We start from the raw sequence: 229,002 nt of genomic DNA on the forward strand, positions 1-229,002 counted from the left end.
TGCATGAGGGTGTGCACGGTGCGCATGTTCAGAAGCAAGGCTGCAGGTGGTGTATGTTACACACTTTGCTTTTTGCTTGGTTGGTTTGGTTTTTTTCTAGGCAAGGTCTCTGTGTGTAGCCCTGGCTATCCTGGAACTCGATCTGTAGACTGAACTGACCTTAAACTCACAGAGATCCACCTGCCTATCTCCCGAGTGCTGGGATTAAAGGCGTGCCCTACCACCAGGCTACGGATTTTGCTTCATTTACGCAGATTCATCTGACTTGCCAAGTATTTCATGCCCAAGCAGGGTTGCAGCCCACAGTGGAAGAGGCAGGAGGGAATGGTGGCTGGGATCTCTGGTAGATGGAGCAGTACTTCCACCCATGCTTTTCCTACAGGAATGTCAAGGCCGTGTCTTTCCAGGGTCTTTCAGGTGACGACAGCTGTTCTGATCCAAGGACAGAGGACACAGTCCACCACCCACTCACAGCTCCAAGTGACCAGGACATGCGTCACAGGGAGGACATGGGCATCCGGGGCCAGCTGGGCTGAAGCCAAGTTGCCCTCAGCTGCCTGGAGGCCCAGAGTTCACACATCCTGAACCTGTGAGAAGTCACAGTTCCTTCATGAGCAGTCCATTCAGACCCAGCTGCCACTAGAGGGCAGCCCCACACCCCTGAGCCTTAAGCATGTCATCTGTCCTCCCACTGCCTGGAACAAGGTGCCATGTGGCAGAAGAGAGGACACACACTTGGGCGGCCTCCAGGCTTCAAACCCTGCCAGCTCACTTGAGTGAAGCAGAGCTGAGCTGTCCCCGGGCCTGGTAAAAGTGATGAGATTGGCAATGGTGGCACACACCTTTAATCCCAGCACTGGAGGCCGAAGCAGGCAGTGCCCTGAATTCTGGGACAGCCTGGTCTACAGAACAAGTTCTAGGACAGCCAGTGCTAGAAAAACCCTGTCTCAAAAACCAAGTGTGATAGGTTGTCTCACTTGGGCACGGCAGCCAAGCACTGCATGGATGAGGGAAGATGGGCAGCCAGCCAAAGTGTGGGCCCTTCTGAGTCATGGGGTCTCAGGCAACCTGGCTGTTTGTAGTCAGACGCAACCTCACCTACAAAGCCCTGTCCCCAGTCTTGTTCTACGTCCCTTAGACACTTCTGCCACTCCAGATTTAATTACTTTAAAGCGCTGGCTGGTATTCATGTCTCTAGTCAACAGCGACTGCTCGCCACAACCACCAGACTCTTGCCAGAAGGGACCCAAACGTCGTGTGATCTGGGTCTCGCGTGCACTCCTGCTGGGCTTGCCACTCATGGTGGCATCTAGCCCTGCCCTTCCGTACTTGGGGAAGCCCTGCGTTGACTGGCGGTGTCGGTGGCTGTCGAAGAAGGCACAGCTAGAGTTAGCACGCTGTCATGTCAGACATGTGCAACAAGGCTATCACCCTGGGCATTTCAAAGCCTTGAGCGAGCACACTGAGAAACAAGGAATACAAACACTACCAAGGAGTGGGGCGGAAGGAACAAGGACCATAGCTATTGGTTTCCTGGTAGCCAAGTTGAAACAGGAAATATGGTAGGTTCCTCGATGTTGGTGAGGACTGGCATCAGGAACCAGGGGAAGGTTCCCAAGGACGTCAGCTGGAAGAGTCTCGATTCTTCTGAGTATTCTTGTCCCAGGTGACCACGGTGGAGTGTCAGTTATCACAGCAGAAGAAAGAACAAAAATGTCACCTGAGGTGACGTTCAGGCAGCCTCTGGGGTGCCCTTGGTGCCCGTCAAAGGTGGAGCATCCCAAGCTATGGGCAGAATCTGCCCAGATGGGGAGATGGGAGGGTATACTGCGGGCTGTGGAGGGGCTATAGACCAGGCTTTTGGGTATCGCCAGAGATGGGGTGGGGGTGAAGAGACTGGAGTGTAGTCTCTACTCTGAGGATTTGGCTGCCTGGAGAACCAGAGTAGAGAAGCGTCTGTAGTGTCCGTAGTGTAGGAGCCTGGAAGGTGAGTTGGGGTTCCTATAAGTACCATATCAGAACTGGGTAGGGCTGCTGGGCTGGGCAGATAGACCCTCTGCCCCACGATGCCCAGATGAAAGGCGGGCTTCCAGCCTCCACAGATGGGTAAACAGCCTTGGCAACACTGTACACTGGTCATAAAAGCTATGGTGGTCCAGAGGGACCACTGCTCATCATTCTTTGCTAGGGATGCTACAACTACCCCATCACCTGCAATGCAACCTCGGGGAGAGGCAGGCTAGGCTCTGGTGGTTTTCCAGTCTGTGAGCACCCTAGGATCTCGGCACCACACACAAGGTCTGGGCGGGTGGCCGCATGGTAAAAGCTGGGGCCGGCCGTAAATCCAGGTCTGCGGGGCTGAGGCCGGGTGGGGGCAGCAGATGGTACTGCTGGAGGAGGCCAGCAAACAGCAGGAAGAGCTCTGTCCTGGCCAGGCTCTCCCCAACGCAGACCCGGCGACCTGCAAGAGAAACCAAGGCACCGGTTCCCTACTGGAGGAGAGAGCTGAGCAGAAATTGTTGGAGGCACACCATAAAGGCCAGCAAGTTACCAGTGGAGAAAGGCAGGAAGGCCCCCCGCTTCATAAAGCATCCCTTGGCATCCAGAAAGTGGTTTGGGTTGAACTGGCTTGGAGTCTCCCACTGCGTCTTGTCCAGGAGCACTGAGGTCAGCAAAGGAATCACGGGGGTACCCTGTAAGGCAGAGGGATCCCAGGGTAGGCAGATCTGCTCAGAGGTAGGAGAAGAGAGCAGAACACTGTCTGGGGGAGCTCCGGCCTCCCACCTGCACCACAGAGTAATAGCCTCTCTCGCAGGTGAATATGAGACCCAGGAAGTCCCCTATCCACCCCAAGTCAAAGGGAAGAAGTGGGGCCCCACCTTAGGGAGCAGGTAGCCACCCAGTTGGATGTCAGCAGCCGTGCAGCGGGGCACATGGGGCAGGAGCGTGATGTACCGCTGGACCTCGTGCAGCACAGCACGGGTGTAGGGCAGTGCTCGCTGGTCCTCTGGTTGAGGTAGCTGCCCAGGGCCCAGCACTCGGTCCAGCTCCTCCTGCACACGACCTAGGCCAGAGGGTGGCACTGTATGGGTGAAGCCCCATTCCTAACCCCTAAGGGTTCTCTACCATGGGGTGACTCTCACCCTGCACGTGTGGGTGCTTAACCATCAGGAAGACTGCCCACTGCAGTGTGGCTGCCGTAGTCTCTGTTCCAGCCATGACCATGTCCAGTGTACAGGCCAGAACATTAGCCTCGCTAAACATGTCCTCGGGGTCATCCTCCTGCAGGGAGGGTGGTCAGAACTGGGCTTGGATCTCTGAGGATCCAACCCCTACCTGTGGGCCCAGCCTAGTCCCAGGACCAGGAGGAGGATGGGTAGAGGTCAGGCTGGGTGGAAAGAGAGCTAGCGTTTACTGGGAATTCACCGAACCCCAGTGCCCACTCCAGGTACTCACAGGGGATTCATAAAGGAGGAGACTGAGACTCCCAGAGGTCCCAGCAGGTCGCAAAAAGCTCTCCACAATTCCCCTCCCGTGAATTGGGACCGCCAACACCCCCGCTCGACCCCCACCCGCACCCCCACAAGCCCTGTCTCTGATGAAGACCTGGCCCTGCTGAAGCAGAGCTTCCACGTAACTCCGCGCCGGACTGCCGCTTGGCAAGGGTGGTCTCTGCGCTTCCAGGAGGGTTCTCAGGATGGTGCGCACCTCCTCGATCTTACTCAAGACTGGCCTGTGCAACCGCAGTAAGGCCCCCAGCCGGGGGAACGTGTTGAATAACTGCGAGTGGGCGGGACAGTGGGGTGGGGTCGAGGTGAGGCGACTGGGAGGAAGCCAATTCATCCGTCAGGCAGGTGAGGCTGGCTCCAGGCTCTGGACAAACGAATCAGGGCAACGCTGTCCCTGACCACAAGAGGGCACCAGGCCAGCAGCACTAGAGGCTCGTCACCCTCCTGGAAGTCAGGGACCGGGAGGAAGCTGACAGGAAGGAGCTGACCTGATACATTTGGATGACTCTGGGCAAGACCCAAGTACTCTTTGCTGCCTGAGGACGTGCTCCTTTCTCCTATCGATGAAGGGGAAAATCAGAAGAGGAATGGCTTCGATGGAGAAGGAGTCATAGCTATGATTGGGGACCGGCAATGTGTGGCTTACAACAGAGTGGGTCTGGTGCCAATAGGTATTCCGAGTTCCAAGTGCTTTGGCAATAACCGGGAGGAATGCCTCATGTTGCTCTAAGTGGTGAGGGCCATCTCTATTACCCAGGGTATCTAGGGGGTCCCTGCCTCCTTCATCCCCCACAGTGAGTGCTCTGAGAGTGAGCTCATGGCCTGCTCCTACTACACGGTGTGAAGGCAAGTCTAAGAACAGGCTCACCACAATGGCTGCCCCTCCTCACCCCTGTGGGGCCTCATCCTGTAAAGGCTTGGTGCTGAGTGTCTAGGCTCCAGTGTCTAGCCCAAAGCCAGGACACTTGAAATGTTAGGGCCCTAGACGCTAGAAAGGCTGATTTTCACGATTTCTGTGACAAGGAGTCAAGAAGGTGCCTGGCCAGGCATGACAGGACACACCTTTAGTTCCAGCACTCAGGAGGCAAAGACGAGTGGATCTGTGCGTTTGAAGCCAGCCTGGTCTACATAGGCAGTACCAGGACAGCCAGGGTCACATAGAGACACCCTCTATCAAAAGTAAATAAATAAAAGGAAAGGTGCCTGGGTGTGGAGGACCCCTCAGACACAGGTCCCACAAACCGTAAAGGCCCCTGCACATGTTTCAGCAGCCGCACTTAGAGATGTGTAAAAAGATCCATTTAGGGGTTGGGGATTTAGCTCAGTGGTAGAGCGCCTGCCTAGCAAGTGCAAGGCCCTGGGTTCGGTCCCCAGCTCCAAAAAAAAAAAAAAAAAAAAAAAGATCCATTTATCCCTGGTCCAGATGCCCCATCCGCCAGAGAGCACAGGACCTGGTTCAGGCACAAAACACGCTAACCAATGTCTGCCTTTGGCTGATGTCACACATTCTTTGTTTGGAGAGTGCTACGTACCAACCTCCCTGACCTCAGGGTTTAGAACTGGGCCCCACACTCTAGTTCCGCTCCTTTCCCTGCCAGGCGGCAAGCCTCTCACCTGTATGCCAGGTGAGCCCAACAGGACCATGACCTGGTCAATGAGACTCAGCAGGGACACAAACACAGGATCCTGGTAGTCAAAGCGCTGGCCGAAGAGGAGTGTGAAGGTGATGTTGCAGGGTGCCCAGCCCAGCAGGGCCAGAGGAAAGGGCTGGCCTGGAGGTCGGAGGAAGACAGGCCTCAGGTGGGCATACACGCCGGGCAGGGGCAACCTGGTCCCCCACTCACCTCCATAGCTGTCCAGCTGCCCTTTAAGACAGACCAGCTCCTGCAGCACCTTGCCCACCATGGGTGGCTGTCGTACACCCAGGCTCTGCAGCGTGCGCACCGTGAACTGGCGAGCCACCTTCCAGTGAACTCCAGAAGAAAAGAAGATGCCTGTGGGGTAGACATGAGCCGTGAGTGCCAGCCACTCCCCATCTGATGATGCATGCAGCCACTTGGGGGGCTCCAGGCTCTACTCCAAGCCCCTCCCATTCAGAGGTTATCCTGGGTCATACCCCTCTTGCCTTGCTCAGGATCAGGACAGACTGAGCCTGTCTCTCCCTAAGTACCAATCCAAGAGGCCAAGTCCCCTCCCCATCTGGCAAGGAATCCCAATGCCCACCTACCCCCACCTCGTTGGATGAGCTGGAAGATGGGAATTGGGGGCCGGTCGGCTAGCTCGTGCCCAGTCCCAACCAAGGCCTCCCTCACCACCTCGTAGCCCGACAGCACCACGGTCTTCTGAGATCCCAGATGGATTGTGAACATCGGCCCGTAGTGTTCTGAGAGCTGGTGGGAACGGACAGGAGTCAGACAGCCTCCACCCACCCTCTAAGAACCACACACGGCCGTACTATATGTAGGCTGGAAGCTTAAGATCTGGAGAGGACCCCCCCAAGAGGCTCTCCAGTCTCCCCAGGAGGGGGCGCTGTTCGAATGTTCAAACTTCCATCTCCCCGTTTCAAAGAGAAAAATGTTGAAAGCAAGAAAGTAGAATTTTGTGATTCTCACCAAGAGCCATGATGGCTGGATCTGCCCCATATCTGCCCCTCAGACTGAGGGAGGGCTTCGGGCCCTGAGGGAGGGCCTGAACCTCTGAACCTAGAGCCTGCAGCCACATTGGAGTCTAGCCTGATCCACCCTAGGAAAGGTGGAGCAGAGCCACTTCCAATCAGCTCTGCAGCTGCGTGGACTTCTCTGCAAGCAAGAGTCCCCTGGACAAAATTCAAGGGCTTTCACCCCACTGAGACAGTTAGCCCCGGCTCGTGATGGTGCAACTAGCTTACCTTCACCTCCAAGTTCTGGGGGAAGCCATACCCAGTTAATACCCTACCCAGACAAGAGCACTGCTGTGTAATCTGTAGCTCCCCACCCACCCCACTTCTGTCACTTCTAGACCTACCTGCCAGTCTCTTCCTCATTGTCCCAGAGCCCACCCTGCCCACCACTCCTGAGCCCTGACCCTTGGCTGCACTGCCCGGCTGTTTCTATCTATCTATTTATTTATATATCTATATTTTATTTGCAGTCCTGGGATAGAACCCATGCCCTCATGAGTGCACACATTACACATCCCAAGCCTAGGTCCCTGTTGCTTCCAACATCTGCTCTCTGGGACAAGCCTCTGGCATCCTGTATCCCCCACTGACTTCCTCCCCTGTCAAAGCTGGGACACAGACACCATGCAAGCTGTGAGATGACATAGGATTTTGCCCACCCTACCTCCATCAGTGCCCGGTCTTGATGGGTTACACCCAGCAGATGCAGGTTCCCCAGGAACGGCAGAGGGCGAGGCCCGGGGGGCCACTGACGGGTCATGGAGGGGTCCTGGGCACAGCCCCGGAGCAGTCCCCACAGCCCCAGAAGTAGTAAGATCCCCCAGACACACAGGAGCAGCAGCGCCATGTGAACTACCGGATAGCAAATCCTCAGCTCTCCGGGGGCCCAGTGAGCCTTATAGCCATCCTCCCTAGGGCGTGCCCGCACCCCACCCACCCCACCACCCTGAGAATGTGGAACGAGCAGTTTGCAGGGGACAGCCCAACAGGAGGCTTAAAGCTACAGGCTGTGTGGAATGTGGGGTCCCCTCTGTGGCAGGGGGCCTGGGGCGGGGCTGAAAGCACAGTACAGGGCCAAGGCTTTTTGGTCACAGGTTGTGCAAGCTTAGGCCATGTCGGGTCAGGCTTCCAAGATACCTACACCCCTCCATGTGCCATGTGCCCCCAGGTCCCAGTGTCATGGTCAGAGCTGTGTCTGTTCTGTCTCCAACTCTGGGAACCTATAGTTCTATGTGGTTTCCCGTCGAAGCGGAACTTGTGGGACTTTGAGACCAGATCCTCATCCTGAAATGAAGGATGAGGGTCTCCCGTGTCCTCAGACAAGCCTCCAGAAAGAGACCGAGTGCCCAGCGGGTACAGGGCCTCTATACAACACTGAACTCCCTGTGCGATCATCAAGGACCTCTCTAACCGCAAGGGCCTCAAAGCTCATAGACTTGAGAAGCAGTGAGCGTCTACTGAAGTTGAGGGAGCTCACCCAACAACCTGGAGTAAGGGGCACAAGCACCCAGATACCGAAGGGCCATCAGCAGACTGTGAACAGCCAGCAGGTGGCCTGGTTTACAGCCCCCGCTGTCTGGGCTCTAATCCTGTCTCTTAAAACCCAGGAGGCCTCACTGGGGAGGCGGTGCCCCAGTGAGAAAGGGCTGTGCGGGGCGGGTGGCTCTTGGCACCAGAAGTAGCTGGGTTGCTTCCCGCAACCTGCCTCAACTTGAGGCACCTGGAGTCCTGTCCCCCAAGCAGGGCCCCTCACCATGGGGCCTATCCCCTGGGGTGTCATCCACACCCTGTACAAATGCTGAGCAGAGGAAGAAGTAGAAGCCATCGACACTCTCTACTCCCAGGTCTTGCGCCCCTGTATCGTCTATGGAGAGAAGTCCGGCCTAGACTGTATCTCACCCTAGCATCTCACTTCCCAGAAACAGCACCAACCTGGGCTGGGACAGCTCCCTGTCACCCCTGTGGCTGTCTGGGTCATGTTTCAACCAATGTAACCAAGGGAATCCTACTCGGCCAGGAAAATCTACATAATTTAATCTACATGATTGCTGCAGGAAAGTACGTACAGAGTAGTCGCTAAGTGCCAGACTTGGCCAGGAGTGAGGGCTATGGAAGTCAGGCAACGCTACCCAGCTACCTTGAGGGTTATTTTGGGGAAGGACCGATAGGATTCAGATGTCACAATCCCAGGGCAAGACGGGTGTGGCTCCATTTGCCACCGAGCGTGCATCGCATAGGAGGAAGTCAAGGCATAAGTTCCCAGGCCAGCATGAGAGTCCCTGTGGCTTCAGCAAAGACTCACAGAAACTCACTCTAGAGTCGCCTGGGTGAGTCAGGTGTCCTGATGTCTAGGTATCTCTGGACAGCTCCCCCCTGCAGTTTCCGTGCTTCTGCATGACTGGTGTGGCCCGAATCCTACTTCTGCCTCCCAAGGGCTGGGATTACAGGCAACACTCACTACCCAGTTACCATGGAGGTTGTTTTAGGGAAGGAATTCTTCCTCCTCCTCCTCCTCCCCTCCTCCTCCTCCCTCCTCCTCCTCCCTCCTCCTCCTCCTCCCTCCTCCTCCCCCCTCCTCTCTCTCTCTCTCTCTCTCTCTCTCCCTCTGTCCCTCCTCCTCCTCTTCCTCCTCCTCCTCCCCTGCTCCTCCCCCTCCTCCTCCCCCTGCTCCTCGTCCTTTCCTCCTCCTCTTCCTCCTCCTTTCCCCCTCCTCCTCCCCCTGCTCCCCCTCCTACTCCTTTTCTCCTCCTCCTCCTCCTCCTCCTCCTTGTTTATTTGACACAGGGCCTCATATAGCTCAGGCTGGCTTTGAACTCCTGGCCTCTCCTTCCCTAGGGCTTAGATTATTAGTATTCGCCATGCTCAGTTGACAGGGTCTCTGTATGTGTCCGTATGTGCAGGTTCATGTGTGTGAGTACAAGCACACACATACCACAGCCCGTGTGTAGAGGTCAGAGGATGACCTCTAGAGGTCAGAGGATGACCTCTGGTGTCCATTCTCACCTTGTACCTTGTTTGCCATGGGATCCTTTGTTCATAGCTGCATATGAATATCAGCTGGTGTGTGGGATTCTGGGATTTCTCCTGTCCCCTCACCTCCCATAAGAACACTGGGATTGGGGGATGATTTCACATCCAACTTCACATAGGATCTGGGATCCCCAGAGCTGCACAGCAAACGTTTTACCCCCTGAGCTATATCCCCCAGCCTCACCTTAGTTAATCAGACAGGATCTCTCCCTGACCTGGAGTTCACCAATTCTGCTAGGCTGGGTGCCCTGCTGGCCTTCAAGGGCTTTTGTCTCAGTGTCCTCAGCGGCATGGTTGTAAACGTGTACCACGTGCATTTCTGCCTGGCTTTTTGCATGGGTACTGGGGACGGAACACAAGTCTTCATGCTTGCACAGCTTGCCCAGCTATTCTCCACACGTATAATGTTATTAACACACACAAGACCACATGCATCAAGCACATATTCTGGGCCGCAGATTAGCAGCACAGGCACAGTTCAGCAGCAGATCATTCACTGAAGTATGCACTAGGATCGGGCTCCATCTACAAGCCCGAGAGAGAGAGACAGAGAGAGAGAGAAAGAGAGAGAGAGAGAAAGAGAGGGGGCAGAGAGAGAGAGAGAAACAGAGAGAGAGAGACAGAGAGAGACAGAGAGAGAGAGAGACAGAGAGAGACAGAGAGAGAGAGACAGAGAGAGACAGAGAGAGAGACAGAGAGAGACAGAGAGACAGAGAGAGACAGAGAGAGACAGAGAGAGACAGAGAGAGAGACAGAGAGAGACAGAGAGACACAGAGAGACACAGAGAGAGACAGAGAGAGAGAGACAGAGAGAGAGACAGAGAGTGTTAGTTAAGAAACAGATCCGGGGCTGGGGGATTTAGCTCAGTGGCAGAGCGCTTTTACCTAGGAAGCGCAAGGCCCTGGTTCTGGCCCCAGCCCGGAAAAAAAAAAAAAAAAAAAAAAGAACCAAAAAGAAACAGATCCGGGAGAGTTTTCACATGCGTCTGGGCCATTACTACGATTAAGCTAGCAAACATCACCCCAGCTTCCTTGAGCCCAGGCTGTCTCCCACCATACAGCCATCGTACATTGCTTGATGCTATTTTTAACATGACCGTGTACCCAGAATTAGACACGGGCCTCCTCTGCTGTGCTGGGCGTGGTGGGTGTGAGTGTTCAGGTTGTTCCCAGCCTTAAACAAAGCAACCTGCTAAAGATGAGGGCAGAACAGAGGGAGGTGTCCCAGCTCTGGAGAGGCTACGGCAGGAGGATGGTGAGCTCCGGAGCAACCTTTTCTATACTGTAAGCCTTGATACTGTGTGCAGTCACAAGAGATGTTGCAAAGCAGAATCTGAGTGAAGGCGCTGGAGTTTGTTGTTATTTCTTGTGGTGCTTGCTGGGAATCAAACCCATGGCCCTTGCTAGACAAGAACTCTAGCACCGAGCCACAGTTCCAGCCCCTCACTGGGGATTCTAGGCAGGGGCTCTACCCATGAGCCTCGCCCCCAGCCCCTCACTGGGGGATTCTAGGCAGGGGCTCTACCACTGAGCCACGCCCCCAGCCCCTCACTGGGGGATTCTAGGCAGGGGCTCTACCACTGAGTCATGCCCCCAGCCCCTTACGGGGGGATTCTAGGCAGGGGCTCTACCACTGAGCCACACCCCAGCCCCTCACTGGGGGATTCTAGGCAAGAGCTCTACCACTGAGCCATGCCCCCAGCCCCTCACTGGGGGATTCTAGGCAGGGGCTCTACCACTGAGCCACACCCCAGCCCCTCACTGGGGGATTCTAGGCAAGAGCTCTACCACTGAGCCACGCCCCCAGCCCCTCACTGGGGGATTCTAGGCAGGTATTCTATGAAAGAAAGAAAAAAGAAGTAGAAAGGAAAGATATGACTTCTCCTAGGGATGCTGGAGGAAGTTTATTGTAGCTATGAGGGAGAGCATAACTAGAGGCAGGGACATCTGGGACAGTCCAAAGTGAACGTGACCTCGAGTAGAGCCAAGTGAGGAGAAGGGGTGGTAGACGAGGGAGAGCTAGGAGGGTAATGGGTAAATGAATAGAGCTGGGTAACCAAAATGGCTGGATTATATAGGGAAATTCATCTGAGGAGCAGAGCAGCCCAGCCCCTGGGCCGCTGGAGAAGTTTAGGGTAGATAGAGGGCATGGTATGCCAGCCACACCCACCCTATAACAGGTAGGGACCGAGGGATGCTGGGAGAACATGGCGGCCAAGATCCACTTTGATGTTAAATGGGTCCCTCAATTTGCCATTTTTCCCCAAGCTTGAGACCTAACACTCTACGATTGAATTACATCTCCAGTCCTAAGTTTTTAAAGTCAGGGTGTATTTGTCTAGTGCAGGTTGACCAGGTTGACCAGGTTGACCTTGAACCCCTCCTCCTCCCCACTTCTCCAGAGTGCAGGCTGGCACTGCAGGAGTGCGAACCATCAGGCCTGGTAGCTGTTCCTTTTTTTATTTTTTTAATGCTGGGGTTTAAATCTTAGCTTTACTAAGCTAAATCCCCAGCCCTGGGGCTGTTCTCTTTTTTAATTTTGATGGAATTTCCCCACACCCAGCAAAGGTGCGGCGCCAACTGTCTCCGGCTTGGTTGCTCAATCCACTGAGGGTCTGTTCTCATCAGACTTGGTGGGGCCAGACTGATGGATGCCCTGGGCTATCTCTGCATGCAGAGCTCTGGTTGACTGGATGGGGCGACATCTAGCCTTGACTTGGTGTGGAGGTCAATACCCACCGAAGGTGGCCACCTAGATTCCTATCACATTTTCTTTGAGTAATATGATGCTGTCTCCTTCCTATCAGAAGGGATGTGTATTACCCACACTCGGATCTAGGGACAACTGGCCCTGCCCCTAGTCCCCACCCACCAAGCCCCGCCCCGCCCCCTTATCTAACCCCGCCCACGCCGTGCGGTGAACGGGTCATCCTCTGGTTTCCAACAATGCCAGGCCAAGGATAGGGCATTAAGAGACAGAGCTCCCACCAAGGTTTCCAGCCCTCGTGCCTTGCTGGGAGGAAGCCTGGGTGGCCTGGAAGAGGCCGGGTGAGGAATACTAACATGGACATAGCCTGAGCAGGCTGGCATAGTGGCCGAGAGTTCTTTCACACAACCATGAGGGCTTGAGCTTGAAACCCTACCATTCACACGAAAAGCCATGTATGTCTGTGCATGCCGGCAACCCCATTGGGGAAACAGACACAAGTGGACATTGAGAGTTTGTGGGCCAAAAATGATGAGCTTCCAATTCAGAGAGAGACCACCCCTCAAAGCAATATGGAAGATCTTGACATCCTTCTCTGGTCTCCACATGTGCACATACAGGTGTATCCAGAGAGAGAGAGAGAGAGAGAGAGAGAGAGAGAGAGAGAGAGAGAGAGAGAGAGAGAGAGAGAGCGCTGCACACCTTTGATCAGAACACTTGGAAAATCAGCACTTCTAAGACAGAGAGAGGCAGAACTCCCAGTGAGTTCGAGGCCAGCCTGAGCTACGTAGTGAGAGCCCATCTTTTTTTTTTTTTTTTTCCTTTCTTTTTTTTTCGAGCTGGGACCAACCCAGGGCCTTGCGCTTTGCTAGGCAAGCGCTCTACCACTGAGCTAAATCCCCAACCCCAGTGAGAACCCATCTTAAACCAAAACCATAATCAAAACCAAAACGAGCAACAACACAAAAGAGCTCGTGCAAGGCAGTAACCGCTCCCTAGACATGGCAGGTTAAAAGTTACTGCCCCAGCCCAGATGCCAGCCCCTGCTGCTTCCTTGGTACTTTGGTGACAGAGGTTTTGCCACCCCAGGAACAGAGATGTCTTTTTATTTTAAGTGGAAAAGGGCTGCTTGCTGAGTCACAAAAGCCACCATTGTTCACAGCTCGAAAACATTAATGAGTAACTCAGTGCGTGGCCCCTGGTTCCAGACATGGGAAAGGTGCAAAAGAGTTGTTTGTATGAAAAGAACAAAGTACAGTTTTCCTTCTGGAGTCTCTCCACAACACTCTCTCTCTCTCTCTCTCTCTCTCTCTCTCTCTCTCTCTCTCTCTCTCTCTCGGTCCCTCCCTCCTTCCCTCCCTCCCTCTCTCCTTCCCCCTGTCTTATGTGCATATATATATGTGTGTACCCCATGCACATGTGAAAACCAGAAGTGTCCTGCTCTATCTCTCCACCTTATCCCCAGTGACAAGGTGTTTGCTGAACCTGAAACCAGGCTGGCAGCCAGCAAGACCCACCCCCTTACAGGGCTAGGATTAGAGGCCCATGCTACCCAGCCTGTCTTTTTTTCTGTTTTGTGGGCTCTAGGGATTTGAACTCAGGTCCTCAAGTTGATATAGTAAATGTCCTTGCCTGCTAAGCTCATCTCCCCAGGCCCCTTCCTGTGAGGTAAGCTGAAATAGAGCTAGAACAGGCTTTCTGGAGGTTTGGTAGGGAGATGACACCCTTCTGCAGGGCCGTCTGTAGGTCTGGACGCAGGGAGCTAAATCCAGCCTCCCAAACAAGAAGTCAGGATGGGATCCGGCAAGAATACCTATGGGTGCCTGTGGAGGAGGGGAGTCCAGCAAGACGGAAGAGGGTGTGTGGTTCTGTTGGCCAAGCACCTCTCTGCAGCCCCTGGGAATTGCTTCTACTGGCGGACACTGGAAGTGTTAGTGATGTTGGGATCCGTCAGGGAACTGTAGAGCTTCCCAGGGAGGTGCTATGAGCCCATTGATCCCATCCTGCTCACTGCCGGGGTCTGGCATGGTGTGGAACACAGCATCATCCAGTTGTGACTGAGATGGAATGATGGCTGGTGTCCTACAATGACAGCCAGTGCCGGGAGGTGAGGAGCGAGTGGTCTTCTCTGTCCCCAAGCTAAAAAGCAAGGTGTTGTTGCCATAACAACAGTGAAGAGTCAGTCGAATGCACCCCACTACCATAGAATAGTCCTGCCAAAGCCATGTGGCACAGTCCCAGCCACCAAGACCCGATGACCTCTTGAAATAATGTTGTGGTAGATGTAAGCAGCAGAGGTTAAACATGTTGGGATGTGCGGAGCATGGTGGAGCACGGCTTTCATCCCAGCAATTGGGAGGCCGAGGCAGGGGGATCTCTGAGGTCGAGTCTAGCCTGGTGTACAGAGAGTTTCAGGACTGCTAAGATTTGCAGAGAAACCCTGTCTATAACAAGCAAACAAACAAATAATAGAAAAAGACAAAGAAAAAATAAAGAAGGAAGATTGTTGAGATGGCCCTACCCCAGTGTGGCAATGTCGTCATAAAAGGAATACTTGGATATAGAAGCATGGGGAGAATGCTGCCAGAAGTGGAGGCCAAGGAGAGCATTGTTTCTAGCCGCCCAGAATTACCTAAATTTGACAGGACATCTCAGAGGTTGGGGGAGAACGTGGGTTTCCTGGAGCAGACAACACTTAGAGCTAATGACCAACACCTCAGCATCAGGCTTCTGGGTGAACCTTAGAAGATACCCTTTGGGTAGATTTTGTTTTGTGAGACTGGATCCCTAGGTAGCCCAGGTTTGCTGAAAACTCAGGCAATCCTTCGGCTTCAGCCTCCCAAGCGCTGTCTACAGGTGTGAGGCACTACGCCCAGCTTTATTTTCTGTTTGTAAAACCCTTTTTTGTAGCACTGTTTCGCAATTTCTTTCTTTGATTAGACCCTCTGAGTAGACCGGAAATTCGGTCCCTGGCAGAGAGATGGACGGGATGAAGATCCCGGGACACAGATTGGTGTCCTCGGGCAAATGGCTGCATCTTTCTGCCCTTGTTTGCTCATCGGTACGAAAAGATGACTGCAGGTTTCTGCTTCTCAGAGGGCTGGAAACCAGGCGATGGTCCGTTCACAGCACGGCGTGGGCGGGGTTAGCTGCGCGGGCGGGGCGGGTCTTGGTGGGTGGGGACTGGCGGACTAGGGGCAGGGCCAGTCGTCCGCTCCGCTCGACTAGCTCGGCACTTCCTGGGCCCGCTCGGTGTTCAGCTCTCTGACCTGCGTCGCCGCCGCTCTCGGCTCTTGATTTCGCCGTGATGTCGACCGCAATGAACTTCGGGACCAAAAGCTTCCAGCCGCGGCCCCCAGACAAAGGCAGCTTCCCGCTAGACCACTTCGGTGAGGCGAGGCAAGGCCCAGACTGCTGGCGACCTGGGATTGGGTGGCAGTTAGGGGTACTGAATGTGGGTGGCAGCCTCTATCTAGGGTCCTGCTGAGTCTGAGTGGTAGGGAGTGCTGTTTTTCGGTGACAGGGTCGGGGTATTGGAAGTGGGTGCTAGGATCTGGGATGCTGGTTCTGGGTGGTAGGGTCAGAGGTACTGGGTTTGGGTGACAGAGTTATGGATGCAAGATATCTAAGTGACAGGGTCAGGGGTACTGGATTTGGGTTCAGGGTCTGGACTGCCGAGTCTGGGTGGCAGAGTCTGGAGGGCTGTTTCTTTGTATAGATGGCAGTTTTGGGGTACTGGGTTTGGGTGGCCGGTCAGAGTTGCTGGAATCACGTGCACTGTCTGAGGAGTTGAATGTTGGGTGTGACAGGGCCTAGGGTGCTGGATTTAGGCGGTCAGGTCTAGGGTGTTGGGTAGGAGAGGAAGGTGGAGGATGTGAGAGGCAGTGTGTGGCATAATAGGCCTGGTTGGCATTGTTTTGTGAGTCGGATGTAGGTGTCAGGATGCTAGATCTGGTGGGCGGGGTCTGAGGTACTGGAACTAAGGGTGCAGAACTATTAATATGACAGGCCCTTCTCGGTTTGTGGGGATGCAGCCAGAGAAACTGAGTCCTGAGGAACTCCTATTTCAGAGGGCCACCTGTCATGTCCCTCCAAGTAAAAGCTCAGCTTCGGGGCTAATGTGGCAGGATGGTAACAGGAGTCCTGGAATGGGGCTTGATGCTAGGCCTCCTGGTGCCCGTACAGGACACGACACGCCTCCCTCCGATGCCCTGGGTCTGCAGTGAACCGTTAGGCAAAGAACTATTTTCAGAAAGCTTTCCGATGTCTAATATTGGGGCTGAAAGCCAGGGCTTGGCACCTGCTGGGTGAGTGCTTCACCTCTGAGCCACACCTGCAGCCCAGAGGATTCCCAGTCACCATTCCGAAGTCTACAGTTGACCTGCCCTTTGGGAAACCGAAACGTGTAAAAGAAAAAAACAACTGGGAGAGAGTTGGAGGCACAGTTCGGAGGCTGATGATGGGCACCTACCACACACAGAAACCTGAGCTCGGTCCTCAGCACTACAATAAAAACAAAACCCACAGAAAGCACGCCCCCCGCCCCCAAACCTACCACAAGCTAACAGCTCTGAGAAATGCAGCAGACCTCGTGTGTGTGTGGTGGCTGTCAGTGTAGATCGGACACTGCGGTGACCTGCTGTGGAGACTAGTTCCAGGGACAGCTTTAGAGATGACTGGTTTTTTTTGTTTTTTGTTTTTTTTTTTAAGTTTAATTATTTATTTAGTGTGGTTTGGGGATGCGCCATGGCACACATGTGGTTAGAGGAAAATTGGGGCTCTCTCTCCACCACCATGTGGATCCTGGGAATCAAACTTGGGCTGTCAGTCTTGGTAGCCAGTGTCTTTGTCCCACAGAGCCATCTCACTATCTTAAGATTATGATTTCTTTTTCTTCTTTTTTTTTAAAGATTTATTTATTTTATTATATATAAGTATACTGTAACTGTCTTCAGACCCACCAGAAGAGGGCATCGGATCCCATTACAGATGGTCGTGAGCCACCATGAGGTTGCTGGGAATTGAACTTAACCATTAAGCCAGCTCTCCAGCTCCAGATTATGATTGCTTTGACAACATTTCATTGGGAAATTTTCCACTTTAAATTTTTATTTTAATTAATTAGTTATTAATTAATTTTTCTTCTTTTTTTTGTTCTTTTTTCAGAGCTGGGGACCGAACCTAGGGCCTTGCGTTTGCTAGGCAAGCGCTCTACCACTGAGCTAAATCCCCAACCCCTTCCTTTTTTTTTTTTTTTTCAAGGCAGGGTCTCGCTATGCAGCCCTGGCTGTCCTGGAACTCGCTCTGTAGCCCAGAGATCTGCCTGCCTCTGCCTCATGCGTGCTGGGATTAAAGGCGTGTGCCAACATGACTGCATCTGAGCATGTATGTACACCAGGTGTGGCCAGAAGGGAGGGTTCGATACCCTGGACCTGGAGTTACAGGCATTCGTTAGCTGCCTAATGTGGGTACCGGGAACCAAACTCAGGTTTCTGGAAGAGCAGCCGGTGTTCATAACCAGTGAGCATCTCTCCGGCTGCTTTGTTTTATGTTTTGTTCTGAAGTACAGGGGATTGAACCCAGGGGCCTGTATGCCAAACGTGCACCTTACCTCACACAGGGAACAAATTTTGATGGAGGCTGTAGCGCTGCTCCGCTCCTCAAGTTGGCTTGTGAGCAGGTCAGGCCGTCTCTATACACAGAGGATGTTGTCTTCCTTTTTTCTTTTCCCAGGTGAGTGTAAAAGCTTTAAGGAAAAATTCATGAAGTGTCTCCGCGACAAGAACTATGAAAATGCTCTGTGCAGAAATGAATCTAAAGAGTATTTAATGTGCAGGATGCAAAGGTGAGTTCTATTTGTGTGTGTGTGTGTGTATGTCTGGGTGTGTGTGTGTGTGTGTCTGGGTGTGTATGTCTGGGTGTGTGTGTGTGTGTGTGTATGTGTGTGTGTGTGTGTGTCTATGTGTGTGTGTGTGTCTGTGTGTGTGTCTGTGTGTGTGTGTGTGTGTGTGTGTGTGTGTGTGTGTGTGTGTGTGTGTGTGTGTGTGTGTGTGTGTGTGTGTGTGTGTGTGTGTGTGTGTGTGTGTGTGTGTGTGTGTGTGTGTGTGTGTGTGTGTGTGTGTGTCTGGGTGTGTGTGTGTCTGGATGTGTGTGTGTGTGTGTCTGTGGGTGTGTGTGTGTGTGTGTGTGTGTGTGTGTGTGTGTGTGTGTGTTTGTCGGGGTGTGTGTTGGATGTGTGTGTGTGTGTGTGTGTGTGTGTGTGTGTGTGTGTGTGTGTGTGTGTGTGTGTGTGTGTATGTGTGTGTCTGTGTGTGTGTGTGTGTGTGTGTGTGTGTGTGTGTGTGTGTGTGTGTGCGTGTGTGTGTGTCTGTGTGTGTGTGTGTGTGTGTGTGTGTGTGTGTGTGTGTGTGTCTGTATGTGTGTGTGTGTGTGCGTGTGTGTGTGTGTGTGTGTTTCTGTGTGTGTGTGTGTGTGTGTGTGTGTGTGTCTCTGTGTGTGTGTCTGTGTGTATGTGTGTGCATGCACGCGTGTGTGTGTGTGTGTGTGTGTATGTATGTGTGTGTGTGTGAGCACGTGCATGGGTGCACTCTTGTTTGTGGTGAGCCACCATGTGGGTGCTGGGAACAGGGTCTATGCTGGCCTGGATTCACCGATTTGGCGAGGCTGACTAAAGACGCACCAAGGGGTCCTCACGTTTCTGCCCCCTGGTGCAGGGATTGCAAGCAGACCAGCACACCCAGCTTTCTTTCTGTGGGTTCTGGGGAGGGAAGTCAGATCCATTTTACCAACCCAGCCACGGCCCCAGCTGATGTTTGCCTGGAGAAATCGCATCTTAGAGGATGAGGTGGCCTGAGGCTGCTAACTGTCTTGGAAACCTCTTCGTGAGTGACAGCTCTGTCCAAAGCCCCTATTCCTCAGAGCTTTGTCCCTCCTTTATTAAGTCCTCAGAGTCGTAGATCCCAGCAGCTCTGACCGAGCCAACAGGTTCTCATGCCTTTCACAGTCTAGGCCCGTAAGAACATGCATTCATAGCATCTCCACTGAAAGCTGTTTGGAATGTCACCTGTCACCAGGACAATAGGCAACTTAAGCCGTGATGGATGATGGCGGCCACACCTCCCCACCTCCAGGTTTACTTTTAAACAGAACAAAACCCGAACTCTCTGGAGCTTTCCTTAGAATGAGAGCCATTCTGACTGTAAGTGCAAAGCAGCAACTAGCACGTCAGAACAGGGAAGGGGGCCTGTCTCCATTGTGCACACAGGAACTCAGGCCCCGCAGCCTCTCAAGATGTCAGCTGTCCACTTAAGCCTGCTTTGTGTTTAACAAACCCAGACAAGTCCCAGAGGTGTAGGCATGTGGGGTTACAGTGTGGGCGTTTCAGCTCTGGCGGTGGGGACAACTTAACTGTAAGGTCTTGCCCTGCCGTCGTCGCAAATGGTGCTGGAGTCTGTCCTGATCTTGCCTCTTTCAGGTGGCTCAGGGCTGGAACTGAGCCTCAGCACGGCTGCCTGTGACCTCAGAAGATAGCCAAGAATTTCTTCTTGGCTCTGCTGAGCTTTAGAAGAAGGCCAAAGTAATACCAGCCTGGAATGAGGATGGGAGGGGCTTCCTGCCCTCCCAGGCTCAGTTCCTGTGTCTTGGTGTCTACTAAAGGAGGGGCTCCCACAGACAGGCTGGGCAAATTCAGCAAGTCTTAAAGAGCTTTATTGGAGCCTGTAACACAGGCCTGTCATCCCAGCTGCTCAAGAAGCTAAGGCAGGAGGATGGTAAGGTTGGGGCCAGGCTAGGCTACAGAATGAGTTCAGAAACTATCTGGGCAATTTAGTAAGATTCTATCTCAGAATAATAAAAACAAGGTTGAGGATATAGCTCAGTGATAGAGTCCCTGCCTAGAATCCCCAGTGAGGGGCTGGGGGTGTGGCTCAGTGGTAGAGCCCCTGCCTAGAATCCCCCAGTGAGGGGCTGGGGGCGTGGCTCAGTGGTAGAGCCCTTGCCTAGAATCCCCCAGTGAGGGGCTGGGGGCATGGCTCAGTGGTAGAGCCCCTGCCTAGAATCCCCCAGTGAGGGGCTGGGGGCGTGGCTCAGTGGTAGAGCCCTGCTTAGAATCCTCCAGGGAGGGGCTGGGGTGTGCTCAGTGGTAGAGCCCCTGCCTAGAATCCCCCAGGGGCTGGGGTGTGGCTCAGTGGTAAAGCCCCTGCCTAGAATCCCCCAGTGAGGGGCTGGGGGCGTGGCTCAGTGGTAGAGCCCCTGCCTAGAATCCCCCAGTGAGGGGCTGGGGGCGTGGCTCAGTGGTAGTTCATTCCACAGTTGTGAGGTCCTGGGTTCTGTCTACAGTATTCCTTCTATGCCCTTTCCCAAAAACAAGCAGATTCGTTTGGACCCGGGTACCTGGCACAGATTCGCAGGCACTCCTACCTATGATTACTTTGAGGGTGTGGCTGGTTTGAGATCCCCTTGTCTGCCTGGCGAGGCTTCTGGGTAGGACTAGTAGAGGTTCTTGCCTGTTTATCAATGGGGTGAGCTGCAGCAAGGCCTCCTTGTCCCCGTGCCTCTGTGCCAACTCAGCACCGTGTGGAACAGGTGCCTCAGAGATGGGAAGGAAGGGCCTGCCTCCATGACCTGTGGGGCCTCAGCTAGACAAGTGCAGGTGCGAGGAAGCCTTTGCTTTTGTCCAGGGTTGGGAAGGGGTTTTTGGTTTTGCTGTTTGGTTGGTGGATTTGGCTGATTATTATAAGCTGCTGTTATATTGTTAAGAAAGGCTCAATCTAATAGCACAGACTGGCCTGGAACTTCTGGCAATCCTGCTGCCTGGGCCTCCTGAGTGTTGGGATCCATGCTTGGCTGGTTCCTTATTTTGTTAGGCTCGTTGTTAATGAGCCCATCAGACAGACAGTTGAAGTTGACCTCGCACGCGTGCAGAGCGCACACACATAATGAATGCATGAGCAAGTGAGTGCGATTAAGAAAGTAAAATTGAAATATTCCTCCTTAGGCCTCCTGGGCGTGGGGAACCTTGGGGGCTGGGTCTGCCTGAACAGCTCAGCTGACCATGACCTGGCAACCCTCCTTTCCCCACCTCCACAGAGGCAGAGGTAACGGGCGGAATGAATGATGCTGGGACAGGCAGGGACGGCTTAGCCCTCAGGAGGGCTCCAGAGCACAGCTCAGGGCTCATCTCAGTGTCTCTGGCCTTAGAAATCCCAAGGTGTCCCCTTAGGTGGCACATGGAGAGCATTCCTTTGGCTTGACTTATTTATCTCTGTGTGTGTGTGTGTGTGTGTGTGTGTGTGTGTGTGTGTGTGTGTATATATAAGTGTATACGCACGCGCATTCGCGACCTTGGGCTTTGTTTGTCAGGGGTCACCCATCCCACATTCTGAGACAGTCTCAATGGCCTAGAGCGCACCGATGGACCCTGTTGGCTGTCCATGCACTCCAGGGGTCCTCTGGCCTATGCCTCCTGAGCACTGGAGTTACAAGCACGCTTTGGCGGGCTTCTTTCTATACATGGGTCCTTCCCGTTCACCAAGCACTTCGCTATACCCCCCGGCCATTTTTACTCACCTTTGGTACAGGGTCTGTGATGATCCCAGGCTGGCCTGGCCCTTTCTACGCCTGTTTCTGCCCCCACACTGGGCTCACAGATGTGAGCATGACCTGAAGTCTCTGATCTTCCTGGCAGCTGGGCCTAGGCCATGGAGACCTGAGGGAGCGAAATGGTGGTCTTCTGAGCCACGTCCTCCCTGGCTGGTAATTTTGCTTCCTCTGATCAACCAGTGGCAGTAAGTGCCAGCCTCAGTGGGCCTGCCTGCCACCTGTGGCTTCGGGGCCAGTCAGGCCTCCCACAGTTAGACACAGCTCTGCAGTCATGGGGCAGACAGCCTGAGGGTAGGCCTTAGTCGCCATGGCTAGAGTCCTATGTTCATGAAGAGCTTATGGGGAGGGGGGCGACCGTCCCTTTCCTTGGCAGATATAGGGGCATCTCCATCTCCAGACCATGAGGCCCTTTCCTCTCGATGCTCGCTCTGATCCTCAGTGTCTCTCTGGGCAGAATGTGACCTCCAAGTCAGCCCTCTCCTCCCACATCAGGACATTGGCACCCACGGGCCCTGACCCCTGGGAGTGTCTGTCTTTGGGGATCATTACTGTGAGTAAGAAGGCAGAGACGTCAAGATGGTAACCAGCATTCGGAGCCATGGGAGGGGGAGTGTGGTAGGGGAGGGGAGTTTACTGTGGGAGTGTAATGTGGAGAAGGGACGTGTGAGTGAGCGGGCTGGGCAGCAGCGTGAGGGTCCCGAGTGTGGATGGCTGACTGGGTAGCAGGCTAGAGAACCCAGTGCTGGGTTTCTATCCATTGTCACAGGCAGCTGTATTCCAGGTAACCATAAAGGTGAGCTTAGAGCCTCACAGGTGCTGGGATCATGGCACTGGTGACAAGGCTGGGCCATTCTGTCCCATGCTCTGGCCTCTTGTCTCCCCAAGTACACTTTCACAATGACCTGGAAGTCAAAGTGGACATAGTCGCTTCAATGTCTTCCCACAGTGTGGGGGTGAAGAGGTCTTGCCCCCAGCTATGTGCACCCCTAAAGTCTGTATAGGCAAGTAGTTCAGTTCTGTGTACCCCTGAATCCTCATCCCTGACCCTCCTTGGGGTCCCCACACAGCTTCGAGGACGCTTACCTAGCCTCAGCTCTCTCCATTTCAGCTCACGCCTATGGGTCGTATGACCCCACCCACATACCTGACTCTGCCCACATCCTCAGCCCCTGACCTTGTGAGCTTGGGCTGTCAGTGTGTCTGTGAGGGACGGACCTTGGGGCTCTGACCTGTTAGATTCTTGCCCTATGGGGAGGACACCCCCCTACTTTTCCTTCCCCCATGGCAGCATCTTTCTCTTGCAGGCAGCTGATGGCACCAGAACCACTAGAGAAGCTCGGCTTTAGAGACATAATGGAGGAGAAACCGGAGGCAAAGGACAAATGTTGAGAATCACTGGGCTGTGTCCCCCTGCCTGGAGCAGAGCTGAGCCCTCCTGCCCACCGTGGAGAGAGCTGAGCCATCCTGTGCTGCCCAGAGCCATCCTGTGCTGCCCGTGTCGACTTTGGCTCATCCCTGCAGCACAAACCAGACTGCTTCCTCTACTGACCACACTTCCGCTTCAGAGAGTGGTTTTCTTCCGTCTGTGTGTGTCACAGGATCTGCTCAGGGCTGAACACTGATGTGTTATGATATCCTACCTAGTGTGGCCGTCACACCAGAGGCCCCGGACAGCATTCCACAGTGACAGCCTGTCACAGACCTGAGTCCTCACACCGGAACCTGTCAGTGAAACCAAGCGACAGCAAAATGTCTGCCTTTTGTGCTCATCATCTTGACTTCCACATCATCTTGCTTCCCCTTCTCTTGTGTTCTTTGCTTTGAACAAAACTGGAATACAAAGTAGGAAGTGAGAAATAGTTTGGCTTTTGACATGGTTGACCTCCTGTTTTAAGTGTTTTGAGACAGGGTCTCAAACCGCCCGTGTAGCCAAGGATGACCTCGAACTCTTGATCCTTCTGCCTCCATGTCTAGGGTATTGGGGCATGGAACCCAGGGCTCCCTGCACGCTAGGCAAGCACTCTCCCAGCTGAACTGCGTCTCCAGCTAGGGAAGCACTGTGTCTCAGGGTGTGTGTGTGTGTGTGTGTATGTGTGTGTGTGTGTGTGTCAGAGGACAACTTAGAGGAGTCCGATCTCTCCTTGCCCAAGTGAGTATCTCAGGGATTGAACTCGGGTCACCAGGCTTGGTAGATGTCTCAGCCTAACTTCCATTCCCCCAGTCTAGGAGCAGATGGCTTCATGCCGCGGGTTGGGTTGTTTTCTGGTCGTCTCAAGCTGTCTGTAAACCTGGCTTTTCCTTTCAGTGGCCCACCGCATGCCTCCACAGGGCGGGTCAGCCACGCACAGAGGCTGGGCTAGGATCTGTCCCTTTTCCACTGTTGCACCGTGTTGCAGTGACACTGCACTTACGTGTCTGTGGGTGCTGAGCGCTAACCCTGTACTGTCAGCACCGAGCAGCGCTGAGCTGCGGCTTAGCCCAGGCTATCCTCAGAGTTACCTGTGGGTCGTTTAAACACCCTGGCGCCTTCATCCTGAGGCAGGTGATGGGAAGGGAGGAGCGGCTGGGTGCGGGGCTTCTGCTGTGTGCAGGGATCCAAAGACACCAGCAGACCGCCAGTGCCAGGTGTTGTCAGGCCCCAGTGCCTCAGATGTGTCCTCCTAGAGCTGTGGGAGAAGGGCTGTCCCCCTGCTTGTCCTGGCGCCTGTCTGACTGGTGAAGGACACCGTGGGTGGGATGGGGCAGGTGTTGTGGCGCACGACTTTAGTTCCCAAGAGGCAGAGGCAGGCGGATCCTTGAGTTTGAGGCCAGTTTTGTCTACAGAGCGAGTTGTAGGAGAGCCAGGATGACATAGAGAGAGAGAGACCCTCTGGGGTTGGGGCAGAGGGTGGGAGAGAGAAATGGGGATGGGAAGAGGACTTCGTATATTCATATTCCTTAGGCTCTGGCACTGCGAGGCCTGCAGGGTCTGCTGATCTCCTGGGGGCAGCTTCCCCTTCCCAGGGGATGCGAGCGCCTGTGAGCCTGGTTTGCTGTTACACAGAAAGACCTCTTCCTGGTTGGACATAGTCATACACACCAGGGTCTGCTTGTTTGCACACTCGCTCAGCCCAGCCACACAGAGCGGGGCAGTACCAGGTTCTTGTGCCACATGCCACGTTTGAGCCTTGGTTTTTATCACCAACACTGATGTCACCTCAGCACTGCTCATGACTGTGGTGTTGGAGCAGCCAAGCTCACTTGTTGGGATGTGAGGTGTGTGGCGAGCACTCCAGTGACTGGGCCATCTCCTCAGCCATTTTGTTGTGTCTGTTTATCAAGAGAGGGCCCACTCTGTAGCCAAGGCTGGCCTTGAACTCTGTTTCCACCTCCCAAGTGCCAGAATTGAGTTCAACGTCCTGCCATCTTCCAAGCCTTTGGTGTCTGTCATCAGCAAGTGACAAAATGAACATACGTCACAGTCAAGTACGGCTGAGTTTTCCAACACATCATAGCGGCTCCATCCACGAGTGCCCCACTTGTCCACCCATCTCCAGCGAGATGCAGGAACACAGCATAGCGACGCTGATGGCTTTGGGGCTGGGATGTTCACGGTTATATCTTATAACAAGTGTGCATCATTTTTATAGAAACTATAAAATCCTTACTGGAGGGAACTCACCGTGTTGAATAGTGTTTCCATATCCTCTGTAAATTACAGGCCAGTTGTAACTTCTAATCCCCTGTGGATACCAAACCATTTATTTCTCCTGGTGGTCCATTGCACTGTGTATGTGCACGTGTGTGTGCGTGTGTGTGTGTATGCAGTATGGGTGTGTACACATGTGTGTGTATGTGTGTGTGGTATGGGTGTTTGTACAGTATGGGTGTGTGCACATGTGTGTGCAGTGTGGGTGTATGCACATGTGTGTGTGCAGTATTGGTGTGTGCACATGTGTGTGGGGGGGTATACAGTATGAGCATGCTAGTCCTCCACAAGGCTTCCTGAATGTATTGTCATTCTAACATCATGGGTGCCTTTGGGGGGAAACCATTCCCATCAGTTCTTTGGGCGTGCAAGTGCAAAGGCCAGAAGTCAACACCAGTGTCATTCCACAGGAGCCATCCACTGTTATGTTTTGTTCTGTTCTGTTTACTGGCCTGGAACTCACTAAGCTAGGTGGGCTGGCCGTGAGCCCCAGTGCTCTGCTTGCCTCAGTCTCCCCTGCACTACCATTACAAGTGCTCACCACTGTCCCTACCTTTTCACAAGTGGGGATTGAACTTGGACTCTCATGACTAGCCATTGATTTATCGCCCTCACCCTTCTTTTAATTATTGATTGGATGATTGATTGATTGATTGAATTTTTGAAATAGGGTCTCACTATATAGCCCTGGTTTGTCTAGAACTCACTATGTAGACCAGGCTAGCCTTGAACTCCTAGAGAACCATTTGTCTCTGCCTCCTGAGTGCTGGGATTGTAGCACGCACCACTACTACTGGCCTTTTCTCTATCTTCTTTTTCCTCTTTCTCTTCCTCTTACTCCCCCTCCTTTTCTTTCTTTTTCAAAGGAACATTTAGGGCTAAGGAGATGGCTTGGTTTTCAAACGTGAAGACCAGCAAATTTACAGCACCTAGATAACAAGCCAGATATGGCCACACATGCAGTTATATCCCCACCACCGTGAGGGACAGAGACAGAAGGATCATGGGGGCTTGCTGGCCACCAGCCTAGCTCCAGGCTCAGGGAGAGACCCTGTCTCAAGAAAAGGAGGGAAGTGATCAAACAAGACACCCGACAACCTCCTCCTGCCCCCACATGTATGAACATGCCCATACACAAGCACACATATGCCACACACAAAATATAGAACACGTGTGAATTTGCACTTTCACCCTTGGACAGTTAATCTCAGTGTCTTTCCAAATTACTTTTTCCAATTACTTTGGTGATGATGACAATGACGACGACGATGATGATGCAGCAAGGTGACTCTGAAATTTTAAAAATTAAAAATCTCACAGCCCAGGCTAGCCTTGAACTCCTGCCTCTGCCTCTGGAACGCTGAGGATTCCAGTCCATGCATGCCGACACATCCGGCCAGAGGAAGTCTTGGGTTTGAAGAGGCATCCTGAGTAAATCTGTATGACCTTTACCTGGGCCAGGAGGCTAGGATTGGACCAGCCCACAAGGCCCTTTCTTTGTCCCCTCGACCTCCCTCGTCTGCTTTCAAAGACAAACCCCATCTGTGGTAGGTGTGAACCTGCCCACCTTTTGCTCAAATGTAATTGTTTGAGCTGAATGCCCACAATGGGTGAGAACTAGGGGCTTTTATTATTGCCGGAGACATTAAAGAAGTTTCTACTAAGCCACAGAACAAGTAGCTTTGTCATAATACTGGGAAATGAAATCGTAGCCCCCTGTTCTGTCCTGGAGGAGGGAAATCAGATTTCACAGCTCTGTGCTTGCCCAGTGTTATAAAGTGGAGCGCCTGGGGCAGAAACCTCTGCCAAGCCCCCCCTCCTACTGGAAGCCTGGGCAAATGTCACCCTCCGCTTAATTTCTTCAGGGAAGACGAACATCAAACATCATAAAATTGTGCCCACAGTGCTCTAAGACATGACTGAGCTACTAGGAACCCTCAGTGGCTACCTTTCTGCAGAAGAACGGAAGCTGGGAGTCCAGGAAGCTTGCTGGACTAGGGGTTGGGGGATGCAGGCAGCATGCGTTCCAGGATCCTGAATTTTGATCCAGCTTCCTACTGCAGTCTGGTAACCCACATACCACAGCCATTAGGTGTGAGGCCACCACAGACAGTTCTATCCCTGGTTGTCAGCCTCCCCAGTGCCCTCTAATGATTCTGCCTGTGGTCCATGGTGTCTATAGCAGAAAGCAACACCATTTTACCTGCCATGGGTGAGTCCTGGGTGTGTCTTCGGAGGAGCCCAGGACTGGCATGCAGCAGCAGACCCAAGATATCAGCAGCCCTCACAGGACCTGGTCACACAAAGCCACAGCCACCACATGCACATCCATGAACCTAGTCAGAGAAAGAGGCTATGAGAACATGACTCCAGTCACAGAAGAAATGCCCACCCGCTTCCCATGGGGCTCCAGGCCCCTGGCCACCATAGTGTGAGGGGGTGTACCTGCTCATATGTATCTCAAGACCAGCCCTGAGCTGGGATGTGTAATCTAGTCAGATGGCAGTGTCTCTGTGCAGACTGAAGAATAAAAAAGAAAGTTCTTGTCCATGCCTGAGGCCCCAGTGTGCCCTTCCTGGGTGGGACAATGTCTCCCTGGCGTCCCCTCTGCTATCTGGATCTGAGGAACTTTTCCTGAACATTTACGGGAAAGAGCCTCCAGTCTTCACTGTACCCTCAGGGCTTTTTCCGAACGGGAGAGGGGGAGGGGGTGAGGAGGGTGGGGAGGATGAGGGTTAACCCCACTTCTGGCTAGCAACCTGGCCAGGTTGGGCCTAACCTCCAGGGTCGGGGTGGGGAATTGCACTGCCTTCTTTTGTACCAAACAGAAGCCTGTCCCCACCCTAGTCCAAAGGACGAAGGAGCAGGGGCCCAGTCTGGCCTGGAGGGTAGCGTTGGGCAGGTATCAGAGATTAGAGTGGAGGGAAAGTGGCCAGGAACATAATCATCCTGGAGGCCAGGGAAACCTTGAGCCCCACCCTGGGCAGGTATAGGGCCACAGCTGAGGCTGTGGAAGGCACAGGGAACCTGGGATGGATCCACCAGGCCTGGCTGGGACACAGTGGCAGTATTAGCCAGGTAGGTATCAAGAGTGTTTGGTCACAGTGACACCAATCGGTCTGCACCCCACAACACGGGGTCAGCTGTCACCAGACTTTTCTCAAGTTCAATCAGCCCACTCAAAATCGTCACCATGCTTTTGTCCCAAGTACCAGCCAGACCCAAGAGGTATTCAGTCTGGACTCAAGGGCAGCAGGACACTGTCTGGTCCCTTCTCACAGCCTTTGTGAGGACTCTGCAATGGGATCACAACTTTCTCTCCTGCTTGGTGTTGGATTTAAAGGATCGGAGAGACACTGGGTCAGACCGCCTGGCGGGAATCGGCTCAGAAGGACTCTGTGATGCTCCTGAACCCAGGAGCCGACTCTAGGTCCTGACTTCGAACCTGGGAATCAATCCTCAAGCGTTGGTGGGCAGCAGGAGAGGGTGGGGCGTGGTTCCGCACACCCGTGATCACAGAAGCAGGCGACTCACTGAGTCTGAGCCCAGCTTGGGCTACATAATGAGTTCCAGAATAGCCAGGAATATAGAGAGAGACTCTGCCTCTACTCTTTCCGGCCTCTCATTCCTCACCAATATCCTCAAGGAAAGAGGAAACTCCTTTTCACCTGCGGTGCTGGCTCCTGGAGAAAAGAAACGCTGTGTTTTGTCTCCCCCTGCTGGGAGGTATTGGCATTGCAGCCTTTGAGAGGGTCACTTGGAGGACACCGCCTTGGTGTGCGAGCATTCTTCAGCTTCTCCTTGAGATTGAGCCAGTTTGCATGAAACTTTAAAATCTGCTGCTTGGGAGGCAGTTTCTGCCAGGGCCAGGAGAAGGGAAGGGTCTTCTGCCATTTCGTTAGAAGCTTGTGGCCCCAGACCAGGTGTGTGCACACAGCTCCAGAAAGCCCTTCATTCCTTGTCCTTTTGAGGGCCATGAATGATCAGGTCACCTCCCATTACCAGATTGGGGAAGGAAAGACATTTTTGAGGATACATTCCCAGCCTTCATTGCCTTTGTCTATCTACCTGTCAATCTTATGACTGCTCCCTATGAGCCCCCTCCCCCCACCCCCATCTCATCTGGGAAGTAAGCAAGAATACTGTCTGTCTTTCTGTATGTTTTTCTTTCCATCTATCTATATATCTATATCTATATGTATGTGTATATATATGTATACATCTCTCTGTGTGTTCTATCTATCTATCTATCTATCTATCTATCTAACTATCTATCTATTTATCTAGAGATAGGATTTCATACAGTTCAGACTGGTCAAACTTGCTATGTGCTATGTTGCTGGGGATGGCCTTGAACTTCTGATCCTCCTGCCTTCATCTCTCTAGTGGGATTTCAGGGACCTTCTACCATGCCCAACTTATCCAGTGCTGAGGTGGTATCCTGGGCTTCTTGCATGATGGGCAAACACTCTACTGTCTAGGCTACATTCCAAGCCTGAAGGGGCGATTCTGAATCCCCACAAGCCCATTCTGTGAACCCTAGCACTCCCTGCTGCCCCACCCTGTCCCGCCCCATTTCTATTCTATCTCCCCTCTTCTGCACATGGTGCTCAAGGTGAGTGCTTTGAACCACTCCTGTCCAGAACCAGGGGTCCCTTGACCTGGCCTCTGAACTATGGGGGAACCATGCTGTGGCAGGTGTGTCTGGTTCTCAGGAACACATGTGCCGTCTCCTTTAAGGCTCCCTTGAGCAGGACTCCTTGGAGACACTCCTCGCTGCAGATCATCTTTCCGTTTGGTGTTTCTGTTTCTGTTGTGAGAACAAAATGCTGTCTGTGGGGGCGGGGTGGGGGTGGGGCTGTGCTGACGAGGCACTGGCAGCCAGGGATGCTTTGGGGAGCAGTAGCTTCAAACAGGGGCTTTTCTAAAAGCCCTTGCTCCCACATCCCAGCCTTGTGCCGCCTGCCTCTGACCCTCTGGGGGAGGAACCTGCCAAAAGCAAGCATGAACTCCAAACACTGCTGTCCCAGCCCCAGCCCCAGCCTTATCTCTGACAGAGAGAGAGGAGGCAGTAAGAGGCTAGCCTGAGATAAATGAAGTCATGTCTCAAAACAAATAAATGGTCAAAACCAAATGCATTTTGGGTCAGCCTAGGCTACATGGGGTTTAAGGTTTAAAGCAAAAAGAAATGCGTCATTCTGTATGCTAACTGAAAAAGACTTTTAAAAAATCAGACCCTCTATGTCATGAGGGCTCTGACTGAGCAAGGCCAGCCTTGAAGGAGTCAGTCTGGTGGGGAGTGGAGTGAGAAGAGACAATCTTCACTCTGGGAGGGAGGTGCTCCCAGGATCATAGGATCATGCATTGGGGGCATTAGACAGCAAGATCCATTCAGTATCCCTCCCTAGGACCCCATAGCTTTAGATCCTGAAGTTCCCCCATTGACTCAGGGTGCAGCTCGACGCCTCTGGCCAGCACGTTACATGACACATCCTGGAGGCTGGAGACTATTGGGTCTCCAGCAGAGGCCGGGCGCTCAGCAGGTCCCCAGCTAACATCTGGAGTGAGTAGGCTTGTTTATGGGCCAGCTGATCTGGACAAAGGAAAAGGGAAAACAGAGGCAGAGGAGGGCCCCTGGGAGACAGGTCAAGGCTGGCTAAGCCGTGAGGCACCTGACCAGCGTTTCCAGAAGTACATCTTAGCTTCCTCTGGCCAGGGATGTTCATCGCCAGACTCGGGCTACAACCCCGCCCCAGGTGGTCCCAACTCTTTTGCCTTCCTTTCTCTTGGCCTGGGTGCCCATCCCTGTGGCAGGAGCTCCAGACAAGTACAGGGAGAGGAGAGGCAAAAGAGCAGGACACTTAGGGCAGAGACTGCAGACCCACTGGGTTGCTGGCTCCTTTGAGGAACTGCAAGAAAGCCAAGCTGGCTGTTCAATCTCCAACCGGGAGGCTACATGGCTGCTGTCAAGGCCCCATGAGGGCAGCTCTGCTTGGTCCACGCAGTCTTTTACAGTCATTCCTCCAGTGACACTGACGTTCTGGCCATCCTTGGCTGGCAGACACAACCTTGATCTTTGTGCCTCTTTGCCTAGTGGTCCTCCACATCTGTGCCCACATGCCCTCCCCTTCGAATGAGGCCTCCAGCCATATTCCCCACCTGTGGTGACACCTGCAAAGACCCTGTTTCCAAACTAGGCCACATCTGCAGGCACCTGGGTTAGATGCCCTAATATGTTTTTTGGGAAATGCAATTTATCTCCCGGCATTCGCCAACTGGTCCCGGCGCTGCCGTTGGGATTGCTTTATAGTTCTGGGGTTCCACACTGACTTGGGGGCTTTGAGTGCCAGGATTATCTCTCTCCCCTAGGCTCCATGGCCAGCCTCCTCACCACTGATTCCTGCCCACAGAAAACTTCCCTTCCCCACCGGAGGTGTCTGCAATCAGATGCCTGCCATGGGGTCATTCAGTGTCCCCGCCTCAAACGCCTCGGTTTCCCTATCCTGGCCTGAGATTTGGGTTCTGTCCAATTGTCCCTCTCCCTGGGTAGGCCACAGAGTCTTTCTATCCTGTAATTACTGTCCCTTGTGGGACTTTGACGGCAAGGACTTCCTCATACTGGCTTCCTACCCCGCCTCACCCCACCCTGTGTGTAGCTGAGAGATTTCACAGCTCCCAGAAGCATCTGAGCCAGAGGCTCTATTACTGTGACACCAAAATGCTCATATCCAATAGGAGTACCTGGAAAGCAGATGTTAAAACATCCCTACCAGGGCTGGAGAGATGGCTCAGCAGTTAAGAGCACTGACTGCTCTTCCAGAGGTCCTGAGTTCAATTCCCAGCAACCACATGGTGGCTCACAACCATCTGTAATGAGGTCTGATGCCCTCTTCTGGCCTGTAGGTGCACATGCAGGCAGGAAGCTGCATGATGTATACATAATAAATGAATAGATTAAAAAAGAAAGAAAGAAAATGCAGCAGAATTATTAGGGGGTTGGGGATTTAGCTCAGTGGTAGAGCGCTTGCCTAGCAAGCGCAAGGCCCTGGGTTCGGTTCCCAGCTCTGAAAAAAAAAAAGAAAGAAAAAAAAATCAGACCAAGAAGCTGTAAAGACGGCTGTCAGTAAGGTTCACGTTGCACTAGCATGAAGACCTGAGACTGGATCCCCGACACGCACGTGAAAATCTGGGTGTTGGTAGCTTGTGTAACTCCAACACTGAGGAGGATCCTGGGGCTCCCTGGCCAGCCAGCCTAGCTGAATAGGTGAGCTCCAGGTTCAGTGAGAGACCCTGTCCCCCCCAGATAAGGAACAGGGTAATAGAGGAACTCACCCACATCAACCTCTGACTCTCACATATATGCACACACATGCACACGGATGCATGCATACGCCACTCATGCAACAGATCAAACAAGAAGCAGGTGTTCCACCATTCTCGAGCTTTCTTCATGGCCCATATCAGTTCTTGCTTCGTGAACTCAGAAATCCTGTCAGGGAAACATCAGTTTGCGAGGACAGCTGCCAGCCCCGCTGGGTTGCTTGATGGGACTTCTGGGTCCTTGCACAATTCCTTACACCCGGGGTGGTGGTCTCCTGGGCACTCAGGGTTTCAGGGCACAAGCGGCCAGAGGAGAGGAGAGGAGAGGCAGGGGGCTGTTACTGGTGCTTAGAGACCAGCTACTAGGCTGGAGTGGCTACCCTAAGTTTCTCCAACAGCTCTGGGCTCAGCTCCCAGCTGCTGTGGCAGCTGCGTATAGACCTACTGTGCAGAGCCTGGGAAGTGCTAGGGAACTGAGGCTGGGGACTGCAGCGTAGGCCGAGACAGCAGAGCAGAGGACTAGAAGGAGAACAGAAGAAAAGCTCAGATGGGCAATTCATCAATGCTGGCAGGCAGCATGAGCGGGAGACGGCAGGGTGCAGGCTGGGCTCTGTTGCCTTTGAACTGTCCTTGACAGGCCTTGGTCTGGCCTCTAGCAAGGAGCCCCCTCACTGACCACAGCTAGTGAGGACTTGCTAGGATCTCCAACAGGCCTGTGCCCTTCTGGTCCTGTTAACCAAGAAGCCACTGGAGGTCCTGATCCAGCAGCTGATATCCAGGGTCTACCCATTCCATTAGCCTTAGTCTCCTGTCCTCTCTATTGGCTCCTTAGTCCACAGATGTAGAGCGACTTTCCCCAGGGAACACAAGTGTGTGCATATACACACATGCACGTGCTCACACACACACATACACACATATACACACGTGCACACACAGACATACACACACGCACACGCACACACATATACACATACACACACTTAGACATACATATGCATACACACTCACACACATACACACACACTACACACACACACACACATACACACACATACACACACACACATACACACACACATACACATACATACACATACACACATACACACATACATACACACATACACACATACATACACACACACACATACACACACACACACACACACATACACACACACACATACACACATACATACACACATATACACATACACACACATACACACATACACACATACATACACACACACACATACACATATACACACACAGACAGACACAGACACACAAAGGCATACACACATACACACATGCACACGCACATACACACATACACATACACATACACACACACACACACACACACAGACATACACACACATACATACATGCTCACACACATACACACGCACATACGCGTGCACACACACATACACATACACACACATATACACATACACGCACAGAGACACACACACATACACACATACATACACACATACACACACACACACACACACACACACACACACACACACACACACAGGAATATCTGCCCCAGAAGGGAGGAGCACTGAGCTAGATCAAAAAATGAGTCTTCCAAGCATCGCTTGGTAAACCAGTTCATTTATTAGAGCCATTCCCAGGCGTGCAGGCTACCCACAGCTATCTGCTTCACCAGACCCCTCCATACCCCAGCATGGACGATAACTCACACAAAACTGCACAGAGTCCCCATCTCAAGCCAACCTTCCACCTAACACCCCAAGACCATGTGCCACTGGGGCAAGATGGGGCAGTGGTTAGAGTCTCGTGGAAAGACCAAGGAATGTTACCAGTCAGCCTGGTCCAGGTGACCACAGGTCCTCTGCATCAAGATGATGGAGGTCCTGCCACACCCAGGATGCTTCTCCCTCTGTCTGGAGACCTCACCTGCTGGCTACCTGCAAATGCTTCAAGGCCTCCTTGTGGCTCCTCTCCAGAGGGTAATTTATTCTCTTTAGGGAGACGGGGTCTGTGTCTCTTTGTCTCCTGGGTTTTCTGTCACTCTAGTCCCGTCATGCATACGTGGGCTGCTGTGTGCCTCAGTTTCCCTGACTATCGAATGAGGATTGAATAAGAAAGTGTAGGTGGCATTCCATGCTTGATATTTGAGCACTCAAGAGTCGGTGGCAGGAGGATTGCTGCAAGTCTGAGGCCGTCTGGATTATTAGAGAGACCTTTTCTCAAAGGCTTGGGACAGCACTACCATTAGTCTATTTTTGTCTTGATTTTGTTTTTGTTTTTTAGTTTTTTTTTTAAAGAATTGGTCTCAGATAGCCCAGGCTGCTCTCCTTAAACTAGGTATGTAGCTGAGGATGACCTCGAACTGCTGATCCTCCTGTCTCAACCTTCTGTGCCCTGAGATTAGAGGCACTCATCAGTACTCCTAGATTCTGTGGTGCTGGGGACACAATCCAGGGCTCTGTAGATGCTAGGTAAGCTCTCCACCAATTGAGACACCTCCCCAGCCCCCATCGGTCTGTCTTGTGTAATTCCCATTCTGCAAGCTCCTGCTGTATGCCAGGCCTGGAGCCTGGCAGAAGGCCCAGAGGTGGAAATGCCACCTGTCACTACTCAGGCTCTAGTGGGCTTCAGGAGAAAGGTATTAGAACCGTCAAACTGTAAGCCTGCAGTGCCACCAGCTTCATGACCTCCAAAGTGTGCACTGGGGCGGGTTGCATGCTCTGCCTCCTGATCCCAGGACGAGTTCTGTGATGGTGTGAGAGTCAGGTCCTGAGGGACAGGTGCCCCTGGCAGGCTATACAGTGCAGCCTCAGCAGAGGGCCGCCAGGCGGAGTTGGCCAGGATTGCAAACGTTATCTCAGAAAGACAATGTGCAATCGAGCATCGTGACACAAATATGTGGTGGGACAAAATTGACCCCCTCTCCCCAGGAAGCAAGAGAAAGCATTCTCAACCCAACAGGAAGAGGCTAAGGTCCCAATGGTTTCCTCCCAATAGCCCTAACCACACTATAGCACTACCCTGGGGACTATGCCCTTAACACAGGGACCTTTGTGGGTCAGGGAACATTCCCGGGGTCAAATCATAGAGCAGCCAACACCCTGACTCTGGTATATTAGCAGGAGTAGGGACTGGAGGTGGGGCGTCCAAAGGTTGGAAGGCATAGAGCGTCCTCAGACTCTCAGGAGGCTTTGGAGAAGGCTTTCATTTCCCAGTTGGGTGTGGCCATTGGCGTCTAAACAGCTACTATTGCGTTTATAATGGAGAAAATGGAATTTGAACAGAAATGCTAGGGCCAGCAAAGAAGCTGACACCGGCTCTGGAAGGGAGCCTGTTGGAGATCAGGAGGGGTGTGGCCAGCTCCTGTCCTATCTCTTGAAGATGAGAGTATAGGACTTGGACACGTGTGAGGGTGGAGCCCTCTGGTCCTTTGAGCACCGGCATTTGCCTTTCGTAGGTAGGGCTAGCCTGAGCTACCCACGTCCCCAACTTCAACCCAACAGGCACGCTTGCGTGTGGGGTGGCCCATCCTTCCGCAGCACCGGTTCCCTGCGACCCCGCCCCAGGTGGACCGGGTGAGGCTGGGCTCTCGAAGAGGCCGCTCCCTGACCGCGCCGCTGGGGGCCGCCCGCGGGCCGCGCCGTCCCGAGCGCGCCGTGCGTTGCTCCCCGGTCCCCGCGCGCGCAGCTCCGTTCAGGGCGGCCCCGCGCGGCGACACGATCGGGGCCGGCGCGCGGGCTGAGCGGCGGCGATGGCGCAAGGCGGACGGCGGGCGCGCGGCGCGGGGCCCTAGCTGGGCGGGCGTGCTCGGGACGGCGCGGTGGCCGCGCAGCCATGGCCGGGGAGCGGCGCCGGGCGCTGCTGGAGCTGCTGACGCGTCCGGGGAACTCGCGCTGCGCTGACTGCGGAGCCCCGGGTAGGTGCGGGACGGGCGGAGCTGCGGGGTGCGGCCGGGTGGACAGGACTGCGTGGGGGCGCGGGGGATGGGGACGCGCCACGCGCTGGGTCCTAGCTGGGTTGGGGCGCGGCCCAGGTGCACCTGCCGGCGGCAGGGACTGGCAGTGGCCGGGCGCAGCATCCGGAGGGCACCTCGCGGGCTCCGCGCGACCTGTGCCGCCGCCTCCCCTCCCCCGCTGGGCTGCGTGTCACGCTGTCACCCGCAGCCGCCTCCCCATCCCAGCCTTGCGAAACCTTGGTGTCTCAGGGTATAAAAAAAAGAGGAAATCATCAGGGGCTGTAGGCTTGCAGGGAAAGCGGCCAGTGAGCCCAGGGTGTTTACCAGGGAGCAGGGGGTCCACCTGGTTCCCAGCTACCTGGAGATGACGTCATGGCATCCCTGCCTGGGGCCGCTGTCTTGTACATACTCAAGGCTGGGGGAGGATGCAGAGCCTTGGGTGGCCTCTGTGAGGATAGGCTGGCCATGAACCTTGGGCTCTCTATTCCTAGCTTCCCTGGGACCAGGACAGTGGGGGTCAGGAGGGAGCCACAGACACATCTGCCAGACATCTTCCAGACTTTGCCCCTTGGTTGCCCCTGATTTGGAAGGATTTGTAGGGACCAGAACACAGGGGCTCAGGATTGGCTGTGAAGAAAGGGTCGAGTTCTCCGAGCAGCTGGCAGGCTCCTGGAGCTGGCACTCCCAGCCTCATCCTGTCTGGGTATGCAGGTGGGGACAGGCCTGCGAGACATTTCGGGAATATTAATGGGTGTCTAGCATGAGCCCCTCTGAACATACCAGGTATCAGTTCCTTGGGGTCATAACTCTGCCTTCCTGAGATGCAGGCTGAAAGCCTGCAGCCTGTAAATAGGACCTCCTCCCCGTCTCTCCCCCACATCCCCGCCTCTGGGCTGGAGTGGTAGCATGTGGCTGAGAATCTGCCAGTCAATAGTAAGTGCATGCCACCCCAGGGGCCCTGGTGTCCCTGGGAGGAGACATTGACCAAGCTTCAGTGGGAAGCTGGGCAAGATGAAGTAGTCCTTTCCTGGTCTCCAGAGGCCCTGCAGGGCCCTGCCATGGTGCAGTGGGGTGGTGGCTCCCTGGTTCTGTGTGGTTCCCACCTCCCTCTCTCAGACCTGCCTTTCAACGCGTTTGGGAAAGCCGGAGCCCCTGGAGTCCCTGGTAAGGAAGGCTGGTGGGTTGCTCAGTTTCCAAGCTTGACTTGGGGGGTGGGGTGGGGAACCTGGGGAGAGGAGCTGACCTGTCCTCATATTCCTTGACCACCAGCCTGGGAACAGCTTCCACTTTCCAGATACTCCTAGACCTCTTGGCCTGGCAGGAGGAAGAAGGGGCTCCTGGAACCCTCCATAGGAACCACCCTACACCATGTAGTGTCCTAGGAACCCTGAAGTCAGTCCCAGGTCACTGGCTGCCGCAGCTACTGCCCTCTCGGGGCCCAGCCCTTGCTGGCTGTAAGCCAAACCACCCATTTTCAGACTTGGCTTATAATAACAGCTTGCCTCTCCCCCTCCCCCACCCGGGAGGCAGAAAAAGTATAAGGCTTGTTTCCATTTTATGAGCAGGAAAACTGAGGCCTCTACAGCTTGAACTCTCTTGGGCGTCCACAAGGCTGGAACTGGATTTCCTGACACCCACTCTGGGCCCCCACACACTGTCTATGCAAACCTCCCGTCTTTGCCTAGCTCCTGGGCTCAGCCATAGTGCCTGCCTCATGACTCCTGTGAAATGCCCACGCAGCCTCCCCAACCCCATGCTTAGTAGGTAATTGGGTCTCCCCTTGGGTCTCCCCTGTGTTCTGGGACGCTGTTCTGGAGTCTCCTGTCTCGTGGTGGTCTTGTTGAGGGGAAAGCTATGTGCGTTCTATGTCATCCTCTGGATTGGCTCATGGCCGTTCTTGACCACTCCCATGGAATCAAGGGTACCCCTAGGGAATAGTGTGGCATCTTCCTGGACTGCAGGACATCATGCAAGGCCCAGGTCACCTCTGGCCATCGGGGCAACCTTGAGCAGTTCTCACCTCGCTGTGGGAAGCAGCACCCATTGAACCTCTCTCCAGTCTGCATCCTGAACCTGGGGTCCATCCATCACCCGCCGCAGATAGTTCTCACCCCAGGTATCATGGGCTACTGACCGGGCCTGGCCTTTCCCCTGAAGACTCCATTGGAGTCTTTGCCCTGTCGAGGGCTGTGTCTAGCTCACCCTCAGCTACTGTGGGAGGCTGACAGGGCATAGCTCATTCTCTTTCAAGACTCTGTTGGCACCTCTGTCCTGCCAAAGGTTGTAGGAGAGGGAGGGAGCTCTGTGCATCCGTGAAGGTGGCAGGTTCTCTCTGCAAGCATCGGCCATCGAACGGCCTGGAAGATTTTAGAATCACTCATTCTTGCTTTGATGCTGGTCCAACCTGCACTCCCAGGAGCCCTGACCTGCAGCTCTGGAGGGGTGAAGGAGAGGAAGGAAGTGTTTGCTCCTAACTAGGTAGGTCTGGAGTGGCTGATTGACACTACCCAAGCTTGTCCCTTGGTCCCTGTGTATGTGTTTTAGAGAGGAGGTATCCAAGGCTGAGATGTGGGTCTGGCATACCATCCTGTGTCTAAAGCAGTAGCCGGAGAGTTTGTTTTTGTTTCGTTTGTTTCCTTTTCCCTGTAGCACTGCAGAAAGAACCCAGGGCCCTGGGTATACTAGGCAGGAGCTCTACCATCATAGCATACCTTTAGCTCCTCAATGGGGGGTGGGGTTAGGCAGATGCTCTATCCTAGCCCCTCCCTGGGGCACTCTAAGAAAGGGATCTGTCACTAACTTGCTTGCATAACTCTTCTTTTTTTTTTTTTTTTTTTTTTCGAGCTGGGGACCGAACCCAGGGCCTTGCGCTTGCTGAGCAAGCGCTCTACCACTGAGCTAAATCCCCAACCCTGCATAACTCTTCTTTAAGCTTTCTGTTTTGAGACTGTCCTTGTGCTTTATAGCCTAACTGCCCAGGCTTGAATTTGCCATCTTCCTGACTCATTTTCCCAAGTAGGTGAGACTATAGGCATGCACCACCGGGCCTACTTGGTGTGTGTGTGCGTGTGCGTGTGCGTGTGCATGTGTGTGTGCATGCGTGTGTGTGCGTGTGCGTGTGCATTGTTTACAGTTATAAGCTTCCAGGTGTGTGCTGGGAATTGAACCCAGGCCCTCTGGAAGAGCAGCCAGTGCTCTTAAACGCTGAGCCATTGCTCCAGCCCCCATCCTAACTATTTTTAACCTGCAGTTTGGAGACATCAAACATACTCACGATTGTGTGCAACTGCCACCAGCATCCACTACCGAGACGCCCTCGTCTTCCCCAGCCCAACCCCTTTCACACATTAAGCACTATCTGTCGCCCCCACTTCGCTGTTCCCGAGACCCGCCATTCTACTTGATATCTCAAGGGGTCTGACCCTGCAGGAGCCTTCTCTGGATAGACTCACGCGACATTTGTCTGGTAGGGGTCTGACTTGATTCACTTGTGATGGCGAGGCTCTGTCCGCCATGTTGGAGCAGGTGTGTCTCTTTGAGAGCAGAGCGGTATTCCACACTGAGGTGTCCACACTGTGCTCAGCCATTCACCTGTGTGGGACAACGTTGATTGATTAAGCTCCACTGCCCCTGGGTGGGACAGTGCTGGGGGCCAGTCTGAAGTCAGGGTTGAGGATTAGAGGAGGCCTCAGCTCTGACCAGCCTCTCTTCTATCTAAACCAGTGGCTCTCAACCTGTGGGTCACGACCCCTTTGTGGGCTGCATATCAAATACTTACATGATAATTCATAACTGTAGCGAAATTGCAGTTGTAAAGTAGCAATGAAATAATTTATGGTTTGGGGGTCACCACAACATGAGGGTCACGCCATTAGGACCTAAACAGTGTCCCCCTGCCCTCCATCCCTGAAGTATACCATTGTGCCTGCTGGCTGGGGTTTCCCCAGAGTGGAGCCCTTGCGCTCCTGGGCCAGCCACAAGACCCAGAAGCTTCTCTCTCAGCATGCAGGCCCCATGACCCCGTCCACATGCATCTTAAATGTGCATGGCACAGCCTCGAACCCAGGTCCCTGATCCTTAGGCCACTGACAACTTTAGACTTAGTGTCGTTTGGCAAGTTCTTTCTCGGTACCAGGCAGGAGAGTCATCCGAGGGTGGCAGAGGGTGGCCGGGTGCAGCGTGGCTTGAAGGCGTAAGAAGTGTGGCTATGGATGTGGAAGCCACATGCTGTTCGCAGTGGGAGAAGGATGGAGCCTTTGATCAGTTCTCCCCACCCCCACCCCCAGCTCCATGCACGTTTATAGCGTGCAGGCTGGGGAGACCGAGGCAGTCAGGGTCTTCACACAGAAGCCAGCAGAAGGTGCTGTGGGTGGCGTTGGCAGCGGGAACTTGCTAGTGGTGGATGGCTATTGCTACACAGTTGGTAGGGGCAGGGGGAGCCAACACCCTGATATTACCCCACAGTGTCCTACTGAAGCTAGGAAGGAATGCTGCCACTGGGCTAGCTGGTTTAGAGATGCAGAAGAACAAGAAAAAGGCAAGTCGGATGCATAGAAGGCTCTGGAACAAGATGGCAGAGGTGTAGGATGGTCAGACTTTAACTGCCAGTTGCACTGCATCTTTTTTTCTTTATAACTCTTATTATTTCGTGTGTGCATGGGTGTGCGTGTCACAGCACACACGTGGAGGACAACTTGCAAGAGTCGGCCGTCTGTTTTCTACATGCGGGTCACAGGGATCAGGTTCGGATCAAGTTTGTCAGCAGACAGCGTTACCTTGGGGCCGCCTTACCCGCCTTGTGGTTATTTATTCATAGACAAGGTCTCATGTAGCTCAGGCTGGCTTGGAACTCACTGCGTAGCTAAGGATGGTCTTGAACTTCTCACCCTCCTGCCTGCACTGCCCTCCTGACTGCTGGCATTGCAGGCCTGAACCTTGTTTCATGCATTGCTGGAGATGAAGCCAACGGCATTGTGCATGTTAGGTAAGCCCTAGACCAACTGTGCTGTGGCCTCAGGCCTGTTCTAGTTTTTTTTAGACAGGGTCTCACTGTGCATCCTGGCTGGCCTTCAGCTTGCTTCTGTCGGGCCTGCGCCACCACGCCCAGCTTTTTTTTTTTTTTTTTTTTTTTGGTTCTTTTTTTCGGAGCTGGGGACCGAACCCAGGGCCTTGACGCCCAGCTTTTAAAGGTGGTGTTTGAAGGGTTGCCCCGTGCAGCACTAATTCGTGGTCCCGGGAGCACCCTACCTATAGGGAGGACCAGAGAGAGGGGCTCCCAGAGGGTGCTGGCTCGAGCATTACCAGGCTCGAAGAGGACTCCAGGAGCTTGAACTTGGGATCAAGAAATGATGCTCACAGGGAGGGCACAGATTACAAGAGAGATGGACGGGGCACAAACTGACCCAGAGTCCCCGCTACGTGGTTTGTAGCTGGTGCCGGAGGCCGATAACTCTAAATACTTGAGAAGCTGAGGCAAGAGGAGCACAGATTCAACCCCAAGCAGCAAGGCTACAAGAACAAGCTCGTCGCTAACCTAAACAAGTCCAAATAAGGAAAGCGAGGGAGGGCTGGAGTTTAGCCATGAGTTCTGCTCTGTATTCGGAACTCTGTGAGTCTGAGAAACCAGAGAGCTTATGTATGTGTGAGGGGACTCCACAACCACTGCGGGGCTTGGCTTTTTCTGCCGCAGTGGGAGCCAGGAAGCACAGCGACCAGGAAGTGTCCCGGCCTTTGACTGTGTAGAAGGGTCACCTGCCGATGTTGGAGACAGGGTGGCTCTAAGGAACCAAGTACGGTGGGATATGTCTGCATCCCAGCACTCAGGATGCAGGATTACTGTGTTTGAGGCTACTGTGAGTTACAAAACGAGACCTTGTCTCAAAAATAAGACCGCTGGGAGGCAGCGTCCAATAGATCCCTGTGAGTTTGAGGCCAACTTGGTCTACAGAGTGAGTTCCAGGACACCTAGAGCTACACAGTGAGACCCCGTCTTGAGGATAAATAAAAAAGTAAATAAACACGCCCCCCCCAGCCCCAATCAATAAATAATCTGAGAGTGCCTGGGCTGGATGGGATTGGAGGGCAGAGCTGCCACTCAGAACATGGGGCGGGTGTTGGGATGCGTGGGTTGGGTGCCTCTGAGGAGAGGCAGAACTGGAGCGCATCAGCATGTAGATGCTTCTTTCTCCTTTTTAAAAACCCTCCCAGCGCAAGCCGCATATGGTAAAACTGACCGACTACACAGTGGTGTCTAAAACCCAATCTCTTACGGCGTCATCACTTCCAGCCGTGAGTCCATGAGCCCAGCTGAGGTGCAGAGTACCTGTGGCAGTGGGGACCTGGAGAGGGAGGAGTGTCAGGGAGGGGATTTGTTTGGGGGGGAGGGGCTAGCACAGTGTCCTCATCTGAATGGGAGGGGAGGCGCAAGGGCAGGGTGGGGTGGGCTTTCCACTTGCGGGTAGGAGCTTTGCCTAGAGGACAGTCTGCGGCCCTCCGGCATCTAGGGCCCTGAAGCTGACTGAATGCAAACTCTATAGGAAGTACAGCGTTGCGGGTGGGACTCTCAGCCATCTCTCTCCTGATGCTCTCATTCCAGTGGGGTAGGAAAAAAGTCCTCTAGTGGTCCGTCAGGAAAAGAGACCTCCCCATGCAGGTGGATTGCTGGGAGCAGCTATGTGGCCCTCCAGAGAACCGTGTATTCTACTTCTCTCGGAGGCCTCCTACCCTCCAGCTTGAAGCTGCCCGCCTGCCTCTAGGCTGGGTAGCAAGCAGGCCATCTGGCCACCATCTCAGCTATGCATCAGCCTTTGCACGAGCAAAGGTCTCTCAAGCTGAGCCACAGGGCTCTGCCGGAGCCGCATTCCACTGATAGGGTCCACTGCTCCACTCCTCCCATGCCTAGACCTTGGCCAAGGGGGACACACCTGCCTGACCTGGCTCAGCCCCAGAGCACGCCTGACCTGCTCAGGTGCCTGAAAACTGCTCCCGGAAGGAAGCACCGAGGGGCTGAGTCACCTTGAAAGGACCCAGGAGAGGCAGGGTACAGGGGGGAGGGTGTGGCCTTGGGCAGTCAGAGTGGTTGCCCCAGCTGGAGTGAGAACTGAGCAACCAGGGTAGTGGTGGGTGCTGAGGACTTAGTTTCTCATCTGTGATCTCTGGCTCACAATTCCACATCCCTGAACACTCTTTTTTTTTTTTTTTTTTTTTTTTTTAAGATTTATTATATGTAAGTACACTGTAGCTGTCTTCAGACACACCAGAAGAGGGCATCAGATCTCATTACAGATGGTTGTGAGCCACCATGTAGTTGCTGGGATTTGAACTCAGGACCTCTGGAAGAGCAGTGGGGTGCTCTTAACCGCTGAGCCGTCTCTCCAGCCCATCCCTGAACACTCTTAACCTAGGCCACTTTTATGGCTTGTTTTGGGATGACATGGACCCTAGAACGGTCTCCAAGCTAACGGGCAGAGAATTCTGGGATCTGGGCGGCTAAGACCCAAAGAGCAGCACTGAGATTCAGTAAGCAGGTGGTGGCTAGCCCCCATGGGGAAAGTGCATCTGGATGGAGCCACTTGGGTATGAGGGGGCCCTGGCAGGTATGAGGGGGTCCTGGCCAGCTCTCCTGGTACCTAGCCAGGTTTGGTCTGTTTGTTCTAAGATTTATTTATTTTATTTATATGTGAGAACACTGTAGCTGTCTTCAGACACACCCGAAGAGGACATTGAATTCCATTACAGATGGTTGTGAGCCACCATGTGGTTGTGGGGAATGGAACTCAGGACCTCTGGAAGAGCAGTCAGTGCTCTTAACCATTGAGCCATCTCTCCAGCCCCTGTGTGCAGGTTTTAACTTGACCCCTCTTCTAATCACAGGCCTACCCTGGCCTGAGGACTGTGGCACCCATTGAGAATCTCTGAGTCTTTTGCTCTGGTGGTCAGGGAGGTGTCAGACAGTGAGTGAGGAAGGCTCAGGTAGTTGGGACATGGTTAGTTGAGAGTTGACTTGGTAAGCACATTCAGTCATTCAGGAGCCACCCTGTGGTGCTGTTGCATTCCGAGCTGGGCTGGGCGCTCTCTGGCTGGAGTCCACTTCTGTATTGGTGACTTCCAGGACTTTGTTGCCCAGAGTCATCCACAATGGTGTCAGGGCTTTAAATCATGGCCTTAGGCAGGGGAGATGGCTTGATGGGTAAGAGTGCTTACCGATTAAACACAAGGATCTGGGTTCAAATCCCCAGCACCCGTCCATGTACAAAGCTGAGCATGTCTTTGTGTACTTGGAACCCCAGTTTGGTGTGTGTGTGGATGGGGGCCAGAAACAGGAAGAGCGCTGGGGGTTGTTGGCTGAAGGTCTTAGCTCTAGTTTTAGTGAGAGACCCTGTCTTCAGGGAATAAGGCAGAATCAAGCAGGACCCCTCAATGTCCTCCTCTGGCCTCTGCATAAGTACACACACACACACACACACACACACACACACACACACACACACACCACAGACGCACACACCATGCACACACACACACATATACCACCACCACACACCAGACACACACACACACCATACACACACACATCACACGTATACCACACACACACACACCACAGACACACATACCATACACACACACACACACATACACACACACCACAGACGCACATACCATGCACACACATTACACATATACCACCACCACACACCAGACACACACACACACCATACACACACACATCACACGTATACCACACACACACCCCCCACACACACACACACAACACACACACACACCATACACACACACACACACCAGACACACACACACACACACACACATACACACACATCACACGTATACCACACACACACACCACACACACACACACACACACCATACAGACACATATACCATACACACACATCATACATATACCACATACACACACACACACACACACCAGATACACACACACATACCACACACACAGACATAGACACCATCAGATATAGAGAGACAGGCATGCAGACAGACAGACAGATACAAAGACACACATACACACACAAACACCTGAAATCTCACCATTTCAAGTCAAGAGTATTGTGAGTTCAAGTCCAGTTTGGGCTACACAGTGGGACCCTGTCTCAAAACTAACACAACCACTAGCTTCAGTGGGAATGCTTCCGAGACCCTGTGGTGGCTCTGCGGGGCTTAGAGAGAGCCAGGGACTCCAGCCTGGGCGGTGTTTTAGCCTTCCACAGCAGTTTATAAGGCAAAGCATGTCTGGTGCAGAGCTCAGGGCAGGCCCACTGTGTGCTGACCTCGCCGGCCTGACTGGCTCCAGGCTAACCTGTTTACCTATCAGGTTTCCCTTGGGCGGAACTGTTGCAAGTCCTACAGTACAAGGTCTGTGCTGAGGGGATTTCAGATCGGGGTGAAGCAGGAGGCCACACCTGCTGTCCTGGGCTTGGCCTTGCTCTGTCCTTTGTCACTGCACCCCACACCTCCTAAGCAGGACAACCTATCTTTACAGCTAGAACTTAGGCTCTTCCTCCAGGAAGGCCTCCTGGCTTCCTTCCCATGCCTGCCTCCCCCTGCTGGCTCCTGGCCACACCACAGCTACCCTTCTGGGACCTCTCCTTATTGTAAATAAATGTGGTTTTCTGGGATCAGGCCTGTCTGGGCTTAGGCTTTCCCAGCAGGGACCCTGAGTGGGACTCTAAATCCTGGTACCCAGTAACACTGGGGCACAGCTCTTCCTTCTACCTTCTTTCTCCCACTTCCCACCAGACTCCAGAGAGCCAGGAGTTCAGGGTAGGTTAGCGTGGCCACCTGTGGGCACTGGAGAGAGACTGGTGTTTTTGTACTGGGCTGGGCCCTGCCTGCCAGAAGCTTAAGGCTTGCCTAAAGGGAAGGTAGGGAGTGGACATGGCGAGGCTGCAGCCCCAGCCGGGTCTGGCCTGTAGCCAGTCATGGGCCCTGTCACCTTCCATTCCAAGCCTGGGGTTTCAGAAGCACCAGAAGATCCTGGCCTGACTCTCCAAGGTGACAAGAATTCAGAGAGTCGGGGTCACCCATCTCTCTGCCATCTGCTCTTGTCAGAACTGAAACCGGAATTCTGCCTCTTGTCAGGTGCTGCTGGCCTTTACTGGCCCCTGTGAGGTCATGGCTGAGAGGAAATCTTTCCAGGTAACCAGGCCAAAGGACTCAGTTAAGGAATTGCTTCTACCCCAGGGTCTCTGTCCTCTTTCCCCCATTCCTATAGGATCAGCCGCAGGAACCAGGAAGGTGACCCAAGGGCAGAGTTGGGTCCTGGAAGGCAATTTCTGACAGTCAAGTCCCAGATCTATCTCAGTGTGACCCCAGGCAGGTGTCTAACCCTATCTGAGGTATATTTGCTTTATTCGTTGTGAACCACAAGCAGGATTTCACTTTAAAGGGCTACGACGGGTCTGGGGAGATGGTTCAGTTGGTGAAGTTCTTACTGTACAGGCAGGAGGACCTGACTTCAGATCCCAGAATCCAAGTAAAATAGCAGGTGTGGGTCTCTGAGTCCTGCTGACCAGCTAACTGGGTTGGTGGCCTCCATATTCAGTGAGAGACCCTGTCTCAATAGGGTGGAGTGATTGAGGAAGACACCTGGCATTATCTTTTGGTCTCTCCATGCACATACATACACATGCACAAACATGTGTACGGGCATGTAACATACATACATACATACATACATACATACATACACACACACACAAACTTGTACACAGGTATATACCATACACACATCTACACACATGCCTGCACACATGAGTACACACAGAGGTCACATGGAGATGGAGTGAGGCCACGTGGTTCAGTGTTGGACTCCTGTGAATACCTATCATACGTGGTGGAGGAGGGACTGGGAGCAGGCTGAGGAGGAGGAGGGTGTCAGCTCTGTCTGAAGGACTTGCAGATGCCGTATTGGAGCAGTCTGGGTCTCCGCAAGCTGCACACGTCCTACTGGTCACACCAGTAGTACTTCCTCCAGGAAAGCCTATGGCTTGACCCCAGGGCCAGCATCTGGACAAGTTGGCTGCCCTGGGCTGGAGGTGAGGAATGAGGGAAGCTATGTGTTCCTGCAGCCCCCATGGGGAGCCCTTGCCAAGACGAGACGTAACACATTACAGTGAATTTGTCCTGTCCAGCTGGAGGAAGTGACTACGGTCACAGTTCAGCTGCTGATCGTTTATGACCTTTGGACACCTCAGGGGCTGGGGAGATGACTCAGTTAAGCCCATGAGGTGGGAGCATGTGGACCTGATTTGGGTCCCCAGAAACCATAGGAAAAAACCAGGAGTGAGCTGGGCCATGGCAGAATACATCTTTAATCCCAGCACTTAGGAGGCAGAAGCAAGTAGAACTGTGAGTTCGAGGCCAGCCCGGTCTATACAGAGTTCCAGGACAGCCAAGGCTACACAGGGAAACCTGTCTTGAAAAAGCAAAAGGAGAAAGAAAACCAAGCCAGGAGTGGTAGCATGTTCTCGTAATCTCACCACTGTGGAGGGGGAGACAGGAGGATTCCCTTGTCTTCCCTGGCTGGCCAGCCTAGCTGCTTACAGGTCAAGTGAGAGACTCTGTCTTTAAAAAAAAAATCAGACTGGGTGGTGATGGTGTATGCCTTTAAATCCAGCATTTTGGAGGCAGAGGCAGGTGGATTTCTGTGAGCCTGATTTTAGGACAGCCAGGGCCATACAGAGAAACTCTGTCTGGAAAAACCAAAAATACAATAAAATAGAGGTGGAAGCAGGATGTGGTGGCACGTACCTTTAATACCAGTGCTGGAGGGGCAGAGGCACTCTGAGTTTGAGACCGGCCTGGGCTACATAGGGAGACCCTGGCTCAAAAGCCCAAACCAAGGTGGATGGGGCCTGAGGAGGACTCCTTGGGTTATCCTCTGGCCTCTACACACACACATGTGCACACAGGAACATACAGGCAGGCAGGCAGACAGAAGGCAGGCAGGCAGGCAGACAGACAGCAGACAGACAGCAGGCAGACAGCAGGCAGGCAGATAGCAGGCAGGCAGGGAGGCAGGCAGGCAGACACACACACACACACACACACACACACACACACACACACACGCTCTGGGTCCTTTGCAGTTCTGAAATGGAAGGGGCTTCCTGTAGCCCCCAGAACCTTTGGGGAAGCATCTGCCACTTTGCCTATTTTTGTCCTCTGTTCCTTGCTGTGACGCTTAGCTCCAGCGAGTCTTTCATCAGATCAGTCTCCTGTGGGTGTGGCTGCCCTTTCACCTTTCCTCCTCTGGACAGGAGTTTCCAAAGAGCCAACAGATCTTTTTCATTTCATTAAGATGACTATTTCCCCCTTCCCCCAAGTCTGCTTTTAGTAATGTGTCTTTTGCTGTTATTTTGAGACTACAATTTAATTACATCTCTCTCCCTTGCCCCTTTCCTCCCTTCAATCCTAGCACCCGGGAGGCAGAGGCAGGTGGATCTCTATGAGTTTGAGGCCACCCTGTCTACAGATAGAGTTTCAGGACAGCCTGGGCTTCACAGAGAAACTGTGTCTCGAAAAACAAACAAAACAAACCCCATATTTTTCTAGACCAAAGTTACAGAGACTTTGCCTCCCCCCGCCCCACTTCCCCTAGGCTGAGTTCAGTGAGCTTTCAGGAAAGCATGGTGACATGTGTTGGAATTCCCAGCACCAATGTAAACAGCCAGGCATACCGCATGCATGTCTGTCCCCCTGCCACTGAGACAGTGGTGGGGAGACAGGAGAATCCCTGGGGCTTTCTGGCTGCTATCGGAGCTCCAGGTTCAGCGAGGGACCCCATGTCAAGGGAATAGGGGTAAAGTGACAGAGAGGGGACCCAATGTCATGCTCTGGCCTCCTCACAGGGGAATGTTCATCTGCGTATGCACAGACACGTACACGCTCAGCAAACAGCTCTTTGACTACCCCTGAGTCACTGCCGTGTTCTTGCTGTAGATGTCCTACGATGTTATCACCCCATGCTGGGCTCCATTTGCAGTGATTTTTCTGCAGAGTACCATCACAGCAGAGGATTTTCACAGGTGCCTTCTCATCCGAGCAGCCTCATTCTACCTTCTTGGTTGATTCATTGGTTCTATCTTGGTTAGTTCTCAGATGCTACCGTAGGGCAGGCTTGCTTTGGGATTCTGCTCTGTTCATTGTTTCTATCGCTGATGCCATGCTGTTCTGAGGATTGTAGCTCAAAAATAAGTTCTGAAAACAAAATGCTGTTTGGTTCTGTCTTGGTGTATTTTCTAGGTTGTCTTGATGAGTCAATATTATTTATCTATCTATCTGTCTGTCTGTCTGTCTGTTTGTTTGCAGTATGTATGAGGTACATTTATGTGTGTGGATGAGGATACTTACATACCACAGCATGCATATGGAGGTCAGGGGACAACCTCTGGTGTCCCTCCTTGTCTTTGCCCTTGTTTGTGGCAGGTCTCTTTGTCATTCGTCTGCAGTGCACACTAGGCACCTGGCCCATATGATTCAGAGGGGTTCTCCTGGCTCTGTGTCCCCCACAGGAGCATAGGGAACACAGACGTTCATGTTATGCAAATGGATTTTGTGTGTGTCCTGGGGATCTACACGTAGGCCCTCCATCTTTCCAGCGTTTAAGCCCCTGAGTCATGCCTCAGCTCTGAGTCTCTGCCCTTTGAGCTCACCCATGAATTCTAGGCTCCTCTGAAATTCTACTTAGTAGGGATTCCTGTTGGGGATTCGGTGTGGATTACAGTGAGCACATACATTAACTTGCCAAGAGTTTATGGGTTGATAGCCTTGCCTGTTCCCGGACAAGGCTTCCTTCCACACTAGGGATCTTTAATTTTTTCAAGTGTATTTTATGTCTGTGAGCACACTGTCGCTGTCTTCAGACACACCAGAAGAGGGCATCAGATCTCATGACAGATGGGTGTGAGATCCTTCTGCCTCTGCCTCTGAGGGATTAAAGCATATGCCACAACAGCTAACAGAATGGCATTTAAGAAATATTCACTTGATTTCTATTTATGGGTGTGGCTGTTTGCCTGCACGTGTGTATGAGCGTCGGGGTGCTACGTTTTTGTCAAATGCTATTTCTGCATCAACATGATTCAATGGTCTTTCTTTTTCTTTCTTATATTTTTTGTTTTTGCTTTTGTTTTTGTTTTTAAAGATTTATTTATTTTATGCGTAAGAGTACACTGTAGCTGTTATCAGACACACCAGAAGAGGGCATCAGATTCCATTACAGATGGTTGTGAGCCATTGAACTCACATTGCTGGGAATTGAACTCAGGACCTCTGGGAGAGGAGTCAGTGCTCTAACCGCTGACCCATCTCTCCAGCCCCAGTTTTTTGAGACAGGCCTTCTCTTTGTAGTCCTGGCTGTCCTGGAACTTGCTCTGTGGACCAGACTGGCCTCAAACTCACAGAGATCCACACCTATCTCTTCCTCCTGAGTGCTGGGATTAAAGATGTGTGCCACCACTGCTGGGCTACCCCCGCTTGATTTTCAAGTGTTAAACCAGCTGTTGTATACGGATTGTAATTCAATAATACACTCTGTTTACATTATCATTGGATACTGTCTCAGGCATCTGTGTGGTTGTGACCAAATGCTCAAGAGAAACATCTTAAAGCAACAGAGCTCTGGGTTTCAGAAAGGTCTGTCCATCCTTCTGGGGAGGAAGTGGAGGAGCAGAACAGCTCACATCAGGATGAGCAGGAAACAGAGGAAAGAGGTGGATATCAGAAGGGGCCAGAGTGAGATATGTCCCCAAGGCCACACCCTGAGTCACTTGCTTCCTCTAACCAAGACTCTATTTCCTGCTCTTTACCACCTTCCAATAAGGCTGTCTTGTTATGAATAGATCAAGGAATTAATAATTAATAATCATTTGCCTGGATCAGAACCCTCAGGATCTTAACAGTGCTAACATAGGCACACACACACCAAAGTGGGCCTTGGCAGTAACAAACTCAAGTTGAAAATCAAAATTAGGGGTTGGGGATTTAGCTCAGTGGTAGAGTGCTTGCCTAGCAAGCGCAAGGCCCTGGGTTCGGTCCCCAGCTCCGAAAAAAAGAAAAAAAAATTAACTACCACCAGTATATGTAGGCGTGAGGACCCAAGTTTGAATCCCCAGGAACCATGTGAATGCCTGATGCTTTGGTGAAACAGAACTCCGTCCTCCAGCCTTGAGCTGCCCACGCTTGCTACCTTTGGCCCACTCAGGGCCACAGTCCAGCCATCAGATCGGAATTCCAGTTATGAATCATCACTTGGAAGGGCCATATTCTACCAACAGGATTCACGGTTCCCTTCTTCCAGAGAGAGGAATAGCCGCAGAACTAGATGGCCAGGCCGTCTCACTGCAATGGCCAGCTCCAGGTTCAGCAAGGCATCCTGTGTTAAAAGCCAAGGTGGAGACCCTTCAAGGGAGACACCGATGTCAGCCTCTTGCTTCCTCACGTGCATACAAACCACACACAAATGAAATGAAATATACCAACAATTGCAAGTATGACCACCACAGATAAAGCATCTCTTCACGCGCATGTCTATCTCCCTTAGGTGAGAATCCAGGAGGGAAATGGCAGGTTTGTACAGGAGATGTCCGTTCAGCTACACCAGGAGTGGCTGGTGACTCTAGTGGTGCATGCCTGCAATCAGTTATTTGGGAGAATCAGGAGTTCAAGGCCAGCTTCAGCTAAACAGCAACTTTGAAGCCAGCTTGAGTTATAGGAGGCCTGTTTGTTTGTTGTTGTTGTTGTTGTTTGTTTTTTTGTTTTGTTTTGTTTTTGTTTTTGATTTTTTAAAGGAAAGAAGAAAAGAATTGCCAAACTGATTTCAAGGCAACTAGCAAAGTTATATTCCTATCCACAACCCATAAGCATCTCAGATAGTTTGCATCCTTGTCAACTCTTGGGCACATCTGTTTTTCAAGGAATTAGACATTCTGGCTTGGGAAGATGGCTCAGTGGGTAGAGTCACTTGTTGCCAAACCTGACGGTTTGAGTTTAATTTCCCAGGGCCTGCACTGTGGGAGGAGAGAATTGACCCCCCACAAGCTGTCCTCTGACCTCCACACAGTCACATGCACTCACACGAATATATACACAAGTAAATAGATGAGCGCTAGAGAGTTAGCTCAACAATTAAGGGCACTTGCTGCTCTTTTGGGAGACCCAGATTTGATTCCTAGGACTCACATGACAGGTCACAACCATCTGTAACTCCAGTTCCAGGATCTGACATCCTTTTCTGGCCTCCCTGGGTAGCAGGCGCACATGTGTATGTAGTACACATGCACACAGGCCAAACACTCACACACAGAAGATTGTTAACATTTAAAAAATGAATGTAATTAAAAACAATTTTTTTAGAGATTCTTAACTGGTGCAGGATTGCGCAGGTCTGTAATTGCAGCATCTTGGGAGGCCGAGGTCAGAGAGTCAAAAGTTCAGGGTCTTCCTGGGTTACAGAATGAGTTCAAGTCCATCCGCAGTAAGTTAGTAAGACTTTGTTTCAAGTAAAAAGTAAAGAGAGCCGTGGATGTGGCTCAGTGGTAGAGCCTGCCTAGAATCCCCGAGTGAGGGGCTGGGAGTGTGGCTCAGTGGTAGAGCCCCTGCCTAGAATCCCCCAGTGAGGGGCTGGGGGCATGGCTCAGTGGTAGAGCCCCTGCCTAGAATCCTCCAGTGAGGGACTGGGGGCATGGCTCATTGGTAGAGTCCCTGCCTAGAATCCCCCAGTGAGGGGCTGGTGGTGTGGCTCAGTGGTTTAGCTCTTGCATAGACTCTCCTAGTGCAGTGGTTCTCAATGTTCTTAATGCTATAACCCTTTACCACAGTTCCTCATGTTGTGGTAACTACCCAAGTATAAAATTATTTTGTTGCTACTCCATAACTTTAATTTTGCTGTGGGTATAAATAACAAATATCTGATGTGCAAGAACATCTGATAAGTGACCCTGTTTGGCCCCTAAAGGGGTCATGACCTACAGGTTGAGAACTGCTGCTCTAGCGAGTGGCTAGGTTGTGGCTCAGCGGTAGAGCTCTTGCCCAGTGTGCTCAGTCCCATCCCCCCACCCCATGCCATGGCCCTCCACTGGACTCTATGTCTATCCTCCTGACCTCGGACTGAGCTTTCCTCATGGGCATGCTCTGGAGTGCTAGCTGAGCTTCCCTGACCTCTGCCCTTCCCTTCTAGATCCTGACTGGGCGTCCTACACCCTGGGTGTGTTCATCTGTTTGAGCTGCTCTGGGATCCACCGGAACATCCCCCAGGTCAGCAAGGTGAAGTCAGTTCGTCTGGATGCCTGGGATGAGGCCCAAGTTGAGGTATGAGTCAGGAGAGGGGTACTGGGTGGAGTGAGGGGCGTGGGTGACCCTGTGTCCATATCTGGGAATGACCCGAGCTCCTTCATCTCCTGTAATGGGTACCTTCAGGGTCTGGGCGGTCATAGGCTGTGGCATAGAGCCTAAGCTCGAATGAAGGAGACTTGGGCTAGCTGAAACAGACAGTTTCATTGCTGGTTCTTTTGAAGAGCCATGTGGTGACAAATATCAAAGCACTTGTCCATCTGTCTGCCCATATTCTTTCATCTATCCATCCACCCATCTACCCACCCATCCATCCATCCACCCACCCACCCATCCATCCATTCATCCATCCATCCACTCACCCACCCATCCATCCACTCATCCATCCACCCACCCACCCACCCACCCACCCACTCATCCATCCACCCACCCACCCACCCCACCACCCCATCCCCCCCCCCCCCACCCACCCCCCCCTCCCACCCCCCCCCCCTCCACCCACCCACCCATCCCCCCCATCCACCCACCCATCCATCTATTCAGCTACCCATCCATCCACCCATCCATCCATCTACCCACTCATCCATCCATTCATCCACCTACTCATCCATCCATCCATCTACCCATCCATCCATCCATCCATCCATCCATCCACCCACCCACCCACCCACCCATCCACCCATCCACTCATCCACCCATCCACCTACCCATCCATCCACCCACTCACCATTCATCTAGCCAACCAACCAGTCATTCATCCACTCATGTATTCATCCACTTATCCATCCGTCCACCTGTCCATCCATCTACTCATCCACGTATCTCTTTATCCTTCTATCACCTATCCCTCTATTCCTCCTCCCACACAGCTATATATTCACCCATATCCATCTACCCTCCCAGCCACTCACTCATCAGCTGTCCATCCATTCATCCAGACATGCAACCATGCATCCATCCCCATCTCTCCACACATGCATCCATGCATCCACCCACACCTACAGCTACCCATTCGTCTCACAGAAGCATATGGGCACTTACTGTGTGACAGGCTGGGGGCGGGGGGCAAGGCAAGGAATGGGCATTGCTGCACAGCCTCTGAGAAGGCAGGGGTGGGAAATGGGTGTGAACGCAAGCCCAGGACACAGGGCAGCTGGTGTGATGCTGTTAGGCAGGGTGTGGGCAGGTTTCCACATGAAGTGTGAAAAAACACGGACAGGTTGGGGAAGTGTATTCTTAGCTTGGGGGGTGAGTTTTAAATACTAAGCCACTCTCCCATCCCCTCACTGGGGGATTCTAGGCAGGGGCTCTACCACTGAGCCACACTCCAGCCCCTCACTGGGAGATTCTAGGCAGGGGCTCTACCACTGAGCCACACCCTAGCCCCTCACTGGGGGATTCTAGGCAGTTAGACTTGGCAATCTGCCAAGTCAGCCTTTTCACCACCCTAGAGAGGAAGCCAATTAGATGGTCTCCGTCTGTGTTAAGGGCAGGCTTGCCTTGGTCCAGTGATTCCATGGGGGCAAAACCAGCAGAGACACAAGGGTGAAATACTGTTGTCTCAGGCCATGCCTGACTCTGACTGGGAAAGGGAACATCAGCTTAGGCCAGAGAGCCGTTCACAGGTTCTTGGAGGAGTCTGGACATGGACCACAGGGGCCCCCACAGAGGATGGCACTCCCACTTTTTCAGTACTGTCTTCAGTCTTTCACATCTCAAGGATTGTATACTGTTCTCAGTGTTCTTTAACTGTTTGGTTGGATTTCAGAGACAGGGTCTCATGTTCAGGCTAGCCTGGAACTTGCTATGTGTCCAAGGATGACTTTGAACTCCTCACCCTCCTGACTCCGGTGCCCAAGAAATGGGTTTGTGGTTGTACATCACTGTTCTTTTTTTTTTTTTTTTTTTTCCCTTTTCCTTTTCCTTTTCTTTTTTTCGGAGCTGGGGACTGAACCCAGGACCTTGCTCTACCGCTGAGCTAAATCCCCAGCCCCTGTACATCACTGTTCTTGAGTCACTTTTTTCAAGATATTTTTTATTGTGTATTTATCTCATGTATATGAGTACACTGTAGCTGTCTCCAGACACACCAGAAGAAGGATCTGATCCCATTACAGATGGTTGTGAGCCACCCTGTGGTTGCTGGGAATTGAACTCAGGACCACTGGAAGAGGAGTCAATGCTCTTAACCGCTGAGCCATTGCTCCAGCCCCAAGATTTTTTTTTTAAAGATTTATTCATTTATTATATATAAGTACACTGTAGCTGTCTTCACATACACCAGAAGAGGGCATCGGATCTCTTTACAGACGGTTGTGAGCCACCATGTGGTTGCTGGGAATTGAACTCAGGACCTCTGGAAGAGTAGTCGGGTGCTCTTAACCGCTGAGCCATCTCTCCAGCCCCCAAGATTTTTTTTATATATATCTTTTTAATTTTTTTTCTGTACTGGGAGGTGGTGGAACATGCCTTTAATCCTAGCATTCGGGGGGCACAGGCAGGAGGGTCTCTGTGAGTTGGAAGCCAGCCTGGTCTACAGAATGATTTCCAGGACAGTCAGGACTACACGGGGAAACCCTGTGGTGGATGGAGAGGACTGACTTTTCCAAGTCGGCGCTGACTTCCACATGCGTGCTGTGGCATGTGGGCACGGAAAAGAGGAAACAGCAAACAAATAAAATTGAACGTGGTGGTGCACACCTTTAATTCCATCCGAGGCTGACAGCTCTCTGAGGTCAAGGCCAGCCTTATTTACACAACGAGCTCCAGGTCTGTCAGGGCTACAATAAGAAGACTTAAAAAGTAAAAGAGCCTGACAATGGTTCACCCTTTTAATCTCAGCACTCAGGAGGCAGAGGCGGGATGATCTCTGTGGGTTTGAGGCCAGCCTGGTCTACAGAGCAAGTCTAGCACAAACAGGGCTCTGTTGCGCAGAGAAACCCTGTGTCAAAAAACCACACATGTGCACACACCCATGCACACGCACACACACACATACACTGAAATGACAGACTCACTCTGTAGCTCAGGTTGCCCTGGTACTACAGTCTTCCCAACCTTCTGAGTACTTGGGATGACCCGCATGCACCCCTGAGCCCGCTGTTTGGTGTGCTTTAATAATTTGCTACAGTTGTGCACAGGGCACATTCGCCAGGCTCAGCAGAGCATTGAAGGTGTAATAGCTCCTCCTTCCCCTGACTTTGGCTTCTCACCTCTTCCTCCTCACCCCAGAGGCCACCCGTGGCCAGTGCTTTGTGCCTCTTTTAGAAATTGTCTGCCAGTATGAGCATGCATAGGTCTTTAGTACGCACGCACGCACGGACTATCTTGACTTTCATGTATGCCGCCATGGTTTCTAGAGTATGAGGACCTTGTCTGCCCTCTCTGCATGGACACTTAGAATATTCTTTCTTTCCCCTTCTGTTTCCTATTTCCTTTTATCTTCTTTGTCGCCGTTTTTGGTTGTTACAGATAGGGGTCTCATGTAGCCCTCTAGCGCACTATGTAGCGGAGGATGGCCTTAAACTTCTGATCCTCCTGCCTCCACCTCTGACAGGGCTGACATTACATCTCGGTCACCACCCTACTTCTTTTTCTCCTTCATTCTGAGATGCACTCTCTCTTTATAGCCCAGAGCAATCTCACACTCACAATCCTCCTGCCTCGGCCCCCTGAGTACAAAGATCGCCGGCCTCAGGTTGCTTTCAGTCCTTTCTCTCTGTAACCCTTGGGTTCACAGTGTGACATTTGTGCTTCTGGAAACTCGGTGGTGACCTACATTCTTGGAGGTGGGGGTGGAAGGTCCGAGGCTAGGCAGTTGGGCAGCTTGTGAGAGACTTGTCAGATCCCGCCATAGAGGGCTTCAGCGAAAGTGGAAGAGGCTACACCAGCTGATGCGCACGCACGCACGCCTCATGCCCATGCAGACCTGATGGTGTGTGCGCTCTTCCCAGGGAGGTTGGGAATTTCCTCCTCTTGAGCTGAAGAACCCCAGGGAGTTTCTCTGTCCCCAGCCTGCTCTCTGTTCCCTTGGTGGCCTTGCCATCTCCACTGCTTTTAACCCCTTGCGGTTTCTTGACATGTTCAGGAAACTCGCCCAACCAAGAAGCAGGCTCATAGAAAATAGATTTTCACGGGTGTCTTAGTTTTACTCATGGTGGTTTTTGACATGAAAACTTTTTTTTATCATGGCTTAGTCAAACTGATCAGCCTTTCTTGTGGTTTACAGCATATTCAGACAGACTCAGAGAGCGGCTGCTTGTTACCTAGTGTATACGCGTGTAAGGGTGCAAGTGTGTGCGGAGGTCAGAGGACAGCCTTGGGTGTCACACCTTCCTCAGGCACCTTTCTGCTCTTTGTGACAGACTCCCTTGTGGGCCTGTAACCTTGTCAATAGGCTAACTGGTCTCCGAGCTTCCACGTGTCTCTGCTTTCACTGTTGGATTACCAGGGAATGTCTCTGCATCAGCTTTTTACATGGGGTCAGGCTATCACATTTGTGAGACAAGAACTTTACAGCTGAATCACCTCAGCCCTTGAGAGTTGATTTTTTTTGTTTTTTGTTTTTGTTTTGTTTTGTTTCAGTATCAGTTATGGATCCTGGAGTCTAATATCACTAACTCCTCACTGGGGGATTTTAGGCAGGGACTCTACCACTGAACCACACCCCCAGCCCCTCACTGGGGGATTCTAGGCAGGGGCCCTACCACTGAGCCACACCCTAGCCCTCACTGGGAGATTTTAGGCAGGGGCTCTACCACTGAGCCACGCCCCCAGCCCCTCACTGGGGGATTCTAGGCAGGGGCTCTACCACTGAGCCACGCCCCCAGCCCCTCACTGGGGGATTCTAGGCAGGGGCTCTACCACTGAGCCACACTCCAGCCTCTCAGGGTTGTGTTTAATTTTTAATTTAATAAACAGTAAGCACCTGCCCCTGCTGAGCTATCATCAGGTCCATGAGTTGCTGTTAAAATGTTATGAGAGTTATATATTTGTGTGTGTGTGCACACATGTGTATATGTGAGGATGCACACATGCATGTCATGTGTGGAGGTCAGAGGATAACATCCCGACTTGGTCCTCTCTAATGTAGGCCCCAGGAATCTAATTCGGCCACATCAGTGGCCCCTGAATTTAGTGCATTATATTGTTGTGTGTGTAAATCCGTGTATGGTATGTGAACAAGTGCAGGCTCAACATGACACACCGAGCATGTGCGGTCAGAGGATAGCTTTCAAGACTTAGCTTGCTTCCTTTTTTCTTTAAAGATTTATTTATTTATTATATAGGATTACACCGTAGCTGTCTTCAGACACACCAGAAGAGGGCATCGGATCCCATTACAGATGGTTGTGAGCCACCATGTGGTTGCTGGGAATTGAACTCAGGACCTCTGGAAGAGCAGTCGGGGCTCTAACCGCTGAGCCATCTCTCCAGCCCACCTTAGTTTACTTCTTACACCATGGGACCAGGGACTGAACTTGGGTCGTTTGGTTGGTGTGAAGGGTGTTTTAACCTGCTGCGTCCTGTCACTGGCCCCTCTGGGACTTTTCTTCAGGACACTCCTATATACTATCCTTCCCTGCTCACTGGGAGCCCATGTACCTGAGACAGGATGGTTTCAGGAGTCCCAGCCCAAGGGATCTCCACCCAGCTAAGATCTCAACATCCTGGGTCAGATGACCTTGTGGTGACCTAAAGGAGAGCAGTGACCCAGAAGCTACTACTGTCCCAGGATCCCGGGTCCTCGACTCTGACCCTGCTCCTCTCTCTTGCAGTTCATGACATCTCATGGGAACGAGGCTGCCAGAGCCACATTTGAGTCCAAAGTACCACCCTTCTACTACCGGCCCACGTTCTCCGACTGCCAGTGAGTACACAAAGACCTCTGTCAGGGAGCTGGTAAACAGCGCTGGGCCTGGCCCTGGGTGGCACTGGGCAGGCCTAGAGGGCACTCAGTGGGGGCTGCAACTTTTGAGTATTTGGGGAAAGATTGTGGGACAGGTCCTCAGAAGCCCAGTGAGAAGGGCCTTGGCTATCTCCACTACCTGGCCTCTATCCACATCCATGTATGAATGAATGTATGTATGTATGTATGTATGTATGTATGTATGTATGTAGGTATGTATGTATGTTCCATCCATCCATCCATTATCTATCTATCTATCTATCTATCTATCTATCTATCTATCTATCTATTATCTATCTATCATCTGTCTATCTATTATCTATCTATCATCTATCTATCTATCATCTGTCTATCTATCTATCTATTATCTATCTATTTATCTACCATCTATCTATCATCTGTCTATCTATCTATTATCTATCTATCTATCATCTGTCTATCTACCATCTGTCTATCTATTATCTATCTATCTATCTATCTATCTATCATCTGTCTGTCTATCTATCTTTCTATCTATCTATCTATCTATCTATCTATCTATCTATCTATCTATCTATCTATCGTTTTTCCCTTACGGAAGGGTCTTGATCTGTAGGTAACCCAAGCGAGCCTGTAACTCCTCTCCCTTCTGCTTCAGCCTCCTGAGTACTAGAAATAGGTTGTGAACCACCATCCTGGTTTTACTGCTTATAGCTTCTGGGTACACTGGGGGCCATCAAGCTACCTCCTTGAAGTCTTAAGTGGGTCTTGGGCCTCTTGGATGCTCCTAGTGGCCTGGGTGGAAGATCTAAGAAGCTGCTTGTCGGAACCAGCCACCTGGTATCAAGAAATTGCAGGAAGAGGGACAAAGGGTTAGTTACCTACTTTCTCTCTGCCTGAGTTTCCCTATCTTCCAAGCTAGTAGGGACAGTCATAATAAGCCAGTGACAACTGTGAGCTTGGTCCTTCTGCCCTCCCTCTCTCCTAGGTTCCCAGCCCTAGCTCTCTGTGTAAGCCCCTTCCTCCTGGCATGTGTAGCGGAGAGTGGGGAAGCTGGATCCCTCTTGGCCTTTGTCTGGGATACACCTATATGGAACCCCCTTCCAGCTCTGTCTCCCAAGGCTTGGTCCGTGTGGCACCTCTCAGTCCTGCTGAGGTGAGGGCCGTTTAGATTCGATCCTTAGATTCTCTACTTTCTTAGTGGTCTCAGGGTTCCTAAAGGGCAGGGCAGGGCATCCCACCATGTCTGTCTTCTGGGTGCCTGGCACCCCCCCCCCCGCCCCGAGGATTCAGGAAATCAGGTAGAGTGGCAGGGCCTAGCCACAGGGTCAGTTCTGTTCATGAAGCACTGTGCCCACCTGGCCTGGGTGCTGACTTCCACAATGGCTCTCTCTCTCTCCTTTCAGTTCCTGGATAGTCTCTGGGCCTGGCCTTACTTTCTGCAGCTCACTTCTCTAAGCAGAATGGGGCTGAGGGCTGAGGTCATTCATACCCACTCCTCTGATGACTGGTGTGCTGTCAGGGAGACCCAGCATGTGGACACAGGGACTTCACTCCACCCACTGTCACCCCTGAGGAGAGGCTTTGGGTCCCAGAGGGGTTGAGAGCCTCCTGGAGGAAACAGGGGCAGGGATCCACACTGGAAATCCCCATTCTGTGGGCGGGCAGAAGCCACCCTGACTTGGGTCAGAGCGAGGCCAACCCTGAGGCAGCTGCATGGCTGTCTGTGCAAGTTGCTTGCCCTTCTGGAACTTTCCAGGAGTAACTCTCTTTCACAGAAACAGGGTGAGGACCTGGCCTGACCCACTCCTGAGCACAGCCACCGCTCCCCCTCCCTCTGCACTCTGCCTCTACCCGCCATTCCCAAGCCTGGTGCAGTTTAGTTCTGACCTCACCTGGGCCCCACCCAGGTTCATGTTTGCTCAGCGTTTTTCTTGGGTTGACTCACTTGGTAAACCCAAGGTCCTGAGGTGACCTACACCTGGCATGGGAGGGAGGCTGCTGCTCCCCAGTGAGGTCCCCAGGGTCACCTCTGCAGCCTTGACTTTGACCTGTGCAGCTCCACATCCCCCTGGAGGAGCTGGTGGGAGCTAGCTGCCCTTGGTGTCGGCATTCCTGTTAGTGTTTGCAGGGTCTAACCCAGGACAGTGAGAGGGGGATCTCCTTGAATCTGTAGGAGTGGGCAGAGGAGAGGAGAGGAGAGGAGAAGAGAGGAGAGGAGAGGAGAGGAGAGGAGAGGAGAAGAGAGGAGAGGAGAGGAGAGGAGAGGAGAGGAGAGGAGAGGAGAGGAGAGGGGAGGAGAGGAGAGGAGAGGGAGAGGAGAGAGGAGGGGAGAGGGGAGGAGAAGAGGGATTGAGAGCGAAGGAGGGAGAGGAGAGGAGAGGAGAAGAGAGGATAGAGAAGAGAAGAGGAGAGGAGAGAAGAGAGAGAGAGAGGAGGGAGAGGGGAGGAGGAGGGGAGGGGGGGGGAGGGGAGGGGAGGGGAGGGGAGGGGAGGGGAGGAGAGGAGAGGAGAGGAGAGGAGAGGAGAGGAGGGGAGAAGAACAGGGAGAGAGAGGAGGGGGAGAGGGGGAGAGGAGAGGGGAGAAGAAGGGGAAAGAGGAGGAAGAGGGGGGGAGGGAGGGGGGGGAGGGGAGGGGGGGGGGGGGGGGAGGAGGAGAGGGGTTGAGGAGGGGAGGGGAGGGGAGGAGGAGAGGAGAGGAGACTGCTTGGGAATAGGGAGCGGGAGGGGAGGTCACAGTCCTGATCTCTTGATTGCAGGAGAGGCCAGGGTGTGTCTTTGGAACAAGTAACTTAGAAGGAAGAGGGAGGGAAGAAGGTGTGGAGTGGAGGAGGAGGAGGAAGAGGAAGAGGAGGGAGGAGGAGGGAGAAGGGAGAGGAGGAGGAAAGGAAAGAGAAGAGGAGGGAGCAGGGGTGTAAGGAGGAGGGGAGGACTGTGAGGAGAAGGAAGAAAGGGAGAGGAGTAGAGAGAAGGAGAGAAAAGGAGGAGGCAGGGCTGTAGGAGAGGGACAAAGGGGAGGGGAGGAAAGAGAGGGAAAGAGGAGAGAGGGGAGGGAAGGAAGGAGAGAAAAGGAAGAGGAGGAGGATGTGGGAGTGTGAGGAGAAGGGGGAGGGGAAGGGAGAGGGAAGGAGAGGGGGAAGGAGGAGGAGGAAAAGGCAGGAGGCCCTGGGGCCAGTTATGTGGAAGAGAAGCTGGGCACGCCAGGTGACAGGCAACCTTATCTGTGGTCCCCGACTCTCAGACTCTCAGCATGAGTGCCTTACTGTCTGACTGCATTCACGCCTATGTCCCAAGGAGCGGGGAGGAGGGTGACCTAACCCTCACCTACAGGGATCCGCCCTCAATCTGCTAGGCTCCCACTACAGGTCAGGAAGTCCATGCTGTAACCAACTATTCTGAGATGTGGTTTTTGTCACCAACTGCTCTGTGGTCAGGGTCATTTGCATTTCTGTTGCCAGTACTTCCTGGCCTGGGCTGAAATGGTCCACACTGCTACAAGAAGGGCACCAGACAAATCTTTCTACGTGGTGCCGGCCACCAGGCCCTCTCCACTGAGTGAGCATCCTAGACTAAGGTCTCTTGGGTCCTGATGTCACCTAGCAGAGGTGGTATATGAGTCCACGGACAGGTCGTAGGTGCTGCGACAAGAGGCCATGCATGAGCCTCGGCGAAGTGTAATGCATGCGAGTGTGTGATGTGTATGTTGTGACGGGTAGCTGCGTGTAAGTCTGCGTGGATCGAGGGTCGTCGTGGAGTAGGGGAGACTGTGTGTAAATTGAGGGGCTCATACGGTAGTAGAGTTGGAGACATTTGACCACAGATTGCTACTGAGGATGTGACACAGCGGGCGGTAAAGCTCAAGTGGAGAAGCCCATGTGAACCATACAGTGCTGGGTAATCGAGTCAGTGCCGTGTGCCGGCATGAACTGGTGCGGGAACGAAGCCCTCAGCTCTGTCTAGCGCTCGGGCCTGTCAGAGCAGGTTGTGGGCAGTTGGGATGTCCCAGCCACAGCCTTGGTCTGCCTCCTCCCAATTCTGGAAGACACGAGGTGGCGGCTATGACCTGTAGCTCTTTGTGTCTTTGGAACTGGAGTTGCATCGCGCACTGCTTGGGAGGGTCAGGTGTCAAGCCATGTGGCCTTCTGTTGATGGGAGTTGCAAGGAAGGACCCTTTCCTGGGCCAGCCTGGGGAAGGACTGGGAGGGGGCTATTCTGTGCCTTGAAACAGAATCCCTGATAAACTGTGTCGGAGGTACAGAGGTGCTCAGAGGGATCCCCCCAGCCCCCCTTCCTGAGGCTCTGAAGCAGGAGGTTAGTTAGAGGGTCAGTCCTGTGTGGCCTGAGATGGAGCTGCACACGGGGGTGGGGGGAACCCAGTGGACACAGTGAAATCCTAGGGTTCCCCAGCAGTGGCCCCCGGCACCCAGACAGTGCTCTGCTGCAGCTTCCTCAAACACCCAAACTGGAAGTGAAGAAAAGCGGGGACCCAGAGACGCTGTTGTGGCTGAGCGCTTGCCTGGCAGCTGGGTCCAATACTGAGTGCTTCGAATATTACAAATAATTCACGCTCCCCACTCCTTCATCTGCAAGCCTGAGACCCAGGTCAGCTCCTCCTACAGCTGTCCCCTGTCTAGGGCTACTTCTGAGCTCTCTCTCTCACGTGATGGTCTCTCTGTGGGTGCCTGAGTCACCAGTTGTACTGGCCTCTCTTAGATTTGACTTGTCTAATCTAAGAGAGTTTCCAAAGAAGGCTGATTCAGCGGTTTGGGGGTTCAGGACCATAGATAGCATAATACCTGGAGTTTGGCTGTAATCCTGTCTCGGTATTTACACGGGCTAGCTAGCCTGGGATGGGTAGAGAGAGATGAGCCTATGAGTGTGGCTTCTCCTCCCACTGGGTTCCCAGAATAAGAAAGGATCTATCCTAGCTAGGGATGTGAGAGTCTCCAAGGGGTTGCTAGCTGCGGGGAGCCTCAGGGAGGGCGGTGAGAGGAGTCATGCCCTAGGGCTCTGAGCAGGCCAGCTTTGGCAGGAAAGTACGGCTTTGTCCCCTCATGGACCTGCACCCTGTGAATTAGTTACTTTTCTATCGATGTGACAGAAGGCCGTGACCAAGGCAACTTACAGAAGAGTTTAATGGGGCTGGAGAGATGGCTCAGTGGTTAAGAGCACTGACTGCTCTTCCAGAGGTCCTGAGTTCAAATCCCAGCAACCACATGGTGGCTCACAACCATCTGTAATGGGATCTGATCCCTCTTCTGGTGTGTCTGAAGACAGCAACAGTGTACTTACATTAAATAAATAAAAAAAAAAAAAAGAAGAAGAGTTTAATGACATTCATGGTTTCAGAGGGTTAGAGTTTCAGACAGTGCAAAGACACTGGAATAGCAACTTAAGAGCTTACATCTTGACCCACAACCAATCCCACCAACTGGGGACTAACCATTCAAACATGGGGGCCTTGTGGGAGCCATTCTCACACAAACGACCATGATCTGTTTCCTCACCACTCCCCAGGCTCCTGGCCATATCATAATGCCAAATGTATTTAGTCCGAGCTCAAAAGTCCCAATGCCTTTTACAGTCTTAACAATGTCGTAAAGTTCAAAGTTCGACATCCAGGCAGCCTCTGAACTGTAACCCCCTATATAAGCAAAAGCAAATCACGTCTTCCAACAAACAACGGCACAGGATATATATTTATTACCATCCCCCAAAGGGAGGAACAGGTGCAGAGAGAGGAAATAATGGCCCAAGGCAAGATGGAAACAGAGAAGGGCAAACTCCAAATCTCGTAGCTCCGTGTCTGAGGTCGAAGGGCTTAGCTACTTCTCTACCAGATTTGCTGACTGCCCCACACTTCTCTCTCTTGGGCCGCTCCACTCCCTTCCTGCACATCTCGTTGAGAGGTATCCCAAAGGTCTGGAATCTCCAATACCACGGGGTCTCCAGCACAACCCAGGCTTCGTGCTCATAGCTTCACAGGATGGCCTTTCCAGGCCTCCATGGGGGACTCCCCTGACACACTCCTGGCCTTGGTGGCGGTGGCGTTTCTCGCCTGTGAACCAAGATTCTGCAGTCTCTTTGCTAATGTATCCTTCTGGATGTCTAAAGCCAGAACCACATGACCAATGCTGCTGGGTTCAGCCGCCTACCTGGGGTGAGCCCTGGCTCCCTTTGAATGACATCTGCACCCCATTTTATTTATTGTTCCCTTTTAGAAGGAGAAAATGCCTGAGGGCTTTTCCTTTCACAAGTTGGGAGCATAGCTGGGTGGGGTCTTGCCCTGAGGGTACCTCTCCCTTTATTCAGATGAAGAGGAGGATCTCTCCTTAACCCCGTCAGCTCTCTCTGTGCAACCCCCAGCTCCAACATGGATTTCCTGGTGTTCTTTCATGATATATTTTGCATTTCTTTTTGCCCCACTTGCTCCTTTTCATTATAGACCTGCGTAAGAGTTATTCCTAATAACCCCTTGACAGAGCCACCATTGAGTGTCTTGAAATCTCTTCTACCCCAGAAATGAGCCCATAATTTTTCAACTTAGCTTCATGCAAAATCTTTGGACAAGGGCAGAAGATACCCAAATTCTTTGCCCAAAAAGATCACTAGAATGGTCTCTAGGTCAGTTGCGAATACCGCTGCCCCCTTCTGAGACCTCTTGAACTGACCTCCATGGTCCATATGTCTCAGCACTACTGTCCTCTCAGCTCCTACTGGGATGACCCACTAGGCTCTGCTTATAGCGCTTAACAGCCTTCCCAGTCCAAAGTCCCAAAGTGTTCCTCCAAAAAAAAATCCTACTTGATTAAGTCTGTCATAGCAATAGTCCACTCCCTGGTACCAACGTCTGTCTTAGTTCCTTTTCTATTGCTGTGATAAAACACTGTGACGAAGGGAACTTATTTAAAAGAAAAACAATTTAATTGGGCCGGTTTCAGAGGGTTAGAGTTTATGATGGCAGAGACAAGTTACACAGCTAGAGTAGCAACTGAGAGCTCACATCTTAATCTGCAAGCAGGAAGCAGAGAACTGACAGGGGAGAGCCTGAGTCTTTTGAAACCTCAAAGCCTACCCCTAATATCACACCTCTTCCAACAAGGCCACACCTCCTAATCCTTTCCAAACAGTTCCATCAACTGAGCACCAAATATCCCCACACAGGAGCCTATGGGGATCATTTTCATTCAAACCACCATGCCCTCTGTTGCTTCTCCTCTGGATCCAGATACAGCAGCCACCTGCAGCCTACCTCTGGATCGGTTTCAGGTGGGAAGAATGTATCATGGTCCTGGGGTACTGAAGGGTGATGGTAAGGCCTCTGCATCCTGGTGTTGTGATCTTCCTGGATATGGAGGACTCAATAGCTGGGACAGGGGGCCCTGAGCCTCTGTGTGGACTCCACTCCGCCCCTCCCCATACTGGACCAACCTTGCTTCCTCATAGCCATGTGGAGTATTTGAGTATCACAGTGTATGTAACATGTGAGATAGCCAGCACGTGGGCTCTCCTGATATGGAAGGCCTTAGGTTAAGGCCTCATGACTCAGGCAGGGTCATAGTAATTATGGTCACTGAGACCTCACAGTGGGTATTTGTAGACACATTCCCAAAGAATTCCTCAACCTGGAAAGGAGCTGGCTCCTCCCAGGCCACAAGCACACAGAGGGGGTAGGCGGGGGGAGGGGTACTGATGTTATGAAAGCTGCATCATTCTGACTCATAGTAACCTTGAAGGCAGGCATCTTTGGAACAAGACCTATGCAGATATAAACGGGCAAAATGGTGACCCCGTGGAAGAGGGCTTGAGCCCTATGACTGTGTTTGTTTATAGGGTCTCTTAGTGGCAGCCCTGTTGATCAGTGATTTAGGGACAGAGAAAGGCTACCATGGTGATTGAACCATGTCTCTGGGCTCACTTTCCCTCATCCCACATCTTCCCCTAAGATGTCAGGTACATCCACTAGTCAAATCTATATCTGCATATGTGTATGTGTGTAAGTGTTCGTGTGTGTGTGTGTGTGTGTGTGTGTTGCAACCTTGGATGTCATTTCTCAAGGACTGCTCACGTTACTTCACTTGCTGGGCCTGGAATCAATAGTTCTACTAGACTGACTGGGCAAGGAACCCTAGGCACCCCGTCATCTAACTCCTTGTGCTGGCCTTGACTTTTTTTTTTTTTTTTTGGTTTTTTTTTTCGGAGCTGGGACCGAACCCCGGGCCTTGCGCTTTCTTGGCAAGCGCTCTTCCCCTGATCTAAATCCCCAACCCCTGGCTTTGACTTTTTAAGGTGGGTGCTAGGGCTTGAACTCATGCTTACAAGGCAAGTGCTTTGCCTACTAAGCCATCTCCCCAGCCCTCTCTTCCTGACAGCAACTGCCCTTGTATTGGCTGGAAAGCCATTTCAAGGCCTGACTAGAAAGGTTAGTGAAAGACTGTGATGTCAGGAGATGGATGGGTCTGAACCATCATCCTTCCACCCAGGAAGGCCAAGATGGTGCTACTATGAGCTTGGAAACTTACATTCACAAAGCCAGAGTGACACTGTGAGGGGCTGGGGCCGAGGGGATTGTCAGAGTCACTACACTTGAGGTTTCTGTGAGGGGATGTCCAGCAGAGCTTGTCAGTGGGAAGTCCCACACAGGATCTAAGACTTGGTAAGGTGGAGATGTGGCCAAAACCACAGGGGGGTCACATGGCATCCCAGTTTCATTTCTGTCACTGTGTTAAAAATACCCCGACAGAAAAGAACTTATGGGAAAAAGGGGTTTATTTGGTGTGCTAGCCAGTTCTTTATGTCACTTTGGCACAGACTAGAGTTATGCAAGAGGAAGAATCCTGTTGAGAAAATCAGGCAAGTCTATAGGGCATTTGATTAGTGATTGACTGGAGAAGGTCAGTCCATTGCAGGTGAGGCCACCCCGGGGCTGGGGGTCCTGGGTTCTGTAAGAAAGCAGGCTGAGCAAGCCATGAGGAGCAAGCCAGTAAGCAGCACCATTCCATGGCCTCTGCTTCTGCTCCTGCCTCCAGGTTCCTGCTGTGCTTGAGTTCCTGTCCTAAATTCCACCAATGATGAACAGTGATGTGGAAGCCTAAGCCAAATAACTCCTTTCATTCCCTAAGCTGCTTCTGGTCATGGTGTTTCATTACAGCAAGAGCAACCCTAACTAAGACAGTTTCAGGTTACAATGAAAGTCACAATGACAAGAGCTCAAAGCAGCTAGTCAAGTATATCTACAGACAAGAGCGGACAGAAATGCATGCATGCATGCTCACTTACTCGCAGCTGAATTGCTCCTCTCTTGCACAGTCGAGGACCCTATGCCTAGGGAATGGTATCACCCGAAGTGGACTGGTTCTTCAAGCATCATTCCCAATAAACACACTCGCAGGCCAACCTGATCTAGACAATCCTTGAATGAAGATTCTTCTTAGGTGATCCTAAGTGTTGTGTTAACAATGGAAAAACTGTCACACAGGGTCAGCGGCAGAACCAAGGAAGGGCCTGTGGGGTGTTTTAGGTGAATGAGCTCAGGTTCTCCACCTGCCACTTGACTGTTTCAGTGATCATGAAGCAGGAGCTGGGAACCAGAGGGCCAGGAGGGGTAGGAACCAGGGACTCCTGAAAATAGAACAGAGAGCATCCTATGTGGGGAGTTGCCTGAGAAGCCACCAATGCTGACCTCTGGCTCCTGAAAGTTGGTTATCAGGGGTAGCTAGGACCATGGTGGCTCTCTGACTAGAACTTGGGGTCCAGACAGCCATCTGAGTCCCCTCTCTCTTTGTAGACTCCTACGTGAGCAGTGGATCCGTGCCAAGTATGAGAGGCAAGAATTCCTTCATGTGGAGAAACAGGAACCATACTCTACAGGTGAGCTGTGCCCTCCCCGGTATCTCAGACTGGCTCCATGTTTCAAACCTGTGGTGGTGTCCTTTTGCTGGGGTCTGTGATCATCCTTTCCTCCCTTGGGGGCCTCAGGAGGGCTGTGGGCTTATGTTGGACAGTTGAAAGGGACTACTGTAGGCCAGCACCCACACCCACACTAGCAGAGGAGACAGCCAGGTCAGAGGCCACTGCCTCCCCTGGGCCTGCCTGATGCTGTTGACTCCAGTGGGCTCTGGGGCTTTGTGGAGAGGGGCTGATGGGACCATGTTGCAGAGGACAGGGTGACCTGAGAGTTCTGGAGTTCATCTCCTCGTCACTGGCTCAGTTGATGGGCTACTGGCTAGTACTGTCTTATTTATTAAGTATGTGTCTTGCATGCTTCCAAGAGACCTCCGACCTGGGTTGGCTGGTGTCTTGATGCTTCTATATTTGGTATGTGGTGGGTATTAGACCTGGAGTCTAAGCAATGGTTCCTGGGACAGCTCTAAAAGTCTGAAGTAGTCCCCATCTGCTTTAGTTAGAAATGTATTGCTGTGAAGAGACTCCACGACCATGGCAACTCTTCAAAAGAAAACACTTAACCGGGGCTGGTTTACACTTTCAGAGGTTCAGTCCATTATCATCGTGGCAGGCAGCATGGCGGAATGCGGGCAGGCAGGGTTCAGGAGAGGGAGCTGAGAGCTCTACAACCGGGTCTGCAGGCAGTAGGAAGAGACAATGACACTGAGCCCACTTCCCCCCCAGCAAGGCCACACCTACTCCAATAAGGCCACACCTCCTAATATCGCCACCCCCTATAGGGGAGAAAATGGCCCCCTCTAGTCTACAGGGGCCACCACACCATAACTACACAGAGGTCCTTTCTGACGCTTATCTTCCAGGTCCTTCTTCTGGCCTTCTCTGGGTGACTGGATTTTGAGTCCCAGAGGCAGTTGCTTCTGTGGGTCCGCCCTGGCACAGAGCCAGCACAACCACTTTATTTCCTGTGGCAGATAGGGTAGGGCTGGCTGAAAGGAACCCTTCATTTGTAAAACTGCATTGTCCCACTGTGCCCCGCTGTGCAATGAGAAGCCCCATTGGCGTGTGGGACCTCAAGCCTGGTATGGGGACTGTATTATTCAGGGGTCTCTAGAGGATCAGCTCTATAAAGGCATTTATTAGAATGGCTTATATACACTGGGGTCCAGCTAGTCCAACAATGGGCACACGGGCCCCCACTGCCTGCTGTCTTAGATGCTCCTTCCACCCCTCACACAGTCACTCAGCCACCTCTCCAAGGCTCTGTTTGGTTCCCTTCTCTTGTGTCAGTTGCAAGCAGGGCTAGTGGGCGTGTTCTCCTTCTCTCTCCATACTGGTCCACTTGTCCCTTTCCTTGCTCTGGAACTTGGCCTCTCAGCAGTAAGGCCAAAGGGGATAGCGTGTGTGGCAGTAGGATTCTTCCCCACCCCTCACCACAGAGTGTGGGACCTGGCTGAGTGCTCAGCTCACATGGCTGTGATTCCATGGCCCTCTACCTCAGACACCAGTGCCTTCATCGTCCCTAGTAACACTGTAGGGACTGTGGAAGGGAGCAAGTGCCAATCAAACTCGCAGCCCTGGCCCACATGCTTCCTCTTCATCACAAACACATGATTGATGAATTGATTGATTGATTGATTGGATGGATTGATTTAGAGACGGAATCTCACTGTGTAGCCTCGGCTGGCCTGAAACTCAAAGATGGCTGCCTGCTTCTGCCTCCCGAGTGCTGGAATTAAAGGTACGCGTCATCACACGCTCCCCCAAGAGCCACTTATAACAAAGCGTGCAGCCTAGTGTCAGCGGTGAGAACGGTCGCTGAATAGGTTGCCTCTGCTGTCATCTGTACCCTCTGGTTTTAGTCGGGAGTGTGGAAAACCGGACGTGGATGGATTCGCATAAGTGAAGCAGTCATTGCTTGATCTAGGTGTCTAAACAGTGATGTCAGACTTCGCTCTCTGCCTCCTCGTTCTGCTTTTCTGGATTAACGTCTGAACCCTCTGGGGGCAGTTTTACTCTAACTGGCCCAAATTTGACCTCTCGTTGCCACTGGCTCGGGGAAGGAAGTGAGCAGAGGGTATAGATCAGGGAATGCCGTCTCATTGGTCAGGCGGGTCTGATTGCGTATGTGTTTTGCCTGTCATCGTGATTGGGGAGATGGGAAGTCCAGGACACATGCTTGCCTCTGGAACTGGGCTGGTCCTGGCAGAGTAGAGATCTGGATTCTGGAAGTGGAGGGCATGCAGGCCACAGAAACCAAGGCAGGCTGGAGGTCCAGCAAGCATCATGCAGGTGCTTTAGGCCTCAGTGCCAAGCACTTAGGTCAGTGAGGGCCTGGGAATCTCCAGGTCATATATAGAGCTCAGGAGATGGTGACATGGCCACTCAGGGGCAACCCAGGCCAGGTCCACTCAGAGTCCTGTTAGAACTGGGTGTGGTGGAGACGTGGCTCAGCCAAAAAGTGTTCCCTTCCAAGAATGAGGACATGAGTTTGATCCCCAGGACCCATGTTTGAAGAAAAGTAGGCCTGGCTTAGTGATTAAGAGCACTTGCTGCTCCCTCCAGGGGACTGGAGTTCTGTTCCCAGCACCCATATTGGGTGGCTGACAACTGTCAGCTTCTGGGGACCTAAAACTCTGTTCTGGACTCCATAGGCACCTACCACCCCCCACACACACACACATACATACACTATTTTGAAGCAGGCTCTTATAACCCCAGTGCTGAGACAGGAGGATTCCCGGGGCTTACCATCCACCAGCCTAGACCACTCAGTGAACTACAGGCCAATGAGAGGCCCTATCAAAAAATTAGAGCCAGGCATAGTGGCACACACTCACAACCCCAGTGCGTAGGAGGCAGGGGCAGGTGGATTTTTGTGAGTTCTAGGCCAGCCAGAACTACACAGAAAAAACCCTTTTGCAAGATAGATAGATAGATAGATAGATAGATAGATAGATAGATAGATGGATGATAGATAGATAATAGATAGATAGATAGATGATTGATAGATAGATAGATGATAGATAGATAATAGATAGATAGATGATTGATAGATAGAGAGATAGATGAGATAGAGATAGATGAGATGATAGATGATTGACAGATGATAGATAGATAGATAGATAGATAGACAGATGATAGATAGATAGATAGATAGATAGATAGATGATATATAAATAATAGATAGATAGATGATAGATAGATAGATAGATAGATAGATAATAAGGTAGCAGGGTTAGAGAGATGGATCAGTGGCAAATGTTACTCACCACTAAGAATAGACTTGATCCTTAGAAGGAGAACACCTGCTCCCACAAGCTGTCTTCCGACCTCCACACATGTGCCATGGTACATGCACACCGCCACACACCCGTGTACTCTTCATCATGCACACACATGAAACACATGTTAAAAATTAAAGTGGGACATAAGTAAAAGAAACACCTGAGGTTGTCCTCTGGCCTTTATATGCATTGGCACACACACACACACGCACACACACGCACACGCACACACACACACTCAAAAGAGCAAACGCTAATGGTGTAGCCATAGCGCAGCCTCCCGGAAGTTCTCAGGGCACCCTTCAGCGGGTCCCAAGCCGGCTTATCCCACTGGGCTCTGTACACACAGTTAAGCTATGGCCGTCTGGTACTTTAGGCCTGGCCAGGCAACATGTGGTTCAGCTGTGAGGCCAGCGACCGTGAGCGTCTTTCCTCTCAGCTGCCCCGCTGGAGGTGAATTGGGGTAGAGCATTCTCAGCTGCCACCTGGGCAAGGGGGATGGAGGTGTGGGTTGTTACCATGGCAGTGTGGGGAGGCAGAATTTAGCAGTGAGGAGCACAAGGGACCAAGGAGAGCAGGAAGAGGTATGGGCAAAGGAGACCAGGGAAAGGTGTCTGCACTTCCTCTGCTGGGAGTCCTGTGTCTACAGCTTCCTCAGGCGTGCACTTTGAGCTAAGATGCTGGAGGACCGTCACCACCGGCTAGAACGTGGCAGGAGGTGGCTTTACGATGCCACTGTGCTTCCCGCTGGTCTCCTTTGTCTGGGGCTGGACACTAGCATCTAAATGGGGTTTGAGGAGAAATAGTGCCAGGAGCGGCCTCCCCGACCTGGGCTTCTCTATTTTCTTGTGCCCCACACACTCAGCAACACTACAGATGGACTCACAAACCTCATCCCCCAGGGGACGGATCCCGGCTGCTCAGGGGCCCCACACCTATTCACTTTTTTTGGAAGGAGGGTTCTGGGTTTTGAAGAACTGGGATAATAGGCACTACCACCAGGCCTGTTCCTTTCCTTAAAGAGCTTCTCACTGTGAGTGGCTAGCCTTCTTGCCCCACCATACCTGAGAACTAAGGGGCAGAACTTAGTGTGAGGGGGACACAGTCAGGATCTACCCTGCTTTTACCCACTGTCACACCCCATGTCACCTCAAGGTTGTGTTCAGAAGAGCGAGGCTCAAAGCCACAGTTTCCACACTCAAGGACCAGGCAAGGCAGTGAGAAGGCCACTGGGAGCCCCTGGGGACCCAGAGGACCTGGAACTGCTCTGTGCTCATGTCCCCAAATGTCTCTGTCACATCCAACTCGCGACTACAGTGGCCTCTTCCTCTTAGCACCAACTCATGTGCCCCTCATAGGGCAATGGGGCTTCCGGGTGCCTCGGTCTTCCCGAATTTCTCTCTTTTCTTTCCTTTGCCTCTCCCTCCTCTCCTTTTCAGGGCTTGGATTGGAACCCATGAATGCTAGATAAATCCTGAATCACACCCCCAGACCCTCCTTGGGGAGTTCTAATGAGCCACACCCCAGCCCCTCACTGGGGGATTCTAGGCAGAGGCTCTACCACTGAGCCATGCCCCCAGCCCCTCACTGGGGGATCCTAGGCAGGGGCTCTACCACTGAGCCACGCCCCCAGCCCCTCACTGGGGGATTCTAGGCAGGGACTCTACCACTGAGCCACGCCCCCAGCCCCTCACTGGGGGATTCTAGGCAGGGGCTCTACCACTGAGCCACGCCCCCAGCCCCTCACTGGGGGATTCTAGGCAGGGGCTCTACCACTGAGCCACGCCCCCAGCCCCTCACTGGGGGATTCTAGGCAGGGGCTCTACCACTGAGCCACGCCCCAGCCCCTCATTGGGCTGTGCAATTCTATGCAAGGTGTTTTACCCCCAGTCTCCAATACTTCTTTTGCCCCCTCCTCTTACCAAACAGTACTTTCTCACTCAGGGCATAGACACTCCCCATTGCCTATCTTTGGGAAATGCAGAAGTCCCCTCAGATGGAGAAAGGGGAAATGTGGGGCCCTAAAAGAGGTGAGGCCGGGACTCTTAAGAGGAGTGGCCCCACGCCTGCCCAGAACGAACTGGAACTGTGGGTTCCAAGGGTCGGTCTTCTAGATGCCTGTGAGCAGGCACAGACAAGGAGCCCTGGATGGTCACTGAGGACTAAGAGCTGTTGGGACTGAAGGATGAGAGAACCAGCGGAGGACAGGAGTCCCACGTTAGCTGCTCGAGGCCTCTGCCTTCCTCATAGCTCAGCAGGGACCGCAGATGGAGGAGTTTACATCTGCTTTCTCTCAGGGTTTCACAACTAGCTGGAATACGTCAAGGGTTAGTGTGCTGGGGCCGAGAGAGACGGTCACCAGTGTGGTGACATTCAAGCTAGAGACCAAGGGGTCATCCGTGTGAAGTCTCTGCGTGGCGCTGCCCTCCCCACCACACTCGCTATTACTCAACACCAGGCTTATTCCAGACAGTTCCACCCCAGCACTGAGACCTTCTCCCTGTGAGTGACCGTGCCAGCAGCCACCACTGTCTGTCTTTCTCCTTCCCTGCTGTTCACGAGCTTGGCCTTCTGAGCCAGGCTTCTGTTGCACAGCATGGCGCTGCTCACCCACAGTGGAGACTATACTATTTTTTTTTTCCTCAAAATTCTTTAAGTCTAAAGAAGTTTTACAGAAGCACTGTCCCGGAGACTGGTTAGCAGAGTCTCTGGCACGAAGGTGTCCACTGACATCACTTCTGTTTCTTGTTCAGGCCTGGCACGGGACAGCCTATTACAGGAAGACACTCTTAGGTCCATGGAATCCCATGGACAACTGCCTGTCTTCTCTAGGCAGGGGCGGCAGGCTGAGCGGTGCAGACCTGGGCACTTGAGCACACGCTCCCCAGAACTGGGTTTTGGAGAGGTCTCAGACAGTGGCATCCAGGAGAAGGGAAGCTGAGTTCCAGAGCAGACAGGCGCCCGTGCCTCACGTACAGCCCCTGTCACAGACAGAGGCTGCTGGGTCAAGACCCCTCCATCCCGGCCATCTTTTCCGATGCTTGGGCTGCCTGGGTGGGAAGAAGCAGGAGGTGGAGTTGGGCCTCTGTGTGGGCGGCCTGGACCTCAGGATATGTCCAAGGGTCCAGAGACTTTGAGGGTTTGTCCCGAGTTACAGATAGGCTTGTCCCTCAGCACAGATAAGCATTGCATAAAGCCCTGTGACCATAGGGCCCTGTCACACTCGCCACTGTGTCATCCCTCAGCCAAGGTCACAGTTGGCTGGAGCGTCTAAACGTCCTCCTGAAACTCGGAGATGTCAGGGTGGTGGGTGTGCCCTCCTCATACCTGAGTGCACCTTGCTTTGTCCCTGCCCCTCCCCAGCACTGCCCTGCAAGTGACTGGGTGTCAGCTGCCCTGGCTCCTGCCCCAGACAGTCCTGCCTCCAGACAAGCCTCAATGGTTGCCTTTCACAGGGTAGGGTGGGCGACAGGGCACTTGGACAATGGCATTTGTTGTCCAGGACCAGGACACCGCCTCCCCCAAAAGACATGGCTTCTTGCCTGGGTCCCTCCGGGAGTTGCCTTCTTTCCTCCACGGGATGCCTGGTTGTACCAAGCAGGGACATCCCGGTGCTGCTGCCTTCTTGACCTTTGACCTAAATGTCACTGTGCAAATAGGAAAGGAGGGAGGGAAGGAGGGAGAGAGGGGAGAGGGGAGAAGGGGGAGGGGAGGCTCCCTGAGCGGCACAGCTCTGCCTGGCCTTGTTCCGCCTGTGTGCTAAGGCAGTGTGCTCAGCATGACAGTGTTTGGGGGGGTGTTAATCATGACATGTGTTGGGCACATGGCCAGGGTGAGGCACCCTGGGGTAGCTGGCAAGGTGAGGGGGGTCAGGTCCTTTGAAACGATGGTGGAAGCTAGGTAGGGCATCCCTGGACTCAGCCCCATTTCCTGTTTTCTGTGTAGGGTAGGCTTGTCCCATGTGTGAACCTCAACATGGGTCCACCCACGTGATAGGCTCCACAAGAAGTCACTGGCAAGGTCAGCCAGGCTGCTCTTAAGTACCAGGTTTCCTCTGAGCCCCATGTCCCAGCCACTCTGAGTGCAGTGGATAGGTCTGGTGGCCTTGCTGGACCCCAGAAACTGTCTTGACTCGTTTAGCTTCACCTCAGCCCTGACCCTTTGGAAGATAAGGGAACTGAGGCCCAGAGAGGGGTGGCAGCGACAGTCCTTTGCTACCTTATCCATGAGACCAGCTAGTGAGGTCCAGCCAGCGAGCTTCCTGGTAGCTGTTGTGTGACTCTGTGAACAGCATCTCCAGGGGACCAATTGCTTATGTATGTGATGGGGACACAGCTCAGAACCCCAGTGCCTGGAGCCATGATCTAGAACTGGCTCCCAGCACCCTTTCCCCACTAGGCTGTGTTCTGCTGGTTATTGAGCAATCAAAGAAGTAAACAGGAAGGGATGTGGGACACTCGTACTGAGGGGTTCCTGTGTATGACCAGAACCAAGGAGTCTTCAAGCCAGAGCATCGCATACTGAAGACACATGATATGGAGTTCCAAAGAAACCAGTCCCTGAGAGGTGTCAGTTTGCATCAGGGCTAAGGTTTCGGGTATTCTCCTGAAGGAGGGCCTGCCTGACCCCACCTCAGGTCAGGAAGTGCCAACAAGACCAGTGCAGAGGTCCATCCATCCATCACTGGATACAGGAAGTCTTCCTGGTGTGGCTGATCAGAGAGAAAAGACCTCCCTAAGAGACACAAAGGGTGAATGGATCTGTTCCCAGAGCCACGCCAGGAAGTAGCAAGAAGGACTGAGTGGATGGTGGTCACCCACTGCCCGCCTGCTCCGGGGATCCTAGGTTCCTAAAGAGGAAAAGCAAGGCTTCCAGGGAGCAGGCAGAGCATGGGCCAATGCCAAGGAGGCCCTGCAGGTGCATAAGGCTCAAAAGCTTTGATTTCAGCCCCTGTCATCCACATGACTCCTCTGTCCTACCTGGAGCTGGAAGGTGGCAACAGGCTGGCAATTCAGAATATGAGCTGTGCACACTGAAGGCTGCCCTCGGCCTCTCTTACGGGTGCAGAAGGGACACAGGGAGCTTCAGGACAGAGCCCAAGTGCCCAGAGCAGTGGGCAGGGAGAGGCTGAGCCCCAGGGACACTCACAGAGTCTGAACCTCTTGGGCATGTTTTGCCTGCGCGTATGTCTGTGCAACATGTGAGTGCAGTGTCCACGGAGGCCAGAAGAGGACGCCAGATGTCAAGAACTGGAGTTCCAGTTCACTAGGCATAGTTGCCAACAGAAGCAGACAGAACCTTGCCGCCAGAGGCTGGGTGTGGTTACCCGGTCTGGATAAGATCATGGGGGTCTCCTGCCCCATTCAGGAGGGTCCCACAGCAGTCCTGAGTAGGAAACACCCACTTGGCTCACACCTTGGCAAGTTTCCTGTCACACTCATAGCGAGACCACGTGCTCATTGCCCTGAATTAAAAACAAAAGCACCGTTTACGTAGATCCCACACAATTTACATGCACTTTGCATATTCTGGTCGGAATGCAGTTCTTGAAGTTTGCAGGTTATGAAACTGTGTGAGATACTGCAGTGCCCTCCTCCACCCCGCAGCCCAGCCCTGCTGGAGATGCACACTGTGGTACACCCCAGGGCCCAGCTGCCTCTCTCCTCCCTGCCTTGCTGCCTGGAGCTCATCCTGTGGGTGTCAGGGCCATGTACCCAGCACAGGACGCCATGACTGCGTAAATGTCTCACAGCTGAGGGACGTCAGGCTCTTTCTCATTTGTGAGGATCAAGAGAAAAGTCCCCAGGTCAGGTGTGGTACACACCTGTCACCCCAGCACTCCAGAGGCTGAGGCAGGAGGATCACACTGAGTTCAAGGTCAGCCTGGGCTACATAGTGAGACCCAGCTCCCCTCTTTTAACTCAAAACACCAGAAAGAAACCTTCAGTCTGGATTGCATGCAAAGGTTCAATACCTGTCAGCCCTTGGCTAGATACCCATGGTACCAAAATGGAAGCAGAGCTCTGAGAGAGGCCTGAACTCTGGCAGGGTCAGGCCAGCGAGATGCGTCCTTACAGAAACATCCCTTGTGCTGCCATCATGGGGTCTAAAATATAGGCACAGTGGTGGCTTGTCGGAATGCTGGTTGGTCCCATAGCAGAGGGCCCATTTCTTCTTCAGGGCCCTAAGCCTGATGCCCTGTAGGAGCCTCAGGGGGCAGCAGAGTTCAGTCCAGCCCAGCTTGGAAACGGTGGCTCCCTATGTGCTGCTGCCACCTGCTGGCAACTATCAGAACAGCAAGCGAGAAGTGTGCTCCCGCTGGCTCCTTGGTTCCAAGCCATACCCGTTCTGGAGTTGGTAGGAATTCCGGGAAGCTGCTGCAATCTTGCCTCCCCTTGTCACCCCACTTCTGGAGTCCATGCTAGACTATTCAGACCCAGAGAATTTGGTCCCTGAAGCTGAAAGCAGGCCAAGCTGACTTACTGCCCATCTAGGTGTTTAATGAGTCCGTTAACTAACTGGGCTGATGCCATGTCTTGGTGACTTGGTATCCAAGTACACAAAGTTTGTCTGCTGAGGCTATGACGAGGGAGAGACACGAGGCACATCGGCCACCCCATAGCCTCCTGCCCCTTGAGAAGTCGGGGGAGGGAACGGGCCTCTTCTGGCATGCCTTGAGACAGAGAGTCCCACGGGCGCCAGCTGCCCCTTTCCTGATGCCAGGCTGCTGACTTTTTATGGCCACATGTCTCAGAGAGCACAGAAAATAGCCCCTTGTGTTTGGTGATGGGGACAGGGCTGCCTGGCAGCAGACAGCCGAGGAGGATATCCTGGGGAGGAGGGGGGAGGAGTTGGTGTGAGCTGGCCCAGCTGTAAGGGTCTGGCTTACGTGTGATCTCGATACGGGGACTGCACTCCTACCCTCGAGCCCACTGCTGACAGCCAAGGTTTCCCAGGACTCCTTTTGCCAATGAAAGTCACTCTGACACCCAGCAAAGAGGGCCCTGTACTGTGCCCATCCAAGAGGGAAAAAATGACCATCAAGTACATGTCCACTTGTGGGGGAAATCTTAAAATAGCCAGAAACTTCAAGCAACAGAGGCATCCATCAGCAACTCGTTAGAAAATGTCACTGCATCACTAAGGGGTATCCCATGAAGGGGGGCAGGGCAGTGGGCCAAGAAGAGTGCAGCCACATCAGCTCCTTGTAGATGCATGGGTCTGACCAGGCACAACAAAGCTGGCGGCAGACAGTCTGGATCTTCTGAGAGCGCCCCAAGCTTTTGTCTGTTTGCTTGCTTCATTTGTTGTTCGTTTGTTTTGAGACGGGGTTTCTGTCTGTAGCCCTGGCTGTGCTGAAACTCGCTCTGTAGACCAGAGCAGCCTCGAACTCAAAGATCCATTTGCCTCTCTGCTTCTCGAGTGCTGGGATTAAAGGCAAGCCCCACCACGTGGCAAAAGTGCCTGGTTTGGCCAACAGTGAAGTATCAGGACTGAGGCAGAACTGTACCAGGGTCCCCAAAGCTAGCCAACCCCAGCATCATGGACCTAGGGCTCTGGGAGAGTCCTTTTGGTCCCTGGCATCATGGGGCTGGTAACTCAGTGTGTTTCTGTCCCTTCTCGTGCCTGAGAACTTCTTTTTTTTTTTTTCTGGAGCTGGGGACCGAACCCAGGGCCTTGTGCTTGCTAGGCAAGCACTCTACCACTGAGCTAAATCCCCAACCCCACCTGAGAACTTCTTTCTTTCTGTGACATTAGACTTGTCTGGCATCCCTGGGCCACCTCAAATCCATTGTCCCCAATCTCATCCCTAAATCCATTGTTCCCAACTATGTCCCCAGGTCCTGCTTCGTTGGTGGCTTGTCCAGGCAGGAGGATCTGGGGCGAAGGTGGCCTGGGCTCCAGAGCTTGGGGTCTGGTGGGAGGATCAAGACCTCTCTGGGCAGCGAGTCACAGGTCAATGGCAGTGCAGAGAGGCAGACCTGTAGCCCTCAGATGTGTTCACACACATCTGTACAGAAGTACAGTGGAGGGTACTTGGGACAGGGACAAGGACAGGGTCAGCTAGGTGGAGCATCCTTGACTGTTTCTCTCTTCCCCAGGATACCGTGAGGGCCTTCTCTGGAAGCGTGGCCGGGACAACGGACAGTTCTTAAGTCGGAAGTTTGTGCTGACAGAACGAGAGGGTGCTCTGAAATACTTTAACAAAAATGACGTGAGTCTGGCATGGTGCGAAGGGTGACCTTTCCATGTTGGGTCCTGGCCTCCGCTGGGTCTGCAGGGCTGGGGACTAGCCCTTCTACTGGAGCGTGACTGCCTTCTTTCAGTGCTACCCTGTTAGCCTTCCCAGGGAGCACCCCTCATGGTGGATCCCTCTGGGGAAATACCACCAGTGTATGCGTTCACACACTAACTGACCCCTGTCCCTTCCTGGAGCCTGGGTGGGTCCTGGGAAGCCTGAGGCTCCCCCTATCGTATGCGCCCAAGACAGACTGGGTCAGCTGTGTGACAGTTTCAGGGTGGGACCCACCTGGAGGTGGATGGCTGCAGCCTTGCTGTGGGACTGGCTGGATAGAGGGATGGAAGGTGTGTCCAGCTCTGTGGTGCTGTTGGCCAAGATGGCCGCTTCCTCACCTACTTTATGTGTGGGGTACTGTCTCAGAGATATTTAGCGATCGCCGTAGGGCCACACAGCCAAGTGCGTAGTGGCCCTTTCTCTGGGTCCCTTAACATCTAGAAGGGGCCATCTTTTGGGGAGGGGGACGATAAAAGACATGCCCGGAGACTTGCTCTGATTTAATATCTGGCTGAGGGACAGGGATGGCACTAGTCACCCAGTTCCCTGGAGCTGGCCAGGACCACTGAAAAACCTGCCTTGCCTGCAGGTGACCTTGACGGACTGGTCTGGCAACAGTAAACCGTAGCTAGGATTGCGGGGGTCTTGGTGAGCAGCCCTGGATCACAAGCTCCAGACGCACAGGCAAGCAAGAATTGCATCAGGACAGGACTAAGAACACGAAGGGTTGCAGATCAGGGGAAATTTTTACCCAGAGACCAAGTGTCCTTTAGTCTCCATCACCCAAGGAAGTAGAAATTTACCTTTCAACCACGGACCAGGAATCTGGGGGTGGGTTAGAAAGGTTAAGTAACTTGCCTGAGGCTGCACAGCTCGCACAGCAGGTGTACTGCTAGCCTCCTTGTTTGGAGCCTGGCGCTGTCCGGGATTCCCGCTAGCCTTCCTTCACAGGCTAAGGAGCCTAAGGCTGTCATGAAGATTGAGCACCTGAATGCCACCTTCCAGCCAGCCAAGATCGGCCACCCCCACGGCCTGCAGGTCACCTACTTGAAGGACAACAGCACTCGCAACATCTTTATCTACCACGAGGATGGCAAGGTGACCTGGGCTGGCCTGGGAACGGTGAACAGTAGCTAGGATCCTGGGAGTCTTGGTAGGCACCACTGTTGGTGGGGAGGGCGAGGCAGTCCACCCCATGGAGGGGCACTAATCCAGTCCTCTGTGCTGCAGCCATCTCTGTATGGGCAGAAGGATAGCCCAGGCAAACACTAGAGCCTATATACTTTCTGTGTGTGTGTGTGTGTGTGTGTGTGTGTGTGTGTGTGTGTGTGTGTGTGTGTGTGTGGTTTGGGCACCATTTGATGGGAAGTTTAATGGTCTCCCACACTCCTGTTCCCCTGTGCCCTCAGACCTGGGATGTCTGGACTCACGTTGTGTTCAGGGTCTGTGTCCTGTGACTACGTAAAACACTAGTGGGATCCAAGCCTCTCTATCCAGTACACGGTCTCAGGATACACAGCCGTGTTTGCCTGTAGGGCCAGTGTCCACCCCAGCTCCAGGACTGTCTGGACATCTAGGGACATGGATGGGCTGTTTTGGGCCTCACCTCTTCCTTCCCTGCCTTAATCCAGTCTACGCTGCTTTCTGCTGTGTAACACATCCTGCAGTAGCTTTCTGAGAAGACGTGCCTGGGAGGTGAATGGTCTGAGACTCCCCCCACCTCTCTCTCTCCTCCCTCTCTCTCTCTCTCTCTCTCTCTCTCTCTCTCTCTCTCTCTCTCTCTCCTCTCTCTCCCTCTCTCTCTCTCTCTCTCTCTCTCTCTCTCTCTCTCTCCCTCTCTCTCTCCCTCTCTCTCTCTCTCTCTCTCTCTCTCTCCTTCTCTCTCTCCTCCTCTCTCTCTCTCTTTTTCTCTCTCTCTCTCTGTTCTCCCTCTTCTTCTTCCTCTCTCTCTCTCTCTCTCTCTCTGAATCTCTCTCTCTCTCTCTCTCTCTCTCTCTCTCTCTCTCTCTCTCTCTCTCTCCTCCTCTCCTCTCTCCCTCTCTCTCTCCCTCTCTCTCTCTCTCTCTCTCTCTCTCTCCTCCCTCTCTCTCTCCCTCTCTCTCTCTCTCTCTCTCCTCTCTCTCTCTCTCTCTCTCTCTCTCTCTCTCTCTCTCTCTCCCCTCTCTCTCTCTCCTCTCTCTCTCTCTCTCTCTCTCTCTCTCTCTCTCTCTCTCTCTCTCTCTCTCTCTCTCTCTGGAATTTGACCTCTTGCTCACTGCACTTTTCCCAGCTTGGACCTCTGCTTTCTCATCTAGTGACTCCCGTCCACAAGGCCCGTGGCTATTTTCCTTAATGACTTCTTCCCCCTCTTCTTTCTGGAAGCTTTGGCCTGCAGATGTCATGCTGAGATTTCTCTAACTCATTTATCTTCCTTTGCGCTTCTTTTTCGTTCCTTTGTTATTTTGGCATGCCTTTGTGGCACATGTGTGTGGTTTTTTGTTTGTTTTTTTTTCATGTGTGTGGGTACACGGATTTGCAGGCGTGCATGCATTTGTGTGGTGGTGGCCCAAGCTTCATGCTGGGGGTCTTTCTGAATCACTCACCGCTTAACGCGTTGAGGAAGGTTCTCTTAGTGGAACCCAGGCTCTCAGCCTGCTTGCCCTGGGGATCCTGTCACTGCGATTATAGAGAAGCCACCTGCAGGCCCTGAGGGACCTAGACGGGCCCAGTTGGGCGCATATACATTTCATCTCATGTGCAGCTGGCCTGTAGCTCTCCCAGGGCTCCTACCCACTCATGCCAGCTCATCTACTAGCTAGCTTCCAGCCCATGGCTGTTCTCTGTGTCTTGTGGATTTGGATTTTTTTTTTTTTTTATGAGTACACTGTAGCTGACTTCAGACACCAGAAGAGGGCATCAGATCTCATTACAGATGTTTGTGAGCCACCATGTGGTTGCTGGGAATTGAACTCAGGACCTCTGGAAGAGCAGTCAGCACTCTTAACTGCTGAACCATCTCCCCAGTCCCCTGGATTTGGGTTTTTTTTTTTTGGTTCTTTTTTTTCGGAGTTGGGGACCGAACCCAGGGCCTTGCGCTTCCTAGGCAAGCGCTCTACCACTGAGCTAAATCCCCAACCCTGGATTTGGGTTTTTAATAAACATCTCTCAAGCATGGGTGGGACATAGTGGCACTTGCTTTTGATTCTAGCTCTTCAGGGCTGAGGAAGCAGAGGCAGGCAGATCTCTATGAGTTTATAGGGCACCCTAGTGGCCAGCCAGGGATACACAGGAAGAAGCTGTCTAACAGGGAAGAGGGTGTCTCAAGCGATGTTAGCTGTTTCCAGAAAGATCTGGCTCAGGGTGTGAGAGGAATCATTTCACTCCAGGCCAGCTTTATGGTTTTTTTTTTTCTTTTTTTCGGAGCTGGGGACCGAACCTAGGGCGTTTGCTAGGCAAGCGCTCTACCACTGAGCTAAATCCCCAACCCCCAGCTTCGTGTTTTTTAGGAGGACATGAGAGACCTCCTGTTTCTAAGACACTAAGCTCTTCCACAGTGGGGATCCCAGCATTCCCTTCTGCTCTCCAAGAACAGCTGTGGTGAGCTACAAGGGTGACATGCTTCACCCTTGAGCACTCTGGGGGAGGGCACAGACATCAGTGGGATAGAACCCACTGGGGGGCACGCGATGGGGAAGATAATGTTCCGGAGAGCACAGGGAGTGTGCAAAGGCCCTGGGGCAGGAAGAAGTGGGATCCCACCCAGGTACAGGTTCTAGAATACTGTGGAGAGGGCCAGGTCCCAGGTCTCACAGCCTTGTGTGTGTGTGTGTACAGCGTGTGTAAGTGCAGGCACACACATGCCACTTGCTGCGTGTGGGTGTCAGAGGACAACCTTGGGTATCGGTCCTCACCTTCTATCCCATTTGAGATGGGGTCTCTTTGTCTCTCACCACTGTGCATGCAGTGGGAGGCCCTTGCACTGGGATTACAGACGTCTGTTTCTACTGCAGCTGGCTTTACATGGGTTCCAGGGATTCAGATTCAGTTCTAAATGCTTTTGCAGACAGCGCCTTACCTTCCGAGCCATCTGCCTAGCTCTACTTTTTTCAATTTTCATTTTTTTTTCTTTTTTCTTTTTTTCGGAGCTGGGGACTGAACCCAGGGCCTTGCACTTGCTAGGCAAGCGCTCTACCACTGAGCTAAATCCCCAACCCCAATTTTCATTTTTTTTTAGACACGAGGTTTCCCACTGGCCTGGATTTAAGTGGTTAAACTAAGTTGGCTGGGTATCAAGTCCCAGGGGATCCTCCTGTCTCCCCCGCCCCAGTGCTGCGACTACAAGCTCATGCCCCCACACCAGGCTCTGGGGTATATGTTCTATACCTCACATTTGCAAAGTACATGTCTTAGCGACTCAACCAACATCCCAGCCCAGAACCCAATCTGAACTGGGATGGGAGAGCGGCGAGAGGAGAAGGAACCTGGGGCTTGGTAGGGTAGGTGGGAACAATGGATAGGCCCAAGGCTAAGTTCCTAGTGCCCTGGGTCACCTGTAGGGAGAAAGCTGCATCCTCAGAGCCAAGGGTTTGTAAGGGTTGATGCTGGGGTAAGCGTGAGCCATTGCAAACAGCATGAAGGGGATCAGCCACGGGAGGCTTCAGGTCTGTCCCACAGCTCAGGGAGGGCAAGAGAGAGGGGAGACTAGGATGGAGAGGTTCAACCAACTTCTTCCGCAGGTGGAGGGATGGATGGGACCAAAGAGGAAGTGGGTAGGACCAGTTGTGAGTGGGAACATGTGTGGCAGCGGTAGTGTCCTAGGCTGCAGAGGAGAAGCCCAAATAGGCCATGCCCAGGGAAGAGAGGCTGGCGACAAATGCTGGGTTCTGCTTCGTTCAGGTGTTGGCAGTGATGTGGATTTTACCAGAAGCGCCGGGAAGTCAAAAATGGACAGGTTCTGAGTGAGGCAGATGGGGGTCCCCGTGGCGAGGCAGCAAGGAGGGACCCTAGTCATAGCTCCAGGCCACTGTGGACCCCTGCCAGCACTGAGAGACCCTAGATGTGTGCAGAGAGAGAGAGGAGAGAGAGAGAGAGAGAGAGAGAGAGAGAGAGAGAGAGAGAGAGAGAGAGAGAGAGAGCTGTGATGCAGAGCTCAGATGTCAAGCCCACCCAGTCCCCTGCCTCAGCCCGATCCTGGTCACCAGACTGCCCCATCTTGGCACAATGAGGGAGTAGGCGGTGGGGGGTCCATCCCATCCATCCTGCAGTGCCAGCCCAGGTGAGGGGACCTGTGGAGGAGACCGAGGCTCAGGAGCCATCACTCACTGCAACTTCGGCCCTCAGGAGATCGTGGACTGGTTCAACGCGCTGCGAGCAGCCCGCTTCCACTACCTGCAGGTGGCTTTCCCGGGAGCCAGTGACGCAGATGTGAGTGGATGTCCCCAAGTCGCCCTGCTGGGTAGGGGAGTGGGGAGGTAGCCATCCGGGGTGGGTCACAGGACTGAAGAAGGGCATCAATAGACCCGCTAGAAAGGCAGCAGGGTTGACTCCTTTCTGGGGTTGGAACCCAGCTGTGCCATGCTGTGTGCAGTCCAGGGAATGACACAGGGGGGGGCCTCACCACCATCTGTTCTGTCCCAGCTGGTGCCCAAGCTCTCTAGGAACTACCTGAAGGAAGGCTACATGGAGAAGACAGGGCCCAAGGTAGGTGAGAGCAATGTGCTTCTAGGCTTGTTCAAGGTCGGCCATCTTGCTTTTGCCTGTCTCGGGGTGGCTTGGGGTTAGGCTGGGTGGCTGGCTTGAGGGTCACTAGGTCACTAGACTCACTGGGCACTGATAGAGTGCCAGCATTTTCCCAGATGCATCTCAAAGTGTCCTGGGACTGCCCACTTTGTCCTATGGCCTTAAGCTTCAGGGTGGTTCTTGAGGCCCCTCGTCTGTGCTCTGGTGCTGGGATGAGAACCCAGGATCTAGGAGAGTGACCTGGTTGCTTGGGTCAGCCTGAGCCTCCAGCCCTCCGGCCCCTCTAAAGCGGGGACCTTCACGTTTGCTCTGCAATGTGAAAGTGGTAGATTTTAACCTGAATCTCAGGCATGGCCAGAGTTCCTCATGCATGGTTGGCCAGAGTGGTGCCCTGTGAGCCCTTGCCCACTGGGTGTTGAGTGGTGGTCTCCTGGGGCAGAGGTTTACCTTGGGCCTGCTGACTGCTCACTATCCTCTCTGACCCATAGCAGACAGAAGGCTTCCGGAAGCGCTGGTTCACCATGGACGACCGGAGGCTCATGTACTTCAAAGACCCCCTGGTAAGGAAGGTCTGGCTATAGTCCCCTGACTGGCCTGTTTCAGGGAATAGGACTGGGATTCCTCAAGGTTTTGGATACTAGGGCCTTACCTGGTGGGACTCAGAGAAGCAGCAGAGAGGACAGCCAAGGGGGAGGAGGTCCCCTCCTCATGCCCCAGCCTCTTCTTGCCCACAGGATGCCTTTGCCCGAGGGGAAGTCTTCATTGGCAGCAAGGAAAGTGGTTACACGGTCCTGGAGGGCCTGCCACCGTCAACCCAGAGTCACCACTGGCCCCACGGCATCACCATTGTCACCCCTGACCGAAAATTCCTGTTCACCTGTGAGACAGAGTCAGACCAGAGGGAGTGGATAGCAGCCTTCCAGAAGGTGGTGGACAGGCCCATGCTGCCTCAGGAGTACGCAGGTGAGAGTGCAGGTGTGGGGCAGGAGGGCGGCGGTGGGGTCACCGGTGAAGGCCCCTAGTATGGTGTGGCTCTGTGTTAGCACCCTGGCAGACAGACTCCTGCCAGGACCCCTGGACACGCTGTGGAGGGAGGGGAGATACAGGCTGGGGCAGGGGGGAGGCTGAGTGAGCCGGCAGCTCCCAAGGTTAGAAAATTCCCATTTTTAGTGGAAGCCCACTTCAAGCATAAACCCTAAGGAAGAGAGCCCGGAGGCCCCAGGATTCTGCACTCGTGTGGCAGGACAGGCGGCGCTGGACAGCAGGAGAGCCTCTGTTCCTCGGTGTGGCCCAGGCATGGCCAGGTGGGGCTCAGGCAAGCCCATCGGATAGACAGTTTTTCAGAACCTCATTAAAGTTGAAGGCAGACTTGGTTCTGGGCCTCACTTGACCCTGGCCCTGTCATGACGCTCCCAGCCACGCCCAGCCGACCCACCCATTTTCCTGCTGCTGGAGGAAGCCCTGCCTCCCAACTTGAGCAGGACTACTAACTCTTCTGGCCTGAGGGGATCTTGGCCTCAGGACAGGACTTGGTGCTGGGCTGCTGTGGACAGCCATGGACAGCCATGGACAGCCATGAACAGCTGTGGCAGCGGGCTGGCCTGGCTGCTGGGGACTCACTCTGGGATGTGCCGCATGCCTCCCCACTCCTCTCCCCACTTCAACAAGTATTTATTGAGCACCTGCTGTGTGTCAGTCAGGGATCAAGGGTCAGGGGTCAGCTCTCCTTCCCCTAGGGCTGACCCAGCTGGAGCATTGGGGGTCAGGTATTTTTCCAAGAGAACTGTGTGCATAGGCCCTGCACCCACCTGTTTGCCCCACCCCCCACCCCCAGGCCCCTTGGGACAGCTGGCTGGAGCAACCAGGAGGGAGCCTAGCCTGCAGGGTGCTGTGCATGGAGCCCAGGAGCGGTTTCCTTGGGAGCCAGGGAGCGCCCCACCCCATCTGCTTTTGGGCGTCAGTGCCCAGCTCGGTGCTGTCCCCGCTTTGTAACCCATGCCCTCTGGCCCTGCCCTTACAGTCTTTGAGCCCTTGATGAATGAAAGCCCAAGCCAAGAAGTGGTCATGGGCAGGAATGGCTGCCCCCCAGCCCTGATTGCTGCTGGCAGGCCAGTAGTTAAAGCTACCTGTATTTATTTCCCCCACTGCCCTCTGGCCACCCCAACAGATGGGCTCCCTTCTATGGGATCCCCAAAGGGCAGGTCCTGGCCGCTGGACAGCTGGGGAGCATTGATGGGGGACCCATCTGTGAATGACCTGGTCCCTCCTCAAAGCTAAGCCCCAGGGACCTGGGGGGAGGGGTCCTTAGTCGGGCTTCTGCTGCCCTGTGTCATGTCGCCTGGAATAAAGTGTGGCTCTGGCGTTGTCCCTTCTGTGTGTTTGTGGCTAAAGGAGGGGGCTGGTAATCCCTTTGCTATGGCAGCCTCCCTTTGGGCAGTAAGGGACATGAGAAGAACCATGTCACTTCCACGGCAGGCCTGACAGAGCTGGCCTGACTCTGCAACCTGTGTCCCATAGTCCCTAGCCACCACGCTGTGTGTGTGTGTGTGTGTGTGTGTAAGGATAACTGTGGGGTATGTGAGAAGCATTCTGTATGTAAGGGGCACTATGGATATATGGTAGAGGTTATGTGTTGTGTGTGTGTGTGTGTGTGTGTGTGTGTGTGTGTGTGTGTATGTGTGTATGTGTGTGTAAGGGGTACTATGGGTATATGGTAGAGATTATGTGGGGTGTGTGTGTGTGTGTAGGAGCCCACACGTGTCTCATGTTCCTGCACAAATGCTAGCTTTCCTCTGTACTCAGCTAGGGTTAATCCTGGCCAACCTTATACATATACAAAACTTAATTTTGTTCTATTTCAAAATATATCAGTGACAATGGGCTCCAATTCATGATTTTGAAGCAAGCATCACAGCTGAACACAGGCAGCTCTGGTCTCGGGAACTATACCTTCCCTCATTGTGGCCTCCCTATTTCTATGTCACCCCCTCACTGAGCTCCCCATGCATCAGAATCACCTGTCCTGCTCCCTGAGGCCAGTACATACACCACGGTGGAGTGACTTCAATTAAAATGGTTCATTGCTAATCCCGAGCAGTTAATTTGGACACTGCTGACACTGACACTGGCCACTCTGGCAGACACAGTAGTGTGGATGCAGAGGGAAATGGTACAGACAGACAGCACAGGGTGTGCTTCCTCTCCAGCTTGTCAGGTCCAGCCTGGACACACAGCCACTCCCACCCTGCCCGAGGCCTCTGCACCTGAGGTGGCGGCTGAATGCCAAAGCCCGAAGCCAGCCCCATGCCCCCCAGAGCTCCCCCAGAAAGGACTACTGCAAAGTCCAGTAGAAAGGATTTATTTATAGTCAAAAGGTGACACAAGCCTTCCTTTAAATTCCATTTTTTTACAGTAAATAACGCATATTTCCCTCCTTCCCATGCAAGATAGAGGTGTATTAATCTACAATTCTTATTTAATTGTGAAAAAATAAAGTGTCTCCCTTTATAATCAGATTGGTAGCGTGGATATTATCTGTGGTAACGGGGTTGCTTACTCAAGGACTGGTTATTTGGTTAAGTCCTAAAACGTTAAGTTGAAAATCCCTCACCCAGTAAAAATAAATACTGCAACATGAAGGACGTGAAAACCTACGGCACCCTTTAAAAACCTCGCCAGAGCAGCAGCATGGAGCTCAAGGGACCAGCAGGGCTGCAGCTTGAATGGAGGAGTCCATAGATACAGTAGGGGCCACAGCCCCATGGACCAAGGGACGTGACCCTGGCCAGCTGTTTGTGACCTCCAAGGAGCCTAGTCACCACAGCTCACGCTCTGTCCCTGGGAAGCACACCATGATTGCAAAACAAACAAACTGTGTCCAAACAAAAATCAAACAAACAAGAAAGCTGCTCTCCTCTGCAGGACTCAGGCTCCTACGTGGCTCACAGCAGCAGCCACCACTCCTCTGGCATGCCATGGCTGCACTGGACACAGGAGAAGGGTTACCAGTCACTGACGCCAGGCTGCTATGTCACCCTGCAGCCCTCCCCAAGGAACCAGAGACAAGGATGGCAGCGGGGTGCTGCAGCAAGGCCTGCGCTTTATTGTGGGTGATCTAAAGGAACACGGTTGCCCAGCAGGAGCTGGGCCTTGCTCTTGGTCCTGGCCACACAGCCCTCAACCACCATACATAAATAGGGACAGACTCTGCATAGGCGGCCCCTTCAGCCACAGAGCAGGAGCCCACTGGTAAGGGGCCTCGTGCCCAGCCTGGCACTGAATCCGTCCCAGCGGTGCTGGCCATGGACATCCCATGCTGGCCAGGCAGCTTCAGTCCAGCTCAATGGGGCTGCTGTCATCCTGGCTCTCTTCCCCTTCTTCCTGCTCTGAGGAGCCCATGAGGCTGCTCAGCAGGTTCCCTAGAAGAAGATACCGGCCAGTGACGGTTAATACACAGAGGCGGTGCTGCCCTGGAAGCCCAGCCTCCTGCAGGAGCCCACTACCCAGGTCACCACCCTAGACAAAGATACACCCAGCCCTGTGTGGTCAATGCCCAGATAGTGCTCCCCTGGAAGGCTCTGCTTTCCCAGAGGAGCTGGGTGGCATGCTTTGCAGGAAAAGAGCCAAGAGGCTCAGTGGCAATGGGTCTTGAAGGCCACACTAGGAATGACAAACCCCAAACCTTCACGAACTGGGAATCTGGTAATGATGAAGAAATAGCCCAAGTCCCATGGAGATTGGAGAAGGCTGCACAGCATGCGGACCAGAGCCTTAAGGCCATACCTGCTCACGACTGCCTCCCGGGTGCACAGCTCAAATGCTTGGAACTTATAGTGACCACACACACCAATCCTGACCCCAAAGTCCTCTCTCCCTGAGAGCGGCAGAGCCAGAGGTGTTGTGCTTGGGTGTGGGGATGTACATACTCCTATGCCTGTACATTCCCGTGGCCCCTTGAGTACTACAGTAGCATTTCTGGGGGCACGGGGGAGGGGAGCTGCTGGTTCTAAAGCTCTGTGGGATGGACAAACACACATTCTGACAACCCTGGACTGCTACTCCAACTGAGATATGAGTGTATGCTTCCGGGAATGCAGATCCCTCAGAGAAGCTCAGGCCACTGAGGTCTCAGACAGGAGAAAGCAGAAGTGTTCTACTAGAAGCTCATGGAGACAGCTGAACCCTGTCCATGCCCTCCCCAGGCAACAGGCTCAAGACAGATGAAGGTGAGAAGAAAAGCCCAGTGCGCAGGCTCACATCATGATCACTTAGAGGGTGGAGGTGGGAGGAGCGAAGTGAGTTTGAAACTTATACAAGTTACAGGTAGGGAGTGATCTTGTCTCAAAACAAACAAAACCAGGGGTTGGGGATTTAGCTCAGCGGTAGAGCGCTTGCCTGGCAAGCACAAGGCCCTGGGTTCGGTCCCCAGTTCCGAAAAAAAAAAAAAACAAAAAAAACAAACAAAACCACAGCAGAGGGGCATGGTGGCTTACACCTTCAATCCCAGCACTGAGAGGTGAGGCAGAAGTACTTTCCTGAACTCAAGGCCAGCCTGGTCTATATGATGACACCCTGTTTAAAACAAACTATCAACAACAAACTAGAGAAACACTGTCACAGTCTATACCACGTTACTAGGCACAGCCAGCGCCCAGAGGGCCTCGGTGGACTTGTTCATGGCCACACCCAGCTGTACTTCCTTCCACAACACGGTGTTTGTCTTCAACCACATGCATGGAAGCTCCACACTCTAAAAGGTAATGGCGCAAGGGTTCATGCCATACACTGTGCCTGTAGTTACCCCTGCTAGCAGTAGAGACAGCATTCTGGACTCTGAATAGGAAGGGCTGGGGAGAGGATGCAGGACAGTGGTAAAGAAAATGGGGGCCAAGGACCTGAGTCTCCAGCACCAGAGGAAAAAAGAAAATTAGGCATTTCAAATGCAGAGGACTACACCGGAGTGGCCCTGCCTTGGTGGAAGGGGCTTGTATTTGGAGTTCAGAGCAGAGTGGTACCCAGTGAACAGCCTAATCTGCAGAGTCACACACAGACTTCAACAGCAGGTCCACTCAGGCAACCTGGGAACACGGCAGAAAGGCCTGCTGGGGACCAGACCGCATGGCTTACCTAGCAAGCCTCCATAGGAGGATGTCTGCTTTGGCGGCACACCGAAGAAGAGTTGTCCGATCCTGTCGAGGTACTGTAAGAGGCAGGACAGTGGGTGAGCAGTGCCCGGCTGCACAGCCCAGCTGGGGCTGCCTGCTCCCTCCTCCTCCTGCTGCCCAGGTGGGGAGCCTCAGCCAAGAGCAAGAGCCTCACCTCGTTGTACATGGGGTCCCTCCGCAGGGACGGCTGGTACTGCTCGCACAGCACTGTGAACACAGCCAGCTTGCCACTGCAACAAGAGCCAGGGATAATTCCCAGTGAGAGTTGTGGCCTTGTAGACACACACCCATCACCCAGACAATAGACTCACCCATCCACAGCCAGCAGCAGAAACCAGATGAAATTGAGCAGGGGTTGGACGAAGGGCGGCCCATCCTCGATGGATGGGTGCTTCTGTGTGTACGTCGTAAAGACCACTAGTGCACTGTTCTTATTTTTCAAACAGAGAAACCTGCACATGAGAATATCCAATGAGTGAATCCCACAGGCAGATCGGGTTTCCACAGATACCCACAAGAGGACAAAACAACACACAAGACCTCACCTGACAGCAGCGACAGCTCTGTCTGGAGACCTGGTGTCTCCACAGGCCTAATGGACTGACTGTAGGGCAAGTGGGAGGCCAGGGTGAGTCCTGGGGCTGCCCTCACGGGACATGAGTCCTTTTGCACACTAATGAAGGGATTATGTCTCAGGAGACCTGACCTGCTGAGGTCAACAGAGGTCAACAGGAAACGGGGGCTAGGTGGGTGCTCACTTCTCAACGTGGGCCTCTGCTTTTTCCACACCCGCCTGCCTCTGTCATAGAAACACAAGGTGCAGGCGGCTGGGACTCTCAGGCTGTGCTGGGGTCTGGGCAGCCTTGGCCTCTGCCCAAGATACTACCCCAGCAAGTACCAAATCTGTCAAGAAAAAAAGAATGGCCCATAGTCCTCCAGTGAGGAGACAACCGCTGCAGTACATGCCCAGAGCCAGGCTGGTGGGCTTGAGGCATTACAGAATTCCTTTTAAAATCACAACTGGCTGTGGTGGTCTATGCCTGCAATTCTAGCACTCAGACGGCTCAAGCAGGAGAAGGACGTCTGAGGTCAGCCTGGGCTTTACAGTGAGAACTTGTCTCAGAGTAAATAAAATGTTGAGTCCCCACAGCAAGCACTGTTCCTTAGGATGGGGAGGCTAAGGCCTGAGGAGGCAAATGAGACAGCTCAGTAGGTGAGGTATTTGCCATCAAGCCTGCTGATGAGCTCAATCCCAAGACCAACATGGTTGAGGGCAAGGACTCCAGCAAGTTGTCCTCTGACCTTTGTGTGTGCACAGCACGGCATATGTCCCTGCAGCTCCCACTATGCATACACGAAATTAAATTAAAATGTAATTGAAAATACCCGGGTTTAAAAACAAACACAAGTGCCTTCCGGCTGCAGGCAGGTGGGGTTGAACCATTCCACCAGCTATGACTGTGCCTCAATCCTCAAACGAGGATGGGCAAACACAAGGTGCAGCCTCCTAGGCAGGGTGAGCGCAATGGTGGACACGTGTTTCAGAGAAAGGACTGGCTGATAGGCACATACACAGTCCACTCTAGCACTGTGTAGTCTAAGAGAAAGTGGCCTCTCAAGGCTTCTCTGCTCCAGGCTGTGAGCTGCACAAAGGCCCCACAAAGTCCTCAAGGACACTTACTGTAGCACAGCCTGAGCCACAAACATGTCCACCTCACTTCGGAAGCCTCGGGCAGTAGAGTACTCGACCAGCATGTTGGCACAGCCCTCGCCATCAGTGGAGTGCAGAAAGTGATACCGAGATTCACAGTAGTTTTGCTCTGTGGAGGGAAAGAATCTGCAGATGGGCACATGTGAGCACAGGGTGCACAGAGCCCCCACTCTCCTGCCCCACTCCTGCCCATTTGCCTGGATGCAGCCACTGCCTGCGCTAGGTCAATAACCCTTGAAGAAGCCAGCCATCTGCACAGCTGGGGTCCACTAGCCTGTCACCGGCTTCCTTGTGCTCAGAGAACAAACACCAAACTCAGTGGACATGGTCACGCCTTTCTTCTTCCTTTTCTTCTGTGTTAAGTATGTGGACTGCTATGTCTACCTAACACTTGTGTATGTGAGCTGGCCCCGCCAGCAAGTTACTTCTTCTGACCTTCCAACTACCCAGTGTCCAGGCTGAGGGAGGCTCCTTTGAACACAGTGCAGATCACCAAAGCCTGCTATGTCAAAGTGTAGACACCTCCCTAGCACTTACACCAAAACCCTATCCATAGAACATGCCTGGAATCCTGAGTACCCACCCATCCAGAGGAACCTGGGTCCCTTCTACACGTGGAGCCTTGACAGCAAGAAGGAAAGAAGCCTCTAACACCAGCGACTCAGGCCCCCAGCCCTGACCACCCACAAAGACTTTCTTCCCAAGGCTTCTGGGTGCCTGAGAAAGAGAGAGGTAATAAAGCAGACCCTTGTTCCTAGCCCTGCATGTTCTTGTCCCACGGGGAAGGGCACTTTAAGAAATGAATTGTAGTCTAGCCTGGGCTACTGAGTCTTGAGCAAGTATTTGGAAACCGCTTTCCCTAGGTAGTCATGGTCCCTGGAATGGCTGTGGTCTGGACTCAGCCCCTTACCCACCCCAGGGAAGCAGCACTACAATCTCTCAGACTCTGCTTGTGAGTGAATCCGAGACTCCCTGCCAGCAGCACCAACATGCCGACTGGATGTCTCCAGACTAAGGACCAGGCATGGCTGTGTGAAGGCCTGGCCCATGAGTCACAGACAGTACGCTCTAAGCTGAAGGACAGACAGCCCTCAAGAGAAAGGCAGAGTTCTGAGGTACACACTGGGGGTTGGGGGTTTCCTGAACTTTCTGATCTTTCAATCTACAGAGTCCCGGTTGTTCTCACTGTGGCTCTGGGGTGAAGGCAGAGTGCACAGTGCCCAGGAAGAAAAGAAAAGACTCACTAAGGCCATAGGATGTAAGGAAGTCTGTCCCAGCACATTTGCAATGAAGGTGTACCTCTGGGCGATTCCTGACAGACTAGGTACAGCCTCTGATTGCCATGGCTATGGCCAGCACAGGGAGGCAGCTGGTCTGGCTCAGAACAAGTCCATACTCAATTCTGGATAACACTCCCTCTGAAATGCCTGAGGCATGAAGGAAAGTGTTTTTATGTCCCACAGGTCACTGTGCCTCTCCAAGCAGTGCCTTCTCTCTCTCACCTATGCTCCATCAGGCACGGCCCGCCCACTAGGAGAGAGGAGTACCACTCGCACAGGGTACAGCTCCACACCGGTTTCCTCGGGAATGCCACTGAGTAGGAGCTGTTCAAGTCCCAGCAGACATTCACCAAGCATCTGTCTTTGTGCCCAAGACAACTCAAGGGCCGAGAAAAGTAGGCACACCTGCAATATACTCACCCCTTGGCTAAATAACCTAACAGAGCTCACCCCAAACCTGAGAGAAACATGAGGACTACACGCAGGGAGCCGGCGAAGGTGGGGGTACACTGAGGGAGGAGGAGGGGGAAATGGGAAGCTGTGGAAAGAGAAGCAGGTGACCAAGTAGGAGAACCAGGACAGAGACTGGAAAGGACACAGTGCCATGACCCAGGGACCTGTATGACCTGTGGAGGATCTGACCAAAGCGGAAATGTTGAAAGACAGGCTCTCCCGACTTATCAGCAGGCAGACACAGAGAGGATTCAGCTGCTGGCTCGATGGGACCCCATACCCACCTTTCCACAGCGTGAGGGCCAGCAGCTGGTGGAGCCGAGGATGGCCCAGTTTCCCAGAACCTCCACTGGACCACTTCAGGGCTCTGGACACAAAAGCCACCCTCTCAGGAGAATTTGGATCCATCAAACTGAACACTTTAGCCAGATTTTCTGCAAATGACACAATCAGACCCTTACAAAAGGGACATATGAGGTGTCACACGTCAACAAACTCAAGCACTCTATAAAGAGGTAGCCTGGGCTACAATAGTCAGACCCATCTCAACCTTCCCAAACTACACTTCCCCAATTATGTAACTTCAAAAGAAGGACCAGAAGCCACTGGAGAGCTGCTGGATATCCCACTTGCACTGCACAGGTCTGGGACCTCCCCTGGCTGGCTTGCCCACTGCCCTTGGGAGGCAGCTCTTTGGGAGCAGGCTGGAAGCAACAGGATGGCTCCAGCTGAGAGCAGCTTCCTCCTCTGTGAGACCAGCAGGGCAGTTTGCAAGAAAGGTTCTAGAAGCCACATGCTGGTTCAGTGGGACCAACTGCTAACAGGTCCATAGTTTGTGTTCATGAGCTCACGGGCCAAGGCCGTATGACCATCCCATGACATCATCAGTGTTGAAGTGCAAAACCTGCCCCCACTCCCACCGAGTGGGGCTGGAGACCAGTCACAGCAGCCATGTAAACAGGCACTGCGCAGCATAGAGTCCTCACCCAAAAGCTCGTCAGCTACGTCCACCTCAGCCTTTTCCAGGGATTCGAGGACCAGCATGGACAGGTCAGCTGCACTGTTCTGCTGCAGAACAACCAACATACAAAACCATGGTTAACAACAGGGCCCCCAGTCCTGCACAAGAGTTCAGGTAAAACAGGTGGCTGCATGCTCTGTAGATGGCAGCCTGCAAACACACAGCTCGGGATACTGCCTTGCCAGTGAACAATGCAGCAGGTTCACTGGCAACTGGCAAGCATACGGAGCCAAGCCTAGGGCTCCAGCAACAGCCATGGAGATTAAGACCCTATGCCACGGGGTTGGGGATTTAGCTCAGTGGTAGAGCGCTTGCCTAGCAAGCGCAAGGCCCTGGGTTCGGTCCCCAGCTGAAAAAAAAAAAAAAAAAAAAAGAAAAAAGAAAAAAAAAAAAAAAAAAGACCCTATGCCACTGGTGGCCAGAGCGCAGGACAGCTTGACATGGGACTCCCCCCAGTGTCTCTTCCCGTCACAGCACTGCTTACCTGGCCATGACTGAAGAAGAGCAGAGCCCCTGAGTACATGAGCTCCCGGGCCTCTGCATGCTTGCTCTGAGACATGTACCTGCAGATAGGGAGGAAGGAAAATCCAGCCATGAGTGAATGAACGGGAAACCCAGCCATGTGCCACGCAGATGCCTTCAGAAGGTGCCTGTTTGTTTATGCCTGCTGGCCCTCCCTGGGGTGGCTACAAATGTCTAGGTAAAACTTATTGGAGTAATGTTTCTGAGTATGCCCTGCCCCAGCCAGCTACTCTAAATAGCAGCTGTATGGAAGGTTCTGAGGACACAGGCCCCACCAATCCAGGCCCAATCAATAACCCAGGGGAGAAGCCAGTGCAACTTGCACGTTGGGGCAAGGGAGATGGGCACTATCTATTTCAAAACAGAAGGATCAGTCTACATGCAGGGACAAGAGAAGATCGATCCTTGGAGATGATAATAATGGTGACTGTAGCAACTCTGCCCAGGCCTAACTTGCCCAACTTCAATCAGCACCCTCCACAAACCTGTATACTGCACCATCTCCTGAAGAACAGGCCAGTACGGGGCCTCACTCCCATCACCCAAGAAAGCAGCCAAGACCCCATGGACAAAGCTGGAGTTTAAGATGACTATACAAAAGCATTAATAGTGCAAGCGGCACTCAGTTCAGACCTTGGGGATGAGGTGACATTACCAGAATAGATAGCTCTTAAGGGTATAAAAGGCTCCTTAGCCCTGGAGGAGTAAACACACAAGGCTTAGTTAGGTAGCTCCTAAAACTTACAAACCTCACATTGCCTCTCCTCAAGGTTACACAAACGGTAACAATTGGTGGGGAGAAGGCATCACCCGCAAGTCAAAAGCTATCCAGGAAACTCCGATGATGCAGCTGCCTTTAAGTCATCCATGGTTTTGTAAGTCCCATGGCTCAGCAAGATAAATATGGGTTCAATCATTTCATTGGTCTGTTGGCAGTGACCTATCTGGAATGAACAGATATTTGTTCATGTTTCTGCAGAAAGAGTCACACAAGAACTGACAGACCAATGAGTCAAGGAAGAGTGGTTGCATGGCTAAACATGGGTAGTGATCCACGTGAGGATGAAACCTCTCCAATATGGTTTCCTTTTCCCATGTGGGATGGAATGGAATATCTCCTTGTTGAAGGTGGGTGCATGTTCCTGGCCATGGGTGACATAGGACATGCAACTACAGCCAAGCTATCAGAAAGTGAAGCATTCCTAGGTGGAATCACTGGGTGGCCATCATCTACTTGGTATGGGATGTCATTCAAACTACTGATGGACTAGAGAATTATCACGGTCCTTGAATGTAGCATGGATGTATGAATGAACAGGCTGTAGTATCAGGTACATAGCCCTTATTGTGGGAAAAGACATAGGATGTTTCCCTAGCACTTGGCAGGAAAGTAGAGAAAAAGTGAGGATGAGAGTGAGACACAAAAACTTGGAAATCCATGGGAAGAAACCAAGAGAGGGAGGAAGAGAACATGGAAGAAATTACAGAAGAGACCCCACAAGTCCAGCCTTTAAAAGGGAAAGTCCATGATTCAACAAGCAGATGAGCCAAGAAAGAAACTATGACAAGCAGAGAACACTCAGCATCTGAACTGCTTGATTGGGAAAGACTTTTGAACACATAGTCAGAGGGCCTGTGTCAGCCATAGATCCTGAGTGCAATGGAAGTGAAGAATCTCGGTAATGTAATTCTCCACCACTGCTTGAGACAGAGATCACACAACCTGAGGAAAATCAACCTGAGGGACATCAGCCCTGGAATACTGGCTCATAAAGCCATGAGGGATACTTGGGTTGTTGCTTGAAGAGGTCCCCATGACTATCAGAGACTGGAGTAGTGCAGAGAAAAGGCAAGCATCACTGGGGACGCTGCACATGAGAAAAGCGCTGTCAGACAGAAGTGTGTTCACAGGACAGTTGGGAAAGGCTGACTAAGCAGGGACCATGGACTGGGACAGGGCTTTGCTAGCTCCAACACAAGATGTATGTGTAACCTTTATGCGGTAGGAGAAGTTCTAAAGACCTGAAAGACATGTAAACCAGGTTTATAAAATGGCAATCAAAGAGGGGTGAAAAAATGAAGACAACCAAAGGATGCGCCCAGCTACGTGAAGGCAAATATGGCGACATCTATTTGGATCCAGAATTACTGGGGAAGAACAGGAATAGAGTCAAGTGCTGTGCCTGTAAGCATCTCAGAGGCTTTAAAACCCAAGCAACAGTCCACAAACATCACTGCTAAGACAGTGCAGGTAAGAAAGGGTGCGCAGTTACTGCCCCAGCACAAACCACTCTGGGATCAAGATTGTTTGCTCAGACTGGGGGCCCTTTCAGCAGTGGTGGTCTGGAGCCTGTCAGAAACAAGGAGCCAGGTCCAGATGCAAGCCAGGGAGTTCCTGCCTCCCTTGGGCCTGAGCCAAGGCAAGCGGTGCAAGCCTGCTCGGCAGAACACCAGGAACAGAGCCGCACAGCAGGCCTGCAGCAGCAGCAATCCAGGATGAGGTCAGATGGTTCATGGAAAATGGCCTCCTGAGGGTGGGTGCTGGGGGGGTGGGGGTGCTGTCTGCTGGTCTGGGATGGCTACAGCTCTTTTTAAGGACCTTCTTATCTGCTCAAGACTGTGGAGGTTATTTGGAACGGATGACTATGCACATCCAGAGAACCTGTCCGCTCACTCTAAAAAGGTTTACTATAGACTGCTAACTCTTTAAGTATTTTGCAGATGTATAAAAGAATCTAGAAGAAGAAACAAAGAAATTAGGCCAGGCATGGTGGTGCAGGGCTTTAATCCAGGCATTTGGGAGGCAGAGGCAGGCGGATCTCTGTGAATTTGAGAGGAGAGAAATAGAAATTAAGGATTGTAAACAAAGGCAGCCTGACTGAATGGTAAAGCAGAAGCAGTAGAATTGTCAAGTGGAAACTGCACTCCAGATGTGAACTACTTCTGTTACGTTTTTGGCCAGGGAAGTCTCATAAACCATAAAGTCTACATACTAGAACCAGTAAAGTTGCTATGGCCAAAGAGACCACACGCTTTGGCTGCAGCACATGGAAGAGTAAGGCTGGAACCCAACTGAACGCTCTTTCCCCACTTACAGACTTCTATAGTGGCAGAGAGAGCTGAGGCTGCTGGGGAAGAACTGTTACTGACTGTCCTGAAAGGTTTAAACCCTGCAGGCCATAGTACCAACAACCAGGGAAAACGTACCCAGGGGCACAACAGTGGCATGGTGTTAAGGGTGTGACCAACCTCTTTCTGGTGGGATGTACAACCTTTCAAAACTCTTACCTGGGCAAAAGTTCCTAACCAACAAGGTCATAGGCCCATATGGGAGGACTATGTTAATGTTTTGTAACATGGAAAGACTGTGCCTGCCAAATGAAACATCTGTATTTCTCTCACAGATTACTGCTGCTGGCCCATCAACTGGTCATATGGGTAATGCAGTGCAGAGCCTTATAACAGATCAAGCTTCTCAGATGGACTGTTGTGGCATAGTGACACAACACCTAACCAGTTACACCTAGAGGAAAATCCCCCAAGCCTCAGGAGGCACTGCTGAAGAGGGAGTTGACAGAGACTCTAAAGCAGCAGAAAGGTATGGCATACACTCTATCTCCTGCGTGGTGGAGGGGTCACTGCCTATACTGCTCCGCTAATCTCCCTCATGCTCCTAGAAGTAAACTACACGGTTCACTAAGCTAGACTATGGACTCCTTAACTTTGGTCTGTTGGTACCCTACTGGGTGAAAAGATGTCTATTCGTATCTCCCCAAGAAAGGTCATGTAATACAGGCACTGCAGAAGGGCAGTCCAGGAAAGCAAGTGCTGTACTCAAAGGCAAAGACCTTGTGTTGCTATCTGCATGAACAGAGACCACTGGTACTATTCATAGCAACAGTCAATAGTCTAGGGTGGCTTGTACAGGACATTAGTCTCCCAAGTGCTTTTATCTGAGGTTTAGCAAGACAAATGCTCATTGAAACAAAAAGAAGTATTTCTTCAAAAACATAACAAATTCTTGAGATCACAACCTCCCACTGACCATGCCCCACCTACTGAAATCACCTGTCGCCAGGTCAAAGACAGCTTTAAAGTTAAAAGTTCCAGGCAACAATGACGACACATTTCTCATCACAAAATTCCTGGAGCTGAGGAATGGGGGTGGGGCGAGAGGGTGATCTTTCCTGGGTGACTAAGCAGGCTATGTATCCCAAGGCCATGGGACAGATGAGGGTAGTGAGCCTTCCTCCGTACTCAGCTCCACGCACAAGGCCCTGTGGTGACACTCAAAATCCCCTTCTACGCACAGTGGTAGTTTTGCTTGGTGGGGGAACAAGCCCTGCTGGCCCCAAAGAGACTCACAACAACATCTAATCTATTCCACAAGGGAAGGTCATGCCAAGGCTCCAGCTGACTTTGCTCTTACTGGCTGGGTACACTGAGTCCTACCTGTCACCCTAACACTGGGTGGTGGAAGTCTGTGAAGAGAGCTCAGCAGAGTGCTTCCTTAGCATGCACAGAGGCCCAGGTTCCATCCTTAGCACAACAAAGAAATGGGTACGACTGTACATACCTGTAATCTGGGCACGCAGGAGGGATAGGCCGGGAGAGCAGAAGTTAAGGTCATCTTTGATTACACAGAGTTTGAGGCCAACCCAGACTACAAGATCCATGCTGTCTGGCTGAAGAGAGGAAATTGGACCTGCACAGAAGCTAGCCTATGGGCTCAGTGCAAGCTAAGCAAGTGTGGAGACCTGAGTTCCCATCTCCAGCACCCATATAAAACCTGAGTGTGGGGCTGAAGACATGGCTCAGTGGTTAAGAGCACTAGCTGATGTGGGTTCCAGTAACCTCAAATGTCACTTACAGTCATCTGCAATTCCAGTTCCACAGGGTCTGATACCCTCTTCTAGCTCTGTGGGCACTAAGCACATGTGATGCACAAATGTTCATGCAGACAAAGAACCACACAAAATAAATAGACTTAAAAACAACAACTGGTGTGCTTGTGTGTACTTGTAACCCCAATGCTGGACATGCTGGGCTTGCTGGGCTATCAGCCCAGCTGCAATGGCGAGTACTAGGTTCACTGAGATTCTGCCTCAAAAAAAAAAAAAAAAAAAAAAAAAAAAAGCAAGCAACTGATGAAGTAACTGAAAGTCAACCTCTGGCCTCCATGCACGCACACACACACATGCACACGCCTACAGTGGAAAGGGAGGAATAGGGGCTGGTCTAACATGCTCAGCCAGCACACAGATCCAAGGCCACGGGACACTCTACCATGACCTGGTGGCCTGAGACCCCAGACTATGGTGTCACAGCACACAGAGTAGGTTTTCTCTTTAAACATTTCTTAATGTGATTTGGACAAGTAAGGTTTTGTCACAAGAGCGATTGAAACAGGTCCCAGGAAGAACGTGTTGTAGAGCACTTTCCTGTGAGATAAAACATCCCATCCTTCGAGGAAGCTCCTAGCACATAGGTTGTTAAAAGGGAGTAAAACAGGATATTCTGAGGGAGGTGAAACTTTCCAACCTGCTGGGAAGCTCCTTAAACTCAAGAAGAAAACAACTTCATAGATTCAAGAAGATTCTGGATCCCACCAGCTTTACTAGGTCCCTCCCTCCCCACGTACTACAAATATTAAGGAGTGTTGAGACTCTTGGACAAACCCAGCCGGCTGCAAGAGGCCCAGAGCAATTGAGCTGGGAAGGGAACTCTCTAGCCTGTTGAGCTGCCTGCAGACCGTGCAGTGGGCTCCAGGTCCCCAGCTTCTGACACCTGCCACCAATGCCAGGGTAGGCTTTTGGTGATGCTATTTGGTCTTTCAATCATTTTTGCTCTCATATATAACCCCTCACCTATATTCCTGTAAGTACATAGCAACCAACACTGGGGTTCTGGAGGACAACATGGTGGTGCTGAGTGACCCCAGGAAAGACAAATAGCAGCCTGCAAAGCCCCTTCCTCCTCCTGGCAGAGATATGTGGGGATGAGGAAGACTGCTACAACAGGACTATGGCTAGGCCAGGGGCTCTGAGGTCACATAGGCCCCATCATTGTGGGTTACTTGGCCCCTTCTCCTCCATACAGGCTAGGAGGGCTGAGGTTAAAATGGGGTTGTGACACATTCATAGGGCAGAATACTCTATAAATGTGGGTCAGATTTACAACATATTGTTGAGCGAACTAGAAAGTCACACAGATGGAGAGCCACCCAAACTAAAAAGAATTGTGCTGAACAACAGACAAGCTGCCCGGGGATATCAGTACAGAGAGAGCGTCAGGGGTCATGACCATGGGCATTTTTAGCATCACCAAAGTAAAAGAAATGTATGCAAATATTCACTGTAAATAAATACATATAAACACCACTTATGAAGTCAAAGAAGTTGAAAAACCAGGGCTGGGAAGACATGCAGCTTTAGTAGGTAAGGGTGGCTGCCACCAAAACTGATGGACTGAGTTCAACCCGAAATGATGAGAGAAGAAAAATGACTCCTGCAAGTTGTTCTGACATTCACATGTGTGTGCAAAGACACGCAGGTTTAAAAACCAGTGCCTTTGAGCATTCTGATGTTTCTAGCAGTCCTACCCCATGGGATGACCCTGAGCTCATGTGGAGCTCTACAGGAATTCCTGGGTCCCTGCAGTAGCAGTGGTGAGGCAGCTGCAAAACGGGGCTTCAGTTTCTCTCATCCTAAAGTGTTGAGAGAAGCTGTTTAAGTTCTGTAACAAGTTCTGGGCCACAGTACAATGCTGTGTCCTTGGAGCACACACAGTCCTCTTGATGCCAGTTTCTGTATGCTGATAACATGGATAACACGTGACCTCTAACAGTTAAGAAGCAGAGCTTGCCCATCACTATCCCTAGTTCACCCTGACCAAGGGAACTCCTCTGGCCACACAACACCAACAAGAACGTCCTCAGTCACAGCAGGGCTGACTCCAAAGGAGGACATATTTATTCTCAGAGATTCACTTTTGTTGATTAAATCAAAAAATGAGCCGAGTGGCAGCGGCACATGCTTTTAATGTCAGCAGTAGAGAGGCAGAAGCAGGCAAATCTGAACTTGAGGCCAGCATGGTTTGCAGAGTGAGTTCCAGTAAAACAAAGCAAAAACATAAGACGCCAGGATCTGCGCCTAGTGTTGCAGAAGTATAGACAAGTGACTGGCCTGCCACACAGAGGAGCCCTTGTAGTTCAAAGCTGTGTCTGATCCTTTGTTTCTTCCTTCAAAAACTGCTAGGGCCAATTGGTTGATCCCGTTCAGCGACAGACCGCTCAACTCACAAGAAAAACTAACCACTCTGCTGGCCATGTCACAGGCTTGTCATCCTCGATACTTAGGAAGTTGGACCTGTATGATCAAGAATTCTAGGTCTGCCCGGGGTTGGGTTGAAGGCACACTGCCTCAAAATTTTAAGTGGGGGGAAAAAAAAAGAGGAATGTCCCTCGCCTAGCACGTGAGATGTCCTGGGCAGGACAAAATAAATAAATAAATAAATAAAAATTAGAAACTAAAACCAGTTACTTTATCAATCATTATATAGTCACTTCTACATGTAAAACTTAACTTTATTTTTTTAAAAGACAGGCTTTCTCTGCCTTGGCTGTCCTGGGCCTCACTTTGTAGACCAGGCTGCCTTCCAACTTGGAGATCACTTGCTTCTACCTCCTTAGTGCTGGGATTAAAGGTGTGGGCCGCCACGCTTGGCTACTGATTTTAACTAAAGGATAAAGCAAGTGCCGAACAATACAATTAGTTTAAAAAAGCAAGCCACTAGGGACACTGTGATAAAACCAGATGTGGCCAGACTGGTTTGTATTTATTGTGTCTAGTTTACTATACAGAAAAATTCCACACCGAGCCTGCCCTTCAGGTAACCTGTGATTAAGAGGAAGGACTAATGTTTCCATAAATTGATGGCGACTAAACCCCTGCTCCTGATCCAGGCTGCCCAGTGGTAAAGCAAATGTTAAGTCTTTGAAACCAAGGCTCAACCCACACTTGTCAAACCCCTGAACTGAGCAGTGCTATGGGGGGAAATACTGCAGGGCTGCTCCCTGATGGCTTGGTAACAACCACATGAGGCAGTCTTAACCACATGTCCCTCCCTCCTATGTCCACCTGGCTACTTGCCAAGCCCACTCTGGGAATGTGGGGAAGTGGGAATTGTCCTCAAATGTAAACGAGTATCACCCATAAGCCAGAAGGTTCCCAGTGCACTGATATGATTCTCAGCCCTGCACAGGGCTTTAAGGCAATGAGGCCACTGTGTACCGTGCCATCGACTGTCATGCAGCTCACAGAACACACCATGCCAGGATCAAGCTAGAGAGAGAGAGAGTGACTGTAGGAGTTCCACAGTGCACGTGGGCCCTAGGTGACAGTGATGGGCTGATGAAAATGAGCTACTGGCATTGTACCTCTCTGTAGTCACAAGATAACCACTTTTTACTCATCTTACTGAAGGCCTAAAACTGGCCTAAAACAAGGTAGGTCTGAGGGGCGGAGCGGCCAAACCCACACTACGGACACGAAGCAGAAATGCTGCGGTCCTGCAGTCAGGAATAAAGGTCTAAGTGGGAATTAGACCACATCAGCAGTATCAGCAGACAGATGCACACACGCAGGAACCTGGAAGCAACCCTACAGATGGCCACAGGCTGGCCCACGGTGTCAGCATCTGACCACACTTAAGCCTGCTGTGCCACTCCAATCACTGGCTACAGAAAGGAGGACCAGAAGAAACTACTCTGATAAGAGGACCGGACAACCAGCGGAAGCCTCCAGGGAGAGGGAGGCCAGGGGAGGAAGAGGGTGGGATAGAGTAGGAATGGCGGGAAGAGAGGCCTATAAGAGGGAGGAGGCCTAGGAAAGAGTAGAGAGGTTAGTAATAAAACTGGGCCCAGGGAAGAGAAGGCCTGAGAAGAAGTTAGCTGGGGAAGGAGGCCTGGGAAAAGGAAGGAAGGAAGGACAGGGGAAGGGCAGCTCAGATAGTAAGGTAGGGACCTAGAAAGGCGAGGCCGAGAGAGGAGGAGGGGGAAACCAGGCAGAGAAGGGGAGGCCCTGCCGAGTAGTACAAGCCCGCCGCCCCCGCTCCCGATCCGCGACAGGCAGCCGCACGAACCAATGAGGATGCGGGGCGCCGCGGCGCAGCCAATGAACAACAGCGGAGGCGGGGCCTTGGTTCTAAGCCGCCACCCGCGCCCACCTGAAGAAGAGGGTCCGGTACATCTGGTGCGCCTCGTAGTAGTCGCCCTTTTCGACGCTGGCACGCAGCTTGCCCTCCACGCGCTGGACGCCACCACGGTTTCGGGCGCCGTTGCGGGCGCCCTCCTGCTCTGCCATCGCCGCCGCCGCCGCCGCCGCCGCCATGGGCCGGCGTTCCGCGCAGAGCTGACGCTGTCGCAGGCGCGGTCGGCGGCGCCTCGCGGCTTCCGTCCCTGCGGCTGCCGCACTCCTTCTACGGTGGCCGCGAGGAACCGCGTGAGGGCGGGCGCGCCGCGGGCCGCACGTGATCGGGGCGGAGCCCAGCAGGATCGCCTTAGCCGCCCGAGGCCACGCCCCTGAAGGGTCTGCAAAGGACCCTGCTAGCACTAGCCAGGAAAAGCCCACGGGGTGGGGTTCTCAGGCTACGGCGCGTCCCGGGAGGAACTTGCTAGTTGTCCTGCGAGAATGGGCGTGGCCGAGGTAGCCCTACGCGAGTGGGCGGGCCGAAGTCTTGGGAGGGACTACACGCTGATCTGGGGAGAGTCGTCACTGCACCACGTAACCAGCCACGTAGCCTGCGCAAGTAAACTGGGGCAAAAAACGCAGCGATGAGGTGTCTAATTCTCACGCCCCCTGAAATTACCCTGAGCACATAGATGAACCAGACACATTTTAGGACGTTTGGCTTCCCGTACACCTGCACGGGGAGTGTCCCTCCAGGCCGTAGTAGTCTTTAGTGACATCCGGCACAGGGCAGTATGCTCAGGTTAGAACCTGTGATGTCTCCTGTAAGACCCGGTTGTGGATGGAGCAGGTGACAGCGAGGGGTGGGGTGGTGCGGGAAGCGGGGATGGGTGCTGGCCATGATCAGAGTTGTCATCTGACAGCATCCAAGACTCAGGTTACAGACCCCTACACAGATCCTTAAAAAAATGGGTTTTGGATGCTGGAGATCAAGTGCAGGGTGTCTATTTTTGTCCAGTAACAGCTACACAAGCCTTCATTTTACTTTGAGATAGGGTCTATGTTACTTAAGCTGGCCCTTTAACTTGTGATTCTCTGCCTCAACTTCCCTATCATAGATTTCTATGCCTGCACCCAGTCCAGCTGGACTAGCATTTTCTGCGCCATACCCTTGTACATGCCCAAAGCATGGTAACAGATTAAGAAGTCTGTAAACATGAGCTCTTGTGGGGTCCGCTTAAATCCAACATAAACCCAACATAACTCAAACAGCAGGTCAATGTGGGTAATGAAGCAGCTACTGATTGACCAGGGCTGCAGAACAGATGGAGCTGAACTACAATCCTGAAGGGACGTTGTACAGCTTTATGCTGAGTGTAACTACAGAGTACGGGGGAGCTGGGGGAGCTGTAGCATTGACTAATCATAATCTGACATAAGGGTTTGAACACCGGAGTTTCCATTGGATCAGGATAGGCTGGTTCCTAGGCCTGGAAACATGCCAGCAAGATGAAGATGTCCTTGAGGTGTCTAGACTCAGACACCGATTTCCTTAGAAAAGAAGCTGTTAAGCTATGGGAAGTCCCCAGCTCCCCTAGGGCCTAGGACCTTGAATTTAGTTTCTTGCTATAATTATATGGAGTCTGAAAACAAGATGCCAGTACTTAAGATTAAATGTCTTTTGCTTGTTCCCAACACTGACAATACCATGCTCACCCTTCTGTGAATACGGATGATGCTCTGTGGGTACTGCCACATAAGGACCACTTGGGCACAATATAATACAATGCCAGGTCAGTCTACCTGATGATGCAGACACCTAGTGACAAAGGGCTGAGTGGTTCATGCTGTCTGGATGGGACAGCATAGTAGTTTATCATAAATTCTTTTTGAAAAAAATTTCCCCTCTTAGATAGGGTCTGTTATGTTGCTCTGGCTGGGTGTTCTGAAACTTGCTACGTAGACTAGTCTGGTCTTGAACTCACAGCGATCCACCTGCCTTTGCCTCCTGAGTGCTGGGATTAAAGATGAGCACTGCCCTCCTGGCTGGAGTTCTCTAAGATTTTTAGATCCCAACTGACAGCAGGTACACAAGTCAAGAGAGCAAAGCCCTGGTAAGAGGATCCTCTTTAAAAGAGAAACAAGTGCATGGTGTTGACTCAACACTTAGGAGGCAGAGGCCAGCAGATCAGACTTCGAGAGCAGCCGGTCTATACAGTGAGCTCTAAGACTAAGAACCAGGGTTACCAGAGGAACTTGGTCTTGGGGCGTGGGGGAGAGGGAAAAGTAAAGGAATGCCTTCGAGCTGAGGATGTTTAAATCAGTGTGACACTTCTATGTATATGGTAGGAGCCGGAGCTGCTAGAAGGTATGAAAAATGCTCCAAAATATATTTGCAGGCTGTAGTAGTAGGGTGTTCTGGCTCTGGAGGCTGAGCTCAGGGCCTTGTGATCACATCCAGACCCAAAGCCTCTGGCCTTACTTCCTTTGAGCCTGATTGGACTATCAGATTCCTCTAAGCAGGAAGAGGATGGAGGCTTTGAAGGACAGTGGCAGTCAGTGCCTGCCAGACTTAGTAGGAAGTCTTCAAGCACACGACCTAGCAATCCCTCCCCACTCACATGGGCAGAGATAAGACAAGCTGAGAAAAGAAACACACTTTTATTATTCACTTGAAATAGCACATGCACTTTTAAAAATTAACTCTTTTATTTAAACATCTCAATAGCATCTTAATTTGGAGGCAGTAGAAGCACTACCAAAGACAAGTGTTTTGAAAAGCATTTACAAAAATACATTGCACAAAGTCCTATCTTGCATTTTTAAAAATAAATATTCAAAATATCTCCACCCCCAATTCCCCAATTTAGTTTAATATAGGAAATTCTGACTTCTGCATGTAACCCGGAGTATGCAAAGTGTGTGCACATCGCACAACCTGGCCACACAGGCAGAGGCTCTAACCCTATGGAGTGGGATGTATTTTGGGCCACTGTCTTAAGGACTGCTTGCAACATGCACGAAATCCCAGAACTCTGAGCCCCAGAAGGTGAGCTTGTATTCTGCCCAGGCTGTCTAACCAATAAAACTTAACAGTTGTTTAGATAAAACATCTAAACACTTCAAGTGTCCAGATGATGTATGTTATAAAGTCTGCTCACAAAAGTCTACATATTAAATATTAATTATAACCAAATTTGAGTCGTTGAGAAGGGCTGATGATGGTGCAGAGGCAAACCCAAGGGCAGCACAAAGTGCTGCGGTGGTAAAGACCAAGAGGGGCAGCCACTAGCACCACCTTAGTGTTCCCCCTTCGGCAGGGCCTAACAGAGCTGGAGGACACCAGAGGTCACATCTCAAGAGGTTCCTGTCCATTCTGTGATCTGCTCGGAATGGCCTGGCCTGGCTGAGACCCAAGAGCACCATTCATGGTGTGTATACCCCCACTGCCCTTTTGGAAAGCCCAATCCACCCCCCTGGGGAATCGTGGGAACCCCAGCTCAAAGCAGACAATCCACAACATACCCAGCCTCGCCCCACCAGGAAACCTGGAAGGGGTCAGACTGAACAGAGCAACAGTTTTCCCTGAAAGAAACATGTGGGTTTAGCAGATGGAACTTTTGCCTTCCTGACATCCAGAGGATGGCCAATGCAGAGCTCTCAGCCTCTGTCAAGAGCCTGGAAACTTGCCAGCCCATCTGCTTGACTTTATGCATTGAAGCAAATCCCCAAATCAAAGGGAGTGTCCGAGAACCATACATTCAAATGAATTCAAAAAGCTTCCCAGGCTTTGGGGCTCTGAGCACGCACACACAGCCTCAGAGGACTCAACATGTCCTCATGGCTATCATACATTTATTGAAGGGTGATTGACAGGTCCTATGCTCATGTGCTCTCTTGCTCAATGAGTTCCAGTGTTATGGCGTCTTGGTATATACAGACATGTACATGGCTGGAGTGCTCTACTGGATGGGCTCTCCGTGGACTCGGAACCGGTAGAGGCAAGTGTACTCAGGGTGGCCCCAGTTGGACAGAACCCGGAGCTCTACTATCTGGAACCCTTGGTCAGGTCTTTCCTGAAGTTGAGGGAATAAGTTGTTCCATGTTAGCAGTCAGAGACCACCTACCACCACCAACCCTTTACCCTGTGGGGTACGTGACAGGATACAGCCATATCCCAGATAAGCCTCACGAGCAGTTGGGACTCATGGGCTGATCACCCTCGTGTCTCAACATGCCTGCCACACAAAGGCATGAATAAGGGAGGAAGGATTCTTGTGCTTACCAGTGTGTGGAACATCTGGAGTGAGTCCCCTTCCTGGTCATAGGTGAACCGTCCCAGAGGCTGCCCCTCTTCCTGATACTCGGTTTCCAGTCCCTGCAATGACCATGTGTTTTCACAAAGATAACCCCAATCATATTCCAGCCCCGCTTCCCTGAGTGACAAGCTGTCTCTCCTGAGAAAGACCTGATGAGTGTCCCTGAACAGGCACACTGTCCCTGGAACCCACAATCACTCAAGAGCAGCTATGACTACTCCCGTTAGGAAACTATGTACTTAGCCAACACAGGGCCAGCTTGTGATGATATGATATGATCACTCTTAGCACTCTCACAGCCCAGATGCCCTTGAAATCCTGTGCAGATTCTGGGTGTTACAAGTAAGGGACATAAACGGGATGTGAGCAGCAGATAGGCTGGGACAAGGCAGGAAGTGTGAGTCTGTGGATAGACGGTTGTCAGGGTGGGCAAGAGTGACCATCCCTAAGGCTACCACATCTAAGTGTAGATATGCTTAACACAATGGGTTCTACATATATCAGAGGAGATGTGAAGGACTTTGTATTAGGAAAGGGCTTCAAAGGCAACTAGCGGGCATTAACTACTAATGCAGAGTGACAACAGGACTTTGTGACAGTGAGACATGACCAAGGGAGGTAATGAGTTCCAGAAGCTGTAGGAGGTCAATGTGGCTTCGGGAAAGAGAGCAAAAGCACTGTGAAGCACTGTGCACAACCACTAAAGGGCATAAACTATGTCTCAAGGACTGGGGTTGTACCTCAGTAGAGCTTTTACCTAGGGTTCACTAGTGAGGAACTGGAGGCATGGCTCAGTGGTAGAGCCCTGCCTAGAATCCCCCCCAGTGAGGGACTGGGGCGTGGCTCAGTGGTAGAGCCCCTGCCTAGAATCCCCCAGTGAGGGACTGGGGCGTGGCTCAGTGGTAGAGCCCTGCCTAGAATCCCCCAGTGAGGGCTGGGGCGTGACTCCGTGGTAGAGCCCCTGCCTAAAATGCATGGCAAAAAAAAAAAAAAAAAAAAAAAAAAAAAAAAAAAAAAAAGTGTTTTCTCTCAGCTGTTGTCAGAGCTAATGGACAGGTGAAAATGATGAACACAATGCCCACGTTAAGTGTCTCACTTGATCTGTTATCAGTATCACTGCTGCAGTATGGCATTCTGTGATGCTGACTTAGAAGGATAAAGAGGATTGGAACAAGGGTTTCCTAGGAGGTAATCTGAACTCATTACCCTCTGGATAAAGGAAATGCCCTAAGGGTGGAGAGGAGAGAGCCATTTCCAGGATGTCAGCAGTGTTGTACTCACATAGACTGCAAAGTCTCTGGGGGCACTGGAGATGTTACCAGTCGGTGACAGCGTCTTTGGAATGTGCTCCATGGTGAACGTGGTTGGGTAGATCTTCATGGACAAGCGAACTACCAGGTACCCCTGGGAACCCTTAAATGCCCAGCAATTCCCCGGGTAGATGTCGGGCTAGGGGAGAGAACAGTATGACTCAGGCTGGGACAGGACTGGTCACCAGAACCAAGTCTGGCTCACAGGATGGGCACAATGAATTCCAGATAAAGCACAGGGGTGGAGAGTTGTGCCACAGTGGCCCCATGTGCCTATGCAGCAGAGTGCAGTGCACAGCAGAGACCTGTCTATACCATGCTGAATACCAGGCACACCTATGAGGAGCCCTTTAATTTTCCATGAGCATAAATGAAAAGCTGAAAACCCAATCTTCCCAGTTTTTGAGAAAAATAAAATAAAAATTACAACATTGCCCATATCCAGGTGAATGATACACACAAAAGCCCGGATCTGTTAGTCAAGCTTGACTTGGAGCAGGGAGCACTTCAGACTAGTCCACAGTTATGATTACTAGGGCCACACTGTCACCCATCAGCACTACTCAACAAACACATTTCGAAGTGATAGATCCCTTAGTTTTTCTCTAGTTCCAAACCTTGGTACAATGTTCTTTCATTGCCATACATTATGACAATGTATGCCATACATTATGACCTTCCTAAATTTCTGGCATTTTCCATTTCACTTTTGGACTACACAGACGATCATGGACACCAATACAGATAGAGATCCTGGCATAAGGAGTTCAAGGTCATCTGTGATTACATAGGGAGCTGGAGTCCAGGCTGGACAGTGAAAGCAGGGTGGGCTCTTGCACTGGGGTCTCAGTCTTAGGTCTGCTGATAAAACTCCAGTGCCTGAAGTCTGAGCCTTGTGTATACAGGTCAAAGAGAGACTCACTGGGGGCTTCATAGAAAAGTACTGGCCATTCAAATTTTCCTTTTCACCTGAGAGGCAAGCTGCAGGGAAGCAGCAGTGCAGATTAGGCAGATGTCCCATAGATGGGGACACAGTGGCTGTTCTCAGCTAAGCTAGCGCCCATGACAGACAGGCAGGAAGCAACCAGCATGGCTCTTGTGGCCCTCCTATGATGCTCCCTTCCAACTCTCCTCTTTGTAGTCAAGACACATGAACTGAGCAGCAGGACCAGGAAGCCTCACCCCACCTGGGTCTCAAATCAGATGGAAAGGCTGCATGAGTGCCTGTCCAGTAAACCTGGTGCCCTTCCGGGGAGGCTGCACACTAAGTGCTAGGGTCCTACCAATTCTGAATGGCTGTTTTACCTTCATGGGGGGCTAAGAAATGCAGGGCCCTGTGGACAGCAGCTCACCTGGATCACCACTCGAGGGGACTGTGAGAAGTACCACAGTGGGACCCCGAACAGGCTCAGCAGTGCCGTCTTGGTCTCATAGGTCTCAGAGCACCGAGTGCTTAGGATGCTGCCACCTGGAACACAGAGATACTTGAATCACACCTGACTGCAGCATGCTGGGAAGTGAGACCTGGAGGCTTACAGTGGGGTTTTTGTTTGTTTTTAAATTATGTGTGTGGGGTGGTTTGCTTGTATTAATGTCTGTGTACCACATACATGCCCAATGCCCACAGAAGCGAGAACTGGATCCTGGGAACTGGACTTACAGATACTGTAAGCTACCATATGGATGCTGGTCCTCTAGAAGAACAGCCAATGTTCTTATCCAGTGAGCCATCTCTCCAGGACCCCAAACCCATTCCCTCTACCCACACTGCTATTCACAGTAACTGCTCTACTCTAAAAAGAACCTTCATCAGCCTTATTCTTTCCGTGTTAGAAAGTGGCCTTTTTTCCCATCTGTGTGAGTACAGGGATGGGTTAGGATAAAGGCCTAGAGCTGACAACGGCAGTCTTCTTCCGTTGCCCACCACCTTATTCTTTGAGGCAGAATGTTTCAGCTGAGCTCACAGATTTTGGCCAGACTCGCTTGCTCTGGCATCTTGTCTCTGCCATCCACCAATGAACTATAGGCCTGCTCTGCTTACTCAGAATGTATGTGGGCTTTCAGTCTGAACTGGTCCCCACTTCACCACTAAGCCATCTCCCCAGCTCTGCATTTAATTTTAACTGATATTTAAAAACATAAAAATAAGTAAATGACTCTGTGGTTAAGAACACTTAGCTGCTTTTCCAGAGGACTTGGCTATAGTTCCTAGCACCTACCTGGTGGCTCACAACCACCTGTAATTCCAGTTCCAAGGGTTCCAATTGCCCCTTTCTAAACCCCAAGGGCACAAGGCACACATTGTAGAAAGACATACATGCAGAGAAAACTACCCAAACCTATAAAATAAATTCTTAGAAATACCATGCGTGCGTGCACATACATGTACACACACCATCCCAATGCCTTTGGAGCTGGCACACATACTATGACCAGGCAGAACTCTGCGTAAGAACTCAGCACAGCCTCACACCTCACACACAAATATCCAGCACCATTTTCCTCTATTCTTAGCTCAACAGCCCCAAGTAAGCACTGGAGCCAATCACTGCAGAGAGCACGCAACAATTCAGTGGGTTTACGTTCATATCAGGTCATCTGACTCCTTCACAGCTGTGTGTGTGACTATGAGAGGTGGTGGCTAGCAAAGTTTTGTTCATGGTTTCCTAAATAAGGGCCAAGAGTCCCATAAGCACTGGTGTAAGGGGACAGTAACCTTCAGAGGCTACCTAACTAGTCAACAGAGGCCACAAATGTTACAAATGTCCACTAGCCAAAACACCCTGGGAAAAGGAGTGACTAGTGAGGGGACAGACATTCTGCCCTTTTAGAGGAGCAGGCAGCTAGGACATTAGTGCTAATACGAAATAAGAACTGAGAGGTCAGGGCTGGAGAAATGGCTCTGCAGTTAAAGAGTACTTGTTGCATTGTCAAGGACCTGGGTTTTGCTCCCAGCTTCCATAGAGTGACTCAGAACAATCCATAGTTCTAGTTTCAGGGCATCTGTTGCTGTCTTCTCATTTTATATTTACCAGGCATGCATGTAGTACATACATACATACAGGCAGGCAAAACACTCATAACATGAAATCAATATAAAACATAAAAAGGAGGGGGAAAGGATCTGAGAAGTCTCTCAGACACACGGGTCCCAGCCTGGCTCGGAGCACTCAGGTCCAGTCTACCACAGTCAAGCTTCAGGGCCGTCTCTGACATGCAGAGGAGGGGCAGTGCATAATAAAACAGGCAGCCAGCATGGTTCCGATGCTGCAGATGAAGACCTGAGCTCCTGGACAGTAGCCAAGCTTCTTAAACACCCTCTCCCTAGTCTAAGAACAGCTGTTGGGGCAACCTCTTGGGGCCTCAGGGGATTTAAGCTGGTGACACAAGTCTACAAGCTCCAACATGGCCCCAGAACAGTGACAGCTGCCAAACCAAAGAGCCAGTCAGTGCCTCTCATCTAAATATAATTTCTGATATCAGTTCATTTTACAATATATAATTAAAATCATCTAAAAATAAAAAGACCAGGAGGTTCTTTGAGAAGAGTAAGCAACCAGCTAACCCCGCCCAGCCCTATGAAACTGGCTGTTCCCACACTAGTAGTAGAGGGCCCAGCAGTGATGGCAGCCAGGCTCCTGACCATCCATGTTACAGGCTGCTTAAGTTAGGGGAACAATGCCTCCACCCAACCGGGCACCCCACACTCCCTCCCTGGTGGGAGGCAGAGGCAGAAGGTTATCTGAGTTTGAGGATAGCCTGGTCTACAGATCTAGTCCCAGGCCAGTCAGGGCTACACAAGGCAACCATGAGGGTAGTGGGAACGAGTGGCAGCTTTCTGTAGGCCCTCCCAGATTCCTGCCTGGTCTTACATGCTCCTGCTCACTTCTTCTATTGGTTACTCACCTCCAGACTCCAGAGCAAAGTCCACCATCCCAGTCTTGTCTTGGGAGTACAGCCTCAGAGCATTGTTCACAATGATATGTGCTTGCTGTGGTCCAGAAGGAAAACGAGTGTTAATGACACAAGCTGCAAGGGCTCAGGACCCTGTACGCCTATGTTTGGGGAACACACCATGCTACACTTCATCAGTAAATGAGCAGCACAGGGCCAGACTCTCATCACTGGGGCATGACAGTTCATAGCAGGTACAAGAGCCAGGGTGTCCTGAGCACTGTCACCATCACTGGATATCAGGGTTAGGACGTGATAACTAAGGGAAACTGCACACAGTTGGAAGTTTATAATCACACGCAGGGATATGGAAGACCTGGGACAAAAGGATTCACTGAGTGTAAAGCTAAGGAATGCTTTCCTGTGATGACAGCAGTCATGCCTCATCTGGGGCAAGGCTAAGTATTAGCCTGGCACCCATACCCAGTGTCTATGGTGGAGGCTGAACCTGTCTGTTCACTTACCGCTTCTGTGATTCCTGAAATCCCTGCCTGACTCATGGCAGACACAATGGCCTCGGATGTCGGAGCCTGGCCTGTGACGGTGATGTGGTGTGTGATATTCTGCAGCAGTTTCAGCTCAAGGTCATGCAAAAGCACCTGCAGCTCATCCTTGCTCACGAACCGAGAAGACAGCTTCTGTAACAGCCACTCGAGGGAGCCACCCGGCTGGTCCTCAGAGAACATGAGCTGCACAGTCTCCTGGATGCGGGCATCAGCCTGGTGAGATGGAGGGAGGAATGAGAAGTGTGCCGGCGGCACTGCAGGAGCCAACTGCTGGACACAGCCTCCAGAAGTAACTGCAAGACAGGGCAATGCAATACAACTGCCCCCTTCACATTCAACAAGATTATTCCCAAACTGCTGGAACCTTCTCAACAGACGAGGAATGAACTGGAGTGCTGCATGAAGGATGTTTGCGCGGTGAACTACAGAAAAGGGATGTGTGCTTTGTGATCCCCACTGAGTCTACTCAACAGCTCCCAGCACACAGCCTCACAGCTGAGGCATGGGCAGGCCGCCATCCTCACGGCTCCTTATAAACAGCTTGAGAGCTAGCCTGTCAGGAGGCTGAGTCCCTACTTACCACGTATAAAATTCTTTTGCCTCTAACGAAACAATCACAGGGCAAAGTCCAGGAAATGCATCTACCTACCGCAAAGCTGGCAGGGCTCCACACCTTCAACCCCTCAAACAGCCTCATTATACACTCTTCCTCCCTCAGACTCCACTCTTCCTCCATCAGACTACCTGATCCCTGCTCATCTCTATTCATTTCAAAAGACAATACCCGAGAGTGCATCTGTAATTAGACACTAGCAAAGACTCCCAGCCTGCCAGCACCCAGGACGTGTAGTGCGAACAGGAGACAGACTCCTGTCTATGCACCCTGCTATCCCCACCAAGCTCTCTTACCTGGTCTCTGAGCTCATTATCTAGATAAGTTACCAGACATGTTACAATCAATTCTCTAATCTATGGTCTGAACATGGCTTGTGAGGACTCCTGCCAAGAGGATACCTATTTACATTCAATAGACCCAGGATAATGAGCCTTGCAACATTTGTGGCATGTTGTAACATGGATGGGCAAGTGGCAAAGCACTGGGGATGGACGGACAGGAACAACACATACATACACACTCTCTCACATAATCTCTAACATGTGTCAGTTGTACTGTGTGATCAGGCAGAGTGAGCTCAGGTGTGAGTGTGCTATGCTGCTGGGTTTGGGACAGTCAGGAGTCATCAATGTGTGACCTGAGAATTTCTGCAACCCTCAAGTATAAATGGAGCACAGTTTGGTCACAGAGCATTCACCTGGCCTGTTTAGACTCCAGCCTCATCTCCAAGCACCATAAAAATATGCAAATACTTTTTTGGGGGGTTGGGGGCAGCTTCTAGATAGGGTTTCTGTGTGTAGCCCTGGCTATCCTGACCTAGAATTCACTCTGTAAGACCAGGCTGGCCTAGGGGTTGGGATTTAGCTCAGTGGTAGGCGCTTGCCTAGCAAGCGCAAGGCCCTAGGTTTGGTCCCCAGCTCCAAAAAAAAAAAAAAAAAAAAGACCAGGCTGGCCTGGAATTCAGAGAAATTTGCCTGCCTCTGCCTTCCCAGTGCTGGGATTGAAGGTCTGTGCCACTCCGTTCCCATCCCCTTGTCATAAACCTAATATATAACTAAACAACGGTGAAAAACTCAGTAGGTAACGGTACCTGACACTAGGTCAGACCACCTGAGCTTGATTCTCAGCATCCGCATGGTGGAAGGAGAGAATCAACTCTCCCAAGTTATCCCCACACCCCCACCCCGAGGCAGGATTTCTCTGTGTAGCCCTGGCTGTCCTGAAACTCAGCTCTGTAGACCAGGTTGAAGTCCACCTGCCTCTGCCTCTCAGAATGCTAGACGAAAAAAAAAAAAAAAAAAAAAAAAAAGGTGGGGCTGGAGAGGTGGCTCAGTGGAGAAGAGCTCTTTATTGGGGTTGGGGATTTAGCTCAGTGGTAGAGCGCTTGCCTAGCAAGCACAAGGCTCTGGGTTCGGTCCCCAGCTCCGGAAAAAAAAAAAAAAAAAAAGGAGAAGAGCTCTTTATTGAGGACCGGAACACAGACCCATCACCACATGACAAGCCGTGTCCCCACAATTGCCTATAACCCCAGCTCTGAGGGAGCAGACAATAAGACTGAATTCTAGGGCCTGCTGGTTTCCAGCCTCAAGAACAGACCCTGCCTCCCAGGAAATGGGCTCTAAAAGATGGGAATTGACCCCTGATGGCTTCTTCTGATTTCTGTTCATGTTCCTGTACCTGTCTGCTCATCCAAACACACATATAAAAAAAGTTTTGAAGGCAACCACAATGAACTTTGACACAACCAGGTGACCTCTTCTTTTCACAGTAGCAGTCTCCTAACACCGGCACTTACCTGCTCACAGCTGCTCCTCAGATGCTGCCAGTCCGACAGCTGTGACTTCAGCAGGTTCAGTTCCAGTTCTAGGTGCTGCACACGGTCAAGGAGGGGCTGCTCTTCATCCCTGCTGGAAGACATCAACCAGGGAGGGGGGCGGGGTCAGGGCCTAGATGCCCTCAGGGGAAGACTCAACCCTAAATGAAGCAGCATGTCTATGTCCTCAAAATTACCAATGTCTCCCCAGGGCTTTGAGGCTGATTCTGCAGCTCATGGGCCAGACAGTGGAATGGAAGGTGATTTCAGGGTATATGATTCCTGACTTTGGGGAGAGGCTGTGAGAGACCCACGAACGCTGCTTTGCGAGAGATGCTAACAAGCCCAGCAGGAACAGTTCTCTCCAGATAAATGCTCTGCATCTACACATACCAAGTCAGTGTTCACTGAAACTAGGTCTGGGAAGAACGAAGTGCACCACACTCCCCCCTGCCCCATCCCACACGCAGAGAGCCCGTCAGCCAGCAAAGTGCTGCTACGCAGCCACATCTACCTCAGCAACTACAAAGGCCACCATCCCAACTACATGCACTCCCAGAGTGTGCACAGAAGATGCAATGCTGGGCACGAGGACCACAGCCTTAGGTGTGGAAAGTGCGGCAGCCACGAGAAGATGCATGGCTGCTGGGCACCACAGCTGGGCTGTGCCTAAATGTATGTCTGCTTAGACACTGATGGAGCCAACGAAGCCAGGGACAGAGAGGCTCCTGGCAGAGGGAGTCCCCCAAGGACACAGGTGGCTCCTCATGGCCAAGCAGAGACCTAACCATGTACTGTCTAAAGAAAGTCCTAATTTCAGGGCCTCTATTGCACGGCCCGAGAGAATTCCCAGAAAGATATCCAAAGGCTGGTGTCTTCAGGGGGCAAATGACGACTGAGCCTTAGCACCCAATAAATAGCGAATGAGCACCCAAATGATCAGAGTAGCATGGGAGGCAAGTCAGAGCTCCCTGCGGTCACCTACCTGCCTGCTCTCAGCTTGGTTTCTTCCAGCTCCTTCTGGATAGCCTGGAAGTGGGGGATACTTTGTAAACAGTTATGACTGAGTTCATAAATCATGTCCGAGTAACTTAAAACTTCACATAATAAATGGCAAGTCTCAGCTTCTAAATGCCTGAGCAAAGGAAACATGGTGAGTATGGCTGGGTCTCCCTCTGACCCAGAGTCAGAGTGTTCATTCAGGTCAAGTGTGTTCTGGGTCCCCTGATTGAGGCCCCTCTCTTCCTGCTCAGCTGAACTTTCCTGACACCAATAATCAGGAAGTAGATGCTGGTCCCAAGAGACCATGAGCTAATCTGCTTACTTTGACTCAGCAAATCATGCTTCAGTTCAGTGAGCACACAAGCATCTGCCATGCCCAGCTCAGTCCTGTGCCCTAAGGATGCTAAGGTCCACATGGTTGGCAGGGGAGGCCTACAGCAATACCCAGTTTACCAGCACACGATAGGGACACTCTCCCACTCATGCTGAGTTTATGTAAAACATAGTTTATACTTTTTGGTGGAGGCTGAGTGATATCAGGGGCTCATAGGGATTCCTGAGCAGGAGGTGACTGGATTTTAAAGCCAGCACGGCCACTTCTGTTTCGTCAGGCTTGCAGTTAAGCAACAGAGTTGAAATGCCCAGAAAACAAAACCACAAGACAGCTTTTCCAGTTGTACGGACCAACAGCAAGGCCCTCTGGCTACAGGCTTTGAAGAATATTGGATTCCAGTCGATCTTTATTTTAAAAAACTGGTTTGAGCTCGTGAGAGGGCTCAGTGGGTGAAGGTACTTGTACCAAGTTTGATGATCTGAGTTCAATGCCAGGACACAGAGTGAAAGATGAGAAATGACTCTGCTGAGCTGTCTCTGACTTCCACAGGCACTATGGTGCATGTGTTGCTCTTGCCTAGCCAGCATGAGGCCTTGGCTTCACCCACCCACTCCTAAGCATGTGTACACACATAGGACTCCAGTTATAAAGTCAGGTACAAATACTGCATGGCTGGGGAGAGGTTCGGTGGGTAAAAGCATTTGCTGTGCAAGCATAAGGATCTAAGTTCAAAACCCCAGCCTTCGCAGAAAAAGCTTAGTGTGGCTGTACACATGCCAGTGACCCAGTGCTCCAAGGGGTGGACAAAAAAGGCACAGTAAAAGACCTTGTTTCAAAGGAAAAAGGTAGAGTGACAGGGCAGGATCCCTCATTTGTCTCCATGTGTGCACTCCCACGCATGTATAAACAAACACACAGACACAGACACACACACACACTAAAAGAACAAATACCTCAGATTTTTCGGTCAGTTTTCTAAGAACATCTTCCAAACTGGAGAGACGCACTTCATGGTCATGGTGTAAAGTCAGGAAGTCAGTCTGAGAATGAATACAGAACAAATGGCTGAGAGTACATCACGTACATGTCATCAGGACAAGCCAGTAATTCTCACTATGGTCACAGGGTGGTGTAGCATCTTAAGGGCCTAGTCACACCCTATCTATCTCTGGCTGGAGGTCTCAAACCCAAAAGAAATCATACCAGCAGCTTCCTCTAATAGGAAGTAAATCAATTCACATGAACCCATAGATCCACTGGGCTCTGTGATCTTCAAAGTTCTAAAACAAAACCCTATATCCAAAGAGCCAGGGCCCACTCATTCCCTCCATCATCTGTTACCCACACGAAATACATGGTATGCCCACACTCACTGGCAACATCCAAAAGCACCACCACAATACGGTCTCATCATGTGTGATTAGGAAGGTGACTAGGGACAGGATGATGGTGCCAAGCTGTCATCCCAGCCTTCAGGAGGCTGAGGCAGGAGGATTTTCAGCTCTAGCCCAACCTTTCTGGGCTCATTAAGGCCATAGTTAACAAAAGCAGCAAGTGAAACAGATTTCTTTCCAGGGGCACTTGCCTAGCATGCACAAGGCCCTGGATTAATTCTATTCCCAGCCCCACACCAAAAAAAAAAAAAAAAAAAAAAGATTTGTGTTATACTGTGGATAGGAAATGTCACCTCAAAAGGCTTATGTTGAAGGCTTGGTCCTCAGCCTGCTAGACCCAATCACTGAGGTGACTGGATTAAAAGGGCTCCACACCACCCAGAAAGCAGGCCACAGATGGGCTCGTCACCTGCTGACACCACTGGGCATGGGCGTGGGTAACAACGCTTAAAGGATTTTGATGGAGGTACTAAGGCACCAGGGATGTGCCCAAAGGACAGATCTTGTCCTGGTCTGTTCTTCCCTTTCTGCCTCCTTGTGCCAGGTGGTGTTTATCACATGGCAAGAAGTGCACTCAAGAGTCACCATATGGGCTAGGAACAATGTGCACAACCGGTACAAAGGAGTGTCTGGGCCTTACCTTAGCATCAGGTGGTTCTATGGAGCCAATCTCCTGCAGGTGCTGTCCAACCATATCCTTGACCCACAGTGACAGCCCTTCCCTGCCGTCATCCACTTGGTCTACCCGTATCTGGAGTTTCTGAAGCAGGACTGTCAGCTCTGCGAGTCTCTCATCATGGTTGTGGCACTGTGCACTCAAAGAGGCTATCTTCTGCCCCATATCACTCTCCTGAGGCCACTGGGAAGCCATGGGATCAACCTGAGATGAAACCAGGAGGCTGAAGTCAAAACCAGAGGGACACTCTAGCACAGATGGGTCTGTGGTTCATTCTTTCTACTCTCATGTTGTGTTCAAACTCATAATCAAGTAGATTATATAATCGAATTCTGCATCTGAAAAGTTAGAAAACTTGTGGTGTTTAATATACACATATCTACACATATAGTTACTTATTTTTATATAATGTTTTCTATATATATACATAAACATGTATTTATTTTATTTACATTTTAAGGGCCATACATGGTGTATGCCTTTAATCCCAGCACTTAGGAGTCAGAGACAGGTAGATAGATCTCTGAGTTCTAGTCCAGCCTAGAAAGTCAAAGTGTGCTCAAAAACACTTTTCCCCTAAGGCAGGGTCCAAGACTGCCTGTTGAAAGTGGCATGAAAAGCTTTCAAGAACACACATGCTCATGGTGTCACCAAGACCTCTGTCTCTTGCTGGTTACCTTGAGAGGTGGACTCGGGGAAAGAGGGCCGGGTCTGTGCACGTCCTTGGGATCGTCCACCCTCTGCGCTGGCTGCATGGCCGTCCAATTCAACATCGGTAGGAGTGAGAAGAAGTTGCCCTGGCCCCACAAGGAGAAACCAGCACCTGGGGAAGAAAGACGGCTGTAAGCAAATGTAGAGGTGCCCCAGTGTATTCAGAGCTTTTGTTTCACTGTGGCCACGTGCTAGTCTCCAAAGGTCACCATGCCATGTCTTACCTAATAAAAGTAGGAGTGGGAGCAGCAAGACAAAAACCTTGCAAATATTTCGAAGGCACCTGGGAACAGAGGAAACTGTTAACTTTAGAAAGACAGTGGTGGCGAGCTGTACTGCGCACCTGTGCACATACCAACCCCTCTGCTGAAGTCTTACTCAGAAAGCCTGGCCACCTGAGAGGTGCTATCTTGTACCACAAGAAAAACGCAGAGAGCCTGAGGCCCTGTCCTAGGGACAGCACCCACCTTGGGAAGCTGGTGCCCAGAGAACTGCTCTAGACTAGGGTGTGAGCATGGGATTTGACTGGGCCCTCCATCTGGATGCTTTTACACTCATCCAGGTACTGAACAATGGCAGTTGCCGTTTCCACCTCCGTTAATTTTAAAAACAAAAACTCGAAGGTTTGTTGTAAACGTTTGACCATATATTGATGCAGACACTGCAAATGTAACCTGAGCCAGCACAGAGCTACCTACAACTGATACGGTGTAGCTGCTTACCACCCCATGCAACTATGGGCGCCAGTGCTGACGTCACCCCGACCTTGACACAGCAGCCCCCAACACTGACATGAGATCTCCATACTCAGTTCCTTACCTGGTAAGAAGAAACACATTCAGCCAGGAAATCAAAGTAACAAATTGGTACCAGCCACTCCCTAGCCACCAGAAGGTTCCAGAGGCTGCCTTCCCTACAAGAGAAGAGAGCAAGTATTCTGAGGAAACATGCTTTAGAATGCCGTAGGTGGATGTCTCTGGCAAGCCACGGGCAGGTTTGTTGGAGGGACAGTGACTCTAAGATTAGTCTCCAGGGCAGGAGAGTGAGCAGTACCAGCTACACACAGGATGGACGATGGAACCATGCAGCTCAGGTTGAGGCCCACACACCCGACACAAGATGCCATGCACCTGAGGCAGAAGCAAGCGTGTCATACAGGACCTAGCATGAAGCTCCAATGGTCCTGTACACTGCTTATCGCTGCCCCAAACTCTGTGAGAGCACTAACACAGAAGCCACATAACCACCTGGAGCAGTGACAGCCAGCCAGAGCACCGACCACATGGCCTCGGCCACAGACCACCCAGCAGCTCTGGTCCTGCGCAGTGCTCGAACCAAGAGGTCACCTGCGGCAGAGAAGACACGGCAGAGGGCACTGTCAGACAGACTGTATGGTCAGCACGTCCTGACAGCAGAGTGACAAGGCTACCAGTGTACTCTGCCCAAACTCTCTCCTGCAGGACACTCAAACCTTTTGAGAAAACCTTGCTGTCCTCACTTAGATGCCCTCTTGTACATTCTTTGATTTGAAACAAGGCTGCCCATATCCCAGGTTGGCTTTGAACTCAGGGCACAGCCAAATTTAACAGTTTTCCAGCCTCCCAAGTGCACAAGCCACCATACTTGACTTACTGTGGGGTTTTTTTTGGGGCGGGGGGGAGAAAGGAGGCTGTTGAGATTTGGTCCCACTATGTTGCCTGACTATCCTAGAACACACTATATAGACCAGGCTAGTCAAGAATTCACAGGAGATCCACTCGCCTCTACTTCCCAAGTTCCAAGTACTGAGATTAGGCACGTACCACACTCGCTCAACCTCCACTTCTTACAGAGAGGCAGGTACCTCTTCACCACACACTCTCAGGGGGCCTAGAAGGTGCTCCTGAATGCAGATGGGTGGTGCCTGACGTATTCACAGTGGGAAGGCAGTAAGATACTCAAGTTGTTGGGGCAGTGGTGGTGCGCACATTCAATCCTAGCACTTGGGAGACAGAGGCAGGTGGATCTCTGAGGAGGCCAACCTTGTCTACAGAGTTCCTAGATAGTCAGAGCTACACAGAGAACTTGAAAAAGCAAAACTTAAACCCAACCCACGCACCCCAGCCCCCACCAAAAACAAAACAAAACAAAACAAAAGTTTAGCACCACTGGATAAGCGTTAATGGATGGGCATTTATTACACAGGACAGAAAACCTACCATTTTCTCATGCTGGCTCCCATTTAAGTAACTGTAGGTATATGCTACTAACCACATGGTTTTTTTTTTTTTTTTTCAGAGCTGAGGACCGAACCCAGGGCCTTGCGCTTGCTCTACCACTGAGCTAAATCCCCAACCCCCACGTGGTTTTTTAAATCAACTTTTCTGTTTTTTTTTTTTTTTTTTTTTTTTTTTGAGTGATTGCTGACAGACATGGTTTCTCTGTGTAGCCCTAGCTATCCTGGAACTAACTATGTAGGCCAGGCTGGCCTCACACTCAGGGATCCACCTGCCTCTGCCTCCCAAGTGTTGGGATTAAAGGCGTGTGGCCACCACCGCCTGACTGCTGCAGGCTCTCACTTAATGTGTTTTAACCCCATAGCTATCAAATTATTTTAACATAACAGATAACAAGGGGTGTGGCTTACGGAGGATTAAAAATCTTTTAAATTATTTCCATTTTTGTTTTATAACTTTTGCCTGCATGTGCCTGTACATATGGTAGGCTTGGCACCTGTGAAGGCCAGAAAGAACATGGGATCCCCCAGAACTAGAGTTACAGACAGCTGTGACCTACAATGGAGGTGCTGGGAATGGAACCTGGGTTCTCCGGAAGAGCCAGTGGTCTTAACTATGGCGTCATCAATGCAGCCCCAAAGACTTCTTAAATGGAGCATCGCTTTGTCTTTATTCTACCACTCCTGTTTATGAGGCAGATCTTTTGAGACAGGATTTTGCTCTAGTTCTGGCTGACATGAAATTCACTATGTATATAGAGTAAGCTGGCCATAAATTTGTAGTGATTCTCTTGCCTCTGCCTTAAGCTGAGACAACTCAAGCTGAAACTCAGTTTAAAAACCAAACCAAACAAAAACAAAACAAAAAATGCTGACCTAGGGCCGTTCCCAAATGGCATGTTATAGATACAGGCATGGTTGGGAAGAACTCTGTGGGCACTTCCTGGGGCTGGAAGTTACTATAAGAGCACTGGTTAACACAAGTGTCAGTGAGCCCATACTAAGTTAAGTTCACAAAGTCCTCTAAAGAGACTCTGTGCATTGTTTCTCCTACTGCTGTTGAGATAGGGTCCCACTGCATAGCCTATGCTGGCCTTGAGTGCATACAGTCCTCTTGCCTTGGCCCCCAGAGTGCTGGGACCCCAGGCCTATGTCAACATGCCCAGCTGTTTCTCTGTATTGTAAACCATAGCTGTTGGGTTTTGGTTTTGCTTTAAATTTATTTTATGCATGAGTACACTGTAGCTGTCCTCAGACACACCAGAAGAGGGAATCAGATCCCATTGCAGATGACTGTGAACCACCATGTGGTTGCTGGGAATTGAACTCAGGACCTCTGGAAGAGCAGTCAGTGCTCTTAACCATGGAACCCATCTCTCCTTCACAGCTATTCTTTTACCTTCTCCGTGACACTGGCAGTGCAAATAAACCAAACAAACACATCAGCGCTTTCAGCAAGAACAAACAGAACAAGGTACAAGATATAACCTGTGTAGGTGCAGAGGCGCCCCATGGCCCCTGCCGCCCTGTGTGGCTGGGACAGTTGCGAGTGGGTGGTTGTGTGTGTCTCAAGGTGCTTCTTCCCCTTACAGTCATCACCTGTGGTGTGGTGACAAGGAGTGGAGTGACAGGTTAATATGCAAATCTCAATCAGAATACTGCACAGAATGTTCGAGAACCTCAGAAACTATCGCCCTAAATCACAGCAGGCATGGTCTGGGGATGACTCCCTTCCAGTACTGAGAGCTGGTGGCAGCCAGACCAGCCATGTCAGTGAAGCCATAAGCTAGGGTGGGCTGTTCTTTCTGCATGGCTGGAGGCCCAGTATTACGATGGGACTGGGCCCTCCAAGACCAGCACCATCTTGAAAGAGGAAGCTGTACTCACACAGGGACTCCCCGTCCACTCTGGAAAGTTCTCCGGCAGTCATCCTCCCACAGTGACCGAGATGGGCTGCAACACACGCAGAAGGGGCTTAGGAAGCTCACAGTCAGCTTGAGGGCCAGATGCCCTATAAAGCCGGTGTGACCAGAGACCATGCCTCAGGAGTGTCAGAGATGCTGATGGCTCCCACCACACAGGTGAGCACAGGCAACAGGAAGACCAGAAAGCTGCAGGCTGTTAATATGCATTAGCCATCACGAGGGAAGACAGGCTTACCTAAAGGTTTTCTCAAGTGGGGGTCCAACTGGCATGCAAATGAACTGGTTTTGCTTAAAGTTAAAAGTTGAGCTCATTAACCTTTTTTATTTTTACCTAAATTTTTAATTATGTGTACTTGTATATGCACACATTCATGCAGGTTAGGGTTAGGGTTCCCAAAGACCAGAAGAGGGTCTCAGATCCTCATACTGGAGTTACAGGAGGGTATAAGCCTCCAGTGTGGGTGTGGGACCCAAGCTCAGGTTCTCCACAGGAGCAACAAGTGTTCTTAATTGCTGAGGCAGCCCTCCATACCCCATGCCTACTTTTTTTTAAAGCCACTCAAATCTGAAAGAGAGAAACAACTTCGCAAGGTTGTCCTCTGATCTCCACGAGTACCTGTGCATACAATAATAAGATTCTAAAGCCTAAATCCTGACCAATTTTCACGAAGCTGAACTTTAACAGGCTACACCAACACTTGACAAGCTCCCACGGGAGGAAGAGCCACAGAAAACAGCTGAGAGAGCAGCATGGAGCCTGCAGGAGATGCAAAAGAGCCTCAGAAGAAGCAGGGCTTTCTCCACCTTGAAAGCATGATTCAGTGGAGAAAGGAGAAAAAAAAAACATTTAAATACCTTCTGACTCATGGCTCTTTGTCTCATAGCTCTGTGATTCATAAGCTCTGGATTCATAGCCTTTCAATTTGTAAGTTTCTGATTCAAAATTGAGCTTCATTAAAACCACTTGAAAAAGTTGAACTATGAATGACGCAAAGGAGGAGGAGGTGTACTTGGCCAGCCACAGAGTCCTATCCAGGTAAAAGGACGCACCGCCTAGTGGAAAACCATGAACACGCGTCACTTCTTCCCACGGATTTGTTTACCCAACAAACCAGATGGTCAAACTTTTAAGAAAAGCCAAGTTGCAAAGCATTTTAAAACTGGATACTCGGGAAGAGACCGGCTGAGAAGAACATCCACCGGTGAGCCCGTTGGAGATGTAGAGGAAGTGCTGTGGTGGCCTCTCCATAACTGAGATCTCAGGCTCTGGCACAGCAGCTGAGCACCTCGAGTCCCACCCCGTGAGGATGCCGAGCCAAGGAGGCACACACTGAAGGCTCCCTGCTCCTGCCATGCTGGGCTCCAGAAGACTTTTCTGTGAACCTAGCATGTGGAGAGAAATGCTGTAAACCATGTCTTCAAAACTGTTGTTGGAAAGTGGCTTCCTGGCAGAGTGTGGAGCACAGTGGGAACGGCAGCTGCTGGCCATCTCTTGGGCATCTGTGGGGCACTGGAGACCCATGGCCCGTGAAGTGCTTCTTCTGCTTTCTCCCGAGCCCAGACATGCTCAGTATGTTCAGAACTTGAATAGCAGGCCACCATTTATCAGTGAAGTCTGAGTGGTGTGATTTGAAAGAAAATACTATAACTTTGAAATTTCAGAAGAGGGCTAGAGAAACAGCTCAGGAGGAAGAAACCCTTCCAGAGGATCCAGATCAGTTCCCAACACCCACATGGTGGCTCATAGCCACCCATAATTCCAGTCCCAGGGGATTCAACCTTTTTTGACCTTTGCAGGGCACTGCACACACATGATACACAAACATGCAGGCAAAACACACATACGTGTAAAGTAGTAATAAATATTATTATTATTAATCTTGGCTTTTTTTGGTTTTTGGTTTTTTTTTTTTTTTTTTTTTTTGGTCAAAATAATAGTGAAAGAGCTATTTTCCAATCGGAGTGCTGTACTGCAAAATCACAAAGCTGGGCAGTTTGCCCAAGGTCAAGAGGCTCCCACGGCCACCTGTGCACAGGCCCTCACAGCCTGGAGGGACTGCTAGAGACCTGCTTGGTGGTCTCCTAGATAATCAGACATTCACCGCACTGGCAAGATGTGAGCAAGAAAAAACTTGTTGAGTTTGCAAGGGTAGGAGGGTGTCAAGGCTGGAGCCATGTGGCAGAGCATGTGTTTGGCAGGTGCAAGGCATTGGGCTCAATACCCAGGACCAAAAAGTAAAAGAAGGAAAGGAACCCTTGTTTGCTGCATGGATGGCAAGGCGGGCCAACCTTTATCGAAGGTAGGTAGGAGCATATCTTTATACTGAAACAGCACACAGTACAGGCACCAAAATAATCTCAATTAGCATACAAACTCTTAAAGCCGCACAGCTCAGTGCACAGGCTGCACTGCTGGGCCACACCGTGGTCTTTCTGTTACAAGTTTTGTCTCGTCAAGTGGAAGCAGAAGCTGCTGGAGGGCTGAACTAAAGAGCGCACAGCAGCACCGCCTGGCACTGACTGGAACAGTATAGCAAAGCTCCAGGGCAGTGTGGGGACAGGGATACCTGTACAGCTCAACCCCTGCCCTGTCTCTCAGCTGTGCAAAGGAAGCTGTTGGTGCCATCTGGGATGAGCCCTGACCCAGTGAGAGTGCAGTAATGCAAGGCCAGAGGGAGGCACCAAGTTTACTGTGGCTCTCACACTCCCATAGATGAGGAGAAGCACTATCACTTGGTCCAGTCACCTGTCTCTTCCCTTTCTATGTCTCCCTGTGTGACATTAATGTTAAAGTGCTGACGAAGCCTTGGACAGAAGAGCAGGACTGCAGAAACAGAAGAAACTAGACATGAGCAATAAGGACTCAATTTTCAGTGCCTGCTCTTGGCCTTCCCATGACACTCATGGAGGGGAAGGCCCAGCATCGTGCCTGGAACACAGAGGGGCTATGGCTGTTCTCAGTGTTTAGGAGAAAGTTCAAGCAGTCCAAACCAACCTGCCCATTCAGCCTCTTGTGATAGCCTCTGTATCTGGTAGAAAGGACAAGATGTTGGCGCCCACCTCTATTATGTCCCAGATGCCACTCCCCAGATGCCAGGCTCTAAGTTGCCCTCCCAGGGAACCTCTGTCTCAAAGCATCACACCAGGGCCCTCACTCTCAGCGGCACGACTGCTGGTGCTACAGCTACCCGAGTATCTGGGCTGTCTGGGTGACACAGAGAAGCACCCGAGTTAGAAGCCACAGAAGTAGGAACGTTCTTTTTTTCATGTAAAGTCCAAATTTACCAAATCGGAACTACTTCCAGGTACAAAAATATTAACCACAGAGCCACAGACTGGGAAGTGACAAGTAGGACAGAGCTAATTTGGGCCTATTTGACTCTGTGAGAATACCGAGTTCAACTGTGAGGCAAACAGTGCCAGACACCAGGACCTGTGCTGGGAATGGAGCACAGAGCTAGCAAACACTAAACCAGGGGCCACACCCTCGGCCACAGTCAGATTCACCAGGAAAGAACAAGCCAGAGCCACCTTTTTACTAACTACAGAAGCAGACTTACGGGGTCTGAGAGTCCTATCTCTGGAGTAAACCCTTGAGGTGGGCCCGTGGACGGCAGAGTGGGCTGTGAGAGCGTCTGTCCGAGCTGAGAGCATCCTGCAGTCACGGCAGGTGTATCCGTTGCTGCTCGCCACCTCTGCTGCCAGTTCACCATTTCCCTGAGTGGCAGCTTTATTTCCACCTGAGGTTGCAAAAGGGCAATGAAAGCTGTTGATCACTATCTATGGACTGCCTAGCAATGGCTTCTAGTTTAAAAAGTGTACAAAGTCCCAAAGTAATTACCTTTAAGGTCGCCATCATCATCGAGACCTGAAACACACACACACACACATTACACTGTGAAATACAACCAACCCCACCAACTGTGCCCAATGATAGGCCAGTGCTACGCTGTGGCATTATTGGGGTCTATTCCTAAGATGCTCTGTATTCCTGTCACCCAAAGGCAGTGGCACGGAAGAGCCCTGCACTCCAACGCATTCTGGCCCTCAAGGACAGAAAAGGGGAAGACCTAGATCTAGCTAGTTTTATGGAATGAATATATATATATATATATATATATATATATATATATATATATAAATTTTTTTTTTTAAAGTTTTTTGAGACAGTATTTCTTCTATGTGTAGCCCTGGCTGTCCTGGAACTCACTCTGTAGACCAGGCTGGCTTCGAACTCAGAGTTCTTTCTGTCTCTGCCTCCTGAGAGCTGAGATTGTAGGTGTGCACTACCATTGTCTGGTGCTTCTGGGCTTTTAACTTATAGCATGCATGGCCCCAGGCCCAAGACAAGCTCCCTGACTGAGCATCAGGACTCCAAGAACTAAGTTGGCTCTCCCAACTCCCCCAGCAGGGCACCCAGAGCATAGGTGACCTTAGCAGGCAGCTCTGTGGCTCTTAGCAGAAGAGCTGTGTGTCTGTGTGCACAGCCTTGGTGACATGGCATTGTCACCTTGAGGGTTCAGATGGCTCTATATCTGAGTCTGGCACAGCCTCTTGCCTTCCAACACTGACTGCTTTACAGCAAGTCCTTTGTTTTTTTGAGGAAGGGTCTTCTAGAGCTCAGGCTTGCCTTGAACTCACTACATAGCTCAGGATTGGCTTGAACTTCTGATTCTCCTGCCTCCACATCCTGGGTGTTTGAATTATAGGAATATACAGTCATGACTAACTTACACTAAGTATTTTCTAATGACTCAAAAGTATCTGTCTAGTTGCTTAGTGCTTTCTAGAACATACCAGGATTTTCATACCAAATTTAAGTATGCCATGTTAAGAATGGCCGCAGGACTACTGCCTGCTTAATCAGTTTAAGTGAGCAGTACTAACACCTCACCCAAGCCACCACAGAGGCAGCAAATGAAGGCAGCATCCACACCCCTCCTGGAGACCCTGACCTCACTGGGCTCCCTCCCAGAACAACTGCAGGGACAGCCACACTGGGGATGAGGATGATCTGTCTCTAGAGACTAACCCCAGAAGTGGTCCACTTTGGTCTGCTCACGAATCAGAGACTCGTCTAGCACAGGATGCCGCAGCACCGTGGCACTCCGCAGGCTGCAAGAGCTGTCATGGCTTGTGCTTGAGGACAAGCCCTTCCCTGACAGGTGGTTGATACTAAAAGCTGGCTTGCTTGCACTTCTCTGTTTGACTGTCCTACAAGGAAGAAATGCATTTTTAGACTTTGCTTAGAAAATATAGCATCATTAGACTTTTACCAACATAAAATTTGTGCCAGAGAATACACACGGCATTTTTAGACAAGTCATTTTCCTATGCTGTGTCTGATATAATCTAAACATCCATTAATCTAAAAAAAGGAATTTTGTTTTTAAGCTCGAGTTCAAGAACTTGTTCTAAAACTGTAAACACAAAATAATTTCAGACTATTCTGGGCCCGACAACCCAACATTGGCTCAAACTTGAAATAACCTGAAAATAAAGAATGACTCAGGAATTAAACAGATGCTAAAGCCCATACATTTGACCATGCCACCTCCCTTTCTGATCAAGTAACAGCATGCACACAAATAGCCCTATTACCTTCTGCATCTAGCAGTCACCAAGCCTAGCAACTGATGGCTAACTGAAGGAACTTCTGCCTTTAATCTCATCACACAACCCAGCAGCCCCAAAACAAATGACAGCTGGATGTGGTGGCACTTGTCTTTAACCCTAGCCATCAGGAGACAGAGGTAGGCAGACCTCTGTGAGTTCTGGCCAGCCCTGGCTATGATAAGACTCTGTCTCAAAACAAACAAAACAACAAAAATCCAAATGTAAACATCTTGCATCAGGTGATTTGAGTGGGTATACACAGGCCAAAGGCACCCAAGCCACCTCCTGCAGGAAACTGGTGTGATGAGGGCCAGTACTAATATATACCACAGTCACTGCCCTGGTCTCGAGTCCAAGGAACTGTAGCTTCGGGCACCTCCACACCTCTGGGTGGCCTGACAGCACGCTGTTCTTGTGAGTCAGCTACTACAAGTCAATAGCCTGACATTTTACCTTACAGCCTGCACGTCTCAGACTGGGGCACACTACCACAGGGCCCCAGGTAGTGTGAACAAAGTGCCACAATCTCGAAGGTAATGCAAGTTTCATATGCGCAAAACCAACTAAAGAGTGCCACTTCTGTTCCGTCTCAACAAGGCACAGACGGCGGGAACTACTGCCAGCAGCTACGGTGAAGACGAGGCATGAAGGGAACAGAGACAAAACGCACTGGACAGTCACTGTGCATGCACAGGCATGCAGCTAACACATGTACAGACAGGCTTGAGTTGGCTATGACAGATCAGCAGCATGGACCCAGTAAGACTCCACTTCCTACTTCCGTAGGCCACTGAGGCTCAGCTCATGCCAGGATGAGGTGGCTTATGACTGTGACCATGAGAAGTGCATCTGCATTGCCATCTCACACACATCACCATCAGCTCTACTCTTCAGGTAGACAGCAGATACTTCGAGCATTCCAGAACAAAGTTCAGTCAGTTCACAGGGCAGATCTGCATATGTGTGCATAAACAACTTCAGGGGAAGAGCTTGGTTTGATAATCTGAAAAGCCAGGGGGGTTGACAGCTATGAAGACAAGCGATATAATGCTCACCTGGTTTCTCTCCCCTTGGCTGGGGTGGCCCTGCTGGTGCTGATGTGAGTGTCAACAGTCTGGCCGTCCCCACTGCTGTATGCAGCTGTTGTTGTGATCAGGCGCAAGCTACGGCGGGACATCCTTGGAGAGTCAAATACAGGTTCCAATCTGTGTTCAGTCTCAAAATCCAGAGCATCCGAAGAATAACTAGAACTGGAGGAAGACATGGCTGGAGGAAGCACTGGTGGCCAGGCAAGGAGCTGCAACACTCCTGAGTGCTAACTTCATTGCACTGTAAGGGTAGGTATCTGCTTTTGCCAACCCTCTTCACCTGCAGACCCCAGACAGGTAGGCCTGGGACTTCCTCTGAGAACAGTTGTTTAGGGCAGGCCAAGACTGTTAGAATCCCTAACCACAGGGAATGGTAAAATCAGAGCACCCTTATAAGCAGACACCGGTCGGATGGGACAACTAACAAGACAGTGACACTGCAGAGACTAAGAGTGAATTCAGCAGCATGTTCTTGAGATGAAAATGGAAAGCCCCAGAACACACATTTCATGAACTGAAGCTAGATTAAGATAAGATCTCTCTGAGCCAGGGAGAAGCCTGTCACTTCCGGTGCCTCCCTCTCAGCTGCCAGCCAGTACAGTGGATAGAATGATGCACCACCACTCTGTGTGGTACCCGGTTCGTTGAGGCCAGAAGCCAGCTGGCTGCCCACTCAGATACCCCTAGGGTAAGACTGTGCTAACCCCATCAGCAGTACCCATCTTCATCAAGACACAAGGAAGGGGCTGGGATTTAGCTCAGTGGTAGAGCGCTTACCTAGGAAGCGCAAGGCCCTGGGTTCGGTCCCCAGCTCGAAAAAAAAAAAGAAAAAAAAAAAAAAAAAAAAAGACACAAGGAAACCAGTGACCCTGGAGGAGAAGCTACCATGATAAGAGTGACGACAGGTAAGTGTGAGGCAGCAGGGAGAGGGGGGAGAATCAGCTGGACACATCAGGAGAACATAAGAGGAGCAACAAGGTGGGCAGGGAACAACAGATGCCCTTGGGAGCGCTGCTTTATGGGCAGCCCTAGCAGCCATGCGGAGCCAGTGGCTTTCTAGCCGCATGCCTGCTAACACGAGGGCTCTCAAGGGTCTGGGTGATATAAGACCTTACAGATAGATCACCAAGCCAGGCTGGTAAGCGCCACTAGTCAGACCACTCAGAAAGCGGTACACGTGGCTTCACAGGTTTGACCTTTAGGATACTCTGGTGTACCAGCTCAAGGTCAGGATAAGACAGGAGTTGACAGCATGTGTTTAATGAAAACACTAGCTAGCTAGTTTCAATGAACCCTATAATCAGACAACTTCCTTCTAGCAAAGCATTTTGTACAATTATGGCTTTAGTTTACAAAGATTACATTTTACATCAGAATTAATCTTGCAGATATAGACCAGCGCTGTGATAGTTTGAATAAGAATGGCCTCTACAGACTCATATTACAACGTTTGACACCAGGGAGTGGGACTCTTGGAGAAGGATTAGGAGGATGGCTTTGTTGGAGTGGGTGTGGTCTTGAAGAAGTGTGACTGAAAAGTGGGCTTTAGGCTTTCAAAGGCCCACAACAGGCCAGTGCTCCTCTGCCCACTGTCTGCCCACTAGGACATGGAACTCCCAACTACTTCTGCAGTGCCATGTGTGCCTGCATGCTGCCATGCTTCCTGGCACAAGAATGGGCCAGGCCCCCGACACTGTAAGCAAGTCTCTGACTAAAAGCCTTCACTTACTTATGAGAGCTGCTTGGTCACTGTGTCTCTTCAGAGCGACAGAACGTGACTAAGGTGAGCACCGTCTCTGCTCCCATTCCTCAGCGCACACTCACCCTCAGATTTAGCTGCTGGGTAAGGGATCCTCACGGCTCAGCGAGTGTTTGACTCTGTGGTGTGGTGGGAGGAGAACAGGCTGTCTCCTGCCATTCTGTATGCACAGGACCAGACCGTCCAGCAAGAGAGGAGAGGTCTCCCACACGGAACCCAGAAAACAGAAGCTGCCCCTTCCCAGTGCTTACTGCAGTCTGGATATGAAATGACACCACAGGTTGTGTGGTAAATGTCTCGTCTACAGCTGCAGGCATTGATTTGGAGCATTCCGGAAACCACAGGTAGGCCTGACTAGAAGAAGGAGTCACTGAGACTGTGCCTTTCAGAACTACCCTTGGTCTCCAGTGATTCCCACGTCCCGGTTCTAGTTCATCAGTGATATAAGCAACTCAGCTCTGTCACATGTCCCATGGTCCAGGATCAGCAGAGCCAAGGACTAGGGCCCGAGACCTGCAAAACTGAGCCAAACTACACCCTCCTCAAAGGCTTCTGTCCATATTTTCCCCATTGATGATAAGGCTGACACACTGTGCTGAAAAAAAACTCACGTAAGTCTCTATAAAACACGTAAGCTCAAAAACTATCTAGATAATAGTTCTCCCACTTTCTCTGTGTGCTGGGAAATAAAGACTCACAGTCTTGATAGGGCAGTAGTGTCTGGGACTGACTCACAAAAGGGAAGGAAGAAAGCCACCCTACTGACCTCCGAATGCAGAACTGGACGTGACAGTTCCCAGGTCTCTGTTGTTTACCTGCTGCATCCTCAGTTCTATAGGGACTATAGTTTAGTGTGTCACCGACTACCCAGCTGTCCCTTACCCCTACGCATGGTTTCCACAGATAAGGATGCCCAGAGCCAGATGCAGGAGGGGCCCTGCATCCACTCCAGGCAGCATCAACTCCCAAGTCCTGAAGCATTTTTAGTAGCTGTGTTTACAGGTTCCATCCAGCACAGGGAAACCAAAGTGGGAGATGAAGACACACAGACCCTAATGATCAATCACGAAGACCATCCTGAGAAAACAAACAGTTTGGTTCTCTTATAGACCCACTCTCCAAGAACTTGCTTTTTAGGAAAAAAGATTAAATTTTACATTGAGAAAGATGGGGGGAGGGGAGGAGGTCCAGACAAGTCTCTAATCTACTGAGTGGCAGCTACAGACACAGACAGACAGACAGACACAAACACACAAACAGAGTTCCTCAAAGGGGGAAGCCTGACACACACCCTTCCTTCCTGCCATAGTGACAAGCATCCTGCAGCCATGTCCTGTGCTCTGTACTGAGTCCCTCCTAACCTCCTGGGACCCTTTCTTCTTAGTCATGTCCTTCACTTTCCACACCTTAGGCTCTCTTGGAGATCTTACCAGCATCCAGACTCTCATCAGGGCTCGAAGTGAAAAGTAGTGAGCATACTTGGCCACATCATGTCCTACTCCACCAGACCAGCTCCTCCCTGAGGGCCTTGGCATCAAGCAGCTGACTCTGTTCAATCCCACCACTCTTGGCTTTCTATGTATTTGGCCTGCTGCAGCCACCTGGCTCCCAGGCACACTGAGGCTGGCTCACTGCAGCCATCTCATGTCCTGTAGGCGGCCTCCTCCCTGCTGCCAGAGGAGAAAAAGCAGTGTCTACAGAGCATACAGTTCGGGGCCAGAGGGCTTCTGGGAGAGGTTTCCTCTCCGAGGGAGGCAAAGGCCATCAACAGCTGCTGTGACCCTTGTGAGCAGCTGACTGGGCTGACAACAGGTGGGTCAAAGAACAACACGAGCCACCTCGATTCTCCAAGAGGAGCCTCAATTCTTCTCTAGACAATGACACAAGACTCCATCACAGCACTGGGCATGGAGCCATGCCAGTGGAGGGGGCCAGTGTAATGATACAAAACCGAACTTGAGCACCAGGCCCGTGAGATCCTCTCTCAAACAACAAAATCAACAGCTGCAGAGATGAACCAGTTAGTAAAGTGCTTGGAACACAAGTGGCAGGACTTGAGTTCAATCTCCAGCACCCACAAAAAAAAAAAAAAAAAAATTATGGGTAGCCTGTGATTGTAACCCCAGCACCAAGCAGATCCCTGCCAGCCAGCCTACCTCAATCAGTGAGTCTTAGGTTAGGATCCTGTATCAAAACACAAGGTAGATGACTCCTGCGGCTGACACTTGGCCTCAATACACCACACCATGCACATACACCTTCTCTTCCTATCTGCGTTCACATACAAATATGAAAACAGAGAAGTGTATACATACAGAAACAGTACGTGCTCAGCATGCTAGATCTAACACCACTTTACAGGAAATAGTCACAGACTTAAGAAAGAAAGCAGCTTTCCAAACACAGGGTGAAGATCCTCTTTTGAAAAAATTCACTATAAACACAAGAAGGATCTGTGAACCTTTTGAAATTTTTTTTTATTATTTATTTATTATTTATTTACTTATTGGAGATAGGGTCTGAATTACGCTGGAACTTTCTATAGGCCAGGCTAGCCTCAGACAGAACTCCACCTACCTGTGTCTCTTGGGTGTTCAGGTTAAAGGCCTATGTTACCATCCCATCAAAACTGCTATTCTGACTAGTATTCAGAGTAAATCAGTAGAGGCAACAGACAGCCAATGCAGTGGCAAAATGGAGCTGGTACAAAACAGAACTGATGCAAAATAGAACTCCAAAATCTCATGGTGCATGGCACTTTCTAAGAGAAAGACATTTTAGAGCCATGGAGTGTGTAGACAGGCACTCGGATAGCTGAGAAGTAAGATATGAAAGCTGCTGAAGCAGTGCTGGAACGGGTTAGCAGATGTTACTGGAGGGAAGCAGGGTACAGCTGCTCTCCCTCCTGCTACACTGAGCATCTGGCTGGGGACCCTAAGCCTTCAGAAGAGCTGGGACCAGAAGCCTGGAGCTATATCCACAGACGCCCTGTGCCATAGCTGTGCCTAGGCTGACTGTCTCCTGCTGGGCCTTCCCAGCATCTCTGCCAGTCCAGCTTCACCGTCCCAACCCTGCTCTTACGCCTGACCCCTGCTGCTCATGGCCTATGGCCATGCTCACTGACTTTTGGAACCAAGTTACCCACAGCCATATGTCTCTCGTGACTGTCAATCCTACCTACTCCAAAGAGTCAAAAGTAAGGCTGGGAATAGTACTAATGGCTCTCACTGACCACCCACCCACCTCATTGTTCCTAGACTGGTCTGGCCTACTCAGTCCTGTATACTTTAAGCATATCGATAAGGATTAAAATCCTCAGTTGGACTCCAATCTACACACCTAACACTTTGCCACCACAGGCCTCACAAACTTAATTGAGCAAATGCAGCAAACCTTAGGGCAGTCAAGCTCAGGTCTCCCGGGCCACATGGATTCTTTAGCACTGTACTTAAAATAGGTCATAAAGGCTAAAAATAAGTCACCAAGAATAACTGTTTCTATGTTCCCAGACAGGCTCGGGGAAGTCACCTGAGCTGGCCACTCATTTACTTCTGACATACTACAGGCTCCTGGCTAACACATAATTGGGAGTTTGAGTGAGGCCATCCTGGGCTATGTGGCTAAGTGGGGATGACCAATCTGAAGACTGAGCCCAGCAAGGGACAGACCGAGGATGGGAATAGAAAGCAGAGCAGTCACACAGCACAGTTACCTACTGCTGTCTCAATCAGGAGAAAAGGGCGCTTCAATGCGTCGTCCGCCCGTCACAAAGCCATGGCAGCCTGCTCATAATCCCAGTGCTCAGAAAGTAGAGATCCCAGGAACAAATAGGCTACCTAGACTAGCCAAGCACAGTGAACTAGGAGTTCAGTGAGACCTCGCATGAATAAAAAGGTAGGAATAAAGCTACCCACTTGTCTATCTCTAGCCTACACACACACACACACACACACACACACACACCTGCACACTCGCATACATGCCCACACATAAGGTGCACGCACGCGCAGTATTATCTTTAGATGTTTCCTGATTTCCTTTAGGTTTTCTTGTGGATTTACCCTTATAAATGAAGCCAGTGGACAATGACTCAACGCATACAACTCATGGGCCTCTCACATCTTGCTGGGCACCCAAAGGTTTCGACCTGCCAGGCATGCCCTAACCTAGTAGTACAACTGACTCTCCTTGGCATACAGGACAGCTTGGAGAAGGCAAACTAGGAAGGAACAGAGCGGCAAGCAGAGCGGTCACACACGCAGCTAGTGAGGCTCAAAGGACCCAGACATCCTGTCTCGAGCATGATCCTAGAATTTGGCCGTCCAAAGACAGTGCAGGGTCTGGTGGATGCTCAAACTATTAAAGCAAGTGACAAAACACTGGCCACACTAACTGGCTTGCTTCCAATCGAGGCCACAGGGTGGAGCCTGAAACAGTGAGTCACTCAGTGACTAACACCTGAGTCACTGGAAGAGGTGACTCAGAAGTCTATAGCTCTAGGAGCCACTCGCAGCCTTCATGATCATTTATAAGCTGTGGAGAGCTCAGTGCTATGTGACTGTGCGCCCTGAGGCCGTGTGCGCTACCCCCCCCCACCAGAGCACTCACTCACCTGAGTGCGTAGGTATAGCCAGTGTTCTCTGGCACACACTGGGGTGGGGTGTATGTGTGCAGCCGAGAAAAGTCCATGTTCACCGGCTCAGACCATGCTGCAAAAGACAGAAGAGGACCAGGCGTTAGAGGGTTAACAAGTTCAGACACAGGGCTGGCAGTCCCATTTTGATTGTAACAAAAGACATAGTTTTTCTTAGTACCTAATCAAAAGTTCTGTCATCTGTTTGCTCCAAAACATGAACATAAACAAAGCTGACCACACAGGCTTGTGCATGCCAGGGTGGATCCCAGAACCCATAAAGCAGACACACTAGTCCATCTGTAATCCTAGTGTTCGGATGGGAGGTTAAGATAGGAGAATCCCCAGGAGTACAGAGTCAGCCAAGCAAACAGCAGCACTTGACATTTTCCTCTGACCTCCATAATTGTGTACACACTCTCTCTCTCTCTCTCTCTCTCTCTCTCTCTCTCTCTCTCTCTCTCTTTCTCTCTCTCTCTCTCTCTCTCTCATATACTAGCCCACCCCCCATCCCCAAGCAAAACCAAAAGATTACAAGCAAGCTAGGCACGATACTAATCCCAACACCAGAGAGGCTGAAGCAGAAGAATTACCATGAATTTGAAGCCAGCATGGACTACATAGCAAGACCCTCACTAGAAATAAAAAGTACCAAGAGAAATCTTGGTAACGCTTATATAAACTGGGCACTTTCTAAGAAAAACTAACAGTGACTCCAAAAAGCCTTTTTTAAATGTGGCTTTTTTTTTCCGGTGTGGGGGAGGAGGTGGTGTTTCTCCGTGTAGCCTGCTGTCCTAGAACTCAGTTTGTAGACCAAGCTGACCTTAAATTCACGGGGATATGCCTGTCTCTGCCTCTAGAGTGCTAGGATGAAAGGTGTGAGCCACCACACCAGGCTACAACAGTTTTCTTCCTTTCTTTCTCTCGTCCTTCCACCTTTCCCTCTCTTTTGTTTGGTTTTGAGGTCTCTTATGTAATCCTAGAACTCACTAGGTAGACCAGAATGGGCTCAAACTCACAAAGATCCCCTGCTTCCTGAGTGCTGGGGGTCCTTTAGGCCAGAGCCTGTGACTTTCCATTTCTTGAAGGGGTCACATGCTCTCTTCTTCTTGCCTAAGGAGTGACATTAATAAAAAGACTAATTTTTATCCCATGGTCAGCACTGACATACTTTGCTGCAAAGCTGAGGTTTGCACGGGCACCTCAGAACCAAAGGAGAAAACACAGCAGCAAAGTAAGGAAGAACAATGAGGAGTTGGAGACCTCTATATCTTCCCTCCTAGGCCAACTACAGTTTACATGGAATGTATTAAAGTCCTCATAAAGATGGGATGCAACTCAGTAGGGCTGTGCTTGAGACTGCACACCTACTATTCCTAAGGCCCCAGGTTCCACCCAGAACTGATAAGCAAAATAAAACAGTTCCTCACAGTAACGTCAATCATGGCCCATTGAAAACCTAGGGAATCACAGGGGTGGCTGGCATTCTGAGGTAGGATGAGTGCTGTGAGGTCCGGGCCAGCCTGGTTTACATAGTTAAGACTCTCCCACTATCCCCTTTAAAAAGGACCCACAGAACCAAACCCAAAGAACCAGACAGACAGAACCGAGGCGGCCAGGGATGGTGGTTCACTACCAGAGCCCCGCAGGTAAAGAGGAACACTGCCAATTTGAAGCTGGCTGAGCTACAAAGGGCAATCTTGTTTTAAGTAAAGGAGTTAAATTAAGTTAATAGAAGAGAAAATAAAATGGAAAACACTTTCCTGAACAACAACAAAACTGCACATAAATGGCACTTATAAGCCACATCAAAAGTTTTGCTTTTGATTTTGTTTTCAAGGCAAGAGTTTCTCTTTATATAGCCTTAGCTGTTCTATGTAGACCAGGCTGGCCTGAAACTCAGAATGCTAGGATAAAGGGTGTGCGCCACCACTTCCTGGCTGAAAGCACTTTCAATATATCATTTTGTCTTTTAAGGATTTAAATTTTTTATGTGAACGAGTTTTTTGCCTACATATACACATATGCACCATGTACATGCATGACTGGTTCTCGCAGGAGCCAAAAGAGGGTGTTGTATTCCCTGGAACTATACTTAGAGATGGCTGTGGGTGTTGGGAAATAAACCTGGGTCCTCTGCAAAAGCAGGAAGTAATCTTACCCACTGACTCATCCATCACTCCAGTCCTACCACTCTTTTCCTTAAAATAGCCCAAATATTCCCCTAAAAAGAAAACACTCATAAAGGCTACCATAGCTGTATCGTATCCCTATGGCGGCACATGGCTATCAGTAATCCCAACATCTGGGGGACACAGGCAAGTGACTTGGGAATTCTAGGCCAGCCTGGGCTGCGGTCCAGTGTGCCACACACTGCTGCTACTGCTGTTTACTGCAGCACTGATTCTCTTTTGGTCTTTTAGAAATGAAGTCTCAGGGGGCAGAAGGGATCTGTCATCATACCCAGCAGGTCTCAGAACTTCGTGACACGCCTGTGAGAAAACACTTCAGTCTGCCAGCCACACCCCTGGCAGGTGAGGGGACATGTGAACAACCTTCTACAGATAACAGTAACTAATAGTAACTAATTGCTGAACCCACAGAATTCCTCATACCTGCTTAGCTGCTCCATCCCCCTCTTTGTACATAGCAACTCTTGAACAGACCCAAAGGAGAACGTCAAGGGACAGAACCTGACCACACCTCACTGGCTCCAACCTCCTGGCTGGCCTCCAAGGCCTCAAGCACACTGCTCCCCACCCCCGACACAGTAGGGCCCCACCCTGGCAGAATGTAATAATGGCCTGGAACATTCTATGCTGAGTGACAGCATCAGTTCACATTCCTATAATTTCTTGAGGACACGTGTTGTGCTACTTCTCTTCATCCCATCATCCTCTTACCATCAAAATCAAACTCCTACCCTCACTCCCCAGAGGGACTTCTCACTGTCTAGTCTTCTGGCAAACGCACTGTTTGGCACGATCAAGCCTGAGCCCAAAGACACCATTGACATCTACCAAGCTTTCCCTAGTCCACTGGGGTATTTTTGGCCTGGCTCAACCCCCAGGACATGCAGAGCAAGGCCAAAACGCAATGGCTAATGCCTGCAAGTCCTGATGAGCATCAGAAGGCAGAGGGATCGCTGGGGTAAGAGCAGAGAGACTTGGCCCTGTCATACCTCTCATACCACCTACGTGGGACAACAAAGTCTCACACGGCCAAGATTTGATTCCCGAAGCTGGGGAGCAGGGACATGTAAGAGACTATGTATGCATTTCCATGGGGAGGAATACCTTGGCATGCTCTGCTCTCAGCCATGGAAACTCCAGGACAGAAGCCCATATAGCCACTGCACAACCTTGCCACTGCACAGCTCATCCTACTGCCACAGTCAGGGGGACAACCATGCCACCATCTAAGGGAGCCTAACTTCCTGTGAGCACACATCTGCAGGAGGAACGAAGGTGGCCAGGAGACCTGCGGCTGAGAGTAGTGGGCTCTGACAAAGTGTGTGATGAAGTGAGATGCAAGGGTGATGCCACACAGAGTACCAGCGTGAAGACATGCTGGTCCAGGCAGCTAGGTCTGGGACAGAACAGGGATGAAGCAATAACCGATCCGATGACATCAGGCACGGACAGACCCTGAGCCTCATTAAACCTGATGTCTCTTCAATCTAGAGCTCTGGTACCGCTTTCTCCAGAGGAGCCTACTAAACACAAAGCTGTGTGCAGATCACCACTCTCCCTGTTTCCCAATATGCTAAGTGAGGACACAGAACCCTCACCATCTGCCTTGGGCCCAAACTCACCAGTTCAGTGTCTACTGATGATCCAGCCAATCACACCATAGCCCAGAAAACATGACTGCACACACAGGCTCACATACACGGACACACACATCTCTCCCTCTCTCTCTCTCTCTCTCTCCCCCGCAAAGAGCAGCAGTACGAACAGGAGAGCAGCCCACTCCTTCACGCTCACTGCGGATCTGAACTACAGGACAACAGTTACCATTAAATTTATTTTACTCTTTGGCACACACCTGCAGTCAATGCTATTCAGGACGCTGAGGCAGGCAAACAGTGAATTCGAAGTAGCCTGAGCTATGTCAAGAGAGTAAGATGATCTCATAAAACCAAATCAGAGAAGACAGAATGGATAAGTACACGTGTGTCCTGACAGACACACACTTCGATGTCAGCTGCAATTACTTTGTAGGAATATAAACTATGCTGTAAGTTAAAACAGAGAATGTGTGAGGTTCACAGCTATGGGGGTGGGAGGTGCCACTAAGATGGCTCAACCGGTCAAGGTGCTTGGAGTCCGGCCTAATAATCTGAATTCAAACAAACACACACACACACACACACACACACACACACACACACACACACACACACACACACAAACGCCATCAGTCTTCCCTCTGGGTGTCTCTCTCTCATACACAGAGAAACAATAAATTATTATGAAGGTTTAAAAATAAATATAAGATTTGTTTCCTCCTAGGTCAACAATCCGAGTTGGAAGATTAATTCAGCCTTGTCTGGAACAGAAGACTAAAGTCTACTGATTATCACGGATGGCTCAGATACACCTGAACCCTCATAAGCTCATGTCATCACCTACAGGCCAAAGGTAATCTGCTGTTCCTCCTGGTGTCTTCACACTGTTCCATTCCCTAGGCCCCTCTCATCTGCTCACCAGAGTGAGCCTCCTGGCCACACCCTGAAGAGGCTGTTCTGTGCGGTCTTGGCCTCTGGGACCAACTGGAAATGATCTGCATCCATAGGCAGAAGGGTAACAAAACCGTAAGTGAAGAAACGTGACTGTTTTCAACAGCATCAGAAAACCCTGAAAAGAATCTGTTGGTCAACAGAGGTCCTGTCACTCCTCCAGCTTTTCTGGCTGCCTAAACCAGTGTTACCACTGAAACGAACCTTTTTCAGACCATGTTCCTTCCTAAAACAAGGATCTGAAGTCAGCTTGCTGCTGGGCAAAGGCAGGAGCTGAGCATAGGCTCTGGGGTACTAGGGTAGCACCCTGGCCCACAGAGAACAGGAGTAGAGCCCGGGCTCCAGACAAAGCAGGCAGACACAGGAGCTCTGCCTTCCAAGTTGTCTACATGAGGGCCTTCTACGTGCTAGGTAAAATGCTCTACTCATGCACAACCGCCCGCTGCCTCCAGCCCCGGAAATGTTTTTGAGCAGACATGTCTCAGCAGGAGCCTTTAGCACACTGATTTCTCACCACCTCTCCCCTTGCAGGATCCACATACACTGAGGATGAAAATGTAAAGCCAGGTTCTATCTGTGAATGCTTTCATCAAAAATGAGTTTCAGTCCTTTTACCCTGAATCTCTGCCATCTACCTAACATATCTGTACTTTCTTCACAGCAGAACAGAAAACAGACCAGGAAGATTTCAGGACTACATTAAATGTAGCTTCGTGCAAACAACACAAACCTAAGAGACAGAACAGAACTGCAGCTCTGAAATAAAACAAGCACAATCTTTCTACTGGTCCCTGCTGCGAGCCACAGCAGGGGACAGTTATCTGGGTTGGGCCTGTGGATGCTGGCTGCACAAGATCTGCATCCACAGTGAGGAAACTCTATGTGAAAAACAACAGAGAACTGGGTCTCAAGAGACACCCTGAAAGGCAAACTTAAAAACTGAGGGCAGCACCTCCTTCTGTCTTTGGGAAGGTGAAAGACGGCTGGCCCTTCCTGGCACGGTCAATAAAGTACATCCAGCGAGCCATACCACAGCTTTAGCTAGAAATCATGATGACCTGCTCCAGGAAGGACCACAGCATGTCTTAAAACCACTTTCCCTACCATTTGAGATCAAACCCTGGAGGCTCGGTTCTGACTGTGTACCCTACACTACAATCTAAGGGGGTGGGGAGTACAAGATGCCAGGTTCTCCTTAGTTTCCTAGGAAGCACCATCTGTCACAGGTCTCATCCCTCAGTGGAGCTGGGAACCCTCATCACACCATGACTGGTAGTGGGTGCCCCCTAGCCCTTCCAGACAGACGCTTCACTTGATCCCTGCCTATGCAACCTTCTAGAAGAACCAGGGTGGCACAACCACATACAGACACAGCACACACACATCATGTACATGCATGTTCCGCCTCCACCTCACTGATTCACCATCACCTAGGACTCAGTGCTCCACATTAACCAGGTGCTATCCAGCAGGCTCAATGGCTATGCTCACTGTCAAGAAAAATACTTAAAAATTGTTTCTTTGGCCTTTCCTGTAATACTAGAGATGAGACCCAGGAGATTTTGTATGCTATGAAAGTGCTCTATGGCTGTGACTAACCCAGAGTAACCTCTTGTAAAAACCAAGTTTTTGCTGGGCATAGAGTACAAGAGGACTTCAAGTTTCAAGTCAGCATGGCTACAGAGCAAGGTCATTCCCGCCTCAAAAATAAATAATTCTGCCATTATTTATTGGGAAAAAAAAATCAGTATTACACACACACACACCCCACCTACCTTAGACCAGGTTTGATAGGACATACTTGTAACTAAGCATTAGGAAGGCTGAGGAAGGAGCAGAGAATTAGAGGGCAGCCTAGGTTACAAAGTCAGACTTGCCTTTAAAAAAAATAACGTCAGGCATGGTGGTGTACACCTATAATCCCAGCCCCCAGAAGGCAGAGGCAAGTGGACCTCAGAGTTCCAGGTATGCTTGGTCTACACAGACAGTTCTGGCCGAGATAGGGTTATATAAGGAGACTCTGTCTGAAAAAACCAATAAACGAACAACAGATAAATAAAAAACATCAGTGCTATAACCCGGTATGGTGGGATAGGTCTGTAATGCCAGCTACTTGAAAGGCTGAGACAATCTATAGATCTGCCTGTCTACAGAACACTTAGCCAGCCCAACTTAATAAGACCCTAGCCCAAAAATGACTTAAACAACAATAATAAAATAAAAAAGACCACAACCAGGGCATACAGCTCAGTGACAGGACTAAGCAAGCAAGCCTATGAGGACCTGGGTTCAATGCTCCACACAGAAAAAAGAACAAAGCAGCAGCAGCAGCAGCAGGAGGAGGAGGAGGAGGAGCAGGGCAGGCAGACAGTGGCGCTCTGAAACCACACCCGCCCTGAGGGAATCCTCTCTGCTGCTGGGAAACCCCTGGTCCAGGAAACCCTTTCACACCACCTGTCGGTGACTTACAGTTTAATTCTGCAAAGGTCAAGAGGCATCTGTCAGAGATCTTGTCTCCAGACTAAAATCCACACCTCCAAAAGATGGGGCGCACCTGCCTGACCATGAAGACTGTACTGCCTGATGAGCAGAACCCATCAGAGCCCGGCACCTCAGTGAGAGCTGCTCATCTGTCACCTGTGAAGGGACTGGTTTCATTCTCAGATTCACCATCGGAAAATCTAGCAGGGTAGGAGGTCCAGAATGGCAGTGCATTCCAAATTTGGAGAGTAGGGAGGAGAAAACAAGTGCATGTTTCCAATCAAGAAGGTGGCATGGCAACCCTTCAGCCAGTATCCAGGACCAGCCCCTTGAGCATTCACCAGAACAACAAGGCACTCCCTTCTCCAGGGACCCAGAAGCAACAGCCTGAGGGATCAGTGCCCTGGGAGGCATCTTGCCAGCTCCTGGGGACTCTCTTGCCTTACTTGAGAACGTTAAGGGAGGGCAAGAGTCCTGAGGCCAACTTTTAAATTGCTGCCACTGTTTACTGGGAACAAATGCAGAGTGGCCTGGCTTATGGGATGTGACCCTAAAAGGAGCAGAGTACTTGGGAGAGCACTGGAGTCACAAACCCAAAAAGGTGAAGCACACTCCATTTAATCCCCGTGGTCTTTGAAAACAGGTCACCTACTAAGCTCCAGTCAGCGTATCCCTGTGACAGATGAACACAGGCCAGCAAGATGGCTCAGTAGGCAAAAAGTATTTGCCAGTGGCCTAGTGACCTGAGTTGGATCCCTGGAACCCAGGGGCAAGGAGAGAGCTGACCTGGGCAAGCTGTCCCTCCTCTCTCCGAATAGGTCTTATGGCACATTCACCCATACACGGAATAAATTAGGTGTTGAACACAGGCATCAGATTCCATGGAAAGGCTAATACACATGGAACAGAAAGGAAGAGCCAAAAGGAAAAGAACTTTTGGAACAGCAAAAGTGCCTGGTTTTCTTTTTTCTTTTTTTTTGGAGCTGGGAACCGAACCCAGGGCCTTGCGCTTCCTAGGCAAGCGCTCTACCACTGAGCTAAATCCCCAACCCCAGTGCCTGGTTTTCATTGAAGAACTCTAAAGACTCAAGAACTAGTGACACCCATTTAACACGGAAGTGAGGGTGTCCAGGAAACTAATAAGAGTCTGGAGGAAGTCGAACCTGAAGTCTGCTGGAGATACCCTCAGGTAAAACCATGTGTGCATGGCAGTAGGTATAGAGAATCCCCACACATGGTCGTGCATAACAGAGTACTCAATAAGCCAAGTGTGTTGGCTCCCATCTGCACTCCCAGCTCTCTGAAGGTAAAACTCCAAGACTGAGGTACAAAGCTGACTGACTCCACCTCGCCAAAAAAATTAGTGTGGGTGTGGTTCAGGGCGTAGAATGTACACTTCTCATACACAGGTGCTGGGTTCTATCCCTGCATTGCATAAACTAGGTGTGGCGGTACACATGTAATCCTGTAGAAGCAGGAGGAGCACAAGTTCATCCTGAGCAGGTTAGTCTGGGAAGGAACTTCCTGAATGCAGCCCACAGGCAGCATCACACCTAAAGGCGAAAAGACCTCATGCTCCTAAGTGCAGGAAGGAACAGGACAAGGCAGCAGTGGATCTCAATGCCTGAAGTTTAAGCCAGAGCAATTATTCAAGACAAGGGGAGAAAGCGTGCCGTACAGACCAGAAAGGCAGTAGCAGTAAGGCAACCTTTACTCTCAGCTGACAGAGTTTCATGGAATAGCCAAAAGCTAATAAATTCAGCAAAGTGGCAGGGTACACGACCACACAAAGCCAGCTGTGCTTCCACATGCTAGCAACAAACAAGGTTAAGTGGAGTTAAGAATTCCTTCCATATGGGCTGGGGAGATGGCTCAGAGGTTAAGAGCACTGACTGTTCTTCCAGAGGTCCTGAGTTCAATTCCCAGCAACCACATGGGGGCTCACAACCATATGTAATGAGATCTGGTGCCCTCTTCTGACCCACAGGCATACATGCAGGTAGATCACTATTTATATAATAAATAAATCCTTAAAAAAAGAAAAAAGAATTCATTCCACAACACGAGCAAGAAGTCCTTGGGAATCAATTTAACCTTCCAAGGGCAGAACTGGGCACTGAATGAAATATAAAAAGTCCAAGAACAGAAAGGCTCACTATCCTGACAAACAATGCTGCCCAAGGGATGTACTGTGACCCTTGTCAATATCCCAGAGCCCTTTCTGCAAACCTGGAAAAGCCGTTCCTCATTTACACAGAACTGCAGAAGGTTCCAGAGAACAAACACGCCTGGAAAAAGGAGCTGAGCTGAGGAATCCACTGCAATACAGTCTTGGCATATGAGCAGACGTACTCCAACAGAATGGTGTACAAGGTCAAAGGTTAACCTTCCTTCTGGGGCCAACTGACAAGGAAAGAAGGTCTCTTTCTGCAAATGCTGTTAGAATGGTTGAGTTACCATGGAAAGAATGAAGTCAGACCCTCAGACATCATAGCCCACAATGAACTCACAACCACAAAAACTATCAAACTTTTAAGAATAAAAAGACAAGTCTTCATGACCTAGGGTTTGCAAGATATCCACCTAAGGAAAACATTAAAACTGCCAAAGAGGCAGGGACAGGTAAGTCTCTTAAGTTTGAGGCAGCCTGGTCTATAGAGTGCTATACATTGGCAACTTGCCTCAAAACAACAGCACAACAAACACTATCAAAAAGATGGCCACCGCTGGCAAACGGCTCAATGGTTAAAGCACTTGTAACATAAGTCTAATGCCCAGAGCTCATCCCCAGGACCAATGGAAGGTGAAAGAGAACTTCCATATACACACACAAGCCCATACATACCACACACGAATAATAATTACAGGGAGGGAGTCACAGGTAAAGCAAAGCATAGTAGCAAACACCAGTTGCACTGGAGGCTGAGGCAGAAGGACCATGACTTTGAAACCAGTCTAAGGTGAGGTGCTACCTCAAAGAGAGATGGAGACAGAGGTGGGATGGTATTTGCAAGTCATATATGTGTATCTGGAATGTATAAACAGTTTTCACAGATCATCAAGACAACCTAACTAAAGAACAGGGAAAGGCTAAATAAGCATGGTGGATCACACTTTTAATCCCAGCACTTGGGAGGCAGAGGCGAGTGGACTGTGAGTTGCCTGGTCTACACACATGCACATGTGCACATGGGCTGGGAAGGCATCTCTCCAAAGACATACAGATGGCCAATGAGGTCAGGGAAATGCAGACCAAAGTCAAAGATACACTTCACTGAGATGGGGTGGGTGGGTGAGCGGAAGGAAAACAAGCAATAGGACAGATGTGGACAAAGTGGACGGTCTCCCACATTGTGGGTGGGAGTGTAAAACATGCCGCTTTGCAGAAAAGCAGTCTGGATGCTCCACACAGAGTTAAACATAGAATTTCCATGTGACCCAACAATTCTACTCCTAGGTCTACACTCCAAGAATTAGTAACAGGTGCTTGGGGGCTGAGCCATGGCCTAGCCAGGAAAGCGTTAGAAACACACACATTAAGACCTGAGTCTGATCCCTAGAACCCAAAGGAACAGCGGAGCACAGCAGCCTGCACTGTAATCCTAGCACTGGAGAGGAGGAGACAGGAAGATCTCTGGAGCTTGTTGGCCAATCAGTTTATGCCAAATTTGTGAGCATGGGGTTCCAGTGAGAGACACTGCTTCAAAAATTAAGGAAGCAAGTGCTGCATGCCTTTAATGCCAGTATTTGCATAGGCAGGGAGACCAGCCTGGTCTACAGAACCAGGACAGCTTGGGCTACAAAGTGAGACCCTGTCTTGAAGAAAACAAACCAAAACAAATGGTAAGAACAAAGGTAGAGAATGACTGAGATAGGCACCCAACATCAACCTTGGGCCTCCTCCACAATCCTTCCCTCTCCCCCCACCCCACTCTCACACACACACACATACACACACACACACACACACACACACACACACACACACAAACACACACACACAGAGGTGTTCAAGCAGAAACTTGTTCCCATGTCTCCAGCAGCCCTGGTTAAATAATCCAGCAGGTGGAAACAATCCAAATGTCCACTGATGTGCATAAACAGGATTTAATAGGGTCTTTGAGGAGGCTCAGTGTCTGCTACCACACCTGATGACCTGAGCTTAGTCCCCCAGGACTTGGACAGGTAAAAGAGACAAGTGTCTCCAGTAAATGGTCCTCCTGACCTCAGCAAACATTCACATATAAATAAAATGTGATAAAAAGTTTTTTTTACATACTTAAGAGGTGCATACAGTGGAAACGATTCAGCAACAGGAAGTCATAGAGTAGGAACGCATGCCACACAGCATGGATGAGCCTTAAATGAGAGAACTAGAACTGGCAACTGCACAGACTGTAAGCAGAGTGGCAGTTAACGGACAGGGAAGAGGAAAATGGGAGGGACTGCTTGGTGAGTCTGGGTTTACCTTTAAGGTGATGAAAAGCCAATGGAATTAGATAAAGGTGATAGATATGTAACACCGTATACAGTTTAAAGTAGCAATTTTCACCAAATGCGCGTACACACACACACACACACACACACACACACACACACACACACACACAGCAGCTAGCTACCTTGTGCATTCATCCCCTTTCTGCCATCTCCCAGAAAAAACAAAGGGTAAATAAGCTGAGGCTGCCAACCTTTGGGAAATAAAAAGTATCTCTCCAAATCTCTGGCACAACTCTCAAGTGAGGGCATGTTGTACACACCTGTGATCCCAGCAATGGGGAGTTGGAAGCACAAGCATCTGGATTTCAACTAAGAGCCTGCTGGAGTTACAAAAGACCTGGTCAAAACAAAAAACCAAAAGACCAAGACAAGGCAGGAGAGTCCTCGCAGACCCTTAGGTGATTGGAGCAAAGGCTCAAGCATATCACCCACAGCCTGCACGTTATGAAAGTGCAAGCCCGAGCCCAGCGGTGGTGGTGAACGCCTTTAATCCAGCACTTGGCAGGTAGAGGCAGATGGATCTCTGGCAGTTCCAGGACCACCAGGGCTACAGAGAGAAACCCCGTCTCGAAAAACCAAAGAGTTCAAGCCTGACCAAGGAAAACAAGACAGAAGAACCAGAAGTTACTGCAACAATGTTCAAGAACATGTAGCCAGAACCGGACTCACAGGGTTGTGCACACTTTGATCTAATGCTAGGTACATGGAGGCAAGAGGATTAGGAACTCAAGGTCATTACTATATAGTGAATTCGAGGCCAGACTACCTCAAGCTGCCAACTTAGTTCCACACACCCTTTTACCCCAGCACTCAGGAAGCAGAGGCAAGATCTCTGTGAGGTCAGCGAGACAGTCAGAACTATGCAAGGAACCCGGTCTCCTAAAACAAACAAAAGACAGAAAGAAAAAGAACATGAGGCTGGGACCCAGAAAGAAAAAAAGGAAAAGAGCTTTGAGGGATCTAAGATGCTTGAACAGTCAAGTTAAAATCTGACACAGGTACAATGGAAGGGCCGGTAAAATCTAATTAGTAATCTGTTCAGGAGGCGCGAAGCGCACACCGCAGGACTGCACTTCACACTACACCACGGGGAGCAGCAAAGTTCGCCATCAGCCATCGGGCTGCATCCAATAAAGCTCCAGCGGGCCAGCCTTGGTACCGTCCTGCGCGCCGGGCTGGGAGTGAAGGCAACTAGCTCGGGATAACCTGGTTGCAAGGTGTCCAGGCCAGGGACTCACTACTCGGCCCGCGCCCTTCCCCGCACCTACAACACCTGCGCCCCGGGAGGGTGCGCCCCCGGGATGGCGCCTGCGTGGGTGCGCCTCGACGGGTAGCAGGAGACCCCGGAACCTAACACGCAGGGGTCCGAGGCAAGGGGGACCAGAGTGGCCGGGTACACCGGGCACTGGACTCAGGGCACCGGGACGCGCGGCCTGGCAACGCGAAGGGCGTCACGCGCGTCGTGGCCGGTTAGTGGTTCCCACTTCGGGCCGTCCCTGCAACCTACATCCCGGCCGGCCCTGAGACAGTCCCCAGTGCCCACGGTGAGTCCGCGGCGACCTCCGCCCACTCGTTTCCCCAGCCCGTTTGCCACGGCTCACCTGCCTCGCGCCGCCGCCTCAGGCCTCGTCCGCACCGCCCAGGCCGGGGAACGAAGACTCTCCACATCTACAGCCAATCGCGCGCCGCTCCGGGATTGGAGGCGGGAGCGACGCGAACGTCCGCCAATCCCAGGCGCGTCTGCTGAAGCTCTAGACCAATGGGAAGGCGGCTCTCCCGCCGCGGCCCGTGAGGGGCGGGGAAAGGGCGGGACGTGTGGCGTCAGTGGGCGGGGCGGGCGCGCTAGGACAGGAGGGGCCGCGCCTAGCGAGGAGACTCCTCTCAGGTCGCGTTAGCATTAGGATTCTGCGTGGCGACGCCGGTGTTGAGTTCCAGACAGGGTTTCAGTAGACCCAGAAGACCCGACTCCTGCTGAAGGAGCAGTGGGCTCCCAAGCACATCCGCTCCTCTGTTGTCCTGGCTTAGCGTTTGCAGGAAACCCCCGACGCCCTGCCCCGCGGGCTGGAAGCCAGAGCCTTTTCTCCTGGGGACTCCATCTGCCAGGCCCTCTTTCACTTGCGCAGTTTTGCAAAAACTTGAATCGCGTTTCTTTTGTTTATTGGCAGGGTTTTATTCTATAACCTTGACTGCCTCAAAACTCTCTAGTAGACCAGACTGGCCTGGAACTTGCAGAGATCAGCCTGCCTCTGCGAAGCTGGAGTAAAAGGCATGTACCACCATGCCCCACTTGACTTTTCCTTTTTTTTAACTGTCTCACTGTGGCCTAGAATTCACAACATAGGTAGACTGACATCCGATTTGCCACAATCCTCCTGCCTTATCCTCCCAAGCACTGATATTACTACCATATGCCACAAGCAGTTGGGTGGCGTTGACTTTTCTAAACGTGTGTTTATGTGTTATGTATGTTGAAGTGGATGTATGAATGTGTGTGTGTGTGTGTGTGTGTGTGTGTGCTTATAGGTCTCAAATGCCCTAGAGCTGCAGGTTGTTAGCTGCTGGGAACCAAACTACAGTCCTCTGAATGACCAACAAGTGCTCTTAATGGCTGAGCCATCTTTCCAGCCCTTGGCTTTTACACTTTAAAAAAAAAAAACTAATTAATTTTTAATTTTGTTTTCATTTTTTAAAGACAGGGTCTCCATGTAGTCCTGGCTACCTTGGAACTTGCTATGTAGATCTGTCTGCCTCTGCTGGGACCAATGGCATGTACTACCATGCCTGGCTGGTTTTACACTTTTTAGAAAGGGCTTTGAGCTGGGAAATTGGATTAGTTTGTGAAGTGCTTGTACTGCAAGCATAAAGACAAGAGTTTAATCTCAGAATACACATTAAAAAAAGAAAAGCCTAGCACTGTATGCTTGTAATCGCAGGGCTGGAGAGTAGACATCCCTAGAGCTTGCTGGCCACCAATCTAACCTAACTTGGGGAACACCTACCCAGTAAGAGATCCTGTCTCAGAAGACAAGGTGGATGATTCCTAAGGAAAGACACTAGTGCAGGCACATGCATGCACACACATCTCCACACAGACAGACACTAGTGCAGGCACATGCATGCACACACATCTCCACACAGACAGACGCTAGTGCAGGCACATGCATGCACACACATCTCCACACAGACAGACACTAGTGCAGGCACATGCATGCACACACATCTCCACACAGACAGACACTAGTGCAGGCACATGCATGCACACACATCTCCACACAGACAGACACTAGTGCAGGCACATGCTTGCGCACACATCCCCACACAGACAGGGTTGCCCTTGATGGCTTGGAACCCCTCTCATTCGTTCCAGTGCTGGGATCACAGGGGCGCAGCACCATAGCCTGCTGCTTCAGGCTTCTGATAGTCACTCACGATGCACATGCATTTGCCTCCTTATGTGGCAAGTGTTTGAACACACGTTGAGTTGCTCTCATTGAGAGACCTTTCTGTAAGAGATATTAGAGGGTTTCAGGCCACACAGATATCTGTGGCAAACATTGAAATCCACTGTTAGTAAAGTGTGTGGGTTTGGCAGGGCAGCTGGCTGGCTCCACAGGCCAGAGGTTCTATGGTTTGCTGAACCCTGGGCCAGCTACTGGACACCTGGGTTCTGTCCCTTAGAAACTGTTGCAAACAAAGCTTTTGTGCATTCAGAGGTAGGGGTCTTTGTGGATATTTAGCCTGGTTTGTGGAGTATCGAAAGTGGAACCTGGTGCTTCTGTAAGCTGGTGAGAACTCCAGCCTCTGGCCCATTTTCTTTTTTGTTTAGTTGCTTTTTGTTTTGTTTTGTTTTGTTTTGCATTTTAGAGCAGCATTTGAGTAGCTTCTACTTGCCCAACACTGACGGCTGCCTGCGAGGAAAGAGCCTGTGAGCTTACACCTGGACTCTGGCACGGGATCAGTCTTTCAATTGTAAACAGAACCTCACTCCAGTAGTGAGGAGGCTGAGAAACCAGAGCTAGAGGCTTCCAGTCTCTGGGCAGGTGCAGCAAAGAGATCAGAAAGCTGGGCCAGCAGAGATTCCAAAAGGAAAGTCACTAGCCCAGGAAATCCCTTTCTCTCAAGGAAGCAATTGGACTTCCCTTCCTTCTGCTTTCTGCTTTAGGGCCCGAGGCACCACAAACTATTTCTTTTTTAAGCTCTTGGTGGTTCCCTGCAGAGCTCAAGGGCGTTTCCTAGTCCCACTGTGGTTCTGGGTGTGGCAGGGAGGGGCACAGCAAGTCAGAGTTGAGACAAGTCTAACCTTGACAGCAGTTACAAAGCAGGATCCAGAACCCCTGCACACAGGATGGCGGTTACAGATGAGCTGTAGAGCCTCTGCCACACATACCATCCAGCCTAGCACCCAGGGGTGGAATCCAGAGCCTCCCACAAGCCCCACATGCCCCAGACTCTCTCTAGGGGATTTTAGGCAAGTGCCCTACTGCAGAGCCACACCCTATTCTGGTTTTCAAATTATTTCTTTAATATTGTTGTTGTGGTTATTGGATTTGTTTCTCTCATACCTTTACGTGGATTCCAGAAGTAGAACTGATATCATCTGGCTTGGTGACCCATGCCTTTAAACCTAGCAGCCGGAAGAGGGTGGCAGGCAGAGTTCAGTGTCAGCCAGGGCTTCATACTGAGACCCAGTTTCAGAACAAACAAATACCACCACCACCAACACACACACACACACACACACACACACACACACACACACACACACACAGGAACCAGCTCAACAACAACAACAACACACACACACACAACAACAACAACACCATACACACACCACCACCACCACCACCAACACACACACAACCACAACAACAACACACACACACCGCCACCACCAATACACACACACACCAACAACAACACACACAAAACAACAACAACAGCACACACACACACACACACACACACAGGAACTGGCTCAACAACAACACACACACACACACACACACAGAGGAACTGGCTACTTTCTAGGCCTGTACAGCAAGAGCTCTTACCTGCTAATCTATCTCACAGGCCCCAGCCCCAGAGGACACTAGATTGGTCCCTTTGCCAGGGAGCACATAGAAAATAATAAAATAAATAATTCTAATATACACTCATTAATTTCAAAACAACAAACACGGACTAGAAAGATGTCTTGGCAGTGGTTCTTGCAAAGGACACGGTTTAATTTCCAGTGCTCACATGGCAGCTCACAACCATCCATAACTCCAGTTCCAGGGAATCTAAATGGCTTCTTCGGACTTCTGCAGCCAGCAAGCACACACATGGTACACAGGTATACATGCAAGCACACACACATGGTACACAGGTATACATGCAGGCCCAGCACTCATGCACATATGCTTTATAAAACAACAACAAGATTTGTGTCCTAGAAACAAAACAAACCTTATGGCTTCCTCATTTCTCTTTTCAGTAAGACTCTAGAAGGATGTCTGACCTCCTTTGAGCCCTTTACCAGAGCTGCTACAGTAGGCTGCCAGAAGCCATGTAGCTCCAGAAACTTCTGAAGCTGGTGGACCCTGTACTCTTAGCACCTAGCCAGCCGCATCATTGAAGGCAGCTCCCTGGCTCTCCATATCCCAGGCTCCTTCCTACCTTCCATATAGGCTCTTCCTGGGCCCTGACCTCCACACTGAGTGTCTCTGAACTTCGGCTGGCTGCAGGTGAGCCCCAGCCACTCTCTGATCTGTCTGGGATCTCCAGCTTGACACCTTTGGGTTTGAGTTCCTGGACTCTCCTTGACCTCCCCTGTTTGGGTCTTCCTCACAGCAGTCAAGTAAAACCAGTTTCTTCCACTCTGTGATCCAAAAGACCTTTGCCCCTCTCACGGGTAAAGCACTGGCTGTTCCTTGAGCCAGATACAGTGCCAGGCAGGGCGGTACAGGGCTGTAATATAGTACTCAGGAGCTCGATGCAGGAGGACTGCTGTGAGTTCAAAGCCAGCTTTAGGTACATAGGGAATGGAGGAGGGAGGGGGCAGGGGAGAGGAGAGGAAGGAGGAGGGAGGGAGGGAGGGAGGGAGGGAGAAGAGTGAGCTGGCAAGATGCTCATCCAATAAAAGAGCTTGTTTCTAAGTCTGGTGGTCTGCATTCTATCCCTGAGACCCACATAGTGGAAAAGGGGAACGGCTCCTGCAACTTGCCCTCTGACCTCCACACACGATCATCACGCATGCGCTCCCACACCCTATGCTCAGTGCCCTTGAAGGGTCAGAAGAGTGCATCATATCCCCAGAAACTGGAGTTACAGATAGTTGTGAGCCCATGTGGGTACTGGGAACTCAGCCTGGGTCCTCTGCAAGAGCAACAAGTGCTCTTAAATGTTAAGCCATCTTTCCAGCCCCTAAAATTCTTTTTGTTTAAAGTGAAAGAAATAAAGAAGGGGAGAGAGAGAGAAGGAAAAGAAACAAAGTCACTTGAATAAGTCGCTTGGATCTTACCACTCAGAAGGAACTACTTTTGGACACTGTTTTGGTTGCCTTTGGTTTTAGCAAGGGGCCTTATGTATCTCAGGCCATCCTTGAACTCCTGAGCCTTTTGTCCTGCTTCCCCAGTATGGACATCATTGGCATTTGGTACCATGCCTGACTCCTGTAAATGTGAGGTCCACCCCATTGCCTTTTTTAAAAAATGGAGTAGTCATGGGGTTGGGGATTTAGCTCAGTGGTAGAGCACTTGCCTAGCAAGCGCAAGGCCCTGGGTTCGGTCCCCAGCTCCAAAAAAAAAAAAAAAAAAAAAAAAAAAAGAAAAAAAGAAAAATAGAGTAGTCTGTGACTTCTGTTAGGCTCTGCGCTGGGAGTCTGCTGGTTAAGGATGCCCACTCCTCTGCAGAGGAGAACCTGACTCTTTGCATATATATATATATATATTCATATTCTGGCATATATCCTATTAGCATACAGCATAAGAGAAAGAGGAAAGGTCCCAGGCAAACATCCCCTCCCCTTGTTTAAAAAGCCTGTGCCCAAGAAGTGGAGAAGACAGGGGGATAAAGTAGGTGGCGGAAAAGGAGAGGAACACCCACAGGATTTAGGCAAGTTTTAATAGGCCAGAAACCCTAGAATGTGGGTGGGCAGAGTGTCCCAGAATAGGCATGGAGTTGAGGCAGGGTGAGGCTGGGGGCATGCCTGGCACTCCAGGGATTAAGCTGAGCTCTGGGCTGAAGCAACTGTGCTTTCCCATACTGGAGCCCAGAACAACTGGCATGGGGCTCTGGCCCAAGAGCAAAGAGTCAGGTCCTCTCTCCTCTGCAGAGGAGTGGGCATCCTTAACTAGCAGGCTCCCAGCGCAGGTCCATGCTTCCCAAGCAGATGATTCCTGTGTGTGGCCCCTATGGAGGTCCCAGCATCTTACAGGGATGATGCCTGGGAGGCTCTGCTTGGACACTGAGCTCAGGAAATAGGCCTGACAAGGAAACCGAGTCACCCAAAATATTCAAGGGAGCCACTCGTTTCTTTTTTTTTTTCTTTTTTTTTCGGAGCTGGGCACCGAACCCAGGGCCTTGTGCTTGTTAGGCAAGCGCTCTACCACTGAGCTAAATCCCTAACCGGAGCCACTCGTTTCTAAATAGGAGACTCCAGGGAACCTGCAGGAGAGCAAGTGACCTGGAACCAAGGAACTTACTTCTTTCTAGGGAAGGGGAGTGCAGAAAGGCCTTTGAGACTGTACTAATCAGAATCCGGGGGTGGTAGGAGTGGAAGGACTTGGCTATCTTAGTAAAAAGGAACCAGAGATGGGCTGAAGAAAAAAAAAACTAAACAGATATGCCACAAAATGTTTAAGAATAACACACGGAGGTGGCCAGGATCCTCAGTCTTAAGGGAAATACAAATTAAAATTCAAGTTAAAAACAAAACAAGGGCTGGAGAGATGGCTCAGCGGTTAAGAGCACTGCCTGTTCTTCCAGAGGTCCTGAGTTCAAATCCCAGCAACCACATAGTGGCTCACAACCATCTGTAACAGGATCTGATGCCCTCTTCTGGTGTGTCTGAAGACAGCTACAGTGTACTCATATAAAAACAAAACAAAATAAAATAAAATTAATAGATTGGCGTAGCGGTGCATGTCTGTAGTCCCAGCACTTGGAAGGCAGTTGGATCTCTGTGAGCTCAAAGTTAGCCTGGTCTACATAGTGAGTTCCAGGAGAGTCAGCGCCAGAGCGATACAGTGAGACTGTTTCAAAACCAAACACACGCCAGCTGAGGTGCCTGGTGTATGGCTCAGTTGGTACAGTGCTTGCCTAGGAAGCCCTGAGTTCCATCTCCAGCACCACAGAAACCAGGAAAGAAGGCACAGGCCTATAATCCCAGCACTCTGGAGGCATGGTGATCTGAGGTCAGAGGTCAGCCTTGGCTACCGAAGAGGTATGAGATGAGCCTGGGCTTCATGAGGGTATCTCAAAACAAAACATAAATAAATACAAACAAATATGAATGGATATAGCAGACTAAACTACAGCATTTTGAGAAGATCATGGAGAATATATATATATATATATATGTATATGTATATGTATATATATGTATATATATTAATTATACTTTTAGGACATTTCACATCCATGGAAGAAAAATGTTACTTTACTAGTTGAATGATAAATGAACCATGGCAGAAAATGTTTCTGACGAAGGTGTAGCCTATGCCAGTGCGCGTATGCTACTGTGCATATGTGGTCACAAGTTTTAGGATTCAGTTCTACTATGTGGGTCCCTGGGATGGAAGGTCATCAGGCTTGGCGACAAGTGTCTTTGACCACAAAGCCACTTTATCAGCTCCTTCTTACATTTCTTTTGTTTTTTTTTTGTTTGTCCTTGGGTATTAGTTCTTGCCTTCCACCATTTTTGAGACAGTTCCTCTGGGTGTTTGCTCGTGGGCTAAGCCTGTGAGCTTGTAGAAGATTCTCTTGGGTCAGCCTATCACTTCATCCAAGAGTACTGAGATTATATACAGGTTCCACGGACTCCAGTCTTTTTTACAGACTCTTGTGATCTGAGCTCAGGCCTCCAGCTTCCATGGTAAGTGCTTTACCGGCTGCTCATCTCTTAGTTCTTTTGAGACAGGGCCTAGGTAGCTCAAATTGACTATTGAACTCACCGCAATCTTCTTGCCTCAGGCCTCTAAGTCCTAGGACTTACAGGCAGAATGTCTAGTCAAGCTGTGGCCTTTGAAATCCATTTGCAGAGGAACTACTGAAACATAAATATTTTAAATATGTTTTAACTGTAAGGAGTGACTTTGGGAAAGGGAAAAGCTGTGTGTGGGGGGGCTGGGACATTGTGGGGAGGCAGAGGATGGGGGTAGGACACAAATCTGTATTGCTCCTGGCTACACAGGCCCTTGAAAATAACAAAGGCGGGCAGGATCATTCTGCCTTTAGTTCCAGCATTCTGCAGACAGGCCAGCCTGGTCTATGTAGTGGGTTTCAGGATAGCCATGGCTACATAAAGAGAGTCTCTTAAAAAAGAAAAGAAGGAAGAAAGGGGGGAGGGAGGGAAGGAGGGACGGAGGAAGGAAGAAAAAGAAAAGCTAACAAACTCAGGTAGAGGTCTCCCGCTAGCCCACACGGAGGCTTGCAGAATGGCTTCCTTACCACTTTGACCACCAGCACTTGTTCACCCACTCAGGAGAGAGATGATTGTTCTAATTGCTCTCACCCATCTGTGTATGTATTTTAATCTCTACATGGAAATATTTTAGGACTTCTTCAACACAAAAATAGAAAAATTGGTACAGAGCATTCTGGTCTATTCTGCTTGACTTCTCGTAACATTAACATGTTACATAACTAAGGCACAAGAAGGGATAGACACCAGGAATGTAATACTGGACATAGGACAATCGGCAAAGCTACAGATGTGATTCAGGGCCGATTGCTTCTCTCCCTTGCGTGCGTGCGTGTGGTGCATGTATGCCTTTGTGCATTTTGTGTGTGCACTTGTGTATTCATGCATGCGCAACCCATATGTGCTTGATCGTAGAGGCCAGAGGGTGACCTCAGGTAGCATCTTTTGTTGTTGTTGTTTTGAGATAGGACTTCTTTGAGTCACCTTAGCTATCCTGGAACTCTCTCTGTAGATCAGGCTGGCCTTGAATTCAGAGATCTGCCTGCTTCTGCCTCAAGTGCTGGGATTAAAGCTTTGTGCCACCACCACCTGGTTATGTCCACATAAAAAATCAAGTTTTATTATTTAACAAATTTAATTATGCACATGTCTGCATCTACATGTGGGTTTGTGCATGGGAGTGCAGGTGGCTTCAGGGTCCAGCAGAGGGGGTAAGGTCTCCTAGACTGGAGTCACAGGAGGTTGCGCACTGCCCAGTGTCAGTGCTGGGAGTCAAACTGGCGTCCTCTAGAAAAGCAGCAATCCCTCTTAGCCTGAGCCATCTCTCTAGCTCTTCTCCACCTTATTTTTTGAGGCACTCAACCTTCCGCTAAATCTTGAGCTCAGACTTGCCTAGACTGGTTGGTCAGCGAGCTTCAGGATTCTCCTGAATCTAGCACGTCCCTTAGTGCTGGAGTTACAGGGGGGAGGGAGGAGGCTGAACTGCTAGCACCACATGGGTGCTGGAGATGCGAGCTCAGCACTTTCAGGACGGAGCCATTTCCCTGGCTGCTTTTCTTCTCCTCTTTTGGGGATTGAGCCCAGGGTCATAGCCTTTTTTCCTCCTCCTCCTCCTCCCTCCTCCTCCTCCTCCTCCTCCTCCTCCTCCTCCTCCTCCTCCTCCCCCTCCTCCTTTTCTTTTATGTATATGAGTACACTGTAGCTGTCTTCAGACACACCAGAAGAGGGCATCAGATCCCATTACAGATAGTTGTGAGCCACCATCTATTTTCCCTACCTGGACCTGGATTCAGGGTTTTGTTTTGATAATGTTCTATGTAGCTGGTCTTGAACTTCTGATCCTCCAGCCTGCACCGGCAAGTGCTAGGCAATTTTGCAACCATACTGTTTAAGAGATTTCCCTTTCCCTTTTTCTATTTATTTTTTCTGAGACAGGTTTGTTTTTGTAGCTCTGGCAGTCCTGGAACTCACTCTGTAGAGCAGGCAGGCCCAGAGCCTAGGGGTCCACCTGTCTCTGCCTCCTGAGTGCTGGGATTATAGGTGTGCACCGCCACCCCCTGGCTTTATTTTTTTCATTTTTATTTACTTTTTATTTTTTATAAACATTTATTTATTTATTATGTATACATCATACAGCTTTCTGCCTACATGTATGCCTGCAGGCCAGAAGAGGGCACCAGACCTGATTATAGATGGTTGTGAGCCACCATGTGGTTGCTGGGAATTGAACTCAGGACCTCTGGAAGAGCAGACAGTGCTCTTAACCTCTGAGCCATCTCTCCAGCCCCGTTTTTTTTCCTTTTAAAATTGTATTTATTTGCATGCTGAGGAGGGGGTATGTGACATGCCATTTTGTGAGGGTCAGAGGATAACTTGGCAGAGTTAGCCCTTCCCTGCTACCAGGTGTGTCCCAGGGATTGAACTCAAGTTGTCAGCCTTTGAATTTTTACTACTCCTGTGTATCATCCACTTCTGTGGGCACATGGCACACTGCATACATGGAAGTCCTTCTCTCCATCTAGCCTTACATGGTTTCTGGGGACTGAACTCAGGTCACTGGGCTTACTCAGCAAGCAGTCTCACCCACCGAGCCATCTCATTGGCTCTGACACGTTAAGAAGCCCATTTAATCCCAGCCCTCAGAAGGCAGATCTCTGAGTGGAGGCCAGCCTGGTCTACAGAGAATTCTAGGGTAGCCAGGGCTACACAGAGCAACCCTGTCTCAAAGAATAACAGGAAAGAAACCTGGTTGTTTCCCTGTGGTTGATAAGGGTGGGCACAAGAAGGACATGGCTACTGTCATTTTCCACCTCCACCCTAGGGAGGCTTCTCTTCCAATTGAGCTTCTTCCCTCCAGGAGGAGGCAGCTGGTGAGATGGTGGCCTGTCTGCACTGCTGACACGTGTCCATGTGATGCTAATTTGATGGTGGTTAAAAGTGCTTGCCCCAAATCCATGGTGGAGAGAGCAGGCTCCTCAAAGCGGTCTGCTTTGATGCTGTGGTGTGTGTGCCTGTCACCCAATGCCCACTCTAACTTCAGATCAATAAAGCAGCTACAGATACCCACTGACCCCATGGGGCTCATCTCCCAGATCTGACCCAGCCATTCTGTTTGGAGCAATGGGAAACATGCCCACACCATGAGCAACGTATTCACAATGGCTTTGTAGTGCAGCTGGAGCTCCAGCAACAGCTGAACCGGAAGATCCATGATGCCTAAAATACTTACTGGATATCTCTTTGCAAAGATGGTAAGCTAGGGGTGGAGGGAGCTGACTCCTGCCTTAAATAAGTGAGGGGCTGGGGGCATGGCTCAGGGGTAGAATACATTTGTAAAGTCTTAAGTCCAATACTAAGTAACACACAATAAACAAAGAAAATAAAATGCCTGGTGCTCGGGCCAAGGGATTAGCAGGCCAAGGTGCTCGCCGTCAATCCTGTCAACCTGAGTTGAATCCCCAGGACTCAAACAGTAGACAAGAGAACTGACTCCTTCAGGTCTGACTTCCACGTGTACACTGTAGCCTATGTGCCCTCTCCAACAAATAAAGGGTGGTAATAGATAACACAGTCTTCCACGTGACCGACGGAGCTCCAGGCAGCAAGGACAGTGGAGACGGACAGAAATGCAGCTTCCGGCTGCAGTCACTCTGAGACCCACGCTCACCCACCTGGATGCCCAGCCTGACTCAGGGCCATGCTGGGGTGCCCTGCTTACCCTGGTGATGGCCAGGCCTTATTTGGCCCTCCAACTACCTCATGTCAGAACGCAGGTAGGTAGTGATGATGGCCACTAGAGGGCCCATGGAGTCCATGGCCAGCATCCCTCAGGCTGGACCATGCTGACACTGACATATGGAGACAGGAGCCGTTTGTAAGGATGTAGTGCAATCAGTCAAATCACACAGATGGCCACACAAATAACTGCAAGAATAATTTAATTCCATAAAAGGCAAAGCAGAAATGTTAAAATTTGTTGGAAACTCGCCCCCCAACACTATCTTAACAAAAATATTGGCTGCTGATAACAACCATTTAAACATCTTTTAGGCACTTGGTGGAAAAGACACTGGAGAACGCCCACCTTACTGACTGCTATAAGCAAGTGGTAGGGATGACGGCTGGTTTCCCATCTATCCTTTACCCGCGGGCATCACTAACAGAGAAACAACGCCAGGACATCGCACCCACATGGCAAGACATTCCAGTGTATTGTAAAGGAGCCGGGTGGTAGTGGTACAGGCCTTTAATCCCAGTACTTGGGAGGAAGAGGCAGGCGGATCTCTGAGAGTTCAAGGCCAGACTGGTCTACAGAGTGAGTTCCAGAATAGCCAAAGGCTCACAGAGAAACCCGGTGTCAAAACCCCAAAAAATTGGAGAAATTTTATCAGCGAGTCAAGACTGACATTGTCTTCGTCACAGGCTGATGGAGCAGAGCCCAAAGGAGAGGATGGTTGTTTGTTTGTACAATCGAGTTGGCCTTCCTGCATGTGAATCTGAAGCAGCCCAGGACCCCTCGGGGCCTGAGATAAAAACATTATGTTCAAGCAGCTAATTGGGAAGCTGGCGTGGGTGGGGCATTTAAATTTAATTTTAGCTTTCTGAGGCCTCTGAGAAGTAGGCATGTTACAAAATCCCAGAATCTGCTTAGGAAAAACAGAAGCTGATGCTCAAGCACCATCTGGTGGCTGGTGGGATCCTGAAGCTGTGGACACGGCTGTCTTAAATGCGGGGTCTCCGGGCACCGCTATCTCCTTCAGTGGCTGGTGTGCGTGGTCACCGGGCGGCAGCCATGGTTTGCATGTGCTGCAGCAGCTGCTCACAGTAGGTAGTTGAGCGGTGTTTGTGGACAACAGCCTCCGTCTCCCGCACCAGCACATCTGGAAACAGGACGCTGCCCTCCTTGAGGACTTCTAGAAGAGAGCAGAGAGCCCTGAACCCAGCAGCAGTGGCTCCCAGCCCGTCTCGAGGCTTTATAGAGCTGGTAGTTTTTCTCTGGCTGCTGGGAAGATCCCACAGGGCTGAACCTGCCTTCCTACATGCATGTAGAACTCCAGGGGAAGCCTCGGAGGGTTCTCCTTCCACCACGTGGGTCAAGGGGACTGAACTCAGGTCTGCCTGCACCCTTCACAGTAAGTGCCTTTATCTGCTGAGCCATCTCGCTGGCCTGCAGTGCATTTTCTTATGAACAAATGGCACATCTCTTCCAGCAAGTGCTTAAGCCACGGAAGCCAAAGGCGGCTTCCGTGTGCCCGAGCTTCCCTTACCCTGGCAATGAATACTCCCATCCTTCTTCCCTCCGAATCAGCAGCCAGAAGGTGTCCTTCCTGCATCACGCTAAGCCGCTTGTAACAGTGTTATTACACCACCTCTCCCTACCGTGTGCGTGCATGTGCGTGTGTGTGTGTGCATGTAGGTCAGAGGTCAGTGCTGGAGTGTCTTCCTCTACCGTTCTCCACCTTATTATTATTATTATTTTTTTTTTTTAATTTTTTGAGACTGTAAGGGTGTCTGTTGCCAAGTCTGATAATTTGAGTTTCATCCCCGGAATCCAAATGCTGGAGGGAGAGAACCACCTCTTGCAAATTGTCCTATGATCTCCACGTGCACAATGCTTGGTGCACGTGCCCACATACATACATACGTGCAAAGTAAATATAAATGTAAGAAAGTGGGGGCTGGCGGCTGCTTGCCCCCTCCTCTCTTGCTCTCCTGCCTTCTTGTTATCGCTCTGCCCTCTCGCCCCTTCTCCCTCTCTCCCCACTCTCTTCTCTCCATATGCTCATGGCTGACCTCTACTCTTCGACTCTGTCTCTCTGCTTTTCTCTGTTTCTACTCCCTCTCAAGTCCCTTCCCCATGCCCTGAGTAAACTATTCCATACTAAAAAAAAGTATGGTCTGGAGAGAGGCTCAACAGTTAAGACGCCGGCTGCTCCTCCAGAGGCCCTGGATTTGATTCTCCTATCACACGGCAGCTCACACCACCTGGAGGGTATCCGCTGCCCTCTTCTGGCCTTTATGGCTATTGCACACATGTGATACACAGACACGCACGGGCAAACACTCATGCGCACACATACCTGGTCTCGACTGTGTGTTTTGGGTAACTCAGGGTACTAGAACCCACAGGCACCTGCAGACTGCAGACCCTGGAGAGCTCACCTAGCACAGTGTCTTGGATGGCACTTTCTGGGTCATCCAGGTGGACCAGCAGCTCCCTGTACAGGAACTGAACACTGCTCTGATAGGCGGATTTCCCATCCAAGCTCTCAATGCACTTCAGCCAGGTGAGCAAGGCGGAAGCAGCTGCCATTCTCACGTCATTGGAGACATCATCTAGGCGCTTCAAGAGCTCTGTGGGAGGGGAGTAGGCGTGAGGGCCAAGGTGCAAATGTGGAGGGCCTTTGCTCTGGGGGCCCAAGAGTCCACCTCTCAGAAGAGAAGACTCTTCAGCACTGGGCATCTTCAATGATGGCCCTCACTTCCCTGAAGCTGTTTAGTCCCAATATCCCTGAGACCCCCAAGAGGACCTAGACGCACACCAGATAATGGCAGGGGGCTGACCTTCCTCGAAACTGCTGCAGGCTCAACGGCCTGAGGCCAGTCACCCACCAGACTACGGTGTCCCCTTGGTTTGTTTTTTGTGGGAATCCCTTCAGCAGGTTGCCTGTTGCCAAAATCAGACCTACCCTTCCTGATAGGCAGAAATTTCCGCCTCCTTCAAGACAGGGTTTCTCTGTGTAGCCCTGGCTGTCCTGGAACTTGCTCCAAAAACCAGGCTGGCCTTGAACTCAGAAATCCACCTGTCTCTGCCTCCTAAGTCAGGATTAAAAGTGTACCACCACCTCCTGGCTCAGGCAGATACTTCTATCCAAAGTAATGGACAGAAGTTTCATTAAACTTAGCCTTGTTCACAAAAACAGAACAGAACAGAAGAGAACAGAACAACCCCAACCTTGTCTGGAGCCAGGCATTCTGTGTCAGCACAGCTAAAGTACAAGCCCCGACGAGCTGACGAAGGGGGACTAGGATGAGTCTGAGGCCCAGTCGGGCTGAGACAGAGGTCTAAACCATTGTGGGCTATCTCAATCCCAAAGGGGACAAGAAGCTATCTCTGGAATCTACTTTTATAGTAAGAACCTTCTGGGAAATGCACAGATTGGTGGGTAACAGCTGAGTTCGGTGAGGCTGTCTCTCACCTGTACCTGAAGTTGAGTTTATGTTGTAAGACACCCGTGCTCATGAGCGGGCTGGCCCTGGCTTACTGAAGGCATCAAAAGCATCACTACACATGCAGAGGGCGAGCCTCCTGCCAGGAGCACAGGGGCCTGCTGGAAGGACTTATGGGGCCCCAGGACTTCTCAGCGTGCTGGGCTCTGGATGCTTCCTGCTCACATTCTTTGGACAGGCACAGAGGGAAACCATCTACACCTCAGGATGACAGATAACTGAGTCTAACTTAAAGTAAGGCCAGGGCTGGAGAGATGGCTCAGCGGTGAAGAGCACTGACTGCTCTTCCAGAGGACCTGAGTTCAATTCCCAGCAACCACACAGTGGCTCACAACCATCTGTAATGGCATCTGATGCCCTCTTCTGGTGTGTCTGAAGACAGTGACAGTGTACCCACAGACATAAAATGGATGAATAAATTTTAAAAAAGAAAGAAAGTAAGGCTGGCTGAGGCATAAAACTTGAGTGCATCCCATCCCAGGCTTGAGGGCACCCAGATCAATTTTGGAATTACATGGAGTTGATGCTCACTGGGGCTAACTTGCAAGGGTGAACGACAGGTTGGGGGCAGCTGATACTGCCCTTTGTGAGCAACCCTTCTGTCCCCCACTCAGAGCTGGCCCTGGGTACCTATACTCAGCCTGGGACATCTTTCCGACAGCCTCCTCTGTGCACTAAGAATAGCACTGTGTTGAAGCGCTGTGTTTGCTGTAACTGCCCAATGTGTGCGCTCTCCCCTGGCACTCCCTCCAGTGGGAAGCCACTAGCCCTGGCGGTTGGCAGCATGCATTAGCCAAACTTGCTAAAAAATAGAGCCACACAGGCTGTGGGTGGAAATAAAAACAAAACAATCAGAAACGTAATGTGAGAGGCTGGAGGGAGAGGCTGGCAGAGCAGGTGGGGTTTTCTGGTAGAGGCTGTTCCCACCTCAGCTGTTGTTCTGTAGGCCTGAGAGTCTCAGTCTGCCTTCAACCCTGGTCACTATCTCTTCTGGAGCCTCCCTCAGCCTCCTCCCTGGAGAAATTATGCCTTGGTTCTGTCTGCCTGCCAGGGGCTGTGTTAGGGAGCAAAGGCCTTCAGTGCACTATTTCTCCTTCAGCCATTACAGAGTTTATCTAATGCACTTGGGAGTCTTTCTCACTGTTTAGCCCTGGCTGGCTCAGAGCTTGCTATGTAAATAGGCTGGTCTCGAACTCAGAGCTCTTTGCTTGCTTCTCTCTGGGAAGTGCTAGGATTAAGGCACACACCAGTATGCCATTAGCCTAGGACTTCTTGTTCTTTTTGAGACAGGGGCTATGAAGCTAAGGCTGGCCTTGAACTCCATTCTCTTCCTTCACCTCCAAAGTGCCAGGCTTGCAGTTTTGTGCCATCACACGTGGCTCTCTTGTTTGTTTTGAGCCAGGGTCTCATTGTGTAGACCTGGCTGGCTTGGAATTTTGTACGTGGCCTGCCTAGGATTTGCAACAATCCCTCCTGCCTCTGCCTCTCAAATGCTGGGATAAGAGCAGTGTGCAAGAATGGCCAGGTCTCTTGGTCCCCAGCTCCGAAAAATAGAAAAGAAAAAAAAAAGAATGGCCAGGTCTCCACTTGCTTCTGAAGAACATCATTACTTTAGCTTTTTGACAATAGCAAACACTTGAAATAAGAACCATAAGGGGCCTGTCCTCAGCCCTCTAGTGTCACCTGTCCTGAAGACCATCCATCAGCCACCGCATGTGTTGGGAGTCAGTAAGCTTGCCTCACGGCCCCATCATCTCTGTGCTGGTTTCCCTCGTTACCTCACACTTATGCTCCTCAGGATGGACGCATGCTCCTCCTGTGCCCAGTGTTCTGCACAGCACTGCCCCAGGTCACCCTCTGGGATCTTGTTGGCTTTGACAGCCTCACTATCTGTCTCTAATCTGCTTGGTGTTCAGGCTGGCTCGAGACAGGCATGCGGCTGTCCTCATCATGCCCCGCCATCCCAGTTCCAGGTAGAATGCTCTCTCCAGCAATGGCAGATAGAAACCATACTTCATATCTTTTCTTTCTTTAACTGAGGACCTGGACAATTTCTGCTCCGAGGCGTGTCTCCCACCTTTATTGGCTATACCCTACTGGCCCCATCTCCATGCTTCTCATGCTGGGCTGCTCGGTCAGGGCTGGCTCGTCTGTCACTGTGGTATATGGATACTCAGCACCAACTTAATCAGGTCAAAAGAAATAGTCTCTATGTCTGACCACAAAAGAAGTCACCAAGTAACGTGGTGTGTGTGTGTGTGTGTGTGTGTGTGTGTGTGTGTGTGTGTGGCGTCTCACCAGGATAGACTTTGAGAAATTTCTCTGGCTCCATGGTATCCCCTGAGTTCTTGAGGAACCTGCTGATGATACGGCAGGAGATCAGGCGTGTGGTCTGGGAGTCGTCCTCCAGCGTGGCCAGCACTTGTGGCATCAGGGTCTCCTGCGCCTCTTGAACCTGCAAGTCACAAAGGGGTATGAGGAATGTGGGACCGCCCGTGCTGTCAGAGGCATCAGCGCCTGGGAATGCTGCCTTACACCACACCTACAAGTAGACTTGGAACTTTTTGGTTTTGTTTTTAATAACAAACGTTTGGTTTATTTTCCGTATGTATGTATGTATGTATGTATGTATGTATGTATGTATGTATGTATGTGCAGGTATACATGTATAGCAGACAATCTGTAAGAGTCAGTTCTCTTCCTTTACCACACAGCTCCCGGGGAGCACACTTAAGCTGTCAGGCTTGATGGCCAGTGCCCTCCCTCGCTGACTTACCCCACTGGCCCTTGAACCACTTTAATTAGTTAATAATTTGTTTTTTCAGTCGAGGTTTCTCTGTGTAGCCCTGGCTGTCCTGGAACTCATTCTGTAGACCAGGCTGGCCTCACACTCAGAGCTCACCGGCCTGCCTCCCTCCTGAGTGCTGGGAGTAAAGGCCTTTAGTGGTGGTGCTGCCACCACCAGACACTGAATCGAGTGCTCCAGGATAGGCCAGGCCACACAAGGCCAGCAGACCATATGAATTACAGACAACTTAGCTCACCTGTGATCCCAGCACTTCAAGGACAGGCACAGTTAAACAGTGAGTCCAAGGACAGCCTGGCCTACAGAAAACCAGCCCAAGGGAAAAACCAACCAAACAACAAGAAACTCATGAGAGCCTTGCAAGACTCAAGCTCAACCTCCAGCACCCACATACAAGTGGGGTGTGGTGGTATACATCTGTATCCCAGTGCCAGGGAAGAGGAGAACCAGAATTCCTATGGTCTGACAGTTAGCCAGTACCAGGCTAGTAAGAGACCCTCTGTCAAAAAAACACAGTGAACAGCATGTGAGGAACGGCTTCTGATACTGTCTTAGTTAGGGCTGCTGTTGCTATGATGAAATATCATAACCAAACAATTTTGGGAAGGAAAGGGTTATTTGGCTTACATATCCCAAATCTAGTCTGCTGAGGGAGGCTAAGACAGGAACTCAAACTGGGCGGGCGGCAACGTGGTGGCAGGGGCTGATGCATGAAGTGACCATGGAGGAATACTGCTTACTGGCTTGCTCAATCTACTTCCGTTTAGAACCCAGGGCTGGCAGCCCAACTACAACGTACTGACCCCCCCATCAATCACAGATTAAGAAAGTGTCCTACAGGTTTCCCTGCTTACAGCTGGATTTGCTCATTGAGGTTTCCTCCTCTTGTGTCAAGCTGACACAAGACTAGCTAAGACAGATATTCAAAAGTTAATTCTGGTGCTCATGAATAAGTGTGCACACACGCACACACGCACACGCACACACACACACACACACGCACGCATGCACGCACACAGACTGTAAAAACAAAAGAACCCTTTGCTTTACTGAGAGAAAATCTGAAGTGTAGTCCATTCTCCAGGGTGCGGCGGAGAGAAGAGGCAGGAAATGATGGGAGCTGCAGGGCTGGGACAGGGAATTTTGTTTTGTTTTGAAAGTAGGAAAAAAAATGAGCCGAAGAGATGGCTCAGTGGTTAAGAGCACCGACTGCTCTTCCAGAGGTCCTGAGTTCAAATCCCAGCAACCACATGGTGGCTCACAACCATCTGTAATGGGATCTGGCGCCCTCTTCTGGTGTGTCTGAGGACAGAGACAGTGTACTCATACAAAAAATAAATAAGTCAACCTTAAAAAAATAACAAAGAGTAGGAAAAGTCGGGCAAAGCCCTGTCACATCCTAGTGAGTACTGGAAGCTGAGGCAGGAGAGTCACTTCGGTCTGCCTGGACTACAGAGGAAGTTCAAAGCCAGCTGAGGAATCCTGCTGAGATCCTGCCTCAAAATTAGAAGTAAAATCAGCCTCAGAACACTTGTCTTAAAGTGAGAGGCCTGGGCGTGGCTCAGTGACAGACCACCTACAGGGAGCCCTATGGAGGGCCAGAGTGTGTTCAACTGCAGAGCACTTGCCTAGCACGTAATGGGGTAGGCCTGGGGGAGAAACCGCATTTAGATGCACATATAAGGCTTCATGGGACACGAGAATGAGGCAATGAAAGGCTCACAGGTCTGTAAGCAGCCTGAGCAGGGCTCTCATGCTCAATAGGAGGGAATCACTTTTGCTGAGGAGGGGAAAGGGAGGTGTGGGGAGGTAGATGGGGCCAGTGAAGGAGGTGGGGATAAGCCTGCCCTGGGTGAGGGCCTGGTGAGTTACGACTGCACTGCCACCTAGTGGATGCCTCTGTGCACTTTCCAGGGAAGCAGGAGGGCTTCTGGAAATGGACCTTCTCATGGTGTAATAATCGTAATAATCGTAGGACAACAGCAGGGCCAAAGGATGATGGCAGGGGCTGACTGGAGAGGGCACCAGTGGAGAGATGGAGGAGAAGCAAGTGTGGGAGGGGACACTGAGGAGGGCCTCGATGTCAGGAGGGAAGGAATCATAACACTAAGGAGGGTTTTTCCTGCTGTTCTAGGAACAGAAATACTACATTCTCTAAGAGCAAATGTTCTCTTGGCCAAGATCTTGATTCGAAATTTCAGATCACCTTAACCATATCTGTTTCAATTTGGTCAGTGCAGTTCCTCAGATCTATCTATGCATGGCACACTGGAGTGCAACACCAGTTAGATAACAACCTTCTGCTGTCAGCAGAGGGCACTCACACACTGTGAGCGATGGCACAGGCACCGGGTAGAAGCAGAAGCTCCAGTCTTCTGTCGTTTCAGTCCCCAGGCTCACTTCACGAGCAATGCAGGCCTGGCCTGCCATCTGTGTGTGGTAAGAACTGAACCCAGGGATACCCTCATCCTCGGCTTGGAATCTTGTGAAAAGCATTCAACAGAAACTGACTTAGGAGGAGACCCAGTATCTGATGGAGAACTTGCTTTGGCACTAATCTTTAAAAACACATGCTGCATTGTGTGTGCACATGTGTGTGCACGTGCTTATGGAGGCCAGGAATTGATACCTGGCATCTTCCATTATCATTCTCCACCACATGCACGCACGCACGCACACACACACACACACACACCTTTCTAGGTGTGTCTGTTTGTCTATACGTGCACCATATGCACGTCTTCAGAGTCCAGAAGAGGCCTCCAATCCTCTGGAGTTGTGAGCATAGAGACTGAACATGGGTCCTCTGCAAAAGCAGAAAGGATCTGAAACACTGGGCCATCTCAAGTCAGAGCTTACTCACTGGCCTGTATTGGATGGTTAGTGAACTCTGTCTCTACTCTGACGATGCTAGTAACCCATGTGCCTAGGCCTGGTACTTTTGTGGTTTTGTTTGTTTGCTTTTTTACATGGATGCTGGGGATCCAAACTCAGGTGCTGGCATGCCATCCCCCTGCCCCAACACTACAGCTGCCTAAGTATGTAAATTATGGAACAGCGCCCAGCACCGGACGACGACACCCAATTCCACTGCAGACACCGTGCTGAGGGCGTTACTTGGAAAAATCCCGTTCTTCAAACAGTCCAAGGACCATTTTAGACAGATAAGCAGAATGTTAAGTGATGGGTCAAGATGCATACTTAAGTTGTGATTCTGAGATTGCTGGCTAACCACCATTAGTGCTGTCCAATACAACAGCCACAGCGGCATGCTGGGCGCACTGAGCCAGTCAGCATGGCATCATGGTTCAGTGCAGCTGTCAAGTACTAAAGTACATTTAAAACAAGTGACAGGAAATGTCTCAAGATCTGTAAATGATGAACTTCCAGCTGAAAATGCCTTGGGTATGCTACAGCAAGACACATGCATTAGGAAGCAACTTAAAGACTCTTTAATAGGCTCGTGTGAAGGATAAGGCTAGCTGTCAACCTGCTAGGACCTTGAATACCCTCTGGCCCGCCCGCCTCTGGGCGACTGTCTTGATTAGGCTCTACCTTGTGGATAGGACCAATCCCTGGGCTTGAGGTTCTGAGAATAAAAAGGAGGAGCAGAGCTGGTCAGCAGCCTGCATTCACCGCTGTCTGCCTCTCTTGTGTACAGGTCTCACTATACACCGTGGCCGGCATGGAACTGGCTATACAGTTCAGGTTGGCTTCAAACTCACAAATCTGCCTGCTCCTACTTCCCAATTAAAGGCACTCGCCACCACACTTCTGCATCTCCACTGTGGATGTGATGTGACCAGCTGTTCCAAGCTCCTACTGCCATGACTTCTGTACCACGACAGACTGTGACTTTACTGTGACCCGGAATAATCCTTTTCTCTTTTGAGTTGCTTGTGTCAGGGTCTTCTATCACAGCAACTGAAGAAACTAAGACAATCTGTAAACCTAAGGCAGAGACCCGATCCCAGCTTCTTCAAGGAGATGGAGCCTGAGACAACCAGGGCACTAAGCCTGGGCCCTCCCTGATCTCGCCCCCTAGACCCCAGCCCTTCAGAGCTTGCCATGCTGACTGAAAGCAAGGTCTCATGACACACACAGACAAACAACTGGGATGGTCACAGCTGTCCTTACCTGCTTGGCCGATAAGATGTCACTGCTGATAAGTGCCCACAGACAGGATATGGTGGCCGTCCGGATGGCTGCAGCTGTCCTGCCTGCATGCCACTGTAGGTTGGGGGCTAGGATGTCATTTATTACCATATCCAAGTAGCCATGGAACTGTCTGGAACAAGAGGGCAAGTAAAGAAGGACACACAGACTACTCTGAAGGACATGCTATAGTTTGGGAACAGAAATGGACCTGACCCTGTGCCCTTCCACAAGGGGACCCTTGTGAAGTGACCTGGTAAGGTGGTGGGCTTGGGAGGCTCTGCGCTCAAGTGTTATACCAACCATGGTCAGCTATGTGGGTCATAGGGCACCTCCATCACCATCCACTGAACCTGCCACCTGTACCATTAAAACAAAGGAAGCAAGACATAAGGGCTGGGTGTGGATGCACCTCTTTAATCCCAGCACTAGATAGGCAGAGGCAGGTGGATCACTGTGAGTTCAAGTCCAGCCTGGTCTACAGAGTGAGTTCTAGGACAGCCAGGGCTTCACAGAGAAACCCTGTCTCAAAAATCAACAACAACAACAACAACAACAACAACAACAACATCAACAAAAGGAAGTAACAAGGGGCTGGAGAGATGGCCTGCTGTTCTGTCCCTAGGACCCACACCCCTGTGACTACAGCTCCAGAGAAATTCGGTGTCCTCTAAGAGCCTCTTCAGGTACCTGCACACACGCAGAATAACTCCTTTTATTATCAAGAACTGTCCATACACAAGATGCCAGCAGGTCTTGCTAATGTGCGGCTACATCAAGGAGAGCGGTCTGTCAGGTCCTCACTAACAGACTGCTCAGGGCTTCGCCCTTCACAGAGAGCAGACAGTCTGCCATTGCTCAGGACTTCTCTCCCCGATGGTCCATAACCCACTATCATTTTTCACCTGAAAGGACAGGATCTCATGTAGCCGAAGACGATGGTCTTATATGTCTTATTCTCCTGCCTGAGTATGGAAACTACAGGCACGCAGTGTGTAGTTCCACCACTGTACAAGGCTGGGGGGTGAACATTATACGCTGGGCAAGCACTCTTCCGGCCGAGCCACACCTCCAGCTCGCTTTGTTTTTTGAGACAAGGTCTTGTTATGTAGTCTAGGCTTGGCTAGTCTGGAATACCCGATCCCCCTGCCTCCCCTCGATGGTGTTGGGATTATAGGCACACACCAGCACTCTTGGTTTATGCAGTGTTGGAGATGGAAGCCAAGTCTTCCTGTGAGCTAGAGAAGCACTCTACCAACGTTCCTAGGCCACACCCCCAGGCCTTCGCCACGATTTCGCTCAATTTTACATTACATTATTATGTATGTATGTATGTATGCATGTATGTATGCATGTATGTATGCATGCATGTATTGTATGTGTGAGTGGGATGTGGTACATGTTCACAGTGCACACATGGGAGTCAGAGGACAACTTTCAGGGATTGGCTTTCTTCTTCCAACATGTTGGTCCCGAGGACTGAACTCAGAAGTCAGGTCTGGAAGCAAATCATCCCACTGGGCCCTATCCAGAATTTATACATGAAATTGTACTTCAAGGCTGCCAAAAGGACTGAAGCAAAGGCCACCTGAGAAGGCAGTAGCTTGGGTAGAACTTTCTGTAGTTCCCTTCTGCTCTCTCACAGGCATCTCAATAGCCCAGGTCAGAGTGGGAGGCAGGGGTCGGGGAGGGAGTCTCCGGTTGTGTGGTAGGTGGGACACTGTGGTGCTACCACTCTGGTTTGCTGTGAGAGCCTTCTCTATGTAGAGAATCCTGACTCCCTGCCAGAGATGATAGTTTTAGACTAAGCCTTGACTGGTCAACCAACCTTTCACTCTATCATTTTGTGATCTATAAGTCAAAACCAAATGATATTTTGTGCCAACTAGTTTTATGTTAACTTGACACAAACTAGATTCAGCTGAGAGGTCACAACTGAAAAACTACCTCCATAAGATCTGGCTGTAGGCAAGCCTGCGGGGCATTTTCTTAATTAGTGGTTGAGATGGGAGGAACCTGCCCATTGTGGGTGGTGCCACCACTGAGCTGGTAGTCCCGGTGCTATAAAACAGCAGAGCAAGCCAAGAAGTGGCTGGTAAGCAGACCTCCTCCATGGCCTCTGTATCAGCTCCAGGTTTCTGCCCTGACTTCCCTCAGTGATGGATTCTCACCTACAAGTACAAGTGAAATAAACTCCTCCTCAAATCTCTTTTGGTCATGGTATTCCCTCAAGGCAACAGACACTCTAAGACAATGCTATTTTCAAACTGTCCCTACCCAAACAGTAGCAATCTCTCACTCAGTAACTCATCTGCATAATTGGATCCTCCAGACTGACTCGATCCCTGGAGAGGTCTGAAGTGTGTCACTGGGAATCTGGCCCAAACCTGGCGGCTGTGTTTGTGGGTCAGGGGTGGCACTGTTCCTCAGCACACTGGGTGTGTGGAAAAGGCTACAGCCTGGTGGCCGCCCAGCCACGCACTCACTCCATTCCTGTGTGTGTGCCTGCTCCATGGCCTGTTGCCAAGACTCTCATTAATACCTTTTTATGGTCCCTTCTCAGCCCTGAGGTGTTTTAGATAGCAGGAAACAGAATTTCCTGCAGCGTGTGAGAGGCTGGCAGTCAGCCCTACATTAAGAGTGCACCCAAAGGAGGAAGGTTAGAACAAGCAACCCACAGGGACCGTCACAGTTTGCTGCTGCTCCCACTCCACGACCACAGGTTTTTGGGGGAGGGGTGTCCGAGGAGCTTGTGTCTCCTACTCAGGTCTCCATGTGCAAGACTCAGGCTGCCAAGGGTGGTCAGGCTTGGGAGAGGATTTGAATCTTATTCTGTTCAGTGAACCAAGGAAGGCAGTGATCGAGCAAGTGCGTGTGTGTGCGTGTGTGTGCACGTGTGTATGCTTCTGTGTGTGTGTGTGTGTGTGTGTGTGTGTATGCCTGTGTGTGTGTGTGTGTGTGCGCGTGCGTGTGTGCCTGTGTATGTGCGTGTGTTGCGTGTACGCGTGTGTATGGATGCATGGCGCGTGTGTTCCTCTCCAGGGCAGCTCTGATTTTCTAGATCCTCTACCGCACTCAGCTCCTCACTCTACCATCCTCTCCCAGGATGAGCTTCTGGGTCTGGGCTTGCTTCCCTCCCCCAGAGCCTTTCCTAAGCTCTTTGTTCCCCTTCCTCTTGACTTCAAAGCCATAAAACTGGAGGCTCTGAGGTTGCCGAGCTGCCTCTGGGCTCCGCTGAGATAACAGAAGCTGCCCCTAAGCCGTCACCATCAATGCTAATTCAGTCAGGTCTGTAGGTCTGAAAGGTGCCAAAAGGCTTTTAAAACACAACAGCTGAAACAGAAGCCATTAATAGTTAATGTGCCCTAAAACTTTCTCACTCAATGGAATTTTAATGACTCCCCTAAAGTGACTTTGATTTACTGTCTGTGTCTCTGTGGTGCACTCACTGAGATCACTGTTTACCTAGTGGGGTAGATTCTAGGGATACAGACCACCAAGAAGCCGTACCTTAGACCTTGGGGGCCCTGTCCAACACTTAATGTGGGCTGTACACAGACGTGAGGGCTGACCTACCCCTGAGAGTCGATGGTGTCCTTAGGCCTCAGCAGCAACGAAGACAGGATAGAGAAGAGCTTCAGGCGCATGTGTGGGTCTGTGGTGGGCTGGAGACAGGTCCTGAGAGTGGGGATCACATGCTGCAGAGCCTCTCCCACAGCCGGGCCTAGAAAAGAGAAAAGGGACTGCCGCAAGCTGAGGCCTCCCCGGCTTCCCTGCTGGGGTAGGAGACAGATTCAGGGGCAGGAGTGCTGGGGAAGGCTCCCCTTTCCGACATGCTGCTCTTCCAACTGCTGAGGACGCTAACAGAAGATCACTTCCAGCATCCCCTATCACGTGACCAAGACACAACTCCAGCTTCTCTTTACAATTTCTAAACTCTTTCTTTAAAGAAATTCTTTACGGGCTGGAGAGATGGCTCAGTGGTTAAGAGCACCGACTGCTCTTCCTGAGGTCCTGAGTTCAATTCCCAGCAACCACATGGTGGCTCACAACCCTCTGTAATGGGATCTGATGCCATCTTCTAGTGTGTCTGAAGAGAGCTACAGTGCACTCAATTCATGAAATAAATAAATAAATCTTTTTCTCCCCCCCCCATAAATAAATCCTTTAAAAAAAAATTCTTTACTTTGGGAGGTTAGAAAGATAACTCAGAGGTTAAGAATAAGAACTGTCCGGGTTGGGGATTTAGCTCAGTGGTAGAGCATTTGCCTAGCAAACGCAAGGCCCTGGGTTCGGTCCCCACCTCCCAAAAAAAAAAAAAAGAAAAGAAAAGAATAAGAACTGTCTGCTCTTCCAGAGGTTCCAAGTTCAATTCCCAGCAACCACATTCTCACAACCATCTGTATAAATCCTTCATTATTTTTAATACTGTGCATGTGTGCTGAGGATGTGTGCAGTACCTGTGGAGACCAGAAGCAGTGACCGCCCCTGGAGTTGAGTCACAAGCCACATTGCATGGGTGTTAGGAGCCAAGCTTCAGGCCTCTACAAGAGCAGTAAGAAGTCTTAAGGACTGAACCATTTCTCCAGCCCCCTTTTTTTGACCCAGGATTTATACTGGCCCTGACTCGAGACAATATCTCAGTCTCCAGTCGTTCCTTAGTGACCATCTATCTTCTTGTTTTGAGGCAGGGTCTTCATAGGCCTGAGATTTGATGATTAGGCTAGTCTGGCTGGCCACTAATTCTACCTCTCCAAGGGCCAAGATTACATCATTGTGGTGGTGCACATCTTAATCCGAGCAATTGGGAGGCAGAGGCAGGAGGATCTTTGAGTCCGAGGCCAGCCTGATCTACACAAAAAAACTCCAGTACAGCCAGAGCTACACAGTCTGCACTGTCTTGAAAAGAAAAAACAAACTGCCTGGCATTTTCACAAGAACCTGGGGATGAGATATCTTAAAAAAAAAAAGCACCAAAAGCACTCACTCAAAGCACGCCCATCATCTGTTCAAGAGACAGGATCTGCCCCCTTCCCCCAGTCTTCCCCCAGGTCACAAAGACTTCAGGGCAACCTGCTATATGAGGGTTCACTTCCTAGTGACTGCAACTGTCCAGCCTCTTCAGAATGTGCTCCCAAACACTTTTCAGCTGTGCCCTGGGCCCTAGGCGAGACTAAGGATTTTAGCATAATTCCAGGCACAGTTTGTTAATTCTACAACCGGACAAGTCATCTAAATCTCCCATTTTAAGATGCGGTTTCTCAAACCTCTATGGATCCAGTGTCTGTAAAGAGGCAATGGAGGTTTAAAGAGGCAACAGCGTTGTCCACCTGCAGCTGTGTGGGTCTGAGGAGAAGGGGAACAAAACTGGCACAGTGGGAAGGAAAAGTAGCTGCTGGCCTGAGAAGACAAGCAGAATCCCTCCAGCACGGACTGCTCCAAGCAGCACAGGTAAGTAAGCACAGGGTTCGCTCAGACTGTCAACATCAAAGGTCAAACATCTGGAAACCTGCAGCTGCTGAGCCAGCACTCAGAATAAAACCAAGTGCTCAGGCTGGAGTTTCACTCAAGGAAGAAAGGGGACGGATGCAGGAGGGAAGCTGACTCTCTCACCTCAACTTCAGTGAGGACCCACTGTCAAGAAAATATCCACTGAGTGAGGGGCTGGGGCTAGCCTATCCACCCGTGGTTAGCGTGCCTGCCTAGCACACTTAGGGGCCTGGATTCCAGCCCAGGACTGCGGAAGGCAGGCATGAGAGTGGAAACCTGTAACCCCAGCATTTAGGAGACGGATGAACTTCAAGGTTTATCCTCAGCTACACAGCAAGCCTGAGGTTAGTCTTGGCTGCATGAGACCTGGTCCTCAAAACAGAACAAGTCCTCCCAGAGAACTGTGCTCCAGTGCAGGTCCAGCTCTTCCCGGAACTGGAGACTGGAAACAGGGAACAGAGCTGCACCTGTAGCTCCTGGCTGGTGACCTGGGGGTGCTCTGTCATTGGTCATATCAAACAAGTGTGCCCTTCAGCGCTCTGCTGACAGCCAGTGCCTGCTGCAGCGCTGTTAGCCAGTTGACAGGGCCAGGAGGACTGCTGGCCTGAGTGAGGGCTTGAACTTCTGGTCTCACATCTCTAAGTCAAACAGAAAGCCTCGAAGGCCCCGACATGTAGGGTTTGATGCTCACACCTCACCTTCTAGACACCAAGTAGGCCCAGGAGCTTAGGGGCCAGAGCACGGTGGCAAGTGGTTCCCAGGGGGAGCTGGGCCAATCGGAGGGGAGAGCACACAGCACACTGACTGTAGCAGGACTGGAGGCCACACAGAGCACTCACCAAGACACACCAAAACCACAGCAATGTCCCTATTTGCAGCCAGGGCCCCGCTGCTGACCACGCAGGCCAGGAGAGGAAAGGGCACTGGGTCTTGAAGGATGAGGTAGGACCTTTCATGATGTGGACTCACAGGGCCTGGAGCATCCTCACCCAGCAAGACAAGTCATGCTTGTTCAGCCTCAACTGAATGAGCCCTCTCTTCAGTCCTGTAGGTACCACCTCTGCCTTCTGAACTGTCCATATTCTAAAACACTGCAGCCAACTATATCTTCCCGCATGGGCACAAAGATGTACCATGCTGGAAGGCTGGGAAGGGGGCTGTGCAGGCCTCTTGTATCTACAGCCTCTCCTCCCCGGAGCTGCGGGCTTAAGGGGGATTTGTGAAGGGGGCTGTACCCCTTGGCATTAAAAATGTTAAAAAACAAAAGTAAAACCCCTGCTCAGGGTTATAAAGCAACACTTCTTACTTCCACAAAAGGCTCCGAGGCTGGAGGGGCTGAGTTTCACTGCAAAGCAGACATGTCAAGAACACAAGCTGCAGAAGAAGCCATGGCACACCCTATTTTTCAGTCTTACCATGGAAGACATTTCTCCTAGGTTCAGAGGCTTATGCGTGTGACCCCAATATGTGGGAAGACCTGATGTGAGCTATCCTGAGCTGCGCAGGACGTCACTCATAGGAACAAGAGCTATGTCGGGGTCAAGGCCAGGTCAGGCGGTGCCCCGAGGCTTACCTGCCTGGGTGAGGAGCACAGTGAACTTCAGCAGCTGCACAGAGTGCACCGTCCACTCGCCATGAGAGGCTGTCAGCCGTTCCAGTAGTGCACCCAGATGCTTGCGGTAGAGGTCCTGACTGCTGGGGATATCCTCCACCTCAGCCAGGGTGTCCATGGTCTTCTGAGCCTACAAGAGGATGTATGAAGGCTGGGACCAGACTCATTTGAAATTAAAAATAATCTTTTAGCCAGGGGGTGGTGGCGGCAGCTCACTCACGCCTTTAATCACAGCACTTGGGAGGCTGAGGCAATTGGATCTCTGAGTTCAAGTTCCAGGACAGTCAGGGCTGCACAGAGAAACCCTGTCTCAAAAAGCCCTCGTCCAAAAAATGGTTTTTTTCTTGAGGGAGTTTTTTGAGACAGGATCTTGTATAGTCTGGCTGGCCAAGATGACGGCAAATTCTGAATCTTGCTGCTTCTAACTTGAGTGTGGGAATTATAGGTGTGTGCTCACACATAGGTAAATGCTGTACCAACTGAGTTACAGCCCCAACCGTGGAGTCCAGTTATTCTTCCCATTTACCTTTACTGATGTTCTTCTCGAGGAAGAGGGTACGCAGGCCTCAGTGCATGTGTCAAATCGGAAGATGGCTTAAAGGAGACAGCTCTCTCCTTCCACCATTTCGATTCCAGGGATCAAACTCAAGTTGTCAGGCTTGGTGGCAAGCAACTTTACATGATGAGCTACCTCACTGGCCCCATAGAGGTTACCAGTTTATTTATTATTTTTAATACTTTTTAAAAAAGACTTATTTAGGTATGTGAATATACTGTCTTCAGACACACCAGAAGAAGGCATCGGATTCCATTACAGATGGTTGGGAGCCACCATGTGGTTGCTGGGATTTGAACTCAGGACCTCTGGAAGAGAGTCAGTGTCTTAAGTGCTCTTTTTTCTTTTTTTTTTTTCCTTTTTTTTTTTTTTTTTTTTTTTTTTTTTCTTTTTTTTGGAGATAGAGTTTCTCACAGTATCCCTGGCTGTCCTGGAACTCACTCTGTAGCCCAATCAGAGACCCAACTGCCTGTCTCTGGAGTCCCAGGACTAAAGGCGTGCGTCCCCAGCACCCAGCTTGGAGTCCACTTCTAAAGCTTACCATTCCTGGCAATTCTCTTGCCATCTGAGGTCTAAGACCTACAGGAAACATCAGCTAAACAGAAACATCTGACCAGGCAGATGTTGACCAGTATTGTAGAACAAGCCCATCAAGGAGCAGGCAGGGGGCTACAGCAGGGATACATCAGGGCTCATGCCCTCCCCACAACACTTTCTGCCTCTGTCAGTGCTGTTTCTACAGCAGGAATAACAGACACAAACTCATGCACTCAGTGGTCCAAGAAGCCCAGCTCACTTGTGTGTCTATGAACCCATGTGTAAGCATGTTTGTGCGTGCGTTTCCTGAAAGGTGCTCAGAGGCTATGCTAACAGGGGCTTGAGCACATGTGAACAAGGGGCAGAGTAGTTTTAAAGACAGGGCTGGGGGCAGAGGGGGAGGATTGCTAGTCCTTTGTAAGCGTGAGGCCCTGAATTTAGTCTCAAGAACCCATACCAGAAGTCAGGCATGGTGGTGTATGCCTGTAATCTCAGCAATGGAGAGGCAGAGAGAGAGAGAGAGTGGGTGTGGTGTCCTCAGGGCTTGCTGGAAGACCTGGCCTACTTGGTGAGCCAGTAAAAGACTATCATAAGCAAACAGGGCTGAAGAGATGGCTCAGCAATTAAGAGCACATACTGCTCTCGCACACGTAAGTACCCTGTAGCTGTCTTCAGACACACCAGAAGAGGGCACTGGACTCCATTACAGTTGTTGTGAGCCACCATGTGGTTACTGGGAATTGAACCCAGGACCTCTGGAAGAGCAGTCAGTGCTCTTAACTGCTGAGCCGTCTCTCCAGCCCCTGTCTCACAACTCTCACCTCCACAAAATCTGAAGCTCTCCTCCATCTTCTGTAGCTACTGCACTCATGATGCAAATCAAAAATAAAAGATCTTTCAAAAGTAAAATGAAAAGCAAAGAAAGAAAAACTCTGGATGATGTCAGAGGAGTGGCATTGGCATTGATCTCTCTCTCTCTCTCTCTCTCTCTCTCTCTCTCTCTCTCTTTCACACGCACATAGACACACACAGAGACATACACAGACACACACACACATAAAAAAAGAACACATAAAAAAAAGAAACCGTTACTATTTGTAGATAGCTCCTGCAGAAAGATCAAGAGTCCAAGTCAGCCTGTGCTACACAGAAAGACCTTGTTTAAAAACAAAACTCCAGCTAGGCATGGTGGTGCATGCCTTTAATCCCAGCACTCAGGAGGCAGGCAGATCTCTATGAGTTTGAGTCCAGCCTGGTCTACAAAGAAAGTTAGTTCCAGGACAGCCAGGGAGAAACCTGTGTCAAAAAACAAACAAACAAACAAACAAACAAAAAAAACCCCCTCAAAAACCCATGGCTGGAGAGATGGCCCAATGGCATGTATTGCTCTCTTGTAGAGGTCCTGAGTTAAGAGTGCCATGTCAGGAGGCTCAGAGCCATCTGTTACTATAGTTCTTGGGGATCCAATGTCTCTGGCCTCAGGAGGCTCAGAGCCATCTGTTACTATAGTTCTTGGGGATCCAATGTCTCTGGCCTCTCAGGACACATGTGGTCATGCCTACATACAACACACACTAAAAAAAAAAAAAAAAAAAAAACCTAAACAAAGTAAAAGCCCTGAAACAACTGAAGGGAATGGGGCTGGGAATATGTGTCAGAGCATAATGCATGACAACATATGAAAGGCCCTGGTCCCACCCCGAGCTACGAACAACATTCCACTCTCTCACACACAACAAAGCCACCACCCAAATCTCTCAAATTGTAAACTGATGAACACTGAAGGCTGCCTGTACCCTCCTCTGCTTAGCTCTCTTACCCAGACCAGACCTCAAGGTAAAAACTACTTGCTGGCCGCTCTGAAACCAACCACGAAGGTTAGTTAGTGGGGGCTGAAGGAAGATCTCATACACTAAGCAGTCTGTGACATTCCCCAGGACAGTGGGCCATTATCTCTGTTTGGCATCCTTCCTGTGTGTGGCCTGCAGGTACAGCCTTGCTAGAACTCAGTCCTATCAGTGACAAGCTGTCTTTGATGACATTTGACACATACCCTCTGCAAAGGTTTCATCACTGAGAAGAATCTGAATTGAGAAAGTCCCCAGAGAGGAAACGGCCCCCTCAGGCAGGGCTCCACATGACACCTAAGTCTCCTGTAGGCCCAGGTGGGTGGCTGACAGCCCTGCCCTGGGCTCACCCGAGAGCAGTTAGCACCTGGCCCCACATGGTTATTGAGGCTCACAGGGATATATGTTAAAGAGATCCGTGCGTGCATGCACGTGGAGAACAGAGGTTGACGATGAGTGTCTACTTCAGTAACACTCTACCTTATTTTATGAGACAGGAGTTTACCTTCAGAAGTGCAGGGATAGCCTAGGTTACATAATAAGGCTGTCTCAAAAACAGAACCACCAAAAAAAAAAAAAAAGCCAAGAAAATATTAAAGCTTAAATGCAGAGTCAAAGGACAGAAATAACTCCAAGAGCACACACAGGACAGCCATCGGCCTTTCTACAGCTTTTGGCTGGCTGCACAGGAACATTTTTAAGCACCAAGAGCCTGGAGGGGAGGGCAACGCAGGGTCTGTGTAAGGTCCCAGTATTACACGGTCTTCGCTGCTCAGATAAAGGGGTCACTCTCTGGGGCCGCCTTGTGAGAGACTCCTGACCTCTTTGTCTCTGCGAGTCAAGCCTGCCCCGCACAGCTCTATTTCCTATGGAAAGAGACGGTGGCTGCAGGGTGCTGTGCCCTTACCTTCTTCTCAAGACCCACGGCATCTGAGACTGCCATTATTGTCACCAGCACCTCCGAGAGCTGCAGGCTGGCAGCACAGCAGTCTTCCTGACACACAGACAGCAGAGTCTGCACACACAGCAGCAGATGCTCCAGGTAGCTATTCTGGAAGACAGAAGTGGGAGTCAGCATCCTTCCCTGCACGGCCTACAGCTGTCAGTGTGGTGCCCATGTGTGCAGCAAGAGCCGGAGGAGCTGCCACACCCCACCTGGGCGGGCGCTGCAGGCCCTGAGCTGAGCACAGCCACTGAGAAGGGCACAGCGGGCCAGCAGGGAAGCTACAGAGGGATTAACAATACATATTGTGGGCCAGGAGATGGTGTGGCCTTTAATCCCAGTGCTTGAGAGGCAAAGGCAAACTCAGAGGAGTTCAAGGCCAGCCTGATCTCCAATCGAGTTCCAGGACAGCCAGAGCTGCACAGAAAAACCCTGTCTCAAAACAACAACCAAACCAAACCAAAGAATGCACACTGTGAATGTTCGCTCGTATCTTAAAACTTCAAACTGCCACTCGTATTTATTGTGTGCTTTAAGGAACCTGTGAAACAGATATGGGCTAAGAACAAGGACACGGGTGCAGGAAAGCAGTCTGTGGGATTTCTGCCTTCCTGGGTGAGAGCCCAGGTGTGCGGGGCCAGCTCGTTTGGCATCGCCAGTAGCTGTTACGGACACTCTGGCTGGCATACCTGCCCCATCCCCCAACTTTCCAGCTTAAGGATTGGGCTTCTCTGATTCCCGTATAACCCTGCCATTCTGATTATGCGGCCTCTTGGCTCGTGGCCCACTTCCCCTTCCTCAGAAGGCCCAGCTCAGCCTGCCGGGAAATGTTCATCTGGATGCTCACTGTCTCTGCCTCTGCTCTCTTCTATCTACAATAAAACCTCAGCCCTCAGGATGGGGCCTGTCCTCTTTTCCTTTCCCCCATTTTCATTCATAGGCCCGTTATCCCAGGATCAGGGAGGTGCAGGCAGGGGGATGGAGAACTCAAGGCCAAACTCAGTTACCTAGTTAAGGTTCTGTCTGGGCTACATAAAACTGTCACAACAAACAAACAAACAAACAAACAAACAAACCAAAACAAAACGAGAACAAAAACATCAAAAACCTCCAACCAACCTCATATTTAACAACTCTGTGACACTCCCATGCTGAAGTGATCCAAAGTCTTGGATCCACCTTAAAATACTAGAGAGGGGCGAGGCTAGGGTTCCGCTGGTGGAGTGCGTGTCTAGTCTGCACACAGAAGTACCACTAGCTTTCCAACAGATGCAGATGCTGAAGGCGAAGCTGCTCATTCCTTGAGATGCACTTGGCTTCAGGTGCACTTCCTGTGGACCCACGGCTGGGTGGCCAGTGGGGCCCTGTGAAGCACTGGCCACAGGCTGCAGGGAGGTAGAAACCCCACAGGCTCTTTCTGCATTCATGTCCTCCATCATCCCTCTACCCTGTCTGTTCCACAGGCGCCACACAACACAATCAATAGGAATGGCAGTGACAGGCAAGTCATCAACACGCCATAAATAAAAGCACGCATACTTACACACCAGCTCGCAGACAAGTGAGTTTACCCGCTAAGAAACCTTACCAGCTCTTGGTTTGTTCTTAAAGAGGTTCTTTTGTTTTTGTGACCATAAGAAATCCAACATCCCAAACTATTTAACATCAAGTGGGTGGGGAAGCAGTGTGGAGCTGTCAACTTTCAAGTTCAAGGGCCCTGAGCCCACTAAACACCTCTGCCCTTTCTTGCTAATAATTCAGATCTGGCAAGAAGAAAGTAATGTGTTCATTCTGGGTTTCTCTGAAGCCTAGAGTCCCTGGACTGAGGAGGAGAACACGCTAGCACACTGGAGCAGAAGGGCTTCTTGGGTCCTTCTGTGCTCTCAAGCTTTGTCAAGTTGGCTCTTGGCTGAGCAATGGTCAATGCTAACAATCTGTACTGCTCTTGCAGGGCATCCAAGTTTAGTTTCCAGCATTCTTGTCAAGTAACTCCAGCTCTAGGGGATTCCTCACCCTCTTCTGGACTCCATGGGCACCTGCACCCATGGGCACACAGACATGTACAAAGCAAAATACATCTTTAAAAAAAAAACCAGCCCCCTTTGCTAGAAGGCTGGACAGTAACTCTCCCCTCAGCTAAGAGCCAGCACAGAGGAGTCTGAGAGGCCAGGAGAGCTACGTTCTCTATTAACATTTTTTTTTTAAAGATTTATTCATTTATTATATATAAGTACACTGTAGCTGTCATCAGATACACCAGAAGAGGGCATCGGATCTCTTTACAGATGGTTGTGAGCCACCATGTGGTTGCTGGGAATTGAACTCAGTACCTCTGGAAGAGTAGCCGGGTACTCTTAACCACTGAGCCATCTGAGCTACGTTCTCTAGAAGTGACACTAAGAAATCAAGTGGCCGGGGAGATGGCTCAGCGGTTAAGAGCACTGACTGCTCTTCCAGAGGTCCTGAGTTCAATTCCCAGCAACCACATGGTGGCTCACAACCATCTGTAACAGATTCTGGTGTATCTGAAGACAGCTACAATGTACTCATATATACTAAATAAAATATTAAAAAAAAAAAAGAAAGAAATCAAGTGGCCACAATTTCCTTGCTGTAAAATTTGTAAGAGATGTAGAAATACCTGCTTAAGACTTCAAGCCACACCTTCCAGAGGGGGAATGTTCTGCTAACCAATATGTAAATGGAAATCAAAGTCACTCTCAGAACCAGTCTAGGGGAACACACAGCTGACAGACCGGCAATTTATCTAGATGAGTTCTGGGAAACATGGACACCCAGTGGTGAGTGTACGAGCATGGTCCTTCCTCATTCCTTCCCAAGACTCCAGCCCTATTCAACTTGGGCTCTGTTATTATTTTATTTAAAAATAAAATGCCTTAGTTTCCTTTTCCTCTTTTTCATTAGGGCAGAGCCTCACTATATTGTCCAGGTTGTTCTTGAACCTGTGATCCTCCAACCTCCCAATGCTGGAATTATAGGTGCAGTGGGTTGACACAGGTTCCTAAGTTTGAATTCTTGGACCCTAGTTGGGACTGTTTGGAAAGGGTTAGGAGGAACGACCTCGTTGGAGGAGGTATGTCACTGGGGGTGGGCTCTGAGGTTTCAAAAGCCCACAGCTTTTCCAGTTAACTTTCTCTCGCTGCCTTGTGCGTGTGGATTGGACATATGTTCTCAGCCACTGCTCCAGCACCAAGCCTGCCTGTGGCCATGCTTCCTGTCATGATATCCATGGATTCTAACCCCCTGAAATCATAAGGCCCCCAATACTTCCTATTATAAACGGCCTTGGTCATGGTGCTTCATCACAGCACTAAACAAGTAACTAAGACACCAGGTGTGTGACACAACAGAAAGGGCTGCACAGAACATCAGGGCTGACATCTGTCAGTCAGTGCTCATCCGTCCTGTGCAGCTTTTCCAGAGCTGAGCCATCTGAGTGCACCAAGGCCTAAACAGGTTTGCTGGCCCGTGAGCAGGACCTAGTCCCCCAATAGGAGGACCGGGGTAGGAGGAGAGGGTATGCTAATGTTGCCCAACATAGCAACCTTCATTTTGCCCTTAGTAGAAACAACCAGAACATATCTCAGTGGTAAAGTCAAGGCAAGGTGGCTCTGGCTCAGTTTAAAGCAAATCTGTCTGCCAGGTCACAGGTGGTTACTTCAAACATAGTATTCAAGTGCTGAGTGACACAGACAAGAATGAGCTCCTGGTCATTCCTGAGGATGTGCTGTTCACACCAATGATGTGGTCTGTAGTCCCTGTCTCCAGGGTAGGACCCAGGACTCCCTCAGACCCATGACCCTATGACCACCCACAGCAGCAAGGCATGCTCCCGGGCGATGGATGCATTCCGAACTGCCATGCCACTGACACTAACAAGAGAAAATCTTAACTTCAATGGCTGGCTGTTGTGGGTGGCCACAGGGCTGAATAGGGGCTGCTGACACCGGCATCTGGGTGTGCTGCTGCCTGTGGGTTAGCCACCATCCGCAGTTACTCAGAGAGTGGCCAGCAGGCTGCCTCCCCTCTTCAGCACTGGGATACTCTGATGCCCAGCCTTCCAGTCACCCACTTACATTCTCAGACCCCTGGCAGATGTACTCCTGGGCCAGCTCTGTGGCTATGACCTTGAGGTGTGGCTGGAGGGCATTGCGGGGGCAGCCGCGGATGACAGAAGCAAGGATCAAGAGGCCCGAGGCCGAGGGTGCTTTCTTCAGCATGGCTAAGATCAGCTTCAGAAATACTTCTGGGCTGACGAAGGTGCCAATGAGCTCTGCGGCTCTCACGCACTGCAAGAAAGAAGGGAGATGCAGAGTTCTGGAAACATGGTCACAGCCAGGGCTCCCACGGGTGACTGGGTTTACCCTACAGGGCTTCCCATCTGTCAGAGGGCATGATTTACAGGACCTGTGGGGTTGCATACACCCTCCTTTCTCTCATGGGGGAGACCAAGGCAAATGGGACCCAGGGCTCTGAAGCCGTGTCTGTCTTTCCTGCCTCATTTGACACCAGCAGCCTAAGTGTCTCATTCATACACTCAATGGCTCCGCACCCTAGGTGACTTGACAGTGGCAAGAACAAGGCTGAGATGCAAAACCAGGAAGCCAAATGCAGCATCGCCAGCCCCACAGCCCCTTGCTGCTGTTTCCATTAACAAAAACCCACAGATGCCAAGACACAGAGCTGGGCAGCAGCGAGGTCTGCCAGGAAGGGGGCTGGAGAAGGAGGCACAAAGACTGTGGTCCCAGCCAGCTCTGCACCTCATCATGGAGCAGACAGGGGCAACACACAGGAAAAGCACAGACACACAGATACAGGAGCACTTCTCACCAGTTCCTCCCTCTCTTTCATACGCCATCTGGGAGATATAAAATCCTTCCTTCTGCCAACCAAACAGAAGTCCACAAGTTTCATGATGATGCTAGGGAGGTAGCTCAGGGAATAGTGTGCCTGCTGCACTACCCGATGACCAGAGTTCAGATCCCCAGCACCCATGTAAAAGGAGGGAAGGGATGACAGCTTCCTGTCATCCCAGTACCCAGGAGACAGACAGAGGGGACCGTGGAGCAAGCCGGCTAGGTAAGACTAGCTGAATCTGTGAGCTTCTGGTTCAGTGAGAGACCCTGCAATCAGTGGACAGCAACTGATATCCAATGTTAAATTTGGGCTTCCATAAGCATGAACACAATTGTACCTGTACTCATATAAGCAAGTGCACACACCACATGGTCATACATATGTAAACACACATGAACGAACTTCCCCTACTTCCCCGCCAAGTTTTGTGTGGAAATGGCATAGTGTGCCTGGGCTGGAAAAGCTGGTCTCTTAGGTCAACTGACTGCTGACAGCCTGGTCACTGGAAGAGGAGCGCTGTTGCACATGCCCTATGAACTCAAAGGCGAAATGAGTTTGCCTTGACTGTAGCTGACTACAAAGGGCAGGAGGAGGGGTCCACACCTTTACCTAGCTGGTGACTACAGATCTGATGTCTACAGGGTTGAGAGCTTTGCCACTTGCATGGGAGGACACTCACGCTGCTGACCACAGCCTTCTCCTCATCGGTGCACGCCTGATGCAGGGTTCTGAGGATGATCTCCAGGTGCTGTGTTATGTGGTCCTCTGCATGCAGCAGCAGCACCGGCAGCAGCTGCGCTGCCTTCAGCCGGGTCCCCACCACCCAGTCGGTGATATCGTGACAGATGGCAGGAAGCACCTTGGAGAGGTTCCTGAAGACCAGCTCTCGGCAGCCCAGGCCAGGACGGCTCTCTAGAGGGGAGAAAATGGGAACCCACAAAGACAGCTCCAGGGTCTGTGTGGAGAGTGGTTAGTCACGCCTACAGTCTGACTGACTGAAAGTTCAGAATGTCAAAACAGAAAGGAGAGCTAGGCTTGGCCGCTTGCAACTGCACTGAGGCAGGAGGATTGCTGCAAGTTTGAGACCAGCTTGAGTTACAGTTCCAGATTATCCTGGGCTGCAGAGCAAGACTCCATTTCAAACAAAACAAAACAAAAAACCAGTCAACCAACTAAAACAAAATACCCAAACCTGCCCTCCCCAAAAGGAAAAGAATGAGGGTCATAGTCATAGTGTAAAGTATTTCTCACCAGGTGGGAGGCACACACTGGAATCAGAGGCAGGTGGATCTCTGATCAAGGCCAGCCTGGTCTACAGAGTGAGTTCCAGGGTAGCCAGGGCTACATAGAAAAACCCAGTCTCAAAAAACAAAACAAAACAGTAAGGCTATACTTATGACAATACAAAACCACAGTGGGACACACTTGCAAACAGTCACCACATACCCTGAAGTAACCTTAGCTCTGGGGCTTCCCGCTGCCTGACCCAATGGCCCTGCATTCTGCACTAGTGTAACCTCCAGCATCTTCACTCAGTGAGCCTGTGCACCACAGGCTCTGTGGGAGTCGCCTATGCCGTGAACACACCAGTTTCCCCATTCATCTGCGAGCTCAGTCCTGACTTGGGGCTGTTTTAAAGGTGCTGTGCTGAACCCCAGTGCACCTGCCTATCTTTTACAGTGGCGGTAGGTACCACGCGCCTTCCCTGCGCTGACACGGCCGGCCTTCAAGGTAGCCTGGAAGCATCTAGCAGCATCTTTTGTATTCCAATTTCCTTTGCCTAATGCCAATGACATTAAGCATGTTTGCAGATTTGAGCTGCTTGTGTTACCATCCTGAATGATGTTTTTTCAAATACTGTCTGTCTAAAAGTTTTGAATTGTTTTTCTTATTGAGTGCTGAGAGTTAAAGTAGTAATTACATTCTTGGTCTTTTTACCTTCTTAACAACATAAACACTCTGTATGCATGTGTTTGCGTGTGCGTGCATGTGTGCGTGCACCAGGGATTGAATCTACCACCTCACCCTTGCTAAGCAAACACTCTACTACTGAACTGTGCCCAGTCCCACGTGGCTATGCCAGGCGGGGAGTCTACCACTGAGCCACAAGCCCCTCACTGGTGGGTTCCAGTCAAGTTTTACTGCTGAGCCACATCCTGCCCCGTCCCTTACTGGTGAATTCTAGATGAACGCTGTGCCTCTCAGCTACTTCCTCAGCCTCTTTTTGAGGCAGGGTTTCACGAAGTTTCCCTCTGAATGCACTTTATAGCCTAGGACTACACTTAGAATTCTCCTGCCTCAGCCTTCAGGCATTTGCCACTAAACCTGGTTGGCCTGCTTTCACGTCCTGGAGGAGGACGGACAGCTCAGTCAGCACTGGCTCTTGGTGTGCAGCGGCGAGCACGCAGGCTACACACACTAAGCAGCTTGGCACACGTGCTGTGGCAGGCAGTCCCAGTGTCCGGTGGGCATGTAGCCAGAGGCTGCTCTGCAGGACAGCATGGTGATGGATGTTCCCACCACACAGGGCACTCACTGGCCCAACTGCTTCCATTTAGCTTCCTGGGAGGATTAAGGATGTTTTTTGAGACAGAGTCTAACTATGCTGCCCTAGCTGGCCTCAAGCTCACAGCAATCCTCCTGCCTTAACTTTTCCAATACTAGGATGGCAAACTCCACCAGGCCTGGCCACTTTTACTTTCTTACAATCACTATAACAAGTAAATGTGACTGTCAGGAACCTGACACGAATTCAGATAAATGCTAAAAAACAGAACAGAGACAAACACTAAGTCCAAAAGCGTGCGTGTTAATTAATGTCCTCAAACACAAGCCGAGCCATCGCTCGGAACCAGGACGAGCTAACCCTCCCACAAGCAGGTACACACTCAGGACCACTTGAAACTGCTGGGTTCTAACTAGTGATTTCCCAGGCCTATCATCCAGCTGCCTCAGAGGCTGTCAGAAGACCCACAAGGTCAACCCCGTGCAGGCAACTCAGACCCTGTCTAAATATGCATCGGTTGGTACTGCTTGCTTAGCATGCATGAAGCCCTGGCTCCACTTCCAGTATCACATAATGAGGATACAGTGGTTTATGCCTGTAAGCATTTTGGATGTGGAGGCAGGGGAATCAAAAGTCAAAAGCCATTCTGAGCTACAGGCTGTTTGAGGCCAGCCTGGGTTATATCTCCTAAAGAAAACCGATACTACAAGTAAAAAGAGGGCAGGAGTATGAGGTCTTAGGTTCAATCTCCGGTATTGTAAACGAATAAACAAAAGCCAAGGCTCAGGAGATGGTTTGGTGGTGAAAAGTCTGAAGATCTGAGTTCCAACCCCATAACCATGTTTAAAAACAGGACAAGGCTGTATATGCTTCTGTAAGCCAAGCACTCTTACGGAGAGATGAAAAGCAGAGGCAGGAGTCTCCTTCAGAGGCTCTTGGGCCAACTAGTTCGAGTAATTAACTCAGCTGCAGAAATGGCAGATCCTGCTTCCAAAACAAGGTGGAAGGCTAGAATCCACTCCACGAAGTCAGCTACGACCATCACATGCGTGCCACGCCTTCTGTGCTGTACACTCACACACGATCGGTAAATCAGTTTTAAACTGTTTATTGTGTGAGTACATGCCACAGCACATATGTTAAGGTCAGAGGACAACTTGTGGGAGTCAGTTCTCCACCATGTGGGCCCTAGGGATGAACTCAGGCAGCAGGCACCTTTTCCTATGGAAGTACCTTGCCAGCCCAAATAAGTAAAATATGAAAAACCCAAAGCTAATTCTCACACCTTACCTCCCTACCTGCAAGTAATAATTAACCCTTTTATACATCTCTGAAGATATTTACAGTGGCAAACACCTTGTGATAGCTGTCCTGGTTGTCAGCTTGACTACATCTAGAATGAACTACAATCCAGAAATGGAGGGCTGTGATCCACATCTTGAGGTTGGAAGACACAGGCTTCTGACTTGGAATTTGATATGGGATGACGCATGCTTTTGATTTAGGTTTTGAGGCATAGTGGCCATGAAAAGCTTAGGCCCAAGCAAGGCAGTACAGGAGACCAAGTGAAAGGCCAGCCTAGGACAAACAAGTTCCAAATCCAGGCACGGTGGTTCACAGCTTTAATCTGGGCCGTACTTCTGCTGGGGGCCTCCATAAGGATATTGGAAGAAGGAAGACTCACCTTCCTCTGCCTGCACTTACTTGCCAGCCCATCTGCTGGAACCTACTTCTCCAGGATTCCAGCTTACGCAGAAGCCCAGCTGAAACACCCAGCCTTGTGGGACCGAGCAACTACTGGGCTCTTGGACCTTCACATCCACAGCTGCCCACTGTTGGGTTAGTTGGACTGCACACTGTAGGTCACTGCAATACAGTCTCTTTAATATAGAGAGACGTTCCATAAATGCTGTGACTCTAGAGAACCCTGACTGATACACTGTTTGAATGCAGACGGTCCCCTCATCAACACCCCCAAATGTCATGACCCAACTCTGTCCTGGGCTGATAGCATTACTTAGGCCACTGTTTCCTGTGTGCCCATGTTTCTTATTTGGGGTGTGGTGGGGTGAGGGGACTGCTCTGTAATAGGCTTCTTTCACTTGGCAGGATTTATTCACGCTGTGACACATGTCCGTGCTTGGTTGAGGAATGTCCTCTCTTGCCATCTCACCTGTATACCTGGTCACTCCCAAATGGGCTCCCATGGGCTGGCTTTCCTCTGGAGCTCACACAGAGAATGTTGCTAGGGAGACAGTTTCATTCCTGCCTGGTGTCTGCCTTGGGGTGGGTGGTAATAAGCACCACGCCTGCCTCCCTAAGAAACCTCCACTGCTTTACCAGTGTCCTTGCGCTGGCTTTCTGCCAGCCATGCTTGTTTCAGTCTAAATTCCCTCCCAGATTTCATTATTTACCGGCTGGTTTACAGACAGGCTAGGTCAGTGGTCCTCATCTGTCTAGCAGTCTATTATTAGCACAGGTAAGCAGGGAGGGAGGCCTTAGGGTCCAAGTCTCACTTCCTCAAGTCCGAGTCCAGAAGTGTCTATACATTTCTTTGACATGATAACGACAACATGGTGGCAGACAAAAAGGCAGAAAAAGACAGCTTAAGTAGGCCATGTCTACAAGAGCCCGTAGAGATGTGAGAGACAATAGACCCTTCAGTAGAGCAGCTATGGACATCTGCAAAGCCAGACACCATGGCAACAGGCAGCCATCCACATAGCTGCCAAAAACCAATGGAAAAGGTGAGGCCATGTCAGGTCCAGTGATGCAAAGGGGATTCCACCTGGAGGGATTGGGGAGGGAGACAGGAAGAAAGATGAAAGCTGGCGCAGAGGTCAAAGTTCACAGTTTCGGAGGGTCAGAGATGCTGGGTTCTGGAAGCAGGGTATCTGACGGCTGTGGAATGGTTCCCTTCCTCTCCTGGCATCTCACTCTTGTCTATCAGGCCTGCTCTGTGCCCTAAGACAGAATGACCTGCCCTTGAGAAGAGGAAAAAGCTTCCGCGGTGCCAGCCAGCTGTTCCTCTCTCTTCCACTCTTATGCGAGTTTGTGTCCTGAATACCCTGATGGAATGTAGGCAGGGCAGACAGATGGATGGGCACAGTGATACACATTCAAACGGAACTCTACTCATTCCCACACCAGCTTTTGTGTTTTGTTTGTTTTTACAAAAAAGAAAGAAAAAAAACGGCCCTGTGCACTACATGCACTCGAGCATGACCAGCAAACAATTCCAGGAGAAAGGCGTTTCAAAGGAAAGCTGCTGCTGCCACCACCACTAAGAGACTTGGAACGTGCTGTCACCAGAGCCCATCCACTGGCGGTGCGCGGGAACTTGAGGACGCTTTATTCAGTAGGAACTGATTTGGAGGCAATGAACTGCAGCCTTCCTGGCTGCCCAACTCAGCGCTTCCTTATAAAATGGCGACGTGAGGCCACAAGGAGCACTTGGCTCAGTGGGTACAGGCTCTGCCATGCAAGCCAGGTGACCTGACTTTAATCCCCAGAGCTCTCGTGAAGGTGGAAGGAGAGAACAACTCCACAAAGTCACAAAGCTGGCTTCTGACCTCCTGTGCTACAGCGCACAGGTGTCCACCCCAAGATGTCCACAGCCACAAAAAGGAGTAAGGTCCTTGCTCCTTTAGGTGCTGGAGAGAGGGCTCAGTGGTTAAGAGTGTTTGCTGCTCTTGCAGAGGACCTGACTGAGTTTGGTTCCCAGCAGCCATGCTGAGGAGCTTAAAACTGCCTGTAGCTCCAGCTCCAGATGATGGCGCCCCCTTCTGGACTCTAAGGGCAGTGCACTTATATACACAGATCCAAGATGCCAACCAGGAACTAAAAAGAAAAACAAGGGGGGCGGAAGGAGGGGGCTGGAGAGATGACTCAGAGGTTAGGAGCACTGACTGCTCTTCCAGAGGTCCTGAGTTCAATCCCCAGCAACCACATGGTGGGAATTACAACCATCTGTAATGGGATCTGATGCACTCTTCTGGTGTGTCTGAAGACAGGGACAGTGTACTCACATAAATAAAATAAATAATTCTTTAAATAAATAAAAAATAAAAATAAGGAGCTGGAGAGACTGCTCAGCAGTAAGAGCACTCACTGCTTTTCCGGAGGACCAGATGTGGGACTTAGCACTCACATTAGGTGGCGCACGACCGTGGCCTTCACAGGCACCAAGCATGCACACAGTTCAGATACATTCATGCAGGCCAAGCACTCATACATATACAATAAAAATAAATCTTTGAGAAAATAAAGTCTTACATTTGTCTAGGCGTGTTGACATTACTACCGTTCAGTCCCAGGCAAGGGGAAGCCTGAACTTGATTAAACTGGCCCCGGTGCTAGCTCAGTGTGTGGTCACTGTGAGTGCTGTGTGTGTGGTCACTGGCCACTGTGAGGGCTGTGTGGCTCAGCCGTGGTCAGGCAGTTCATGCTAGCAGGCTGAAGTCCCCCTTCCATGGCAGAAGAAAGGACATAACATCTTCACCACTCATCGGAGCTCCTTTGTCCCTGAACACTGTTTCAGTTGCCTCTTGGAGCGGAGGCAAATCAAGCCCATGTTTACCTAAGAAGCACTGAGGGTCACTGCTAGGAGCAATCTGGGGGGCTAAGGTTTGATAAGAAGATGCACTGTGCCAAGCAGAGACGTCTGGCCACAAGACAGCACGACTTGACACCCAGAAAGCAGAGTGGCCACAACCAGGAAAGTAACAGGTGATCCAGTGATGGACCCACCCCTTCTCAGTGTCAGACATGTTTTTTGACCAAGTTCACAAACCCACAGCTCTAGTGGGCAGTTTTAGGGATGGAAGGCGTATTTGTACACAGCCCCTTTGTACACAGGTACCAGGACGGTATGCAGAGGCCAGGCCCAGCGGTGGGAGGGGAAACGGCAAGGATGACTAAGGTGAGGGTCTGAGTACAAGTGGTAAGATCTGATGGCCCAAAGGATGCAAAATCATGAGAACCTGAGCTTACAATTCTAACATTACACTGAAGAAACTTCAGGGGCTAATGACCAAATTCATCAAAACCAGTGCTGAGCTGCTGGCTTCTGGGACTCAAACTCTAAATCTACCCCGCTCAGTTGAAGAATGCGCTCTGAGCAGAAGCTACTCTCACAGTCTGGAACCAGAACCACTGAGATGCCTGGCACGACTGCCAGAAACAAGCCTTTGTCCATAACCTAGATCCAAAGAAAGACTTCCAGAATTTGAGCATGGGAAGCCGGTCAGTGCAGACAAAGAGCAGACAAGTCCGTCCCCCATCCCCCACCCCCAAGTCCCTACACTCAAGCCCTCACCTAGCACAAGCGTGGTATCTCTGTAAGACAGTCACTGCCTCCCACAGTCTCCTTGCCTGTGGCAGCAAGATCTGTTACAGATGAGGTAGGGACTTCCTTCCACTTCAAGGCCAGTCTTCCCTGTGGACACTGCTACACTGCCTGTCAACTGTGTGGCATGACCTTGGCTGGAGAGCAAGGGCAGAGCTGCTCAGCTGCTGCACAAAAACCAAGGGGTTGGGATGTAGCTCAGTGGCAGACACTTGGCATTACACATGTGAGGCCCGGAGCTTGAAACTGATTCTCTCCCACACGAAAAAGATAAACACAAACAGCTTACACAACTCAGTTCTACATCTGGAAAGCTGTGCTCTCAACCTGACTTATCAAATTGGAACAGACCCAGCTTACAACTGCTACTGGTACCTTCCTCAGAACTGACGTGGTTTCCTTCTGCCAGCTTCTATGGACAGGGAGGAAGCTCAGGAGCAGAGACTTTGACGTAGGGGAGCTAATAAGAGGCCTGGAGTCAGTAACTCAGCAGAACAGAATTTAGTAGCAGCCTTAGTGTCACTGCTATGTCCACAGACCACCAGATTCCTCCCGATCCTTCCTCTAGGGCTATGAAGAAGCCACCCAGGAGCTGGCGGGGGTGGGACGGGGAGGGACAGTGCTTTTCACTGGTTACATTTCTGTTCTTGCCAGGATGTAATCCTGGTTGGTTTTTGAGAGATAAGCTTGCCTGAAAAGAAGAGTAGGTCTCAAAGCCCATGAGGCCAGCAGCTGGGTTGTGGGCCAAGACCCTCCTCACAGCTGAGCTTGCTAGACAGGAACAAACATGGGCTTGAGTTATGACCATGTGAGGACAAGCAGGTGCCCACCGAAGACCCTGCCTCAAGTGCAGAATATACATGGAAAGTCAAACGCCATGTATCCCTGACCTACAGGCTTAGCTGGCTCTAGGTGAAAGGATGGAGCCTGCCAAGGTGCCCCTCTTGAAACTCTCAGTAGTGCTGCAAAGGCCTGGCCAGCTATAGGTTCCTGCACATGCTCAGAAGGAAACTGTAGACAGCTGACAGAACATCTGGATGCTTCTGGGAAGTTCTCCCCTTCTTTGAAATCGGGCCCAGAGGTGGGAAAAGATCAGGTCCTAAGAGTCAGAGGGCAGAGGCTGGCAGCACCTGGGCCTGCGCCATCCGGGGAAGGAGGCATCCTCTGTGATCCCCAAACAGGGACCTAGCAACCACTGGGCTCAGCAGCACCTCAGGCACCAGTGCCTTCTTCAGGGCCAAGAACAAATGCCCCTCATGGACGTCCCATCTGCTGTGCCCCAGCAGTACCACTCACCGTGCTCAGGGTAGTTAGGAGGAGGAGGCGAAGCAAAGTCCAGCTTGTCCTTTAGATCTGCCTCGTTTTCCTCCTGCCACTGCAGTCCGACCTTCTCCCAGAGGCTGGTGGCTGTCTGTCTGCAACACAGCAAGACAGGAGTGGCAGTGAGGTCTGGATGCCAGGAGATTCCTTCCATGAAGGCCCTGACCACATCAGCCTCAGGGAAACACCTGCTGGGCTGGGGAGAAGGGTTAGGCCACAGGCATCACTTGGCAGAAGTGGCCTTCTGACCAGCTGACTACAGGGTGACAATACCAGCAGGGCCCAACTGAAATATTAAAAAGGCTCAACAGGTCTTAAGGACTGGAGACAGTTCATATGACACAGGACCACACCACACACAGGTCTTAAGGACTGGAGACAGTTCATATGACACAGGACCACACCACACACAGGTCTTAAGGACTGGAGACAGTTCATGTGACACAGGACCACACCACACACAGGTCTTAAGGACTGGAGACAGTTCATATGACACAGGACCACACCACACACAGGTCTTAAGGACTGGAGACAGTTCATGTGACACAGGACCACACCACACACAGGTCTTAAGGACTGGAGACAGTTCATGTGACACAGGACCACACCACACACAGGTCTTAAGGACTGGAGACAGTTCATATGACACAGGACCACACCACACACAGGTCTTAAGGACTGGAGACAGTTCATGTGACACAGGACCACACCACACACAGGTCTTAAGGACTGGAGACAGTTCATATGACACAGGACACACACACACAGGTCTTAAGGACTGGAGACAGTTCATATGACACAGGACCACACCACACACAGGGTCTTAAGGACTGGAGGCAGTTCATGTGACACAGGACCACACCACACACAGGTCTTAAGGACTGGAGACAGGTCATGTGACACAGGACCACACCACACACAGGTCTTAGGGACTGAAGACAGTTCATATGACACAGGACCACACCACACACAGGTCTTAAGGACTGGAGACAGGTCATGTGACACAGGACCACACCACACACAGGGTCTTAAGGACTGAAGACAGTTCATGTGACACAGGACCACACCACACACAGGTCTTAAGGACTGGAGACAGTTCATGTGACACAGGACCACACCACACACAGGTCTTAAGGACTGGAGACAGTTCATGTGACACAGGACCACACCACACACAGGTCTTAAGGACTGGAGACAGGTCATTTGACACAGGACCACACCACACACAGGGTCTTAAGGACTGGAGACAGTTCATGTGACACAGGACCACACCACACACAGGTCTTAAGGACTGGAGACAGTTCATATGACACAGGACCACACCACATACAGGGTAAGGGCATGGGGCAGATTCTTTGGACAGTTCCAGAGCAAAGAACTGCCACGGTAGTGACTGGCAACTAGGGAGAAGCTCTTGTTCCAAGTCAGCATGATCCCAGGGGGTTAGGCGACACGGCCCCACGCACCTGCCCGGGGAGATGCTTACCGGATCTCAGGCATTTCGTCACTGAAGCTGCTGAGTAACAGTGGGATGAGTTTGTGAAAGAAGGAGTATCGGTCACGGAGATTGAGCAGCCATCCCCCCACCACCGAGGTCACTGCCTGCCGGACCTGATGCAGGAGAGTAGAGAAGAAGCAGCTTCACTCACCAGTCCCTGGGAAAGGTGGCTCGGAGTCCTGCTGTGAGGATGTTAGTCCTGAAACAAGGCTGGGCACAGCCCCATCCCTCTGACAAATGAGAGAACCACGGCTGATCCAAAACTTCATGATACCCACTAGCTCTGTCCTGGATTCACTGTCCCCCTAGCAATCAATATATTGTGTTTGTAGTCTTCTTTGTCACCATGATACCTGGGTGTTTCCTGGGTTGTAGTAATGACAGAAGCCACCTCATATGCCACATGACACAACTCCATGAGAATTCGACAGCAAGCGAATGTGGGACAGAAACAACAGCCCTTGCCAGGGTTTGAGTAGAGGTGTAAATGAGGAACTACTGCTTACTGGTTAGGGTTTCTGTTTGGGACAGATGATCACTGGGGTGCTGGCGACAAGTTTGACAGCACTGTGGCTGTAATTCACTATGCTGTGTGTGGGGTACAGGGGATGGAATATAGTACCTCGTGCATGCTGAGCAAGTGCCCTACCTCTGAGACTAGAAACTCAATCCAGTTTCTGAGCAGGGTGAATGGGTGAATCATATGCATGTGAATTATGTGATAGAGAGGGATACAAATAAACAAGATATAAACAAGAGCTGTGCTGGGAGCCTACAGCAGGACACGGGCAGGATCTACTGCACAACCCACCTGCACAAGTGACACGACCCGGAGCGGAGGCTGACAGTCATCACTGCCACCTGCACACATCTTGTTACTGTGTGGGAGTCTGATGGTTGATAGGAATGGCCGTGAGGTGGCAGTTTTCAGTTTTTCTGCCCCTCCTTCCTACCCAACCAGGATCATGTGCCCCTCTTCACCTATTTTCTCCCTTGGGGACAGATCCTGCCTACTCTACCACCAGTCCTTTCTTTGTAGGAGACATTACCACAGGCCACACCAACCTAAGATCTGAGACATGCCTGTTATCTGGGTTCTCCCTTCTTAAAGCCAGTGCTCTGCCTACATTTGGAGGGCTCCTGTCTGCCAGCCCCCTCAGAGGCTTCCAAACCCACCAGCAGGGATTACCCCACCACTCGACCTCCACCCTGTCCTTTCTCTGCAAGGCCCCAAGCATTAGCCTTGTACTGAAATTCAGATGAGCACACGAAGACACATCTACTAATCAAGTACGTGGTTGCAGAAAAATCCTATTACCTGAGGGACATCATCGAAGAGTCTTTGAGCAAAGTGGGAAAGAACATCATCCACCGAATTCCCATTGCCAAACTGGATTACAGTGCCTGTGGCTTCGATGACAGCTACCCGGACCTTCCAGTGCTGGTGGGAGATGGTCTGCATCAGGGGGCCTATGAGGGACTCCGACTGCATGTGGAAGTGCTCTGTGGGATAGGGAGACTGCTGGTTATGAGAAACGGCTGCGGGGGAGGGGGCAAGGGGGGTGAGGGCGGGGTGTTGGCTGTTCTGAGGCTACCACCAAACTTTCCTCTGGACTCATAAACTAGCCTCTGCTAGCCTCAACTCCCACCTTTCCTCTTAGTGGTGCTGGGAGCTGCGTATGCTCCAGGCATCCCGGGGGACATGCACCCATATTTCACAAGGTTGGCTCCCTCCCGGGAAGACTTTCCAGGTGACTATCAGCACTAAGTGGGGCCTCTTAATTTTCCAAACTCTGGCATAGAAGGGAAAGCTCTGATCAAGCCGAGCTGTTAGAATGGTAGAAATAAACGAAAGATGGAGAGAGGCAGCCTCCCTTCACGCAGGAAGTTAGTGATCTGAGTCAGAGACACAGAAGACACTGGAGTAGAAAAACCTAAGTTCACAATCTTGAGTTGTCCTTTTCCACAGGAGTTCCATAACCTTTGCATAAAATGATCATGAAATGGGTATGGCACAGGTCTGCGATTGTAGCAGAAACATCGTTAGGGTTGATGCCAGCCCGGGCTACACGGTGAGATCTTGCCTCGTGCCCCCTCCCATCTGAAATCACCATACGAAGGAACCAGCCCACTTTGGTTAAGTTTCTGGAAATCTAGGTACCTAGGGAAGGGGATCTGACACTTACCCGGAATGGCACGCGCCAGAGCGGCTGCGCACTCGCAACCCTCCCGGCGCACCGCGGCGAAGGGGTCGAGCAGCGCACCCCGCAACGCGCGCACCGCGTCGTCCAGGTGGGGCGCGAGCGCGGCGCCGCCCAGGTCCACGGCCAGGTGGAGCAGTTGCACGAGGGCAAGACGCAGCTCTTCGCAGGGTTCAGGCGGTGGCCGCGTGGGTTCTGGTCGGGCAAGGCGTGCGGTGAGCGCGGGCAACAGGCGCGGCAGAGCATCGCGGGGCCGCGCGGCACGGCGAAGGCCTAAGTCCAGCAGGTGAGCAGCCAGCGCGCGGCAGCCCTCGGCTGGATCGGTCAGAAGTCGCAGCAGGCGAGGCAGCAGCAGACGAGCCCATGGGCCCTGGAAGGCAGCGGAATCCGTTCCGGGCCGCACCGCCTCTTCCAGTGCGTGCTCCAGAGCTTCCAGAGCGCGCCGCCGCCCCAGCTTACTTTCGGTCTCCAGTCCCGGTAACAGGCGACCTAGCGCGCGGGTCAGTTCCGCTGCTTCATCCGCCTCGGCGAAGCCCGCGACCACCTCCGCCTCCGCCGGCGCCGCCATCTTGAGCGCGTTGCTTGTCTCCAAGGGAACCGGCGCTAGTACGATGGTCGTAGCACGCTTTACGGCAAGACTTCCGGCTGACTCGGTTGCTCGAGGCAGCGTGTGCGCGTCTTAGGAGTGGTGCTGGGGGAGGGGTAGGGAGTAAGGGGTAAAGGGCGGGACCAGGGGAAGTGGGCGGACAAAGGGCTTAGAGGGCGGAGTAGCGGGCAGGGGGACGAGAGAGGGGGCGAAGAGAAAGTGTTATTGGCTGAGTCTAGGAGTCGAGGGTGGGGCGAGAATCTCGAGTGCGAGGCAGGAGGCAGCAAGCTCCTCAAGGGCCTTGGGTAGTGGGCGGTACGAGGGGGTGGTAGGCGGGACACAGGCCTCTTGGGTAGAGGCTTAATGTAAGGAGTGGGGAATAACGTGTAATGGGAGGGAAAAGAACCAAATGGGCGGGGCGTGGACTTTGGGAGCGTTGCAGGAGGTGGCAGGCGGAGCGTTGGCTTTTGTAGGCGGGGCGAAGAATAAGGGATTACGGGAAGGGGGGGGGGGCAAGGGGTAGTGGGTTTGGTAGGGGGTAGGTGGGCGGGACATGAGCCGCGCAGCTGGCGGACAAGGTTCAGTGGGTGGGGTACAGGTTTGGGGAAGGAACATAAAGCTCAAGGGAAGGGGTGGGGGGTGGGGGGCTGAGTAGGGTGAAACTTGAGGAATGAGGGGCCTGAGACAAGTACTGATAGGTGGGACGCAGGCCTTGGGGCGTGGCAAATGGCTGGGGGCGGGGTCAAGGGTGGGGCTGGCCAGTCCCTGAGTCTGGAACTTGGCCAGGGTGGCTCTCCTCCTGCTTGCTTGCACCTTCAGGTTCCTTTCCTCAGGGGCAGCTTAAATGAGGTTCTTTCGAATAGGTGATCCTTACTCAGAAGTCATGGAGAAGGCAGGTGCGGATATACCACACAGGTTCTACCTCAGTTTAGACATGCATTATCCTCGATGGCTGGAAGTGTTTTAGAGGGACAGAGATGGTATTGCCAGTGGTCAGGGCCCCTGCTGGGCACTTCCTAGTCCTGGTGCTGAGCCTGACTCAGTGCTTCATGACCTTTCCAGGACGCAGAATAGGGTGTGGGTGCTTCCAGACCTGGGCATCCAGACACATCACATCTGAGAACAGGCCTGTGATGTTAGGAGTTGGGTTTTATGACAAATTTGACCCTTTTGTTTTGTTCTTGACATTAGTTTTGTGGAAAATTGGTGTTCCACAGGTGACCTCTAGGTGTTTTGAATGTGGCGGGGAAGCTCTAGGGAACCATGTTAAATGGCTCAGGATAACAAAAGAGTTGTAAAGAGAGGTGATTGGCTGAGCAAAGGCCTGGCATTAATGGTGTCTGGGACTGTGCCTGGACTCATAGGCTAAAGTCTTAAGCCTGGTACATCGGAGTGTGATTGTTTGGAGACAGGACCTTTGCAGATGTCAAGATTGAGACATTGGGGCTAGCTGCTATCCTCATAAGGGTAATTGGGCGTAGATGTGCAAGCCATGAGAAGGCTTTGTAAATGTTAGGTGGGCAGACATCAAGCCCAGAGAAGCAGCCCTCCCAACTTCATCTCAGACTCTAGCATCCCGGTATGTGAGGTTTAGGGTCCGCCTTGAAAGCCGAAGCTTATGGTGCTTGTCTGTGGTCAGGGGAGTTCTGAGGGGAATGAGAAAAATAGAAGTGTTTTGTAAGGAGCAAGGGAATGTGCAGGACAGCTAGAATGGCCTTTGTCTCAACGCAGGGAGCCAAGGAAGATGCTTTAAGCGGAGCACCGAGGCTAAGTCTGCACTTTTGAGGGTGATTATGGTTGCTGTAAAGACTGAGGTGGGCCAGCAGGAATGGCCTGTAGGTCTTATGAGCGGTAATGAGTTCACCTTTCCCATTCCTCCCATCTAAATACCCGACGAGTAACAGCCAGTAGGAAAAGGACTTGAGAGTTGAAATATATACATTGGCCTGGAACTCAGAACTGGAGCTGTGTCCCGAGTTTCCTTTTTTTCTTTCTTTTTTTTTTTTTTTTTTTTTTTTTTTTTTTTTTTTGGAGCTGGGGACTGAACCCAGGGCCTTGTGCTCACTAGGCAAGCGCTCTACCGCTGAGCTAAATCCCTAACCCCGGAGTTTCCTTTTTCACTGATTTCTGAGCCAGGGCTCCAGAGAGGTCAACACAAGATGGTCAACAGATACAGACAAGTCTTCTGGAAAAACCCTTCTCTCTGGCCAATGGCAAGAGGGACCTAGAGCAGTGCCCAACAGAGACCTTGAACAATGCTCCAGTCCTAGTCCACAGTCTGTCCCCAGGACAGTGTCAGAGCACCTCTAGCTTCATCTGACCCTGCCTGCACTTGGGGGTGCCAGTGGGGACCACATAGGTAGTGTTGTGAAGCTGCCTGTCAGCGTGGAAAGCCATATACATTCTGCTCATCCTCAGCAGGGTGGACCACAGGGATACACCATCATAACCCCACAGATGACATCAGCAAGGACTGAGTAGCCCCACAAGTACCAGAGAATCAAGCAGACCAGGAGAGCAAGGGGAGGATTCCAAAGACAAAGCCACCATTGGAACAAGAGCTACAGAGGCAGGCCAGATTGTACATGTGACATACATCCACACACTGGCATTAGCAGCTCGCTGCCTGCTAACGTAGAAGATTTAAATAGAAGCTGGAGTCTCCAAACAGAGTAACCCAAATGTCCGGCGTACATTCCAAGAACATTGACAATGTGAATGTAAAAAGGCTGCTCACTGAAATGGATGCCAAAAGGAGCCATCTGCCAAAGACTCGTCGACAACCATGAAAGTTGCTTTCAGAAGTAATTAGAAGAAAAAGTGATTACAAACTCATTTAAAATGGAAAAGAATTAAGTTAGCAAAGAAAAAGAAATTGTAAAGCGCCAAGTGGAGATTATAGAATTTGAGAAAACCAGAATAACACTGTCCATCATTAGAAGGATACAGTGGTAGACTAGAGATGATGGAGTGCTAGAACTTTCTTGGAACTGAAGAACAAAGAAAATAGTATAAAGCGTGAGCCTAAGCCAAGTTTGGTGGAATATGCCTGAAATTGCAGCGCTGAGGAGGGCGAGGCAGAAGGATGGAAGGTTCTGGGCTGAACATACATCCTGTCTCAAGTAAAAATAAAACTCCTGAGTCTCAGAACTTTGTGGGATGATTCCTAGTTCATCTGCACTCCAGAACACTGAGGCAGAGTTGTGGAGCTAAAAGAAGTAATGGCTGTAAATACCCACAAGTCAAAGACTATGCAGATGCGAGAGGCTGAGTAAGCTTTGATATGGTCAATCTGCCAGAACCCCATACCAAGGTACATCATAATTAACCTTTTTATTTCTCTGCTATCTATTCTGCCATTGGTGCGCATGTAATACACACACACATACACCCAGAGACAGACAGAGACAGACAGACAGACACACACCCAGAGACAGACAGACAGACACACACACATACACCCAGAGAGAGACAGAGACAGACAGACAGACACACACATACACCCAGAGAGAGACAGACAGACAGACACACACATACACCCAGAGAGAGACAGAGACAGACAGACAGAGAGAGACAGAGACTGACTCACTCAGTAGGCAAGGTTCCCATTGGCCCTGAACTCAGAGGACTGCCTGCCTTCCTGAGTGCTGGGATTAAAGGCATGCACCAGTACACCTGACCTTATCTATGTTTTTGAAGCAGGGTCTTACACCACGGACTGTCCTTGAGTTTGAGCCAGTTCTGTTCAGTTTCCCAAGTGCTAGGATTACGGACGTGAACCATCACACCTGGCTTTAGTTAAACATTTGGCAACCCGAGTAAAGCAAAACCTTGCCTGTCAATGAGAAATGACACGTTGCAGGTAGGGGAGAGGCAGTCTCAACCAGATCTGGCTGCTTCTCTGGGGCTTCAGGAGCCAGAAGGAAGGACACAGGATTCTTCACACTTGTGAAGAAAACTGTTAACTGTGAATTCTGTCAAGCAAAATATCCTTCAGGAATGAAGGGGGAATCAGGCATTCTCAGGGAAAAAGGCAAACCAGTATTGCTAACAGAACTACCTGCAAGGGGTGTCTAAGGGAACTTCTCTAAGCCCAGGGGAACCAATCAAGAGAAAACTGATTGTCAGACAGCTGGAGAGCATGGTGGAATGGCTAATGAGTAGCTGCTGGCCATGTGGCAGAGTATAATGAGTGCTTCCCAGTTCCGTGTACTGAAATTTAATCCCTACTGTGTTGTACAAAGAGGCGGGATGGTAATGCAGTTATGACAGAGTTAGAGCCCAGGAAAGTAATGGACTTAAATAAGGTCACCAGGGAGGAGTCCCAATGACTGAACCCTGGTGACTTCACGAGAAAAGTGTATTAGTCACTTGTCTGTTGCTATGATAAAACACCATGACCAAGGCAACTGTCTTAGGGTTTCCATTGCTGTAAAGAGACACCATGACCACAGTGACCCTAATAAAAGACAATATTTAATGGGGTCTGGCTTACAGTTTCAGAGGTTCAGTCCATTGTCATTCATGTCGAGAAGCATGGCTGCATACAGGCAGACATGGTGCTGGAGGACTGGAGAGTTGTCCATTTTGGCCCACAGGCAGCATAAGGGGTCAGTGTGCCACACTGGGCGGAGCTTGAGCATAGGAGACCTCAAAGCCATAGTGACACACTTCCTCCAACTAGGCCACACCTCCTAATAATGCCACTCCCTATGGGCTAAGTGTTCAAACACATGAGTCTAGAGGGGCCGTACCTATTCAAACCACCACAGCGACTTACAGAAGGAAGAATTTATTTTGGCTTATGGTTCCAGAGGGATGAGTCCATCATGGTGAGGAGGCATAGCCACAAATAGCTGGGGTGATATCAGGAGCAGGGAGCGGAGAGCCCATGTCCCCAACTACAATCAGTTAGAGAGCAAACTGGAAGCAGGCCACAACTTTTAGCTCTCTAATCCAGCCTCCCCTCACCCTGCCCCAAGCATAAGGCCATCTCTCTAAATGTACTACTCAAATACCATCGACAACCAGAGGACCATGTGTTCAAACACCAGACCCTATTCGGGGACATCTTCACTTATGCTACCACATTTCACTTCTATCCACAAGCCCCATGGCCACATCCTAAAGCAAAATGCATTTAGTTCAACTCACACGTCCCTGTAGTTTTCTATAGTTTCGACGCTTTCAAAAGCCCAAAGCCACTCTGGCAACCGTAAATAAAAAGGCAAATCACACACTTCCAACATATACATAGAATAAACATTACCATTCCAAGGGGAAGGGTATGGGACAAAGTCGGGAAATACTGGACCAAAGCAAGATGGAAACCCAGTAGGGCAAACACCAACTCCTACAGCTCCACATCTGGGGTCAAAGGGCTCAGATGGCTCTTCCCCTCCAACCTTGCTGCCTCCCCCTTGGGCTACTTCCATTCCCTTTCTCTGTCTCTCTCTGACAGACCATGGCTCTGGCATCTTCAATCCAGGTTTCATCGTTGCAGCTTCACCTCGTAGTCTCTGGGGCCTTCCCACAGGGACTTCCCTACCACTTACTGCCTAGCCTCAGGGACTCGCTTAGACCACAGAGGAAGAATCCATAGGCTTGCTTTTTTTTTTTTAATTCTTTTTTTTTCGGAGCTGGGGACCGAACCCAGGGCCTTGTGCTTGCTAGGCAAGTGCTCTACCACTGAGCTAAATCCCCAACCCCGAATCCATAGGCTTTCAGTCTTACATCCTCCATGTGTCTGAAGTCAGCGCCTCCTGGAGGACACTGCCAAGTGCTTGGAATGAACTCTGTCCTTGAATCCTGTTTGCCATGGCTCTTGTTGTTACTTAAAGAAGAAAAACGTATGTATGGGGGCTTTGCCTGCGTGCACATTTGTGTGCCACAAGTGTGCCCGGTTCTCTGGGAGGCCAGAGGAGGGCATTGCATCCTCTAAAGGTGATTGCAAGTCGCTACGTAGGTGATAGGATTTGAACCCAGTTTCTTTAGAAGAGCAACTGATACTTTTAACCACCGAGCCATTTCTCCAGCCCCCGTTATTGCTTTCTAGGAGTAGAAAACTTAAGCCTTTTGCTTTCACAACTGAAAGCTTAAGTGGGTGGGGTCATCCCCCAAGCGCACCCTTCCCTGTGTTCTAAGTGTGGATCAGGCCTCTCCCTAATGGTGCTTCTCTCCTTCTGACATAGGCTCCTTCTGTAACACTAAACCTCCTAATGGTCTTTTTCTGTTCCAAGCCATACATTATGTATGTCTTTCTGCCTCACTCATTTTTCACTGTAGACATGCCTAAGTGTTACCAGGAACAATCACACTGCAGATTTGGTGTTGTGCCATCTTAAAAATGTGCTCTGCCAAAGAAAGTAGTCCATTCTCTTTGAAATGTATCCTTGAGCTGGGCCTCCATGGTTCGCTTTACTCTCAGCCTCCTACTCTACCTCCGCAAACAGCACCACCAGCTGGGGATGGGGTATTCATAGGACCAGCCTATGGGGGACATTTTCCACACTCAAATCACCACAAGAGGCAAACACACACACACACACAAGTGTGCATACATAGACTGTTCGAATTGCTGTGACCAAATGCTTGGCAGGAACAGCTTAAAGGGAAAATTAAAGGGAAAAGGGTTGATTTTGGCCATGGGCTCAGAGAGGTTTGGGGCTACACATGCTTGGTTCCATGGACTTAGAAAGACCATCATTGGCAACAAGGATATATGGCAGAGGGAACCGGTCACCTTTTGTCAAATAGATAGCAGAGTCAGAAGGAAAGAGAGGTCTAAGGACCTATGCCCCTACTGATGTCCTACTTTGGTCCCCCCATCCTAGTTTTCAGAACGTCCCATGATAGTACCACCAGCTGGGGACCAAATGTGCCAACAGGAGGCTGAGAGAGATACTGCATATCCCGGACCATAACAGCGGCACTCGCTTTGTATTGTCAAGCGATGTTGATGCAGCCTCAGGATTCTGCTGACCAGAAGGCCATCTGATACAGCGTCTTGGCCTTCAGCCTCTGGATTCATAAACCAAGCTATTCATTACAGACGTCACTCAAATGGGTTTCTGTCAGTGACAGCAGACCTACATCCCAGCTTCATGTAATTGCTTCATTATTGATAGTTGAAGCAAAAAGATGTGTAAGAAGGATAAGACTGGGGCTGGAGAGATGGCTCAGTGGTTAAGAGCACCGACTGCTCTTCCTGAGGTCCTGAGTTCAAATCCCAGCAACCACATGGTGGCTCACAACCATCTGTAATGGGATCTGATGCCCTCTTCTGGTGTGTCTGAAGACAGTGACAGTGTACTCATATACAATAAATAAAATCTTAAAAAATATTAAAAAAAAGAAGGATAAGACTAATAGGCCTTGGTAAATTTGATTGAAATACACCATGTAGATGTGTGAAATGTGAAATGTATATTATATGCTAATAAAACATTTAAATGTTTAAATTACATTTCGTGTGTGAGTGTGTGTGTGTGTGTGCGTGTGTGTGGACACACAAGCATGTGTAGAAGTCTGAGGGCAACTTGCAGGACTGACTTCTCTCACATGGGTCACAGAATGAACTCAGGCCCATCTAACTTGGTATTAGTGCCTTTACTGCTGAGCCATCTCACTGCCCCAAAACATTAAAGAAGTATTTAACACGGAGTAGCTGTTGTTCCTGTAGAGAGTAGTATAGTTATATTTAAAGGAAAGTTAAGTCTTATGCTTTCCATGCCACACATGGGCAAACACACTGGTAGGCAGCTCTGTCACTCCTGGATGCAGTACTGTGTAGAGCGGCCTGTTAGGCCACTGTTAGGACAGGACTGAATGTGGCGATTGGCCCACAGACATTATAAAGTAGAACCCTAGAAAGTGCTGGCTGTGTGCTGTTCTGCTCCACACGGGACCTAGAAATGTGAGAGCACAGCGGGCCACAGGCAAGCATGGGAAAGGCGCATCAGAGGGAAAGGAAACTGACCATGAGTGGAGCTTGTGAGGTGGAGCAGTGGGCAGGAGTGCTCGTCACACAGGACGGATCTCCAAACCCACATGGAAGGCTAGGTGGGTGCTGTGCATCTGTAATCCCAGGGGCAAAATGGAAGGTGGAGATAGGAGAGTCAGTCGTCAACTCAAGAAACAGCTACAGCACCGCACGGAAACAGAAGCCAGAGAGACTGTGTTAACATGGTTGAAAACAAGGAGTGTCTCCTGATCGTTCTTCTCTGATCATTGCTTTTTTGTGGACAGACACACACACACACACACACACACACACACACACACACACACACACACACACGACAGACATGCACGCACATGCACACACATGTACATACTAAGTAAAACTTTAAACATTGAAACACAAGAAACCAGGTGTGTTGCTGCCCACCTGTGACCCTACTGCTCAGAGGCTGAGGCAGGAGGATGGCCTTCTGTTGTGCAGTCACTCTTCTGTCCTGGGCTCTATAATGAGATTGTCTCAAGAAAAAAAAAAAAAAGAAAGAAAAAATAAATAAAGGATGAGAAACATAAAGAAATGGTGTTTATAATTTAAAAGCTCCTCATAGTGTAGATTGTGCCCCAGACATATTTTTTAAAAAAGATCTATTTTGTATGTCTGTTCCGTGCATGTTCAGTGCCCTTGAGGCCAGAAGAGAGTATCTGATCCCCTGAATAAGAGCGTTTCGGGTGGTTGTGGGTTGCCATGTATGTGCTGGGAACTAAACTCAGGACTGTACAAGAGCAGCCAGTTCTCTTAACCACTGAGCCATCGGCCTGGCCCTGGTGGTTTTGCTGACACGAAATTCACACACTTAATGAGCAACTATAGTCTTTCAAGAAAGCGAGAAGGGGATGCTTCCCAATTCATCTCATGAGGGCAGCCTTATGCCTGTGATCTCACAGGACAAGTCCTGATAGGCTGTTTAATGGAGTCCAGATGCCAGAATCCTAAAGAAAACACTGACAAGTCAATTGAGAAGTAATTATTTTTTATCTTATTTTATTATTTTTTATCTCATTTATTTATTTTTGGTTTTTCAAGTCAGGGTTTCTCTGTGTAGCCCTGTCTATTCTAGAACTTGCTCTGGAGACCAGGCTGACCTCAAACTCAGAGATCCACCTGCCTCTGCTCCCCTAGTGCTGAGATTAAAGGTATGTACCACCACCGCCTGGCAATATAATGAATATTTTTTTTAAAAAAGGTTAAGACAATCAAATTGAGCTGATACTAATGCAAGTTAATAAAAATAATTCAGGGGGTTGAGGATTTAGCTCAGTGGTAGAGCGCTTGCCTAGGAAGCGCAAGGCCCTGGGTTCGGTCCCCAGCTCCGAAAAAAAAGAACCAAAAAAAAAAAAAATAATAATTCAGGGTTGGGAATGTGGCTCAGTTGGTAGCGTGCTTGCCTAGTATTCATGAAATCTTGGGTTCCATCCCCAGCACTATTTAAACCAGGAACGCTGGTGCATTCCTGTAACCCCAGCACTCAGGAGGATTGGGGGTTCAAGGTCATCTTCAGCAGCATACAAGGTTTAAAACCGTAAGATCCCATAGATGTTTGCAGCATTTGGCGATATTGACACGGATAAACCTTCAGTTAATTAGAAACGGAAGGGAACCACATAAGTCAGATCTATAAAAGTCTTGGAAGTGTATTTGCCAAAGTAACCAGCAACAGTTTCCCCTGCGTGTAAACCTGCTGTGGGGCCTGGGCTGGGTTCCACACATGCCAGTGGAAAGTGGTGGAAGGAATATGCCTGGCCGTTCGTAGCCCTTGAGTTGAGGAGATCTGGCAGCTGCTTCACGCCCATCAGGACAGGTGCACCAAAACTCCAAGGAACAACGTTACATGGAAGATACCTTCTCGCTGGAACTCTCTGGTACCGGGGCAGCCTGGCGAATCTGCTCCAAGCCTTTTACTCTGCAGTTCAAACCAGCATCCTCTTTGGAGGAGGGAGCTATGGAGCTGAGGAAGGATCTTCCTGCCCTGGTCCTCTTCTGGGGCTGATACGTGCACAACCATCTTTTGTTTGCTTGATTTGGTCTTAGGAGATGGAACCCAGGGTCTCCCAAGCTGCTTTAGTGCTCTGTCATGGCTGCATGGCCACCTCTCACCCACGTTCTCAGTAGCATTATGCCTAAATGGCCTAAAGATGAAAGGCCCAGAGGTCTGTCGCTGGTAAAAAGACACATGTGGCCTGACACACAGGAATATGAGTCAACCTTAGGAAGTGATGGCTCACCATCTCATGGGTGAGCCGTGCGCAGAAGGGTAAGGCTGTGAATCTGCTTACAGAAGGCAAACAGCATGGAGGACTTGGGGCTGTGCACCTGAGTTGCCATGCATGATCCACTGTGGGACAGATGAGCCATCTGAGGAGGGGATGGCGGAGTGAGAAGGGGGAGGACAGGTTCGTCTGTCCCTCAGCTCCCATAGAACAGCCCTGTGGAGGAAGACAAATGTTTTCCTCCCCCTTCTGATGTGATCTTAATGACCTCACAGCCTCTAGCATGTAGGCGTTGACATCTTTATGGGTTTATATCTTCCTTCTTTTTTAAAATGTGTGTGTGTGTGTGTGTGTGTGTGTGTGTGAGAGAGAGAGAGAGAGAGAGAGAGTGTGAGTGTGTGTGTGTGTGTGTGTGTGTGTGTGTGTGTGTGTTGGCATAGCACATGTACGATGTTCAGAGGACAACCGTTGGGACTTGGTTCAAATTCAAATCATCAGGCTTGGAAGCGAGCAGTTTTAGCCACTGAACTGTCATCACACCAGCCCTACACTGGCTTCTATCTTAACGTAAATATGGAACTCTTAAATTATGTTCAAGCCAAAAGAGAGCAAGGCCATCTAAATTCATTCTGCTTAACTTCCTGCATTGCATATATTTAAAAGTCCCTCAAAAAACAAGGAAAGGGGATTTTCAAGTGTCTTCCAAGAAGTATGTCTTCTCAATCAGTAAACAGATTTTGGCAAAATTAACTCAGGGTCATTCATTATTGTTTCGCTTGATGTGCATCTATTGGGTTCTGGGAGACACTTCCCAGATGTTCGTCTAACATTGAGTAAAAGATGGGTGTCTTCATTAGGGGTTTCAATGCTGTGCAGAGACACCATAACCATAGCAACTCTTACAAAGGAAAGCATTTAATTGGGACTGGCTTACAGGTTCAGAGGTCTAGTCCATTGTCATAATGGCAGGAAGCAGGGCCGCACGCAGGCAAATATGGTGTTGGAGAAGTAGCTGAGAGTTCTACATCTGGATTGACAGACAGCAGGAAGAGAGTGTGGGAACTGAGCTCGGTTTGAGCATTTGAAACCTCAAAGCCTACCCACAGTGACACACTTCCTCCAACAAGGCCACACCTACTCCACCACCTCCTAGTAGTGCCACTCCCTATAAAGCCTGTGGGGGCCATTTTCATTCGAACCTCCACAGAGTCAAAGGAGGTGCTGCTTGCCATGGGGAGTTTCCTGCCCAGGGTCCAGTGATAGTGTCGTACAGACCACTGTCGTCTGGCTTTGACATAGCTCTTGTGTTCTCCATCTGTTAGCAGCATGATTGCCAAGAGGATTGCACAAGACTAGATCCTCAACTTCCAGGCCTGAGGCAGGGAGGAGGGGCTCAGGAGGCCTCACTTTTTAGTTTATAGACAGTCAATGATTGCTAGGGAGTGAGGCTTGTGAGCCCCCCCCCCTTTCTGAGGACTTGTAGGCAGCCACGGATTTGCTGAAAGCAGTTATGTATTGTCCTCCTCTCTGAGGACTTAATGGCGATGGGGTTGTGACTTCTGAGTTGCCCAAGGTCCTGTAATCCCAGTTAAAACAACTGAGTTGCTGAAGTAGACTCAGATGGGATAGTTTGGTCTGTCTGCCCATTGGTGTTCTCTCTGGAATGGATAGACAGACATATATTCATTTCCCTGGGAAAAGCCATCTAACAGATGACAGTGGGAAGAGAGACAGGATCAATGGGGACAGGGCAGGCTCTGCCTGGTGGAAGGACCACCTGGGATTGGAGGGTGGGGAAAGAGAGAGGTCTGTGGCTGCTGCCCAGGGTGAAGATTTACGCTTGGGCTAAAGCACACGAGCGAGCGACATATAGCTGAGTTGTTTCACAGGTAGCTGGACTGAGGAGGGAAGCTGCCACAGGGCTGGCGGGCTCTGGTGCCAATCCTGAACAGATGGATTCCTCCATCACAGAGACTGGCAGATGACCAAGGCTGCAGGGGAAGGCATATGCATGGTCGGGGGCAAAACGCTCCTGAAGTAGGTGGTGGTTATGTAACGTTGCTGTTTAATGAATCACCCATCCCAAAACGCCGAAGCTCACACAGAAAGAAAAAGGGGGAAAAAAAAAAAAAGGATGGCTTTGTTTTAATTCATGCAGAATCGTTTCATCCTTTTAACAGCCACATAATGTCACACCATCACCCTGTGAGCTCTTCCTTGTGGTTATCTAGCCCCTACCCAGTGTTTCTGGCCTCATGCATTTTTACAAAGAAGGCAATGTGAACGCATAAACAGCTGTGTTGGCTTATGTGCAAAAGGATGCAGGACTGCATAAACCATCAGCACTCGTGAGGATTAGTCAACAGCGGACCACTACAGAAGGCAAGCTTTGCACTCACAATTTAAAGATGTTTATAAGTCGATCTCCAGAGAGGTGTCAAATATGAAGCCCTGTGTGCCCTCCCGGTCAAAGCTTATCATCAGGTTCTTGCATGCCATGGTGTGCCTGTGTGAGTCAGAGGGCAATTTGCAAGGGTAGGCTCTCTCCTTCCACATGGGTCCCAAAGATCAAACTCAAATGATCAGGGTTGGTGGCAAGTGCCTTTACGTGCTGGGACATCTTCTCGCCAGGTCCATGTCTGTACTGTACTGTTTGTTTGTTGGTTTGGTTTGGTTTGATATCGTTGTTTTTTGGAGATACGGTTTCTCTGTGTAGCCCTGGCTGTTCCTGGAACTCACTATAGACCAGGCTGACCTCCAACTCTGCCTCCCAGAGAAGCAGAGATCAAAGGTGTGCACCGCCACTGCCTGGCATATTTGTGACATGCATGTGCTCACATAAGCACACATACAATAAATATTTAAAGTGAAAAAATTGTTTTAAAAAAAGGTGGGGCTGGAGAGATGGCTCAGTGGTGAAGAGCTCTTCCTGAGGACCCATCGCCACACCAATGCCACCACCACACAACAAGCCACGTTCCCACAGATGCTCTGAGGGAGCAGACAGAAGTACTGACTTCTGGCACCTGCTGGTTTCCAGCCAGGCCAAGACACTAGCGCCAGCCTTAAGACGAGACCCTGCCTCTGAGGGAATGGGCTCTAAAAGATGGGAATTGACCCTTGATAGCTTCTTCTGGTTTCTGTTCATGTCCCTGCATCTGTCTGCCAAGTGCTGGGATTAAAGGCGTGTGCAACTGCCCAACTTTTTTGTTGTTGTTATGCACGTTCTGGAGACTGAACTCAGGTCTTGATGCTTGCAAAGCAATCACTTTACCCACTGATCTATCTTCCCAGCCTGTTTTAAAACTAGCATTTTTCCTCAATAGGTTAAAAATGGGTCTCTGCACATACCGCCCTTGCAAAGGACTTGAACTCCCCAGTACCCACGTCAGGAAGCTCATAACTGTCTATTAACTCCAGATCCAGGGGATATGGCCTCTATGGACACTGCACACATATGCACACACATTCTCTCTCTCTCTCTCTCTCTCTCTCTCTCTCTCTCTCTCTCTCTCTCTCTCTCTCTCACACACACACACAATTTAAAAATACAATAAAAATACTTTTTACAAATGGTGTCTCTGCAGGATTTAATTAGATTTAATTTAATATCTAGGAAGCTTAAAGATCACCCCATTGTGATGACTAATATATATATATATATATATATATATATATATATACTTATAATCTTTCTTCTCCTTTCCTTCTCCCTCTTGTCCTCCCCCTCCCCTTCCTCCTCCTTCCTCTTTCTTCCTCCTCTTGATACCAGCAGCACCAGACCAACGCTATAGAGAGAACATCTTATATAACCCAGGCTGGCCTTGAATGCCCACCCCCTGCTGTTTCTATTTCTGTTATAGGCACAAGCCACCATGCCTAGCAACATAGTTCTTGTTTTGACTTTTAAATGTTTGGGGTTTTGTTTGTTTCTTTTAAATCAGGACCTCACTCTGGTGCTCACACTGGTCTCAACCGTGTGATCCTTCTGCTCTGGGAGTGATGAGCTTTCAGGTGTGTGCTACCATATTCTGACTGGACGTAATTTTTTTTTTTTTTTTTGAGCTGAGGACCGAACCTAGGGCCTTGTGCTTGCTAGGCAAGCGTTCTACCACTGAGCTAAATCCCCAACCCAATTTTTTTTAAATGCCTAAGACTTTTTACTTTAATATATAAGATTACCAAGTATAAACACCTGCGGTCAATCTTGTGACTTGTTTAGATTTTTTTTATTCACTTGAATTCTATCACGGGAAGGAGGAACAGAGGAATCTCATTTACTGTTAATATAGTTTTTTAGTTGTCTTCGAATTTTATGTTGAATTCCTATACTGCTTCTATTACTGTTTTTCTTGTTTTTCAGTGCAAGAAATGGAACCCAGGACCTTTCATATGCAAGCCATTGTTCTACCTCTGAACTACAATCCAGCCCTGAAACCCAGCCCCTCACTGGAGGATTCTAGGCAGGGCTCTACCACTGAGCCACATCTCCAGCCCCTCACTGGGGGATTCTAGGCAGGGGCTCTACCACTGAGCCACGCCCCAGCCCCTCACTGGGGGATTCTAGGCAGGGCTCTACCACTGAGCCACGTCCCCAGCCCCTCACTGGGGGGGATTCTAGGCAGGGGCTCTACCACTGAGCCATGCCCCCAGCCCCTCATGGGGGATTCTAGGCAGGGCTCTACCACTGAGCCACGTCCCCAGCCCCTCACTGGGGGATTCTAGGCAGGGCCTCTACCACTGAGCCACGCCCCAGCCCCTCAGTGGGGGATTTTAGGCTGGTGTTATACCATACCCCCAAACATCACTGGGGGATTCTAGGCAGACTCTGTTCCCAGCATCTTTTCTTCTTTGATTCCTGCTTTGTATTGGTTCTCTATAGCTATGTAGCATATGACTACAGATTTAATGGTAGGAAGCAGCACCTGTTTCATGGTGTTCGAAGGCTGATATCCAGGCACAGCTTGGCATGGTCTTCTAAAGGCTCCAGTCACTGCCAGTGCAGGGTCCTTTCCAAGGTAGGATCAGGACAGGTATTTCCCCATACTTTTTGGTAATTTCACTTCCTGGCAGTTAGATCTCCCCCCCCACCCCGACCCCCGCTATCCCTAAGCACTGCCCTAGTTCCTTGCCATATGACTCTTTGCACATCAGCTCATAGCAGGTCTTGCTGGCCTCTTTAACACCATTCAGGGAGACAGTCTCCCAGCCAGACTGATATCAGTATCCATGTAAGCTAGACGTGGTGCATGCACGGGATTGTAGACATAAACGTTTTTTTGCAACTTACTTTTAATAAACACTCAACCTCTCCTCTAGCTCACCAGAGGTAGTGGAAGAGAAAAGTTATCAGGATATGAAGGACGTTCTGTGAGGGTGAGCTCAGTCTTCTTTGTCACCAGTTCAGTCCCGTAGCAAACCCCAAATCCGACTCGGCAGCTGCAGACCAGTCCTCTAGGCAGGCAGGGGTAGCACACGGACCAGCAACTGTAGTTCAATCCTTAAGAAACCGAAGGCTCACTGAAGTGGTGAGAAGTTGCAGGAACCACATGAGCAGTCCTTTGGGGAGTTTCTCTCAATGGCTGCATCACCACAAGTGGAGCCCAACAACACCATGTAAGGCAAACCGAGACCTGGACGCTGTCGGTGAAAAATAGCCAGGCAGAGCAGAGCAAACCAACGCTCCAGCCCCCACTGTCCGTGGGGTCATATTTATACTCCTCCATCACATGTCCTTCATGTGTCTGCTCTAGCAAGACATCCCGTCACCTGTATGCCCCAGCGGAACATTTGACGTAACTGACTTTCCGAAGAAACTAGAAGTTTCCCCCTCACTGGGTCTTGTCACTTTGGCGGAGTGAAAATAAGCCTGGTGCATCCCTAGGGGAAGAACTCCAAAGCATGTACCCCTGGTGGCTAGGATTGAGTCTGGCGGCTAGGACCAATGGGGACTCGGATGGCTTTCTGTTTTGGTTTTTGTTTTTGTTTTTTCAAGACAAGTGCTGGGATAACCATTGGGGTGTCTTGAAGCCTACCTCTGCAAGGCAGGATTGATGTCCAGAAATCTCTACTTTTCAGGAATCCACTTTTCAGATGAAGACAGTCAACAGTGTGAAGTTCAAATATTGGAAAGTGCTACGTAAGCTGAGTCTTATTTGTTCCCCTGAAGTGGGGGGGGGTGTGTTTCACCAGTTCACATTTCTGCAGAAGGGCCATACCCAACCAGGCCTGGAGCTGATCCCCCAGTGAGGGCCTGGGAGTGTGGCTCAGTGGTAGAGCCCCTGCCTAGAATCCCCCAGTGAGGGGCTGGGGCGTGACTCAGTAATAGGAAACCAGATGTCTTTCCTGCCTCAGCTTGGTCTCCTTTCCAGTGGCCTCATTTGCATACCCAGCATCCCAAGTATCTGAAGAAGAATCAGGTGATTCCCCAGGAGTGGACTGCGTTGTCAGTATAACATAAGTCATTTGACCGCATGGGACTCAGGTTCTGGGGAACCTGTGGTTTAGTAACAGAATGCACCCCTAGCCTAGCCAGCACCCCCACTCCCAGCAATGCAGCCTGATCGCTGATTGCTCAGTAGCCGTGGCTTTCCATCCATCACTGACCATGCTGATCGGGAGCTAAGAGTAGTGCTGCTGCTGCTGCTGCTGCTGCTGCTGCCCTCTATCAAGAAAGGGCATCAGGAGCCAGGCACACCAGTAATCCCACCACTTGGGAGGCTACACAGCAAAACCTTCTCTCAGGACATCAAAAATGGGGCTGGTGAGATGGCTCAGTGGGTAAACTGGTTTGCTGCCTAAGCTTGAGCTTGATCCCTGGGATCCTGGTAGGAGACAACCAAATCCTGAAAATTGGTCTCTGATCTCCACATGTCTCCCTCCATAACAAAGGCATGCCTACACTCCCATACCACACACACATGCACACACAGAGGCACGAACACATGCACGCATGCATGCGAACACACACACACAAATGTGGGGGAAAGGCGGAAGAAGATGCAGGAAGGCACACAAGGTCCAACTCTGGCCTCCTCATGCTCGCGCACTATATGTTCAGGAATATATACATAAAATACCAAAATAGACAAAGTGATATTCTGTCACTTATTAGCCCAGAAGAAGTAAATGTTTTTAAAGTATCATTTACACAGTGTTCATGTTTCTTTCCCACCAGCACAAAGCCAAATATATCATTGTTGAGACCTGGTGTGTGGGAGTAGCTAGGCTTTGCGCCTTCCCTCAGTTTGTGTCCCCCCAGCTCACGTTCTCTGCCTTGACACGAGCATTTCCCAGCATCCCCTGGTGAAGGCCAGTCGTCTCTTCCTGGTACGGAAGCTTGGGGCAGAGATGGGGTCCCTACCCACATTGTCATCTCCAGGGCCCCATGTCATGGAGCCATGCCTTTGCAGCTTCTGCAAAGACCATGGTTTACTGAGCCATATTCCTTGCTCAGCTCCACAAAACGTGTCCCCTCCCCATGGACCATGAATAAATAAGATCGGCATCTCTGTCCTGGTGACTTTTTTCTTTGGCCTTTTACTTATTTTACATACATTTTGGAGACAGGACCTTCCTGTGTAGCCTAGGCTCAAATTCCTGTTTTCCAGTTTCCAGGTGCTGGGAACCACATGCATTTTGTGGCTTAGGGCAGGGCGTGTTGGGGTGTGTGTGTGTCTCACTATGTAGCCATGGATGGCCTGGGATTCACTGCCCAGACCAGGTCTCCAACTCACAGAAATGCCCCTGCCTCTACCTTTCTAGTACGTAGTTAAAGGCATACTGGACTATCTCATTTTTTGAGATGGGATCCCTCACTGGTCTTGCTAAAATTCCACAAGTAGGCTAAGGTGTTGGCCAGGGAACCCTAGGCACCCACCTAGGTTCTATCCCCAGCACCACAGGAAGGGGACGTGAGTCAGCCTTGGGAAGAAAGCCTCCAGAAGTTGAGCTTCCTGAAGTAGGTTACTAGAGATGCCGGGACAGAGCCAAGGATGGCAGGAGCTGCCTTCCCAGTGGGGCACAGCAGTAGCAGCAGCAGACATTGCTGTAAGGCCCAGAGACCCGGTCCCTGTTGGTTCCATAATGCCTGATGTCCAGCCCTTGACCAAGGGGTTTTTGTGACAGGAAGGTCATAGTCCAAGGGGCTTGCCTCTCAGGCAGTGCACCCCAGGAGAGGTCTGTTGTGTGGGCGCCTTGTGATCAGAAGACTGTTCTAGAAGTTTACTGGAGAGGGTCACCCCACTTCTCCCAAGGAACGGCACACAGGGTAGTCTCTACAGGGAACCTCAGAAAACAGAGAGCTCCCTTAGGGGGGTCCCCAAGAGAGAAAACCCAGTCCTTATTGAGGCACGTGATATAAGCCTTTAAGCCTAGCACTGCAAGGTAGAGGAGTGAAGAGCAGGAGTTTAAGGTCACCTTTAGTGATTTTTGAGATTAGCCTGGGTTAGTAGGGAAAAAAAAAAAAAGGCAGAAAAAGGGGAGCAGTTTCTGGAGCATTCAACCCCACAGCCTGAGTACCAGGGTTAAAAATGGCCTGCAGGAGCCAGGAGTTGGGGCTGGAGAGGCAGGTGGGTCTTGGAGAGGGCAGGCGATCCCCATCCCAGTGCTGGTCTGTAGCGATTCCAAGCAGTTCAAGCTCGTGAGATACTTACGGGAGGTAAGATTTCATTTTGCTAAGATGGGACTTGGATTCTTGAAAAAAAGACCTTTTCCCACTAGGTGTGCCCAGGATAAATGTGTGCCCATTGGGTGGACAGAGCTGGGGAGGCAGGCTGGAGGGCAAGCCTGGGGAAGTGGGAGCTGCGTCTTCCTTTTACTTTATTATTTTTGTTTATCTTCTTATCACATATACTCTTGTTTTATTGTTAATTTCATTTTAGATTTGATTTTATTCGAGATAGAATCTCATGTAGCCCAGGCTGGCCTCAAACTTGCTATTGTAGGCAAGAATGCCTTTGAGCCGATCCCCCTCTCTCTACATCCCAAGTGCTGGGGGGAGTCACAGATGTGTGCCACCATGTTGGTGCACTGCTAGGGATGGGACCCTGAGCTCATGCATGCTGGACGAGCAGGATAACAACTGAGCCCCATTCCAAGGTGGCAAGTCCTTATTACAGCATTCAAAGGAAGAGCTGTGGGTCACAGCCAGGTCTGCCTGCCTGCTGAGAGCACAGGCCAGCTTGGTGGCCATGTGAGGCATGCGTGTCAGGACTGGGTGGCCTGCGCAGAGTAATGGGGTACCCCTGAAGGATAGGGAATGTGGACAGGTGAGTGGGGGAACAAGTGTGGGGAGCAGGTGAGTGTAGGTAGATGAGAGGAGCAGGTGAATGGAAGAAACAGATTGGGGAATAGGGCGGGCAAACAGGTGAGTGGGGGCACAGGTGAGTGGGGGGATAATGGTAGACTGGAGATTATAGACAGGCCAGGAAGATTGAAGATGTCTTCTCCAGTACCTTCCAGCCTCGTTCTCCCTTCAGCAGCTTAGATCACTGGGAGAAGATGGACTCTGTCCCCACAGGAGCAGATGGCGCAGGACAGGATGCGTGGTGGCTAATTTTTGCTACAGGCCTCAGCTTTAGAGTGGGCAGGCACTGAATGAGACTTCCCCCTCTCCAGGGTGACAGCTCAGACAGAGCTGTGCCCTGAGCAGAGCATCTGGGCCCTGGAGGAGCAGCACCAGCCAGGTCTGGCGAGCTTAGGGGGAAAGGCTTGGGTGGCAGGAGGTCAGGCAGCAGCACTGGGCCTGCGCGGGGGGGCTCCGGTGTGTCTCTGGCATTCAGAGACAGCTGTGGGGCGGTCTTTGGGGAGGACAGCGGTGGGTGGGCGACCCGCGCGGGCGTGGTGCGCGGGGCCTGGCGGCCGGCGGCGCGCAGCGGGGGCGGGCGGAGGGCGGCGCCGCTGCAGTGCGGGGACCCGCTCGCCATCCCCGCGTCCCCGCGTCCTCGCGCAGCTGCCTCCGGCCTCGGGCACCGCGCATCTACAGGTACGCAGGCTGGGGTGGGGTCTGTCTGGAGACCCGGCCCTATCTGGAGCTGGGTCTCGGCGGGAATTGGGGGACACGAGGGATTTGGGGAGGGGCGCAATCGGCCCCGTGGGGCTACCAGGGGTTTGTGTGTGTGTGTGTGTGGGGGGTTGGGGGGACTGTTAGCGTATGAGGTGGAAACCAGATCCTTGTAACAGCTCCCAGGAGAGGGTTGGCTGTTCCCTGTACCCAGCAGGGTCTGGGGGCGCCCTGCACCCACCACCATCTGGGGGCGTCCCCAACTGTTTCTCTGGTCGGCCCAAGGGCTTGGGGACCGGGTCACTGTGTGTGTGTGTGTATGTGTGTGTGTGTGTGTGTGTGTGTGTGTGTGTGTGTGTGTGTGTGTGTGTTATCCCTATCCTTCAGGTGTACCTCCTTCTCGTCCGCCATGGGGTCCCTTCAAACCCCAAGGCCTCTAGGCTGGATGACTCCAATCCGTGTGGGGCGGGGCGGTGACCTGGACGCTGTGACTCAACACTGCGCAGGTCACATACTAGAGCCTTCTAGAGCCTTCGGGCCTCTGTTACTGTTTTCCAAGCCCCCCACCCCCACCCCTCGGCTCTCTTCCATTGTTTTCCTTATCCCCTTTCCTTTCCTCATGAAACAAGCTACCCCAATCCTTTGACAGCAAACCCCCCTCCCGCCCCACCCACCCGCGCTGGGGCCTTAGATCGTGACAACATCTACATTTCCTCAGCGCCCTTAAAAGGGGGGAGGGGGTGGATGAAAAAATGAAGCCTTTCGACATCATGGTTTGCATAGTGGGGGCGCCAAACACCCAACTTATTCCACCTGAAATTTCTCAGAAATGGAGAGAGAACCGTATACAAATCATACTTGATCTTTTCCATCCCTGAAAGAATCTGTTCAGAGGTAGGGAAGGCGTTTGAGCCTTTGAGTTATGAACCAGCTCATCAGAGAAGAACCTTTAACAAATGTGACTTCTGGCGTCAGTGGTGGTTCTGACTTCCTTCACTGGAGTTAATCATTAGCAATAAAGCTTACATGCTGAGCAGGCCCTCCTCCACTGATGTACAACCCTCTGGTTTTCTTTTAAAAATTAAATGTTTTGTGTGTGAGTGCGCACGCATATGGGCACACGTGTGTGTGTGTGTGTGTGCGCGCGCGCACGCGCGACGCACACATGCGCGCATGCCTGTAGAACGCCAGTGATTGGTGTATTCCTTGACCACTTTCCACCTTGTATATCGAGGCAGGGTTTCTCCCTGAACTCATCCCTCACTGATTCAGATAGTCTAGCTAGCTAGCTCGCCCCAGGGAGTTTGGCTTCACTTCCCATACACTGGGATTGTAGGCCACCATGCCCACCCAGCGTTTATGTGGGTGCTCTGGATCTGACCTTCTGTCCTCATGCTTGGGCCTTAGATATTTTACCTACTGAACCATCCTGTCAGCATCTCCCCTGCCCTCTCTCTTTTTAAAGACAAAGTCTACGTAGACCAGGCTAGCCTCCAACTTGTTATGTAGCAAAGGCTGGCTTTAAACTCCTCATCTTCATGTCTCTCGGTCCTGAGTAGTGCTGGGGTTATAGGTATGCATCATTGTAGAGTTTATCGGGGCTGGGGATGAAATACTAGGCTAGTATTTTCCCAACTAAGCCACATTCTCCAAACCCATTCCAGGCTTCTTTTACTTTTTTTTTTTTTTCGGGGCTGGGGCCCGAACCCAGGGCCTTTCGGTTTCTAGGCAAGCTCTCTACCACTGAGCTAAATCCCCAACCCCTCTTTTTTCTTTTTACTTTGAGACGGGTTCTCTAAACTCTATAGGCTGGTCCTGTTCAGGCAAACCTTGAACTCACAATCCTCTTGCCTTTGTCTTCTGAGTAGGTGGTGTGATAGGCCTGCACCACTAGGTCCAGCCCACATGCACCTTATGAAGCACAACAGCAGAACAGTTTGGCTTCCCCAGTACCTCCTAAAGCTGATTGTTTCTTTCATAACAGGACTGTAGAAGACATTCTGAACATGGCCTCCCCATCATGCTTCCACTCAGAGGACGAGGACTCTCTGAAAGGATGCGAGATGTACGTGCAGAAACATGGTATCCAGCAGGTGCTCAAAGAATGCATCGTGCACCTCTGTGTTGCCAAGCCAGACCGGCCACTGCGATTCCTCCGAGAGCACTTTGAGAAGTTGGAGAAGGTCAGTGCCTCCAGGATTCTTTGTAGGCGTCCTGGCAAAGCTGCTTTGAGTCCCTCCTTGGAATTCCAAGACAGGGAATCTAGTGATGTCCCTAGATCTCAGCTCTGTCATGATGTGGGAAGCGAAACTGATGCTCCATGGTAGAGCCCCTGCCTAGAATCCCTCAGTGAGGGGCTGGTAGTGTGGCTCAGTGGTAGAGCCCCTGCCTAGAATCCCCCAGTGAGGGGCTGGGGGCATGGCTCAGTGGTAGAGCACTTGTCCCCTCTACCCCCCATATAAAGTCCTGGGCTCCATCCCCAGTGACACAGTTGACTTGAGCCTGGCTTTTCTTTGTTTGGCCTTGGTTTCATCTTTGGGCCCCAGAATCTTTCTCTCTATTTCTTTGAGGTTCACACTCTTCAGAACTCTCACAGACTGGTTCAGGGATTATGAGTCTAGCCTGGTTAGTGGCCATGGGGGTCTCTGGCAGTTTTCACATCATTCAGATGGGGATGAGGTCTGGTTGTATGTATGTCTTGAGAAGGTCTCACATTGTAATCTAGCTTGGCCTTATACTGGCAGCAATCCTCCTGCCTCATTTTCTTCAGTGCCGAGATCACAGGCCTGGACCACTTTGCCTAGCTGAGGTCTAGTGATAGAAAGCATTTGGAGGCCTAGTGGCCAGCCATCCTAGCCTAGCTGGATTGTCAAGCCCCCCCAGATCTCAGGGAGAGGAGTGAGGTGCTCGGCAGGTTAGAACATGTACTGGTTGCTCTTTCACAGGACCCCCAGGGTTAGAACTATATGCAACTCCAGGCACACACATGTCACCTGTGCACATGCATGAACACACATGCATACACATAGACACACACACACAGAGACACACAGACACACACATACACACACAGAGACACACACAGAGACACACACACACAGACACACACACAGAGACACACACACAGACACACACACAGAGACACACACACACAGAGACATACACATAGAGAGACACACACAGACACACACACATACAAACACTCACACACATGAAAATACACTCACACAGATACACAGACAGACACACACACAGAGATACACAGACACACACACAGACACAGACACATGCACAGA

General features: G+C 50.8%; 7 protein-coding genes across 28 annotated transcripts in view; 3 read left to right on the top strand and 4 right to left on the bottom strand.

Moving 5' to 3' along the window:
- Positions 1-1,891: 1,891 nt before the first annotated feature.
- On the bottom strand, positions 1,892-7,016 carry LOC116885802 (cytochrome P450 2W1). 2 transcript variants are annotated; one of them, XM_032887136.1, is made up of 9 exons: positions 6,833-7,016; positions 5,743-5,899; positions 5,354-5,503; positions 5,124-5,281; positions 3,607-3,780; positions 3,144-3,279; positions 2,880-3,064; positions 2,552-2,693; positions 1,892-2,461 (listed from the first exon to the last, which is right to left on the bottom strand). In XM_032887136.1, exons 1-9 carry the CDS (start codon positions 7,013-7,015, stop codon positions 2,274-2,276), a joined length of 1,473 nt encoding a protein of 490 aa, XP_032743027.1. In that variant the 5' UTR covers position 7,016; the 3' UTR covers positions 1,892-2,273. The 2 variants fall into 2 exon arrangements, with proteins under 2 accessions (XP_032743027.1, XP_032743025.1); XM_032887134.1 differs by having other exon boundaries at positions 5,737-5,899.
- Positions 7,017-15,129: 8,113 nt separating this feature from the next.
- LOC116885547 (cytochrome c oxidase assembly protein COX19) lies at positions 15,130-23,380 on the top strand. The gene is made up of 3 exons (XM_032886841.1): positions 15,130-15,294; positions 17,639-17,750; positions 22,810-23,380. The coding sequence occupies exons 1-3, from the start codon at positions 15,213-15,215 to the stop codon at positions 22,892-22,894; spliced, it is 279 nt and encodes a 92-aa protein (XP_032742732.1). The 5' UTR covers positions 15,130-15,212; the 3' UTR covers positions 22,895-23,380.
- A 12,484-nt stretch (positions 23,381-35,864) lies between these two features.
- Positions 35,865-89,275, top strand: Adap1 (ArfGAP with dual PH domains 1). The gene is made up of 11 exons (XM_032886440.1): positions 35,865-36,441; positions 53,705-53,835; positions 59,595-59,686; positions 69,492-69,574; positions 80,997-81,109; positions 82,142-82,288; positions 86,510-86,593; positions 86,807-86,869; positions 87,397-87,468; positions 87,643-87,871; positions 88,079-89,275. Exons 1-11 carry the CDS (start codon positions 36,360-36,362, stop codon positions 88,105-88,107), a joined length of 1,125 nt encoding a protein of 374 aa, XP_032742331.1. The 5' UTR covers positions 35,865-36,359; the 3' UTR covers positions 88,108-89,275.
- Positions 89,276-90,250: 975 nt separating this feature from the next.
- Get4 (guided entry of tail-anchored proteins factor 4) lies at positions 90,251-107,731 on the bottom strand. Its single transcript, XM_032886707.1, has 9 exons — positions 107,285-107,731; positions 98,022-98,100; positions 97,503-97,584; positions 96,801-96,950; positions 94,754-94,892; positions 93,384-93,524; positions 93,227-93,302; positions 93,035-93,107; positions 90,251-91,326 (listed from the first exon to the last, which is right to left on the bottom strand). Exons 1-9 carry the CDS (start codon positions 107,446-107,448, stop codon positions 91,238-91,240), a joined length of 993 nt encoding a protein of 330 aa, XP_032742598.1. The 5' UTR covers positions 107,449-107,731; the 3' UTR covers positions 90,251-91,237.
- A 2,158-nt stretch (positions 107,732-109,889) lies between these two features.
- On the bottom strand, positions 109,890-154,538 carry Sun1 (Sad1 and UNC84 domain containing 1). 20 transcript variants are annotated; one of them, XM_032887280.1, is made up of 25 exons: positions 154,442-154,476; positions 153,607-153,719; positions 145,753-145,903; positions 141,098-141,194; positions 134,694-134,888; positions 133,055-133,236; positions 131,864-131,890; positions 131,583-131,762; positions 128,878-129,075; positions 127,985-128,050; positions 127,586-127,696; positions 125,130-125,228; positions 124,702-124,795; positions 124,107-124,165; positions 123,849-123,994; positions 123,136-123,375; positions 122,055-122,141; positions 120,751-120,794; positions 119,748-119,859; positions 117,295-117,549; positions 116,783-116,867; positions 114,229-114,344; positions 112,848-113,015; positions 111,533-111,625; positions 111,065-111,323 (listed from the first exon to the last, which is right to left on the bottom strand). In XM_032887280.1, exons 3-25 carry the CDS (start codon positions 145,799-145,801, stop codon positions 111,210-111,212), a joined length of 2,817 nt encoding a protein of 938 aa, XP_032743171.1. In that variant the 5' UTR covers positions 145,802-145,903; positions 153,607-153,719; positions 154,442-154,476; the 3' UTR covers positions 111,065-111,209. The 20 variants fall into 20 exon arrangements, with proteins under 20 accessions (XP_032743169.1, XP_032743171.1, XP_032743188.1 ...); XM_032887297.1 differs by lacking the exon at positions 145,753-145,903 and having other exon boundaries at positions 153,643-153,719; positions 154,442-154,532; XM_032887282.1 differs by lacking the exon at positions 145,753-145,903.
- An 11,347-nt stretch (positions 154,539-165,885) lies between these two features.
- Dnaaf5 (dynein axonemal assembly factor 5) lies at positions 165,886-205,533 on the bottom strand. The gene is made up of 13 exons (XM_032886840.1): positions 204,876-205,533; positions 204,008-204,192; positions 202,678-202,802; positions 201,168-201,286; positions 192,698-192,930; positions 191,238-191,450; positions 187,105-187,248; positions 183,219-183,387; positions 179,732-179,879; positions 176,138-176,288; positions 171,493-171,649; positions 168,127-168,318; positions 165,886-166,877 (listed from the first exon to the last, which is right to left on the bottom strand). Exons 1-13 carry the CDS (start codon positions 205,456-205,458, stop codon positions 166,741-166,743), a joined length of 2,556 nt encoding a protein of 851 aa, XP_032742731.1. The 5' UTR covers positions 205,459-205,533; the 3' UTR covers positions 165,886-166,740.
- Positions 205,534-225,268: 19,735 nt separating this feature from the next.
- The window catches only part of Prkar1b (protein kinase cAMP-dependent type I regulatory subunit beta), a 117,711-nt gene continuing 113,977 nt past the window's right edge, over positions 225,269-229,002 (top strand). Inside the window, exons 1-2 of one of the 2 annotated variants that reach the window (XM_032886484.1) lie at positions 225,269-225,389; positions 227,691-227,889. In XM_032886484.1, the coding sequence (XP_032742375.1) occupies positions 227,713-227,889 (177 nt within the window). In that variant the 5' untranslated portion in view covers positions 225,269-225,389; positions 227,691-227,712. Of the gene's footprint in view, positions 225,390-225,581; positions 225,689-227,690; positions 227,890-229,002 lie in introns of those variants that run through there. The other variant, XM_032886483.1, reaches the window with a different exon arrangement.

Source organism: Rattus rattus, chromosome 16, assembly GCF_011064425.1.
Source record: "Rattus rattus isolate New Zealand chromosome 16, Rrattus_CSIRO_v1, whole genome shotgun sequence".
Taxonomy (NCBI): domain Eukaryota; kingdom Metazoa; phylum Chordata; class Mammalia; order Rodentia; family Muridae; genus Rattus; species Rattus rattus.

Coding starts and splice junctions, on each gene's coding strand:
- Adap1 (XM_032886440.1), top strand. CDS start 36,360: ATGGCCGGGGAGCGGCGCCGGGCGCTGCTGGAGCTGCTGACGCGTCCG. Junction 59,687..69,491: donor CCCACGTTCTCCGACTGCCA/GTGAGTACACAA, acceptor CTCTCTTTGTAG/ACTCCTACGTGAGCAGTGGA. Junction 86,870..87,396: donor TGGAGAAGACAGGGCCCAAG/GTAGGTGAGAGC, acceptor TCTGACCCATAG/CAGACAGAAGGCTTCCGGAA.
- LOC116885802 (XM_032887134.1), bottom strand. CDS start 7,015: ATGGCGCTGCTGCTCCTGTGTGTCTGGGGGATCTTACTACTTCTGGGG. Junction 5,900..6,832: donor AAGACCGGGCACTGATGGAG/GTAGGGTGGGCA, acceptor CGTTCCCACCAG/CTCTCAGAACACTACGGGCC. Junction 2,694..2,879: donor GTGGCTACCTGCTCCCTAAG/GTGGGGCCCCAC, acceptor TCTGCCTTACAG/GGTACCCCCGTGATTCCTTT.
- Sun1 (XM_032887278.1), bottom strand. CDS start 154,508: ATGTGGAGAGTCTTCGTTCCCCGGCCTGGGCGGTGCGGACGAGGCCTG. Junction 141,195..154,441: donor GAGGCGGCGGCGCGAGGCAG/GTGAGCCGTGGC, acceptor TGTCTTTTGCAG/CATGGTCTGAGCCGGTGAAC. Junction 117,550..119,747: donor TGAGGAGCAGCTGTGAGCAG/GTAAGTGCCGGT, acceptor CCATCTCACCAG/GCTGATGCCCGCATCCAGGA.
- Get4 (XM_032886707.1), bottom strand. CDS start 107,448: ATGGCGGCGGCGGCGGCGGCGGCGGCGATGGCAGAGCAGGAGGGCGCC. Junction 97,585..98,021: donor TCTTCTTCAGTCATGGCCAG/GTAAGCAGTGCT, acceptor GTTGTTCTGCAG/CAGAACAGTGCAGCTGACCT. Junction 96,951..97,502: donor CGTAGCTGACGAGCTTTTGG/GTGAGGACTCTA, acceptor TGTCATTTGCAG/AAAATCTGGCTAAAGTGTTC.
- Dnaaf5 (XM_032886840.1), bottom strand. CDS start 205,458: ATGGCGGCGCCGGCGGAGGCGGAGGTGGTCGCGGGCTTCGCCGAGGCG. Junction 187,249..191,237: donor TCTGCCAGGGGTCTGAGAAT/GTAAGTGGGTGA, acceptor TCTGTCTTCCAG/AATAGCTACCTGGAGCATCT. Junction 176,289..179,731: donor GACACCATCGACTCTCAGGG/GTAGGTCAGCCC, acceptor CTCTTGTTCCAG/ACAGTTCCATGGCTACTTGG.
- LOC116885547 (XM_032886841.1), top strand. CDS start 15,213: ATGTCGACCGCAATGAACTTCGGGACCAAAAGCTTCCAGCCGCGGCCC. Junction 15,295..17,638: donor CTTCCCGCTAGACCACTTCG/GTGAGGCGAGGC, acceptor TTCTTTTCCCAG/GTGAGTGTAAAAGCTTTAAG. Junction 17,751..22,809: donor TTAATGTGCAGGATGCAAAG/GTGAGTTCTATT, acceptor TTTCTCTTGCAG/GCAGCTGATGGCACCAGAAC.